The following is a 288,358-nucleotide window of genomic DNA, read 5'->3' on the forward strand; positions in this document are numbered from 1 at the left end:
TTTTGCTGTCATATTTGTAATTTCTAAAAGCTCTTTTTACATTTCCTAATCTCCCTTAAAGATAACACATTTTTCTTTATTTCATAAATAGAATATACTTTCTCATCCCTGAGGGTGGATGATACAGTTTTATTTTTTAAATCCATTTTACCATGACATATGTTGGATTTGAATATGATCTTTTCTGGCGGGATATGAAGTCTTTCTGCTCGGAAAGTACTCCAGTCTTTTTAATCTCCCATTGAAGCTATAAACTTTTCAATAGACACTTCATGCATAGTTGGCAGCTCTGATTTTAAAAAGTGGAATGGATAGCAAAAATAGGAATTTGGAGTAACCGAAGTCCTGGGTAATCCTAAAATAATGCACACAGAGAACATATTTAAGACAATGGGTGTAAATCATATTTCTGAGAAGTGGGAAACACGCCTTTCTTTCACAGATCTACTAGTGAATTATCATCTAAGCTATCTTAATATAAACCATAATGATGTAAATCCAAATCTCTACTAAATAAATGAAGTGTTTCTGTGAAGTTAAACCGATTAATACTGCCTGTTTCTGAAGCAACTTCTTATGAGCCTTTCTTTTAAAAGCACTTCCATTGTGACCATGCGGCTTCAAAACCTGCCTTCTTTCTCACCTCTTCTACTTCTGCAACAGTACTTATCCCTATTTTCTCTTTGCAAATCTTACAAGCAGGACTTTGGTTCAACTTTTATTTAATGAATTAACCTCTGAAATAATCTTCACACTGTTAGTCTTCTCCAATACATCTTGAAACACTTTTGCCAAATTTACTAAATTTAGCTTCATCAAGTGTAATTCTGACCATACACTCTTTTGCAAAAAAAAAAAAAAAAAAAGTCCTTTTGTAGGCTACTCATTGTCTCCACAATTAAATGCGAATTCCTAAACTGGGCATTGAAGGATATCTACATATCCTTTCTGTTTGTCCTCTGCTATTTTCCTCGTATATTCCATACTCTATTAGATACAATAATAATGCTCTTCTCTTGCAAATTCATATGGCTACAGGACTAGGCAGGGAGGGTTTTTAGTGACATAGGTCTATACATTTTGTTTAAACAAGTTTATTGAGGTATAATTGACATATAGTAAACTGTGTATATTCAAAGTGTACAATTTGAAAAGCTTTGACATATATGCATATTTGTGAAACCATCACTACAATCAAGATAATGAACGTATCTATCACTCCCCAAAGTTTTCTTGTATGCAGAAAGGAGGGCCTGGGATTGGCCCACAGAAACAGAAGATACTCGGGGTTTGGATCCCCTCACTGTGTGGCAGGTTTATCAGCCTCTGATTCTGCCTACACAATTTAGGCCATAAGATGGAGCCCTAGCCAGAAAATTTCAAATAGTTGCAGCCAAGTGTTTGGCTCTCTTCTGAAATTGGAAAAAGGATGATTTTTTTTTCTTTCACTTACTGACTTTCCTGCAAGAGTGTGATCTTGTTTTCTACAGCCAAAACAAACAAGCTTGAAGATGATGATATGTATCATACCCAACCACAAAAGCAAGGGGATTATCTGAGGCATAGCAAATGGCTTTGGCATGTTTCCTGGTTTCTGCCTGTGCAACACACCTGATTAACTACAAAAATAGTCCTATAAGCAATGGAATTCTCTTTCTCCTCCTTTCCTCCCTGCTTTTCTTCCCTTCAGTATGAGTTTGGGTGTGGACAAAGTAATTCCAAATGGAAGGTCCAATGATGGGTCTCTATGATGGAAGATTACAGGGGCCTGCAGTTACATGCAAAACCCTGGGGTGTGAGGAACCACCCTGTCTATTGCAGACAAAACACAAATCCTGAAGACAGTGAGCAATAACATATTTTGGCGTGAATATTAGCCACATCCATGTGCAATCAGTGTTAGTCATTCTCAATGACACCCAATTTCCTTCTAAAGACAATACACATAAACATATAACCATATTTCACATTTTCTGTTATTTTGAGACAGAGTTTCTGCTCTTTTGTTTAAGATGAAGTGCAGTAGTGTGGACATAGTTCATTATAGCCTCAAACTCCTGGGCTCAAGCAATCCTCCCATCTCAGCCTCCTGAGTAGCTGGGACTACAGGTGCACACGATCAGGCCCAGGTAATTTTTTTTTTTTTTTTGGTAGAGACAGGGTCTTCCTATGTTGTCCAGGCTGGTCTCAAACTCCTGGCCTCAAATAATCTTCCCTCCTTGACCTCCCAGAGTGCTGGAATTATAGGCATGAGCCACTGGGCCTGGCCCCTATTTCACAATTTTAATAAGAAAGAGAATTATTTCTTGTCCCTGGCAATACAGTGCAATCAAGATTTTTACATTAAATATTTGAGAAAAATTACCCTTTAGGTATTTCTGAAATGTGAATACCTTGAGCAAGGCCGAATGCTATTCCTGAAGGTGTTAGTCGGCCCTTTACTCTCAAACAGGCATTTGAAGTAGTGGTCAAGATCTAATAGTCTCAGACCATTTAAGGGTCACTTGCAGGAGATCTACCAAGGGGATAACATAAAACCACTACTTAAGGGCTTGCAAGAACCACTGGAAACCTTCTATTTGTAAATTCATGAAGTGAATAATATATCATTGCAAATGACCACCATGCTGGTACTTTGAAAGTAAACTTTCTGCTGATGTATAACAAATAAAGTGCACAGTTTTAAAATGTATGGCTGGATGAGTTTCCACAAAGGGCATATACCTACATAGTCACTCCTTGTATCAAGAAGCTGATCATTGGAATCCCATCTTGCCCCCTCCTGATAAGGTAATGACTATTCTGGTCTGTAACACCACGGATTAGTTTCACATGTTTTGGAGATGTATACAAATGGAGACATAGAGTATGTACTTTTTTATATTTGAAGGATTTATCCATATTGTTGTGGGTAAGAGTTGCTTATTTTTGTCATTGCTGAACAGTATTCCATTGTATGAATATTTACAATGTCTTTATTTGTTCTTCTGTTGATAGACATTTGCTTTTTTCAGTATTTGCCTGTTTTTGTTTGTGTTACTCTTTAAATTTTTATATGTGATTTTTGGTGCCTATTAGAATGCATTTTGAGGGTCATTATACTGAAGAATGGAATTACTGGTTCATAGAATTACCTTTTTGGTAAGCACATCTTTACCAAAGGGTAAGAAAAACTTTCCATTGCTTTTCATTCCTTACTACATTTACGTGTTCCATATAATAGAATTTTCCTTTTGCTTGAGAATTTCATTTATTATGATTTTTTTCTTTAGACCTTTCAGTTTTTGTTTGTCTGGAAATATCTTTATTTCACATTCTTTAAAAAAGCTATCTTTGCAGGGTATAGAGTTCTAGACAGTTTTTTTCTTTTGCATTTTAAGGCTATGATTGCGTTTTATTATGGTTTTCATCCTTTCTGCTCAGAAGTGGAATGTCAGTCTTAATGTTGCTCCTTAAATATAAAGTGTCTTTTTAATATGATTTATTAAATATATTTTTCCGCCTTTGGCTTTTAGCTATTTATACTGAAAAACCATTGCCTAGGTATAGTTTATTTTATATTTATCTTGCTTTGGGTTTCTTGCACTTCTTGAATCTATGACTTATGTCTGTCATTAGCTTTGGAAAATTCTCAATTTTCATCACTTAATGAATTACTTGGGATTTTATTTATATAGCTTTGTTTTCTGTGAATAAAAATAGTTTTATTATATTCCAATTTGGAAATCTGGAAATAAAATCCACCTTTTATTTTTCTATCTTGTCAAATTGTCCTGGTTATAATCTCTACTATAACATTGAATAGGAGTAGTGAGAACAAATATCCCTGTTTTAGTTTTTATTTTAGAGGGAAAGCACTCATTCTTTTACTGTTAAGATTATGTTAGCTGTAGGTTTTTGCAGATGCCCTTTATCAGATTGCAGAAGTTTCTTTCTATTCTTAGTTTGTTGAATTTTTTTAAATAAGAAAACTGTGTTGGATTTTGTTTAATTCCTTTTATGTGCCTGATCACATAGTTTTTGTATCTTATTTTATTAATATGGTGAATTATATTAATTTAATTTTGAGTATTAAATCAACTTTGCACTCCTGGAATAAATCTTACTTGATCATGGTGTATAAATCATCTTATAGTTAGCTAGATTCAGTTTGCCAGATTTTTTCCATACATATTCATAAGGGTGAATGATCTGCAGCTTTTTTTTCCTTGTTATATTTTTGTCTTTTTGGCATCAGGGTGATACACTGGTCTCATACAATGAGTTTGAAATTGTTCCTTCCCTTTCTATTTTATGGAAGTGTTTGTGAAAAATTGTTGTTAATTCTTTTTAAAATGTTTGATTGAATTTACCAAGGAAGCTATTTAGGGTCTGAGATTTTCTTCCTGAGAAGTTTTAAAATTAATAATTAAATTTCTCTACTTGTTACAGATCTACTCAGATTTTCTACTTCTTCTGTTAGTTTTGGAAATTTATGTCTTTCTAGGAATTCATCCATTTCATCTATCTAATTTGTCAGCATACAGTTCTTTGTAACATTCCCATATAATTTTTTTTTTTTCCCTGAAGGTCTATAGTAATATCGTCTTTCATTCCTGATTTTTGTAATTTGAATCTTCTCTCTCTTTATCTTCGTTAATCTAGATAAAAATAATTACTCTTTACTTGATTTTAGCCAAAAGGTCAAGAAGTATTGATAGATAATTACTCTTTAAATATTATTTATGCTCAATTTTATCTCTTGTTTCCCTCAAGGACTAAATGACACATACATAGACATATTCACTATAACCTATACATTTCACATTCTATTCTGCATGTTCTACATATGCTTTATGTTTTAGTTTAGAAATTTTTTACTGATCTGTCTTCTAGCTCTCTAATTCTTGCACCAGTGACAGCCATTCTGTAAATTAAACTCATTTACTATATTACTAATCTAGTTATTTTTATGTTTGATAATTTCTATTTTATTTTTTTTCTTATAGTGCAATTTTCTGATTAAAGTTTCAATTTGTCATCCATTTTCTTAAAGATATTAATCACACTTATTTTAAAGTCCACCTATGAGAACTCTAAAATCTGGATCACCTCTCAGTCTGTTTTTAGTCTGTTTATTTCTGGATTTTATTTCTTGGGAGACTTGGCGTATTATTCCATTCTCGCACTGCTATAAAGAAATACTGGAGACTGGGAAATTTATAAAGAAAAGAGGTTTAGGCTCACAATTCTGCAGATACTAGCATCTGCTTGGCTTCTGGGGAGACCTCAGGAACCTTACAAACATGGCAAAAGGCAAAGGGGGAGTGAGCACTTCACATGGCTGGAGCAAGAAAAAGAGACAGAAGAAAGGTTCTACACACTCTTAAACAACCAGTTCATGAGAACTCACTCACTGTTGTGACACAGTAGCAAGTGGGAAAATCTACCCCCATGTTCCAGTCACCTTCCACCAGGCCCCATCTCCAACACACATTCAGCGCCAGCCCATGAAAGCAGCCATTGGGGGCTATACCCTGCAAACCCTCAGAGGTGGAGCTGCCCAAGGCCTTGGGAGCCCACCACCTGCACCAGTGTGCCCTGGATGTGAGACATGATGTCAAAGGAGATGATTTTGGAGCTTTAAGATTTAATGACTGCCCTGCTGAGTGTCAGACCTGAATGGGGCCTGTAGCCACTTTCTCTTGGCCTATTTCTATTTTTTGGAATGGCAGTATATACCCAATGTCTATATCCTCATTGTGTCTTGGAAGTAACTAACTTGTTTTTTATTTTACAGGCTCGTAGGCAGAGTCTCATAGCTCCACCAGGCAGTGTCCCAGTGGGGACTCTGTGTGGGGTCTTCAACCTCCCATTTCCCCCCTGCACTGCCCTAGTAGAGGTTGTCCATGAAGGCTCTGCCCCTGCAGCAGACTTCTCCCTGTCATCCAGGCTTTTCTATACATCCTCTGAAATTTAGGCAGAGGCTCCCAATTCTCAGCTCTTACACTCTTTACATCCACTGGCTTAATATTATGTAGAAACTGCCAAGAGTCATGGCTTCCACTCTCTGATGTGGTGGCCTGAGCTGTATCTGGGGCCCATTTAGCAACTGCAGGAGCTGGAGCAGTTGAGATGCAAAGAGTAGTGTCCCAAGCCTGCACAGGGCAACAGGGCCCTGGACCTACCCCACAAAACCATTCTTCTCCCCTAGGCCTCTGGGCCTGTAATGAGAGACCTACTGTGAATGTCTCTGAAATGCTTTTGAGGTCCCTTCCCTATTGCCTTTGCTATTAGCATTTGCCTTCCTTTTAGTTGTTCAAATTTCTGCAACCTGCTTGAATTGTTCCCCTGCAAATTCTGCAAATGGGCTTTTCTTTTTTACCATATGGACAGGCTGCAAAATTTTTAAACTTTTATACTTTGCTTCCTCTTTAAATAGAAGTTCCAGTTTTAAGTCATTTCTTTGCTCACACATATGAGCATAGGATATTAGAAGCAGCCAGGCTATATCTTGAATGCTTTGCTGCTTAGAAATTTCTTTTTCCAGATACCCTAAATCATCACTCTCAAGTTCAAAGTTCCACAGATTCCTAGAGCAGGGGCACAATGCAGTCAACCTCTTTGCTAGGGCGTAACAGAAATGACCTTTGCTCTAATTCCCAATGAGTTTCTCATTTCCATCTGAGACTTCCTCAGCCTGGACTTTATTGTCCATATTACTATCAGCAGTTCAGGCACAACCATTTGACCAACATTGAGGGAGTCCCAAATTTTTCCTTGCCTTCCTGTCTTCTTCCTGGCCCTTCAAACTCTTCCAACCTCTGCTTGTTACCCTGTTCCAAAGCCACTTCAACAGTTTCAGATATCTTTATTTCAATACCCTACTCCTGGTACCAATTTTATATTAGTGTACTGAGACTGGGTAATTCATTAAGAAAAGAGGTTTAATTGGCTCATGGTCTCACAGGCTATATAGGAAGCATGATGCTGGCATCTGCTTTGCTTCTGGGGAGGCCTCAAGAAACTTACAAACATAACAGAAGGCAAAGGGGGAGTGAGCACTTCACATGGCCAGAGCATGATGAAGAGAGAGGTGAGAGTAAGTGCCACACACTTTTAAACAACCAGATCTTATGAAAACTCATTCACTGTTGTAACACAGTACCAAGGGGAAAGTCTGCCCTCATAATTCAATTATCTTCCACCAGGCCCCACCTCCAACACTGGAGATTACAATTTGACAAGAGTTTTGGACAGGGACACAAGTCCGAACCACATCATTTGGAAATTTCTGACTGCATACCAGCCACTGTAAATATCATAGAAGTTTTGGGTGATATTGCCTTACAACTCATGAGAAGACTTATTCTATCCTCTGACAGGAAGTCAGAGTAAGGACAGACCACCTCAATCCACGAGTGTTCTCTCTTGATATTGGGTCATTAAGTATAATATAACACATTTAGGAAAGAGAACAACTTTATTTTAAAGACAGTAGGTTTTTTTTTAATTTTAAGATAAAATCCAGGATATTACTCTTTGAAGGTTTTACTTCAATATTGGTGGCTGCACAAAAGTCAACATAATGTTTGATTAGAAATCATTGATGGAAAAGGTTACTGTGCTCATTTTAAGCCATGGGGTGCTTAATACTGGAATACGGCAGAGTGTTTTGCTCACAGTCTCTCAGAGAGGTGGTAACTGGCAGGAACTTAGACCCTATTCCCATAGGTGATGAATAATACTTAGTCATTAAATTGAACAGCAGAGCTGATTATTTTGAGGACAGTAGTGTCTAAATTCTAGGATTGTTTTAAGGACTAATTGTGGAGCCAAACAAGCACTGAATACACTATAAAATTTACATTTAATATGTATTTATGTGTATCTGTCAATCATTTATAAAAATGATTTTTTAACATACTCTTCCCTCCTTGCTGTCCTCTCCCCATCACTATACACATCTGTTGTTGCCTGTTTGCATGTTACCCTGGGCATCAGATCTCCCTTTAGCTAGTGTCTCTATACTACTCATTCTAATAACTGATTATTCAACATTTAGCTGGCCTATCTTCTGTAATGCTTATATTTTTTAGGTTACCATACCCTATAAATGCTTATGTAAACCTCTTGCCTCAATGTTACTTGAGAAGAAACTATAGTAAAGTTTATTATCAAGTAAAGTCAAAGTCAATTCAAACAAATTCCAAATCACTGTTGACTTCCCAGAAGATTTGGATAGGTGACATGAGCCTTAAAATTGTGAACTGATTAACCTAAGGCATTAAACATGGAGACAAAGAAATGTCGAATATGAGTTCAAGGTCTCTCATGTTATAAATGTAAAAATTGAAAATTTGAAGACAGAGGGAACTTTATTTTCCATAGCTTATTATTTTAGAATAAAGTAAACCAATTTCCCTCCAATTCTTTTGCAAATAAAATAAAGAGAACCTCATTCAGTTCAATTAAGTACTATCATGTTTTTATTTTTTAATTTATAGGATTAAGATTGTTTATTGGAGCAACTTCAAACAGAAAGGCTCCAAACCTCTCAAATAAGCCAAAATTGTGGCATTCCCCTATCCAATAGAGTTATTTTCAGAGTAAAGTGGTATTAATGTTTTTAGATGGAAACAACCTCAATGGAATATGGAATCCCAAGTTTTCCTTATAAGAAAGCACTTTTTACTGAGCTGTTGAGAACGCTGACATTTGAAATGCACAGGCATGGTTAGTTGGTGATATGTTTAGACTGGATTGATTTAGCGGGAGAGAAATTTTAAAGGTCGTGCATGAGCCAATGAAGTTGAGGAAGTGACTTGGCAAGGTTTAAGCATGCAGCTTTCTGATATCCAGAAAAGCATTTGTTAGTGCTAAGTCCTAATGAAAGGAATCTCTAACAAACTGGCTACAAATGTAGTTGTTTTCCTCCCTTTAAGAAGCTGATGAGGCCTGTCCTTTGGATCATCACAAAACTGAGAGATCTATGCATTTTTAGTAAATAGCCATTGTGTTCCTACTTCTTTCCAGGAAGAAACAGCTTCTCAACTACAATTTCCCCTGCCAAAGAAAGATTTTATTTGTGAGAATCAATTTGAAAATTGAGTAGGAATTGGTATTTTGTACTCGTTAAGAGACTTAATAAGTTAAAAAATAATAGTGTAGTGTGATGCCTCCAGCTTTGTTCTTTTTGCTTAGGATTGTTTTGGCTATTTTTGGCTCTTGTTTAGTTCCTTATCAATTTTAGAACAGTTTCTTCTAGTTCTGTGAAAGATGCCATTGGTAATTTCATAGGAATAGCATAGAATCTGCAAATTGCTTTGGACAGTATGGCCATTTTAACAATACTGATTCTTTCTCTCCATGAGCATGGAATATTTTTCCATTTGTTTGTGTCATCTCTGATTTCTTTCAGCAGTTTTATGGTTTTCATTATAGAGATCTTTCACCTCGCTTGTTAGCTTTATTCCTAGGTATTTTATTCTTTTTGTGGCCATTGTAAATTAGATTGTGTTCTTGCTTTGGCTCTCAGTTTGGTAACAGTTGGTGTATAGAAATACCATTAATTTTTGTACATTGATTTTGTATCCTGAAACTTTGCTGAAGTTGTTTACCAGATCTAGGAGTCTCTCTGGACAGAGACTATGGGGTTTTCTAGATATATAATTATATCATCTGTGAAGGGAGATAGTTTGACTTCTTCTCTTCTCATTTGGATGACTTCTATTTCTTCCTCTTGCCTGATTGCTCTGGCTAGGACTTTCGGTATAGGACAATAAACAGACATTTCTCAGAAGAAGACATACAATACACATGACCAACAAACACGAAAAAAGGCATAAAATCACTAATAATTAGAGAAATGTGAATCAAAACCACAATGAGATACCATCTCACACCAATCAGAATGGCTATTAATAAAAAAGTCAAAAAATAACAGATGCTGGCAATGTTGTGGAGAAAAGGGAATGCTTACACACTGCTGGTGGGATTGTGAATTAGTTCAGCCCCTGTGGAAAGCAGTTTGGAGATTTCTCAAATAACTTAAAACTGGACTACTATTTGACCCAGCAATTCCATTACTGTATATATACCCAAAGGAATTTAAATCATCCTATGAAAATGACAAACACACACACTTGTTGATTGCAGCACTATTCACAGTAGCAGAGACATGGAATTACCCCAGGTGCCTATCAATGGTGGATTGGATAAGGAAAATTCGGTGCATATACATCATGGAATACTAAGCAGTCATAAAGAAGAATGAAATCATGTCCTTTTGCAGCAATGTGGATGCAGCTGGAGGCCATTATCCTAAGCAAGTTAACACAGGAACAGAAAACCAAATACCATGTGTTCTCACTTGTAAGTGGGCGCTAAACATTGAGTACATTTGGTGATTACTTGAATGATGAAATAATATATATACCAAACCTCCATGACACACAATTGACCCATGTAACAAACCTGCACATATGCCACCTGATCCTAAAATAAAATTTGGAAAGAAAAAGTAATAATAGTGCAAACAGCTAACTTATTTTATAGGACCTATTAGCAAACTGAATATGTTTTGTTAGACACTTTGATGAAGAAAAATGGTCTTCTTATTCAATTAAGGTTTATAACTGAAGGGCTGAAAACCTAAGAAGAAACTCCTTTGGTTTATTTTATTGAAAACTCGGAGACCTTGCTTTTGAAAATTAGTCATTCTCATCTTTCCAATGCATAGGTTGGGAATCAGTGTGCTCAACAGGATATATGCCTACTTCAGGGAGATCTGTTCTTCAGTTGCCTCTACAAGGAAGATACTTGGGCCCATCACCCCTTCATCACCAGAGAAAGATTGTTTTCCAGGAGTCAAGGGGTAACTTGGAAAAGTTGGATGGGACCATTTGAGATTTTAAAATAATGGTATTTCCTATATATGTCTTGGGAATTCAGTGTGGACACAAATTATTTCTCTGGGGAAGTAAAAGCACAGGAAGCCAGACATAAAATAACAAAATGCTATTAGTATCCTACCAGGTGCCAAAGCATACTCTAAAGTTGGTCATCAAAATGTTACATTATTAGTATCCAAATCAATGGAACAGAACAGAAAATACAGAAGTACACATTAGTAGTTAGAAGAATTAGTGTATTATCCATAAAGGTGGTCCTACAAATTAGTAGTAGAGAGGATTATTGGGTCATAATTTAACAAAATTGTCCTGTGATGATTGACTGATATTTGGAACATATAAAGTTAAAACATCACCTTATTTTATATGCCAAAGTAAACTACAGATGGGTTAAAGAGTTACATATAAAACCATGTTTTGAAAGAAAAATATGAATAAAATTCATCTAATTTAGACTAAAAATCCTTCTAAGAATAAAAGCCACGAGGAAGTGCCAAATATTTAAACTACATTAACATTCTGGCATACAAAGTTTAACAGTATCACATTTTAGCTATGTAAGAAAGCAAAAAAGCATCAAAATGAAAAGATAAATGTGGTAGAGGGTTAATATTTTTCTCACAAAGAGAGCTGTAAAAATCATTAAGCAAAACAAGGCTCCAATAAAGTAATGCTCAAACAACATAAAAAGAAGAAATATAAATGGACTATAATGGATACTAAAAAAATTAAAATTCATCAGTAAGTGAAAATGCAAATAAAAATGGGATAATATTTCACAGATCATATGGAAAATGATACTAGGATTGCTGGCAAGGATGAGTGTAGGGAGCTTAGTCCCATCCCACATTGATGGTAGGATTATCAATTGTTATTAATGTCTGGAAAATAATACAGCCATGTGTGCTGTCTAATGAGGAGTACTTTATTATTGTAATTATTATAGAAATCAAGTATTTTATTAAAAAATTATTTTTATTTTCCATTCGGGGTACATACGCAGGTTTGTTAAAAGGATATATTGTGTGATACTGGGGTTTGGGCTTCTAATGATCCTGTCACCCAAGAAACAAGCATAATACCTGATAGGTAGTTTTTCAGCCCTTCCCCTTCTTCCTGTCTCCCCTTCTTGGAATCCCCAATGTCTACTGTTCCCATCTTCATGTCCATGTGTACCCATGTTTAGCTCTCACTTATAAGTGAGAACACACGGTATTTGGTTTTCTGTTCCTGTGTTAATGTGCTTAGGATAATGGCCTCCAGCTGCATCCATGTTGCTGCAAAGCACATGATTTCATTCTTTTTTTATAGCTTCGTTGTATTCCATAATGTATATGTACCACATTTTCTTTATCCAATCCACCATTGATGGATCCTGGGTTGATTCCATGTCTCTGCTATTGTGAAGAGTGCTGCAATCAACAAATACATGTGTGTGTCTTTTTAGTAGAATGATTGATTTAAATTCCTTTGGATATATACCCAGTAATGGGATTGTTGGGTCAAATAGTAGTCCAGTTTTAAGTTATTTGAGAAATCTCCAAACTGCTTTCCACGGGGGTTGAACTAATTTGCATTTTCACCAACAGTGTGTAAGTGTTCCCTTTTCTCCACAACCTCACCAACGTCTGTCATTTTTTGACTTTTTATTGATAGTCATTCTGATTGTGTAAGATGGTATCTGATTGTGGGTTTTGACTTGCATCTCTCTGATAATTTGTTATGTTGAGGATTTTTTCATAATGTTTGTTGGACACCTGTATATCTCTTTTGAGAAGTGTCTGGTCATGTTCTTTGGCCACTTTTTAATATGGTTATTTGTTTTTTTCTTGTTTATTTGTTTACTTTTCTTATAGATTTTGGAGCATCACTGTGTTTCCCAAGCTGGAGTGCAGTGGCTATTTACAGGTGCAATTATAGTATACTGCAGCCTCAAACTCCTGGCCTTAGCAATTCTCCTGCCTCAGCCTCCTGAGTAGCTGGGACTAAAGGCATGTACCGCCATGCCTGGCTAGGAATGATTCTTAATAAATTATCACATTTAGAGTTAAATGCTACTGGACAAAGTTTTTTTTTTTTTGCCACATTATTTATAGTGAAAAATAAGATGAAAATGAAAACAAAACTTGCTATGCATTCAACAAAAATAAAATTATCCAATAAAATAAAGAAAATATTATATAATTATCGTAAGTTATGTTTTCAATAAATGCTTAAGAACATGGAAAAACACCTATGGTTTGATATCAAGTGATACAAGGCAGGGTAGAAAGTTTATAATAAATACTCTATTAATTTTGGAAAATTTTAGGCATGTATGTACATATGTAAATATATAGGACAAAACTGGTTGAAAATATATTAAACTGTTAACACTTTCTTGTGGGTGGTAGGATTACATGTTTTAATTTTTGCTTTTTATATGTTATTATTTTTACTATTTGTACATGAAATTTGAGTTGATTTTAATGAGAAAAAATAGTACATTTTTAAATTTAACATTCAGTACTTAGTAAAGAAATCAATATACTTGACATTTTTTAACTTACAATGTATCACGATGAGCTATGTAAAAGTGACTAATGTCTTGATGGATATCTGTGACTCAAACATTTAACACATTCCTTACACGTTTTAGCAAGGGAGGGGCATCCTTGTTCTTCTCCCTGCAGGTCTGTCTCTTCACCATAAGATGTGGCAAGAATAGTGAAGCAATGAACTTCTTCAGGTAAATGGTGCAATGGGAAAAAAAAAAAATTCGGATATTTCCCCATAGAATGTTGTCATCCATTTTACTCTTGGCAAGACACTGATGGTTAGCAAATAGAGAAGTTGTCCCTAAGGTGACAGGCATTTATTTCCTCTGGTATAGGCAACTTTTATCCACTCAAATGGAAAAACTGGCAAAGCAGTGTGATTAGGAATTGAACCCATAAGCGTTCTATTGCTCCCCTTCACCTCTGCTGTACTTTAACCGTCCCCTTTGCTGTCAAGTCTCTTGAATAGCTGGTCTGCATCCATATCCTGGTTTCCTCAGCACTTCCTCCACCTTTCCGCCCCCAGCAGTGTAACTCCTGTCCTTTCCATTTCTCTAGAAGTGTACTCTTCTTTGAGAGACTGCCCAGTACCCAGATCCAAATGACCTTGCCTCAATTTTCTATCTTCTTGACCTCTCTAAAACATATAAAGCTAATCACCAGTCCCTTTTATTTTGAAATAGTCTTTTTCCTTGCCCCTGGACACTGTATCACCCGTGTTAACGGAGGATACTCTTCAAAATTTCATTGGCTCTATGTATTTCTGTCTTCCTAGTCTTGGGGAAGGGGAAGAATAAAATTACATTCTCTTATTTTAATTATTACTGCCTTGAGATTGCTATTAATAGTTTATTCATTTATTCCATTATGATGATGATGATGATAATGATGAAGAAGAATATCAACCTTCAAAGTGCCTTAGATGAATTAACTAATTTCAATTTCCCAATAATGCAATGAGGTAGATACTACTATTTTCCATATTTTTCTAATGAGGAAATTGACACACAGAGTTTAAAAAACTTGCCCAGATCCACGCCTGTAATCCCAGCGCTTTGGGAGGCCGAGGCGGGCGGATCACGAGGTCAGGAGATAGAGACCCTCCTGGCTAACGCCGTGAAACCCCCGTCTCTATAAAAAATACAAAAAAATTAGCCGGGTGCGGTGGCGGGCGCCTGTAGTCCCAGGTACCGGGGAGGCTGAGGCAGGAGAATGACGTGAGCCCGGGAGGCGGAGCTTACAGTGAGCCGAGATCGCGCCACTGCACTCCAGCCTGGGCGACAGAGTGAGACTCTGTCTCAAAAAAAAAAAAAAAAAAAAAAAAAAAAAAAAAAAAAAACAGAAATCATGTTTAAAATGCTGACTGTTTTTCTGAACTTGATTGGGTGCCCCGATGGATTCTAAACTGGGTAGAGACATAACGAGACTTTCATTCTATGAAAATGACCCTGGAGCCAATACCGAGGACGGAGAAAACAAGTTGCAGGCAGGGCAAATGGGTGATCCAGGGAAGAGATGAGAGGGCCACAACTGAGACATGCGCATTTGCAAGGGAGATGAGGGCCAGACACAACCTTAGAGGGTGGAATTCACAGAAGTAGTATTTGATTACATGTGGGGAAAGATTAAAAGGAGGAGTAGAAGCTAAGTATGACTTTTATGCTGCAGACTGGGGTGGAAAATGATCTCAATTCCTAAAATGAGGAATCAAGTAGGGGAAGCAGGTCTGTGGATGAAGATGAGGAATTCAGTTCTTGAAATGCTGAGTTACAGTAGGTGACTGAGTAGCAGATTAAAAAGGAAGCTGCAAATGTAAGTCTTGGAGTAGGATGAGTGGATTTGGGGGTCCTGGATATGTGAAAGAATGGTAAGTAAGACCATTTGGCGGGAATAACAAGAGGAGTCAGGCAATAGATTCCCCAGAAAATATGGATATTTAAGGGACAAAAGTAAGCAGAGAAAGCAGCAAGGGAGTCAGAGAGAACTGCCAGAGAAGTTTTTGTACAGTTTTGTTAAATCTTTCCAAATTCATAAAGGGCTGACCAGTGTCCTGTTTACTTAGAATATAAGTCTAAATTCCAGGAAGCCCTGGTGAGAAAGCAGGTCAGGAAAAGAAGACGCATTGGTGAGGAGTTTGGCCTTCTTGCTTTCTTTTGTTCTCTAAGTGGCAAAGAGTAAGCTGTTCTCAAAGGATAAACAGAAGGATCTACAATGAGGTGTGCAATCATTCTGCTGGGCTGACCATCTGTGCGAGAAGAACCAAAAACATAAAAATAAATAATGGTCTCTCCTGAAATGATATGACAGCTTAGGACAGGAATTTGGCTACTTTTTATTTTTTGATTTAATATTTCCAAAATAGCTTTTCTTTGATCACTTTTCAATTTAGATTTTGCTTTTAGAATCATAGAATCATATGACACAGAAATTCCACCCAATTCTACCCAAGAGAAATGAAAATAAATATACGTCTATACAAAAGTTCAGAAAATGAATGTTCACAGCAATGTTATTCCCAATAGCCAAAACTGGAAACAATCTAGCTGTCTATCAACTAGTGAATAGATAAACAAAATGTGATATAGCCATACAATGTAACACTTCTCAGCAATAAATAAGAACAAACTGTTTGATATATGCTGTACATGACTGACTCTTAAAAAGTTATGTTAGAAGAAAGACTGAAATGAAAGCAATAGTTGCTTGGAATTAGGGGTGGTAGCAGGAATTTACTGCATATGGGCTGAGGGAAGTTTTTGAGATGATGAAAATGCTCTAAAACCATAAATTTACTAAAAAATAATGTATACAGTTACAATGGGCACACTTTATGATACGTAAATTATACCACAATAAAGCTTTATGTACCATAAAAATCATAGATTCATATCTTATGGCTGAAAGAGATCATCTATCCAACTCTTTGTCTCAGGTTCTTCCAGTTTTTTCCCACCTATTTCAAATTATTCCTCTTACTCATTGACAAGCTTCTACACACGATGACCTTTATTTAACCTGGCTAGAAGACAGAATGGATCATAGACCCTTATAGACATGTTGAAACTTTGTAGTTACCTTCCCAAATGACTAAACCTGTATACTTTAGTAACTGAAACCTTTGTAGTTATTTTTCCAAATGACTAAATGGATTTGGCTGAATTCATATCCAATACTAACTACAAGATATTTAAAAATTATCAAAATCAGTTGTTGAAGGTTGGGACAAAACTTGTCAGTTGTGATAAAGTTTATGTTGCCTGTTGATTTTCTGAATTCCTTCCCTTGTGTAAATTACAATATTGTTGGCTGATTGGGAAATTTTAAGAATTCTTGAAGTTTGGATATGTTTCTCTCTGATTTTTCCTTCTAGAAGACTAATTCTCTCTCATTTTTGACATGTAAACTATTTCTGGTGAATCTTACAAATTGTCAGAAGGAAGATCCTTGAAAATCATATGTATTGTTCATTATTCTCATGTATCTATGAGTGTCACAGCTTATTAATGATAAAAATAGGATCAGAGGCTAGTGTAGATTTAAAATTCCTAAGTGGTTTTTATGATATTGTTCAAAGATTTTATTCTAGTTACCTATTACCTCTCTTGAACTCTTCTCTCACAGTCAGACTTGTTTATCTGATTCCAAGTACAAGTGTACATTCGGATGATTTACAGACACCTCTCCCTCAAAGAGTGAAAAATTGAAGTAATTATGTTCTCCCTAAAATTGTGTTCTGTTGAATTCAAGTCATAGCTACACTATGTGTTAGTTTTATGATGTTGTACAGTAATTTAGCCTCTTTAAGCCTTAGTTTAATTTTCTATAAAATAAGGATCATAATAGTATCCATTTCATTGGTTTGTGGTAAATATTGAGATAATTTTAAAAGTATCATAGACTTGATAGTTTATAAATAGCTGAAATTTATTTCCAATAGTTTTGTAGGCAAGAAGTCCAAGATTAGGGTACCATCATGGTCAGGTTCTGGTAAGGACCCTCTTCTGAGTTGCAGACTATTATCTTCTCATTGTCTTCTTACATGGTACCAAGAGAATAAGAGAGCTTGGGGTCTCTTTTATAAGGGTGCTAATTTCATTCATCAGAACCCCACCCACCTAATTACTTCTCTAAGGCCCCATTTTCTAATACCGTTACATTAGGGGTTAGGATCGCAACATAAATTTGGGGAGACACAAAAATATTCATTCCATTGCAGGTATCTTCATCAGAGTATCTCTGAACTGTGATATTAGCTGTTGCTCCTGGCTGTGCACCTTTCATTTCTGATTTTCCTACAAGGTTCTATGAACCAGATTCTTTTAATAAATTCCTTAAAAGTTTTTTTAGTAGGTTTCTTCTATGGTCTGAATGTGTCCCCTCTGAAACTGATGTTGAAATTTGATTTCCAATATGGCCAAATTTGATTTCCAATGTTGGGAGGTGGGGCCTAGTGGGAGGTGTTTGAATCAAAGGAGATTTTCTTTCATGGGAGACTTCATACCATTCTTGTAATAGTGAGTTCTCACTCTTGAGCATCTGGGTTAGTTCTCACAGGAATGAATTAGTTCCCATGAGAGTGGGTTGTTATAAAGTGAGGATGCCCCTGAGTTTTGCCCCCTTGCATGTAGTTGCTTCCCCTTTGACCTTCCACCATGTGATGACGTAGAACACAAGCCCTCACTAGAAGCCAGTGCCATGCCCTTGAACTCTCCAGCCTACAGAATTGTGAGCTAAATAACCCACTTTTCTTGGTACATTACCCAGTCTCAAGTATTGTGTTTAGCAACACAAAATGGACGACAGTTTGTATTGTTTGCAATTAATAGCCCTGACTGATAAAGCTGTAGAAAACTTTTGTCAAATGAAAGCTTACCTAGAATATGGAATGTGTAAAACAAATAAGCATTTTTAAAAATGAGGAAATCCAAGAACAGGCAAGCTGATCAACTTACTTATGGAATTGCAACCAGTAGGAGTGACTTTTATGGTGATTTGGGGGGAAGATTTGATGGTCTGGAGTAACGGAAGCTGCTCAGGTTCATTGGGCCATATCACTTTGACCATGAGTGACTGAGGCAGCTGTTTTCTCATGGAAGTTGAAGAAAGAATAAACTTCTTTCTTATTACTTCTTGAGTTTTCCTAGCGAGGGTCTGGTAGTCTGCTATGTGGACTTTTCACTAGGGTATTCTGTAGGCTTCCCATATGGGACCACCCCTTTGTGAAAAGCACAGGGGGTGGAAGTGGTGAGGTGTGGTTGGGAGCTGATGCTGCACAGTTTGTTTTAGTCAGCCTTCCCAACTAGGTCATACAAATAGAAAACATGCTCTCATGCTCTTAAAGATAGAGAATGGCTTCAGGCTGCAGAATTTAATGAGACAATTTAGGTGCCAGGCCAGTCACAGCTTTTGGAAGGAGAGTATACATGGACTAGGTCTTCTACACTACAGATTGCTTGATAATTACAATGTGTAACTGGTTGCATTCTATACCACAGAGCAAGAAGATCTCTTTTTGCCAAATGTCCAGAAGGGTTCACCCAAAGTCATGACAGGTGTTTTTATTTCACTTGCAGACTTCTTTGAAAAGCTCTTGGCATGAATAAGTATTTGGCATGGAAGTTTAACCTGAAGGGAGTTCCAAGTTGCAGAAAGCCTTTCCTTTGGCTAATAAAATTCCTCTACCTCTTTCATTACCAATATCTTCCCTCTGCTTCCAGGAATATTTTATTTTGAGAGGTCTCACACTGGATCACACCAACATCTGCATACTGAAAGCTTGATTCTATACCTTTGAAGATTTTAGAGGTCGATAACATATATCCTCTTTTGCTACTTCCATATTAAATCTGTGCCTTATCTCAGATTCTGGGGCCTCACTGTCCTTGGTGGGTCCACAGACACATTTCTGTAGAATAGAAACACTGATAAAATTTGCTTATCATATGATCTTTTGTGGGTTAGTTTTTGTGTTTCATATAAATCTCTTCCTTATCTGTTTGGTCACTGTTCCTTTCCTGACCATTTATTTCCTTTGTTTCCAGCTTTTTTTCCCATTTTTTTTTGCCCTCTGCATCATTGCCGTTCTTCAGGGTAGTGGGAAGGAAATGTATTCATGTTGTCCTCTTTTTTGATTATGATTTTCACAGTTCTACTAAATACAAGCACAAATACAAGATAAGATCCTTCATAGAAGTGTTCAATGCCATGGGCAGCACAATTCTGTCATGTCTACTTGCATCTGATGGGAGTTCACTGCTTGGTCATGATGTTTCTCAGGGTAGAGGGGACTTTTTGAGGGGCATCCCCTGTCTCAAGAAAGACTTTAACCTACTTTATCCCACAGAGATTCTTTGCCAATGGGAATTTTATAACCTCTTCTAGTGTCTAATGATGTCTCATGAATTTCTGCCTTCTGTTCAGACATGTATATAAATGGTATAAACTGAAAAGGTGTCAGCTCCTGTTGTCTCTTCATTTCAAAGGATAGTTTGATGCTGAGATAGACTGGGAATTTCAGATTAAGCTCCAGGTCAGATTGCAGAGGTCGGGTTGTTAAGAAATCCTCAGGCTTACTTTGAGCAAATTGTTCTGAACTTTAATATTGTCAAGATGGCCTTAGAACTTGCCAGCTTACAGAGGCTTTTTATGCTGGGTGTGCAAAGACCGGAATTTTCCTTGTCGAACTTGGCCTTAGTGAATATCCCCAAGGCCAGGATAGAATCTGCATAATTTCTGGGGGTGGAAACAATACCTTCCTTTCCGCAAAATCACTTTGGTATTAGATCATCATGAACATACATTTTCTCCCTATAATCAGGGAAAGGAGAGCAACTAACTAAATTAAATGGAGAGCTATTCTCCATTTAATAGTTATTGATAAGCATAATTAATGGAATCAAACTGTGTATATAACTGACATGTAACTCTTACTGTGCATGAGCAGAAAAGCCATTGTATGTAGGGCCAAATCCAGGCAAATTCTGAGATAACAAAATATAAAGTTTTATATTTTAAATCTCTTTATCTGGGACCTCTCCTATCTTCATTAATATTCTCTAATACTAATTCATATACCCCACATGCACCCAACACTCTTATGTGTCCTTCCTACTTTCCCTTTTAAAAACTTTCACTCAAGAAAAGGTAAAAATGCATTCACACTATTCAGCACTACCAGCACTATTCACACCAAGCAGAGCTGAATACGATCAATTATAAAACTCTCTGTGGAATATTAATGAATTTATAGTGTGAGAGATGTAGTTCTGTATGGTGGATTTTACTCCATGGAAACTATACCACAGAGGAAATCGGACCATGATATTTGACCTGAAGTCAACCTAATTATTTTGAATAGTGCTTATGGAATGATAAGACAAAACGTTTGGTGTAGAGGTTGTCCTGGAAAAATTAAGACACAAGATCATTGCACACTGGTGAGATCACCCATCATATCTTCATAAATTCTGTTTTGCTGTAGTAATTTTAGGACTAAATCTGGCCTAACATGACCTTTTCATTTTTTTGTTAGCCATTAGTTAACAGTAGACTAATGTAGACTATTAATATAAACTCGGTCGACCATAAGTTATGTTGATGGGAAAACTAGCACATATTAAAAATTCTTAGAAGTCACTTTCACTTCAGTAGTACACATAATATAGACCTTGTGTAACTGGATTTCAGGATATGATTATTGAATTTATTTGGAAATCATTTCCAACAAATATAAAAACCACCAGTTCTCTATAATTTTTTAATGGGGCTGCCTTCCAACATGGAGGAGTTAGGTTAGTATTCACTTCTAGCCTGGAGCAAATTGCAAGTTTTCTCAAGTATTTATATAAATGACCCTTTACCAGACTATTCTAGAAAAATACATGATAAAATAAGCCTGTTTGAAATGCAGCGTTTTCAAAATTCTAAATTTGAGGCAAGAACCCTTGATCCTAATTTAAATAATTTGTATATATTTTTCATACCTTTTGTTCCTCACTAACATTTAATCCCACTTTAAATTATGGAATAGTTTTTTTTTCTTCTTAGGGAGAAAAATCTATGTTCACATAAGGAATAGATATATAAAAGCTATCATTGAATAAACTACTTTAGTATGTTATCCTGGAAGGTAAGGAATACAAATCTTCCATGCCTTTCACAATCGTTGGCCCAGGGTAGATACTAAGTAATTATCAGTTTAATAAACAGAAGTGAAAAAAAAATGAATGACCAATTTGAATGATAGACTCAAATATTTTCCTCTGAAAAGCATCACACATTTGTGGTTTAAAATGACATCTGCCTAAAAGTCCTCCATGGACTATCTTCTAACATCTTCTAAAACAGTTAAAAAAATAAATATGTAGTGAAAATGAAAACAGTCTAAATGTAATTCTTGTAGACAACCTACTGTACAGTCTTGGAGAAACTCCAAAGACCAATATTACCAATGTCTGGATTGAAACAATACAAGTATTATCCTAGACTAAATGTGTTTTGCCACATCAAATCTTACCTACATGAAATAATGGAAGATATCTACCTCAATTACTAATCTCTGATTTAGACCTGGGGCAAATCAGCTAGAGAACTAGAAAAGTGAGTCTTCTACTCATACTCATGGAGGAGGTCAAAATGCTCCCATTTTTTTCTCTATATTAAAATAAAGTGAGCTCATCAAGATGATATATATACCTAGGAGATGTCAACTCTTCAGAAGACTATCAGAAAACCTGTTGACCAATCAGAACTAAATTTATTAGACCTGATGCCATAAAGCAGAAGCCCACCTTGATCATCTTAGAAGTGTCATAGAAGAGGCACATCACAGGAGGATTTTTATAAAGGTTATCCAGACTTAAGTGGCTTAAGGTTGGTATTTCAAGGTGGAAACATGTTAGAATTGAGCAAAGTTCATAACATAATAGTTTAGGATTGACAATTACAATGGTGTGAGGAACTTGAATGATTCCTAATAAGTAAAATATTTCCTGGGCAAGCTGCTTAGATTTTTTTTTTTATGAACTTGCTTTCAGGAATTTCCTAAAGCAATAAATGAAATTATGTATTTGTTGACACCCTTATCTTCCTTTAATAATGTCCTAGCATAAACAGTTAAGTCATGTTGACACAGGTGTCCTGACTTCCTAGTTAGGACAGCTTCACTATCCAATACCAACCTTTGGATAGTGAAGCTCTGTGGATGCAAGTGTTTTCAACTCTCACCAGTTAGGAAGTAGGGAGAAACTGAGGTGATCATTGCATCCTAGAACATTTAAAGCAGAGGTAAATAGTCTGAAAATAGGAAGAGTCCTGATTTCAGGAAATGCCGTGGATTGTAAATTGTGCACAATCTCTTAGGATTATCAGACACTTAAGAGGTGGAATTTGAAGACAATCTCACCTAAATTTAGCTGAACCACATGAAGACCTGGAAGACACTGGGAATTAAATTAGAAACTGCACATGTTAACCTGCAGTAAGCCTCAAATGGAATTTTGACTGGCATCCAGCCGAAGAATGAGCAGGGCCAATGACCTGCTATTTCCCTAGTCTTTTGGAAATACCACATCTTTATAGGGATCCTCTTATTTGAAGATAAGTACACAGAACAAAACTTACACAGGGCCAATACAAATACAATTGGGAATGGAAGAAAAAAATCATGTGTAGGCTCATGGAAGGGCATGTTGCTCAAAATGATTTATCTTGGAAATCACAGAAAAGTTTATAAGCTATTTGGTGTTCTTGGTAGGGTGCACAATGACCTGACCACCCTGAAAAAGGAGCAGAAAATTATAGGCATTGAAGAACTCAGATAAAATGAAAAAGGCATAAAATAAAGAGATGAGAAGATAAGATACATGGGAGCAAGAAGAAAATAATTAAGTTAACAGTTTAATAGCACATTCTTTTACAGGTTCCTTGTTGAAGAATAAACAGTTTTGAATTGTGTTGCAGGATTTGTGACTTTAGAAGCAATTTTTCTTTTAAACATGCTACAGCAGAGACAAAGAACTGCTGTTCAAATACTGCAACTAACAGTTTTTTGGTAACAGTTTTTGGTACTGGTGGAAACAAGAATACATCTTTGGGGAAGAAAATTAAAAATTCAAAAATTACATTTGTTTGGTTTATGAATTACCACAATCACATTAAAATCATACTTCATAATTCTTAACTTTTGGAAAAGCATTTAGAAGTCTACAGTGCATATGGCTAAAAACAGGCCTTTATATTAAATTAATTTAATAGTAGTATAGTCCTTATTTCTATGCACTGAATCGTGGAAAAACAACAAAAATAATTTCATTATATCAGAAAATAGTTATAAAATAGATCTTAGTTTAGCTCATCAGGTCACAAGTACTGTGTATCCTCTAACCTCTCTGACCAGCAAAGAGAATATATGTAGAACACAGTATTGGAATAAAAAATTAAAAATTTCCTTATAAATAGATGAGTGGGTTCATAATTTTATTTTAATCAAAACTGACTTTCTTTTTGAAAGGAGAATCACATTTGTGGTTACAGATTTTTTTTTCTCTCTCTCAAAATGACAATGCTATATCCTTTAATTTAGATATGTGTAAGACATTCTATAACTAGATTTTAGCAGAGTAATTGAATTGGAAAAAACTAGTTAACATAAAGTTAGATATAAATAACTTCATAAAGCTGGTTACAAAATTTAATAGAAATTTCCTGGATAAGAGTGAAATGAAGCTGCCCTGAAGAACATCCCTACTCCAATTCATAATTAACCGAAAGAAAATAAGAAAGTACAAATCAGCACCCCCACATCTTTCCCCTCCAACAAATAAAAAAGTCCACAGCAGCAATTAAAACCAGAATGGGACAAAACGCAGTGCTTCAAAGAATTATAGCTAAGGAAAGAAACATGACTGTGGAATGGTAAGCCTCTTAAACCCAACCTACTCCTCAGGAGCCCTCGTGACAAATAGAAAAATTCCTGAGAATTTTGTCTTACATTCCACCATCTGGAGAGAAGCGACCTGAATCGTGACCTTATATTTGCCCTAACTGGAGTTAGGGGAAGTCGCCATGTTTGAAATTAATGATTCAGGTACAATGAACAAGGGCTGCCCCTCCCTGAGAGAAGTAAAAACTTCAGAACTAACAATGAATTTGGGGACTGATCCAAAATATGAAAGCATATCTCAGAGAACAATACTTTGCCATGTGGAGTGAAACTTGATGCAAGAACTTCAAAGCCCAGATCCTTTTAACAAAGATTACTCAACATTGTAACTGAAGTCTCTTCCTCCCTCTACTGCCCTGCTCTCAAGCTACTGGGGAAGAGAATGAAACATCCTGTGTGAAGCCAAAGGAAAAATCCTCAGCTAATACTGCCACATTTGGCAACAATGAAAAAAAAAAAAAATCAATGCTTTCATTGTGTTTAAGGTTTATCAGTGCTAATAAAAGATCATCTTCTAGGAACTTAGAATTGTAAGACAATAGAGCACATTGAACAATTTTTGTTATTGCTCAGAAAGCATCACAGACTATGTATATTTCTGAAAATACAAAAACGTAGAAGAAACAAATCATGGTAATGCCATTCTCCATTTAAATGATGATCATAGACCTATTATCAAACACATTAACAACATTATAAAACCAACAAATACGTTAAAAAAAATTTTGTGACACCATGTAATTTTCCAATGAATAAGGCTTAAAAATTTAAGTGTTAACAAGGCCCAGAGTAGTGTTTTGTAAACCAAGGGTCTTATACAATTAAATAATTATTTGATCCTAGTGGCTCAAAATTAGTATTTTTAAAAATTATAAAATAAAATGGAACAGAATAAAAATATCGTTTACCCTTGAACAACTTGTGTGTTAGGGCTGCTGACCTCCCTGAGAAATTGAAAATCCCTGTGTAACTTCTGACTCACCAAAAGCTTACCCACAAATAGCCTACTGTTGACCAGAAGCCTTACTGGTAACACAGAGAGGTGATTAATGTATATTTTGTATGTTATATATATTATACACTGTATTCTTACAATAAGCTAGAGAAGAGAAATGTTATTTAGAAAATCATAAGGAAGAGAATAACACTTGTTGTTCAAGGCTCCACTGAGTATCAGTGCATTTTGTAAACGTAAGTGATTTTTGTAAAACTGTTATTTAATTTTTGTGTGTGTATGTGTTCACAGAGTTGTGAGGTAAAATGCATTTCTTTCTGGGGATTATACAAAAGAATTTTTAAGGCCACCAGCCTACAAACTAAAGATTACATTTCAGATGCATGAAGAACATCTTATATCTTACATTAGAGAAAACAAAACACAAGAGAGAAAATCTTTTACAATAAATGGCAGAGCATACCAAAATCTAATCTTCACTAGTCAGCAAATCAAGTCTGTTTAGGTAATTAGACTAGAAAAATTCAGTTTTTTAAATCATCTTAAAGTGAGGCTCCCTCCAACATTCCTTTTAATTAAAAAAGTATCATTAAGCCCTAGAGACCACTTACATTCTTGTCCTAATTCCCACCTATTCCAAAAGATTACTTTTTTTAAAACTCAAGATTTATGAATTTTACTCTACAATTTTCTTACTAAATACTTGCAATTTCTAATTCTAAATTGATTTTATAGACAATATTAAATGTGAAAAAGCTGTTCATTAAAATTTCACAGATATAGCCATCTCTGTACACAAAAGCAAATTCATAGCTTTAAATCATATATTAAATATAGAATAGGAGAAACAAAAAGCAGATAGGAGACAGGACTAACATGCAGCTCCCACTTTCATGGAAAGAACAGCATCTAAAGACTCACATTGTGAACATTTACTTCAAGAAAAACTGCAGGAACATACCAGGAAAATAGAAAGAATTCACAGATCCTTTGAAAGAAGCAGCTTGCTGCTGTGAACACTGTGAGAGAGCCAAAAACCTGTGAGTTCCCAACGTATGAGAGGGGAAAAAGCCTCCAAACACACATTCCCACTGGAGAACCTGAAAATCCAGGTCACTGGAGAAGGATTTAACCTTACCTATAGCTGGCATGGATTTAGGGGGCTGAACAACATATAAAAGTACAGGAAGCAATGGGAAGGGCCCTGTAGGCACTCCCAGTTCTCAGCTCAAGCTCAGGGAAGCCATTATTGGCCTTATCTCACAGAGGTCCTTGGGGAAGAGAAGGCAGTCAGAGGAATTTGGGAGGGTCCACAGGGTGAAGGAAGCTCCTAAAGTTTGTAATAATTTCAACTGAGCATGAACTTTCCTGGGCAGTATCCAGTATTGGTAGGGAGGAGGGGTGAACAGGAAGTACAGATATGAGTGCAGAAGCCACAGCCAAAGGTGTGGGCAGGGAGGGAGGGGCAAGGTCTGAGAGCCCTGCTTGCTTTCTCAGCAGGGAGGCTTATAGCCTGGGGCAAGGTCTCAGCCCTGCTTGAAAGCTGCCTGGATATAAACTCAGCATGATTAGGGAGGCATGGCAGGAGTGAGACTGGCCTTGCTGGCTGTGTGTGAGCTGGGGGAGGCCTGTCACTGCTGGCTTTCCTTCACTTCCGTATGACACAGTAGAGGCAGCCATAACCCCCATTGGCCTGGGAACCAACCCCAACCCCCTACACTGGTCACAGTTTGTCCCACCCAGGAGAGTCTGCGCTCAGGCCCACCTAATCCTGCCCCTACCTGATGGTTTTTTTCTACCACCTGGTAGCTGAAGACAAAAGGCATAATGTCTTGGGAGGTCTGTGGCCCTGCCCATCACCTGAGAAACTAGAGTACTCATCCTGGCCAATGTAGGACAAGATTATATCCCCCTTCTACTGTGTCTGGAATTGGTGGGTTCTTGGTGTCTCTAACTTCAAGAATGAAGCTGCAGACCCTCGCGGTGAGTGTTACAGTTCTTAAAGATGGTGTGTCTGCAGTTTGTTACTTCTGGTGGTTTTGTGGTCTTGCTGGCTTCAGGAGTGATGCTGCAGACCTTCACAGTGAGTGTTACAGCTCTTAAAGGCAGCATGTCTGGAGTTGTTCATTCCTTCCAGTGGGTTCATGGTCTCACTGACCTCAGGAGTGAAGCTGTAGACCTTCGTGGTGAGTGTTACAGTTCATAAAGGTGGTGCGTCCGGAGTTGTTCATTCCTCCTGGTGGGTTCTTAGTCTCGCTGGCTTCAGGAGTGAAGCTGCATACCTTCACAGTGAGTGTTACAGCTCATAAAGGCAGCGTGGACCCAAAGAGTAAGCAGCAGCAAGATTTATTGTGAGGAGCGAAACAACAAAGCTTCCACAGCAGGGAAGGGGACCTGAACAGGTTGCCACTGCTGTTTCAGGCAGCCTGGTTTTATTCCCTTATCTGACCCCACCCACATCCTGCTGATTAGTCCATTTTACAGAGAGCTGATTGGCCCATTTTACAGAGAGCTGACTGGTCTGTTTTGACAGGGTGCTGATTGGTGCGTTTACAAACCTTGAGATAGACACAGAGTGCTGATTGGTGCATTTACAATCCTCTAGCTAGACATAAACATTTTCCAAGTCCCCACTCAACTCAGGCGCCCAGCTGGTTTCACCTAGTGGATCCTGCACTGGGGGCCACGGGCGGAGCTGCCCACTAGTCCCATGCCTCGTGCCCGTACTCCTCAGCCCTTGGGTGGTTGATGGGATTGGGTGCTGTGGAACAGGGGGCGGTGCCCGTCGGTGAGCCTCGGGCCATGCGGGAGCCCAAGAGGGGGGCCTCAGGCATGGCAGGCTGCAGGTCCCAAGCCCTTGCCAGTGGGGAGGTGGCTGAGGACTGGCGAGATTCGAGCGTGGCATGGGCAGGCTGGCAGTGCTGGGGGGCCCGGTGCACCCTCTGCAGCTGCTGACCCAGGTGCTAAGCCCCTCACTGCCTGGGCTGGCGGGACAGTCCGAGTGCAGGCCCCGCTGAGCCCACGCTCACCTGGAGCTTGCGTTGACCTGTGAGTGCCATGAGCAGCCCTGGTTCCCACCTGTACCTCTCCCTCCACACCTCCCCACAAGCAGAGGGAGCTGCTCTGGCCTCGGCCAGCCCAGAGAGAGGCTCCCACAGTGCAGCGGCAGGCTGAAGGGCTCCTCAAGTGCAGCCAGAGTGGGTGCCGAGGCTGATGAGGTGCCGAGAATGAGCGAGGGCTGCCAGCATACTGTCACGTCTCACTACTACTGCAGCTGCAACTCTCTTGAAAGTGCCACCTCCTGGCTGGAGGCCAACCAATTCAAGCCATTACAGCAACTTAGAACAGAACAACACTGCTCCAATGAAGGAGAAAACAATAGCTAATTCCACTACCTGCAACACCCTGGCTAACCAGAGGTCTTCAGTCTGTCTACATGACAGCTTAGCTGTTAGCAAAACCATCAGAAAAACAGTTTACTAAACAAAAGTATAACCAAAGACTCCCACAGAGTCCACTTCACTCCCCTGCCACCTCAAATGGAGCAGGTGCTGATAACCATGACTGGGAGACCTGAAGATGAATCACATCACAGGACTTTTTGCCAATGTTCCCCAGCACCAGCCTGGAGCTTGGTGTCCCTGCTGGGTGGCTAGACCAAGAAGAACAATAACAATCACTGCAGTCTGCCTCTCAGGAAGCCCTATCCTTAGAGGAAGAGGGAGAGCAACACATCCAGGATCAGTCTGTGAGACAAAAGAATCTGAACAGCAGCCCTTGAGTTTCAGATCTTTCCAGTGATGCAGTCTACTCAAATGAGAACGAAACAGAAAAGTAATTCTGGTAATATGACAAAACAAGGTTCTATACCTACAAGATCACACTAACTCTCCAGCAATGAATCCAAACCAAAAAGAAATCTCCAAATTACCCGAAAAAAGAATTCAGAAGGTTGATTATTAAGCTACTTAAGAAGGCAGCAGAGAAAGGTGATAACCAACTTAAATAATTTAAAAAACACTACAGGATATGGATGAAAAAGTCTCCAGAGAAGTAGATATAAAGAAAAGATGATCACAAGTTCTAGAAAGGAAAGACACACTTAGAGAAATGCAAAATACACTGGAAAGCTTCAATAGAATCGAACAAGTGTAAGAAAGAAAGAGCTTGAGGTTAAATCTTTTGACTTAACCCAATCTGACAAAGAAAAAATATTTAAAAAGTGAACAACACCTCCAAGAAATTTGGGATCATGTTAAATGACCAAACATAAGAATAATTGGTGTTTCTGAGATAAAGGAGAAATCTAAACATTTGGAAAACTTACTTGAGGGAATAATCAAGGAAAACTTCCCCAGCCTTGCTAGAGATCTAGACATCCAAATACACAAAGCTCAAAGAGCACCAGGAAATTCATTATATAAAGATCATCACCTAGGCACATAGCCATCCAATTATCTAAAGTCAAGATGAAAGAAAGAATCTTAAGAGCTGTGAGGTAAAAGCATCAGGTAACCTATGAAGGAAAACTTATCAGATGAACAGTGGATTTCTCAGCAGAAACCCTGCAAGCCAGAAGGGAATGGGGCCATATCTTTAGCCTCCTTAAACAAAATAATTATCAGCTAAAAATTTTGTATATAGCAAAACTAAGCTTCATAATGAAGGAGAGATGGTATTTTTCAGACAAGCAAATGCTGAGAGATTTGCCACCACCAAGCCAGCACTACAAGAAATGCTAAAAGGGGTCCTGAGTCTTGAAATAAAATCTTGAAATACACCTAAATAGAAGCTCCTTAAAGCATAAATCTCACAGGATCTATAAAACAATAACATAATGAAAAAAACCCAAGGTATTCAGGCAACAACTAGTACGATAAATAGAACAGTACCTAACATCTCAATACTTACGTTGAATGTAAATGGCCTAAATGCTCCACTTAAAAGACACAGAATGGCAGAATGGATAAAAATCCATGACCCAAGTATCTGCTGTCTTCAAGAGACTCACCTAACACATAAGGGTTCACATAAACTTAAGGTAAAGGCGTGGAAAAACTATTCCTTGCAAATGGAAAACAAAAGTGAGCCAGAATAGTTATTCTTAGATCAAACAAAACAGACCTTAAAGGAACAGTTGAAAAAGACAAAGAGGGGCATTATATAACAATAAAAGGATTAGTCCAACAGGAAATTATCACAATTCTAAATATACATGTGCCTAACACTGGAGCTCCCAAATTTATAAAACATTATTACTAGATCTAAGAAATGAGATAGACAGCAATGCAATAGTAGTGCGGGATTCAATACTCTACTGATAGCACTAGACAGGCCATCAAGAAAGAAAGTCAACAAAGAAACAATGGACTTAAACTATATTCTAGAAAAAATAGACTTAACAGATATTTATAGAACATTCTACCCAGCAACTGCAGAACATACATTCTTTTCATCAGCATATGGAACATTCTTCAAGATAGACCATATAATAGGTCACAAAACAAGTCTAAATAAATTTAAGAAAATTGAAATTCTATCAAGTACTCTCTCAGACCACAGTGGAATAAAATTGGAAATCAATTCCAAAAAGAACCCTAAAAACTATGCAAATACATGGAAATTAAATAATCTGCTACTGAAAGATCTCTAGGTTAACAATGAAATTAAGATGAAAATTAAACAATTAGTTGAACTGAAAGATAACAGTGACAAAACCTATCAGAACCTCTGGAATACAGCAAAAGTGGTGCTAAGAGGAAAGTTTATAGCATTAAATGCCTGCATTGAAAGTCTGAAAGAGTACAAGTGGACAATCTAAGGTCACATCTCAAGGAACTAGAGAATCAAGAACAAACAAAACCCAAACCCAGCAGAGGAAAAGAAATAAAAAAGATCAGAGCAGGACTAAGTGAAATTGAAATAAGAAAAACAATACAAAAGATAAATGAAACAGAAAGCTGGTTCTTGGAAAAGATAGGAGCAATATTGATAGACCATTAGTGAGATTAATGGAGAAGAGAGAAGACCCAAATAAACTTAACTAGAAATGAAATGGAAAGTATAACAACTGATACCACAGAAATACAAAAGATTATTCAAGGTTACTATGAACAGCTTTACACACACAAACTAGAAAACCTAGAAGAGATGGATAAATTCCTGGAAATATACAACCCTCCTATATTAAACCAGAAAGAAATAGAAACTGAACAGACAGACCAATAACAAGTAGCAAGATTGAAACAGTATTAAAAATATTGCCAACAAAAAAAGTCTAGGATCAGATAGATCCACAGCTAAATTTTATCAGATATTCAAAGAAGAATTGGTACCAGTCCTACTGAAGCTATTCCAAAAGATAGAGGAGGAGGGAATCCTCCCTCAATCATTTTATGAAGCCAATATCACCCTAATAACAAAACCAGGCAGGGACAAAACAAAATACAGAAAACTACAGACCAGTATCCCTGATGAACATAGATGCAAAAATCCTCAACTAGCTAACCAAATGCAACAGCATAGCAAAAAGATAGTCCACTGTGATCAAGTGGGTTTCATATTAAGGATGCAGGTTTGGTTTAACATATGCAAGCTAATATCACAAGTCAATAAATGTGATATACCACATAAAGAAAAGTAAAAACAAAAATAATATGATTATCTCAATAGACACAGAAAAAGTATTTAACAAAATCCAACATCCTTTTATGAATAAAACCCTCAGCAAAATCAGCATAGAAGGGACATATCTTAAAATAGTAAAAGTCAGTTATGACAAACCCAGAGCCAACTTTATACTGAATGGGGAAAAGTTGAAAGCATTTCCCTTGAGAACTGGAACAAGACAAGGATGCCCACTTTTGTCACTTCTATTCAAAATAGTACCAGAAGTCCTCTCCAGAGCAATCAGACAGGAGAAAGAAATAAAGGGCATCCAAATTGATAAAGAAGTCAAACTGTCACTCTTTGCTGATGATATGATCACCTACCTAGAAAACCCTAAAGACTTATCCAAAAAGCTCCAAGAACTGGTAAATGAATTCAGCAAAGTTTCAGGATACACAATCATTGTACACAAATCCATAGTTCTGCTATACACCAACAATCGCCTAGCTGAGAATCAAATTAATAACTCAACCCCTTTTACAATAGATGTAAAAGCAAATAAAATACTTAGGAATATACCTAACCAAGGATGTAAAAGACCTCTACAAGGAAAATTACAAAACATTGCTGAAAGAATTCATAAACAACACACACAAATGAAAACACACACAAATGATGTGTTTTCATGGATAGTATCAGTATTGTGAAAATGACCATACTGCCAAAAGCAGTCTACAAATTCAATGCAATTCCCACCAAAATACCACCATCACTCTTCACAGAACTAGAAAAAACAATCCTAAAATTCATATGGAACCAAAAACGAGTATAGCCAAAGTAAGACTAGGCAAAAAGAACAAATCTGGAGAAATCACATTACCGAACTTCAAACTATACTATAAGGCCGTAGTCACCAAAACAGCATGGTACTGGTATAAAAGTAGGCATATAGTAGGCATATAGAAAAATAGAACATAATAGAAAACCCAGAAATAAAGCCAAATACTTAAAAGCCAACTGATTTTTGACACAGCAAACAAAAACATAAAGTGGGGAAAGGACACCCTATTAAACAAATGGTGCTGGGATAACTGGTTAGCCACATGTGGAAGCATGAAACTGGACCTTCATCTCTCACCCTATACAAAAATCACCTCAAGATAAATCAAAGACTTATCTAAGACCTGAAACCATAAAGATTCTAGAAGATAACACTGGAAAAACCGTTCTAGACATTGGCTTAGGTAAAGAGTTCATGAACTTTTGGGTTCAAGAACCCAAAAGCAAATGCAAAAAAGACAGAGATAAATATATGGGGCCCAATTAAACAAAAAAGCTTCCACACAACAAAAGAAATAATCAGCAGAGTAAACACACAACCCACAGAGTGGGAGAAAATATTCACAAATTATGCATTGGCAAAGGACTGATATCCAGAATTTACAAGGAACTCAAACAAATCAGCAAGAAAAAACCAATCCCATCAAAACGTGGGCTAAGGACATGAATAGACAATTCTCAAAAGAAGATATACAAATGGCCAACAAGCATATGAATAAATGCTCAACATCACTAATTATCAGGGAAATGAAAATCAAAACCATAATGAGATACCACATTACTCCTGCAAGAATGGCCATAATTAAAAAATCAAAAAATAATAGATGTTGACATTGATGTGGTGAAAAGGGAACACTTATACACTGTTGGTGGGAATGCAAACAAGTACAAACACTATATATTTTACCTAACAACTAGAAATGTTACAACAAAACAAACATAAGGAAGAAAAAAAGAGAAAGAACTGATAAATACGAAAGCACACAGAAATGATTTTGAATACAGAATGGATAAATAAAATTGATGTATTTCTTTGGGAAAAATTATAACTATGGCAAGATTTAAGAAGCTAAAAGAGAAACCCCATCCCCTGCAGAATTAAAAACAAATTTGAAAGAAAAATGGTATGTATTACCAGATAAAATAAACTATTGAAAATTACAAAAGAATAATATGTGCAAGCTCTATTTGGAAATACCTGAGACTAGGGATATTTTTTGAAACAAATTAAAATTAATAGCAGAAAATATTAGTTGTTCAATAATACTGGAAGAAATAATAAAAATTAGTTATCTTTCCCAAAGATTGCAGTCAAATGGTCTTAAAGAGTAGTTATTTTAAACTGCTACGTTATAACTATTTCCCTCAGTATATTCAATTTTTGAAAGTATAGAAAAAATGAACACATTTTCATTAGGTTTTATGAAGGTAGCATAATGTTGATACTAAATGATAACACAAAAATTTAAAAATGAAAATAAATATAAAAGAAACTACTTAGCTCATATTTAAGTTTAAATGATAAAATGTTTAGTAAAATATTAGCAAATCAAGTTTCAAGCATATTAGAAAGAAATATTGAGATCAAAAAGGGTTTATTCCAGAAATAGAAGGGATTTTTAAAATGGTAATTCATTAATATGTTAATGTCAAAATTGTATATTTTAATATTTCATATAGTAGTGGTATTAAAGAAGGACACTTTTCTTATTTAAAAACAGCAAAACATTAAAAACTCTTTGTAAAATAGGAATATATCAATATTTTTGAAACTTATAGAGGTTATCTATTTTCAAACAATAGACAAAAGGGTGCCGGAGCCAATGAAACATGCTCCCAATGGCTAAAGCTAGAACAAGTTGAACAGTAAAATTTTAAAAAAGTATTGGATTGTAACTCAAAGTATAAAAAACTATGCACGAGTTCATACAGATATGAATAAATGATTATATCAATTGTTTGATGAGGGAGAAGAGAGAAATTTATTTTGCGACTGGGCATGGTGGCTCACGCCTGTAATCCCAGCACTTTGGGAGGCCGAGGCAGGTGGATCACGAGGCCAGGAGATTGAGACCATTCTGACTAATATGGTAAAACCCCGTCTGTACTGAAAATACAAAAAAAAATTACCCAGGCGTGGTAGCGTGCGTCTGTAGTCCCAGCTACTCAGGAGGCTGAGGCAGGAGAATGGCGTGAACCCAGGAAGTGGAGGTTGCAGTGACCAGAGATTGCGCCACTGCACTCCAGCCTGGGCAACAGAGCAAGACTCCATCTCAAAAAACAAAAAAAAATTGTAGAATTCCAAGTGAGTCATGTAGATATTCTAACCTAAGAACAGAATAAAACTTTCCATCCTTTAAGACTACATATAATGACTTCTTTCTAAAGAGTACGGTATGGAAAGAGGGAAAAATGTGTAATATTACAATGGATAAATCTGACAAACACATTTCATGCAGGTGACTGAGGTAAACATAAACAGTGATAGGTTATGACATTATGTTCCCTGGATATGACATGAAAAGGCATTTTATATTTGTGGTCTTCTTTCTTAAACCCCGTATATCTAGTCTAATCAAGAGAAAAACATCAGAAAAATCCTAATAGAAGTCTGGAGAGTAACGTCCTCAAAACTGTCAAGGTCATCAAAAACAAAGAAAGTCTGAGAAAATGTCACAACCAAGAACCTAAGGAGCCAGGACAACTAAATGTCATGTGGTAACCTAGACGGGACCCCGGATCATGAAAAGTCATCAGGTGAAAACTAAGGACATCTGAATAAACTATGTATGGATTTTAGTTACTAATAAATGTGTCATTTGTTCATTAATTGCAACAAATGTACCCTATTATAGTTATAACTAGTATTATTTTAAATCAATTGTGTTTTTTTGCCATTAAAAGTAAATGGCAATTACTTTTGCACCAACCTATAATATAAAATGTTAATAAGGGGAACCTGTGCAGAACATATGGGAGCTCTTTGGAGTATCTGTTGAATTTTTCTGTAAATCTAAACTGCTCTATAGATTGTTAGTTAAACACATACAAAACGCAATTGCCACATTCAGTCTGAGCAGTGAAAACCTATTCTAGGGGATTTTTTGATTACTATAGTTCTTTTTAGAAGTTCTAACAATCAATAGTACATGAAACAGAAATATGGTTCAAAAATAGGTGAAAAATAATCTTTCTTTACAGGAGATAGTACAGTTTCCTAGAAAATTCAACAGAATAAAAAAAAAAACCTCCTAGACATAAAAAGAAAATTCAGAAAACTGTGTGTGGCTACAATATGCATATACCTTTCATACACCGGTAATAACTAGTTATAAAATAAAATGGAAGATCTCATTTGTAGTCCTCCAAAATAGAAAATACCTAAGAATTAATAGGAAGTTTCTACGTGAAAAAGAAAATCTTGCAAAACTATACTGAAATATGTAAAATATTTGTATAACGGAAACAAGGCTCTTTGTGGCAGAATCTGATAGTTGTTGTCTGATACCCATTTTGAATTCTTCCTTTTAGGGATAGAACCCCATGTTTTTAGTGGGGTACATGTAACCCAGGAAGAGTTCACATTTCCCAGCCCATCTTGCATTTGGGTGCAGTGATCACATAATTAAGTCATGGTCTATTGGATATGAGTGGAAGTGATGTGAACACCTAGGCCACATCCTTAAGAGGAAACTGCTCTCACTTTTTACTCCTACATGCTTGGGTCTGCAACACAGATGTGGTGGATGTGATGAGCTCCTGATTTACTGGACTTTCCTTAAGTGGTAGGTTATTTATCTGAGATGCACTCTCACTCTGTTGCCCAGGTTGGAGTGCAGTGGCACAATCTCGACTCACTGCAACCTCCACCTCCCAGGTTCAAGCGATTCTCCTGCTTCAGCCTCCTGAGTAGCTGGGACTATAGGCGCATGCCACTGTGTCCAGAATTGGTGGGTTGTTGGTCTCACTGACTTCAAGAATGAAGTCGTGGACCCTCCTGGTGTTACAGTTCTTAAAGATGGTATGCTGGAATTTGTTCCTTCTGATGTTCGGATGTGTTCGGAGTTTCTTCCTTCTGATAGGTTCCTGGTCCCGCTGGCTTCAGGAGTGAAGCTGCAGACCTTCACGGTGAGTGTTACAGCTCTTATGGCTGTGTGTCTAGAGTTGTTCATCCCTGGGGGTTTATGGTCTTGCTGGCCTCAGGAGTGAAGCTGCAGACCTTCTCAGTGAGTGTTACAGCTCATAAACGCAGCATGGACCCAAACAGTCAGCACCAACAAGGTTTATTGCAAAGAATGAAAGAACAAACCTTCCACTGTGGAAGGTAACCCAAGTGGGATGCCACTGCTGGCTCCGGCAGCCTGCTTTTATTCCCTTATCTGACCCCACCCACATCCTGACGATTGGTCCATTTTACAGAGAGCTGATTGGTCCATTTTACAGAGAGTTGATGGGTCCGTTTTGACAGAGTGCTGATTGGTGCGTTTACAATCCTTTAACTAGACACAGTGCTAGACAGAAAAGTTCTCCAAGTCCCTACTAGGTTAGCTAGATACAGAGTATTGATTGGTGTATTTACAAACCTTGAGCTAGACACAGGGTACTGATTGGTGTATTTACAATCCCTTAGCTAGACATAAAGGTTCTCCAAGTCCCCACTAGACACAGGAGCCCAGCTGGCTTTGCCTAGTGGATCCTGCGCTAGGGCCTCAGGGGAGCTGCCCGCAGGTCCCGTGCTGAGGCTTCACTCCTCAGTCCCTGGGCGGTCAATGGGACTGGGCGCCACGGAGCAGGAGGTAGCATCAGTTGGGGAGGCTCTGGCCCTGCAGGGAGCCCATGGCAGGGGAGTGAAGGGGGGAGGGACCTGGGGCACCCTCTGCAGCTGCTGGTCCAGGTGCTAAGCCCCTCACTGCCCAGGGCTGGCGGTGCCAGCAGCCAGGCTGCTCTGAGTGCAGGGCCACCAGCCCACACCCACCGGGAACTCGCGCAGGCCCACGAGCACCGAGCACCGTGCGCAGCCCCGGTTCCCGCCCGCACCACTCCCTCCACACCTCCCTGCAAGCAGAGGGAGCTGGCTCTGGCCTTGGCCAGCCCAGAGAGGGGCTCCCACAGTGCTGTGGTGGGCTGAAGGGGTCCTCAAGCTCCTCCAGAGTGGACGCAGAGGCCGAGGAGGTGCTGAGAGCGAGGGCTGCTAGCGTGTTGTCACCTCTCACCACCACATCCAGCTAATTTTTTTTGTATTTTTAGTAGAGACGGGATTTCACCTTATTAGCCAGGATGGTCTTAATCTCCTGACAAGCTCATAAAGCCCGCCTGCCTCGGCCTCCCAAAGTGCTGGGATTACCAGCATGAGTCACCATGCCTGGCCAAAAGCTTATTTTTGTCTTCATTTTTAGCTTTAGTATTTTCTTTCTCCAGAACCAATTGTTCCCGCCCCCCCCAGATGTTTAGAAACTATAAAGTAACCTTGAAAGACTCCGACATAACACCTTGACTAAGCTTGAATCATGCGACTATGTTGCCACCTTCCTCTATTTTTCCTGCCCTTGAGGCCTTTGGCAACATCCTCTGTGATATGAATACCATTTGTAGTTTGCCTACACTTTTAATAAAACCTTTTTGCTAGGATAAGCATTGCTCCTTCCAAGTTGTTGCTTGCCCAAGAAGGCAATGCCCATAAGTGCCACCATATGAGCAAATCTCTTGCAAAACTTGTGTCTTTGGTTTTGTGCACAGGTGCTGATGAAGAGATGTTCGTCCTAAGGAATCAGGTTATTCAGGCTTAGTGGCATATTTTTCCGGTTGAAGCTTGTTTTAGAGATTGTGGTAAAGTTTCTTTTAGCATGTATAGAGAAATAAGTAAATCAAATAGTGAGATATCCTCATTGTAAGAAGAAAGTCAGAGTACCTTACTTATTTTTCTTACTTACTTTCCTCCTGTCTTGAAACAATGCCACTAGAATGGAAAGGTTGTACAAACACAGTTCTTAAGGAAATTGACACATGCTGAACATTGATTGTCCGGGTAGGTGTGGGGGAGGTGGAGCTTAAGCTGGTCTATTTTCTATTGCAATTCCAACTTGCCTAGTTGTCTGTCAATCCATTCTCTCCTCATCTCCTTATCTCCTTTCTCTACTTGCTTAGTGGAGCAGCTTCTGGAGATCTTCTTGTTGAGTGTATGAGCACACACATGCATACTCTCCAGTATCTGAGAAGGGCAGAATCAGCCCAGTTCCACCCATGTGACTGGACAAACAATTCCAGATGATGTTGATAACACCTTTATTTACAAAACAAATGTTCCTAATGTTCTTATGACAAATGGGTTAAACCGATTGTTTAAGATCCCTACATTTGGCTTGCATAGTAGATTTTCCTCTTGTTTGCAAAATGAAAATTGTTATATTATTCTAACTGCAAAATAATACATGTTTTTGTAAAATGTTCAGATATTAGAGAAACATATTAAAGTAAAAGTTACCTACATTTCAGTATCTGGAGATAACCACTCCTACCACCTTGGTGTGTGCTTCCAGGTGGTTTTCCAAGCAAGCTTTCTCAAACTGCTCTCTGTAAAATGCTGGTTCAGATTATTTTTTAAAGTAGAAGACTTTATGAAAAGTTTGAGAAATGCTGGATTAAACAATGTTAAGCATGCTTATTGTAGGCCACAGAATTTTTATTCCTGATTGTGCTATGAGAAACTCTAAAAAAGACTTAATTTGCAGTACTTCCCAAATCTATGAGACTGGACTACTTTTTTTTGAAGAACAAAACAAAACAAAAAATCTGGAAAATGCTATCCTTTGAACATTTACTCGTACATTAAGACATGTCATACAAATGAGATAAAAAACTCAACCTAGTTTTTGTCCTGTTTCCATATAAACTCAGCAATGTATGATGAACATTTGCCCATATCCATAAATAGAGATTTACATCATTCTTAATGGCTGTGTAATATTCTGTTGTATATATGTATTATCCTCTAGTGAACCAAATTCTCTGTTAGTGGACGTTGGACACAAAGGAACATTGAGCAAAGAGGCAAAAAAAAAAAAAAAAAAAAAAAAAAGAGAAACATGCACAGAATTCACAAAAATATTTGCAAAAACTAAAATGAAATCAGTAAACAAACAGGTCAGTATATCTTTAAGAACATGTACAGAGAACACAGAATTCACAGAAAGAGAAATAATAGACCATTATAAATATAACATAATGTTCAGCTTTACATCTATGCCATGCAAATAAGGATATCCAGTTATAATATTTAATTGATTGAAGGAGCAAAAAATAAAGACTACAAAATATGGCATCGTTGAGGATTTGGGAAGGTGTACACATTTACCCTGTTAGTGAAAAATGTAAATTGGTGCCACCTTTCTTAACGGTAGGGTATCTACACCCATTAAAATTTTCAATAAGCATATCCTTGGAAACAGCAGGTCCAGTTTAGATTACTTTTTTGGCTACAAGACTATGATCTCTTTTTTATAAACAATCCCTTATTGAGATCTTGCCCTGGGCTGCACACTGTGCTAGATTCATGGACAGGACAATTTTCTCAAGAAGTCTATGATATGTAGAGTTTGAGCAAATAAGGCTCACACAGAAACCACTGGACTGTCTCCAAAAACTTTTGAATCTCCAGTAATGATAATGCATTTGAATAAAATAATGATTATAACACTGAAATTAATCAAGATTTTTCTAAACAGAATGTAGTTTCAATAGTGATTAGAAGAAAGTTTATATTCCTTTAATTTCCTGGCAGAGCTAGCATTTACTACAACTGGAAATCCTGCTAGTGAGTATAAGCTAATAAACAGCCGGTTTCAAAAATCAGGATTTTTTTATTCTGAGACATGCTTTTCTGTCTTTTTCTTCTTCCAAATAATTACACTTCTAGTTCCGTCATGTTTTCCTACTTCAGTCACTGCGTGGTAGCTTTCTTCATCAGAAAAATAAATTCTGATGCAGAGGAAGAAGTCAGCTGGGTGCATATATTTAATCCGTTCTGTTGGAAGCTCTGTGAGGGAATGGATTGTTTTACCTCCACAGATCCCCAATACCCAGTGCCTGTTGCTAAGCCCATAGGGTGGACTCAATATATTTGTTGACTATAGTTTGAGTGGACCTCACATAAGGTGATATTAATGAACTTAGAGCTTTGAAGATGAGTTCTAGATGGAAAGATTAGCCATGATATCTATTCCACATCCAAGTACTTTTTAAACATAATTGCCTAGAGAGAAATGTAAAATCACTGGATAGAAAGAGTAGAAACTTCACAGCCAACTGCAAATTTAGGTAAATGAAAATTATAAGAAGCAAGTATTTGGAAATTCCCCTTTGTCTAAATCAGACTGAGTCATTAACATAGAATATCAAGAAATAAGTGATTTGATAAATATGAAAATAAAATGGAAGGAGAAGGAAAGGGGATCAGAAAAAGTATGCACTAAGGACATTAAGTACAGATTATACCTTTAGGGATATACTACCTTTAATCCTCCCTATCCCTACAATGCTGCAAGATTATTGTTACTGTGCTTATTTTACAAACGAGGACAGAGTGTGTATAACAGTTTAAATAATTTACTAAAGACCACCTATCCTGCTAGTACCTGGAATACATTGGAAATAAGCTCTGCCATTCCTTCTTATAGAGAAAGACTTGCCAAACACGGTGAAGATAGCAAATCGAAGGAACAGCATAAAAATTATCCATTTGATATACTATAGAAGTGGTTCTCACACTTTAGTGTGTCAGAATCACCAAAGAGCTTGTCAAAACTGGCTTTCTGGGCCCCACCTCCAGAGTTTCTGAATCAGTAGGTCTGGAATGGGATCAGATAATCTGCATTTCCAACCAGTTCCCAGGTGCTGCTGTTGCGGCTGTCAGTCCAGGAAACACATCTTGAGAATCATTGAAATAGAGGAATTTCATTATTATCATCTGTCTTGATTTTAGAAGGGCATTTGCAAAGTCTTTTTATGATATCCATTTGGTCAAGATTTTTTAAACTATTAATTCATAATTAATTCAACAACTGAGTCATTCAGCAAATAGAATAGTGATGGAGACAAAGAATAGAATTACAGTTGAAACCTGTTCCTAATATATAAAAAGTGACTTAATAACTTAATAGATATTTTAAAAGTTTAGATCACAAAGTCAATATATGGTTAAAGAAAAGAGGCTCTAAAATTACTAAGGCTTCTGATTATATTAATACAGGAAGTCTATCTATTTTATTAATTTTTTTTGAGAAATCTGCTCCTGAATTCATTGATCATTTGAATGGTTTTTGTGGCTTGCTCTCCTTCAGGTTAGCTCTCAGTTTGGTTATTTCTTATATTCTTCTAGCTTTGGGATTTGTTTACTCTTGGTTCTCTGGTTCTTTTAGTTGAGATTTTAGGTTGTTGACTTGAGCTCTTTCTAGGTTTTTGATATGGCCATTTAGTGCCATAAATTTCCTTCTTAACATTGTCTTAGTTTTGTCCCAGATATTCTGATTCATTGTATTTTTGTTCTCATTAGTTTCAAAGATCTTGATTTCTGCCTTAATTTCATTATTTACTCAAAAGTCATTCAGGAGTAGGTTATTGAATTTCCTTATAATTATATGGTTTTGAGTGAATTACTTAGTCTTGAGTTCTAATTTGATTTTACTGTGGTCCAAGAGACTTATGATTTCAGTTCTTTTGCATTTGCTGAGGAGTGTTTTACTTATGATTATGTGAGTGATTTTAGAGTAAGTGCCATGTGGTGATGAGAAGAATGTGTATTCTGGTTTTTTTTTTTTTTTTTTTTTTTTTTCTTTGTGTGTGTGTGTGTGTGTGTGTGTGTGTATAGTTCTGTAGGTATCTACAAGGTCCAATTGATCCAGTGCTGAGTTCAGGTCCTTAATATCTTTGTTGATTTTCTGTCTCAATGATCTGTCTAATATTGTCAGGGGAAAGTTAAAAATCTCCTGCTATTATTGTGTGAGGGTTTAAGTCACTTTGAACGTCTCTAAGAACTTACTTTATAAATCTGTGTTCTCCTGTGTTGGGGGCATATATATTTAGGATAGTTAGCTCTTCTTGTTGAATTGAACCCTTTATCATTATGTAATACCCTTCTTTGTCTTTTTTGATCTTTGTTGGTTTAAAGACTGTTTTGTCTGAAAACATAATTGCAATACCTGCTTTTTTTCTGTTTTCTATTTGCTTGGTAAATTTTCCTTCATCCCTTTATTTTGAGTGTCTTTGGAAGTGAGATGCATTTCTTGAATGCAGCATACTAATGGGTCTTGGCTCTTTACCCAGCTTGCCACTCTGTGTCTTATAATTAGGGCATTACATTTAAAGTTAGTATTGTTATACATGGATTTCATCCTGTCATTGTGATGCTAGCTGGTTATTTTGCCAACTTGTTTATGTGGTTGCTTTTTAGTGTCACTGGTCTGTGTACTTGAGTGTATGTTTGTAGTAGCTGGTAGTGATTTTTCCTTTCCATATTTAGTGCTTGCTTCAGGAGCTCTTCTAAGGCAGGTCTGGTGGTAGGCATAATATGACAATTATGGGAAGGAATCCCACTGTTCCCTGGGTTGAAGAGAATATATAGATTAATAAACTTAATTCCAGGTGCCTCTTCAAAAAGTAGAAGAGACTCCAGAGTAGTGAAAGTTCTAGAACTTGTACATGAAATGCCAGGACACAAGGAAGAGTAAGTGGCTCAACTTACTTGGGTTGTGGAGTAGCAGCTCCTATGCTGGTGAGGAATTGTACAAAATAAACTCCATCTGCCTCTGACTTAAGATTTAGTTCAAATTTTAGGGGAAAGACACATAAACAACTATTATACTGCAACATGAAAGGCACCAATTGCTATAATAGGGCTTATTAAAAATCGGCCAGGAGAGAATAGGAAAGAGGGAGTAGATAGGACCATCATGATCCAGCAAGGTTCACAGGAATGCTGCATCCAAGGTGAGTCCTGAGAAAATAGTAGAATTTCAAAATGTGGAATTTAAATTTATTCAATTCAACCAACACTTGTGGGACATTTATTGCATGTGGGACTAGGCACCAGATACAAAGATAAATACAATATTGTTTCTGCCCTCCAGAGTGCTGACCATGGCAGATGTTGTGCTAGTTGCTGGGTATAGGGTGGTGGGAAGAAAACAGAAGTGGGTTCTAAGTCTCATGAAGTATATATGACAGAAATTTGTATAATGGGATAGAAATTTTGAAAGAAGGTGGAAAGGAACTCTATGGAAAGAGCATGAAAAGAAACACCAATATGGCTGTCAAATGCAAGAGGTACTCTCCTTGGCTGAACAGTTCATTTGTGGGAGTGAAGATGTGAATAAATACAGTGAGAGATAGTTTGGGTGAGTATTAGTGTAGATAAATGAAGGGGACATGCCTGGTGAAGTTTAGACCTAATTAATTGGGTAACAGGATTTATGTAAAAGATGTGGGAAAATGGGGTTGATATCATCCAGTCTGTTTGGGAGGATAACTGGTGACCACATAAAGGATAGATTTGAGAAGCAAGAGGTTAGATGTGGGGAAATTAGGTGAGAGGTCACTGCTCAGGACCTTGTGAAAGGCGAGAGCTTTTGCTCATTATGTTAGAAAGTTCAAAGATGATATTAAAGAAAAAATGTACATGGTATATGCTTAAAAATATTAAAAATAGCCATTTCCTTTCTTCTCTCTTTCCTTCATATCTATTTGCCTCTCCTCTTCTCTTACATTTTCTTACTGTTTGGAAAGATGTTTCTAGGACCTATAAAATATTTTTGTGTTAAAATTACTAGAGGAATTTTTCCTGTGTTTGAGAGATTCTAAGGGGGCAGTTTGCTAAATTGTATCACTTATTTATCAGTTGGTAAAAACCAAATCCCTATTTTCGTAGCATTCATTATGATTTGGAGCATAGGTATGAGTGCATGCATTGCATATTTTATTGTGTCTTCCTTTTTGGCATGGTGCATGGTAAAACGATTTTGTTATTAAGCTCCACTTTTAATGTAATATTATTCCAGTTCTATGCTGAAGGTACTGTGCTGCCAGAGCAGGGAATTTTCTGTACTACTTACCAGTCATTGGCTTATCTTATAGCAATGTCCTTTCCTTTGGAGCAGGAGAACCCAAGGAAACAAATAAAGCATAGGTTAAATAGTCATCAAGTCAATAGCATTTTGGATTTCAAACAAGACAATAGAGCACCACTAACAAATCAATGTAAAATGCTAGTGAGGCTAAGAAGTTTAACATCAAGGGAAAATAATAAAATTAAAACTTCAACAGTCTGCTCTCCACACTAAACTGTTCTCAAGTTTATTTGGTAATTCTCTTATTCTGACTATATTGCATCAGTACAAACAGCGAGAGGAAAATCTATCTAACTTATGATAACTTATGAACTATGGCTTAGAACTATCTATCTAACTTATGAACCTATGGCTCTCATTAAACTCTGTGACATAGTTTATTTGCAATGAGGGTACTTAATGTGGTCTTTGAGTTATTGTTTCAAAGATTTCCATTTATCAGAAGGGTATTTTCAATGGCTGTGGATTCAGGCAACATTTATTTGTATATTAGATTGATTAGATTACTTCCACCAATTTTAAAATAATTATGTCAGAGAATAGAATTTTTTGTTTGATGTGATAAAGTTAATTATATTGACTTGAATAACAAAACTAAATATGATTGAGGAAAGGGAATGAGATAATATTTCTGTTAGCCTGTTAGGATAGGAGCAAGTGATAATTGTTGAGAGTCCACAGGTTTGGCATTAGCCAACTGAAAAATAAGAATACATGTCACTGTAAGGAAGAAATATTGGTGATAATGTGCTCGTGCCTATTTCTGTAACTCTAGCTCTTTATACCAGTGGCACAGATGCTGCTTCTGAGTGTAGAAAGATACAAAATTTGCAACTTCAAACAAGTAAGCAAGAAATGGAACTCATCTAAATGATCTCAACTAAGACCTATCTAGGAATCTGTACTCCACGAACATGTAACATATCCAGTTTCAGTTACCTTTGGAAGTTCTTCCTTCCCAAGGCCATACCAGAAAGCAGAAGGCATAAAGGGCCATGAGAGAGGCTTTCATCTCAGGCGTTGAGTGGTTGCTGACACCTCATTAATGAAGCCGGCCTGGGCTGTTGTTTATGGTGCTGCTGCTCCTGCGCCAATGTGAAGGTGGGAATCTTGGCCTAGGCTGAGAGTTCTGGTGTTTAGGGCTCATTTTATTTGCACTCTGATATATTTTCCTGGCATTCCAGCACTTTATGGGGACTGGTTCCCCAGTATTCTTGGGATCCTGTAGACTCTATCTTTTTCATAGCCTCTGAGAATCTCTGCTTTTCTTACTCGCAAGATTATTTTTGTTCTCCCACTCTCCTCTTGGGATCCAGAGGACAATCTTTAATTAGCACAGACTCAGACCCTTGTGAAAGATTACAAGGGGATTTTTATCCAAGCTGAAGGAGATGTTAAAAAGGTCTTGCTTTTGGTTTGGAATATGGGAAAAAATCTATAAGGCAAACAACTATAAAATAGCATGTTGGTATATTACAACATTTCTCTCTCTCGCTTCCTCTCTCTTTTCAACACAGTTTGGCTCTGTCACCAGGCTGGAGTGCAGTGGTGTGGTGTGATCTTAACTCACTGCAACCTCTGCGTACATGTTCAAGCATTTGGGCTCCATGCCCCTCAGTCTCCAAGCTAGACTGGGATTAGCATGGTTGCACGCCACCACATCCAGCTAATTTTTGTTTTATTAGTAGAGATGGGGTTCCACCATGTTGGCCAGGCTGGTCTCAATTAGTCCTGCATCTTGCCACCTCTATCCACCTCTCCCTCATCCCCCTACCTCTCTCAACATGTGACTGGGATTACCCTGGTGTTAGCCATGGCACCCAGTCTAAAGCACCATTTCTATGTGAACAGCATACCAAAATTTTATTCCGGACTAAAATCCCAAACAAAAGACAAAGAAAATCTGTAAAATTCTTGCAGCAATTTTATCATGTTTTGTTTATTGGCTATATTTTAAATAAATAAATGAAATACTACATCAAATGGAAAGCATCCACATTGAATTCTAAACAAATAAAATGGAATAAGCAAAATTGAGTCAGGGAGCAAGAAGTATTTATTTGAAGCCCTGTGATATGCCTGATACTGTTTTAAGTGCCCAGGAATGCATGAAAAACATATAAAAATAATCCCTGCCAATAAAGAGTGTTAAATCTAGATTGAAAAATTATGTGTAGAAAATAGCTCAAGAACAATGTAGGAAATGACAAATTTCTTTTAGTAGGTACAAACTTAAGTACAATATGATCAGACTATAAATTTATTGTAGGTTCAGTTAGGAAAGTGAAGTTGCAGTAGGACCAAGAAACATAAAATCGAAGAATCAGTTTCCTACTTTCAAGACACATTTGAAGTCTTGCTCATTGTTGGAAGAAGATACACGGATTCTAAATATGTTTAATATGTTTTACTAAACTTATTTAGGTACCATTGGTCATGTTGGGAGGGAGTAACTCCCAACTTAGGCCAAATGCTCAGTGGGGAAACATCCTACCTTGGCAGGAGAACAAGACGAAAGGTGAAACAATAAGGCATTTTCCAGGTTCAACCAAGTTCCATGTAAACTGAAGAAGCTAGGGTGAGAGCAAGACAGAATTGTAAAAAGATCAAATGAAAAAGAATTTGTGCACTGACTTGCCTCTGTGACTCATTTGAGAGTGAAATTGTTATCACATAAGCCATTTCCTGAAGTTTTAAAAAACATCAGGCCCATCTTTGAACTCTGGTTTATCTACCTCCAAAGTCTGTGTTCCGGCATCCTTCATCTTCCAACAAAGAGCCCCGGGAGGTGTTGTTGGGAGAAATATATCATGAAATTGCTTGAGGCACTTCTAGGAGACAGAAGACATTGTGGAACTAGCAGTAGAGCAGAGAGATTCAAACTCCAGTGAATCAAAAATGGTCTAGGAGACAACTGGGGCTGGTGGTGACTGTGGAAAGTATACTCATGTCTCAGAGGACCCCTGGCTAATCAGCCTCTGCCAACTGTTGTCATAAGGAGATGTGGGTATACTTAGTCCTCCAGTGTTTCAAGAGGAACCAGACATCTAATTGTTCATGTAAAATATCTCTCATATTTTAAATGCTGGTATTTATTCATTTGTTTTTAAAAATAAAAATATTCTATAGGTCAAATAAAACATATTTCTGGCTGGTAATTGGTCTATGATTCAGGAGCTGGCAAACCTGAGATGGTGTGCCATGCTAAGCAAGGCTCATAATTTGAAGGTTTCTTGTTTCAGCTCTTCTTTTACTTGAGAAAGCCTTTAGGGAGACAAGGGTTATCTTCCTTTGTGCTTTTGACTTTCAGGAGAATGGAGCTATTCTGGAGAGAGAATGGCAATGGATTAAAGGCTCCGAACCTGCCTAGGTCTCAATCAAAGAAACCCGAAACAGCCATTGGACCCCATTGCTAATCCCTGTGCAGTCTATAGTTACACCTGGAGTGTCGACTTTTATAGGTAGAGGTAAGCTTTATATACCTTCATTGTAACTAGGCCAGGTTGAGACAGAAAGTGAATACCCAAGAAACACCCTAATGCTCACAAAACCATTTAATGTAGATCTAGGCATATGAAATGGATAATATTTGATTGTTTTTGACCTTAAAAGAGTCAATTTCATATTATTGTTACTGGCTCAAAGCCATTTCCTTTCTCAGATACTAGCCCATATAAGCAGATTTGTGAAGTCATCAGAGTTTGTTTTTGAAGAAATTTAGCGTGATGGTTAAAAGTATGGGGCTATGGAGCCAGGTTACCTGGGTTTGAATACTGGCTCTCCTACCTTCTAGCTGGTTTGCCTCAGATTCCTTATCTGTACAATAGAGCTAAAAGTAGAAACTACCCTATTATAATATGTTTGAGAAGGCCAGAGGCATTATTTCATGTAAGACTTAGAGGTACAAGCATCACAAGGTATGCTCTTGGCAAACGAAAGTTATTATTTTCATTTTCTCTTTCTTCACTTGCCTGATTTGGTTGATTAGGAGTCCTTTCCTGTTATGCCTTACCCAGTCTAATTTTTCCATTCAAAATGACCTCATTTATATCCTTATCCAAATTTCTTACCCATCAATCCTAACCTTGGTTGACACAAGAAACACAATTGGATAAATATGACTGATGTTAGCTTACTAGGTAACTTTTCCCAGTAGCATTTTCATTTTAAACACTGGAAGAAGCTTGAATCTATATTTTTAATAACTACCTCAGGTAAATTATTATTTCCAGTCAAGTTTGGGAACACTGTTTTAAACCAAATAATGCAATTTCTGATGATGGCACACCATCCTCTATGATTGACACATTTTCTTCTCCTTTCTTTGGGGGAGTTTGCATATGCACTTCTAATGCTCCCTAAATAACAAACATGGGCAACTTTCTTCTCCACCTACACAGATAATCTGAGATCTTAATTTTAAAATTAACTGCGAAGTGCACCATTTCCTCTCCCCACCCAAATTAGTTATTCTGCCTTAAAGTCTTCAAGGAAAAGATCTTGCTTGTATTGTTGCTCATACAAATACTTTTCAGATTAGTGCCATTCAAAGTGAGGAGGAACAGGAGCATTTGCACCATCTGAAAACATGATAGACATGCAGGATTTCAGGCCACATCTCAGATCTAATTGACTCAGAATCTGCCTTTTAACATGCACACTAACGTTTGAGAAGCACAGGTTTAAACTGTAAGACCTTGCTGATACACATTTAATTTATTCAATATAGTTTAGTTGGCAGTGAACTTTATAAAACCTCTTCTGTGTTCTTGATATTATTATTATTATTAGAAACAGAGTTTTGTTCTTGTTGCCCAGGCTGGAGTGCAGTGGCATGATCTCGGCTTACCACAACCTCTGCCTCCCGGGTTCAAGTGATTCTCCTGCCTCAGCCTCCTAAGTAGCTGAGATTACAGACATGCACTACCATGCCTGGCAAATTTTTCTTTTTTCTTTTTTTTTTGTATTTTTAGTAGAGGCGAGGTTTCTCTGTGTTGGTCAGTCTGGTCTTGAACTCCCGACCTCAGATGATCTGTCTGCCTTGGTCTCCCAAAGTGCTGGGATTATGGGCATGAGCCACCACACCCAGCCTCTTAATATTATTTTTAAGGTAATATAGTGTTTTATATTTTGACAATATTTTAGATGAAAGCAAAAGCATTATGTTGCATATTTCTATCTGTAGAGAGCCTTTTCTGTATGTTAAATCTTCCTACACATAGGTAACACTTTAAGCAGTGCATTTTAGCCAGACAGTAACCATGTAGCTAACCAACCACCATGAACATTGGCTCAGTGAAAGGGCTGAGCATGCCTTCCATACATGGCAACTTACAGAAAAAACACATGAATGCGATGTGGATTTTCTATTTACTTGACATACTGGTGCTTTCTTTGCAGACTACGTCTCAGCCACCTCTCTTTAGCATTTTGATAAAAAGTTACACAGAATATCTAAAACGAATTTAGATCAATGACATTTGCTTACTAGACAGTAGTACTCATTTCTCCATGTTTAGTAGGGAGAGCAATTCACATTTAAAAAATTATGCTGACTTAGATACATGTAATAAAAATTAACATTTTCTTTTTATCTCCTTAATCTTCACCTCTCACTTTCCACCTTCCAGCCCCCGATCCTCTCATGTAGCATATGCCCCGTTACAGTACTTGCTTATTTAATATTTGTTGAGTTATAAAAGAATTGAGTTTCACTCATGACTGTGCTGCTGGTCCTGTGTCAGTCTTTTCAGTTATGTCTAAGTACACATATAATGCTGGTGGTCCACATCATCTTTATGCAAGAGTCATCCAGCTCTCTGTGGACACTCATTAGACACTTATTGAGAATGAGGTTTTTTTTTTGCAGAGCATGTCTCTTTGAGAAGAAACATGAGCATGGCAACATGCTCGTATGGATTTTTAGTCTATTTTGAGGATCATCCACCTCTAAGTGACTCGGATTAAAAATATGTTATTTCATGAAATAAAAAGAAGCTGTTGACTCAGTGTTTAGAGAGTGTATGTATTCTACCAGAAAGGTAATCAGCTTCTCTGAGTCATCCATACTCTCGAATGGAACATATGCCAGGAAAGGGGGATGTCCAGATCAGTTTTATTTACAGAGGATCACAGGGTTTAAATAAAGGCAATCACAAATCATTGGTATTCCTGTCTTTACTTTCTACAACCATAACCTCTCTACCCATATTTATAAGTCAAATCTATATGGAGAATTAGCTTATTTAAAATAGAATTTTAACAAATACAAACAACAACCCAGAAGTGGAATTGTTTTTATTAGTCTTGAAATTGACTTGGGGATGTCTTTGCCATCAGATTATTGTTAGTATGACACCATTAGAAGGTTCAAAATATGGTGCAGCACAAAGCAAAGCATGTAGTCAACTCAAATTGTGATGGTGCAGAGCATGACACTAAGTATGTAAATATCAGTATTGTTTTACTTTATAATAGCCATAAAATTTTTCATAGCTTTTTTACTGCCACATGTGGGTTTGGATTAAAAAAAATTCTCTTGTATTTTAAATTCAAGCAGGTTCCAAATCACAAACATCTGGAGAAGAGTTTTCTTGAAAGATTATTAATTTCACGGTACTTTATTTTCAGAATATTTTACATTTAAAAACAAAATCAACTATATATTTCAACACAAAGAAAGCAGAATGAAGTTCATTATGTGGTGAAATGCCAAGACCAGATGTTTTTAAAATGATCTTGGACACTCAGTTTCTAAGAGCATAGAAAAGTATTAGCAAAACCATGTTTAAACTGAAAACTCTGATAAACAAAATTGTTTTTATATTTTTCAGTTAGAAAATGTAATACATGCACCATTGAACCATTGTGAATTATAAACTTAAACTTTTTTTTTGAAAGGAAGGAATGCTATCCATGACGATGCAAAGCTGCGAACCCCTCATGATCTATTGTTAGATCTATTGCCTCTTCTAAAGGAAGTCTACAGCTGTGCTGTTCAATATGGTATCCACTGTATATAAGGGGCAATGGCCACATAAAGTTTGGCTACTAAGACTAAAGAAATCCATTTTGAAATTTTATTTAATGTTAATTAAATTAAAAATTTAATAGCCACATGTGAACATGTGACTAGTGGCTATAATATTGGTAAGTGCAATCTTACACAATAAAAAAGAAAGAACTCTAGTTCCTAGGAAATCATTTTTGGCTTTTTAGTGCCTGAAATTTTGGGAATAGATTGCTATATCCCAGTTGGGCTCTTAGATTTTTCCAGACTAAACAGATTAATGTAGATGAAAGTTTAAGCACAGTCTGTGACAGTGAAGTGGTATGTATGCTCACTCAATTACTTTACTACCACAGTTGTTAATGTTTCTACACAGGCATCTTTCCTTCCAAATTCCCTGGCTTTCTAAGAAGTTCACACACAATTCTGCATGTGGGAGAGCAGCTTTGGTGTGAGTTTCTCATTGCTCTTGGCTCCACTTCACATTTGACTTCTTTCAGGTAATGACTCCCCTGAGTTATCTATTTGAGTAGGGAGGGAAGGCCAGGATTGCAACCATATCCCATATCTTTCATTCAGTCTCTAGAGATTAAAGGGCTATGTAAATAGGATTTCCATTCATGCTGAAAATGACTAGGAGATAAAGCCACAGGCACACATCACAAAGAAATAAAGCGGAATAAAGGCAGACAAGTAATAGAAGCCTAAAGAGTCAACCAAACTATTGAATAAAATATATTCACTAATCCTGGAGAAAATACATGTTTAATACTCTAAGTTAGAAGACATGAAGGTAAAAAATTTGACCAAGGAATGTATGAATCAATCAGATTTTACTGGCGCAGGGAATGTTTTGAAGAGTAATTTCAATATCTTATGTAATAATGAAATGCACTCAGAGAGAATAAATGAGTTGACTCAGATCACATGTGTATGGAAAGAGCTCTGGTCTATACTGTGAGTCAAAAATGACTAGGCTAGTGGTTTTAATTGATAAAACATTTCATATTTCTTTAATATTCTGCAGAGAATGCCACTTACTGTTGTTTCTGAAGTGACCTGAAGGACAGTGGAGAGCCAACCTAATGCAGGAATGTCTCTTGTCTCTTTTCCCAGCGCTCTCTCCAGAAGGGAAAATCCCCAAACAAGTCTTCAAATATGAGCTTTTCAGCTATCCATAATAACCTATAATTTCAAGCTTTTTAAGGTCATTCTGGGAGAGAGGTTTAAGATGAGAGAATTCTTTTTCCTTTTGAAAAAAGAAACCTCTGGTTTTCCAAACATCTCATAAACCTCTGGAATTCTTTGGAGTGAGCCAGAAGTGGAAAAAGTAACTGAAACTGCTTGGGAAAAATTAGTAGTAGCTGCTGAAAAGAGCATTTATCAGTAATCCAGACATTGAGGACGTTTAGACTTTGTTGAACAGGCAGTTTGTGGCAAGAAATGACTGGATTAGGGGCATTGCTGGTCAGGCAAGCTGGGCTAGAAGTGGCTGGGTTGTATTGGTTTCCTAGGGCTGCTGTAACCAAGTACTACACACGAGGTGGCTTAAAACAGTGTAAATTTATTCTCTCACAGTTCTGGAGGCCAAACCAAGTTGTCCTCAGGGCCATGCTTTCTCTGAAGGCTATAGAGGAGAATCTGTTCCATGTCTTTCTCTTAGCTTCTGGTATTGCTGGCAATCCTTGGTGTTCCCTGGCTTGTAAATGTGTACATCAATCTTGACCTCTGTTACATGACGTTCTGTCCTGCAGTGGTATCCTCTCCTCTTCAGCATGTGTCAGTCTTATGCAAATGTACTTACCCACACGGTGACATCTAGTGGGTCTGAACATAGGTAGTTGAATCCTCTTGAATGCTGGAATCTCTTGATGGTTTGACTATCTCTTTATTTGAGGATCATAAGCCTATGTGTTTCCAAGGAATTTTGCTGACACTGTGGAGCTATCAGCATGAAATGAGGCTGATATTAGTAGCTCTGTGAACGTAATAGATGGAAACTATATTTGACCTGTTTTTTTTTTTTTCTTGGAAAGCCAATAAAATTTCACACAAGCCAGGATGGAACATGAGACACAAGTCATTTCCTCCACCATTAATATCTTTAAGCCATAAGAGAGGCAAAGTCTCATCTGAAAGAGACTTCACATACTTGTGTATAAAGTTTTCTTCATTAAATGTGACTCTTAAATGGAAAAACAAAGGTATGTTTTACTCAGAGTCCTCTTCAACTTTTCTTTCGTCACCCTCTTCCTCCCCCGCCGACAGCTTTGTTTTCATTCCTTAAGAGCTATTTGTCTTATCCACAGTGGATGGATCATGTTTTCAAGAGCTTCTGCATATGTAGTCACAATCCTAAGGGAAAGTTTATTGAGATGTTCAAGTATGGTTTGGTTTAAATGTTTATAATTATATATATTTATGTGTGTGTGTGTATATATATATATATATATATATATATATATATATATATATAGAGAGAGAGAGAGAGAGAGAGAGAGAGAGAGAGCTGATATGAATGAAGAACCACAGGTCAAATTTTAAACATTAGGTGAATAACATTAAACAAGTAGAAATGTTTGTTTCTTGTGAATGTAGTCATTGGTTCAAATGTGAATGTTAATGTATTATCAGATTACTGTGTAATGCTTTCAAGGGGGCCAGGAAATAAAGTAACTGCTTGTTCTAAGATAAATGGTCTCACAAAAGACATGCTACGCTTTGTATTTTCTTTCTGAGAACCTAGCAAAACAAAAATAGTCTTAGCCAACCATTTTTAATTTTTGCAACTATGTAAATTTCAGCATGAGAGCTTTCTCAGAACTTGAATCATAAAATATCATTATTAAAAAAGAAAATAGCCAGACCATTTTCTTGCCTTTTCTTCCTCAGTTTCCCAAGGTGAACTATTGTTGGGCTTACATTCAGGCCTAAACGTAGTCTGGGTCCTAAGTCAAGAGTTTCCTTGCACAGCAGCTCATCTTTTTGCAGGGCATTGAGTTACACTGTGTTGGGTACAACCTTGGTGAGCCAAAGCCTCCCTTGGTTGTTGGCCCAGTCAGACATTCATGTAGCTTCCTCGTGTCATATGCTAGTTTTTCTATAAAACAGATGGTAGTCTGCCTTCTTGACTGAAGCCCTGGTGCCTTGGTTAATTCTTACAATCCTCTTTCCAGGGAGTTTGATCCTGTTCTCTGAACTCCCACGTTCTGGCTGAGTGCACCCACCTTCCAGGGTCATGGTGCTACTCACTTTCCTGTTGCTGCTGGCCAATGCAAGCAACTGACTCTGTGCACCAATAGCTACTTCTGATTTCTTGTTACTTGTTCTTGTTTTTGTGTTTTTGTGAACCATACTTAAACTTTTTTTTTTTTTTTCTTTCTAGACAGGATCTTTCTCTGTTGCCCAGGCTGGAGTGCAGTGGTGTGATTATAGCTCACTGTAGTCTCGATTTCCCAGGCTCAAGTGGTCCTTCTACCTCAGCCTTCTGAGTAGTTGGGACTATAGGCATGTGCCACCATGCCCTGCTATTTTTTTAAATTATTTTTTTATTTTTAGTACAGACAGGGTCTCACTATGTTGCCCAGGCTGGTCTTGAATTCCTGCGCTCAAGCGATCCTCTCACCTAGGCATCCTAATGTGCTGGGATTATGGGCATGAGCCACTGCATCCAGCCTTTAACATATTTTGACACTACCATGAACTGACTGGGTTCCCTTCCCCACTTCATAGGTGTTTCTCCAGTTTCATTAAGTCAGTTCCTCAGATTTCAGATGCCACCCTCCTGCTCTCCAGAGTTTCCATAGGTGGGGCTCTCTCTGGCTGTGCTCATGATGGGGAGAGGCCTGTGTTCTGCTCTCCTAGACTTTGTATAAGGAAACAAGGATGGCAATCTGATTGGAAGGGAAGGTCTGTGAGATTTGCTGGGAAGCTGCATTAAGAACAGACACACCATTTTCTTTAGATTAAACATGTATTAGAGTTGACTGTGGGAGAGGTTGGGTAGTGGAGTTTAAGCACTCTGCGGTACGCGTTAGTGCTACTGCAGAGCCTAAACATATCTTTCTCATTTTCTAGGAAACTTTCTTTTTTTTTGTCTCAAGAACTTGATACATACTAGAAAAAAATAACTAAATTATTACATTAAAAAAAACCCAATATAATCGTATTAACAGCTGACCAAAGGGCCTACATATCTTGATCCAAAGAAATGACTAATTACAGCCACCTTAGGCATATAGTATGCCAAGAATGGGGGCAGTAGTCTTGGTAATTTGTAATTCTTGGTTCAAGATGTGATCTTCCTAAACTTTACGTATGAGGCAACCCAAACAATGAGAAGAGAGTGCTTACTTATGTGTCACTTTTCCCCCTAAAGTCACAGCGTGATCCTTTGGCATCTGGAACAAGTAAACTTCCTCATAATAATGAAAATTTGCTTTGGGTTTCAATTTCTCCATTTAAAAAAGCTCCTCATCATTTAAGTATTTTAATAAAATGCCTATTCAAGCCATTTATTCTTCTTACTCCTTTCTTGACTGCTTTTCTATTTGATCCTTGCTTATTTATTTTATGTCAGTCTCTTTTTTCGGTGACTCTACAATAACTCACACTTCGGTGTTGCTACCTCAGGTTGCTTGCTGAGAAAATAGAGTTTAAGACAGAGGTTCCTCCAATGCTGTGTCCTTAAAAAAGGGCTTGAAGATAGGAGCCTAAATCAGTCAACCATTTGAGGTAAGGACAAGTAAAACACATAGCCCAGAACCAGGAGACAGGTTGTTTATTTATTTTTTAAAATCCCTAATCCAAAATTAAGATAGGCAAAATTTTCAGCAGAAGTGAGAACATCAAGAAAATACTAGGAGCCATTACTGAACTAGAATTCTCAAAGTTTTATTTTGTTTTGTTTTGTTTTTAGAGCCGTCATTGACTATGGCCAAGACCCTTAGGCTGAGGCACTTTTCTCAGTGAATGTGAGGCCATAGAAAATTTAAAACTGATTTGGGAGCCAAACTTGGAGAAAATAGGAACAAAGATGGCAGATAATAAATTTTGTAAGTTATCACATGATGTTGCCTTGAATACTTTTACCTTGATCTTGAGTTGATAGGTCAAAGGACTCCAGATTTGCTTTTACTTTACTTCAAAGTGGACAGCACATTTTCCTAGACTATATCCTTAAAGCAAAAATCAAATCTTCACCCTAGAAAACAGAAATCTATTTTTCATGTAATGGAAATTATGTCTGAGAAAGTCTTTACTGCTCAGTTTTCCAGTTTTTAAGTTAAAAAATGGTCTATTTGCTTCCTATGACAAGTACACATTATAAAAAACAAAACCTTCTTCGATTTCATGCTGTATCAATATACTAAATGTCTAGAAGAAAATAGATCAGGACTGATCCTTGAGTCTGGTGCCAGGTTGAAGTTAGTGTGGTATTTGATGGACGGGTAGTATGCATGAAAATTAGCTTTGCTGTTGCAAGCGTTGTTTATTGTCACAGAATAGTTTGCTCTGCACTGACTGCTACAAAATTGTAGTTTGGTAAACAACAACAGCAAAACACAGAGGTTGTGATAAGGGATCAGTAGGAGTGTGTACATATGTGTGCGTGGATGATCAAGTGCATGTGTCCGTGCTTATGCATAAACCCTGGAATTAAACGTTTCCCTTTTTTCATGCCATACATTTCAGTTTCTCCTTGCAATTAATTTGTTGTATTTGGAGTAGCAAATGGACAAGGAAGCATCGCCAAATTTGGAGCTGGTTGCATCCATTTCTTGTAGGGTAAGAAGGACAAGGAGGACAATATTTTATTGTTTTTCCTTCATAATTAGGACAAAATAGAATATGATGACCTCTGCAGATCTGTCTAGCTTTATGACTTTATGATGTTAAATGTTAATGTCAAATGATAGGCAAAACTGAACCTTCATGAGTAAAAGACGTATTATACCTTTGTACAGAGAGCTAAAATATAAGACAGCACGAAGGTAGGAATTGTGTGAAACACTTACCCTTGTGTATAAAATGGCTGCTGAGTGTGTAGATATAACTCACAGCTAGTGATGGCCAAGGATATTGAATTATTATTCAGCATGGTCCCATAGCCTTCCAGTAGCTGGGTCCCTACCCCTTGAACTAAATACCATGCACTGCAGTGATTTAAACTGCATTTTCATTAAAATATCTATGATTGTAGAAGGAAAGATTTTGCATTGTTAAATGGATTTAAAGAATCAATGAAGAGAAAAAGGTAATTGGGCATGAGAAAAGTTAAGGAAAATGTGATTTTCCTCTGAGATGACATAAAAATGTCCAATTGTCTGTTCTGTATGATTGAGCGCTATGAATCTACTATGGACAAACTTCACAAGATGCTGAGTGTGATTTGCTTAGAAGAGCATGGGATTTGAAATTCAAGGATGCTTCAACTTGGGTTCCTCTGGAAACAGAATCTGAGATAGAGATGAGTGTCTAGGAAGCTTATTAGGAGCTTCCTTGAGAGTAACACCCATCGAAGGGAAGAGAAGCAAGTAGTGAGGAGGAAGAAAGTGAACTCTGAGGCAGCTTCAGTGGAGGCTACAGCTGACATCAAGTGGGAATTGAAGGCTTCCTAGCTTGCAGAACAAATAAAAGAAAAAAATATAAGTTAGTTAGTTCTTTACGCCAAATCATACCTCTTCCAAGGTAACCCACATGCAAGGACTAATATGGGATTATAAAGGATTGGTCCTCTCCCCTATCTTAAGACAGTTCAGAGAAAACTGAACTCTCCTTGGAGTTTCCTGCAACATCTCACACTATTACTACTATCACCATGAAAGATGGTGAAAGTGTCATTGAATGAAAAGCTTCTACTTATCTTGGACTCTATAAAGTGTAAGAACTGAGTGATTTGATTTATATGGCAAATTTGTTCTCATAGTTCCTTCTCTTTTGTCCGAACTCTCCCTTTACTGGCACCACTTCCCTCACTCTTTCTACTAGTTCACCCATTGCATGTATTTTGCTAATGAGTTGTCTGTATTACTTTTCAGAATACATAATTTGTACAGAAATATTTTTTTGATTAACTATGATGCATATAATAGCTTTAGGAAAAATTACTGAAATGATAATTGTGATAGTCTTTACTTAAGCGAAATCTGCCTATGATACTATAAATATATACTACATACTTTTGTTAACAGGCGTAGAATTTATGCTGCTATTTGTGTATGCAGGGTAATAATTTCCTAAGCAATCTGTTTTATAATTACAACATGTTTCTTGAATCTCTTTTAAGATTGACAGGACACAATTCTCACCTACTTGACTTTTTTGGGGAGTTCTAAGTTAGGAATGATAATATTGCCAGTATTAACAGAGTCAGAATAACACACATGATGTCTTTAACATTTGGAGTTTGAAGATTTTAGAATTTCTTTTTGTGTGTACACATCACAAATATAGTTGAGCATATAACCATCTCTAGATGTATATATTTATAAATGTTACATGTTCATATTTGGAAAAAAAGTAAAAGCCTAAGGATAAAGTGTACGTTTTAGGTCAAGGGAGCAAAATACTTCATGTTATGACGTTGCATTTCGATTATGGTTTTCTCAAATGGAAAGAAATATCCAAGAATGAATCAAATCTAGGCTTACTTGACTACTCAAGCTTAGTTCTTTATTGGAGTTCTGAAATCCAAGAGAATAATCTCTAATTTGGCAATATTCAACTGACTATTGATTCAGGCTATAGAATTGGCTTGTTTCCTCTTTTTCTTCATCTGGCATCACTCATTTTATCTCATTGTCTTCTGTCTTCCTATAAATTCTGATTCTTTTATGGCTAACCTAAGTCCTAGGGTTACATTTTAAGTAATGAAGACAAAAAATGTACTTTTCTTAAAGGATTAAAGTTCTCCAACTCTTTCTCTTTGTAATTCTATCTAAAATGTGTGACAATTATGGAAAGAACTGATTACATAAGTGTATTCTCCAGCAGTAAATGTGGACCCAACTTCTACATATGGACACAGCTCCAGGGGGCAACAAACAGCCCTGCGAGTGAACTTAGCACAACATCCAGTAGCACAGCATTGTTACTTAGAAACTACTGAGAAAACTGAGGAAATGCAGTTATTCCGACAAGTGCCCTGACATAGCCCTGACAACTTCCATAATCTTTAATGAAGACCCTTGACTTTTCTACTTGTGGGAAGGGAATTATAAATTTATATCTCAGCTTAATTTCTTTAGGGGGGTTGTGATTTTGGTAAGGGTTTAGCTAAAAGTGCCCCCTCCCCAACCTAGAATTCTTCTTATGCACAAGAAAAACTGGGCTTATCCAAGTCTTAGTGACACTTAGAAGAATTCAGTAGACTAATGACTGAAAATGCACGTTGTCAGAATAAGAAAACAAAATAGGGACTTCATCAACCAAACCAATATTTGAAGCTTTGCTGGAAGTCAGATGGACAAAAACCAAGAGTAACCAATGAGTCATAGCTCAAAACTTTAGTGAAGAATCCTGTCATACAGGGCACGCAACATTATAAAATCTGTTGAAATGCTTCAGAGATTGGGACCTGTGCCGATTCTGCCAGGCAGGGTTCTCAGCACAGGCTGCTTTCCATCTTACTGAAATCAGTCCACTTTTAGCTCCAAGCTCCAATGGGGGACATGCATTGCATCAGACTTGGGCTTTTGATCCAACAGTGCCCAGTTGCAGCTTGGACAGCGTTGTTTGAGGTGATGTGGCATAAAGTGCTGTCTAATTCGGGGAAGTAATTAATTAAGGTCAGAATGTAAGGAAAGAACATTGATAATGAGATGAGGGCTGAGTAGACATGCATTAGTGGGTCTCTGGCGTCTCATATTTCTAATTTGACCACAAGTATCCTCAGCTAAAGTGAACTGAGGAAGCCTCTGCTTGCTACAGGCAGCTTGACATTAACACTTGACCCTAAGTGTCAGCCACTCTCTCTTGTGGCTTGGTGCTGACAGTCAAGAAATCTAATCACTGCTGGTTTCATCATCTTTGGTAGGAAAAGCCACATTATCTGCCTTATATAAAAGGATGAACCAACCAAAGCCAATAGGTAGTATAGAATGACTTCAGAAAAAAAAAAAAAAAATGAGGTTGTGGAGTTGTGAAAACCTTAGGGGTAAAAGTTGTCTCTCCAAATGCTTCTCCCTAGTTTTGGTAGACATTAACCTCCATTCAAATGGAAACACCTTCATTTAAGCAAATGCCAACTGGTTAATGTAAAAATGTATCAGTAAAATTCCTTTCAAACCATCCTTTGGATTTTAGGCATATTATTACTTCTAAGTCTTGAAAAATTACATGAACAAGCTTATTTTAAGGTTGAACAGAGGACTGACAGTAGAAAATCTTGAGACATCAAACAAGGGAGCTTCTGAAATTTGTGAAGTACATTCATTTTAAGAATATGAGGGTGTGCCTGCATGCATTTTTGGCAGCTGTGGTTGGGTGGCTAGGTGAAAGTGTTCAGACGAATTATGAATGGGAAAGAGTTGATTATTCAGTGCAGAGCACAGGGTGTTCAATTTGGCACACAGGGAATAAGATGATGTGGTGTAATGCCATCTGTGTCCATGTGCTCTTGTGGACCTAGTGTATTAGCAAACTGGAAAAGTTATCTCCTCTGTTGATGTAAGCATGCCACTGATATTCCTCATTGCTAGATACATTCCAACCATTTATATTTCAAGCTTCTTGGAAAACAAAATCTCAGACTGCCTGGAAGGTTTTGCTACTTCATGACATTGCTGCCAGTATTTCATTAGAAACATATTTAGTTAAGTACGTTCAGAAGAATTTTATATACAAAAAGAACCCCAAATTAAATTTTAATATTTTGTTATATTTTGACAAATAGCAGTTAACTTGAAATATAAAATTCTTTATATTTTATATTTAATATAGAGTAGCATTATTTGTTGACTCAGTATTTACCTATCTAACAAATCCAAAATATTTGTGTTTCAAAAAAAAAAAACAAAGGATGAACTGAATGTTTCTTTTATATTGTGCCACATAGACCCAATTTAAAGGCTCAAGAGAAAAACTCCCCAGGAGGGTGTGAAATCTGATTCCTCATATGCCCTCACAGGTCCAATCAAGCACTAATGGAGGAGATTTGGCTTCAGTGAGATCATTATATATACATGCATTGCTTAACAATATCAATAATTTGTATTCCTAAGTTATTTTTGTGGCTGTTTGTTAGTTTCTGGGAACCTTGACATTAAGTGTTACAGAATCAAAAATGGGGAAAGGTTTATTTAGAATCGATCAATTGGTGGAAAGAAATCCATTAAACCACTTGGCTGATAATAGTGAACAGTTTCATTAATAGGTTGATGAGGGTATGTGAATGAGTAGATCCTGAATGTGACTCCACTAATGTGGCAACATTAACATCCTGAATGCAGCTCTTCATGAAATAAAGAAAAAGTTAAATTCAAATGTGTTTAAAATACATTTAACTATAAGCACATTCAAGGCTTCCTAATTCTGACAAATTGCAGGGAGGATTAGTATAGCACTAAGCTACTTTTCTAGGTTGGCCCAGTAAGGAAAAGAGTCAGAAAATTGTTGAAGGTCTTCAGGGGCAGCCGATGGTATCTATTAAAACTTAATTGAGTTCAGCATCTTCAACTTATATAGAGTATTATAAGTTCTTCTATAAAACAGCATGTGATTTATGAAAATTAAATATGCTACGTGCAATTTTATTAACAAGATAAACTTGTCCAGAAGCCCTTCTTTCCTGGACCGTATGAATGTAAAGATTGCTTTGTGCCATTAAAAACAATTTGGTAGTTCAAAGTTGTGGAGTCTAAATTAATATTGAAAACTATAGAGAACCAAAATATCACAGGACAAAGTTTAGATTCATTTTAGTAATTTTAGATACTTTTACAGAAAACTCATGTCACTAGCACGTGCATAAACAGGCACTATGATTTGGAGAAAACTATAATTAATCTATGTTTTGGGATTCTTTTTCAAAATTTGATCTAGTTGTGTTTTTCTTCTGAAATCTATCATGCCATGTTTTATTGTGTGGAAAGCTAAGCATAAATAGTAGGGGCTGCATTTTTCTCCTGTGGTGGTTTGTGGTAATTTGAAACAGGCAAGGCTCTTCCACGTTCTGCATCTGTACCGGTGCTCTGTACCAGGACCTTACATTGATCACAGAGCATGGCTGTCCTTTGTCTTTGAATCTCTACCCTCCTTCTACCTGGTGGTCCTTGGATTTCCTTTCAGCACTTCCCTTCCTACTTCTCTTCCTCCACATTGTTTTCTCCTTCCATTCTTCCCCCTCCCTGTCTCCTATTGCTTCTCATTTTCTTTCTTTCCTTTCTATCCTTTTCTTCAAGACCTTTAAAAAATTCTCTTTCTTCAATAAAATACTCTTTCTTCAATACCTTTAAAAAATTTTATGAAAATACTAATTTGAATTGTTGAAAATTAGAAAAGTACAATGAATAAATGTCATCTTGCCACCAACCACAGAACACCATGTGGAAACTCCAATGCGTGTCTTTCCAAATTTTTCATATGTATAAAAATACACTTTATAAACCTATAGTTTTTTATATATACACATATAGTTTTTATGTATAACTATATTTTACATGTTATGTGTTTATATACATGTAAATATATGAATATATGTGTGTATTTGTGTGATTGGTTGTAGTATAACCTGCTTTTTCCAGTTAGCCATCTTTTAGTCTACTGTTTCAGTACATTTTCATCTAATATGATACCAAACCTTATTTAAATTTCTTCAGTTGATTCCGGAATGACTTTTGCTGCTGGTTTATCTAAACAGTATCCAATTCCCAGCCACAGTCTGCATCTGGTGGGTATATCCCTTTGAGTCTATTTTCATTATTTTTCTTATCCATCAGGATATGCCTAGATATATACCATTTACATCAAAACATATTGGATCTTACTGTCCTCTTTCAGTGTGCAGATTCAGATCTTTCCTCAGCCCAGACATATTATATTTTCATGTGTCTATTTCATTGCTTTCTTCCCAAATACCCAATATTTGCTGAGGAAAGATTTAGATCTTTTGTCAGCCCAGACATATTATATTTTCATGTGTCTATTTCATTGCTTTCTTGCCAAATACCCAATATTTGCTTGTCAGGTTTTCCATAACTTTTCATCGTTAACCACATGCCTTCTACTACTTCCTGTGTTTTAAGCTATAATTTAATTCCTGTGCTTTAAGATTTATTAACATTAGGTTACTGATTTTGGTCATTCACTGGTTAAACTTGTTCTTGTTTATTATCAACTGATTTGTTTTCATTGGAAAATAATGATTGTACTCTCCAGAGGATATTTTGTTTTGTTTTGTATTATGTTTGGATCTCCTTCAGCATTCATTATTAATTTTTTTCAGATGATCATCTGTCTGATATAGCAGTGCATGTATCCACATTGTTTGCCTGGTCCTTTTATTATAGGTTGTGGGCTGTAGTAAAGATGTCAACTCTCCTTAGGTTATAGGAAGAAGCTTCTCTATTCTCTGTCATCCCACAGTCCCTCAGCCAAGTGAAGGTAAAGAAGACTTTTCATTTTCAGTTGGAAACTAAAGAACAGATCATTGAGAGAAAATACCCACAGCCCAAGAATCCTTTACACAACCAGAATTTATTCACATGTCAGGAAAAATGTGAAGTTGCGGATAGGCAAGCACTAACTGAATGCCACCCAAGTTCCCCATATGAGGAAAATGCATGAGAAAAGACTCTAACTAAACAACAAACTACCCCAGGCAGACACCTCAACCTGGACCAAGATAAAAGAAACAATCATGGTGGGGCAAGGCAGTGTGGCCCAGGAATTATGTAAACAGGCTCTGAGCAGCACACCTGGATTCAGTTTCTGATTATGTCACTCACTGGCTGTGTGAAATTAGGCAAGTATTTAACATCTCTTTGTTTGACTTCTTCGTCTGTAAAAGAATAAGAAAAATGGTGGAGCTTATCCCATAGTATGGTCGCAAATATTTAATATTTCTATTAATCTTCATCTACAAGGTCAGGCTCCAGAAAACAAACAAACAAACAAAAACCAAACCAAAACAAACAAAAAAACCCAGATAGTTCACTCAAATTAGAGCAATTTCAGAATAGTTTGAAAAAGATATTATTTATTGAAACAAGGGCATAGGGTAAGAAAACCAAAAAGAGTAACACAGTATGCCAGCTAGTAGCAGTGGAGTTGTTGCCATGCTTGTTGTTGAAAGAACAAGGAGAGGAAGCCCTAACCAGAATTTGGAAAGAGGAAGTGGTACAGAGGATATCCTCAGTGACTTTCTGTGGAGAGTTACAGCCAGCCTGAAATGACCCACTGAGGAGAGAGGCAGGGGTGTGTGTGTGCGTGTGTGTGTGTATGTGTGTCTGTGTGTATAAAATGTCCTTCAGTCTCACTCTATTCCTTATCTCCTGGTATTCTCTATCTGTGAGCCCAACTGGAAGCCAGAGGGCCCTGCAGTTCACTTAAATGGTCCATACTGGTCAGCCTCCTGGGTCACACTGGAGGGGCAAGCTGAGCTATCCAGAACATCAACAAATTAAGAGTGAGTTCTCAATCTAAATAAATACCTCTAACATATTTCATGCTGGGAAATTACAGGTTTTCACCTAAAAATATGAGATCTATTTTGTTATAGATAATCGACAAACTACTGGTTTAAATCATATTCACAGGCTTTCTTTGCAGGAAAAAGGAAAAAGTCAAAAATAATTGAGTTATATTATTAAGTCGAGCAAGTTGCTAAAGTACATTTGCAATGTGTTCTTATAAGGAGTGTAATTTACTTGCCTAAAGTTTTGAGACAACATGGAGAAGATTTCAATTAAAGAATCTCAAGAGCGTACTTAAACATTTTAAAGAATCTTAATAACCCATGTTGGATCGATATTTGATCCTCTGTGACACATATGCTACAGAGGGCAACTGAAGTTGGAGTTTTATTTTGATGAAAGAAAAATTATCCCCATCTGGTGAAGGAAAGACAGCAACTTGTACAGTGACTTCTATTTCACTAGTCAATTAGTCCCTAGCATTGGCTTTGGCTACCATTTACAGTCACATTGATGTGGCATTAAAGACATCAAGTGTGAAACAGCAATCAGTGGTCTAACCAATATTGATCAACACTGTGGCTTGACATTTAGGCTTCCACAGATATTTCAGAATGGCTTCTTCACCCTTGTTAAAGAAATCCAGCACTTCTTGACCACTGCAAGGTAGTGGGTGTCTGGGCAGAACAGAACAAAAGGAAATGAAGAAATAAGACATGGGTTTATTTTCCTTGCTCTTATTTACGTGTGCATTCCGTCCTCCTTTTTGATACCATCATACCAAACTGGATGAGTAATTAACTCTCAAAAATCTGTGGCTTCTCTTATTCACTGATTGGGGTTCTACAGTACTACTGAAACCTCTCAATGTCAATAATAACATGAAACACCAGGATATGCCAGGGTCTATCCCTTTCCTTTGATTTCCTGGCTTCTCCTCTTTTTATAACTCTTGAAACTCTTCAAGACTTATGCCAGCAACTTTGATAGTAAATTTACCTATGATGTCAAGTAACAGGATCATAAAAATTAAGAGGTGAGAAAAATCTTAGGGATCATCTAGTCCAAACTCTAATTTTAAAGATGAGAAAAATGAGGTCAACAGACTACTTAGCTGTGCAGAGGGCATAGTCATTAGTGGCCAGGACTAGGAACTTATATCTCTTTGTATCTAATTAATTGCTTTTTCTATTATTTCTTATTAACTGTTAAATAAAAAGTACAATTTAGAGAAAAATTTTATACCTACCTGAAAAATATATCTAAGAAAGCATTTAAAGAAAAATAAAAAGAGATAAGTAGAGCAGAATTGTGCTGCTAACGATTATATAGATTCTTACCCTAATGCCTAAAGTAAATTATAATTACATGTTAGAAAAAGTGATATCAAGTTTTATTGTAACTTCAAATTAGGGTACTTATTTGATCACATGATCTTCTAGTGTTTGAAATATGGTAGACAATACATTGCATTTCTTTATTTTTTTAGGAGTATTGAAAGTAAAGAGAAACTCTTACGGCACATTTTTTGGAAGGAGAGAATAGTTAAAAATTGTTTGTAATAAAAGAATAGTTAGACTTATAGAACCTTATAATTTGAAGGGCATGTACTGATTTCTAGTCTACCTTTCTACCTAAAAATAGGAATTCCTTTTGTAGTATCCCTGAGAAGCAGACCATGGTATCTGCTTACATTTTTCTAGTAATAAGAAACACGTGATTTGTGCAGAAATAGTTTTTGCCAAGATGACATACAATTCTTCCATATGGAGCCTAACTCAGTCCCTGCAACACTATACCTTTAACTCGGTAGTATTAATTCTTATTTACTCCAAAGTAAATAAAACAATTTCTGTAATGTTTTTAGTAGCCATTGCACATACATTTAAAGATTGCTATTCTATTTATCCTAAGTGTTCTATTGCACCAGCCCAGCATTTCGAGTTTTTTTAGTTGTTCCATGTAAAACATGGCTTTGAATTTCCAGCTCTTTTAGTGATTCCTCTGAATATAGTAATTTGTCAATGTACTCCTAGAAATGGATTCTTACATAACTATTGTGGATTCACAGTTCTTTCTTATATATTCCAGGTATTGTTTACCACCTGAAGTGGTTGGTACATTATGTTCTTGGATTGGGGCATAAAGCTTTCAGTACAGTTCTGGTTCATGTTCACTAGGGAGGCAGGGATTGATAAAATATCCGAGATCTTTTCAACATGAGCCTTGTTTAAATCTCCCTGATCCTATCCTGGTGAAATTCAGTTGATAAAACTTAAATATAGAACTCTACATGTTTTCTTGCTAAATTTTTTCATGAGTTGTTTACAGTATTCTAACATTGTGAATGACATGAGCAAGTGACAAAACTTGGGTGTGGGGACATTCTGGCTTTTAAGGGAACACACCGATGGGGATAAAGAAATATTGGCCAGGCATGGTGGCTCACACCTGTAATCCCAGCACTTTGGGAAGCCTAGGCAGGTGGATCACCTGAGGTCAGGAGTTCGAAACTGGCCTGACTCATATGGCGAAACCCTGTCTCAACTAAAAATACAAAAATTAGCCAGACATGGTGGCAGGTACCTGTAATCCCAACTACTTGCGAGGCTGAGGCAGGAGAATCGCTTGACCCCGGGAGGCAGAGGTTGCAGTGAGCCAAGATTGCCCACACTGCACTCCAGCCTGGGCAACAAGAGCGAAACTCCATCTAAAAAAAAAAAAAAAAAAAAAAGAAATATCGAAAGAGGAATGAGGCAGAGGGGGAAAAGTAAAAAGCTTCCTAAAGGCAAACTTGAATAATCTGTAATTTTGTCTGGGGCTGGCTAAATATAGAGCTTAACAAAAAGACATATTGATATTTTATTATATAGAATTCATCTTTTATGCCAAAAATGTCATGGGGGTGAATTAGGGGTACATTAGTCAAAGATTCTCTATTATTTTGGTGTAAAGTTTTTTAGAGCAGGACTTTTCAACCCAGTGCTATTGACGTTCGGGACCAAATAATTGTTGTGAGAGGCTATCCTTTGAATTGTATGATGTTTAACAGCATCCCTGGCCGCTACCTGCAAGATGCCAGTAGCACTCTTAGTCTAGCTGTGACAACCAAATACATCTCTGGCACTCTCAAATGTCCCCCTGGGGAACAAAACTGCCCCTGATTGAGAACAGCTGGTCTAACTCAGTGAATAATTAATAAATGACATAAATCATGGTAAAACACATAATGTTAAATTAGTTGTTAAATAGCCAACAGCAAACGGTAATTTTAGTGAGCATGTCCATTAATAATATATTTCCATGCTCATTTTTGTGCAAGGTCCTTGTAAGGAATTATTTAATTAATTTTTTTTTTTTTTTGAGACAGTCTCGTTCTGTCACTCCCAGGCTGGAGTGCAGTGGCGCGATCTTGGCTCACTGCAACCTCCACCTCCTGGGTTCAAGCAATTCTCCTGCCTCAGCCTCCCGAGTAGCTGGGATTACAGACGCCCAACACCACATCTGGCTAATTTTTTGTGTTTTTAGTAGAAACGGGGTTTCACAGTGTTGGTCAGGCTGGTCTTGAATTCCTGAGTTTAGGTACTCAGCCCGCATCAGCCTCCCAAAGTGCTGGGTTTACAGGCATGAGCCACCATGCCCGGCCTAATTATTTTTTTTCCCAGTGCCTCCATGCTATTTATTTGCAAAATATGTAAAATATTAATTCATTAAGTTAATACTTTTTGAATTTCTACAATGCTCTTGGTGTAATTCTACACACTGGGGTTACAGCAATAAATAAGAAAGTGGAGAACCCCTGCTTTCATAAAGCATGAGTGTCTGTGTATGTGTGTGTGTGTGTGTGTGTGCGCGCGCACACTCATGAGTGGTGTGCTGGAAGTGTGATAAAGAAACAATAAAATTAAAAAAAAATCACAGTGCTACAAAGTGATTGAAGTACCATGAAGAAAACGAAAGCAGAATAAGACAGGACAAAGAGGGTATGTATCCTTTCATTAATTGGTGGAGAAGACAACTTGTTTGAGGAGAGGACATTTGAGCAGAAGATGGGATTGTATGAAAAAAAATGAACCATGAAAGTTCTTAGAAAAGAATATTTTAGCTAGAGGAAATAACATTCTTATGGGATGAATTGTGTTCCTCCAAATTCATACATTTAAATCCTAATCCTGGTACCTGAGAATGTGATTGTACTTGGAGATAGGGCCTTTGGAGATAGGCTAATTAAGGTAAAATGAGGCTGTATGACTGATCCCTCAATTGAGTATAATTAATGTCCTTGTGAGAGGAGAAAGTGTGGACACAGATAATATGTGAGCATAGAACAAAGACCATGTGAGGACCCAGAGAGAAGGTGGCCGTCTGCAAGCTGGAGAGAGAGAATAAATCAGACCTGCTGACTGATACCCTCACCTTGGACTTCCAGCCTCTAGAATTGTGAATAAACATATTTCTGTTGTTTAAGTCATCTAGTCTGTGGTTTTTGGTATGCAAAACCTAGCAAATGAAACAAGCATGTCAACTAGAGGGCTTTGATGTGTTTGATGAACAGCAGGCAGGCCAGAATGAAAGAATGAAAGGAGGAGAGAGTAGTAGAAGGTATGACTGGAAAAAAAAAAAAAAAAAGACAGGGATCAGACCATGTGGTGATAAGGGGGTTAGACTTTGTTCTGAGTATAATGTGGGCAGGTTTTTGAGCAGGTAACTGACACGAGTGACTTACATTTAAAGAATAGCAATTTACTGCAGCATGAACCATTGACTTTAAAGAGCTAAGAACAGAAGCTGTCGATGGATTAATAGGCACGTGTAGCAGCCCACATGAGAGGAGAATGTGGCTTGGACAAGGTTGCTGTCGGAGTAGGTGAGAAATTGTTTGATTCAGGATATGTTCTGAGGGCAGAGCCAACAGATTTTGCTGATAGACCTGAAGTACTGTGTAAAGGAAAAAGAAAGCAAATACAAATCTTAGGTTTTGCACCTAAGCGAAAGAGCTAATGATGGTTTTATTTTCTGAGAGGGAGAAACTTGAAGGAAGAAGCCTCAAATGTATGCTTATTGCAGGATCTGGCCGGCAGCCCTCAATGCAGCGGGGCTCTCTCTTTGTTCCCAGGTGGATCGGCAGGTCGAGAAATAATAGACACACACAACATAGTGAAAGCTGGGTCCAGGGGGGTCACTGCCTTCTGGTCCCGCGGTGCCAACAATGCACTGGATAGGCCAGCTTTGTTATATTATGTGCATAATGAAATATTTTTCCTTAATTAAAAACGATAAATGGAGTAGCTGTGGTGAAAATGCAAAAAATATAGGAGTATATCGAATAAAAAATTTTCTGTTTGTAATCTCACTCCTGAGAGTTGAACAAGGCACTATTAACAGTTAACACTGCATCTTTCTAGACCTTTTGTTCTAGGTATCTTTAATCTCTCTCTCTCTTTTACACACACGCACTTCTTAGAAAACTGATTTATATTATCATGAAAAAAGTGCCAGAATTCTAAAAATATTATTGAAATCAATGGAACATGTATTTATCTCCTTAAAAAAATTTAAGTGAGCTTGCTAGAATTGTATGTAGAAGGTCAGCTAGTGGGTGGTAAAACCACCACTTTGAGGAAAAATGAGTGACATTCTCAAATGGCAATCACTGCTGTTATTCTGGGCTCCAGATTCTCGATCTTTGTTGTCAACTGGATTTAGTTTTTATTAAGGTGAACTTTGTTCAATTGATTTAAATGTTATTTGCCTATAATTTTACAAGTGTATCATTTTTGGGGTCTGGTGAAAAGTTATATACATATATTAGCCACTGGAGTAATTTTTTGTTTGATAATTAATGTTATTTTAAGGGCTATATCTTTTTCATGCAGTGATTTTTTTTTCTAAAATTTTTACGTGATTAAATCAAATGTGAACACGGAGATTTAAGAAACCAAATTTACTTGCTGAATTCACCAAGTCTCTAGATGGGAAAAACAGAAATGAACAGATTCCATATAAAACATGCAGAGGAAAGGGCAAAATAAATTCAAAATCTTCATCTAAAATAATTTAACAGACCAAAGTTTTTAACCCATAAAGCACTGTAAAATAAGATAAAGTGAAAGTTATGTGTGTGGCTAATAAGTTAGTATATCACATAGAAATAAACATTGTAATATGTTGTATATGATTCTTGAAGAAAGATTCTCAATCATAAACCAACAAATTATCCACAGTCCACACTATCCTGTTCTTTCTGGTCCTTCTTTCCCTCAAGCCCCATACAACAAGAAATATATTCTAGAGCAAAGGAGCGATACAGTGCTCTGAAAAAGAGTGAGTAAATTCAGAGGACCACATGTGGCTCTGGAAAAAGGAAACATGGCTCACAGGCTGTATGGGGTCTTTGGAGAGAGAAACAGTGTATCTATGCTAGTCACTGTGACTAGCCTTTGACACTGACATCTCATTTAATCCTTACAATCTGATGAGTATTGTTATTCCATTTTGTAGACAAGCAAGCAGACCCGGAGACATTAAGTGACTTGCCCAAGTTCTTCCATTTAGTAAGCTTCAGGAGCAGAGAGGTATACAGACTTGTCGGACCTCAAAGATTAGGTTCTCTCCCACGTGACACAGTGCCCTCTGCTCTGCATCTGAGTACTGAACAGGTGTTTACCAAAGTAATAATCAATGAGGGATGTCATACATTTGTCACTTACTATTATTTCCTTTATATTAGAAATATTTTACAATTATATTTTCTATTTTCAAACTAAATATAAAACTCATTGTGTCTCAATCAACTTTACATCTTGAGCCTTTAGCATTGCATGTCACATAGAGTGAATGTGAAACAGACATTACTGATGGGATGGTGAAAGTCAATCTTTTGGCATCCCAAAAAGAAAGCGTGTGTTTATGACAGAAGCCTATTTTTTATTTAAAACTATCTTATACATACATTATACCATCTTAATATACACGAGGAAAATAAAATTGAGAAATATGAAAAATTTTATTTAGAAATGTAAATACAGAATCTATAGCTTCCAAGACCTACAGACAAAATACATAATCAGTTATGATTTCTTTCCTGTTGGATTAATCTTTTTTAGTGTTGAACACACATAGGACTTTTGTTATTTCAAATTATTTATTAATATTAATATAACTCAGGACTGGTGCAGTGGCTTATACCTGTAATCCCAGAACTTCAGGAGGTCTAGACGGGTGTATCACTTGAGGTCAGGAGTTCGAGACCAGCCTAGCCAACCTGGTGAAACCCTGTCTCTACTAAAATATTAAAATTAGCCAGATGTGGTGGCGGGCACCTATAATGCCAGCTACTCTGGAGGCTGAGGCACAAGAATTGCTTGAACCCAGGAGGCAGAAGTTGCAGTGAGGCGAGATCGTGCTACTTCACTCCAGCCTGGGTGATACAATGAGACTCAGTGTCAAAAATAATAATAATATTAATATAACTAATTACTCTTCTCTGAGCTGCTAATGTGTTGTAAATGTTTACCAAATGGGATAGGTTATTATTGTGCATGTATTTCCCCATCTAAATGTTAATATTGACATTTAACTCAGGTTTTGAACGTTCCTTATTTCTTTACATTTAACTAATAGAGCTCATTTAGAGATATCCAAATTTATAGTTTTGTGGTGTTATATTAAGCAATAGAATATTATTTATACTACATATTACATATTACTCCTGAATCATGAGCTTTTATGATACATGTAAATAATTCATATGCCCACTACATTTCTCATAAATAATTTCATCCTAGCTACAGGAAGGTTTCTTCTACAAACAGGCTAGATACCAAATAGGAGTGAAAATTGCTCCTTGAACTTTAAAACTGGAAAAGGTGGGAATAACATTTTTAAGAAATTTAGCTAGGGGCGGAGCCAGATGGCCGAATAGGAACAGCTCCAGTCTCCAACTCCCAGCGCGAGCGACACAGAAGACCAGTGATTTCTGCATTTTCAACTGAGGTACTGGGTTCATCTCACTGGGGAGTGCCCGACGATCGGTGCTGGTCAGCTGCTGCAGCCCGAGCAGCGAGAGCTGAAGCAGGGCGAGGCATCGCCTCTCCTGGGAAGCACAAGGGGGAAGGGAATCCCTTTTCCTAGCCAGGGGAACTGAGACACACAACACGTGGAAAATCGGGTAACTCCCACCCCAATACTGCGCTTTAAGCAAACAGGCACACCAGGAGATCATATCCCATACCTGGCTGGGAGGGTCCCACGCCCACGGAGCCTCCCTCATTGCTTCAACACAGCAATCTGTAGTCTACAGAACGTGGCCAGCTGGGAGGCCCACGCCATTGCTGAGGCTTAGCGTGGGCTAAGCCAGCTGCTGCAGGCTCGCTGGGTGGCTCACAGCTCTTTCTGTAGACTCCACTGCTGAGGACAGGGGCACAGCTACACCACCGCCTGCAGCAACAGCAGCAGCAGCAGAGAGCTCTGCAGGCGCCAAACGACTCATCTGACGGCAGAGAGCGGTGGATCTCCCTTTACGGAGGTTGAGATCTGAAGGAAGACTGCCTGCTCAAATTGGGTCCCTGACCCCTGAGTAGCCCTAACTGGGAGACACATCCCCACTAGGGAGCAGTCCTGACACCCCACACCTCCCCACAGGGTGGAGTACACCCTGAGGAGGAAGCTTCAAAGCAGGAGACCAGACAGGTACTCGCTGTTCAGAAATATTCTATCTTCTGCAGCCTCTGCTGCTGATACCCAGAGGGTCTGCAGTGGACCTCAAGCAATCTCCAACAGACCTACAGCTGAGGGTCACATTGTTAGGAAAACTATCAGGAGGACACTACACCTCAAAAACCCCATCAGTACATCACCATCATCAAAGACCAGAGGCAGATAAAAGCCACAAAGATGGGGGAAAAAAGCAGGGCAGAAAAGCTGGAGATTAAGTGCAAAACATCCCCTGGTAAAGGAGGCGTAACTCATAAGCCAACATGAGATCAAAGAGAAGCTGGGGCGGGAGAATGACTTTTGGCAGATGAGAAGGCTTCAGTCCATCAAATTTCTCAGAGCTAATTACGCATTACCCAGGCATAAAGAAACTGAAATCATGAAAAAAGTGGAAAAGAATTGTGGCTAGAGTAATTAATGCAGAGAAGGTCTAAACGAAATGAAAAGAGAGATGAAAACCATGACACGAGAAATACGTGACAAATGCACAAGGCACTTCAGTAACTGTCGATCAACTGGAAGAGAATTGCTTATCAGCGATTGAGGATCGAAATGAATGAAATAGGCGAGAAAGAGAAACCAAAAAGAAAAAGAAAGAAAAAGAAATGAACAAAGCCTGCAAGAGTATGGGATTATGTAAAAGACCAAATCTACGTCTGATTGAAGGGTGCCTGAAAGTGAGGGGAGAAAATGGAACCAGGAAAACATAACAGGATATCATCCAGGAGAACTTCCACAACCTAGTAGGGCGGGCCAACATTCAAATCAGGAAATACAGAGAGCATACAAAGATGCTCCTGGAAGAGCATCAAGACACATAATTGCCAGACGTTCACCAGAGGTTAAAATGAAGGAAAAATCTTAAGGGCAGCCAGAGAAAGGTCAGGTTACCCACAAAGGGGAAGCCCATCAGACTCACAGCAGATCTCGGCAGAAATTTCTCAAGCCAGAGAGAGAGTGGGGCGCGTATTCAACATTCTTAAAAGAAAGAATTTTCAACCAAGACTTTATATCAAATAAAACTAAGTTTCATAAGTGAAGGAGAAATAAAAATCCTTTACAGATAAGCAAATGCTTAGAGACATTTTCCCTGGACTGCCACAAGAGACCCTGAAGGGAAGCACTCAACATGGAAAGAACAACGGTACCAGCCATGGCAAAAACATGCCATCTTAAAGACCATCGAGGCTAGGAAGAAGCTGCATCAACTGAGCAAAATAACCAGTTAATATCATAATGGCAGGATCAAGTTCACGTGCTGTCATCCAGCCTGGTAAATGGACTAAATGCTCAATGAAAAGAACTGAACTGGCAAGCGCTGGATAAAGTCAAGACCATCAGTCTGCTGTATTCAGGAGACCCATAGAGACATACAGAGCTCAAAAATAAAAGGATGGAGGAGGAGGATTTACCAGTAAATGGAGAACAAAAAAAAAAAGCAGGGGTTGCAATCCTAGTCTCTGATAAAACAGGCTTTGGCTTATAGCTCAAAGATCAAAAGAGATTAAAGAAGGCCATTACATGGCCAGGTAGGGATCAATTCCAACAGGAGAAGAGCTAACTCTCCTAAAACATATAGCCACCAATAGACTTAGATTCATAAAACAAGTCCTTGAGAGACTTACAAAGAGACTTAGACCCCATACACAATAAAATGGGGAGACTTCAACACTCCACTGTCAGCATTAGACAGAATCCATGGCAAGAGACAGAAAGGATTAACAAGGGATATCCAGAGATTGAACTCATCTCTGCAGCAGAAGCAGACCCTAGCATGGAACATCTATAGAGCTCTCCACCCCAAATCCAACAGAACCTCGTTCTTCTCAGCACCACATGGAACTTACTCCAAAATTGACCACATAATTGGAGTAAATCACTCCTCAACAAATGTGCAAGGAGCAGAGTATAGCAAACTGTCTCTCCTGGGCCTGTACAGTGCAATCTAAGCCTGGAACTCAGGACTAAGAGCTCAATCAAAACCGCTCAAACTAGAGCTGAACAACCTGCTCTGGTGACTACTGGGTCTATAACAGAGAATGAAGGCAGAAATAAAGATGTTCTTTGAAACCAATGAACAAAGGAGCCACAACATACCAGGATCTCAGGACACATTTAAAAGCAAATGTGCATAGCACTAAGTGCCCACAAGGAGAAAGCAGGAAGATCTAAGAATTGACACTCTAACATCATGATTAAAAGAACTAGAGAAGCAAAAGAGCAAACACGACAAAACTGAAGGCAAAGAGATAACTAAGATCAGAGCAGAACTGAAGGAGATAGAGACATAAAAACCTCAAAAAATCAATGAATCCAGAAGTTGGTTTTGAAAGATCAACAAAAGATTGACAGACCACTAGCAAGACAATAAAGAAAAAGAGAGAAAAAGAATCCGTCGTAGCAATTAAAAATGATAAAGGGACATAAAATTACACAGAAATGGCCCATCAGAGAATACTGTAAACACCTGCATAAATAAAGTGGAAATCTAGAAAATGGAGCTGTTCCATGGACACCCACTCTTCGGGAGACTAAACCAGGAGAGAAGTTGGGGATCCTGAATAGACCAACCATTGACAGAAATTGAGGCAATAATTAATAGCCTACCAATAAAAAAAGTCGGGGACCAAGATGGATTCACAGCTAGATTCTACCAACAGAGGTACAAAGGAGGAGTTGCGGTACCGTCCTTCATTATTCCAATCAATGAAAAGAGTCCTCCCTAGCACTCATTTTGTATAAATTACTTATCATCCCTGATACCCAAAGCCTGGCAGAGACACAACAAAAAAAGAGGATTTTTAGACCAATATCCTGATGAACATGGTACGAAATCCTAATAAAATACTGGCAAACCCGGATTCAACAACACATCAAAAAGCTTATCCACCATGATCAAGTGGGCTCATCACACGATTTTGCAGGCTGGTTCAACATTAGCAAATCAATAAGAAGCATAATCTAGCGGCAGAACCAAAGACAAGAACCACATGATTATCTCAACATAGATGAAAAGGCTTTGATAAAATTCAACAGCCTTTCATGCTAAAACACTCAATAAATTCGGTATTGATGGAACGTACCTCAAAATAATAAGAGCTACATGAGCAACCCCGTAATATCATACTGAATGGGCAGGAGCACAGAACCATGAAAACTGGCACAAGACAGGGGATGCCCTCTCTCACCACTCCTATTATTCAACATAGTGTTGGAAGTTCTGGCAGCTAGGGCAATTGGGCAAAGAAATCAGGGGTATTCCAGTTAGGGAAAAGAAGAAGTCAAGTACATCCCTGTTTGCAGATGACATGATTTTGCCTCTTTAGAAAACCCCATTGTCTCAGCCAAAATCTTAGCAAGCTGATAAGCAACTTCAGCAAAGAATCTCAGGATACAAGATGTGTACAAAAATCGCAAGCATTCTTATACACCAATAACAGACAAACACAGAGCCAAATCATGAATGAACTTCCGGTACAATTGCTTCAAAGAGAATAAATACCTAAGAGATCCAACTTACAAAGGGATGTAAAAGGACCTCTTCAAGGAGAACTACAAACCACTGCTCAGTAAAAGAGAGACTGTGAACAAATGGAAGAACATACCGTGCTCATGGATAGGAAATTATCAATATCATTGAAATGGCCTTACTGCCAGGCATTTATAGATTCAATGCCATCCCCATCAAGCTACCAATGAGTTTCTTCACAGAATTGGAACTTCTTTAAAAGTTCATATGGAACCAAAGAGCCCCGCATCTCCAAGACAATCCTAAGTCAAAAGATGCAGCTGGAGGCATCCGCATTTCTGACTTCAAACTCTACCTAGAGCTACAGTAACCAAAACAGCATGGTACTGGTACCAAAACAGAGATATAGACAAATGGGTGGAACTGTGAGTCTCAGAAATAAATACCACACATACCACAGTATGATCTTTGACAAACCTGAGAGAAAAATGCAGAAGCTGAGAGAAAAGGTTCCCTATTTAATAAATGTGATTACTGGGAAAATTAGAAACATGTAAGTAGAAAGCAAAACTGGTTCTCTCTTTCACTCCTTATAGAAAATTAATTCCAGATGGATTAGAGACTTAAATGTTAAGACCCTAATACCATAAAATCTAGAGGGAAAACCTAGAGTAGTACCATTTCAGGACATAGGCATGGGCAAGACTTCATGTCTAAAACACCAAAAACAACGGCGCTTGGCTAAAATTGACAAATGGGATAATTAAAGCTAAAGAGCTTCTGCACAGCAAAGAAACTACCATCAGAGTGAACAGGCTACCTGGTGGAAAACAATTTTTGCAATCTACTCATCTGACAAAGGCTAATATCAGAACCTACAAAGAACTCAAACAAATTTACAAGAAAAAACCTTTATCAAAAAAGAGGTAGGGCAAAGGATATGAACGACCAAAAGAGACATTAATACGTAACAGACATATGAAAAATGCTCATCACATCACTGGCCATCAGAGGAAATGCAAATCAAAGAACCACAATGGAATGCCATCTCACCCAGTTAGAATAATGATCATTAAAGTCAGGAAACAACAGGTTGCTGGAGGGATGTGGAGAGGCAGGTGCACACACTGTTGGTGGGATTGTAAGCTAGTTCAACCATTATGGAAAGCAGTGGCGATTCCTCAGGATCTAGGAAAACTAGATGCATATGACCCAGCCATCCCATTACTGGGGATATACCCAAAGTTATAAATTATGCTATAAAGACACATACTGCACGTATGTTTGCTAGCACTATTCTAATAAAAACTTGGAATCAACACAAATGTCCATCAGTGACAGATTGGATTAAACATGTGTGCTTTGCACACCATGGAATACTATGCAGCCATAAAAAAAGGTTGGGGTTCAGACCTTTGTAGGGACATGGTCTTGGCCTGAAACATCATTCTTAAGCAAGCCTATCACAAGAACAGAAACCAACCACCACATGGTACCTCCACTCCTTAAGGTGGGAACTGAACAATGAATCACTTGGACAGGAGGAACATCCACCACACAGGGGCCCTATCATGGGGGAGGGAGGGAGGAGGATTTGCATTGGGAACATACCTGGCAATAAATGACAGAGTTGATGCGATTTTTAGCAAGAGACCAACATAAGCACAAGTATACATATGTAACAAACCATGGTATGCACATGTACCCTACAACAACTTAAAAGTATAATAATAATAAATAAATTAAAAAAAAAAAAAAGTTGTAGACAAAGAAAATTTCTGCAACAACTATGAAACAGCAGAGAGAGACAAAGGAGTGAGTGTCCACTAGAGTCTTCTCTCCTCCCATGCTCTGATCTCTCTTGTCGATGACTCCCATTGTTAAACATAGCGGGAACCAATATGCAGAAAGTCTGGGATACCGCTCCACAAGGAAAAATCTGTCAGGGCACATGGTAGAGTAAAGGCGGGGAATGGATAGGAACAGTAGCCAATATGATGCTGAGGGTGATTTGTAACACATAAATAATATAAATACAAGACTTAATAAGAGAAAAACTCAGCAGATGGATGAGTCACTTTGGGGTCTCAATAACTATATGTGATCTTGTTGTTTTTACAGTCTAAATTATTTCTCATTAAGAGCTGCAATAATGAATACTGATTAGCCATCCAGATGTGATAGGCAAGTAGATATTTTAATATGGATTTATAGAATTCTCTCTTGTGTCCCTTCGCTGATCATACACCCTTTCACTTTGTTCTTGAAACATTCTTTCTCATAAAATTTTTCTGGCAAATATGTCTTTGCTCTTTACTTTTACTACCATATATGTACCCCACCTGACTATTTTGAACTTCACTTGTAATAAAAATAGTTTTTAAATTTGTAAAAAAAAAAGAAATGTGGCACATATACACCATGGACTATGCAAAACATAAAAAGGATGAGTTTGTGTCCTTTGTAGGGACATGGATGCAGCTGGAAACCATCATTCTTAGCAAACTATCACCAAGAACAGAAATCAAACACGCGTGTTCTCACTCATAGGTGCAGAGACTGAACAATGAATCACTTGGGCTCAGGAAGGGGAACATCACACACCGGGGCCTATCATGGGAGGGAGGGATTACATTGGGGTTATACCTGATGTAAATAAACGAGTTGATGGGTGCAACACACCAACATGGCACAAGTATACATATCATATGCTCAAACCTACCCGTTATGCTTTTATAACGCCTAACAAAATTATAATAATAAATAGGTTAAAATTAAAAAAAAAGAAGTGCTAATAAATTCTTGTCTTTATTTTTCCAAGATCCAATTTCTTTATGAAGAACTACAGTTGGCTGAAGCAGATCACAAGTTTCTCTCATTGTAAAGAAAGGATAGCACTTTGCAATTAAGACTGAGACAAGTATCTTTTCTCCAGAAGAAGCAGGGCAAGGTGTGGACAAAGTTCTACTAAGAGGGAAAGAGGAAGTAGGAAGCCACCTGCATTTTCCATGGGATTGTGGGAAGAGGAAGACGGAGGTCAAATATATGACAGGACTTCTTACTTTGGACCCAAACATCAGGGAACAAGTTGTATTCTTTACCTTAAAGTCTAAAGCTGAGGAATATTAGATCACTCTCTCTTTTGGAAACCTAGAAAGACACTGCCTTAGCTTATGGTCTCAAAATAACATAGTGGGATTAGAGTAATGACGTCCATTAGTTTAGCAGTAGCCAAAGAAGATGTCTGGATAAATAAGCTTGACTGGGAATTCTCAAGACTGACCTCGGACTCTGATGTCATAGAAATTCTGACATGCTCTGAGGGAGAGGGCGAATATAGTTAAAAATTTGACTGGTTAACTTGGCAGAGACTTATTCTAATTAAGACAAACTGATGTTTCACAAGGACTGGAGAAAAGGAAACTTGTTGAGGCAGAGACTGAAGAGAAGTTATAGACAGACCTCATAGGAGACCCACAGTGCAAGTATAAGCTAATGTAGGGCTGGCTCAGCAAGATATGCAAACAAGAGAACACCAGTTGCCTGGAGACCAACAGGGTGCCAATGATGAGGCTGTCAAGGGACAGCACTATGAAGAACAGAGATCCCAAATGACACAGGGCAAGACAAGGACATTTATGTTGTTCCTCCCCCACAATGAAGCCTTATAAACCTTCTATTTTTCTTCACTTGTATCTTTAACCGAGATCCACCTTGAAGGTGAGCATGGAGATGGGAGAAAATTTGAATGACTGAACATTTACTCAAAGGAGACAGAGTAAGGGAACAGGGTCTCTTATACTTGAAAAAGGTGAGACACCACTGATCTGCAAGGCTAAGATCTCTCTTTCACCTTGGCATGAAGACATGAAGATGAGTAGATAATTTTTTTTCTGCCCATTTGTAAACCAATGCATACTATAATTCTTGTTGACAGTTTTTTAGGCATCTTTTAAAAAATCAATTATTTTCCTAGATTGAGACACCAGTGAGGTTCGTAGCCTCTTTCCTCTAATGTGGTGGAGAGCTCCTTAGCAGCAGTAGTTTTGGCATGTACTATCTGGCCGCACACTTTTTTTCAGAAGACTTTAAAGGGTCTTTAACTCAGTGAATTATTCCTGGGTAGTAATAGATCATGAACAGTAGCACTTTCATCTAGCTTCACTTTTAAGTTTTCCCTTCAGGCTTTAAGAACCATTATTGCTGATCCTCTAAATATGCACTAAAATGTCAATTTGGCCAATTTCCTCAACTTTGGTTGATTGGTTGATTCATTAACTTATTCAACAAATAAGTACGGAGTACTATGTGCCAGGTATGGTAAACCGAGCTGAAAACTTACCCATTGTCTCTGTCCTTATGGAACTCATATTTTGATTATTTGGATTATTGTCACCACAAAGCCATACTACAGCTCTTGCTTACGTAGTTTGTCCTTTATTCTCTACAATTGTTCCTATTGTTAAACAACTCATCCTTTATGTATGTGCAACATTTGCCTTTTTTATCTCCACTATCAGTTTTACCTTTTTCTGCTTTTATTTCCCTTGTATTTTTATGCCTTTTAATATCACTTTAAACATTCTCACTATGTCTACACTTACAGTGTCTTAAAAAGTTTCTAATGTTTGAAAAACAGTTAACCCATACCTATAGAAAGCACATCAATGAATGAGGTGCACAATAACCAAATGTGTAGCAATCTGCTACAGTTACTAACATCATCTATTGGTGATCAGCTTTCGCTCTGAGACATAGTTTGTTCATATCTATGGAAATTCCTGAGTTAAAGTTTGTAAAATAAAATAGAACATGTGTTTAATTATTCAGTTGAAGTAAAAAGAAATGATCAAGCAGTAACCAAAGAGACAAAAATTAATAATTAAAAATTTCCGCCTTTAGAAACGTATTGCCTGGATGCGGAGTCCATTATCTAAAAATAACTTTTAAAATATGTTATGTATAAGGTTTTAGGTGTATAATAAATGAAGGTGTGTTTAATTATCTACCAAGAAGAGGTTACATTTGATGTGGGCCTTGAATACCGGGTAAGAGCTGGCTGAGCAGATGGGAAAGAATGATGTAGGCACAGGAAACAGCACATGCCAAGGCAGAGAGGTGGGAAGGTTGCCATGAGGCACAACATGGGAAAGAGAGAGGGAGCTGGAAAATAAATCAGGATCTGAAGGTGCGGGGTTTTGTGTGTCATGCTAAGGAGCTGTAGTTAATTCTATAACAATGAGAGCCCCTAGATGCTTTAAAGTTGACCTGTTCACGTTTAGGTTTTGAAGCTGTCTGGCAAGTGGACAAAGGAATATTTGTGCTGAGAGAAGGGAGAGGAAGTAGTGCTATCACTGAAATATATTCCTTATTTTATTTTATTTTATTTTTTTGAGATCATTGTTTGTAACAGGATTATATTACAGTTTGGATTTAAAATATCAATATGAATATCCTACAGAGTGAAAATATGTCTACTGAGTTACATACAAGGTATCTATGCAATTATTGACTTGATCGCTTTCTAATAGTGCGTTTTATTGCTGAAAACAACCCAATTCTCAGAAACATGAGTTTTATCTGATCAATAGCACAAGTTTACAACTTGTAATTTCCAATACTTCCAGCTTATTTGGTGTAGACATAGTTATTTCAAGTTTTTTAAGTTCTTATTGTAGAAAGTGTATTTGGTTCATTCATATTTGTAATCCTGATATGCTTTACACGTTAGTTATTTTATAAGGTAACATTGCTGAAGAGAGTAATTGGATTGCGCTTCAAATGAAAATAAATCTAAAATTATTTTTCCTTACAAAAAATCTAAAAAAAAAATTATTAACAAATTTGTAAACTCTAAAAATGTGCAAAAACCTATGCTAAGGTCAATATAAGGCCTTTTTTTCATCTTGGCTCTATTTCTAAGAAAATAAAATTTAGAGTTGCCATAAAATCCTATTGTAAATTCAATTTAAAAATTCAGCACTGAGTATAAACTGTCTAACACTATGACTGCAGATTTTGGGGGAGCATCTTGTCGTAATATACATAGTGCTCTTATGAAATTAAAAGATATATAGAGATCTCCATTTGGAATTGATTGTCAAAATTTATAATTATTTAAACACACATTTAGAATAACTGAACTATAATTCTTTGTGAAAACGGTGACATTGAACAAAACAAGGCAATGCATATTTTTTCCCTGTACCTACCAATAATTAGATGCTAAAATATGCTTGAGCTGGAACCAATCTAGTTTACAATGGAATTGCGGTGTTTGTAAAGATGTCCTTTAAATGTTGGCTCATTTTTTTTTAAAGTTTGTTGGAAATCTTTAATCAAAATATTTAATAAATGTAGTGCTAAAATAAGGTTTCAAAGCTTTTTAACAAATTGCAATTATCAAGAACAGTGCTTGCAACAGGAAAACAATGATGTTTATGTCCCTAAAGAAAAGAAGAAAATGATCCAATTAAATGACATGAGCTCTGATGGATTTAAGATTTAATTTGTAAATTCTATAATGGTATTTTAGAATATCCTGACTTGTGGGAAAAAACTTTTAATAAAACTCCTATTTTAATTGAACAGTTTAAAAATTCTGTTTTGGAATTGAGATGAAATTGAGAGGGCCTACAATTTTGCAGTGTCAAAATTTGGAAAAGTATTCAAAGGATCATAGAGACAACTTATTTTAATAAGTTTTGTGCAGAATGAAGTTCGCTGGAGATCTCTGAATGAAATTACTTGTGCTGTAAAATTAATCTATTTCAACATAAAAAATAAAAATAGAAATGAGAATAACCTTCATTTAGCAGGCATTTTTCTGAGTACGTCAAACCTTTGGAAAATATGTTTCTCAGTAAAGTATATTTTCTATAGAAAGTTAAATTAAAAGTTATAATTTCAAATTTACTTGTCATAAAATACAATTTTGCAAAATATTGCAAGATATTTTGTAAAAATCTTAAAAAAATGAAAAAATTTCTCAAAAATATTATTTTAGGATAGAAATATGTATCAAGAATAGTTACTCAATGTATGCTATTTTTAATATTCAACCAATCAATATATTTTTAATTTGTTTACATGTTTGTTTTTTAAAATTACAATTTATTTATATTAATTTTATTAAAAATAATTTTTGAATAAAATGATTTTACAGATTTACCAGTTTAATAAAACCAGTTGTCAGTTAATAAATAAATGTTTCATAAAGTATATATCTTAACTATTTTAGTAATTTTGCTCATACTCAGATGTATTCTGGCTAACAATAAATTATACAGTCACTATATTTAACAGCTGTGTGACCTTGAGAAAATCAACACCTCCATTAAACTTTAGTTTTCTCATCTAGGAAATAGAGATGATATTATTTATCTCAAAGTTAATTATGAGGTATAAAGTAAATAATGTATATAAAGTGCTGATCACAGTCCTTGCATATAATTATCATTTGATAATTAGCAATACTATTAATATAATGGTTCTTTTAAAAGAAGCTAGTGTTTTTTTTTCTTCCCCGCAAGATGGTAGAGACTTTTAGCGTGCCTCACTCACTTGGAAATAGCAAGATAGTGTATAAAGATAAACTCTGTGAGCTTTAATTCAAGAAGGAAAGTGGGAATCCACTGGAATCATGAAGGACATCCCAGATCCCGGGGAGGAGAACAAAAGCAAACAGCCCCTCTGACAGCATCTGGCTGATAAAAGTGAGTGAAGTCCCAGTACATGAGAGAGGCAGAGAGTCTCCCTCTGTGACTCACCTTTCCCCTAGGGATCTGAGCAGCCCAGGCTGAGGGACAGCACTTTATTTCTCCCAAGTCTTGGAGCTAACTTGGGGAGAGGCTTGGAGATGCTGTGAGAGAAAGATACTGGGAAAAGCTGCAGACATTTTCCCAGACCCAGGACTGAGAACAGGATGCTGTTTTTAATCTAGGTGCTTACAAAGTCAGGCATCCTTTGGAGACCTGGCAGCATGGCCATGCAGGCATTTAGTCTGCCTAAATGGAGAAGTTCCAGTCTATAGTGATTGTCTATCATAACTTGGATGGTAATAAAATAAAGTAAAAAAATTAAAAAAGAAAAATAATAGATACTACAATCAGACAATTGACAAGTATGTAAGGAAAAGTTTCCACTTGTATAACATCATGCTAGCTATTACGACAAATGCAGGGATAAAACAGACTCTTATAGCCTGCTAGAGGAGATACCATTTACATTCATGAAAAATGACTGTGTTTAACCTATTGTAGTTGTAATTACATATCTCTGTGGTTACAGCAGTAGAAAAGGAGTTCGAGATAGGAGTGAATACTGTGACCTGGGGTTATCATTTCATCTTTACAATATGCTTAGCACTATGTAAGAAATTGGAAATACAAGAAGACAGAGTTCTTATTCTCAAGAAACTCAGAATCTCCTGAACCAAGGTAAGCTTCAGGTATCAGGTGAGATACACCATTCTGGGCAGTAGAATAGAACTTCACATAGAGGAATAAGCATTGTAGGTGGAGTGAGCTTTGTTTATGAGGGCAGTTGGCTTGGCTGGAGTGGAGGGAGCATTGGAGAGTGATGGGAGGTAAGCCTGAGTAAGCAAAGTAAGAAACTCCATAATAAAAACACTCCGGATTGCTTTCTGAGCATGGCATTTGGGTGTAGTCTGGCATAAAAGTGTATTTCTGAAGACCTGCTAGGTTGCTAAGTTTTGTGTTAGTAGCTTTATAATTCTTCAATTCCTCCTGTATTACATGGAGAACAAATAATATGGGTTTCACTCTTGTTAACACTAGTTTCTGTATCAAGCAGTTCTCAATCATGTGGAAGGATGGCATTAGCAGCCACACTATGGTGTGGAGTTATTATGTGGGTAAATTTTTTTCACACATTTGACACAAAAAAACATTCTGCACAATAGGATATTAGACCTCATTTCTTTGTTTTATGGAAGGAAACCATAGTCCATAACAGTTGCCTAAGATCCCACTCAATGTGTGGAGGGCCAGGACCCAAACTACATTCTCCTGATGCCTGGCAGGGGCTTTTTCCACTATATCAGCATCTCCACGATGGGATCCCAGGAATACTCATTCCAGAGGTGTTAATTGAGGCTCACAGAACAAAAGTTTCTAGGGAGAAAAATAACCTTGGAAGTATTGCATGTTAAACCCTTCTCTCGAAGATCCAGAGTTCACAGTAGTACATTAAAGACTTACAAGAGTTCCAACAGTAAAGAAGAAAGTTATTTAACAATGTTAAATAGTTAAAATGACTTATTCGTAGAAAAGACTTTTCTTTGTATACTTTTCTAATGGGAAATTATTTTCCCTTAAGTTTGAAATGACTTCACTGTCTTCATCCTCATTTCTCAAATTTAGGGTAGCCCAATAGACTTTGCTGCAGGTAGCTGAGATGAGGAGGGCCAGTATTCCTACTGAAAAGACAGCAGAAGGATTTCACAGCAGGGCTTCATCCTCAGAGATTACTGAAGGAGTAACTGGAACCCTGTTTTATTGAGTGTCACCAGACTGATGAGGCTTGTACTGGGCTGAAATATGAGCTAAGTGTATCTTATTTCTCACTTATTGAAAGCAGTGTGGCCAGCAGTTGAGAGCTTGATCTATGTGTCAACTAGCCTTGTTCTTGCCTTGTAGTAACTCTGCGATGTTGAGGAAGTTATTTCAGCTTTTCGAGCCTCCCTTTTCTCATGTAGGATGGGGCTAATGATTCCTAAGTCTTAGAATTTTTGTTAAGGCTGAGATGCTGTAATATGGACCATCTAAAGTGTTACATATAATGTATGATATATAGTTTTTGTAAGGTTCCTAGCAGAATTCTTGGCACACAGTTTGTGCTTGTGTTCAGCTCTATGGGGATTATGTGATAGCTCCTGCTTACAGAGTTGAGTGAACGTGACTCAACTCTATTATATTAGAAATAATAGCTGCTGTTTAGTGAAATGTCCTGTATGCCAACCACTCTACTAATGCTTTTTATGAGTTTCCTCATTTAATCTTATCAATGATCATGTTCATTCTTTTAATATTTTCATTTTATGGAGCAGAGAATTGAGGCACAGAAGGGTTGCATAACTTTCCGGAGGTTACACTATTAATACATTGGTAGAGCCAGGATTCAAATCCAGGAAAATGTTTTGTTTTTCTGCCTCTTTAATCAAGATAAACTATAGATTCATTTTAAAATTTCTATTTTTGTGTTAGACATATAAGCATAATATAATACAATAGATATTCAGAAATTATTTTGAAATATGTAAAACAATATTAAAATTAGTATAAATTTAAAAAATCTATTATACAATCATCCAAATGTAGTTTTCACATGATATTTTTCCTTTTAGCCTTTGTGCAAAATAATATTTTCCATATTTATAACCAATATTGTGTTATCAGTAATAATATATCATAACAGTTTTAATTTTCATTTTAGTTTTCATAGTTATTTTTAATCACTAATATTTCCTCAAGATGACATAACATAATTTGCCTGATCATTCTTCCATTGCCAGACATTTTGATGTTTTCCAACCTTCTAATTGTTCTGCATACATGATTTAGGGTCACTTTTCATAAAAATTCATAAAACCCTAAAAACAAACAAATAAACCTGAATCATCTATATACATCGTTGATTTTAAACTTAGTATTTCTTTAACAAACCAAATTCTGGGATTTTAGTTACAGAATATCACTATCCTTTGGAAAAGCAACTTAGTATATTCTAGGATTTTCAAAGCCTGGCCAGGGTTGCACAGATGCAATTCTTTGGAAGAGGAACTGGTACAGCCTGCTCACACAAGCATCCCCTTGGACTTTTATCATCACACATATTTTACACTCAGAAATGGAAGAGGGAGTGAACAAACAATGCCAAATTCCTACAGAAGAGAAACCCATTTCATATTATCAATCACCTCTTGGAATAAGTAACATTGTGTCAATCACGCTGCTAAAATGAACTTCCATTGCTGATTCTGTTTTCTGTTATTTTTCTCTTCTCTTTTTCCTGTAAGCTATACTCAGAGTGTTGCTGTTAATAAAAGAATATTCTTCTTCTGTTTCTCTACAAAGATACCTAGTATACCTCTGTAATTTATGGATCCAGAAAACATTATTTTTCCTAATTGAATCCACCAGCACTAAAATTACATTTTTCATTCTCCGTATTGCCTTCATTATTACAAGTTTTAAGAGAATATGAGATATTCATACACATTCTATTCATCAGACTTTTTTTCTGAAGTTATGGAATACATTTAGAAATGACTTGGTTCATTTTGTCATCTAACTTTTAGCTACTGAATAGTGCCATGTTATCTATTTTGGATCATACTTATATTAGAAATAAACATCTATTGAGATTTCAAAATTTCTTATTTTTTTCCAGAGTAAGGCATACATTAAATTTGGTGTTACAATTTATCCCAACAGTACAGAGCCTGCTTAGGAAACAGTTCATTTTTTCAGAGTATAATGAAAGGTTAAGCTTTGTGTATCTTTCTTGGAGGGCCAAGTACAGCTTGCCTACATCTGCAATCTTAGGGGAAATGATCACTGCATAAACTTCATATTTTTAATGGAAAAGAACAAGCAATAGCTCTCCAAAGACTCTTTTAAGAAAGGCAAAATTATGGAACTTGAATATTTTCTGAAATGTTTGGCTTCATGATATATTTACATTAGGAACTCACTGTTTTCCTTGAGCCCTCAAACTTTTATTTTAAGACTTGTATCATTCTAAAGCTATAAGTTAACTGCTGAAGGATGGAATTTTACAGGATGTACTGTGGACAGGGTGCAGGCAGAGGAAAGCATATGTTCTCACACTTTAAGTTGCTAGGGGAAAAAGGTATTTTAGCCCAAATTGGCATCAGATGGCAGGAAAGTCTTGGTTGGTTAAAAAAAAAAAAAAGTCTGCTCTGTTGAACCACAATGAATGAGCTCCTCAGAATCATGTACGTTTAAAAAATGATTCATATTTTTAAGCAAACTTGGAGAAAATTTGGGAAGGAAGGGATCTTGAGATCGTAGGTCGAAGTTAGATTTCCGTCGGCATTTTCTTCTTCCATTGTGGTGCCAGTGTTGCAATATCCATTCTAGCTGAGGAAAATACAACTAGCGCTCATTCTCAAAATCTCCAACCACCAGACATTTCCACTCAAACATCCTGCCACCATCTGAAACTCATTTAATGTTGGACTGATCTTTTCACTTCTCCCCGAACCTATTCCTTTGCTTTCCTTCCTTATATTAATATAATCATTTTCTCATCCCTTAGACATGAAGACTTGAAATTAATTTTAACTTTCTCTCCCTCACATTCAATGAGTCACCAAGTTCTTTATTCCATCTTTCCTATGTATCTGTCCCCTCCTGCCCATCTCTACAGCCTCTTCTTATACCATACCTTGGAAGCAGCACACACCTGATCCAGAACAGATTTTTGGACTCTGGACTCAAATTAGATACCCTGGACTCAAATCCTAAAACTGTTATTTACTAGCTTGGGAAAATAAAATAGGGTTGTTAGGGCCATCTTATAAAATTGTGATAACTAAAAAATAATGTATATAAAGCATAATACTTGACACAAACCAAGCTCTATAAATGAAAATTGATATCTGTCTTGCTGCTCTTCTTTTTTCCAAGCTCAACACTGGCAATTCAGTCTAACTAAACCATTTTCAGCATTCTATCCTTAGCCTCTGGACTTGCCAGTACTCACTGCACCCCAAAGACTGGTTTTAAGCTATGTGGTTATCATCTCTTCCTCTACATACTTGAATGCTTTACTCCTTCTAACCAGATTTTTTGTTTTAACAATCCCCAGAAACTGGTTTGCATTTTCCCACCTTTCATTGCTGTCCTGCTTTGGCTGATACTACCTATTCACTAGGAGTATCTTCTCTCTGTAAATCCTTTCTACATATCCAAATCTTGTAAACTCTTTAGGATAATGTCAAACCTATCATTACTGAAAAGTCATGCCTAATTGTGGCAGATGAGAGTAATTTTGTCATCTTCTGAACTTTTGTAGTTCTTAGTGTCAGTGACTAACTTTTTGGGCATAACCTTATGCCTTATGATATGGCTTTAGTATTATTCTGAACTTTTCTTGTTGTGTGTTACTGTTACTTAACCTTCCACGTATTTATTTCTTAGCTCTTCAGTTGTTTTCTCAGTTCCCTGAAGGCAGAGAACATGTGTTTTCTTCCGTAGTCTCTGTCATAATATCTAGGACTTAGTAAATCTTACTAAATCATAAGTGATTGAAGAGGATACAATTACTCTTGCCTGACATTCAGATATCTTGCATTAATATATGGGGCAAACTTTTGTAGAGAAATAAAGTTGTGGAGCACTTGCTTTGTGCTAAGTACTAAAGTCGGTAATGGGGATAGAGAGATTGATAACATGGTTCCTCAAGGAGCTCACTCTGGGAGAAATGGACATGTAAATACATTCATGCAAGAGGGGGTATGTTTCAAGTAGTACTAGACATACTTGCGGCACAAGGGAGGTTGTGTTCCATTCTGCATAAGGAGGCAGAGATGGTGACACAGAGAAGCAGAGGAGAAAGCTGAGAGCTGGTTCTTATAGAATGAGAAGTACTTTGCTCAAGAAATGGATGTGTGTGTTAGTATGTGGGTGGGAAAAAGAAGGAGTATCCTTTGAGGTACATGGCAATTCATAGAAAGAGATCATCTGTAGGAAATATAACAATCCTTTCAGAAGAATATGGAAATAGAGACTTCCGGTTCCAAAATGGTGTCATAGAAGCAAGTTGGCTCACTCCCACCACAGAAAACCAAAACTAAATATATAGCACCAAGATTTATGAACAGTAATATCCCAGAACTCATATATAAGGAGACAGTTCCCAAGGCACAGAGAAGTGAAAAAACTCCAAGCAGGTGGTAAGAGAATAGGACTTCCATTCTGTGATGCTCCTCCTCCAAATCTGATTGGCTCCAAAAATGCAGAAAATTTCTTCCCAACTCATGGTCTCTACACTAGAAAAAGTGAGGTCATGGTGAACAACCATTTTTCCTAACATCCTGCGTTCCCTGGCAGGCAGCCTATTCCTATCTCAACCCACAGGAACCATCAAGAAAGCCTGAAGGAAGAGATATTCCTTTAGGCAGAGACAAATGAAGGCGGGACAACAATCCCCAGCCCAGAAAACTCTGCTCTGTAACTCAGCACTGGTCAGGAAGTTTGTTCCCACGTATGTCTTGGGCAAGAGCCCCTAACCAGCTTTCCCACACTGCCAAAATAACTCTTTTAGTATCTCCCTCATCTGAGATGGGCAATGCTCTTATCATTTACTAGAGCTGAGGGAAACCTGGACTTAAGGTGCCATCTAGTGCTGAAGAAAGACAGCAACTTACCAGAAAAAATGATATTTGATAGGTAAATTACAAAAAAACTCTAAGCATATTCAGTAATAACCAATATGAGCCAGACATAGAAGACTGGCATAAATAATTCTTTAATGCAAAGACATAGAAATACATCCACAAGAAACAACAGCAAACAGGGAACTATGACTCCTCAAATGGACAAAAAGAAATGACTCACCCTAATAAGATAGTGATATGTGAGTTCTCTGATCAGGAATTGAAAATGACACTTTTAAGGAAACTCAGTGATCTCCAAGATACCACAGAAAGAAATCAAGTCAGAAACTTAGAGAAATTTAATAAAGAGATTAAAATAATTTAGAAAAACAAATCTTGGAACTTAGAAATACATTTACTGAGCTGAAAAGTTTATTATAGGATTTCTACAACAAAAATGATCAAGCAGAATAATTAGTGAGCTTGAAGACAGGCTATTCTAAAATACAGAGGAATAAAATAATGAAGATTATATATGAGATACAGAAAATTACTTAAAAGGATCAAATTTAAGAAATGTTGATGTTCAAAAAGGAGTTTCAGCAACAGCAAAACTTTTTCATATAAATAATAACAGAAAACATTCCAAAATTGAGAAAGATCTAAATATCCGGGTACAGATAGAAGGGCAGAGAACACCAAAGAGATTTGACTCAAATAAGACTACCTTAAGGCATATAATAATCAAACTGTCAAAGGTCAAGTCAAAGAAAGGATCCTAAAAGCAGAAAGAAAAAGGAAGCAAATACCACATAAATAAAGGAGCTCCAATTCATCTGGTAACAGATGTCTCAAAAAAACAAAACAAAACAATACAAAACAAAACAAAAACAAAAACCCAACTATACAGGTCAGGAGGGCATGGAACAGCATTTTCAGTGCTGAAAGTAAGAAACTGCCATCCAAGAATACTGTGTCCAGCAAGACTATTCTTCAAATGTGAAAGAGAGATAAAGTTCTTCCCAGACAAACAAAAACAGAATTCACTACCACCAGATTCATCTGACAAGAAATGCTAAAGAGAATTATGCAATCCAAAGGGGAGAAAAGCATTAAATGTGCAAAACAAGCAAACATTTAAAGGTATAAAACCCAATGATAAAATTAAATACAGGGACAAGCCCAGAATAATCTAATACTGTAATTGTGGTATGCAGTTAACTCATAACTTTAATATGAAGCCCAAAAGACAAATCTATCAAAAACAATAACAGCTACAGCAACCTGTTAAGAGATAGGCAATATAAAAATATATAAATTGAGACAACAAAAAGTTAGAATATGGGGAGGATGGAGTTAAAGTACAGAGTTTTTTTTTGTTTTGTTTTGTTTTTTACTTTTTGTTTCTTGTCTTTTCTTTGTGATCTAAGATAAGTTATCACTTCTTTAAAATAACTTGTTATATTGATAAGATGTTCTTTGTAAGCCCCATGGTAACCACAATGCAAAATCCTATAATGGATCCACTAAAAATAACAAGCAAGCAACACATCAAGCCACAAGAGCAGAGAACCACAAAAGAAAATAGAAACAAAGGAATATAAAAATACAGGAGTTGCAAAACAACCAGAAAGAAGCAACAAAATGGCAGTAGTAAGTCCTTAATATTGGTAATAACACTGAATGTGAATGGACTCAATTCTCCAATTAAAAGGCGTAGGAGAATAAAGACAGAATGAATAAAGAAATATGACCCAACAATATGATACCTACAAGAAACCCATTTCTCCTATAGAAACACAAATAGCCTTAAAGTGAAGGGATGAAAAATGATATTACATGCAACTGGAAACCAAACAAGAGCAGGAGTAATTATACTGGGATAAAATAGACTGTAACTCAAAAAGTACAAAAAGAGAAAAGGTTACTATATAATGATAAAGGGGTCAATTCAGGAAGTGGATGTAACGATTACAAAATATCTATGCACCCACCACTAGAGCTCCCAAGTATTTAAAGCAAACATGAATAGATGTAAAGGGAGAGATAGATGGCAATACAATAATATCAGGGACCTCATCACCTCACTCTCAATAATGGACAGATAATCTAGACAGAAAATTGATGAAGAAACTTTGGAGTTAAACTACACAATAGAGCAAACAGGCCTAACTTATATTTGCCGAACTTTTCACCCAACACATTCTTTTCATCAGCACATGAAACATTCTCTAGAATAGACTATATCTTAGTCCACTAAAGAAGTCCCAATAAATTCAAAAACAGACAAATAATATCAAATACCTTCTTTGACCACACTGGAATAAAACTAAAAATGAATAACAAGAGGAACCTCAGAAACTACATAAAAACATGGAAATTAAACACATGTTCCTGAATAATCAAATGAGTCAATGAAGAAAGTAAGGAGAAAATTTAAAAATTTATTGAAACAAATGAAAATTGAATTATAACATACCTAAATATATAGGATATAGCAAAAGCAGTACTGAGGTAAGTTTATAGCAATAAGTAACTACATTAAAACAGTAGAAAGGCTTCATATAAAAACTCAAGCATACGTCTCAAAGAAGTAGAAAAGCAAGAACAAACCAAACATAAAATTAGTAGAAGGAAAAGTATAATAAAAATGAAACATTAATTTAAAAATTGAGACTAGAAAACAATATAAGACTAACAGAAGCAAAAATTGATTTTTGAAAAGCTAAACAAAAGTGACACAAAATTTTAGCTAGATTAAGAAAAAAAGAGAGAAGGTCCAAATAAATAAAATCAGAAATGAAAAGGGAAACATAGCAACTGAGACCACAGAAATAAACAGAATCATTAGAGACTATGATGAGCAACTCTATGCCAACAAATTAGAAACCCTAGAAGAAATGGATAAATTCCCGGATCCATACAACCTACCAAGATTGAACCATGAAGAAAAGGAAAATCTCAACAAATTAATGCATAATAAGATTGAAGCTGTAATAAAGTCTTACATCAAAGGAAAGTCCAGAAACTGATGGCCTCACTGCTGAATTTTACCAAAAATTTAAAGAACTAATACCAATTCTACTCAAACTTCAAAAAAAATTGAAGTGGAGGGAATACTTCCAAACTCATTCTATGAGGTCAGGATTGCCTTGGTACCAAAACCAGACAAATACGCAACTAAAAGAGAAAACTACAGGCCAATATCCCTGATGAACACAGATGCAAAAATCCTCAACAAAATACTGGCAAACCAAATTCAACAGCACATTTAAAAGATAATTTACCATGATTACATGGGATTCATCTCAGGGATACAAGGATATTGCAACATAAACAAATAAAAAAAACCCATAAAACATTACATTAACAGCAGCAAGAACAAAAAACATATGATCAGTTCAATAGGTGCAGATATGAAAAAGCATTTAATAAAATTTACCTTCCCTTTATGATGAAAACCCTCATAAGCTAGGCATAGAAAGAATATACCTCAAAATAATAAAGACCATATATGACCAACCAACAGCAAAGATTGTATCTAATGGGGAAAAATTGAAAGTCTTTCCTTTAAGATCTGAAACAACAAGGATGCTTACTTTCATCACTGTTATTCAGTGTAATACTGGAAGCTCTGGCCAGAGCAATTAGACAAGAGAAAGAAAGAGTATCCAAATTGGAAAGAAAGAAGTCAAAGTAGGCTTGTTCACAGACAACATGATCTTATACTAAGAAAACCTAAACTATTCATCAAAAAGCTGTTAGAACTAATAAGCAAATTCAGTAAAGTTACCAGATACAAAATTGACCAAAATATCAGTAGTATTTATATATGTCAATAGTGAAGAATCTGAAAAGGAAATCAAGAAATCTATCTCACTTATAGTAGCTGCAAAGGATATAAAACAGCTAAGAATCAACCAAAAAAAGTGAAAGATTTATACGAGAAAATGTATAACCACTCATGAAAGAAATTGAGTAGGACACAAGAAAGGAAAATATATTTTATGCTCATGGATTGAAAAAACTAATATTATTGAAATAAGAATACTACCCAAGGCTATTTACAGAATCAGTACAATCTCTATCAAAATACTAATGACATTCTTCACAGAATTGGCATCGTATTGGCATAACAACAGACACATAGACCAGTTGAATAGAAGCGAGAACCCATATATAAATCCACATACCTACAGTGAACTCATTTTTGACAAAGGCACTAAGAACATAAAATGGGAAAGGATTGTTTCTTCAATAAATAGTGCTGGGAAAAGGTAAATAACCATATGCAGAAGAATGAAACTAGACTCCTATCTCACCATAAGTAAAAAACAAGTCACAACAGATTAAAGACTTAAATCTTAGACCTGAAACTATGAAACTACTAGAGGAAAACATTGAGGTAATGCTACAGGACATTGGTTTGAGCAAAGATTTTTTTTGTGTGTAAAACCTCAAAGGTTCTGACAACAAAACTGACAATAGATAAAAACTGAAAATAGATAATTAGGATTACATCAAGTTAGAAAGCTTCTGCATAGCAAAGGAAACTGTCAGCAAAGTGAAAAGATAATTTCCAGAATTGGAGAAAATATTTACAAACTATCCAGATGACAAGGAATTTATAAATAGAATCTATAAGGACCTCAAACAACTCAAAAGCAAAAACAAGAAAACCAAACCATCACATCACAAAAAACAAACCAATTAAAAGCAGGGCAAAAGACCTGAATAGACATTTCTCAAAAGAAGACATAAAAATGGCTAACAGGTATATGAAAAGTGCTCAACATCACTAATCGTTAGAAAAATACAAATCAAATCTGCAGTGAGATATCATTTGCAGTTAAATGGCTTTTATCAAATAGGGAATAATGGATGCAGGTAAGGATGTGCAGAAAAGGGAACCCATGTCCACTGTTGGTGGGAAGGTAAATTAGTTCAGCCACTATTAAAAACAGTGTAGTGGTTTCTCAAAAAACTAAAAGAAGATATACCATATGGCCTAGCATTTTCACTGCTGAGTATATATCCAAAAGAAAGGAATCAATATATTGAAGAGATATCTGCACTCCAATGTTTATTGCAGCACTATCACAGTAGCCAAGATAAGGAATCAACCTAAATTTCTATAAATGGATAAATAAAGAATATATACATTCTATATATAAATTTCTATAAATGGATAAATAATACACACACACACACACACACAATGAAATATATTTAGCCATAAGAAAGAATGAAATTCTGTCATTCACAGCAACATGGATGGAATTGGAGGTATTATGTTAAGTGAAACAAGCCAATAACAGAAAGACAAATACCACATTTTCACACGTACATAGGAGTTGAAAAAATGGATCTCATGAAGATAAAGAGTAGATTGCTTATTACCAGAGCCTGGGAAGGGTAAAGTGGAGGTGAGTGGGGGTGGGGGTGGGGGACAAAGATAGGCCGATTAATTGGTAGAAATGTATAGTTAGAAGAAATAATTAGTGTTTGATAGATCAGTAGGATGACTATAGTTTACAAAACTCTATTGTACATTTCAAAACATAGAGGGGAATACTTTGAATGTGTCTAGCGTACAGAAAAGACAGATATTTAAGATGATGGCTATCTTAATTATCCTGATTTGATCTTTACATATTATATTAATGTATTATATCATCATATGTACATCTATTATGCATCAATAACAATTTTTGAAAAAAGAACATGGAAAAATAAAGATGACTTTTAAATAATGAATAATCTGAAATTTAATTTCCAAAAACTTGTTCACACCAATCCTCTGTTTTCCTCCCACTCTCCTCCTTCCTTCCTTCCTTCCTTCCTTCCTTCCTTCCTTCCTTCCTTCCTTCCTTCCTTCCTTCCTTCCTTCCTTTTTTATTCCTTTTTTTCCCATTTAGGCTAGACATCTAGAGCAATCTTAAACCTGCCAGGATGTATTGACCTCTTGCTGTGTGCCAAGCTCTGTGCTAATCTCCATCATATATGATCTCATTTAACCCTCATACAATCCTAGGATGCTAACATTATTTCTGATGAAGAACTTGAGGCTTAGTGAGGAAAATAACTTGCTTAAGGTCAGGTAGCTGACAAGTCATATAGCCGAGGCTCTAAACCCTGCCCTTAGTCACAAAAACAAAACTGCTTCACTCTCCCTATTCTACTCCATAATATTCAGCACATCATAAGTCCTGCCATTTTTAACTCCTAAATATTTTTCATTGTTTTCATCCCTATTACCACAGCCCCAATTCTTGCCTAGACAATTATCACTTCCTCCTGATGGGTCTGACTGCATGTAGCCTTTCTCTAATTACGCCTGTCTTAGATGGTGGTCAAAGTGATATGCTTGAAAGGCTGCAAGTCTTCTTGTTGACTATCAGACACTTTAGTCAGGTGATGCTGACTGATAGTTTGGAACAGACATTGAGAATCACTGCCCTGTAGTGTTTTGTCTGAGTTTCAGAAGAGGAAATGAAAGGTAAAAATATGGCAGATAGAAGACTGAAGAGAGCAGAGAGTAACCCCTGGAAATCCAGATGAATTATTTGGTCTTTACTTGAATGTTTGGCATCACAGATAATAGAACTTGAGAATGAACAAGCTCATTGCTAGGTAAACTCAAAGAAAACTGATTCACAGATAATTTCGTGTATGCATTAAAAGAAAGTCTGAGCAGTGAAAATTTGCATCATCCTTGAAAATCAATGTGGAGGTATATGTGCTAATTTTCACCCTGGTATTTAATTTTCTGAAGCTATTTTTTTTGTGTCTAGTTTTCCAGATATACATTTTATTAACATAGTTCAATAATGAAGTATTGACATAATTAAATAATACAGATTGATTTGAGTCTTCTCTTAATATAAAAGTGGGAGAACATGATGAGGAAGTCACATTTTATATCTTTCCACATTCTTTTATTTATATTTAGATTGAAGTTGGGAAAAGCAATCACTGTCAGAAAGCAAACCCTCTTGTGCCTGGTGCTCAGCTGGAAGATTGTTCTGGACTCTGGGTGGGTATCGTATGTGTATGTACAGGGCTGTATACTCGCACTCAGAGATCGGGACTCTTAAGCAACTCTAATTAGGAAGTTAAATAAATACAGAAATCTTTAAGAATTATCTCAACCCTATTCTCGTCTCAATCTATGTATCTATCTCTGGATCAGGCCATTGTGTGATATGAAAATCTTTCCTATGTTAGGAAGCAGAATGAGGTTATGATGTATTATTTTTATTGTGTTAAGTTTTCTTTCAGTGTAAAATTCAAGAGATTAAAGCCAAAATAGAATTATATAAACTACACTGTGTATTCAGTTGTGTGCCTCTGTATGAACAATTATATAAACTTGTTCAAATTGTTCCTAGACTGTTTTTTATATTCATTTAAATTGCAATGTGAACTCTTAATCTCATTTTTGATAGATGATTATCATAAATTGTCTACAAGTGGATTCCTTTTCTATGATTTTATTTTTTTATAACCCTGAATCTGACCATGCTTTTTAAATTATGTGTTTGTCATGCTTGGCGGTCCCTTCCATGTTTGGCCATTCCTAAGCTTCTGTAATTCTTTAGAGGGCTCCAAAAGGTCATTGTGTGCCCTGACCTCCTGCTAGGAGAGCTGCTTTTTTCTCTCTCCAGATGTTTTGCAGTTTAAACTTTTATTCTTGTACTCTGTATACAAGTCATATATGAAAAGTGTCAAATATCATTGTCCAGCAGTGAAATTAGGACTCTTCCAAATTGGAGGGGAATGTTAACAGAGTGCAACTGTGTCCTGCCAGTGTTTCTCCTGGCAAGCTGGCTCTGAGAACGCTGTTTTCCCTTTAGCCATCTGTGCTTCCATAAACAATCTGCAGTGGTTTCTTCTTCTAATTCAAATTCTAGCAGCTGGTTTTCCTCCTTAATTCCTTTTGATGCTGTGACACCAGTAGCAGCACACCCAAGAATCTTTGTGCTTCTTTCTACTTTTAGGGATTATATCACCAAAAATGTTAAATAAGCAGTTCACCATGAGTTTCCCACATGGGGATTCTGCAATGCATGTGCTAAAGTAGGCCAACTGAGTCCTGCGTGACAAAATGGAATAGAGCGTTTTATGCCCCCTGCCCAACTTTAAATGTCCATGCTTCTTTTTCTCTATTTAAAAACAGGTAAATCTTCCTATCTAGTTAACATTTTTATTGTTGTTGTTGAAAAATCTACCTCATTACTCTATCCCCACTATCCACCAATGCTACCTATTTCTAGTATCATGCACTTCAGCTTTTTGGATTCAGTTCAAAAAGTTTTTTTTTTTTTTAAATAAATAAATATCTTAGTTTGTTAGGTATTTGTAGATGTAACCCTGCCTAGTTAAAGTCTTTAGATATGTAATTAGTGTTACTATATATGTAATATATAATGTTCATAGAACAGAACACACACTCTTTATTCCTGTCTAAATTCATCTAATGCACAAATATTTTGCTGTTCAATGGAATTAGCAGTCATTAAAATTGGAATTTTTCAGAATACAGTATATTGCCTTTTTATAATTTAAAAAAGTTAAAAAATCTTACAGTAGTTATAATTTTAGTAATATTTCCTTGCAAAAGAGTCATGTTGCAAAGTCTATAAAATATTTTTTCCTTAAAGGAAAGACAAATGTCAGAAAATAAGATGTTATATAAACAAAAAGTAAATTTCAAAATATTTTTCAGAGGGGTTTGTGAGTAATTGAATTGGCAACCTGATAGTTGAAAGCAGAAGACCAAGAGAGAACACAATGACTTTTCCAAAAAAAAGAGAAAGAAAACACCCAAAACCAAAAAACTAAACTAAAAAATGTTAGTGGCTTAAATGACAGAAAAAGCCCATAGAGATAAAGATAAATTAAACCATCCAAACATTAAATACTTTTTCATTGTGATACAAAAGATTTGGATTTAGTGAAACATTCAAGTGATTGATCAATATTCCTCTTTTCACTGAGAAGTTTTGTTGATTTGTAGGATAAGGACATTAAAAATGAACTTGGCTATTGGTCTTAATAAGATACTGTTAGTTTCATGTAGTTTCATATCACTAGACTCATTTCTAGAAAATATTTCTTTCTCATAAGAAATATTTTCTTGAATTCAATCAGAATAATGAGCTTTTCCTTGAGTAAACATTCTTAAATTCCTATGAAATATCAATTAATGAATCCTGATAAATAATGCTGAGCATCCAATATTACATGAAGACTCAGGAATTGATTTCCATTAGCTAAAAGTTCCACAGGGTCAGTGGTTATCTTCTTCATTGTGGTCTCAGTGTCTATATGGTAGGCACTCAATTAATGACTGGAAAAAAAGTGAATGAGTGTTAAATTAAGGTTTGAAATTCGTTACTCTTAAGTGGCATTGGAGGAGATGCAAAGGCTAAAAATCAGAAATTCTGGTTTTGCGACTTGGCCATTTGCGTAGCCTTGAGAAAGGCACTTGATAGCTGCTGGTTTCCACACCCCTAAAATGAAGGGGTTGAAATAGACGGTTTCTAAATTCCCTTGCGGCATTATTCCAGTGTGATCTCTAGGAGGAGCAGCATCATCTCATTTATGCAATAAATATTTATTGAGCACTTTGCTAACACCATGCTGAAGTAAATAACACAGAAGTTAGGACATAATGGGAAAAATAACTTGAGTAAATGGATAAACTTTGATAAATACTGTGAAGGGAATGCACTAGGCTTTTTCAGGGAATGTAACATGAAGGGAATCTGGTCTAGATTAGGAGTCTGTTGGGATCTCTCTGGGCATGTGATATTTCTGTAATTCAAAGTATGAGTTAGGCAGAGGATAACAGGTATGAAAAGTATTATTAGAAGATAGTAAATAAAGTGAAAACCCAGAGGAACCAAAATAAAACATTATGTGGTAGGAGCATACTGGATGATGTTAGAAAGCAGCAGATGAGGAAGAAGAGAAGCAAATTAGGAGGCCCATGCCATGGTCCAGAGGAGCGGCAAAGTAGGTAGGGACTAAGGTGAGGCAGTGAACTGGGGAAAAGTGGATGAAACTGAAATTTATCTTGTGCCCACAGCCAACAGTACTTGGATAGGCTTTTTATGAAGCATGAGTGATCAGGCAGCATCAAGTGATTCCTAAAATTCCTGCTTGCTTGACCCACTGAGTAATGGAAGTCTCATTAGTTAAGGTGAAGAATTCAAGTGGGCAGGAGATTTGTGCATATAAAGTTTGACTTGTGGACATTAAGTGGAGATATCAAGCAGGCAACTGGATGTACTGAGCTCAGGGGTGAGGCTAGGAGTCATCAGAATATATAGATGGCATTTAAATTATAAAATTTGGAGCAATAAGTGCAAATATTTTAAACCTAAAGCAACTCTAATACTTTTTATTTCAAGAGGTATTTAATGTTATCTGATCCATTAGAATGTCTTTTTCAGTTGAGGTGATATATGAAGTAGTCATTAATAGCCAAAAGTTTTAGTGGCAAGACTGTGCAGAGATTTTTGTCTTTTTAAATCCACATTTTCCAAATATTACAGAAATATTTTTGTATCAAAGAGTAGTCTTTGATTAGAGATATATTTATGTAATATATACATTTAAATGTGAATTTGCTCCATGAAACGCAGATGGGAGAAATGTCACATTTTAATATTTTGTGTTACTCCAACTTCACAGGCTTTTATCCTCCATACTCTACTGGTGGGAAATTCAACCTTAGTTTTGCTTTTCTGAAAAAGTTCTATTCTTTCAATGGCCTTGACAGAATTCCAGAAATTTACCTGGTCAGAAAACTTGACCAAGGACCCTCTGAGCTCTTCACTTTCCTATAGTAGACTGCTCAAGCCATCTATGGCTTCATCAGGCACTGAGAAGCTATCTTTGCCTTAAAGAAAGCTGCATAGGATTTAATTTTGAAAAACAGTTTGGGCTGATCTTCCAATCAGAATTCATAATATGTTGCTCACTTCTTCAACAGCCTAGGAATAAAAAACTTGGCTAAGAAAATCTCTCTCTTGTTTTATAACACCCTTTGCATTTCTACATGGGTTTCTTGGATAGAGGGATCCAGGCTGTGAGCACTACAGGCCCTTCCTGTACTCCGGAGAGGCTGGTGCTGTCAGATCACAGACAAGCCCTCTTCTACCAAGTGTCCATCACCAGGGAGAATTTCAAGATTTTCTTCTTTCCTAACAGGATGAGAGACTATTTTCTTGTGGGACCAGGCAATTTATCTCCCATGCTGTGTCCTCATATGACAAAAAGAACTCTGTTCTCTTCAGCCCCTTATAAGGGCACTAATCTCATTCATGAAATTTCTTCCCTCATGACACAAGCATTCTATCTATAGCAGGTACCCTAGCCAGAGCCCTCCAGATCAATCTATTGTTATAGTCTATATATTCAGACATCTTTTCAACCAGCCTCCTGGTGTTTATCCAAAAGGCTGACATACCCTGCTCTCTGGTGTTCAACCACATCCAGGAGCCTGTTTGATTACTTGAGACATTCATTCAAAGTCACTAAAGTAGTAATGGCTTTGATAGCATGAAGATCACCAAGATTTGGTCCTAAGACAGCCCATTGACTGCCCCCCATTGCTAAAGTATTTGGTAATACTTCCCAGCCACAGTTCATATGTCTCTTAGGCTGGGAGTATCATTCTTGGAAAATGAATTCAATTATTGATAATTTGCTTTTTTCATCAAAAGGAGTACAGCATTCCTGTGTGTTCCTTTTATTTAGCGAGAGATTTTCTTCTGAGAAATTCAGGGTCTGAGATAAGAACATCAAAAATCAATTTCCATGCTCCTCCATTTTTGGTATTTTTCTAGTAATGAGAGAGAAATATATCTCTTGGGCAACAAAACTGCACTCATCTTTTTTTTTCCTTTCTCAAATTTTTGAATATTGTTCTATATTTTCTTAGGAGATTCAAATCATTCTGTACATGCTTTCAAACCTAGTTCTGTTACATCTGTTTTCTCACATTCATCTTTTTCAGCATCCACATTCATCTTTGCACAACAGTTTTCCAACAGGGTCACAGCTGTGACTGGTTTCTCCGACAGTCTAAACTCAGTGGGAAGTGAATATGAAACCATTCTATTTTTCTCCAGTCACTTACTGCAACCATACTCAGATGAATCTCTTTTTCTTATAACTTAACAACGTCTTGGACAGATTAACATCTTAGACATCTTGGACAGATATGGGTCACTTTAGATTATTTAAAGTGAGTCCATTTTAAGACTGTAATTTCCTGTCTGATTGAAACATTAGCCCCTCCTTTTTCCCCAGTAGATCTGAAATGGGGAGTGATCATGATCTCCTCTTTTTTTCTTCTTTTACTTGTGTGGAGTGAGGCTGGGACTGGAATCCCTCAGGATAACTCTTCTCTCTTTTCTCTCTTCTTATGCTATATAGCGCTTCCTGTGAATGGAACAGGGAGCAGAAGATGGAGAATATATCACCATTGTCACTGACTACTACTGTCAATCATCACTCTTTCTTTGACTAACACTGACTTGCTGTTAGCTTTGCTGTGCTGGCTCTGAGTAGAGGCAGGTGTGTATTTTCAGAGGGCCCTATGGGGGCCTCCTATTCCACAGTTTTTGGCATGAGAGATCTGGTTGCAGCTTCAGCTCTTCCAACTGTTTACAGAATTATCTAGTGTTGCCTCAGTCAGCAGCCAGCCTTCCTGGGTGGCAAGTCTGCTCATGTCTTAAGACTGTGTGTTGTTCTAGTTATTTGTGATTTGCTTCAGGATATACGCCTGGTAGTTGTTGTCACTTTATGTCCAGTATTTGGCCCTAGCAGTCAATTCTGGGCTTCTGAAAGAAACTCCACTCAAAAATAACATTGCTTTAGTCACGATAGGATAGGTTGTGTTGCAGTTGCAATTACAACATCTCAGTGACTTAACACAGTGTTTATTTCTTGCTTGTTTTATAAGTCCAACACGGATTAGTTGGACAGCTCTGCTCATTATAGTCAGTCAAGAACCCAAAACAATGGAGGATCCATTTTGTCATATACCTGCATAATTACAGAAAGAGGAAAAGAGAACATGAGGAATGTCACTTTCCTAAAGCTTCTACCTGGAAGTGACATAAGTCACTCTTTATTGGTCAATGTGTGCAATATTTCTAAGCCTACCCTCAAAAAGAGTGAAGTGTAACACTTTCATGTGTTAGGAAGGAGAATGGGAACACTTGTGAATAGCCCTAATGACTGCCAAAGGCTGACCTTTCTGGTCCCCAAATATTTGGTTCCCCCTTACCCAAAAGTTCCATCCAGTGACTGCATTCATTGTCGAGTCCAGGATCTCTGAATGGTGCTCCACAATCTTTTTATCACATCTGGGCATGGCTCCTCTTAGTCTGCAGACCTGTAAGTGCAATTGAAAATTGTCTATCTCTTATACACCCATTATACAATGGTGGGAGAGGGATAGGATAACAACAACAACATCCTCATTAAGTAAGGGGAAAGAGTATGAGACACAAAGCACTGCATAGCAATTCTGAAATCCAGTCAGGCCTACACTGACAGTGAAAAATGTTATTTAATGAGACCCCAATTCTGCCATTTGGGAGGGCTTCCCGTTCACTACTCCCCGTGGTTCCTGGCTCTGCTGCTTAGAATATTCTTCCTTTTCCGTTACCCTTTGATGTAATCTAAAGTAGACACTGGAAAAGTTGTCTGCCATTGAGTGCTGAGCAGTTTTATCAGTCTGCTTCCTAACTGTGGAAGGTTGGAGACTTAAAATTATTTTAAGACGCTGACCTTTTTCAGTTTAGGTATGTGGTTCCTTTGGTAGTGTAACTGTATTAACACATAGCATCATATGCATTAGATTACATTCAATGTTGTATGCCAACAACCACATATAGTTTGGTTTTAGACATACTAATTAGATTTATTGTATTTCCCCTCTGTCTCCACCCTCTGTTAATTAGGAACCTACCAGGTTGGTTTTTTTTTTTTTTTCCTTTCTTCTAAACCATTTTTTCAATGGAAAGGAATAAGTAAGCATTAGGCCTTTAGTTGCACTTGCTCATCTTGCCTTCTTAATCTAGCTAGAGCTTGTAAGAATGGGTTTGAAAGCTATACTCTTTATTTTATCCTCATTGAGTTATAATTGGCCTTGTCATTTTAAGACGTTCTCAAGCTTTTCTTGACAAGTTGAAAAAGGAAAAATAGTAGCCTCTTGCAGCTTTGTATGTATATGTGTATTTTTGCTATTCAATTTTTATTTCTATAAAAGAAAGTGGCTGAAGTTAACCAATTCTTTTCTGAACTCATCTCTTCTTCATAATACCTTATCAAATGAAGCCAACAGCAATCAGCACAGCTCACAAAGCTAACATTATTTTCTGATCTCTTTTATGAAAGCTGCAGGCCTTTTAGATACTTCGTCTTCCTTCCAAGCCACTATAGGAAGCAGTTTTACCAAAAGGACTATTGATTATAATCCTTCTAGCTTCCTTGCTACTTACCACTTGATTGCTAAGCAATTCTGTGTATTAATAGCTTTATATTATGCATTATGACTACATCTCACATTGGGTTCCGATTTCTATACCAATCAGAATGTGTTCATTATTCTGTATATTGCAGGTAGAGCTTACAAGAATATGTTGTACTAACAAACATCTCTAAAATTTAAGTGGTTTAATCCAACAAAATTTATTACAATTCAAATGGATTAACTCAAAAAATTATTTCTTGTTATGGTTACATGTCTAACACAGGACAAAAGAAGAGCTTTGTTCACATAGTTGTTCAGAGATTCAGGTTGATGGAGGCTTCAGTTGATGGATGTTCCATGTAACTAACTTTCATTGGCTATAGCTACTCACTTGGCCATGCGTAACTTCAAATTGATTAGGGAAGACTAATACTACCAGATGCCTGGAAAGAAGACTGGAATGTTTGTGAACGATCCTAATTAGCTGTAGCTTGTAACATTTTAATTTGCCCATGTGTTGTGCAGATGTGAGATATACAAGGATTTTTTAGCAATTCTGATATTTCTTTAAACCTGCTTCTTCCATAGTATTCCCATTCTACTTAATAACAATTCCATTTGTTAAATTATTTGATCAAAAATTGTGTATCTTTCACAATTATCTTTTTATTGCACCCAGCATTCACTAGAATACCAATCCTATTGGTTTTACCTTCAAAATATATCCATAATTTTATTGCCACTTCTTACTACCTTCATCCCTACCAAGATCTAAGCTACTATTATTGTTAATCTTCTAGCTGGTTGCCCAATTTCTGCAATTTAATCCTGTGTAATTATTCTTAACATGCTTATCATATTAATGCTTTCAATGCATAAAACATATAACTTGTTTGCTCAAAACTCTCCAAAAATATCACATTTTACTGCATGACCCAGCACCTTCTAAATTCTTCTGTCCCTCTCAAGTCTTTCCTTTTTACATTCCTTTCCTCAGTGTACTCCAGCTGCATTATTTTCCTTACAACCCCTTAAACATACAATCACTTCCTGCTCATTTTCTTCTTCAAGAGATCCAGTAACTTACTCTCTCACCTCTTTCAGGTGTTTGCTCCTTTGTCAATGAAATCTTTGCCAACCAACACATTAAAATGTCCACACCTCCAACACCCTCTCCCCGCTTTCTGCATTCGTAGCAATTATCACCATCTAATGTATTTTTACTTATTTATTTTATCATCTCTATCCACTAGAATGTTAAACCCAGCAGAGCAAGAGGGCTTGTTTCTTTTACCTTTTCTCTTTCCCTTCCTCCTCCTTATTCTTCTTAATTACTATTATTTTTTTTTTCAAAAAATATTTTTATATTGCTGTATCTCTAGTACCTTAAACAGAAAAACAGTGCCTGGAACATAGTAAGTATTCAGAAAAGTTTGTCAAACACATGAGTAGAATATTGGAGCATAAAACATGAAACCTAACTGAATAACCACACTGCAATTGTTGTAAACGGTAAAACTGACTTTTCATATTGGTGAAGAAAAGAAGGATTTGCCATAATGAGTAGTTATGTAGAAAAATATAAATTAGGATTTCCTCAAAAGTTGCTGCTCACTCCAAAACAGATTGCAAATATATACAAGATTTAAATTTTTGAAAAATTATAAAATACTAAAATAAATTACTGGAATATGGGAAAGTATTTATGAGCATGGTGTAATAGCTGGAAACTATAAAATAAAGGATTGATAAATCCAGTTTATCAATTAGAATATATGCAATTCAATTGCATATCACTATAAACAAATTGTGTATGGCAAATGTACCATAAAAAATCAAAACAAATAAATAGGAGAACAAAAATCTTTCAGACTTATAAGACAGACAAATAGTTAACTTTCTTGCTATATGATATAATCACTTCTTCCAATTCAAGACAAAAGGAAAAAGAAAAACCCAAACAATGAAATGCATAAGGAATATGACCAGAGAGGAAAAGAAATAGAAATGGCTCTTAAACATATTTTAAAAATCACAATCTCACTGCTAATACTGCAAAAAAGCAAATTAGAACTGCAATGAGATACAATTTTTAAAAACATATTATTGGTAGAAATAACTTGTTTTTAAACATCTGGTGTTTGACAAATAGGATAAAATTATACTTCTAGGAGAAATGATAAACACCAGATTAAAAATAAAATCTATCATAAGCCATAAATGCAAATAAAATTCCATCACAAATTTGTTAAGCACTTTCTGTTAACACTTCATTTTCCCAGGGAATACCGATATTCTTTAAAAAGTTCTGAGATTCTCCGCATAAGGAGAAGAAATGATGATGCCCATTCCTTTACTCTGATTGGATTGGGTGCTGAGTCAATGAAGAGTTTTCTTTGGATTCTTGATACATTATGGAAAGATCGTTGAGAAGATTTTGTTTCGTTTCTTACCAGGAAACATATTTACTGAGAGAAAAACCTTGTTTAGCTTGTACTTAACAGACAGAGGGATTATCAGGATCATACCATTATGCAAACCATAGATATAAGAGTAATAGAGCTGCCTATTCAATTTTGGGGACCCATCAAAGGTGGTGGATTCTCCATAGGCAGCATGGCTGTTATGCCTTATTCTCGTTCCTAACACCTCTATACCAGTGCCTTTTTGCTGGCAGAATTCTTGACATTGATTTATCTTATTGTCTGTGGCAGCTGAGCTCTAGAGCTTTTGCTCAAATGAAAAGGCAACAAATTAATGCAATATTTCTTCTTGGATGTCTGGAGGAAGAAAGAAGGACCTTTAGAACAACTGGACAGGATGCTTAGCTGTTTGACACAATGCTTTTGAATTCTTTCACATTCTCCCCCAATCCCTCTTCTTTCCTGCCTGCTTCTAACTCATCTAGGTCTTCCCACAGAGGTCTCCCGCACCCTCCCAGTCTGGCCATGTTTTCCCCAGGCACTAGAATTGGAAGTACTTTCTGTTAGGCAGGACTGGATTTTCAGTAAGGCCAGTAGGAGGATATGTAGAAAGAACAGGCTGTGGGGGCAGTGAAGCTGTTTCTAAAATCTTGCCTTGAGGCTCAGAACATAAACCTAAACTACTAGTAGGAAGCCATAAATCCTTGATTTCAGTGAAAGGATTGTAATATACTTTTTACAGCTCACAAGGAGGTTAACAGAAAAACATTTATCTTGTCTAACCTTGTAAAATTGTTCCAGAAACAGACTAGAAGGGGACAAAAATGATGGGAAAGCACTAACTACGAAGTCACTGTTCTTACAGGCAGTCCTCTGCAGGAGGGAGCTATGCATCCACACAAAAATGCTTTCATGGTCTGGCTCCATTTCTTTGGCTTGGATGGGAGGCCAGATTCAAGGGTTTCCTTCAGGGAGATCTGCTTGAGATTTCATTTACCCTGGGCCCCACTTCACTACAGTTATATTTTTCTGTCTCTGATAATGATGATCCGTAAACAGTCATGGCCTCTCTGTGGCAACCCAGATGTGAGTTATACACTATGATGCAGAGAGAATTAAAAAAAATAAATTGGCCCAGTATTTTCTTTGCGACATTTAGAATTCCTTTGAGAGGAATTTTCCAACTTAAAGGTCTTTTTTTCCTCTCATAAGTATTTTATAAATCTTGCAGAATGATTAATCATTCTAAATAAAACATTAACTACTCAATGTCTAAATAAGGTATTTGAAAGGCAAAAAGGTCTTTGTCTCTTCTTGAAATAAAACATTTCTAACAATTTTTAGATGAAAGGATACTAATGTTCTTAGGTTGAAATGTGTCAAAAAATTTGAGACAATAGGGATGAAACCTATTTACCTGGTGACCTGGCTGTATTACTGCTCTGCATTTATGTTTTGTTAAATGATTTGTAGCATATTGAGCCTGGGAGGCCTTAGCAGTGTTCCAATGCATTCCATTATATTTTCACTGCTAACATAATTACAGACATCTACAGAATATCAAGTATGTATAAAAATGAATCATTCTATTTCTGCTGGCTTAACAAGCTTCTCGAAAGAAAGAGAGAGAAAAAAGGAGTGTGTCTATTAATAAGGCTCCTCTCCTTCCTCCTTTCAGTTTCCCAGTATAGGGTATTTCTTTAGCTACTATGACATTACCTTCTTTATTTTTTTCTCATTTCCAGGTTTAGTGAATAATAAACTTCCAAACTTCCTTCCTTCACAACAACTGACCATGACTAACTCTTTGTGAAAGAACTCTGAACACTATAAGGTACTGTAGTAATGTTAAGTAAACTTTGCCATAGGAAGAAAAAGGAAAAGGAATAGAAATAAAATGGTAGAAATAAAAAGGAGAAAAAAGGCATAAATAGAGAAAAGTTTAATTATGTAGTGATAATTATGGGAGAGACAAAATATAAGGTAAGTTTTATTCAGAGATAAGAAAATTATGGTTCCAGTGATCCCTGATTCAAATATTAACATAATTTTGATGAGTGGGCAAAAATATGAGATGACTAGAAAATGGAAGAGATACCTGGTCCTTTTAATTATCATTTTCTTTATATGACTTGGGAAACCAATAATTTGGGTAACTTAACCAAGTAGTTCTCAACTGAGTTGTTTTACCTTCCCCAGGGGGGATATTTGTCAATGTCTGGAGACATTTCTTGTTGTCACAAATAGGGGGAGGTGTGTTACTTGTGTCTAATGAGTAAAGGCCAGGGATGTTGAGGAATATCCTCTAGCACACAGGACAGCCCCATGTCCTCACAAGAAGAATTATTTGGCCCCAAAGGTAAAAAATGCTGACGTTGAGAAATCTTCGCTTAATCCAATTCATTTTTAAAACCAAAATGATGGGTTTTAAAACCCCAAATAAGCAAACACACGTAAAAACTGAGCTTCATATAATCTTCAGTCATTCCTTCTTTTTGGTCTGTTCTGTGATCTAGTACTATTGAACTATCCAGAGCCCCACTACATGGGACTTTATGATCCTGTACTTTAGTACTTTTTTCCTTTTTCCTTTCCACATTTAAGGATCTTCAAGACTTTTCTTATGTATTACCTCTCCTGTGAGAGATTTTCTGTGACATTGCCTCTACAAGACTTTGTCTCCTAGGAAAGGTGAACTATATTCTAAACAACCAGTGTCTATGCCTTTACTATGTACTAACTGTATTAGTCTATTTTCATGCTACTGATAAAGACATACCCAAGACTGGGAAAAAAAAAAAGAGGTTTAATTGGACTTACTCTTCCACATGGCTGAGGAGGCCTCAGAATCATGGTGGGAGGCAAAAGGCACTTCTTACATGGCAGGGGCAAGAGAAAATGAGGAAGAAGCAAAAGCGGAAACCCATCAGATCTCATGAGACTTACTCACTATCACAAGACTAACAGGAGAAAGACTGGCCCCATGATTCAATTACCTCCCCCTGTGTCCCTCCCACAACATGTGGAAATACTGGGAGATACAATTCAAGTTGAGATTTAGGTGGGAACACAGCCAAACCATATCACTCACATTCTATTATTTGTTCACATGCAACCACCTTCCCCAGACTACGAGCCCTTGAGGGCTCTTTCCTGGATATCTCTCAGGTTTCTCAAACTCAACCTCAACAAAACCAAATTTATTTCTCTTTCTAACTCATTTCTTTTTGCAAATGCCCTGTATTAAGATAAATATACAACATGAGGATCATTGTACACCTTTTTTTGTTTCTCAAATGACTAAACTCTAAATCGCTTTCAAATTCCTCCTTCTCATTTCCGTAACCGCTGCTTTACTTCAGAAATCTAGCTCATCATTCTGTTGCTTCCAGAATTTTTTTAAATGTAAACCTCTCCTGTCCCCTGGTTAAATTGTTCAAGGGTTCAATGGCTCTTCATTATTGGTAAATAAAATCCATACTCTGTAGACTGATAGTACAGAATCCTTCATAATATTACTCCATGATATTATCTCCCCAGCCTTATCTCATCTCACACCTACATATGTGCTCCCAGCACACCAGTTTGTGGTTTCTTAAATTACTATGCTTTGTCCAGTGCTTTTACCTGTTTTGTTTCCCTTGCCTAAAATCACCTTATGTCCCAATCCCTTTTGTCATTCACCCACTGTCATCCACCATGCACATCTCTCCCTAAAGTATCACTTTTATCTTCAGGATGGATTGGTGTCCTTTTTCTGGGTTCCCAGCTCTTTCTGCCTGTATTTCTAGCACAGCTCATTTTTCCTAGTATTGCCAGTGTCTGTCATCCCTATTAGATTGTGACTTATTTAAGGAAGGAGAAGGTATGACATCCCTATCTTCCTATTGCCTATCACAGTACTTGTTACAGAAGAGTCAATAAACATAAAGCCTTTCGTGTGGAAGGTAATCAGTAAATACATATTCAGTTAAGCTGAATCTCAGAGGAAGAGTCCATTGGAAATACATCTGGAGGTGTCGTGGTTGCAACATCTTCAGGTGTCTTTCATGTATGAATATCACTTAGTGGAACAAAAACTCAAATTGTCTCTCCAAAGTATGAAGCTCCAGTCTCTTGGTTTGTCTGCCATGTTGACTTCTGCTAATCTTCATTCCTATGCTATCTTTTAGACCTTATTTAATAATTCAAACTCACAAAGATACCGTTTAATTACTTTGTTGAGTGGAATTTAGTTTGGCTTTTAGAAAAGTACCCTAACTCTTTCCAGCCACAGGTTATAATTTAGTCAGAGTATTGTGGTAGCAGTGGTTGGAGAATGAATGTGGAGGTGATGGTGGTCTATGACGATATTGCAGGAAGCACATAAATGGCAGGAGCAACGTCCAAGTACACAATGTGAGAGAAAGGATAACTGGGTGTTAGGTGAGGTCCAACAATGAGATAATCCAAGTAGCATTTCCAGCTTTCAGCTACTACAGGAATTTTGAAGATTTAAAAATAGATATAATATGTTCCTTGTTGCATTCCCAGACATGGAAGGGCTCTTCTGTCACATTCTCAGACTCTGTGGGTCCTACAAGACATATAAAATAGAGAATGGGTGTTTAAGTCTGGACAAAACGGAGGCACAAATTAACGTTCCACATTCCAAAAGGAAAAAGAAAAACCTCGAAACAAAATCACATCACTCTATATCCTTGCAGACATAGCTGAGGTTAATGTTAAAAGTGTTAAATCAGCTCTGTTTTTTTTTCTCTTTCTGAGAAGTAAAGTATTGGGGGAAAGGAGGAAATAAAGTTTAGGCGGGTGAATACATGACTTATAGTTTATATTTTATAGAAAAATGTAGTTCTGGAAAAAATGTTGAAAATTGTATTATTACAAATTTTGAATGCAGGTACATTTTATCAAAATGAAAGTCAAGTAGTTCACCACCCAAAAAGCATTCATCATGCTTTTTGTTGATGCTAAATGTTGTTATGTAGTTATTTAGTTGTTATTTAGTTGTAATTTAGTTTGTTATTCAGATTTTACTGATGTGTAGGTCAGTTCTGAATTACGCAAATCTTTATGGACTCATGTATGACAAGAAAGTACATAAAAATCTTTTATGTATTATTTTATTATAGTTTAAACTTTTAACAGTGAATATTTTATTCAGCTGTTTATTTCTTAACGTAACAGCTAAATTAAACATAGTGAATTGTATTACCTGAGAAATCACCTATTTATCAGGAAAACTACGCATATTACTGATATTTGATCAAAAAGAGGTTAAGAAATATTTTGCTGAGGAAAAACTGTAAAAAGAATTTTTCTTAGTTTGTGAAAATGAGTGGAAGTCAAGGACAGAGCCTCTTCTATCATTCATAGTGGAAGGATTAGTTTGGTTTTTTAAACATGGGTTTATGGGGAAAATTGAAGGGATGAAAATTTCCACACCACTGATTAAAAACTTGCTTGGGCAAATCCACTTGCCACCCTGTGTTTTAGATGTCCCATGTAAAAAATGAGGTGAGATTAAGTATGCAAAATTTCTCTAAGCTTTAAAATGTAATGATTCTTTTAGCTTCTTAATTGCCTTAAAAAAGTTGATTGAAAAATATATAACACTATAAAATGGGTATTGTAGCACAAGTCTTTGGAAAAATGAACATTATTGAAAATCAAAGGTCAGGTAATATTTAATTTGTTCTTATCTTGCTTTTGTAGTCAAATATTTTTTAAATGAAAGAATAACAGTTCTATATGTTGAACTGTTTAAAGAGGTAGCAAAATACACATTTTGGTCAGATGCTGAAAGTTTGGGTGTTAAAGTCAATGTCTAGTTAAAGATGAGGTTAAACAGCATCATAGAAAGAGTGCCATAGAGAAAAATCTGAAATGTTATCAAAAAATTTAATTGTTATTAAATTTTTCATGTTAAAATGTTAAACATTTTAAAGAGGCAATTTATGCAGGAGCAATGATCTCTGAGCACTGTCAACAACAAATTTCTCTTGAGATTCCTCTAAACCATATTTATGTTGAATTAATGTTAGTGGAAGAGCCTTACTTTTCTCTAGCACCACCATTGTTTTTTCTTCATATTCTTTTTAATTTCTAGATAGTAGAAACTTTTCATTGTCATTGCCAATGTGATTTTGGATTCCCACCCTAAAATCCTGGCTATCTTGAGATGTTAAATCTTGAAATGTTAAATTAATATTCTGCTTTTAGTTCATCTTGACATGTAAACATTGCAAACTGGTACTACACTCCTTGAAACATTTATGACCTAAAAATAAAAAGATATAGGTACATGAGAAAACACCAAGACATTAATCTTTCCTAAACATTGTAACTTTTGTTATATAATCACTTATTTATGAAACCAAAACCCAAAAAACTCGTAAAATGTTTTGTCTTCATATACATGTGTCCAATTCATTTGGTTGCAAAACGTTATCTGAACTGACACCCATCTCTTTTTAATGTTTATTTACTTAGAATGACTACCATACTGGGAAAGTATTAATGTGTTTGATTACAATTACTTCCCAGATCTACTGGGGAGTTTACATAACACATATTACATATACCATGTAACCTATCTAATAACTGAATAATTCTGAATTCTACAATACATCCTACCCCAAAGATTTCAGATTTTCCAGTTGTTAGGAATATGCTGTGGAAAATTGTGTTTTCCAAAGATGTCCTCAACAAAATTTCCCATTCCACACTTTGTTTTAGAACCTTGCCACTCTTCCATCCAGAGGTGGTGTCTAATTCCTTTCCCCTGAATTTTGGCATATTTAGCAACATTTTTTATAACCAATGGAATGTGGCATTGGTGATGCTATGTGATTTCTGAGACTAGATTTGAAAATGCCACAAAATTCCCTTGTTCTTACAGGATACTCACTCTTGGAAGCCCTAAAAATGTATTAAAAGGTTCACTCTGGGATCCCGGTTCCACAGTCTTAGTTGCGTTTTCAGCCAATAAACTGTACTAATGTGTCAGCCACATGAGCAAGACATCTTAAAAGTGAACTCTCCACTTTCTAGTTGAATGACTAGGTGACACTATGCTTAGTCCTGCTCAAATTTCAGACCATGAAATTTGAAAGCATTCATAAGCAAATAAATATTTTTTGCTGTTTTAAGCCACTTGGGGTAGTTAGCTATGTAGCAATAACACTAGAACCCTAACCTGCCTTACAAGCAATTCAGTTGTCCTGGGAAGACCATGCAATAAAGAAGCCCAAACTATCCCACGTGGAGATCTCATGGAGAAGCTCTGGGACAATGTTTAGAAAAAAGATACCTGGCCAGTCACCTGGTCCAGCTCCAGCCAACATTTGACTGCAGCCACATGAGACGCCTGGGTTAGAACTTCCTATTCAATATCTTCTTGAGTTCCTGATCAACAGAAACTGTGATTGGAAATACAACAATTGTTTTGAGCTACTAAGTCTTGAAGTTATTTGTTACATAGTGATAGATAACTGGAACATCTGCACATAATTTTTAGAAAACAAAAAGGAAAACTATGAACTTTAAGAAACAGAAGAGGCAGCAGTTTCAAAACCATTTGTACAGAAGACCAAGCTAACTCTGATAGTCCCTGTAGTCATGGGTTCTGGGGCTCTCACTCTTTTTTTTTTTTTATTATACTTTAAGTTCTGGGGTACATGTGCATAACGTGCAGGTTTGTTACATATGTATACTTGTGCCATGTTGGTAGACCTAATACCATAAAAACCCTAGAAGAAAACTTAGGTAATACCATTCAGGACATAGGCATGGGCAAGGACTTCATGTCTAAAACACCAAAAGCAACCGCAACAGAAGCCAAAATTGACAAATGGGATCTAATTAAACTAAAGAGCTTCTGCACAGCAAAAGAAACTACCATCAGAGTGAACAGGCAACTTACAGAATGGGAGAAAATTTTTGCAATCTACTCATCAGACAAAGGGCTAATATCCAGAACCTATAAAGAACTCAAACAAATTTACAAGAAAAAAACAAACAACCCCATCAAAAAGTGGGCAAAGGATATGAACAGACATTTCTCAAAAGGGGCTCTCACTCTTATCTCTCTCAAAGAGGATAGACCTTCACAGAGTATGTACCAGTATGCACATATGCATGGGACCACAAAGAGGAGGGTGATTAATTCTACTCTGTAGCATTTGTGAGCACTTTGCAGGACAAATCATATTTAAACTGGATCTTGATGGGTAGTTATGAGTTTTCTGCAGGTTCCAAAGTGTGTGTTGACATGTGCTGTGGCTACGTGGCCAGAGAGAATAGGAAAAAGAGAAACAATTGTGAGAATAGTTACTTAGAGTTCCAGTGGCTTATTGTTGGTTTCTGTGCTTCCTGATGCCCCATTAAACTTTCCTTAAAAAATTTCCTTCAGAAAGATATTTAAAATAATTGAACTTTTTTTTTAAAACTAGCCATCAAAAGTCTTGACTAAGACAATTCATCTTTTTAGCGGTTTCTGTATTCTAGATATAATGATATTCATATTGCATATAAACCTGTTTAATTTTTACAACTGCTTTTTGAAATGAATATCATTATTCACATTTTGAAAATAGGCAAGTGGAGACTTAATAACCTGTTATAAAGTGAGTATCCTGGATTTCAAATTTGGACTTTTGCTCTTCAGTGTATAATGACTCTAATATATGATCTTACTACCTTTATAGCTCACCTCGTGTGTGTGTGTACGTGTGTGCGTGTCTGTGTGTGTGTGTGTATGTATTAGGTGAGCCATAAAGATGATATACACACACATTTGTATATCAGGTGAGCTACATATATATGTCTGTGTATATATTATATAAATGTGTGTATACACACACTTACATATTTGTGGTGTCCATACTTTTTTGTGTGGACATATTTTATCCCCTAAATTTAGAGTAAGGCAGAATTTGTATTTATTTTTCTTTTCTTTTAGAGCTGGCATTGTGTTTTGTCTAGGGTAGATGCTCTGAATGTTTAATTGACTCAATTTATAAAAATAATTTAAAAAGCTATTGGAAGATAAAAGTTTTAGATGATGTTAAGACTTGGATGAAAATGAGAAATGGACATGTTTCTTCTGTTTCTTTCCTTGGGAGGGAGGAAAGAAGTCTGTGACCTCTGGGTGTGTTGAACTTTCAGGGTATCTATAGTAGGCTGGAGATCTGGAAGGCCCTGCTGGAAGAGCTACTTATCTTTGTTTTTTAGCTGTTCTCTAAGATAAAATAGACGTTTGAAAACAATTCTTGAATTCTTTGTAGATGACTGAATTTAATATTATTGCCTTTAAAAAGCTCTTGCCTTTGTACAGCAAGATTCTCCTTAAATACTAAAAAAGCTCTTGTTTCTACATTGTTATTATTTACACTCTTCTCTTGCCTCAGATACGCCTATTTCTTTCTTGTCATTGTGATAAATAGTGACAATAACAAATCTAATAATTAGTTGACTAACGTCTTTTGGAATACGGATAAATTAGATATATGCATATAGATTCTATGATATAATTTCAATTCATTCAATTTTTCTTAAATCTTTATCTCCATAAGATCCCTCAGGTTAGCCTAATATATTGAATAGCTTTTCAAGTTGAATCACAGGATGATAGAATTTGGTACTTGGAAAAAGAAAAAGTTTGAAAAGTGAGATCTAGGCTTTACAAAAAAACAAATAAAGACAAAAACCTCTCCAGGTGCCCCGCAAAGCCAAGCCAGGATTGAAAACCAGCATTCAATTCCTTTATTTTACCAATGAAATAATTAGGTTATAGGGAGCGTTGGTAGAATGACACATTTTATACCAAGTTCTCACGTGCTACTGTTCCTCTTCATTGTTGAACTTTATCCTCTTTCATTGCAAGACGACTTTATCCACATGGTAGCAAATGCGTTTGCCAATGATTTACATATTTGACACCTCATTATTCTGAAGGCCCTGAGAAGAGAATGACCTCAAGCTTTCCTTAGGACTGAAATAAGATATCCTAGAAAGGGATTCAACATGAACTGGGCACAAACCCTAAATCAAGTTGGACCGGGGGACAGGGTTACACTGTATTGAAAGAAGCACTCCCATATAAATCAGGTTGATAGTGGAAGAGGCAGTTTTTAGAAAAGGAATACTTAGCAAACCATCTCAGTTACCTACTAAAAGAACTTAATAAGTTACTTAATTTTAAAAATACATTACAGATATTTTAAATTTTATTGAAAAATCTTTACATGAAGTATGATATAGTGCTTTCTTGGGAAATATTTAGTTTCTTCAGAGTAGAATCTTCCAATCCCTTGGGCAGTAGGGTAGCCTGAGAACCCCTCAGCTCAACAGACAGACTTTTACTTACTCTCCTTGCATTTAGGCCTTCATTTCATTTCTGTATTTGGGTCAGCAGCTTAAAACATCCTAGTTCAGTTTTGTCTAGTCTAATTTCACCTCCCTTTATATGGCAAAGGAGTAGGAGAGTCTTTTTTTTTTTCATTGTACTTTAAGTTCTAGGGTACATGTGCACAACGTGCAGGTTTGTTACATATGTATACATGTGCCATTTTGGTGTGCTGCACCCATTAACTCGTCATTTACATTAGGTATATCTCCTAATGCTATCCCTCACCCCTCCCCCCTCCCCACAATAGGACCTGGGTGTGATGATCCCCTTCCTGTGTCTAAGTGGTCTCATTGTTCAATTCCCACCTATGAGTGAGAATATGCAGTGTTTGGTTTTCTGTTCTTGTAATAGTTTGCTGAGAATGATGGTTTCCAGCAGTATCCATGTCCCTACAAAGGACAAAAATTCATCTGGCTGCATAGTATTCCATGGTGTATATGTGCCACATTTTCTTAATCCAGTCTGTCACTGATGGACATTTGGGTTGATTCCAAGTCTTTGCTATTGTGATTAGTGCCTCAATAAACATATGGGTGCATGTGTCGTTATAGAAGCATGACTTATAATCCTTTGGGTATATCCCCAGTAATGGGATGGCTGAGTCATATGGTATTTCTAGTTCTAGATACTTGAGGAAACGCCACACTGTTTTCCACAATGGTTGAACTAGTTTACAATCCCACCAACAGTGTAAAAGTGTTCCTATTTCTCCACATCATCTCCAGCACCTGTTGTTTCCTGATTTTTTAAATGATTTTCATTCTAACTGGTGTGAGATGGTACCTCATTGTGGTTTTGATTTGTATTTCTCTGATGGTGAGTGATGATGAGCATTTTTCATGTGTCTGTTGGCTGTATGAATGTTATCTTTTGAGAAGTGTCTGTTCATATCCTTGGCCCACTTTTTGATGGGGTTGTTTGTTTTTTCTTGTAAATTTGATTGAGTTCTTTATAGGTTCTGGATATTAGCCCTTTTTCAGATGAGTAGATTGCAAAAATTTTCTCCCATTCTGTAAGTTGCCTGTTCACTCTGATGGTAGTTTCTTTTGCTGTGCAGAAGCTCTTTAGGTTATTTAGATCCCATTTGTCAATTTTGGCTTTTGTTGCTGTTGTTTTTGGTGTTTTAGACATGAAGTCCTTGCCCATGCCTATGTCCTGAATGGTATTACCTATGTTTTCTTCTAGGGTTTTTATAGTTTTAGGTCTAACATTTAAGTCTCTAATCCATCTTGAATTAATTTTCGTGTAAGATGAAAGAAAAGGATCCAGTGTCAGCTTTGTACTTATGGTTAGCCAATTTTCCCAGCACCATTTATTAAATAGGGAATCCTTTCCCCATTTCTTGTTTTTCATCAGGTTTGTCAAAGATCAGATGGCTATAGATGTGTGGTATTATTTCTGAGGGCTCTGTTCTGTTCCATTGGTGTATATCTCTGTTTTGGTATCAGTACCATGCTGTTTTGGTTACTGTAGCCTTGTAGTATAGTTTGAAGTCAGATAGCGTGATGCCTCCAGCTTTGTTCTTTTGGCTTAGAATTGTCTTGGCAATGCAGGGTCTTTTTTGGTTTCATATGAACTTTAAAGCAGTTTTTTCCAATTCTGTGAAGAAAGTCATTGGTAACTTAATGGGGATGGCATTGAATCTATAAATTACCTTGGGCAGTATGACCATTTTCACGATATTGAGTCTTCCTATCCATGAACATGGTATGTTCTTCCATTTGTTTGTGTCCTCTTTTATTTCACTGAGCAGTGGTTTGTAGTTCTCCTTGAAGAGGTCCTTCATATCCCTTGTAAGTTGGTTTCCTAGGTATTTTATTCTCTTTGAAGCAATTCTGAATGGGAGTTCACTCATGATTTGGCTCTCCGTTTGTCTGTTACTGGTGTATAAGAATGCTTGTGATTTTTGCACATTGATTTTGTGTCCTGAGACTTTGCTGAAGTTGCTTATCAGCTTAAGGAGATTTTTGGCTGAGATGATGGGGTTTTCTAAATATACAATCATGTCATCTGCAAACAGGGACAATTTGACTTCTTCTTTTCCTAACTGAATACCCTTGATTTCTTTCTCTTGCCTGATTGCCTTAGCCAGAACTTTCAACAATATGTTGAATAGGAGTGGTGAGAGAGGGCATCCCTGTCTTGTGCCAGTTTTCAAAGGGAATGCTTCCAGTTTTTGCCCCTTCAGTATGCTATTGGCTGTGGGTTTGTCATAAATAGCTCTTATTATTTTGAGATACGTTCCATCAATACCGAATTTATTGAGCGTTTTTAGCATGAAGGGCTGTTGAGTTTTGTCAAAAGCCTTTTCTGCATCTATTGAGGTAATCATGTGGTTTTTGTCTTTGGCTCTGTTTATAGGCTGGATTACATTTATTGATTTACATATGTTGAACTAGCCTTGCATCCCAGGGATGAAGCCCACTTGATCATGGTGGATAAGCTTTTTTGTGTGCTGCTGGATTCAATTTGCCAGTATTTTATTGAGGATATGTGCATCGATGTTCATCAGGGATATTGGTCTAAAATCCTCTTTGTTTGTTGTACCTGTGTCAGGTTTTGGTATCAGGATGATGTTGGTCTCATAAAATGAGTTAGGGAGGATTCTCTCTTTTTCTATTGATTGGAATAGTTTCAGAAGGAATGGTACCAGCTCCTCCTTGTACGTGTGGTAGAATTCGGCTGTGAATCCGTCTGGTCCTGGACTTTTTTGGTTGGTAGGCTATTAATTATTGCCTCATTTTCAGAGCCTGCTATTGTTCTATTCAGGGATTCAACTTCTTCCTGGTTTAGTCTTGGGAGAGTGTAAGTGTCCAGGAAATTATCCATTTCTTCTAGATTTTCTAGTTTATTTGCATAGAGGTGTTTATAGTATTCTCTGATGGTAGTTTGTATTTCTGTGGGGTCGGTGGTGATATCCCCTTTATCATTTTTTATTGTATCTATTTGTTTCTTCTCTCTTTTCTTCTTTATTAGTCTTGCTAGTGGTCTATCAATTTTGTTGATCTTTTCAAAAAACCAGCTTCTGGATTCATTGATTTTTTGGAGGGCTTTTTGTGTCTCTATCCCCTTCAGTTCTGCTCTGATCTTAGTTACTTCTTGCCTTCTGCTAGCTTTTGACTGTTTGCCCTTGCTTCTGTAGTTCTTTTAATTGTGATGTTAGAGTGTCAGTTTTAGATCTTTCCTGCTTTCTCTTGTGGGCATTTAGTGCTATAAATTTCCCTCCACACACTGCTTTAAATGTGTCCCAGAGATTCTGGTATGTTGTATCTTTGTTCTCATTGGTTTCAAAGAACATCTTTATATCTGCCTTCATTTCGTTATATACCCAGTAGTCATTCAGGAGCAGGTTGTTTAGTTTCCATGTAGTTGAGCAGTTTTGATTGCGTTTCTTATTCCTGAGTTCTAGTTTGATTGCACTGTGTTCTGAGAGACAGTTTGTTATAATTTCTGTTCTTGTACATTTGCTGAGGAGTGCTTTACTTCCAATTATGTGGTCAATTTTGGAATAAGTGTGATGTGGTGCTGAGAAGAATGTATATTCTGTTGATTTGGGGTGGAGAGTTCTGTAGATGTCTATTAGGTCCACTTGGTGCACAGTTAAGTTCAATTCCTGGATATCCTTGTTAACTTTCTGTCTCGTTGATCTGTCTAATGTTGACAGTGGGGTGTTAAAGTCTCCCATTATTATTGTATGGCAATCTAAGTCTCTTTGTAAGTCTCTAAGGACTTGCTTTATGAATCTGGGTGCTGCTGTATTGGGTGCATATATATTTAGGATAGTTAACTCTTCCTGATGAATTGATCCCTTTACCATTATGTAATGGCCTTCTTTGTCTCTTTTGATCTTTGATGGTTTAAAGTCTGTTTTATCAGAGACTAGGATTGCAACACCTGCTTTTTTTGTTTTCCATTTGCTTGGTAGATCTTCCTCCATCCCTTTATTTTGAGCCTATGTGTGTCTCTGCATTTGAGATGGGTCTCCTGAATACAGCAGACTGATGGGTCTTGACTCTTTATCCTACTTGCCTGTCTGTGTCTTTTAAATGGACCATTTAGTCCACTTACATTTAAGGTTAATATTGTTATGTGTGAACTTGATCCTGTCATTATGATATTAGCTGGTTATTTTGCTCGCTAGTTGATGCAGTTTCTTCCTAGCATCAATGAACTTTACATTTTGGCATGTTTTTGCAATGGCTTGTACCTGTTGTTCCTTTCCATGTTTAGTGCTTTCTTCAGGATCTCTTGTAGGGCAGGCCTGGTGGTGACAAAATCTCTAAGCATTTTCTTCTCTGTAAAGGGTTTATTTCTCCTTCACTTATGAAACTTAGTTTGGCTGGATATGAAATCTGGGTTGAAAATTCTTTTCTTTAAGAATGTTGAATATTGGCCCCCACTCTCTTCTGGCTTGTAGAGTTCCTGCCAAGAGATCTACTGTTAGTCTGATGGGCTCCCCTTTGTGGGTAACCCGACCTTTCTCTCTGGCTGCCCTTAAGATTTTTTCCTTCATTTCAACTTTGGTGAATCTGACAATTATGTGTCTCGGAGTTGGTCTTCTCGAGGAGTATCTTTGTGGCATTCTCTGTATTTCCTGAATTTGAATGTTGGCCTGCCTTACTAGGTTGGGGAAGTTCTCCTGAATGATATCCTGAAGAGTGTTTTCCAACTTGGTTCCATTTTCCCCATCACTTTCAGGCACACCAATCAGATGTATATTTGGTCTTTTCACATAATCCCATATTTCTTGGGATTTTATTCTATCACTGTAATAAATCTTTGCCATTAGTAAAATTATCTGCTGAGTCCTGTAATTCCTTCTAGTGAATCACTGAAAGTGTGAGTGGTCATTGGACACTCAAAAAGGTAAGGGCACACCTTAACTCTCGGGTTTATGGTATTCCCAGTTTCTGAATCTCTCTTCAATATCACCTCCCATCAGCTTTCTATCTTTCAGAATGCAATCTGTCACTGCTGCTGCAACAGTGTTGACTAATACAATTTTTCACTACTGTAAGGCCATTTTAGGGCAGATTCGTGTCAGAAAAGATATAAAGAAATGTGGCTAGGCTATTATATATAAGTGGAAGTCCACTAATATCTTTAAGAAGTTTCCTGTTCTATTTATCCCAGTCACTTTTTGAAGAACACCAGTTCTTTATATTTTGGATCCCTAATATCAGTCCTAATGTCTTTTCCTTATCATTTTATCACTTCGTTCATTTCCTCATTTTGTATAAATTTTTCTGAAGTTACTTTTCCATACTGCTATTAGAGTATTCTGTATACTGATGATTTGATGTTATAAATTTTCAATTGGTATTATTTTTCTCCATAATTTTTGTTTGGTTGTGCTTATTTAATTTTTAAAATAAAACAGCATCCTTGTGATAATGTTAACTCATTTTTTAGCATGCTTCATTAAGTCTTCAACATTTCTTGATTGTACAGACACATTGGTTTAAGTTTTTAAATGATACATATATAGAGTAATTTCTAAAAATTCACATATTTCTGATATCCACTGTTCCTTTTCTTTTTATCATTTTTATAGCTATAACATTTTTATCATAATTCCAGGTTACACTATTTTTCTATCTATTTGTCTCGTAGTGGATGGTTATTACTGCACCTGCTATTTGCTCCAGAATAATGTGGTTGCAATTTATTTGACTTCATTATTTGTTTACTTGTGCATTGTATAAATATTCCCTTTCAAGCTTGAGGGTTAAATGTTAATAGTTTATATTTTCTTCAGCAGTCTACACTTTTAATATCACACCATGGGCAGATAAAATCTGAGTTCTTGTTTTGCTCTGTTTTACTTCCATTTGCCCAATTTTTCTATAAATTTGTTGAGACTCTCGTGATACAAATTGTTACACTTCAATTTTGCTTGGTTCACCTTGCTTCTGCATAAGCCAGCACTTTGGTGAGAATTCAGTTTAGAAAAAAGCTCAAGTTTTGTTTCATAGATCAACACATGTTTTGTTCTCCACTGCCCTTCCAAAGTTATCTTTGGTCTGAAACTGCAGAGCTGGCTTTGAGAATATTCTTTTCCACTTCTCAAACAACCCATCCTCACCTTCACATCTAACATCTGTCAGTTAAGAAGTAAAGTTAGTGGAGAAGTAATAGTAACAGATAATGCTAATAGGTAGGTACCCGGTGTCTCTTCCAGATTCATCTCCACAGATGACCTGTGGATATGGGGCAATGTATAGAAATTTCCTGTCTTTCCCTCTCTGCTCTCCAGTGCTTGTGCCCACATGCTGGGGAATGTTAGTGGAACACTTCCAAGGTCGTCCTTCATTTTGGACTAAATTATATCTTTCTTAAATTATTTGATGCATCTTATGTGAATTGTGAGATGTTCCGCCATTTGAGAATAGATACATTTCCTTCTGTATTATTTCTTATTTTATTTCAGCTAATTCTGAAAGTGTTTTCAATGTACACCCAAAATACTATCTTCTCCAGAAGGCTTTAAAATAGCAAACTGCTCAGATTGATATTATATGAAATTACTAGCCTTAATGGAAACTTTTGGGTAGATTTAACTAAAAATAAAATGATCCAAAAGATGGGGCTTCTCTGCCATCACACACATTGACTCACCTACATCACATACAGTGACTTAGAAAAGGTATCCTCTCTACATTGATAAATTGGAAAAAAGATTCTGCTTCTGGCTTCACAGAGTGCAAGTGAAACAGCAGCACTTGGTAGGTGAAGCAAGAAGTATTTTGATCATCACTCAAACTTCTTGGCTGGCTATAAATTGCATGATCATAGCAAGAAGTCCTACATAAAAGCACATAGATGTCTAATAAAATCAGCAGTGTTTACTTTCTTTCTTTTTTTTTTTCTTTCTTTTCTTTTCTTTTTTTTTTTTTTTTTTTTGAGATGAGTCTCACTCTGTCACCCTGGTTGGAGTGCAGTGGTGCAATCTTGGCTCACTGCAACCTCTGCCTCCTGGGTTCAGGCAATTCTCCTGCCTCAGCCTCCCAAGTAGCTGGGACTACAGGTGCACACCACCATGCCCTGCTACTTTGTTGTATTTTTAGTAGAGACAGTGTTTCACTGTGTTAGCCAGGATGATCTCCATCTCCTGACTGCGTGATCTACCCACCTTGGCCTCCCAAAGTGCTAGGATTACAGGCATGAGCCACAACACCCATCCTAGCAGTGTTTACTTTCTATGCAAAAGAAATCAATTTTTTTTTTCCTTTGGTCATACTAGTTTTATAGTTTTAGTTATCTGTGTATTTAACTATATTTCATTGTTGTCATCATGCCTTTTAAATAATCTACAGATAAGATGGGAAAAATGCATTTCAGTGACTATCTTACTTCACGTTCAGTTTACAAAAAGCTGTAAGCAATGGTAGAACTTGCTGATTTTAGGACCTATGATGGTATTTTGTATAATTTCATACAGATGATAAGTTTAAAACTTTATAAATTTAGGCTATTAGACAAATGAAAACTGCAAATTACTTAAAATATTACTAATGTAATAGCATTCTGCTACCTGAAAAATTTAAAAATTTAACAAATTTTAAAAAGTGAATCCCATGAACATAGAGAGCAGATTGATAAAATAGAACAATAAAGATGGTAAATCATAGACATATATTGTATCTCAATAAAAACAAAAATAAATCTGTGCTATCAAGAATTTTTATTGGCTGGGCGCAGTGGCTCATGCCTGTAATCCCAGCACTTTGGGAGGCCAAGGTGGGTGGATCATGAGGTCAGGAGATTGAGACCATCCTGACAACATAGGATGGTCTACTAAAAATACAAAAAATTAGCCAGGTGTAGTGGCACGCACCTGTAGTCCCAGCTACTCAGGAGGCTGAGGCAGGAGAATAGCTTGAACCTGGGAGGCGGAGGTTGCAGTGAGCCGAGATCATGCCACTGCACTCCAGCCTGAGCAACAGAACGAGACTCTGTCTCAAAAACAAACAACAAAACATATAATTTTTATTAGGTAAATTAACTACAGCATATTTTCTGTACATTCTCACGCTCTGAGTTTGGTTTTCTGGAACCTATTCACTATCCACTTATTGTTTTTAGCAGCTTCTAATGCAAACACTACATAGAGTAATTGCTAAATTTCTTTGGCAGCAGAACTGACATTCAAGTGGATAAAATAAGATTAAAGTACTCAAAATACAAAAACAAAAACTAAGTCTGTCATGTAGAGTTTTCTGTTAGCACCAGGAATTGCAGATGGTCTTGTCACCAAATGGATCTGCCATATATGTTATGGGATTATGAAGTTGAATTTTTAAAGCTCTGACAGCATTCTCTGGTTGTTACCACTCACAATATTTTTAAATTGTTTACTTCATTTTCTAAACACATTAGTTCTGGGTTTCTGCTGTCATAAAAGAAGATAAATGAGAGGCAATTGTAGCAACTGTACATATAGGGAGGATGAAATTTTGCAAATTATTTCAAAAACTTTAGTTGAGGCTGGGCACAATGACTCATGCCTGTAATCCCAGTATTTTGGGAGGCTGAAGTTGGTGGATCACTTGAGGTCAGGAGTTTGAGATCAACCTTGGGCAACATGGTGAAATCCCATCTCTATTAAAAAATACAAAAAAATTAGCCAGCTGTGGTGGTGCAGGTCTATAATCCCAGCTACTCCAGAGGCTGAGGCAGGAGAATGGCTTGAACCCAGAGGCAGAGTCTGCATTGAGTCGATATCGTGCCACTGCACTCCAGTCAGGGCCATAAAGTGAGATTTAATTTCAAAAAAAAAACAAACAAAAAACAACAAAAAAACCTTAGTTGACAAGTAATATTGAATTATCATCCAATTGTTTCTTTTGACAACACCTTTAATACTGAGTCCCACCGACACTGAAATATATTTTAAAAACAAACACAGATAATTTTATTCCTTTGGTTACAAGTTTAAAGCTACTCAGTTTGGCCAGGTACAGTGGCTCACGCCTGTAAACCCAGCACTTTGGGAGGCCGAAGCAGGCGGATCATGAGGTCAGGAGATCGAGACCATCCTGGCTAACATGGTGAAACCCCATCTCTACTAAAAACACAAAAAATTAGCCAGGCGTGGTGGCATGTACCTGTAGTCCCAGCTACTTGGGAGGCTAAGGCAGGAAAATCATTTGAACCTGAGAGACGGAGGTTGCAGTGAGCCGAGATCGTGCCACTGCACTCCAGCCTGGGTGACAGAGCTAGACTCCATCCCCCCGCTCAAAAAAAAGATACTCATTTCATGAAAAGTTTTACATATTAAGTGGAATGGATTATATTTGGAACATTATTTATATTAGATATATGGAAATATGATATATACATATGAATAGAATAAAATAATTGCATGTGTGGATTAAGGTATGTTATTGCCATTCAGCAATCCATCAAGCTTCTCCAATGTTGGTTAAGTCAACACTGTGGGGAACATGATATATTGACTTAAACAACTTCAAGTATTTAGTTCCTACATATTGGTTACTCTTTCCTTTTTTATTTTGGCATAGATCTATTGGGTCTACAAAGATCTGAAGTTTCATCAACACATTTAGTATACAAACTATTATTATAATGTCTTTTTTTCATGAATGGTATGTGAAAATATGTAACCCTATAACTTGAGGTGTGAGAAGTTTCACACCCTAATTTAGATTTTCAGATTTTCTATTGAGACTTAGAGTATGACTTCATCTATTTTTAGAAAAGAACATAGTGGAATTCACATATAATTTATTAAAATATTTTGACCAAAACCAGGTAACCTATCCCTGCATAAACTCATCTGCCTCATTTCCAGGCATCATAGCTCCATCTGGACTAAGAAATCAGAAGCTGTCCCAAGGAGGGTGAACAGATGATCAGTGAGAATGAGACAGGCAATTGGCTAACACTACATCATAATGAAAGATGGGGCATAAACATCTCATCACAAAAGAAAAATGCTATTGAATTATCAAACACAAGCAAATAGGCCCAGTAGATAGAATAGTATAAATATCAATTAGTGGGGGGAGTTATTGGGTTATAAGGTTTTCTTTTAACATGAAGAAACTTGATAGGTAAGCAAGGACTCTGGATTAATATCCTTTGTGAAAAAGAATTCTTATAGGAAAGACAGAAAACTGCAATTGGTCTAAATTCTGAGTTAAAGTTTATACTCTGATTGATTCAGCTTATATAATAAAAATTAAAATAAAATACCCCAGATATGAAATATTTTCCTGAACAGAAGTGGGAAGATAAGAACTTGGTTATTACCCAATTGATAATTTAATGTGTCTAAAAGTTATACATCAATCAATGAAAGATTTATCTACTCATTTAATAACAAAAAAACCTTGATGTGAATGTATAATTATCTGATTTGGGGGATTCTGAGAGTCAGATAAATTAAAGAATTTGTTTAAATGTTACTCAACTTATAAATGCACATGAATAGAATGTTGTTCAATCTCAAATGTTCATCAAATTTTGGTGATACTACAGATAAAAGCAAACAAAATTAATTTACAAAATATACAAAAGAAGTATTATTTAAAATTTCTGTCTCTGAACTTGATTTTAGACTTGATATAAAATTCTCTTATAGTCCTACTCACAGCAGATTAACACAAGTGTCTGACAGTAGGGAAGCATAACCTCAGCTTTAAAGTTACTGAGAATACTTTTAGCAGACTCAATTTTAATTAAGCCCTTAGTAAGTCACATGTTGCTAAGACAACAGGTAGTTCTTAACTATGCCTATTAAGGAGGCTATTAAAATTCCCATAGTATTTCGGGTGACATTTGCTTAAATCATCCGGTACTCGTCATTCAGCCACGTGATGGAGTTGGAATAACAGGTATTTATAAACTTTAAGAACCAATCAATCTATGGACAGATAGAATTTTCTTAATTATCCTTAGTTATCAAGAGTAATTTTGTCATCATAGATGTGGGCATGGGTTAATAGACAATATAAAGAACAAAAATAAATATATTTTTCATGTATATTAAATTTCAAGTTGTTAACTCACTTCTCCCATGCATTTCCAAACAGTTTTAGAGAGAAATTTGCGAAACAGTACAACCCACCCCCCACACACGTTTTTTTTTTAAAAAATACAATACATTTAAGAGGAGAAAAACAAATACGCCCAATGTAAAACTCAACATAATTGTTCTGAAAACATACATTCTGATAACAGATCACCAATGCAAAAAAGATGATGTTTTAAATTAATGTAATTTTCATTTTCAGAGAAGAGAAAACAAACTGGCTGTTGAGAAAGACAATTCTTTTCCTAATGACCAAACTTAGCAAAAAATAGGCAGCAGTAGTTTCTTAGTAAATCTAGAATCAAAATTCAAAGGCCTGCTTCCAATATTACCTTGAGAAACTGAGGATTAAAATAAAAATATAAGTCTGTGACCAACACCCTGCAAGGAGTTAATATAACAAGATCCCAGGTATCGATTCGGTGGAGTGGACTTTGAGGTAGACCTTCAATGACTCACTTGATTAAAGAGCATACTTTTTAAAAATTTTTTTCTTTTGTACAATGGAGTCTTGCTCTGTCACCCAGGCTGCAGTGCAGTGGTGCGATCTTGGCTCACTGTAACCTCTGCCTCCTGGGTTCAAATGATTCTCCTGCCTCAGCCTCCCAAGTAACTAAGATTACAGGCGTGCGTGCACCACCACGCTCGGCTAACTTTTGTGTTTTTAGTAGAGATGGCATTTCACCATGTTGGCCAGGCTGGTGTCAAACTCCTGACATCAAGAAATCTGCCTGCCTCGAACTCCCAAAGTGCTGGGATGAGATTCAAAAGTTTACTTATAATTTTAAAAGGAATGTGCACAAAGCATATATTTTAAATCATCTTCTATTCTGTAACTATCTCACATCACTTAAAAGCAACAGTGCATTAACTTTGAGAAATTAGAGGAGTAGGTGATATGATTATTTGGTGTTAGTGAAAACCTAAAAGACTGCCAGTGTTCTCCCCTGGATGAAAAGACCCTCCGCTTCCATAATGAGCTGGAAAGACGATCTCTAGTACCTGCCTCTTAAGCATGTATGTTTCAATATTTGCAGTCATGACTGTTGAGATTTATGATTGTTACGGGTTGAATTGTGTCCTCTTTCCTATGCTGAAGTCATAACTCCCAGTATCTCAATAGTCTTTACCAAGTTAAAAATCAGGTGATGAGAGTGGACTCAATTCAATATGACTAGCATCCTTATAAAAAGGAGGAATTTGGAGCTAGACTCACATATAGGGTGAAGACCACATGAGCATGAAGATGGCTACGCATAATCCAAGGAGAGTGTCTTGGAACAGAGCCCTTGGAAAAAATCTGACCCTTCTAATACCTTAACCTCAGATCACTAACCTCAGAACTATGAGACAATAAATTTGTTAATTAAGCCACAAAGGTTATGGTATTTTGTTATCATAGCCCTAGGAAACTAATACCATGGTGATGACATAACTTCTAGATTTAGAAATTTTGAACATGCATCAGAATAAATCCACAAATTAAAATAAGTGGAAGGAAAAATGTAGCTGCCTTTCTTTCTATTAGTCTTCATGTTTAGTTGCCATTTTCCACTGAATATAACTGTGTAGTGTCAACCAATACGTACCTCTAAGCTGTCAATCAGTCACAAATTGTTGCAGAGCACTTATGAGTTTTTAGAATACATATAAATTCTTTCATTTGCCATTTAAGTGAAAACTGAGTGATTTTACCAAATGACGTTTTTAGATTTAAGTGCTTTGATGATACAGCTATTAACTCTAATAGTAACTAAAGCAAACATGTGTAAGCCAGCATATTATCTTAAACTGTCTAGATTTTTCCCCTCTAACTTCTCTACATTTTATGGTATGTCATCTACTGGGAGACCTGTTTTCTTAGGCAGTAGTAATTCTACTTACAAGGTAGCAGAAGGAAATTCTTTTAATAAAGAAAAATTGTTGGACTAGTGAGATGACGGGTTGTCACGAGAACTTATTGGCCACTAAAGTACCAGCTGGCACACTGTGCCCTATGCCTGCCACACACCTGTACATCCTTCAGATCCCTCAGTCACCCTCTGGACTCCTGCTGTCTACTAATGAGTGATTCCATATGAGGCACTTAAATGGTGCGACTTAAATGACACTGAAATGATTCTGTATTTTACACTTAAATGACACGACTCTTTTCGGAACCTTTTTCATAATTTCAAAAGGAGCTTTTTATAATGTTTCTAGACTAAATTCTGCTTACGAATACCTTGAAATTTAATGACAAATCTGGTCCCTTTCATGTGGCAAAACTTCCACCATTAAAATAAAGTGCAGAGAATAGTACAATAGCAAATCTTATTTTAATTAGTATGGCAATTTCACAAATTGGAATGTAAAGTTGTGTAATGGTGCAGACTTTAAAAGAAATAAACAGCCATGTAAATAGTTGAGATAATCCCACAAAGTTTGTTAGTAAATATTTTCTCTGAAAAATGTGGAAGACACATGTAAATAAAGTTTTAAAAATTCCTGAAGAAAACAGGAGAAGCTATTTACATAATTTCCAGTAATAGAACAAATTCCTGAGGAAAGTATGCTTACTGTTAACATATTTTATTAAACTGTTTTGCATTCAGAGACACAATTTTATAATCTGTGGGGAGTGACTGTTAAGATTACATATTCTCCAGGTGCAAATGATTTTCTGACCTATTTTTAGTGTGTTTTAAAAATATAGATTGCAACCGATAGGGATGCCTTTTCTTTGAAGAACATTTGTTAAATACAGTGTGATTTTTAGATTTACAGAGCTGGCTCTTCTGCCTTGCAATGATATATCTTGCTTATAAAGTCATGCTTTTATTTTCAAGTGAAACTGAAAGAAAACTAAATCTTTGTGTCTTTGTCTAACTTCAGCTTTTGACTTTCCCAGACTTTCCCCCGAGCATTAAATATAATTGCTAAGGTACATACACATGTGTAATCACAGGATAGTTAGTTAAATGGTTATTGTCCACTATGGACTGAATCGTTTTTCCACAAGTTCATATGTTAAAGCTCTCATCCCTAACACGTCTATATTTAGAGAAAAGGCCTTTGAGGAGGTAATTAAGGTTAAGTAAGGTCATAAAGGTGTTGTCCTAATTAAATAGGACTGCTGTCCTTAAAAGAAGAGCAGGAGACACTAGAGATAGCTCTTTTCTCTGTGCATGCACATGGGAAAGGCCACATGAGGACACAGCAAGAAGGGGACTCAGCAAGCAAGGCAGGAAGGCATACAAAGAAACCAGCTCTGCTGGCATCTTGATCTTGGACTTCAAGCCTCCAGGGCTGTGAGAGAATACATTCATTTCTGTTGTTTAAGCCACCCAGTCTGTTTTTTATTTCCTGGCAGCCTGAGCAGAGTAATACATTGTCGAAGCTACTCCAGTGTCCATGGCATACTGGCTTTTGTTCCTTGGCTTGTCTTATTATGGTTGCAAAATGGTCATTCAAGCTCAGACATCACCTTTCTCACTGCCTCCTACAGAGGCAGAATGTGGAGTGTCTCCTTATATCTTTCTTTTTCTCAGGAAGGAAACATTTTCCCAGAAGCCCCAGGTATACCTCCTCTCAAGTTCTATTGGCCAAAATTGAGTCATATGCCCATGACCATAATGCAGAGGAATCTGGGAAAGTTAGTTATTGGCATTTCCAGCCTTAAAGTGTGAGGTGAGCTCTGCTAGCCAGTAAGACGGTTTAGGGAATGATTGTTAGATAGACAACCAATATTGTCTGTATGTATATGTGTATAAATACTTTTGTAAATGAAAATATGCTATACAATAATACTTGCTTTCCAACAAACTATGTATTATAAATATTTTTCCTGCCATCAAATACAAACTGCATATTTTAAATACATATATAGATATACATGCCTGTTTCTCCCCCCATCACCCCCAAGAATGGCATACAGCTAGTAAGAATGGAATCAGAACTCATGCTTTTAAAACCAATATAATGCTATTCTTTAAGTAATCTTCCTCTTTTGGATAGTTAGGTTGTTTCCAAGCATTTGCTATTATAATATATGCTTCAAGGAGTATCCTTATAATATCTTCTATAAATACGTCTAATTACTTTTTTGAGTTAAATTCCTAAAAATTAAATTGCTAGATTGACAGGTATACATATAACAAGGATTTAATATGTACTTTCATATTACCTTCTAGAAATGTGATATGTATTTACACTTCTACTAGCAGTTTTTGAAAAACATCTCTTTTTCTATATTCTCCTTAAAACTATGCATGATTACTAATTTACTCATTTTATTCTTTAACATTTCATTAGATAATTATCACATGACCTTATTTAAAAAATTCTTAAGTTTCTCCTTAATGATATCAATAGATATATATATATTAGCCATTTGTATTTTTCTTTTGTATATTATATGTTTATTTGCTTAATTCATTTTTTTATTCAGATATTTTTGTCTTTCTTGTTTATTTGTAGGACAGACTTTATGTATGAAGTTGTGTCAATGAAAGTTCTCTTTCTCTTAGCAAGTGTGGAACATACTCTGGGTGGGTGGTTGAGGCTGGTACAGGTTACTGCTCCCCTCCCATCTGTAATATATTAACCTAATTTATTTAACTGATTTTCCCTACTAGACGATAAATCTCTCAAGAGCAACCTTTATGTTTTTCAAGTATCTGGTATTCATCAAGTACTTAATGCATTTTGAAGAAGTAAGAAATAATTTACTTGCTTTCAAAAATTAGTACAATGTCATGTTTTACTTAAATGACATTATAGACAAAACAATATTGTGTTGAGCAGCTCTGAAATTATCCATTTGATAATGGAAACCAGTTATAAATTTTCAATAAACACCCATTTGGTTATTTAAAAATCTCTTCAATATGTGAGGATTGTCCCAAAGCATATATTTAAATAATGTTTTATGTTGTTATGTTTCAAAATCTGCTAATAATAAGAGGTGCTACAATTCCTGACAAGTGTGTCAGGAAGAATCCTGTACACACGGTTTGAAGAGCTATGAGGACACTGATGTTCAGCATTTCCAGACCACAGGTATTCCGTCAACACTTAAAACAGATTTGCCAATGGGAATTTCCCAATTTGTTTTTTCGGAGCATATGTGCTCAGTAACATTTGGTTTTGTTTACCAGTTTGTCCTTTTAAATAGATCACTGTGCTAGCTACTGTGAAGAATTATAAAGAAAATCAGACTTCCAGACTTCATATTGAAGATACACTATCACTGAATCTGCTATATTGACTCTAAGGATGTTGTGTCTTGCAAGAAGCCATCAGAGCACAGGTCTCATCATCTCTCCCACACTTCATCTAAAACCCCTCTTATGTTGTGTTTTGTCTAAAACACCATCTATGGAAGCACCTCTGATTCAGAGATCTCTCTGCTTCTCTTGTAAACTCCCATGGAGGATATAGTGTTCGATGTCTCTGGCTCTTCTCGGAAAGTGGTGGTGGGGGGGTATCCAGAGACCTGCACTGGTGACTGTCATCAGTAGCACAGGCATCATCCTGTGGGGTGTGTGTATGTGTGTGTGTGTGTGTGTGTGTTGGGGGCAGGGAAGGGAGCTTCCTGCTCCTGTTCTCCTACTACATGTAATCCTGGCACCACATCTTGGTACTGTAAACACATCTCCAAAAGGCAGTTATCACACATTAAAATTTACTGTCACAACTGATTTGTTAAAATGTAACTTTAACTTTCCCAAGAGTGTCAACTTCTGCTCACTGGAAAACACTCAATATCACTACTTCTAAGTAACATTGATTCAAAACAGTTGCTTTCAGGAAATTATGTAGTTTAGTATCCAAAAACAAACAAACAAACAAACACCCCTACCAAGTGGTTTCCCCTATCTAGGGGCTTACAAGGGGAAGTATATGTGACTCCATTGTGTAGGGACCTCAATTACCTCTCTCGGCAATCAAAACCCTCCCCCTTAGTTTCTACTAGTGATGTCAGTCCTTTCAGTCTTGATGATGCTTCTCATCTTTTCCTTGGAATATCCAGATCCCCGCTAAAGGGTTGGAGGATTTAGCAAACAAAAATGTCGGATGCTCTTGGAATTACAAAATGGAGTGTGTTCAGTGCTGTTACTCCAGTGGTCTTCGGGGAGGCAGACAGCTTTCCTCCTCACTCCCCAACATAGAGAGATGAGGCCCATGGGCGACATGGTGTTAGAAACTCCTGGTTTGCTGACTACGAAGCACTTCATGTGGGAAGTACATTGAAAGAATACCAGAAGTGACCCACCCACTCATCCAGAAACTAGTAGCTCCCTGTGCACCTGGGCTTCACAGTCCATCAAGTACTGTGGTAGCCACCATGGAAGTTCAAAAAAAATGGCCAAAAGATTGCTGAGAAGGAAGTGACAGATAGGAATTGGAATCAAGAAGATGAAGCAGAAGAGCTGGGAACATTCTCAGTGGCCAATGAGGAAATTTTGAAGAATAGAGTAAAAAAAAAAAAAAAAAAAAAAAAAAAAAAAAGGCAAAACATAGAAATGTTGGATTTCAATCAGATAGGGGATTGGGCTTTCAAAGATTTCAAAGGACTGGTTGTATATTCTGAAAGGAGAAGCATTTTCTGAATTTGGGAATGGTAGTGGAGTTAGCCTTTACAAGGACTGCCAAATGGAAACAACAAGAACTAGTGCCATTTTCTTCACCAGTCCAAATGCAGCCGGGAAACTAAGGCAACGTTTCATTCTATTCTTGTAATTGAGGAAAAAATTTTCAGATCTACAGTCTAATAGCGACAGTCAGTAGCCTCACACTTCTGTGTTTACCATGAGTAAATCATGCCGTAGTAATCCCTGTACCACACAGGCAGTTAGCTGCTCTAAACTGTTCATGACTGGATAGTTAAACACTTGAATGCAAGCCCACTCTGTGATCTGAAACCTATTTTTAAGAACTCTAATAAATATTTAGCAAATATTGAACAGCAACATGGGAACAATGACCTTAGTAATTCTAAAAATGAAGCTAATAAAATATTAGCTGAAACATAGTCTCCTTACCTATTTATTTCAACAAAATTATAGCAAGAATCAACATTTTGGTTGTATCTCAGCAGCAGAACTGAGAACATCTGTGAGGAAGATGGAGGCTGAGTCTGAAAAAACAATGAACCCATCAGTAGGAGCACCAAGTGCCTTGACAAGAAAATTGATTGCTGTGTTTTAGTTAGGCTTGTTTATCTCTGGACTCTTGATTGGATTTTCATTTTCCCCTGGACACTCCAGTTTATTTGGCAAAAATATTACCCAGAGTAATCCAGGCTTTTGTTGTTGTTGTTGTTGTAGTTGGTTTTAACCATTTTCCAATAAAACATTGCAGAGTCAAGGAAAAGATGGCAGTAATGAATGTAAAGATGGAGACAAAGGGAGAGATTCAGGAGCCAACTAGAGTAATAGTTACTGAAGTAAAAGCAGAACTTTTTATTCCAAAAAGTGTAATGCTTTTTTTTTTTTTTTTTACAAGAAAGATAAGTTTAAAGAGAAGGATGTAGGTACCCTTCTCTTAAAATCTGTAGCAAATCAGAAGCACAGTTGTTACTGGGGGCAAACACCAATTTAGGCAATGTACTGCTGAATATTCTGATTCTACCTAATATGTTGTGTAATTGAATAGAAAGAACAATGAACTTATTTTCTGTGTTTTAAATCTACCAATTTATGAGAAAGATGTCATGACCTCAGCTAAGATATTAATTTGGTTAAATCTAAGTGATCATGTAGATGAGTGGGACAAAACTTCCTAAGGAAAAAGGATGCCTGAAAACAATCAACTGAGCAATCATGGCCAAGTTGCTATTTCCTCGCTACCCCCTTAAACTTAGTCAGCTTTTCTTCTCTTCTACTTTAACATTTTGAGAGTTTACAGCTGTCTTAAAAACTTGTGAGGAAAATTACCATGACCAAGGAAAATTTAAAATGTAATTGACAAGAAAAATATACAGGATACCCAGTTAAATTTGAATTTCAAATAAATAAGAAATAATTAAATATTTGAAACATATTTATGCTAAAAATTGTCCATTCTTTATCTGAAATTCAAATTTAACTGTGTCCTATATTTTGTCTGGCAATTCTATCTGCTATCTTCTATATCACATCACCAAATCACATGCATATTCTCTTGCTTTTGTTAGAAAGGGAAAGAGAAAAGAAAAAAAAAGAGAAGGAAAGAAAAAAGATAGATGAATAGAATAAAGGAATTTAAACTCTAAATTAAATCATAATCTTGAAAGTAACTGTTTTCTGTCTTTTTAAATATGATTATTTTAGATTCAAGGGAGTGCCTGTGTAGGTTTGTTGTATCAGTACATTGCATAATGCTGGAGTTTGGGCTCCTACTGTACCCACCACCCTAATACTGAACATAGTACCCAATGTGTAGCTTTTCAATACTTGATCACCCCTTGTTTTGGGGTCCCCAGTGTCTATTGTTTCCATCTGTATGTCTGTGTGTATGCATTAGCTCCCACTTATGAGTGAGAACATGCGATATTTCTGTTTCTGCATTAATTCACTCAGGATAATGGCCTCCAGCAGTATACATGTTGCTGTAAAGGACACAATTTTATTCTTTTTTATGGATGAGTAGTACTTCATGGTGTATATGTAGCACATTTTCTTTCTCTAATCCACTGTTGATGGGCACTTAGGTTGATTCTGTGAGAAAGTAACTATTTCAATCAGTGTTATCTAGAATATAACCTGATTAGTCTCAAACTTTAAAAGTCTGTGGGTGGGCATAAGACCTAGAAAACACCTCACCAAAAAACCTACATAGATGTCAAATAAGCATGCAACAAGATGCTACACATCATATGTCATTAGGGAAATGCACATTTAAACAACAAAATGCTACTATACACCTATTAGGATGCCCCAAATCCAGAAAACTGACACCACCAGATACTGGTGAGCATGTGGAACAACAGGAACTCTCATTTATTGCTGGTGAGAATTCAAAATGGCACAGACACTGTGGAAGACAGTTTGGCAGCTTCACACAAAACTAAAGATATTCTTAACATAGGATCCAGAAATCATACTCCTTGGTATTTACCTAAAATGAGTTGAAAATACACCTTCACAAAAACCTGCACATGGATGTTTATAGCAGCTTTATTAATAATTGCTCAAACTTGGAATTAACCAAAATGCTCTTCCATAGGCAAATGGATAAATAAACTCCAGTACATCCAGACAATGGGAAATTATCCAGTGCTAAAAAGAAATATGCTATCAAGACATTTTAAAAGTGTGGTACACTTTAAAACTTAAATGCATATTGCTAAGTGAAAGAAGCCAATTGTAAAAGGTTACACACTGTGTAATTCCAACTATATGACATTCTAGAAAAGGCAAAACTATGGAGTCAGTAAAATGGTCAGTGGTTGCCAGGGGTTAGACGGGGGATAAAATGGTGAATAGAGAGAGTGTAGATATTTTGGCAGTAAAACTATCATGTATGATACTATAATGGTGGATACATGTAGTCACACATTTGTTAAAATACATAGAATATATAATGCAACCATAATGTAAATTATAGACTTTGAGTACTTTCTGTTCAATTTTCCTGTCAACCTAAATTGCTCTAATAAATAAAGACTATTTAAAATGAGGGAAAACCTGTGAGAATATATTAGGTCACATTAGCATTTAATACTCAAAATTTTCTGTACCTCAGTGTTGCTTCAAATTCTTTCCAGGTATATCTGTAAGTCCCCAAGATTGTCTCACAGGTGCTCAGGAAATGTGTATTTACATTATTTGACGAAGGCTGCTTATGTGAGGTCCACCATGTCAACAACTCGAGAAACATCCCCACTGCCATCAGGACTGCTGCTGGAGCTTATGGATAGAATGCTGCTTTTCAGGGGAGGGTGTTCTGGGGTCCATCTTTTTTTCTGTCCAGCAAAGTAGAACATGGTGGTATTCCGTGGTGACTACCTTGAGTGGTCAGGTGGTGAGCTGATCACCCATACCTAAGTAAGGGGGAACTGACCCTCTGTAACTCTGTGTTGCACTTTGCTATATAGAGGCACAAAGCTGCACAGTTCTATGTTTGAGCCCCAGTATCTCAGATGAAAAAATTCTTTCTTTTATGCCTTTTTCTCCTTGGAGCTTCCTAAAGAGATGAGACTGTTGTGGGTATGGGAAGGCTTAAGAGCCATCTCCTTTATTTTCTTCTTTCCTTCACTCATTGGAATTGGAAAGTAAACTAACTGAAATAAAAAATCAAATTTATTGGAGGTGTACAACAACACTATTGGGCAGACAGCTTAAAGGAGATTGGGGAACAGAGTTATATTTAAATGAAATTTTTATATTTCTATGAACTTAAATTGGTATTGACCTGAACTAGATTGTCATAAATTAAGGTGATAATGACAACCCCCAATGCAACTACTAAGAAAATGACTTAATAATATATAATAAAAATGAGCAAATTAAACCTATAAGTGAAAAAATAGCTATTTAATGAAAAAGAAGGCAGTAATACAGGAAAGAGGGAACTAAATGACATAAGACACATAGAAAACAAATAGCAAAATGACAGACAAGTCTTTCCTTATCAGTTAATGAATGAAATTTATTAAATTCTTTGATGCAAAGGTAGAGATTGACAGACTTGGAAAAAAATACACATGATCCAATTATATGCTTTATGTAAGAGCCAACATTTTAGATCCAAAGACCAAATAGGCTGAAAAAAAAAGGAATCTATATGCCATGAAATTGGTAAGCAAAAGAGAATTGACTTGGCTATCTTAATATCAGACAAAGTAGTAATACAAAAATGGTTACTAGAAACAAACAAAAGAAAAAAAAAAAAAACACTGTGTAATGATAAAAGGCCATTCCACCAAGAAGATATAACAATTATAAACCTACATGCACCTCACATTAGGGCCCCAAAATACATGACAAAAAGCTGAAATAATTGAGATAAACACATCAATAATAATAGTTGATTACTATTATGCCCCATTAAAAATAAATAGAACAACTACACATTATCAACAAGAGAATAAAATACTTGAACAATGCATAAACCAACCAGACCTAATAGATATCTAGAAACCACTTCACTGAAGAGCAGCAATCTGTACATTCTTACGTGCATATGGAACATTCTGCAGTACAGATAATATGCAAAGCCTGAAAAGAAGCCTCAAAAAAACTTAAAATGATTAAAATCTTAGTGTATTTTCTACAACTGTAATGAACTGAAATTAAAAATCAATAACAGAAGAATATTTTAGAAACTCACAGATATATGGAAATTAAACAATGCATTCCTATGTAACCATTGTGTCAAAAAATCCAAATGGGAATTAGAAAATAAGAAGATAAATGAAAATAAAAAATCAACACACCAAAATTTAGGGGATTTAGGACAAACAGTGCTCAAAGGGGAAATTTATATCTTTAAATGCCTGCAAGAAAACAAAGCACATCTTAAATCTATTACCTGTTCTTTCTTTTTAAGAAAGTGGAAAAAGACAAACTGAAAGCAAGAAGAAAGAAAGAATAAAGATTAGAGTGGAAGTAAATGAAATAAAAAAGGTAAGAAAGGGAGAAAATTGGTGAAAATAAAAGTTGGTTGTGGCAAAGGACAACCACTTTGGCAAATCATTAGTTAAACTGACCAATAGAAAAAGAGAAAATTGTATTTGAATTCAATTTATTAAAATTAGGAATGAATGAGGGGAGATTACTACTGATCTTAACAGAAATCAAAGATTATGTGAGAACACAACGAACAATTGTATGCCAACAAGTCAGATGACTTACATAAAATGAACAAATTTCTAGAAAGACATAACTATCAAAAGGAAAAAAAAAATATCGGATTATATTAGATTTACCCCATGTAAAGATATTGTTTTAGTAATCACAAAACTTAGCACAGAGAAAATACCAGGACCTGAGGCCTTCACTGATGAATTCCAACAAATATTTAAAGAATTAACACCAAACTCTTCCAAAAAATAGAAGAGAAGGAAACATTTCCTGACTAATTTTTTTGAAGCCAAACTTACCCAGATAGCAAAATCAGACCATGATATAATAAAAAAGAATAATATAGGCCAATACTCCTTATGAATACAAACCCTAAATTCTCAAGAAAATACTGGGATACCACAACCAGCATCATATAGAAAGGATCAAATACCATGCCTAAGTGAGATTTATTACAGGAATACAAGTTTAATTTGACATATAAAAATCAATCAACGTAATACACCATATTTTTAGAATAAAGTTTTTTTAAAAAACACATAATCATCTCCGTAAATGCAGAAAAAAATCTGACAAAATCTAACATCACTTTATGACAAAAACACTCAGCAAATGATGACTAGAAAGGAACCTTCTAAACATGATAAATTACATCTTTGCAAAACCCACAGCAAATATTACACATAAAAGTGAAACACTGAAGGATTCTTCCTAAAATCAGGAACAAGACAAGCATATTAACAATTTTCACCACTATTCAAATTTTACTACAGGATATAGTCAAGACAATTAAGTAGGAAAAATAAAGGTGTCCAGATTGGAAAGGAAGAAGGAACCCTATATTTGAAGGCGTAATACTATATATAAAATTTTATAATTTTATATATAGAAAACCCTTAATAATTCATTCAAAAAACTATTACTTGCTAATAGATAAGTATAGCAAGGTTGAAGTGTACAAGATTAACATAAAAAATTATTTGTATTTTTACATACTAACAATGAATAATCCTAAAATGAAATTGAGAAAATTTTATTTATAATAACATTAAAATATTTAACAATAAATTAAAAAAAAAAAAGTACAGGGCATGCACGCCAAACATGAAATGTTGAGAGAAATAAAAGAAAATCTAAATAAATGGAAAAACATCTCTCATTTATGAATTGAAAGGCTTAATATTATTAAGATGGTAATACTCTCCAAATTTATCTACACATGCATGAAAATTCCTGTGAAGAGAACAACTGCTGTTTGTTTTTACAGAAATGACAAACTGATCCAAAAATTTATATAAATAGTAAAAAAAAAAAGTTAAAAAGAAGAACTAAGTGGGAAAACCCACTTATTGATTCAAAACATACTACAAAGCTACAAAAACCAAGATTCTGTGGTGCTCAAAGATATGCATATAGATTAACAAAGTAGAAGAACCGATAATCCAGATATCCACCATATACTTATATTCAATTAGTTTTGGACAATCTTCTGTACTTCTTCCAAGTACAGAAGATCTTTTCCGCAGATAGTGCTAAGACAGCCTGATATGCACATGCAAAATAAAAAGTGTGCACGTATATTTTGTATCATATGCCATAATGAGCCCAAATATGAACCAAAGACCTAACTAAGACCTGAAACTATAAAAACCATAGGAGAAATCACAGATGTAAATTTTCATGATCTTGCATTAGGCAATGATTTAGCTATGGACACTGAAAGCAAAAGCAACCAGTGAAAAAGTAGATAAATGGTACTTAACCAATTTTTTAAAAATGTGCTTCAAAAGATACTAGCAAAGAAAGTGAAAAAAACCTGCAGAGTGGGAGAAAATATATGTAAATCATATATTGGATAAGGGTCTAGTATCCATAATATGTAAAGAACTCTTACAACTAAAGAATGAAAATCGAAATAACCAAATTTAAAACATGGGCTAATGATGTGAATATATATTTCTCTAAAGAAGATGTACAAATAACTGATTAGCCCCTAAAAAGCTAATCAACATAATCAGCCATTAGGTAACTTCAAATGGAAACCACATGAGATACTACTCAGTTGGATCCTCACACCTACTGAGATTGTTCTAATAAAAATTGTGGACAATAACAAGTGCTTTCAAGGATGTGAAAAATTTAGAACCCTAACACATTGTTAATGGAAATGTAAAGGGTGCAAAAGCTGTGAAAAAGTGTTCCAGTTCCTCAAAAAGTTAATATAGATTTACAATATTGTCCAGTAATTTTACCTTTAAGTATATATGCAGGAGAAATAACACATCTTCACATACAAACTTGTATAGGAATGTTAGTAGCAGTATTTATCATAATGGTAAAAAAGTAGAAACAATCCATATGTCCATCAATATATAACAGAATATTATTCCACTGTAAGATGAAGTTCTGATGTATGTTACAACATGGAATGAAACTGGGAAACATGCCTGTGAAAGAAGCCTAACAAAACAGGCTTGTGAAAGAAGCCTGAAAAAATACCATATAACATAATTCATATTATATGATTCCATTCAGATTAAATATCTAGAAGAGAAAATACCAGAGGCAGACAGTAGAATATTGATTGCCAGGAAATGAGGGGTGGGAGAGAAATAAAAGTGACTGCTAACAGCCCTAGGTTTCTTTTTAGAGTGATGTAAATAGTTTTGAATTAGATAGTGGTGATGGTTGTATAACCTTGTGAATATATTAAAACTACTGAGTTATACATCTTAAATGGTGAGTTTCATGGCATGTGAATTAAATCTCAAATTAAAAAATTAAAGATTGAAGGAGGACTTTAGTTACCAACAAATACCCTTATTACATTAATTCGGGCAAGTAAATGCATAGGAGTTCAAAGGGCTTACATACAATTTTATACTCAGTTTGAAATCGTATATGTTTATAAATTTATTTTAACAGAGGGTTCAAGACATATTACATTTCTTTCTCTCTCCCTCCTTTCTCTTTAGAAACATAAGAAAGCTCTGTGTGAATTATGCTGCATGTAACATTCTTGGAAAAGCTTTTGGGTCCTCATTCCATGTTGGCTATCACTGCCAAGATAATGTTTCACAAGTGTGTAGGTGGATGGCCAGGGAGCGTTCATTCTGATCTTGGTCAGAGCATATCTTCCTACAGCTTCTCAGGCACAGTTCTTAATTTTAAGTGCCTTGAGTACCCCTTGGTTTTCCCCAACAGAAGTTCCATCATCTCCTGTGATATATCTGCAACATAAATCCCCTGAAATGTGATTTCACTAATTTCTTGGGATAAAGAAAAAAATATATCCACAGCAGAGAGAACAAAACACTTACAAATTATCTTACCTTATAAGTGGAGAAAAAATGCCTGAATGACTTATACCAAAATGTGTTGAGTGCTTATCTTTGGATAACGGGAATGATGATTTTAAATTTCTTCCACATGCTTCTTGCAGAAAAAAAAAAAAAAAAAAAAAAAAAAAAAAAGTTTAGTAATTTTTAAAATCCTGATTACAAAATTCAGTTTAACTAGTAGACTAATGATTAATTACAGCCATACATTGCTAATATGTATCAAGTAATTTGGAAAGTAATAGGGAAATGTGATCTACATTTCAAATATATTTGTGTGATTATCACATATAAAGCACTTAGTATAATGTCAGGCATTTAATAAGGTTCAATAATATGACATGGCCAGAAATAACACTAAAAACATTTATTACTTTCAAATGGAAATTTGTAAAGGAGAATAGCTTCTAATTTCTATAGATTCTATTTTTGACTCATAGCTATTTTTGACTCACCCTTTTGAGTCATGGCTGGCGCTTGAGTGGCTGGGATGCAGGGAGCCATGTCCTGAGTCTGGGCAGGACAGCAGGGCCCTGGGCCTGGCACACAAAAGCATTCTGTCTTCCTTGGCCTCAGGGCCTGTGATGGGAGGGGCTGTGTCTTAGATCTCTGAAATGCCTTCAAGGCCTTTTTCTCCCTGTCTTAGATTTTAGTACTTGCATTTTTAAATGTTAAAATTTCTCTAGTAAGTGGTTGCTCAGCAGCCACTTGAATTCTTCTTCTGAAAATGGGCTTTTCTTTTCTACCATGACCAACCTGCAAATTTTCTCAACTTCTATGCTCTGCTTCCCTTTTAAATATAACTTCCAGCTTTAAGTAATTTCTTTGCTCCTGCATATGAGCATAGGTTGTTAGAAGCAGTCAGGTCGAATCTACAACACTTTGCTGCTTAGAAATTTCTTCAGCTAGATACCCTAACTCATCACTCTCAAGTTCTAAGTTCCACTGATTTATGGGGCAGAAGCACAATGCAGCTGAGTTCTCTGCTAAGGTACAACAAAGGCGACCTTTGCTTCAGTTCCCAATAAATTTATCATTTCCATGTGAGAGCTCCTCAGCCTGGATTTTATCATCCATATCACCATCAGCATTTTCATCACCAACTATTTAATCAGTCTCTAAAACGTTTCAAACTTTCCCTCATCTTCCTGTCTTCTTCTGAGTTCTCCAACCTCTTCCAACCTCTGCCTGTTACCCAATTCCTAAAGTGTTTCAACATTTTCAGATTTCTGCATTTTCTTTATAACAACGGCCCGCTCCTTGGTAACAATTTTCTGTATTGGGCCATTCTTGCATTGCTATAAAGAAATACTTGAGACTGGGTAATAAAGAAAAGAGATTTAATTGGCTCATGGTTCTGCTGACTGTACAGGGAGCATGATGCTGGTATCTGCTCACCTTCTGAGGCCTCAGAAAACTTACAATTATGGTGGAAGGTGAATGGGGATTAGGCATGTCACATGGTGAAAGCAAGAGCAAGAGAGTAAGGGGGGAGGTGCTACACAATTTTCAACAACCAGATCTCACAAGCACTCACTCACTGCCACAGCAGTACCAAGGAGGGTGATGCTAAGCCATTCATGAAAAATCCTCGCCTATGATTCAATTACCTCCCACCAGTCCCCACCTCTAACAACTGGGAATTACATTTCAATATAATTCAGATTGAGTGGGGACATATATCAAGACTATACATGCAGCATATCACTGTATAATATTAGCACTTCCATGATAGGTATCTTCATGTGATTATCACATATGAAGCACTCAGTAAAATGCCAGGCATTTAATAAACATAAAATAAAAGGGAAATTTGGGAGTGATCATGTAGACAAGTTTAGTATAACCATTTGGTGTAGGTAACCCCCATAGACAAAGTTTATTGATAGAAATAAGGTTGGCCTTTCCACACACACACACACACACACACACACGTACACACACATACACACACATATACACACACACACATATATGCATACTAAAGCATTTAGAAATTCAGAAGCAAGGGCTGTATAAGTTGATTTTTAAAAACACTTCTAACACTAAGGCTCTCAATTTAAATAATTTGGGGAAGTAAGTGGTTCTTGGGACATAAGTGGTTCTTGAAGAAGAGAGCTGCTTTTGTAACCTCAAATCAGAATTGAGACTTTTACATTCTAATAATTAAATTAGGTCTAATGATTCTAATTATCAAAATAAACTTGTTATAGAGAAATAGAGACCAGTGCAGACTTGGAACGAAGTATTAGCAGTGGTGTAAGTGGTCATGGATGTGCCTGTTGTCAGTGGTTAGTGTTTTGATCAAGTCCATATTTCTAAAAATATATAATTTTACTCAAGTTAATGCCAGTTGGGTTGAGTCTTTAGAGTATGGATTTATTTTCTATTCTGACAGTATGATGCCATTTGGTTGAGATGCACGTACTGCTGCTTACTCCTGGAATTGCTAGACTGTGGCAACGTTTGTCAAGTTTTCCATCTATGCATGTGTAGCTCTGGGTCAAATCTGTTTTTCCTTAACGTTCTATTTCCTTAGAAAGACAGTTTTGGCCTCCATAAATCTCCCATACAATATTTTTGTGAAACATAGAATTTAAAATAATTATCTATCCAACTCTACAATACACCTGGGGTTTATTTCCTTTGTTAATTTTTTTTCGTTATTCACATTGCAAGAGAAACTTGTTTATGTTCTATTAAATAATCACAGAATAATTTTAATAGATTGATAAATGATGCCTGAAATTGATATCAATTTTCAAGGATATTAAAATTAATGCAAATTTTCATTTTTAAAAGGTAAGATTTATTTTGAAGCTTTATATTAAAAATAGCAATATCATCTTTTCATACTCAAGGCTTAATGAAAACAATAGGAAATAAGGAGGAATAAGTTGTTAATTTTTAGTTAATGCAAAAGGCTATTTCACTTTGAAAATTGATGTGAGTGCCATAGAAACTTAATGCATCAGGCATTCCAGAATGTTCTCTTACTTTGTTAGGAATAAAATGGATTGTTATTTTCTTCAACAGATATGTAGACTTTCCCAGGGACATTTTCATTACATATCAGGGACGTGATGAGAAGCTAAATTTTGACTGGAACAAAATAACAGCAATCATTATAGTGGTCATGGATATGCCTGACATGTGTGGTTAAGTATTCTGATTAAGTACATACTCTGAAACTTTATTGTTTTACTCAATATGATATTTTATGTAAAAGCCCAGACATTCTCAATGTGCAAATTTTTCTCTTCCTCTATAATAAGCTAAAAGTTTTATTTCATACCTACATATTCAAAACCTTTGTAACCAATATTCCACTCTCAGTTTATCTTTATTTTAATATCAATGTCATAGTAACCCTCCTATGTGATACTACTCCATTCCATAAAAATTATGAATGACTCTCTATCGTTTTAAGGAAAAACATACTATCCTTATCTTGAAGTTCGAATCTCTTCACAATCTAGCTCAATGTATCTTTCCAGCTTAAGCTCCTACAATTTGCTTTTTTGGACCCTTACTTTGTCCCAAACTTGTCTATGTGATCACTCCCAAATTTTCTTTTTCTTTCTTTTCTTTTCTTTTTTTTGAGACAATGTTGCTCTTGTTGCCCAGGCTGGAGTGCAGTGGCATGATCTCGGCTCACTGAAACCTCCGCCTCCCGGGTTCAAGTGATTCTCCTGCCTCAGCCTACTGAGTAGCTGGGATTACAGGCACCCGCCACCACACTTGGCTAATTTTTGTATTTTTAGTAGAGACGAGGTTTCTACTAAATGTTGGCCAGGCTAGCCTTGAATTCCTAGCCTCAGGTTATCCACCTGCTTCAGCTTCCCAAAGTGCTGGGATTGTGAGCGTGGGCCACCATGCCTGGCTCCAAATTTCTTTATGGTTTCTTTTGTTAAAGTTCGCAAGTTTCTTGGACCCCCTATATCAGAATTGCAGTGAGTGAATGTGTTTGTGTGATATAATTTTTTGTTAAAAATTCAGGTTCTCAGTCACACTTCAGACCAATTGAATCAAATATCATGATGCAGGCCCCCCCAAATATTTTGATAAGCATCTGCATGATTCTTACTCATGCTAAGCATTTGTCTTCACCTTTTCAGCCACCTGTAATATTATTGTTTAGTGTGTCCACTTTATGTAACTTTCAGACTTCTGTTTAAATCTCAGTTCCTTCAAAAAATTCTTTCTGTTTCCCCAAGATATTTAAAAAATTTTATTTACTTTCATGTTGCTTATTGTTAAGATTCCTCACATAAAACTTATATGCTCTGGTCCTCTGACATCACTGGACAATCCCTTAAAGCAGATAATTTTAATATTTTTTCTTGACCCATATGTAAGATATTTTACACCAGGGTTTAATGTGTGTGCATGTGCGTGCACACACATGTGCATGCACACATACACACACACCCTTAAACTGAAAAAAAAAATCAAAAAACAATATTAATTCTTATTTCATTAAATACATTTTGGTTATTCCTATTCTGTTCTGTTTTATTCTATTTCATTAACAGATGCTTGTAGAGACCTATTTCAAAATATTATGGCTCACTCATGGGTCACTCTAAATGGTTTGAAAAACATAGACTTAAAGGGCCAGTTTGAGGCCAGCAAAGCATGTTGTAATATTTTCCTAAGTGTTTAATTCCTGGAGAAAGCATTAGTTTTGGTAATAGAAAACAGATTATTTTAAAATGATAAGATTGTGGTTTGGCTGAAATTGAATATTCAAATGCAGTATGTTTAACTAATTACATGATAATTTTGCTTTGAGCTGGTTTTTGCCAGAAATACTTGCCTGGGCAAATAATTTAAAAGGCTTGAAGAAATTGCTTCGTCAAAAGATTATATGATCATATTCTAAATACAAAAGAGTGGATGAATTTTTCTGTAGACTGGGATACAACGTCTGTCTCTTAGAGTTAGTTTGCCCCTTACATTTTTATAAAACAGTCTCTTGTACCTAATTAAATCAGAGAAGTCTCTTTTATTAAAGTCTTGGAGCATATCTACTAAGGATGTTGAGGTCCCTCAAGGACTATAACAGATAGACATTGTAATTTTCCATCTAAGAACCTAGCACAGTGCTCTTTTCATACTAAATGCTCAATAAATCTGCTTGTCAGGTACTATGCTTATTACCTGGGTGGCAAAATAATCTACACCAAACCCCCATGACATGTAGTTTGTAACAAACCTCAAATGTACACATAAACCTAAAGTAAAAGATAAAAAAGAAACCCAGAAATAGATTTCTGCATATTAGTAAAATAACCTTTAAGATCAGTTTTAAATTTTATTTTTCTTGTCTACAACAAAAAATGCATATATGATTACGACTGATGATGTATATCATTTCATGATCTGGCAATGACAAAAAGTAGCCTACATCAATATTCCTGGATTTTACTTTCATTCATGGTCATTCATTTATTTGAATATAAATGCAATATCTTATTACATTTCTATTTAAATAAAGATGCTAATGGGAGTTTTAGAAATATAGGCACAGGAAAAATGTGAAGTTACTTTCTATATGATCATGATTGTATATCAATGAGATTTTAACACTAAACAATAAAAATTTTATTATAATAAAAAAAACTATAGTTCAACACCCTCGAGTCTTCATTAGCTGACTTGATAAAGCTATAATTTAAAACTTCATTAATTTCATCTTAAGCCCTTGAAATCCATATTAGATTTTTAAAAATTTTATGTTAAAATAATCTTAGATAGATAGAAAAGTTGTTGAAGTAATAGGGTTCTCACATATTCTTTACTTAGTTTTCCATAATGTCAACCTTTTATGTAACCATGGTCCTTTGTCCATACTAAGAATTAACATTGGTACATTGCTATTAATAACTCATAAGTTTTATTTTTATTTTTTATTTTTTTACTAATGTCCAGAACTGAATCCAAGATATCATGTTTCATTGGGTAGTAGTGTTGCCTCCTTAGTTCCCTCCAGTTTGTCAGGATTGCTTTGTTTTTCATGACTTTGATACCTTGAAGAATACTAGCTACGTACTTTGTAGAATGTCTTCATTTTGGCTTTGGCTAATGTTTCTGTCATGATTAGACTGGGTTCATGGGTTTTGAAAGAATATCACAGAAAAAAAGTACTTTTTTCATCACACATATATCGAGAGTAGTACACAATATCAACACTGTATTGATAACGCTAACCTTGATAACTTGGTTAAGGTACTGTTTACTAAGTTTCTCCACTGCAAAGTTACTATTTTTCCCTTTCTATATTCTTTGACAGTGAGTCACTAAAACTGTTTTACACTCAAGGGGATGGGTATTAAGCTAACTGCCTGAAGAAAGTAGTATATATACATGTAGTATTAGGAGTTCTCTTGTAAGAAAAATGCATTCCTTCTCTTCCAGCATTTATTTATTAAAATAATTTATTCATATTAGCATGGACTCATGTATATTTATTTTATATTTTTGGTTGTAATATAAAACTTTCCTTTTTTAAAAATTTAATTGATTTAAAATATTTTTTTTCGTAAGTTTAAAGAGTTGCAAAGGATGTAATTTTCAGAATATTGCAAATATTGTAATTTTTAAATAAAAGTTTTCCATATCTAAAGGAATCCAAACATACATATATAAGCTCTTTCTTTTTTTTTTTAAATTATACTTTAAGTTCTAAGGTACATGTGCATAACGTGCAGGTTTGTTAAATATATATACTTGTGCCATGTTGCTGTGCTGCACCCATCAACTGGACAGCACCCATCAACTCATCATTTACATCAAGTATAACTCCCAATGCCATCCCTTCCCCCTCCCCTCTCCCCATAATAGGCCCCGGTGTGTGATGTTCCCCTTTCAGAGTCCAAATTGATCAATTCCCACCTATGAGTGAGAACATGTGGTGTTTGGTTTTCTGTTCTTGCGATAGTTTGCTGAGAATGATGGTTTCCAGCTGCATTCATGTCCCTACAAAGGACACAAACTCATCCTTTTTTATGGCTGCATAGTATTCCATGGTGTATATGTGCCACATTTTCTTAATCCAGTCTGTCACTGATGGACATTTGGGTTCATTCCAAGTCTTTGTTATTGTGAATAGTGCCTCAATAAACTTACGTGTGCATGTGTCTTTATAGCAGCATGACTTATAATCCTTTGGGTATATACCCAGTAATGGGATGGCGGGGTCATATGGTATTTCTAGTTCTAGATCCTTGAGGAATCGCCATACTGTTTTCCACAATGGTTGAACCAGTTTACAATCTCACCAACAGTGTAAAAGTGTTCCTATTTCTCCACATCCTCTCCAGCACCTGTTGTTGCCTGACTTTTTAATGATTGCCATTCTAACTGGTATGATATGGTATCTCATTGTGGTTTTGACTGGCATTTCTCTGATGGCCAGTGATGACAAGGATTTTTTCGTGTATCTGTTGGCTGTATGCATGTCTTCTTTTGAGAAATGTCTGTTCATATCCTTTGCCTACTTTTTGATGGGGTTGTTTGTTTTTTTTCTCGTAAATTTGTTTGAGTCCTTTGTAGGTTCTGGATATTAGCCCTTTGTCAGATGAGTAGATTGCAAAAATGTTCTCCCATTCTGTAGGTTGCCTGTTCACTCTGATGGTAGTTTCTTTTTCTGTGCAGAAGCTCTTTAGTTTAATGAGATCCCATTTGTCAATTGTGGCTTTTGTTGCCGTTGTTTCTGGTGTTTTAGACATGAAGTCCTTGCCCATGCCTATGTCCTGAATGGTATTACCTAGGTTTTCTTCTAGGGTTTTTATGGTATTAGGTCTAACATTTAACTTTCTAATCCATCTTGAGTTAATTTTCGTATAAGGAGTAAGGAAAGGATCCAGTGTCAGCTTTCTACTTATGGCTAGCCAATTTTCTCAGCATCATTTATTAAATAGGGAATCCTTTCCCCATTTCTTGTTTTTGTTAGGTTTGTCAAAGTTCTGTTCTAAGAACAGAACCCTCAGAACAGGGCTCTGTCCTCAGAAAAAAAAATACATTTATTTTGTATTTTTGGTTGTAAGATAAAACTTTTCTTTCTCAAGTCATTTCAGCTTTTACTGCTCAAAGTTCATTCAGATTGGCTCGTGTGTCAATTTGACATGACCCACAATTTATTTATTTATTTATTTATTTATTTATTTATATTTATTTATTTGAGTATTTCCTTACTTTCTGGCACTACAAGATGCTTCAGGCTCATCTTGTATTTTGACTATTCCAGGCTTAGAATCACCTATATATTCATGTAACCATTATATACAATAATAATATAAACAACTTAAATTCAAAATGATAGAGAACGATAAAGCAGCAGAAATTAGTAAATACAAAAGAAAAAGTTAATGAATTAGAAAGCAGAAAAATTATAGAACTTATAAATAAATCTAAAAGCCAGTTCTTTGAAAAATATCCATTTTGTTGGTTGAAATTCCTTGTTGAAAGAGAATTCTTTTTGAAAAACTACCAACAGAATAAACCACTGACTAATCTAGCAATATAAAGAGAAGAAAGCACAAACAGATGAAATTAGAAATGACAAGAGGAAAATAACCATCAGAAAATAATTTTCAAAAGGAAAATTTTTAAATGATGAGACTAATTTGCACAATCTTTGCAAATAAATTTGAAGGCTCAGATGAAATGGCTAATTTTTTAGAAAAATACAACTTAACAAAATTGATATCATCAGAAACAGAAAATCTAAACAGACCCATTATTATATAAAAAATGGAGAAAGTCTCCCACCCAGTAAACACAAAATACACCACGTCTAGATGGTTTCATAGGGGAATTCTACTAATCCATTAATGATCAGATGTTTCCAATACTATTTAGTGATTACAAATCATAGTAAAAAATCCAAATTATGTCAAAAAACACCTGAAGTAGATGATATACATTATGCACATTATTTTGCAACTTATGTTAGTGGTTTAACAGTATTTATTGGCCATCCCATGGGTTAAGGTATATGAACCCTAAATTATAATTTTAATGACTAGTTTCGTACTTAGTAGACAGACATAATAATTTATTCAGTCATTCCTGTATTGATGGTCATTCCAGTTGTTTTCAGTTTATTTCTCTTGCAAACAGATACAGAGTTACAGGTAAATGTGTAGAATAAGTTTCAGTGTTATATAGCACTGTAGGATGAATTATTTTTAAAAAGTTAGAAGGGATGATTTTGAATGTTTAAAACACAAATAATAAATGTTCAAGGTAATGTATATGCTAGTTATTCTAATTTGATTATTAAAGTTATCAAAATATCACTCTGTGTTTACAACTATTATGTGTCTATTAAAAGTAAAAAGGAAAAAATCCTGTGCACATATTCCTGGGGGTCAGAGCTTTTGTTTTGGTAAAACTAAGAGGCCAGTCAAGGTGATGAGAAACAAATTATTTAAGGAAATAAATATAACACAAGCTGAGTTCAAGAACATGTGTAGTTAGTTCCTAGAAAATCATTATTATTATTAATTAATAATAATTATTCATTAATACTGATAAAATACATAGTCTATTATCTGTATTAGGTATTTCTTCTAATGCTATCCCTCCCATAGCCCCCCACCCCCTGACAGTCCCCAGAGTGTGATGTTCCCCTCCCTGCATCCATGTGTTTTCATTGTTCAAGTCCCACTTATGAGTGAGAACATGCGATGTTTGGTTTTCTGTTCTTGTGTTAGTTTGCTAAGAATGATGGTTTCCAACTTCATCCATGTCCCTGCAAAGGACATGAACTCATCCTTTTTTATGGCTGCATAGTATTCCATGGTGTATATATGTCACATTTCCTTAATCCAGTCTGTCATTGATGGGCATTTGGGTTGGCTCCAAGTCTTTTTTATTGTGAACAGTTCTGCAATAAACATATGTGTGACCTGCACATTCTGCACATGTACCCCAGAACTTAAAGTATAAGAAAAATAAAAATACATGGTTAATATAGGTAAGTGAATATTATCAACATTTGTCTAAATTTTTAAAATCAGAATTTCAAGTAAGTTCAACAATGCAATCAGTGTGTTTCCTCAATGCCGTGTGATATGGTTTGGCTGTGTCCCCACCTAAATCTCATCTTGAAATGTAGCTCTCATAATTCCCACAAGTCATGGGAGGGACATGGTGGAAGGTAATTTAATTATGGAGGTGGGTCTTTCTCGTGCGCTGTTCTCGTGATGGTGAATAGGTCTCACAAGATCTGATGGTTTTATAAAGTGGAGTCCCCCTGCACACACTCTCTTGCCTGCTGCCATGTAAGATGTAGCTTTGCTCCTCCTTGCCTTCTACCATGATCGTGAGGCCTCCCCAGCCATGTGGAACTGTGGGCCCATTAAACCTCTTTTTCTTTATAAATTACCCAGTCTTAGTTATGTCTTTATCTGGAGCATGAGAATGGGCTAATCCACCATGTCTTTCAAAAAGGTATTTCTTTTACAGAGAAACATTAATAATCACATTTCTGAAGAACACCAGCCGTGCACATCTTTTGCTTAAATTATTTCAGTCAATTAAATTTAAACCAAGAAAAGAAACACTTCAAGATATATTTAAAATGGGAGTGATTTAGAGATAGTATAAGACTCTTAGTTAATAATCATTTTGCTACCTGAGTAATATTCCAAAATGCCCCTTTTCCATTATTATTTGGACTAAGTGTTTAAACCATTGCAGTTTCATGGTACTAAGTTGCTTTATTTTGGTATATTCATATTAATAATAAAAAAGCTACCTGTTACATAAATGAAAAATACTGTGAATCTGACAAATTAAATATCCTGTTTTACTTAGTAATCCATAACACTGAATGCAATTTATTTATTTTTTCTTTATTATTATTATGTTTTGAGACAGAGTCTTGCTGTGTTGCCTAAGCTGGAGTGCAGTAGTGTGATCTCAGCTCACTGCAACCTCCATTTCCCAGGTTCAGGTGATTCTCCTGCCTCAGCCTCCAGAGTAGTTGGAATTACAGGCACGCCCTACCACACCCAGCTAATTTTTGTATTTTTAGTAGAGAAGGTGTTTCACCATGTTGGCCAGGCTGGTCTAGAATTCCTGACCTCAAGTGATCTGCCCACCTCAGCCTCCCAAAGTGCTGGGATTACAGGCATGAGCCACCACATCCAGCCACTCAATGTAATTATATCTATGTGTATATATGTATATTATGTATTTAAGTGTACATGTGTTTACTACAATTCATACATGCAGAGGAAAATGTACGTTATTTGATCTAGAGCTAATTTCTGCTTCATCAGTTCTCACATATTTTTTAGCTGAAAAAAGTATAAACTTATTGTACATTCTGGCTTTAGACTTGGTCTGAACTGATATTTTCAGTAGTCACTTTGGTAATATTCTGTCTCTTAATATCATCTTCCTTCCTCTGCCTCTTTTCTTAAGATAATTTTGGAATATAAGTGAACAGGGGGTGAGGGCTTGCATGCCTTAGTGGTACGACTGGGAAAAGTAGTGGTCTCTTATCTTTGGTCTCTTATCTCTTATCTTCAGCCCTGAATGCCGGCTGCCTGGGGTCCACTGGTTTCTGGGGTGATAACATTTGCCACTAGCAGATGGTTCCTAGGCCTTCCAGAGTCTATAGCTGGTGAAACTGAGGTCTCTTATTTCTGAGAAACAGTAGGGCACCTGCCCTTCACCGATTCATATTCCTCTCACTTCCTCCTGGATCTGCCACATACTCCATATTGTCTGTCAGTCTTGTAAGCAATTTCAGACCCTTTGGGACCTTGGCAGCCCTGTTGACTCTCCTGTTAGGCTCCAAACTACCCAGGAAGTGAGAAAGGCTCAGGAAAGCCAATCAGATTCTTTCTCTGTCTCACCATGCTTCTACACTCTCCTAATTAGGCTGGGTTGAGATGTATTGGCACCTGGTTCTCTGCGTAGTAATTTCCTGATACCCAGATTGGGCAGTTGAACATTAGCTCCTGTTCTCTCCGTGCCTATCCTCTGCTTCGGTTTATCTAACACACATCCAGAAATAGAAAATAAGAATGCATACTGTATCACTTCTTCCATTTATTTCCTCTTGTTTGTCAATATCGTGGACCAACCAGATTATAAATGTCAAGAACACTGGAAGGCAAAGGGAAGAATACAAACAATATTTTTATTGTAACTTGTGGCATATATATGAATATAAAGTGGTATTTCCTCCTAAATCTTTTTAACTTCCTTCCAACCAGAAAAATAAGTCTAGTATAAAACCAGTTCAGCAATTAAAAATAATATAAATTACTACACTGAGGAAGTATTAATTCTGATTTTTTTTTCATGTGCTCTTACATACTTCTGAGATTTGGTAAAAATAAAAGATGATTTCCACATTTTTCTTTAGTTACTGAAGCTAAACAACTCATTTTTATAAGACATGTTTATTATAATGTTCAATGGAAACTTCATTGTTTATATTAATTATATTCAGTATAAAGACAAAGCTAACCAACCTTGAATTCACATGATGTCAAACATTTGGATGAAAAATTCACATAATCAGCTAAATGTTTCTAAAGATGTAATCGTTGACACTGTGTAGAAAGATTCAGACGACTAGCTGAATTCTGTAATATTTATTTAAATATTTTTATATAATATGCACTCAAGCTTTTACTCAGCACCTTGGAACTTAAAAGTATGTAGTTTCATGGAAGAATATTTTTAAAATATTGGAGTACAAATCAAAATCTTCTATTTTATGACTTGGACTCTCAAATCAACAAGTTCATTCACATCTTGTAGCATTTAAACACCAAGAGTTTTGCTAAACCAAGCATGTAAGATGCATGACAGAAATAAGAAGTGCCAACAAAATTTTCAATAATTTGAGTTCTGTCATTAAATTCCATAAAACCCTAGCATATAATGCTTATTTTGTTTTCTGATTAGTTTGGTAGTGTCAAGTCATGGCATTAGGAAATCTACGAATAAAACAAAGGAAACTCTCATTAACTATTCATAATGTAATGATAAAAGTGTCTGAAAAAATGATTATTTACTTAGTGAACTTTATATATTCTTTTTTTAAACTTAGCTCTTTAAAATTGTATTATGTATGTTTGTGCAATTAAAAACACAGTAGAAATGTTAGGAGGTAAACTTGTTTTTATTTATTGTATTTACAAAATTTAATGTGCATAGTGTACATGAAAAACACAGGGGCAAATATATTGAGAGAAAAAATAAAGACATGCAGAATGCAGCCAAAATTATAGAAATGCTATAATAACTATAAACTTGTAAAATAATTATTGTAACCACCTTGAGGGCACATTGGTAAATTCCAAAAGTATTTTAAGATAAAAAAAATTAGGTATGGATTTCACAGCACATGGCGTTTTTAAAAAACTGTATAGCTGTGACTAGAAGGAAAACTTAACTATAAGAGACTTTTTTTTAAATAAAGGAAGAGTTATGCTAAAATGTAGTAAAATTTATAAAATAAAAGATTTTTAGTAATACTTTAATTATGTAGTCAATAAGCTAGCATAGGTCTTAAGATTTGTTATGCCTCCCACCTCTTCTCCCTATCTATGCTCATTCATTGACCTTATGTTGAAAGAAAGAAAAAAAAACACTGTTGAAAGAAAGAAGTTGGATTATTGGATCATTGGTAATCGATGACAGTCTTTCTTTTTTGTAAAACTAGGGTTATTTATATTTCTTAAGCCTCCTTTCCCACCCCAAAATGAAGAATTGGACTACATTATCTCCAAGATTTCTTGCAGGTTCAAATCTTTTTTGTTTGTTTTTGAGACGGAGTCTTGCTCTGTCGCCCAGGCTGGAGTGCCGTGGCACTATCTCGGCTCACTGCAAGCTCCGCCTCCCGGGTATACGCCATTCTCCTGCCTCAGCCTCTCGAGTAGCTGGGACTACAGGCGCCCGCCACCAGGCCCGGCTAATTTTTTTTTTTTTTTTTTTTTTTTTTTTAATGGAGATGGAGTTTCACCGTGTTAGCCAGGATGGTATCGATTTCCTGACCTCGTGATCCTCCCACCTCGGCCTCCCAAAGTGCTGGGATTACAGGCGTGAGCCACTGCGCCCAGCCCTGGCAGGTTCAAATCTTATGACTGTATTTGATAGTCTGTGAGCAAAAACAAAAACAAAAATTCCAAAATTTGAATGTGCAAATGATAGAAAAAGGAAGTGATGGGTAGGAAAGTATAAAAAGATCGCGCACTTCCCTTCTTGTAATTCACGCCCAGGTCACTAAGGGGTGTATAATACAGACAACCGCATTTCCAGATGTGAGGAAGGAAACTGTGCCAGGAAACATTAAGAAAGGATTTTTCTGCTTTTAAAGTAGTCAGAACATAGGTTAAGGATCAGAGAAGCCTAATAAGCCATGAGGCTTCGAAGTGAGCCTCTCAGCATCCTGTTGTGATCCTGAGGGAAAAAAAAATATTTTTACTGACTTCTTCCAATGTCTCCTCTATGTAAGTAGAAACATGTAATATCAGAAATGGTATGCCTACGGCTACTCACACTAAACTCAGAAATAAATAAATCTACTACAAGGCTTCCAGTTTTATCCCAGAGATGTATACAGCTGGAAAGCATCGTTCCCATCCCACAATAAAATATAAGCTCAAGCAAAAGAAAAAGTAACAATTTTTCTTACACTCATCAGAAAACTAAAGTTGCAAGGCAGACAGCTTACCTGAAATCTGTAGAGAGACAGGAACCTGCAGGGAGTAACAGGACCTATGCATTTGCTTATTTGAATTGATGCCAGCAAATGCCATACAAATCAGTAGGAAGATTAAAATAATAATTTGTAATGAAGTAATAAAGGCTGAGTTTAGGTGAGTGTGGAAAGCTAGAGTGGCTATATTAATTTCAGATAAAGTAGACTTCAGAATAAGTAATATTATTACGAACAAACAGGACACATTATAAATTCTCCAAGAAGACATGGAAATCCTAAATGTATGTATGCACCTAAAAACAGAGCTTCAAAATGAGGTGAAAATTGATAGATTTAAAAGAAGAAATAGACAAGTTCATTATTATAGTTGGAGACTTTATTATTCCTCTCTTGGTAATTGATAGAATAAATAGGTGGAAAATCATTAAGGGCGTAGGAGATCTGAACTATAAGTATGTAACTATGATCAACCATATAGAGTATCAGTCAATATACTTAATACAGTTACTTAATGCTATAAAATCTCCTCTGATAATTTTTATCAATGTCCAATATATTCTAATACATCAGATTTTCTCTTTTTCCTTTTTTTTTTCCAGAAAATCTATAATTTTGGTCCATGTATCTCCTCTCAGACTGAAGATTTTTACTTGCAAGCTTTTTAAATTAATAGGAATGATACTTTTTGCTTTCTAATGCTGTTTTTATAATTTATGTTCTTAAAGTCTGTCGAGGTTAACTTGTGGTCTAAAATATACTCCCTTTTTTGGCAAATGTTCCATGTATACCTACAAAGAGGATATATTCTGTACTATCAAGGTTTAGATTTACTTTACTGATTATGTCACATACGTCTTATTAATGTTTTATTGACTTCATCACAGTTGGATCAGCAAGGTGTATTAAAATATTCTACTATTATTGTGTTTCTGTCTATCTTGGAAACTCATGTAGTTTCTGCCCTATGAAAGCTGTTTCTTTCTCATTGGAGGAATAAATACATATCAATAACCATATATTTTATAAAATTTAGCAATAGAAAGTATCCATTTTTGCCTTTTAAAATATTCTGATTGCTATGCCTTCAGATATTAAAAATTTCCAAATTTACTTTCTTTGTATTTCTACGCTTGTATATTTGTCCTATTATTTTATCATTATGATTTTTTTTTGTTGCAGGTGTGTCTTTAGTATATACTATAGCATTTATTTTTGCTCTGTTGACCCATTTGAACATTTTTTCATTTAATATATGTTTTGCACATTTTAATTTATTGTTAAGATTAACATGTTTGCCTTCAGTTCTGCAATATTGTATTTCATTATATATGGATATATTATCTATGTATTAACAAAAGTATGGATGTAGATGTAGTCTACTATGTAATTTGATTTATTTGTTTTCCATTTTTTATTATATTATATTTAGAAATGTTTGTTTTCTCATTCTAATGGTTACCTGCATATTAATTCATTTATACAATACTTTTAATGCCCATCCACTTTTTGGAGGCTACCAATTTATTCACTACTCTTAGAAGAAAAATTAACTTGTACTGTCTTCCAGTCCCTAATCTTCTTCATCCTCAGCAATCTAAATTTAAACAATAAACTTGGTATTAGTGAGCTTGTTCTACTTTTCATATACACCTCCAATTCATGAATGATTGTTGTAGTTACACTATTTCTATTTTGTAAGAGAATGTAACTATCATATACTATATTATCTTTTAAGAAATGCTTATTTACTTTTATTTCAACAGGTAAATATAAATTTTATGCTCATAACTAGTCTTCATGCCAGTGAATCTCTGGTCATTTTAATATCTTGAAGCTTATTTTCTAGCAGATTATTTATGAAGTTCTCATGGCAACAATATTTCATATTCCTTGTGATTTATTTATAAAAGAAAGTCAATTTGACTAAATAAATATTTGTGAATAACAAAGTTTTTTTTTCCTTGAAATATTACATATGTTGCTCCATTGTATTTTGGCATAAAACACTAACCTGAAAAGGTCTTAAATCAATCTGTATTTTTTCTATTGTAAGTGACGTGGTTTTTGTGTCTGGACTCTTGAGATATTTTTTCTTCAGGTTTCAATTCAATATTTTTACTAGAATATATTGTAATTTTGTCCATTCTGGGTTGATTTCCCCCAAGTATGTGATATAGTTCTTTGTTTTCATTTTTTTTTGCTTTTGTTATTTTTAATTGACAATAATATTTGTACATATTTATGAAAGATTGTGATATTTTGATACATGTATTCAATGTATAATGATCAAATCAGGGTAATTAACATACCTATTGCCTGAAACATTTATCATTTCTTTGTGTTGGTAACATTAAAAATCTGCTCTTCTAGCTGTTTGAAAATAGAGGGTAAGTTGTTAATTATAGTCACCCTATAGTGCTGTAAAACACTATAATGTATTCCTCCTATCTAGCTGTAATTTTGTATCTGTTAACCAACCTCTCAGAATCATCCTCCCATCTTCTCAGCCTCTGTTAACCACAATGCTACTCTCTACTTCTATGTCATCAACTTTTTTCACTTGCACATATGAGTGAAGCATTAGGAATTTCTCTTACTGTGCTAGGCTTATATCGCTTAACATAACGTCCTACAAGCTCATCCATGTTGCCTCAAATGATAGGATGTCATTCTTTTTTTGTGGCTGAATAATATTCTATTGTTTGTGTATACTACATTTTCTTTTTCTAGTCATCCACTGATGGACATTTCAGTTGATTCCATATCTTTGCTATTGTGAATAGTGCTGCAATAAACACAGGACTCTTTTGTCATGCTCATTTACTTTCCTTTGGATAAATGTCAAAGAGTGGGATTAGTGGGTCATATGATAGTTTTTTAAGAAAAACTTCCATGTTGTTTTGCATAATAACTGTTCTAATTTACATTCCCACTACCAGTGTAGAAGAGTTCCTCCTCATCCTCTCTAGCATTTGTCATTTTTGTCTTTTTGATAATATCCTTTCACTGGGGTGAACTGATACTTCTTGTGGTTTCAATTTGCATTTCCCTGACGATTAGTGATACTAAGTATATTTTTCATATACCTGTTGGCCATATTTATGTTTTTTTTTTTTTTAATGAGAGATGTCTTTTTAGCTCATTCCTCATTGCTTAATTGGAATTTTGTTTGTTTTTGGCTTTTTTCTTGCATATTCTGGGTATTAATCTCTTGTCAGATGAATAGTTTCCAAATATTTCTTCCATTTTGCAGGTTATCGATTCATTCGTCGATTTTTTCCCTTGCTTTGGAGATGTTTTTAGTTTAATAATATCTCACTTGTTTATATTCTCTTTTGTTGCCTGTGCTTTTGAGTTCTTATTAATAAAATCTTTGCTCAGACCAATGTCCTGAAGCATTTCCCCTATGTTGTTTTCTAGTAGTTTTATACTTTAAAGTTTTACAACTAAGTCTTTAATCCATTTTGTGTTTATTTTTGTATATGGTGAGAGATAAGAGTCTAGTTTCATCCTTCTGCATATGGAAATCTAGTTTTTCCAACACCATTTATTGCAGATTGCAGAGACTGTTCTTTCCTCAATTAATATTCTTGGTACCTTTGGTGAAACTCAGTTGACTGTAAATACATGGATTTATTTTCAGGTTCTCTATTCTCTTATTAAATAGGATTTTCAGTCTCTTTTTTACAATTTTTGATTTCTATCTGTCTTATGTGACATAAGTATTTCTACTCCTGCTCAAATTTGGCTTGTTTGTATGGACTGCCTTTTTCGAACTCTTCATTTTCAGTCTATCAGTGTCTCTTGAGGTGAAGTGAGTTTCTTATGGGTGTTCTATGTTTGAATTTTTTAAAAAAATTATTCATTCAGCCAGTCTATATATTTTGATTGGGATATTTAATCTTCTTACATTTAAGATTGTTATTGGTAAGTGAGGACTTACTCTTTTTTTATTATTATACTTTAAGTTCTAGGGTACATATGCACAACGTGCAGGTTCGTTATACATGTATACACGTGCCATGTTGGTGTGCTGCACCCATTAGCTCGTCATTTACATTAGGTGTATCTCCTAATGCTATCCCTCCCCTCTTCCCCCATCCCACGACAGGCCCTGGTGTGTGATGTTCCTCTTTCTGTGTCCAAGTATTCTCATTATTCAATTCCCACCTATGAGTGAGAACATGTGGTGTTTGGTTTTTTGCCCTTGCCGATAGTTTGCTGAGAATGATGGTTTCCAGTTTCATCCATGTTTCTGCAAAGGACATGAACTCATCCTTTTTTATGGCTGCATAGTATTCCATGGTGTCTATGTGCCACATTTTCTTAATCCAGTCTATCATTGATGGACATTTGGGTTGGTTCCAAGTCTTTGCTATTGTGAATATGCTGCAATAAACATACGTGTACATGTGTCTCTATAGCAGCATGATTCATAAACCTTTGAGTATATACCTAGTAATGGGATGGCTGGGTCATATGGTATTTCTAGTTCTAGATCCTTGAGGAATCACCACACTGTCTTCCACAGTGGTTGAACTAGTTTACAGTGCCACCAACAGTGTAAAAGTGTTCCTATTTCTCCACATCCTCTCCAGCATCTGTTGTTTCCTGACTTTTTAACAATCGCCATTCTAACTGGTGTGAGATGGTATCTCATTGTGGTTTTGATTTGCATTTCACTCATGGCCAGTGATGATGAGCAGTTTTTTCATGTGTCTGTTGGCGGCATAAATGTCTTCTTTTGAGAAGTGTCTGTTCATATCCTTTGTCCACTTTTTGATGGGGTTGTTTGTTTTTTTCTTGTAAATTTGTTTGAGTTCTTTGTAGATTCTGGATATTAGCCCTTTGTCAGATGAGTAGATTGCAAAAATTTTCTCCCATTCTGTAGGTTGCCTGTTCACTCTGATGGTAGTTTCTTTTGCTGTGCAGAAGCTCTTTAGTTTAATTAGATCACATTGTCTATTTTGGCTTTTGTTGCCATTGCTTTTGGTGTTTTAGACATGAAGTCCTTGCCCATGCCTGTGTCCTGAATGGTATTGCCTAGATTTTCTTCTAGGGTTCTTATGGTTTTAGGTCTAACATTTAAGTCTTTAATCCATCTTGAATTAATTTTTGTATAAGGTGAAAGGAAAGGATCCAGTTTCAGCTTTGTATATATGGCTAGCCAGTTTTCCCAGCACCATTTATTAAATAGGGAATCTTTTCCCCATTTCTTGTTTTTGTCAGGTTGTCAAAGATCAAATGGTTGTAGATGTGTGGTATTATTCCTGAGGGCTCTGTTCTGTTCCATTGGTCTATATCTCTGTTTTGGTACCAGTACCATGCTGTTTTGGTTACTGTAACCTTGTAGTATAGCTTGAAGTCAGGTAGCATGAATGCCTCCAGCTTTGTTTTTTTGGCTTAGGATTGTCTTGGCAATGTGGAACCTTTTTTGTTTCCATATGGACTTTAAAATAGTTTTTTCCAGTTCTGTGAAGAAGGTCATTGGTAGCTTGATGGAGATGGCATTGAATCTATAAATTACCTTGGGCAGCATGGCCATTTTCACAATATTGATTCTTTCTATCCATAAGCATGGAATGTTCTTCCATTTGTTTGTGTCCTCTTTTATTTCATTGAGCAGTGGTTTGTAGTTCTCCTTGAAGAGGTCCTTCACGTCCCTGTAAGTTGGATTCCTAGGTATATTATTCTCTTTGAAGCAATTGTGAATGGGAATTCATTCATGATTTGGCTCTCTGTTTGTCTGTTACTGGTGTATAAGAATGCTTGTGATTTTTACACATTGATTTTGTATCCTGAGACTTTGCTAAAGTTTCTTGTCAGCTTAAGGAGATTTTGGGCTGAGACATTGGGATTTTCTAAATATACAATCATGTCACCTGCAACGGGGACAATTTGATTTCCTGTTTTCCTAACTGAGTACCCGTTATTTCTTTCTCCTGCCCGATTTCCCTGACCAGAACTTCCAACACTATGTTGAATAGTAGTGGTGAGAGAGGACATCATTCATTTTTTGAAGGGTTTTTTGTGTCTCTATGTCCTTCAGTTCTGCTCTGATTTTAGTTATTTCTTGTCTTCTGCTGGCTTTTGAATGTGTTTGCTGTTGCTTCTCTAGTTCTTTTAATTGTGATGTTAGGGTGTCAACTTTAGATCTTTCCTGCTTTTTCTTGTGGGAATTTAGTACTATAAATTTCCCTCTACACGCTGCTTTAAATGCGTCCCAGAGATTCTGGAATGTTGTATCTTTGTTCTCATTGGTTTCAAAGAACATCTTTATTTCTGCCTTCATTTCATTATGTACCCAATGGTCCATTCAGGAGCAGGTTGCTTAGTTTCCCTGTAGTTGAGTGGTTTTGAGTGAGTTTCTTAATCCTGAGTTCTAGTTTGATTGCACTGTGGTCTGAGAGACAGTTTGTTACAATTTCTGTTCTTGTACATTTGCTGAGGAGTGCTTTACTTCCAACTATGTGGTCAATTTTGGAATAAGTGTGATGTGGTGCTGAGAAGAATGTATATTCTGTCTATTTGGGGTGGAGAGTTCTGTAGATGTCTATTAGGTATGCTTGGTGCAGAGCTGAGTTCATTTCCTGGTTATCATTTTTAACTTTCTGTCAATGTTGACAGTGGGTTGTTAACGTCTCCCATTATTATTGCATGGGAGTCTAAGTCCCTTTGTAAGTCTCTAAGGACTTGCTTTATGAATCTGGGTGCTCCTGTATTGGGTGCATACATATTTAGGATAGTTAACTCTTCTTGTTGAATTGATCCCTTTACCATTATGTAATGGCCTACTTTGTCTCTTTAGATCTTTGGTGGTTTAAAGTCTGTTTTATCAGAGATTGGGATTGCAACACATGCCTTTTTTTTGTTTTCCATTTGCTTGGTAGATCTTCCTCCATCCCTTTATTTTGAGCCTATGTGTGCCTCTGCATGTGAGATGGGTCTCTTGAATATGGCAAACTGATGGGTCTTGACTCTTTATCCTACTTGCCAGTCTGTGTCTTTTAATTGGAGCATTTAGCCCATTTACATTTAATGTTAATATTGTTATTTGTGAATTTGATCCTTTTATTATGATGTTAGCTGGTTATTTTGGTCATTAGTTGATGCAGTTTCTTCCTAGCATCAACGGTCTTTACAATTTGGCATGTTTTTGCAGTGACTGGTACCGATTTTTCCTTTCCATGTTTAGTGCTTCCTTCAGGAGCTCTTGTAGGGCAGGGCTAGTGGTGACAAAATCTCTCAGCATTTGCTTGTCTGTAAAGAATTTTATTTCTCCTTCACTTATGAAGCTTAGTTTGGCTGGATATGAAATTCTGGGTTGAAAGTTCTTTTCTTTAAGAATGTTGACTATTGGCCCCCACTCTCTTCTGGCTTGTAGAGTTTCTGCCAAGAGATCTGCTGTTAGTCTGATGGGCTTCCCTTTGTGGTTAACCCAATCTTTCTGGCTGCCCTTATCATTTTTTCCTTCATTTCAACTTTGGTGAATCTGACAATTATGTGTCTTGGTGTTGCTCTTCTCGAGGAGTATCTTTGTGGCATTCTCTGTATTTCCTGAATTTGAGTTGGCCTGCTTTGCTAGGTTGGGGAAGTTCTCCTGGATAAGATCCTGCAAAGTGTTTTCCAACTTGGTTCCATTCTCCCTGTCACTTTCAGGTACACCAGACGCAGATTTGGTCTTTTCTCATAGTCCCGTATTTCTTTGAAGCTTTGTTCATTTCTTTTTCTCTTTTTTCTCTAAACTTGTCTTCTCACTTCATTTCATTCATTTGATCTTCATTCACTGATACGCTTTCTTCCATTTGATCAAATCGTCTACTGAAACTTGTGCATTCATCACATAGTTCTCGTGCCATGGTTTTCAGCTCCATCAGGTCATTTAAGGAATTCTCTACACTGGTTATTTTAGTTACATGTTCGTCTAATCTTTTTCAAGGGTTTTAGCTTCTTTGCGATGGGTTTACTGCCTCCTTTAGCTCAGAGAATTTTGATCATCTGAAGCCTTCTTATCTCAACTCGTCAGAAGTGGACAGAGATGTTCACCTTTGTTCCTTTGCTGGTGAGGGGCTGTGTTCTTTTGGAGGGGGAGAGGCACTCTGATTTTTAGAATTTTCAGCTTTTCTGCTCTGTTTTTTCCTCATCTTTGTGGTTTTGTCTGCCTTTGATCTTTAATGATGATGATGTACAAATGAGATTTTGGTATGCATGTCCTTTCTGTTTGTTAGTTTTCCTTTACACAGTCAGAACCCTCAGCTGCATGTCCATTGGAGTTTCCTGGAGGTCCACTACAGACCTTGTTTGCCTGGGTATCAGCAGCAAAGGCTGGAGAACAGTGAATATTGCTGAATAGCAAATGTTGCTGTCTGATCATTCCTCTGGAAGCTTCATCTCAGAGGGGTACCCGGCCATGTGAGGTGTCAGTCTGCCCCTACTGGGGGTGCCTCCCAGTTAGGCTACTCGGGGGTCAAGGACCCACTTGAGGAGGCAGTCTGTCCATTCTCAGATCTCAAACTCCATGCTGGGGTAATTACTACTCTCTTCAAAGCTGTCAGACAGGGACGTTTAAGTCTGCAGATGTTTCTGCTGCCTTTTGTTTGGCGATGCCCCGTCCCTGGAGGTGGAATCTACAGAGGCAGGCAGGCTTCCTTGAGCTGTGGTGGGGTCCACCCAGTTCAAGCTTCATGGCCGCTTTCTTTACCTACTCAAGCCTCAGCAATGGTGGGCACCCCTGCCCCAACCTCGCTGCTGTGTTGCAGTTAGATCTCAGACTTCTGTGCTAACAATGAATGAGACTCCATTGGTGTGGGACCCTCTGAGCCAGGTGCAGGATATAATCTCCTGGTGTGCCATTTGCTAAGACCGTTGGAAAAGCACAGTATTTTTTTCCAGGTGCTGTCTGTCACAGCTTCCATTGGCTAGGAAAGTGAATTTCCTGATCCCTTGTGCTTCCTGGGTGAGATGATGCCTTGCCCTGCATCGGCTCATGCTTGGTGGGCTGCACTCACTGTTCTGCATCCACTATCTGATAAGCCCCAGTGAGGCGAACCCGGTACCTCAGTAGGAAATGCAGAAATCACCCATCTTCTGTGTGGCTTATGCTGGGAGTTGTAGACTGGAGTTCTTCCTATTCGGGCATCTAGGAACCCAGTTCGAGGACTTACTCTTATGTTTTTAATTGTCTTTTGGTTATTTTGTATATCTTTTGTTCTTTTATTTCTGTTTTTCATGGAGGTTTGGTGGTTTTCTGTGGTGATAAGTTTTTATTCCTTTTCCTTTCTCCTCTGTATCTGTTCTAGCAGTGAGTTTTATACTTTTGTGTGTTTTCATGAAGATGGTTATGACCTTTTGCTTCCAGATGTAAGACTTCCTTGAATATTTCTTGTAATGCTAACTAGTTGTGTTGATTTTTTTAGTTTTTCTTCTCTGGGAAAGACTACTTCTCCTTTGTCTCTGAAGTATAACTTTGCTAGGCATAGTATTCTTGGTTAGCACTTTTTTTTCCCTCAGCACTTTGGATGGATAATCCCAATATCTTATGGCCTATGAGGTTTCACCTGAGAAACTTGCTGTTGGTCTGATGGAGATTCTCTTATATGTGACTTGTTGCTTTTGCCTGCTGTTTTTAGAATTCTCTTTCTATCTTTGTGTTTTGACAATTTGTCTATAATGCTCCTTGGAGGATACATTTTGAATTTAATGTATTTGGGACTCTGAGCTTCCTGGATCTGGATGTTCATACCTCTCCCCAGACTTGGAAGGTTTTCAGCTATTATTTTAGTCAATAGATTTTTGGTGCTTTTTTTATTCTCTTCTCCTAGTCTCTTCTGGTAATCCCATAATGCAAAAATTTGTGCACTTAATATTGTCCCATAAGTCCTGTGGGCTTTCTTTACTCTTTTTCATTCTTATTTATTTTTCTCTGATTTTACAATTTCAAATGACTTATATTCAAATTCAGAGGCTTTTTTTCTTCTGCTTGATCAAACCTGCTGTTGAAGCTATTAAATTCTTTATTTCATTGATTGAATGCTTTAGCTATGGGTTCTTTTGTACAATATCCATCTATTTATTAAATTTCTCATGCCCTTCATGAATTGTTTTTCTGTTTTTGTTGAAATGCTTGTCTGTATTCTCTTGCATCTCCCTGAGTTTCCTTAAGATTATTATTTTTCATTCATTTTATGAAAATTCATCTGGTGACTTTGGTTCCAAGTAGGTACGGTGATATAACACCCATGAGACTTCCTCTGCTGCTGTCAACATCGGTGAATAGTGTGGATGCCTCAGTGACCTAGGCTATGGGAGTTTGTAAAAGCAGTGGTGGTGCCATTATCAGTTGTTAAGTTTCTTGGTGTTGAGGGCTTTTGAGGTCCTCCATTGTTCTCATTTTCTCCACAATGAGGAACTGAGCCAAAGAAATCTCTCTTCCTGTTGGTTTTGATATGATCTACAATCAACTGCAGCCTCCAGTCCCTTTGGATAGCAAGAGTGCCCTTTACTGTACTGTTTTCCCAAGTATCAGAGTACCATTTCAGCTCATGCACAGGAGGATGTTGATGCTCTGGGAGGCCAGAACACCTCTTCCTTGGGATGTCAGGTGTTGTTTTAGCTACAGCACAGGAAGATAGCTTTAGCTACAGCACAGGAAGAGTGCAGCAGGAACTGGGAGGAGTATATTGCATGGCTTTACCAAATACCTCTTCCCTAAAAGGCTGTATGTAGCTTTACTTTGAGTCCCATTGATAGGGACAGGAGGTAAGGGAATTCTGAGCAGAAGAGGTGGGTCCCTAGCAGGGACCACAGCCTCAAGCCTGGAACCACAGCCCAAAGTGGTTCCCTGTTTTCTTGCTCAAATATTGCCTTTTCCAAAACCACCCATGGCCAAACCCTACCCCACCCCTGCCAATCCTGTGCCCATAAAATCCCCAGGCTCCACCAGTAAAGAGAGAAGAGGAGAAGCAGCTGGACAATGGAGACTTTAGATGGATGTTGGAGAGAAGCAGCTTGACTTCAGAAGGATGGCTTGTTGGCATGGCTTCAGACAGGAGTCTGGTCGGGTATGGCTAGACTCTGGGGGAAGATTATTTTCCTGCTTCATCCCCTTTTCAGCTCCCCTTCATTGAGCCGACAGTCACTTTCATCAGCAATAAAATCCCCCACACTTACTATCTCCAATTTGTTTGTGTGACCTCATTCCTCCTGGATACTAGACAAGAACTCAGGTGCAGGTGCAAAAGGTCACATTAGCCCTCCACTGAGCTCTGAACACTTAAGCCATCTGTGGATGGCAAAGCTAAAAGGTCACCGACTATAATACTCCTTCTAGGGCTTTAGGAGTCAGGAGCACCCTGCTAGATGCTGCTGTGGAGTCAATGCAGTTTGTTCCTGCCAGCACCCAAAAGTGCTCACCCCCAGCTCCTGCACTTACTCACCAGCATGTTCCCTCCTGTGAAGGGTTAAGCACAGTGGGTTCAAGTGATTGAAGCTCACCTATGCTGGTGCCTATGCACTCCAGTTCCCACCCATGAAGGAGTCAGGGAAAACCATGGAGCCAGGTAAAGATACAACTGGGAGGGGTTTTTGGAGCAGTTCTGCCAAAGCACCATTTCTGCAGGAGGCAGTGTTCAGCTTCAGCTCTGGCTCCTATACGCATGGCACAGCAGCAACTGGAAGTGGTAGATGCAGCAACTCCACCAAAGGACTATTTCCCTAGGAAGGAGTGCACAGCTTTAGCTCTATCCAAGGGTGCAGGGCACAGGTGTGACTCGGAGAGACAGATAAAGTGGCTTTGTTAAGGTATTGTTTTCTTAAAAGGCCATCGGAAGCTTCACCTCAGATCCCTAGGGGCAAGGTGCAGCAGCCATTGGGATGGATACATGTGGCAGCTCTGCCAAGGCATCATTTCCTTAGAAGGCAGTATCTGGCTTTTAACTCCAGCTTGAGTGGGCTGTGGTGCAGCTGTGACTAAGCTGAGTAGGCGAAGTGGCTCCGTTGCCACTTAGACCCACAAGGAAGAATGTAACAGCTGCTCACAGCTCTGTTGTGCCACTCTAGTGCCACTTGCACTAGAAGCAAGACACACTCTTGCAGCAGTTTCAGTTCCAAGATGATATAGTGCAGTAGCCATGTGGGCTGCAGGGGCAGGATACAGTGTTAATTCTTTCTCTAGGGAGAGCATAGAGGTGTGGACTCCAGGCACCTCTCTCAGCTGGATTTAGTACCTGTGAGGCTGCAGGGTGAAGATTGTAGGTGTTCAAGGGGTTGGGGACTGCTGAGATCTTCTGATTGACCATTTCCCCTCCAGCAGAAGTTTCTCCTGCTTCCTGGCTGATTCTGGCTCAGGGATAGGGTGATGGAGGCTAGGTGTTTCCTTCTGTTCTCTATCAGAACTATCCTGAGCTTCTGTGATCACCAGTTTCTGTTAATTCTTTGATGTGCTCTGGTGCTCTCCTTTACTTATTTCTCTCAACATGTATTTGTTTCTTGGTTGTTTTGGTTGTCTCTATTTGGGGGGTGGCAAGGATGAGTGCTAAAGGTCTCTAGTTGGCCATCTTGCTGACGTCCGACTCACATGATCTTCTAATATATAGTTTCAAGCCTTTTTGAAATTTTAGAAATAATTTTCTTTGGTTGTAATGTTTAGTATTTATTCTGTCCTATTGCTTTGGATTTCGTCTTCGGTGACTTTTGTTATGCATATATTGAGTCTTTTTGCAAGTTGTCTATCTAGCACTTTCTCTCAAATTCTTTTAATCACTTTCATTATTTATTTTTCAATCATGTTATTTCCATATCTCTTTCTCTTTGTCACTTTGTTATTTTTATTTGCTTTAGTGTTATTTTCAATTTGTTCTTCAATTGTGAAGTAATTTTTGAATTCTTTTATTATCTTCCTCTGCAGATCTTTGTCTCCTTTATTCTCATTTATGAGTTTTTCTAATTCTGGTTTATGCCAATCCTATTTTCTTTATTGCTCTGATATGTCCTCAATTTCTTTTAACTTGTTTTGACATTTTCTTTAATTTTTATTTCTCTTTTTTTAACTTTTATTTTAAGTTCAAGGTACATGTACAGGTGTTTATGTAGGTAAACTTGTGTCATGGGGGTTTGTTGTACAGGTTATTTCATTACCAAGGTATTGAGAATAGTACTCACTAGTTATTTTTCCTGATTCTCTCCCTCTTTCCACCCTTCACCTTCTGATATGCCCCAGTATGTGTGGTTCCCCGCTGTGTCCATGTGTTCTCATTTAGTTCCCACTTATAAGTGAGAATATGTAGTATTGGTTTTCACTTCCTGCGTTAGTTTGCTAAGGATAATGGCCTCCAGTTCCATCTATGTTCCTGCAGACAACACGATGTTGTTCTTTTTATGGCTGCATGGTATTTCATGGTGTATATGTACCACATTGTTTTATCCAGTCTATTATCAATGGAAACTTAGGTCGGTTCCACGTCTTTGCTATTGTGAATAGTGCTGCAATGAACATATGCATGCATGCGTCTTTGTAATAGAAAGATTTATATTACTTTGGGTATATACTCAGTAACGGGATTGCTGGATTGAATGGTATTTCTATTTTTAGGTCTTTGAGGAATTGCCACACTGTCTTCCACAATGGTTGAACTAATTTACACTTGCACCAACAATGTATAAACATTTCTTTTTCTCCACAACCTTGCCAGCATCTTTTGTTTTTTCACCTTTTAATAATAGCCATTCTGACTGTTGTGTGATATCACATTGTGGTTTTGATTTGCATTTCACTAATAATCAGTGATGTTGGGCTTGTTTTAATATTATTGTTGGCTACATGTATGTCTTCTTTTGAAAAGTTTCTGTACATGTCCTTTTCCTTCTTTTTAATGGAGTTGTTTGTTTTTTTTCTTGTAAATTTGTTTAAGTTTCTTATAGATGCTGGATATTAGACCTTTGTCGGATGCATAGTTTGCAACAATTTTCTCCCATTCTGTAGGTTGTCTGTTTAATCTGTTGATAGTTTCCTTTGCTGTGTAGAAGCTCTAGTTTAATTAGATCCCATTTGCCAATTCTGGCTTTTGTTGCAATTGCTTTTGGCATCTTTATCATGAAATCTTTGTCCATTCCTACTTCCTGAATGGTGTTGCCTTTTTGCTATTTGCTTTCCATATGTCTCAATGTGTTTTGGTTCTTCTCTTTCTCCATTACTGCTGTATTTTGTCTTCAATATATATTTGTTATTGTACCATTTTAATTCTCTTGTTTTTTGTACTATATATATTTTTAGTTATTTTCTTAGTGGTTGTCTTAAGGATTACAATTAATATCTTAATTTATGCAAATGCAGTTTGGTTTAATATTAACTGATTTCAATAGTATACAAAACTGCTCTTAGATAGCTCAGTCCCCCACATCCTTTATGCTGTTATTGTCACAAATTGCATCTTTATACATTGTGTGCCTGCTAACTTAGATCTAGAATTATTTCATTATGCTGTTTTTAAAAAATAATATAGAAAAATAATGAATTGCAAACAAAAATACATGTATACTGTCTTCTATATTTATCCATTAGTTATTTAGATGTCCTTAAATAACTTGAACCAAAAAGTCTCTCAGTCTTTGAAATGGGGCTCTGTATGCATTTTGAGTACACTTCAACACTCAGCCAGGCAGCTGACAACTCAACCTTATCCTTCACTTCCTGATTGCATAGAGCCTCAATGTCAGTCTGAAGTCAGAGCTTAGAGCATTCTCAGGTATTTCCTAAAAATGCACGTAGCACTGGTCATGAGCATATCCCTACACTCATGTGGCCTAGACTAGATTTTCAGGAATACATCAAAGCATTTCAGATCTCTCCTATGGCCATCTCATTCCTCTGCTTTTCTTTTTAAAACAGTTTGGTTAGTCTAAGATTTCCCCCAGTGCCTGTCCACAAAGGTAACCACAAAGTAAATAGTTGCCTATAATTGATTTTGATAACACCACTACAGGGAAAGGCTTTTGAGCAGGAAGGGAGAAAGGGAAGGATTTTCATACTGGCTGAACTCTGAGTCAGGTCAAATGCAGATAGCCTTGCAAGTAAGATGTTCTAGTGAATGACCAGATAAGTTAAATAATGACAATTCTTTGGGAATTTGAGGTTATTTGAGATTTTGAAAGAGCTCTGGTCTCCTTCAGGTGACTTACAGGCTCCTGTTTCTTACAGAGTATGGGTTGTTGTTTTACAAGGCTACTATGAAGCTGAAGAATAAGGATGGGACTTGGGCAGGTTAAAATGACACAAAGCTTGCTGTTCTTACTGAGATAGAGCTTATTCTTTCCTTCTTTCCTCCCTCCATCCCTCCTTCCTTCTTTCCCCCCTCCTTTCTTATTTCTTTCCCTCCTTCCCTCTTTTCCTTCCTTCCTTCCTTCCTTCCTTTGTTCGTTCGTTCGTTCCTTCCTTCCTCCCTCCCTCCCTTTCCCTCTCTGTCTTCCTTCTCTCTCTCTCCCTCTTTCCTTCTTTCCTCCCTCCCTTCTTCCTTCTTCCCCCTTTCTTCTTTCTTTTCCTTCCTTCCTGTCTTCCTTCCTTCCTTCCTTCCTCCCTCCCTCCTTAGTTCCTTCCCCCCTTTCTTCTCCTTTCTTTCCTTCCTTCCTTCCTTCCTTCCTTCCTTCCTTCCTTCCTTCCTTCCTTCCTTCCTTCCTTCCTTCCTTCCTTCCTTCCTTCTCTGTCTTCCTTCTGTCTCTCTCTCTTTCCTTTCTAAAAACCCCCTGGGTTGCTGCAAACTTTTGGTTAATTTCCAGAGTTCTGAAGTAGTCAATTTTGGCCACTTTTTGCCAGTTTTCTCACTGCTTTTATGGAGGAGAGAATTTTCAGAAGTCCTTATCCAGACATTGTACTGACATCCAGAGCCACTGGACTTTAAGCCATGGGGTATACTTGTCTAATGAGCTTATTGGCAGTGATATGGATGGACCAAAACCAGAGAGATTTTCCTGTAATGATTACTCTGCTTTAGATTCCAGGACCTTCCTACATATATGGAATAGATTTGGAAAAGATATCCAACAAAGATGATTGAGACTAAATTTAGTATTGAGTTAGATACTCTGGGGGCCTTAAAGTGAGATTTAACTGAGTCAAAGAAATTAAACTTACTTGGCATTTCCTACACATTGGACTTTGAAGTGGCAAATTAATATCTGTTACGGTAGCCTCTAGCTGCTCTTCTTCCTTCCTTTTCCTTTTCCTTTTTCTCTTCTCTTCTCTTTTCTCTTTTCTTTTCTTTTCTTTCACCTTGAGTCTCTTTGTCTTCAAATCTGTTTCACAAACTCACGATTGGTGAGGCTTCTAAACACCTCACTGTCATCCAAAGGCTCCTTTGTGATTTCCCAATTAATTACAGCAATTAAAAAAAATAACAGAGAGCTTCTGGGGCACCAAGAGCTCCCTACGCGTGCGCGCACACACACACACACACCCCATACAAATAGGGCTTTTGTTTTACATACTAAGTTTCAACATATGATGGTTGATTGCTAAGAAAAAATGTTTATAACTGATAACTTGATGGTATTTTTTCTTAAACACAAATGAACTGGTGAACTTGATAAAGACAGATCCCCTGCCTTCACCGTCAGAGATACTTATATATAGTAGGTTTATATGGTGAGTATAATACAGGTGGTCTTCAGACAACCATTTGGAAAAAGCAAAATACGATGTACAAGAGTATGAAAAAGGCAGCATTCAAAATGTCTCATCAATTGGTCAACCCTAGTTTTGCAAACTTGAAAGAGGCTGTTTTCCCAAGATTGTCTGTTGTATGTATTTTGCCCATGCTGTGCCTTGGCCGAATTATTTACTGCCATCTGACATGCATTATTTGTCTTTTATGCTTGACTTCATTCTACCCTTCCTTAAAGTTTAGCTGAAATTTCACCTTCTCCATTTTATTGACTCTACCTAATTTAACCTACGATGATCAGAAGGACAAATTGGGCTAAATACTACTGTTTCTCCAAGTAACAGCAATGATTGCTCAGTTTAAAATTTTCTGATTTCATCACCTTAGGGTTTAAATATGACTTGCTTTTCTCTCCCTGATTAGCTGGAAACTTTTGCTGGGCCTGTCAGCCAAACCTGGCCTGAGACCACAGGGCAGGGAGACAATCTTGATCCAAAGATGTGTCTAGAAACAATATGGGAGTGAAAAGCCAGGTGAATAGCTCCTCTCACATGGTAATCTGACAAGATAGAGAGGCAAAACCCAGATGGAAGCCACTGAATAGAAATAAAGAGCCACAGATGAGAGCAAGTTCTGAGTAAGGGCAAGGATCCAGTGCCAGTATTTTTACTGTGAGCTTCATTTTTGCACAGAATGGGCTTGGGTGGAGACATCATTGGAGGCACTGACAGAGAGATGGAATCATAAATTATAAATTACATTTTTCTTGCTCTTAAAAAGGATAAAAAACCACAATAAACTAAACCTAAACTCCCTCATCAATAAACTAAACCTAAACCTAAATGGTCACAACTGGCTTAACTCACTCCTAGAGAGACTATCTTTGACCTTGGGTTTGGTTTTTTACTATCTTCATTCAGTCTCAATATTAAGAGTTCCTCCAGGTACTAGAGGGTGGAGGGAAAAATATGAAATAATCTTATGCTATGTTGATGGTAACAGAGGCAAAATAAATGTTTATTGCTTCCATTTTAAATTTGAAATACTGATAATTATAGAGGACTACCATTGTACTATATTAAAATAGCATTAAAATATATTTAATAATTTTGTAATTAATATACATAATATTTTTATATAAGAGAAAAAGCTGATTTTTTTTTCTCCCACAAAACTACTTTCAGTGTCATTTAAAATTATTTAGGCTGCTGTGGTGGTTCATGCCTATAATCCTAGCACTTTGGGAGGCTGAGGTGGGTGGATCACTTGAGGCTAGGAGTTCGAGACCAGCCTGGCCAACATGGCAAAACCCTATCTCTACTAAAAATACAAAAATTAGCCAAATGTGGTGACACATACTGCTATAGTCCCAGCTACTCGTGAGGCTGAGGCATGAGAATCTCTTGAGAGTTGGAGGCACAGGTTTCAGTGAGCCGAGATCATAACACTGCACTTCAGGCTGGGTAACAGAGCGAGACCTCTTGTCTCAAAAAAACACTCTGACTTGTTACCAAAAATGTTAATATAATTTTTTCTTAAATCACTCTATGCCATTTGATAATGCTTTCATACAATTTTCATGGTCAGTATACATACATACATATACATATATATGTATGACGTGTGTGTGTGTTTATACATTCACATATATATATATGTTTATTTATCTGCAAGTATAAGCATAGTAAGACAGAATAGAAATGTTACTGTGTATGTCCCTTTTCTCTTGTACTCTTCATTTCAACTTTTGCTTTTAATCTTATTCTTTCTTAATCTCTAATGCTCCTTGATTGATAGAGTGTAATATTTCCTTACTGTCATTGACATATTAAATAATTGTAGAAATGATACATATAATATACAATGGTACTCTCTTTTCTAGGGGAGGATGACCCCCACTGAATGCCTGAAACCATGAACAGTGCTGAATCCTACGTGTATTATGTTTTATTCCATTAATAAATACCTAAAATAAAGTTTAATGTATAAATTAGGCACAGTAAATCATAAAACGCTAATAAAATAATAACTAATAATAAAATAGGAAAATGTGAACAATATACTGTGCTAAACGTGATGTGAATGTGGTGTCTCTCTCTCTCTCAAAATATCTTCTTGTGCTGCACACACCCTTCTTCTTGTGATGATGTGAGATGATACAATGCCTACATGATGAAGTGAGGTAAATGGCAGCATTGTGATGCAGCATCAGGCTACTATTGACCTTCTGTAGTCCTGAATTTGTGTAACTATCCTTCATCCTTTACTTGCAGTAAATGGCTTGGTGTCACTCAGTGTAGTGAATTCTTTGCTAAAGTCTTCATTCAGCTTAGCCTCAATGCTTTCTGATGCAATACGTTCCCATTAATCAGAACACATTTTCTGTTCATGTCTTCCACCCACAAATTCAATGCCTTTTCCATCTTAACTAATCACTTATCACACCCTGTGCCTATAACTTGCAGTTTGAGGTACAACAACAAAACTAGCACAACTTTCTTTTTTTTTTTTCATAATTTTGTGGATAGAAGATTGGTTATTACCATAGATCTTTGCAATCTCAGCATATATTTTTTTCTTTCTTTACTGAGAAATTTCATCTTTTCACTTAAAGGAAATACTTTCTAGTTTCTCTTTGGCATATCTGAATTGTCAGTATCACTACTCTTGTGTTTTCAGTCCATGAGTAAGTTTCTTGAACACAAGCACTGTGATACCTCAACTGTTGATCTGGTAACCATGATGGCTACTAAGTCACTTAACAGGTGGGACACGTCTATAGCACAGATGTGCTTAACAAAAGGCTGATTCACGTCCTGAGTGGGATGCACAAAATCTCATCATGCTACTCAGAACAGCAGTCAATTAAAGCTTATGAATATTTATTTCTATAATTTTCTGTTTAATATTTTCAGAGTATGGTTGACTGCAGTAACTGAAACTGTGAAAAGCAAAATTGCAGATAAAATGGAGTACTGTATAGTTAAATCCTTGAATAAACAAGAGACATTTATAGAAAGTGAATAATTTGTATAGCAAATTAAAGGGCATTAAATATAAATAACTATAGGTAGAAAAATCTTATCTTTATGGTTAGATATGTTTTATAAATTTTTTGAAACCTAGTATTTATATAAACACATGCACAAAACACCTCAAGGTGATTGGTTACTCCTTAGACTTTCAGACAATATGTTGAGTTTGAGGCTGAGAGAGAGGTTGTTTGATTTTTTCATTTTTCATTCATTTATTTATTTGTCGAGCACATACTACATGCCAAATAAGCAACATAGGCAGTCTCTATTCTCATGGAGCTGCTATTCCAATGAGGGAAGGCAGAAAGAAAGTAGGTAGACAGTTATTAAAAATGATGAGATTTCAAATAGCTTTCAGAGTTATCACAAAAATAAAGGTGAGGAGTGGAATATGAGGAGAGAATGACTGGAGGAGGCAGTGCTTTAAACGTAATGATAGGAAAGGTATCCTTGAGGAGGTCTATCTAATCCAAAGCCTAAAATATGAAAAGCAGTTAGGCTGGTGAAAATATGAGAGAAACTGCTCTAAGCAGAGTGCGAACACCCGGAGGCAGGAACACCCAGCGTAAACACCCAGAGGTGGAGTCAAGATTGGAAATGTGTGGGAGAGGAAGAAATCTAGGCATATGAGGTCTAATGAAACAAGAAGCAAGAAAGAGATGATGTAGAAGTAGTCAGGAGCTGGATGGTATAGAGTCCTGTGGACTATGGTAAGGGATTTGGCTTTATTCTAAAATTTATGAGAAACAAAAAGATTTCAGACATGAGAGTAAAATAATCTGATGATGAACAACATGGGCTACAAAGCAGGCAGGGGACCATCTGTTTTGGCTTTAATAGGTGTATCAGATCAGTCATCCTAATTCTGTTCCTCTTTATCTTGTTTTAACTGCATCCAGAGCTAAGCAGGGGACTGTGAAGGGGCTAACCTCTTTTGAAGAACATAGTGGTTTAAAGGAATCTTTTGGAGAGTACTGAAGACCATAAAATATTTGAATATTGGTAGATTGCCCGTGAAAAAACAATTGCCAGAGGGATTTTAAAATGCATATCAGGAACAAAATGTTCCCTTATTCATGGAACGCAGAATAGAAACAGTGTAATTTCTCTCTGTTTCTCTCCCTCATTATAACTTCCTACATTTCTCTTTTTTAGCTGGTATATTGTTTAATCCATAGTGTTTGATATCATTGTAAAAAAGACATTTAATAGCACAGATTTTTTTCTCAAGTATTTTATAATAAAGGCCAATACAAAAGAGAGAGACCTAATATGAGCTGTATTTCCTTCTACTTCAGTTTTCTTCTCTTTCAATAGATAATATATTCTCTTCTTTGCTAGAGCTCATAAGGGGGCATAATTGATAGGTCAATCAATTATATTTTATTCTGAAGGAATACAATTTCAATTAAAATATTATTTATTACAATCATGTTACTATTTCATATTGCATATTATTCCATATTGCATAGTATTCTTTTTTTATCATTATACTTTAAGTTATGGGGTACATGTGCAGAACATGTAGGTTTGTTACATAGGTATACACATGCCATGATGGATGCTGCATCCCTCAACCTGTCATCTACATTAGGTATTTCTCCTAATGCTATCCCTCCCCAGTCCTCCCGCCCTCCGACAGGCCTCAGTGTGTGATGTTCCCCTCCCTGTGTCCATGTGTTCTCATTGTTCAACTCCCACTTATGAGTGAGAACATGAGGTGTTTGGTTTTCTGTTCTTGTGTTACTTTGCTGAGAATGATGGTTTCCAGTTTTATCCATGTCCCTGCAAAGGACATGAACTAATCCTTTTTTATTGCTGCATAGTATTTAATGGTGTATGTGAGAACTACAAACTACTGCTCAAGGAAAAAGAAGAGGACACAAACAAATGGAAAAACATTCCATACTAATGGGTAGAAAGAATCAATATTGTGAAATGGCCATAGTGCCCAAAGTATAGATTCAATGCTATCCCTATCAAACTACCAATGACTTTCTTCACAAAATTGGAAAAAACAACTTTAAATTTCTCATAGAACCAAAAGAGCCCGCATAGCCAAGACAATCCTAAGCAAAAAGAACAAAGCTGGAGGCATCACGCTACCTGACTTCAGACTATACTGCAAGGCTACAGTAACCAAAACAGCATGGTACTGGTACCAAAGTAGATATACGGACCAATGGAAAGATCAGAGGCCTCAGAAATAACATCACACATCTACGACCATCTGATATTTGACAAACCTGATAAAAACAAGCAATGGGGAAAGGATTCCCTATTTAATAAATGGTGCTGGGAAAACTAGTTAGCCATATGCAGAAAGCTGAAAGTGGATCTCTTCCTTACACCTTATACCAAAATTAGCTCAAGATGGGTTAAAGACTTAAATGTAAGACCTATAACCATAAAAACCCTAGAGGAAAACTTAGGCAATACCATTCAGGACATAGGCATGGGGAAATACTTTATGACTAAAATACCAAAAGCAATGGCAATAAAAGTCAAAATAGACAATTGGATCTAATTAAACTAAAGAGCTTCTGCACAGCAAAAGAAACTATCATCAGAGTGAACAGGCAACCTACAGAATGGGAGAAAATTTTTGCAATCTATCTGTCTCACAAAGGGCTAATATTCAGAATCTACAAAGAACTTAAACAAATTTACAAGAAAAAAACAACCCCACCAGAAACTGGGCAAAGGATATGAATAAACATTTTTAAATTTTATTTTATTTCTTGAAACAGGGCCTCTCTCTGTTGCTGTAGTTGGAGCATAGTAGCATGATCATAGTTCACTGCAGCCTCAAATTCCTGGGTTCGAGAGATCCTCACACTTCAGCCTCCTGAGTAGCTGGGACTACAGGCATGCATCACCACATCTGGATAATTTATTTATTATTATTTTTGGTAGAGGTAGTGTCTTGCTATGTTACCAGGGCTGGTTTGAACTCCTGGATTCCAGCAATCCTCTCAACTAAGCCTCCCAAACTGCTAGGATTACTCTGGGTGTGAGCCACCATGCCCAGCCAATAAATACTTTTTTATATTTCCAAATGATTAGGTAATATTTTAAAAATATTGTCAAACCAGTTAGAAAGAATAAAAATACTTATAAAATTATTTAGGTAAAAAGCATTTGGTTTTTTAAAAGATGTATTTGGGCCCTGTGTGGTGGCTCGTGCCTGTAATGCCAGCATTTTGGGACGCCGAGGTGAGTGGATCACCTGAGGTCAGGAGTTGGAGACCAGCCTGGTCAACATGGTGGAACCCCGTCTCTACTAAAAAATACAAAAATTAGCTGGGTGTGGTGGTGCGCACCTGTAATCCCAGCTACTCTAGAAGTTGAGGCAGGAGAATTGCTTGAACCTGGGAGACAGGGGTTGCAGTCAGCCAAGATGGCATCACTGCTATCCAGCCTGGGTGACAGAGCAAGACTCCTCAAAAAAAAAAAAAAAAAAAAAGAGAGAGAGAGAGAGAGAGATTTCATCTGATTGTCTACAAAATCCAAACCACCAATATCTCCAACTATCTCCTAATTATTTTCAAAAAAAAAAAAAAGTTCTTTTTTTTAATTGGCCCAGTAAGGGATTCTATCATAACTGTTCAAAGAGCAGAGGTGTTTCTGGAAGTAGGCTTGGAGTTGATGAGTAGACTGGTTCATACACTTTTGCAGCAGCTGCTCTCTGCCCTCATCATTTCCTTGTGTGCCAAGACCCCCAAGAAGTCCCAGGGTGGACAACAAACAGCTCTGGGTGGCCTGGAGCTGACCAAGGACCTTTGTGTATCCTGTAGGCCTTCTGAGACCACCTTAAGATTTTTTTGGATTTATTATTTTATGAAAAAGATATATATGATAAATATCCAAGAAATATTTTTCTCTATATATATACAGATAGATATTAGATATAATGTATAGCAAATAACACATCACATAAAATATAATATATATTTTAAGGAAAACAGAATCACAAGATACATTCTCTTTCAATTTAAAAAAAAAACTGATTTAAAAACAAAATTAACCAAAGGAAAGCTAGTAAGGGAATTGTTAAACTTCAAATAATTTTTCTTTTCAACAAAAGGTAATTAATCTTAGAGGATTCTTTTAAAACTAATAAAAACTCTTGTGAAAAACTTAAAGGTTGATGACTATTTTAAAGCTATATGTTTCAGCAAGACAAAATTGGTTGATTAACCTATTTTAAAGATGTGGAAGTACCTCATTTAAGCTTCCTCGTTTTCCCTAATAATCAGAATACACTCTGAGTTTGATATATTTTAAATTTTACAATTCTAAGACATGTAGCATTTATAGTCTCTGTGAGCTACCATTCCCACAATTTTTTTTGTACTAATCTAAAATATACCACGAGTCCATTTTACTATGGCTTCTCCATTTTAGAGTTCCTCGTTGGATTTATCTTTTGTTTGATTCCCTTTCACTGTCATTTTTATTTATTTGTTTGCTTGCTTGCTTTCATGTTCCAAAGAAGTACTACTCATAACTGCTGCTTTTCCTGAGTTCTTGAATGCACTGAATATTTTTCAGATATCTTCATATTTGAAGAAAATAGTTGAATTTAATGGTTGATTCACATTTGCTTCCATGCATCAATTTACCCAACATTATTAATTGACTTTTTATTATGTGCCAGGGACTGAGGATCCAGGGTAAACAGCACAGACAACACTGTTGCCCTTGTAAAATGTACCATCCAATTATGGTTAGAAACACAGATAAATGCATGGATTTTACATAGTGATGTGTGTTGCAAAGAAGAAAAATAGGGTAATGGATAGGGTGGCTGTGAGTCATTTTAAGTGAGAAGGCTAGATAATGCCTTCTTGGAGATGACTTTTGAGCTGAGTTAGTAATGACTATAAAAGAAAGTCAGCTAAGTGGAACTGGTTAAAAAAGCATTCCAAGCAAAAGAAACAGCAGAAAAACAAGTGCACAGGCCCTATAATAGAAAGGCAAAAAAGTTTTTTGAAGATTTGGAGAGGCAGAGATAACATAGTTTTTGCTGAAAAGTAGTAAATGAAAGTGGGAGTGGGTGTTGTATTAGTCTTTTCTCATACTGCCGTAAAGATGCTACCTGAGACTGGGTAATTTATAAAGAAAACAGGTTTAATTGACTCACAGTTCTGCATGATTGGGGAGGACTCAGGAAACTTGGAATCATGTTGTAAGGTGAAGGGAAAGCAAGGCAAGGCATGTATTCACAAGGCAGCAGGAGAAAGCAAGCAACTGCAGATGAAACTACCACTTTTTAAATCATCAGATCTCATAAGACTTCACCCACTATCATGAGAACAGCATGGAGGAAACCACCCCCATGATCCAATCACCTCTCACAAGGTCTCTCCCTTGACACATGGGGATTACAATTCGAGATGAGATTTGGGTAGGGACACAGCCAAACCATATTATTCTGCCTGATCCCTCCCATATCTCATGTACTTTTCACATTTCAAAGCAAATCATGCCTTCCCAACAGTCTTCCAAGTTCTTAACTCATTCCAGCATTAACCCAAAAGTGCAAGTCCAAAGTCTCATCTGAGACTAGGCAAGTCCTTCTGCCTGTGAACCTGTAAAAGCAAAAGCAAGTTAGTCATTTCCAAGATATAATAGGGGTATGGAAATAGGGTAAATGTTCCAATTCCAAATGGGAGAAATTGGCCAAAACAAAGGGACCACAGGCCATGTGCAAGTCTGAAATCCAGCTGGGCAGTCATTAAATATTAAAGCTCCAAAATTTCCTTTAACTCCATGTCTCACATCCAGGGCATGCTGATACAAGGAGTGGGCTCCCAAGGCCCTAGGCAGCTCCATCCCTGTGGCTCTGCAGGGTTCAGCCCCCTGGCTGCTTTCATGGGTTGTTGTTGAGTGCCTGCAACTTTTTGAGGTGCCTGGTGGAAGATGTTGGTGTATCTATTTTTCTGGGATCTGGAAGACAGTGGCCCTAGTAGGCAGTGCCCCAGTGGCAACTCTGTGTGGGGGCTCCAATCCCATATTTCCATATTTCCCTCTCACACTGCCCTAGCAGAGGTTCTCCATGAGGGCTATGACTCTGCAGCAGACTTCTGTCTGGACATCAGGGTATTTTCCTCTTTTTTTTTTTTTGGCTGAGTCTAGCTCTGTTGCCCAGGCTGGAATGCAGTGATGTGATCTTGGCCCACTGCAACCTTCACCTCCCAGGTTCAAGTGATTCTCCTGGCTCAGCCTTCTGATTAGCTGGGATTATAGGTGTCCACCACCACACTGGACTAAATTTTGTATTTTTACTAGAGACAGGGTTTCTCCATGTTGGCTAGGCTGATCTTGAACTCCTGACCTCAGGAGTTCGATCAGGAGTTTGAACACCCACCTCGACCTCCCAAAGTGCTGGGATTACAGGCATGACTCATCACACCCAGCTCATCCAGGTATTTTCATACAGCTTCTGAAATCTTGAGGGGTGGGTTCCAAAACCTAAATTATTAATTTCTATGCACCTGCCAGCCCAACACCACATGGAAGTCACCAAGGCCTGGGGTTTGCACCCTTTGAAGTAACAGCCTCCAGTACATTGGCCTCTTTTAACCATGGCTGGAGCTGCAGTGGCTGGGACCAGGGCACCGGGTCCCGAGGCTGCACAGAGCAGTTGGGCCCTCGACCTGACTCACAAAATTATTTTTCCCTTCTTGGCCTCTAGGCTTGTGATGGGAGAGGCTACTGGGAAGGTCTCTGACTTGCCCTGGAAATCCCATGATCTTGGCTATTAGCATTCAGCTCCTTGTTACTTATGCAAATTTCTGTAGCAAGCTTGAATTCTTCCCCAGAAAATGAGTTTTTGTTTTTTTTTTTTTCCTACTGCATGGTCAGGCTGCAAGTTTCCCAAACCTTTATGCTCTGTTTCCCTTTTATACACAAGTTCCAATTTCAAGCCATCTCTTTGTGAACAAATACAACCGAATGCTTTCAGAATAAGCCAGGTCACCTCTAGAATGTTTTTCTGCTTAGAAATTTCTTCTGCCAGATACCCTAAATCTTCTCTCTCAAGATCAAAGTTCCACAGATCTCTGGAGCAGGGGCAAAATGCCACCAGTCTCTTTGCTAAAGCATAGCATGAGTAACCTTTGCTCCAGTTCTCAACAAGTTCCTCATCTCCATCTGAGACCACCTAAGCCTAGACTTTATCATCCATATCACTATTATCATTTTGGTCAAAACCATTCAACAAGTCCTTTGGATGTTCCAAACTTTTGCACATTTTCCTGTCTTTTTCTGAGCCATCCACAGTGTTCCAACCTTTGCCTGCTACCTAGTTCCAAAGTCATTGCCACATTTTCAGTTTATCTTTATAGCAGTTCCCCACTGCCTACCAATTCTGTGTGTTAGTCCATTCTCACATGCTATAAATATACTACCCTAGACTGGGTAATTTCTACATAGAAGAGGTTTAATTGACTCACAATTTGGCATGGCTGGGAAGGCCTCAGGAAACTTACAATCATGGTGGAAGGTGAGAGAGAAGCAAGGCATGTCTTACATGGCAGCAGGAGAGAGGCAGAGAGTTAGGAAGTGCCACACTTTTAAAACCATCAGATTTTGTGAGAACTCATTATCATGAAAACAGCACGGAAGAAACCTCCTCCATGATCCAATCACCTGCCAGCAGGTCCCTCCATCAGCACATGGGGATTACAGTTTGCAATAAGATTTGGGTGGGGACAAAGAGACAAACCATATTAGGACTGTAGACCATGTAAGGCCTGATAGGCCATTGGAAAAGATTTGGGATTTTTGTAATTGCAATGGGAATTCCACCTTCTACTCTAGGCACTCTCCTTTTTGCCCCCAATTTCTCATCTGATATTATTTTATCTGTCCCTTTCAGACTTCTCTCATCACCACTCTAAGACCTCATTGACAAGCATACAAATAGCAATACGTTTGCCTCATGTAGGAGTCATTTCTCTGCCCTTAACTTTCCTGAGGTTATAGTAGCATTTTATCACTGACCACTTCCTCTTTTTTTCCATTGGCGTGTATGACACAACCTTTTATGGTTTTCTCCCACCTCAGACTTCTTCTCAGTCTCTTTTTTATGTATCTACTCCATGTTTATGAATAATTGTACACAGTCCTATGACTACGATATCATCTGTGTAACAGCATCTCCCAAATATCATTGTCCTAGTCCTTCCCAGAACTCCAGTTTCATATATGAACTGCCCACTTGACCTCTCCACTTAGATCCTTAATATACATCTGAAACATAACATGGCCAAAATCAAACTCTTCTTTGACCATCTTAAACTAGTGCTCTGACAGACTACACCATCTCAGTCACGGGCACCCCTTTCCACTCAGCATTATTCTTGATTATTCTCCTTCCCTTTTACCCTAATACAATTAATTCATTAGCAAGTACTGTCACTTTATGTCTAAAATACACCTTTGGTCAGAACAATTTGCTCCATCTCTAAGATAAGCAGCCTCACCCTAGCTGCCATTATTGCTTTCTTATGCTAATTCAATAAGGTTCTAGACAATCTGATTGGTTCTAATCTTACCCCTACAAATTCACTGTTTTCTGAATAACCAGTGATTATTTTAGAATGTGAATTAGGACATGTCACTCCATGACTTAAGTTTTTCTAGTGCCTTCACATCACACTTATAAAAAATGTTTCTAAAATGCTTATCTTAGATTCCAATTGCTACCTGCCCTTTTATGCTTACCTTGGCTCACTCTCCTCATTATTTAATGATTTGTAGGTTAAGTGTAAGTCTTCAAAATTGTCAAATATATTGAGTTCATTTCCTCACACTTTTCCAAAATTTTAGTCAATATGTGTTAGAAATCCATCAAAGGGTTAGTTTCCACCACAACTGTTTTTTTTTTAAAGTGAAAAATCTGGACAATAAACACCCTATGTCCTTAATTGCACCAATTATTAACATGCCAAATTTACATGTGCTCTCTTTCTTATATCCCTTAACACCTCAACATATGTATATAAATAAGGGCATTCTCCAATCACAATACTAGTATCCTATACAAAAATTAAAAGTAATTCAATATTATCTGATATCCAGTCCATATCCACATGTCTCCAGTTGTCTCAAAAATGTCATTAAAGCTCTCTCAACTAGGATAAAAATAAAAATGTTTGATTAAGTATTTTAAACAAATATATATTAGAAAGAACTTTAACAGGAAAACAATCTTATATGCAGATATTAGCCATTTCTGATGTTCTTTTATTTGTGAAGATCTTGGTTTTCCTCTGGTATTACTTGCCTTCATCCTGAAGATGTCCTTTGGTTTTTCTTATAGAGTAGGTCTGTTGGTGATTAATCCTCTTAATTTTCCTTTATCTTAACTTTCTTTATTTTGCTTTTATTTATAAAGGATATTATCACTGGATATGAAATTTTATTTTCTTTCAACAACTTATTGAGATGTTGTTCTATTGTTTTATAGTCTATGTGGTTTCTGATGAGAAATCTGAGAAATACGAATTGTTGTTCCCTTGTGTGTTACGTGTTGCTTTTCTGTAGCTACTTTCAGGACTTTTTCTTCAGTTTTGAATTTCAGTAGTTTGATTATGGTGTTTCTAGACATTAAAAATAATTAATTTTATTTAAAGTTTGCTAATCTTCTTAGTCTGTAAATGTATGTCTTTCATAGGATTTGGGAATTTGTTGCCTATTATTTAAAATATTTGTCTTCTTCAATCTCTTCTTGACTTCTGACATTCTAACTACATGCATGTTAGACTTTTTAATATTATCCCACAGGTCTCTTAGGCTCTATTCATTTAAACACTTTTCTTTTCTCTTTTCTTCTGGGTAATTTCTATTTAATCTGCAAGTTCCTGAGTTCATTGCTACCTTATCTGCACTCTGTTATTCAGATTATCTAATTCATTTCATTCATTCAGATATTAATTTTTTAACTCTAAAATTTCCTTTTGTTGTTTTACATATTTGGTATTTCTCTACTAAGATTTCCTGTTTTCCTTTATTTCTAGTGTGTTTATTTTTTTTTAATTTCATGGAATGTAGTTACCATAATACATTTTATTAAAAAAATTTTAATTTCCATAGGTTTTTGGAAAACAGGTGGTATTTGGTTACATGAGTAAGTTCTTTAGTGGTGATTTGTGAGATTTTGGTGCACCCATCTCTCAAGTAGTATACACTGAACCCAATTTGTAGTCTTTTATCTCTTACCCCCTACTCACCCTTCCCCCTGAGTCCCCAATATCCATTGTATCAGCTTTATGCCTTTGTTTCCTCATAGCTTAGCTTCTACTTATGAGTGATAACGTACAATGTGTGGTTTTCCGTTCCTGAGTTACTTGACTTAGAATAATTGTCTCCAATCCCGTCCAGGTTTCTGTGAATGCCATTAATTCATTCCTCTTTATGGCTGAGTAGTATTCCATCATATATATACCACAGTTTATCCACTCATTGACTGATGGGCATTTGGGTTGTTTCCATATTTTTGCAATTGCAAATTGTGCTGCTATAAACATGTGTGAACAAGTATCCCTTTTGTATAATGACTTCTTTTCCTCTGGTTAGATATCCAATAGTGGAATTGCTGGATCAAATGGTAGTTCTGCTTTTAGTTCTTTAAGGAAGTTCCACACTGTTTTCCATAGTTTTTGCAGTGGTTTACATTCCCACCAGCCACACAGAAGTGTTCCCTTTTATCTGCATCCGTGTCAACATCTATTATTTTCCAATTTTTAGTTCATGGCCATTCTTAGAGGAGTTAGGTGGTATCGCATTGTGGTTTTGATTTGCATTTTCCTGATCCTTAGTGATGTTGAGTGTTTTTTCGTATGTTTTTTGGCCATTTGTGTACTGCTTTTGAAAATGTCTATTCATGTCCTTAGTCTACTTTTTGATGGAATTATTTGTTTGTTTTCTCTTGCTAATTTTTTTGAGTTTGTTGTAGACTCTGGATATTAGTCCTTTTTCAGATATATAAATCCTGAAGATTTTCTCCCACTCTATGGGTTGTCTGTTTACTCTGTGGACTGTTCCTTTTGCCATGCAAAAGCTCTTTAGTTAATTAAGTTCTAGCTATTTATCTTTGTTTTTATTGCATTTGCTTTTGGGTTCTTGGTTGTGAAATTCTGGCTTAAGCCAATGTCTTGAAGGTTTTTTTTTTTTTTCCCAGATGTTATCTTCTATAATTTTTATAGTTTTAGGTCTCTGAACTCATATTTAAGTCCTTGAGTTGATTTTTGTATAAGGTGAGAGACGAAGATCCAGTTTCATTCTCCTGCATGTGCCTTGCCAATTATCCCAGAACCATTTGTTGAATAGGGTGTCTTTCCCCACTTTAGGTTTTTGCTTTCTTTGTCAAAGATCAGTTGGCTGTAAGTATTTGGGTTTATTTCTGGGTTCTCTATTGTGTTCCATTGGTCTATGTGCCTATTTTTATACTAGCTGGAGGTTTCCTCTGGTAGTTCTCCCCAAGGACCCCTATGAGACAAGGCAGAAATGGCTCACCAGGGAACCCAGAGAGCCCATAGGGATTTTCCCACTGTTTCCTCTGCACCTGTATTTCTCTTGGCTCTGTAAATTGACTCAGATCCAGGTAAGGTCAGAATCTTCTCCCATGATCTAGTCCTTCAGTTTCCTCAGTTGGTATGTGTGTTCAGGGGCAGACGATCCCCCTTTCCCACTTCCACAGCTTGGACACTCACAGTATTTGGAATTTCTCCTGGGTCCTGCAGGGCAATCTGCATCTTTCAGAGGGTCTGTGGGTTCTCTCAGCTTTCCTGGTTTATTCCTGAACTAGTTCTGGGGCACAAGTTCATGACGTGAGTCTCCAGACATTGCTCTGTCCATCCACATGGGAGCTGCAATCTAGTCCTGCCTGCCATTCAGCATGATCCCTCCGTCGTCAGTTAGTATAACACCTTTAAAGACTTTGTCTAATTACCCCAATAAATTTGTTACCCTGATGTCATTCTCTTGAGAATGTTTCACATTTTCCTGATTCCTTGTATGTCAAGTAACTTGGACAATATCTGGCCAATATGACAGTGAATGTCATACTGTAGATTATGGGCTTTGCTACAATCTTTTAGAGTGTATCTGTGTTCTTGTTTTAACAAAGAATCAATACAGTTAGGATCCAGTTGCAATTGCTATTTCACCTTCTATACGTGGTGATTCGAATTCTAATTCCCTGTGTTTTGCTTTGCATTTAAAGGGGTCAGTCTTATGCATGCATACTTCAGGGGTTAGACCGAAGTGTTTATATTCAAAATTAAAGAAAATACAGGGAAAGAGCTCTTCCTCTGACAAGACTTTTTCCCTCATATATTATTTCCTTCCTAATAATTACTCTGACCAGTAATATGGCAGGGGTTTTCCACTGTAGTTTTAGGCTCCTATCTACACTGTTCCACCACAGGAAAAAAATAAATAAATAAAGGCAGGAAACTCACCCCGTGCTGGTTACTTCTTCAAACTGAGTCCCCTTCACAATCTACCTACTTTTGTTTACCTTTCACATTTATCTAGTAGCTTTTTTTTTTCTTTCTTTCTTTTGTCCAGAGTTCATAGTTATAATCAGTGGGAGGTATGTTCTGCCATAAAAGAACCAAATCTTCTAATCCAGCTACATTTCCATCAAAGCTCAGAATTTTCTATCAAAATTTTCTGAATTTTAGAGTTCATGCAGAGACACCAGGTGCTTCACTCTTATCCATCTTCTTCTATTTATAGATTTTTATTCAATGTTTTATCATTAATAGCAATTATTATTATTTTTGATGCTCAAATTTCCCCAAATTTGGCTAGTAAGAGCCTCTTCAGATGTCCCAGTCTTTTTTATACTTTTTTAGTGCCAAGACTTCAATTAGCCAGTTTTTTTTTGTTTGTTTTCATTTTTTCAAAAGAGTCTTGCTCCCTTTTGGTGGAAAATGCTTTCTGGTTTTATGCTTGCATTTCCCAATCAAAATGCAGTTCCTAATCAAGCCTAGCTAATGAAGTTCTTTAAAATTTTGATAATTAAATAATTCAATGAATATAAAATCAGATAAATCTAGAAGATTAAGCATTATCCAAGACAACTGACCTATATTCATTTAAAAAATGTAATGTCTTCAGGAGAAGAGGGAGAGAAGGATAGTTTATTTTCTACAGATTGAAAGGGATAAGAAATATAACTACCAAATATAATCTGTGGATCTCTATTGAATCCTGAAATAAAAATTTGAATAGCAATGGCAGAAGAGTATTTAACACTATTCCCAAAATTGATAGGCATTTGTTCTTGTCATTAAACATAATTCATAAAATTCATTCTTCATGACATATACTTCAAGGATATGATCATTCTTAAAATTTAATAGGATTTGTTTTTCTCTCATTATCAAAGGTATTGGTAAATTTTCTGGAGCTAATATTAATTAAAATAAAAATTTCTTGCTGAATTTCAAAATAGATTTTCCTGAGACATAACTCTATGCTGTCCTAACAGTCTTAATCTTTTTTTTAGAATTTAAATAATAAAGTGTAATAAAAAAAAATACTACCAGTGAACTGCTTATAACTACTTTTTCAAAGTTAATTTTTTCCTTTGAATTTATGAACTTTGACACAGTTTATTACTGTAATTCATGACATCCTTGCAATTTTAGTTTTTTTCCCAGGTACTCAAAACTGACTGTAATTAAGCTTTTTTACCCTCTTTATTTGAGGTAACCATTAAACAAATATGTAAAGATAATAATGTTTTGTAAGTAATGAAAATGGACATTTTCTAATTTGTGCAAAGTTAAAGACAAATTTAATTATTCTTTTCCCTGCATCTAATGAATTTACAATAAAACCTGTATCACTTAACTAAAAAAGTAGTGCTCTGAAAAAGGTACTATGTTCTATGTTTTTAACCATTTCTTTTCTAGTAATTCAATAAGAATTTGACTATATTGAAAATATCAGATTCAACCCAACATTTCAGTATAGTTTGAGAGTAACTGGCCAGTTAAGCCAAACAACTCATGTATTTTTTCAAACTCAATTTTTTTCTCCCTTATCAATAGACTTTTGTGTATGAATTAAGAGATTTAGTCAAGTGTTTTGTCATTGAACTTACATAATCCTTTTACTCACCAAATTACCAAATAAGAGGCAAATATTGTATATTATTGACATAATTTTATTTTTAAATGCAGCTCAAAGACTATAGAATTATTTGAAGTTAAACAATTCTTAGAATTAGAGGATGTATATTAATAAATATTATTTTACTTCTTTAAGTTTTCAGTTATTTCTTACAGGTTCCATTCAAAATATTTTGATGGGTTTTGTACTGCTAACTTGGTTTAATTCATTTTTTTCAAGGTAAAAAGAGAAACGGCTAGAGGGTCTTTAAATTATTCCTTCACTCCATTAACATACCTATGTTTTAATTTGATTTACAAATACATTAATAATTTGAATTTATAATTTTGAAAGAGTTTGTGTCTATATTTTTTATTTCACAGGAAATTAGTAAAGATCATAAATGTTAGAATAAGACAAACCTCAGCTGATCTCCCAATTCTGTCTAAACTTGAATTTCTTGCAAACATATATCTGATAAAAGGTTAACATTCAAAATTTATAAATAACTTATACAATTCAGCAGTAGAAAAACAAATAACCCTATTTGAAAATGGGTAAAGGCAGGAGATGGAGCTTGCAGTGAGCTGAGATCGTGCCACTGCACTGCAGCCTGGGAGACAGAGTGAGACTCCGTCTCAAAAAAAAAAAAAAAAAAAAAAAGAAAGTGGGTAAAGGATCTGAATAGACATTTCTCTAAAAAAGACATAAAAGTGGCCAAGAGGTATATGAAAAGAGGCTTAATATCACTAATCATTGAGGAAATGCAAATTAAAATCACTATATCACCTCACAATTGTTAGGATGATTATCATGAAAAGCCAAAAGAAGGTAAATGTTGGTGAGGGTATAGAGAAAAGGGAACCCTTGCACATTGTTGGTGGGAGTTTAGATTGGTGCAGCCAGTATGAAAATAGTATGGAGATTTATAACAAAATTAAAGATAAAACTACCATATGACCCAACAATCCTTCTTCTGAGTGTATACCCAAAGGAAATGAAATTGCCACCTCATAAAGGTATCTGCACTTCCAAGTTCATTGCAGCATTATTCACAGTAGCCAAGATATGGACACAATCTAATTGTGAACAAATGGATGAAGAAACTGTGGTGTACATATACACAATTTCTTTATCAGTTTCTACATATATAGGAAAAAATTATTCAGCTTTATAAAAGTAGGAGATTCTGCCATTTGTCACAGCATGTGTGAAACTAGAAGTATGTTAAATGAAATCAGTCAAACAGAAATAAAAATATTGCATGATCTCATTTACATGTAGATTTTTTTAAAAATAAAATATACAGATATAGAGAATAAAAGAGTGGTAACCAGGGGTAGAAAGTGGGTGTGGTTAGGGAATAAAGGAGATATGTATGTCAAAGGATACAGACAAGTAGATATGTAGTATGAACTAGTTTAGAGATCCAATGTACAGCATGTGATCTGTAGCTTATAAAATTATACTGTATTTGGGATTCCTGCTAAATGAGTAGATTAGCTACTCTTGCTATGAAAACAAAAAAAATAAGTAACTATGTGAGATGATGAATATGTTAATCCAGTTTACTATAGTAACCATTTTACTAGATGTATCTCATAACATCATGGTAAATGCCTTAAATATACACAATTAATTTTATTCTTTTAAAATACTGGATTTTATAAATTTTTAAAGTCAATAAATATTGTTGGTTATAGACAATTTATTAGGTAGAATGTATCAGATGCCCAAAATACAGTGGAAGGATAAATAGACTTGGTTCCTACCTTAATAAAGTTTAAATTTAGTGATTTAACCTCTCTAACCCTCAGTTTTTTCAGTTACAAATAGTTTAATTTATTTTTAATTTGGGGGGTACATAGTAGCTGCATATATTTATGGGTTACATGAAATATTTTGATACAGGCATACAATGCATAATAATCACATCAAGGTAAATGTGGCATCCATCACCTCAAGCATTTATCCTTTGTGTTACAAGCAATCTAATTATACTTATTTATTTTTAAATTTACAATAAAATTATTTTTAACAGTAGTCACCTTGTTGTCCTATCAAATACTGAGTCTTATTTATTCTTCCTATTTTTTGTACCCATGAACCATCTCCCTTTCCCCTCCAACGCTCCACTACCCTTGCCAGCTTCTGGTAGCCATCTTTCTACTCTATTTCCATGAGTTCAATTATTTTAATTTTTATATCCCGCAAATACATGAGAACAGGCAATGTTTGTCTTTCTGTGCCTGATTTATGTCACTTGACATAATGACCTCCAGTTCCATCCACGTTGTTGCAAATGGTATGATCTCATTCTATCACAAATGTGTGGTAATTGTGAATGGCAATTGTGAGTTGCATTCCTGATTTGGCTCATGGTTCGGCTGTTGTCAATGTATAGGAATGCTAGTAATTTTGGTATGTTGATTTTGTATCCTGAAACTTTACTGAAGTTGTTTAAAAGCTGAAGGAGCTTTTGGGCCAAAACTATGGGGTTTTCTACATATAGAATCAGGTCATCTGCAAACAGGAATAGTTTGACTTCCTCCCTTCCTATTTGGATGCTTTTATTTCTTTCCCTTGCCTGATTGCCCTGGTGAGGTCTTCCAATACTATATTGAATAGGAGTGATGAGAGAGGCCATCCTTGTCTTGTGTTGATTTTCAAGGGGAATGCTTTCAGCCTTTGTTCATTCAGTATGATGTTGGTTGTGGGTTTGTCATAGATGGCTCTCATTATTTTGAGGTATGTTAAGAGTTTTTAACATGAGCAGATGTACAATTTACAATGTTATTGAAAGCCTTTTCTCTATCGAAATAATCATGTGATTTCTGTCTTTAGTTCTGTTTATATGATGAATCACACTTTTTTGGTTTGCATTTGTTGAAACAACCATGCACCCCAGGTGTAAAGTCTACTTGATTGTTGTGGATTAGCTTATTGATATGCTGCTGAATTTTGTTTTCTAGTATTTTGTTGAGGATTTTTGCATCCGTGTTCATCAAGGATATTGGCCTGAAGTTGTAGTGTTTTTTCGTTGTGTCTCTGCCAGGTTTTTGTATCAGGATGATGCTGGTCTCATAGAATGAATTAGAGAGAATTCCCTCCTCAATCATGGGGAATAGTTTCAGTAGAAATGGTACCACTTCTTCTTTGTATGTGTGGCAGAATTTGGCTGTGAATCTGTTTGGTCCTGGGCTTTTATTGGTTGGTAGGCGATTTATTACTGATTCAATTTTGGAGATTGTTATTGATGTATTCAGGAGTCAGTTTCTTCCTGGTTTAGTCTTAGAAAGGTATACGTGTCCAGGAATTCATCCATTTCTTCTAGTTTTTCTAGCCTGTGTGCATAGAGATGTTCATAGTAGCCTCTGATGGTTATTTGTATCTGTGGGGTTATTGGTAACATCCACTTTTCATTTCTAATTGTGTTTTTTTTTTTGGATCTTCTCCCTTTTCTTCTTTGTCTAGATAATGGTTTATCTTATTAATTTAAAAAATGTCCTGGATATCTTTGTTAACCTTCTGTCTCAGTGCTCTCTCTAATATTGACAGTGGGGTGTTAAAGTCTCCCATTATTATTGTGTGTGAGTCTAAGTCTCTTTGTAGATCTCTAAGGACTTGCTTTATGAATCTGGGTGCTCCTGTATTGGATGCATATATACTTATGATAGTTAGCTGTTCTTGTTGAATTGATCCCTTTACCATTATGTAGTGGCCTTCTTTGTCTCTTTTGATCTTTGTTGGTTTAAATTCTGTTTTATCAGAGACTAAGACTGCAACCCTTGCTTTTTTATTTTTAATTTTTTTGCTTTCTATTTGCTTGGTAGATCTTCCTCCATTCCTTTATTTTGAGCCTATGTGCATCTTTGCACATGAGATAGGTCTCCTGAATACAGCACACCAATGAGTCTTGACTCTTTATCCAATATGCCAGTCTGCATATTTTAATTGGGGCATTTCGCCCATTTAAACTTAAGGTTATTATTTTTATGTTTGAACTTGATCCTGTCGTTATGATGTTAGCTTGTTATTTTGACCATTAATTGATACAGTTTCTTCATAGTGTTGATGGTTTTTACAATTTGGCATGTATTTGCAGTGGTTGGTACCAGCTGTTCTTTCCATGTTTATTTAGTTCTTTATTCAGGAGCTCTTATAAGGCAGGCCTGGTGGAGACAAAATCTCTCATCATTTGCTTATTTGTAAAGGACTTTATTTCTCCTTCACTTATGAAGCTTAGCTTGGCTGGATATGAGATTCTGGATCGAAAACTTTCTTTAAGAATGTTGAAAATTGGCCCCCACTCTCTTCTGTAGGGTTTCTGCCAAAAGATCTGTTAGTCTGATGGGCATGGACTTCCCTTTGTGGGTAACCTGACCTTTCTCTCTGGCTGCCGTTAACATTTTTTCCTTCATTTCAACCTTGGTGAATCTGACAATGATGTGTCTTGGGGTTGCTCTTCTCGAGGAGTATCTTTGTGGTGTTCTCTGTATATCCTGAATATGAATGTTGGCCTGCCTTGCTAGGTTAGGGAAGTTCTCCTGGATAATATCCTGAAGAGTGTTTTCTAACTTGGTTCCCTTCTCCCCATCACTTTCTAGTACACCAATCAAATATATATTTGGTCTTTTCACATACTCCCATATTTCTTGGAGGCTTTGTTTGTTTCTTTTTACTCTTTTTTCTCTAATCTTGTCTTCTTGCTGTATTTCATTAATTTGATCATCAATCACTGATATCCTTTCTTCCACTTGATCGAATCAGCTATTGAAGCTTGTGCATGCTTCACGAAGTTCTCTTGCTGTGTTCTCCAGCTCTATCAGGTCATTTACGGTCTTTTCTACACCGTTCATTCTGGTTAGTCATTCATCTAATTGTTTTTCAAGGTTTTCAGCTTCCTTGCGATGGGTTAGAACATGTTCATTTAGCTTGGAGAAGTTTGTTATTACCGATCTTCTGAAGCCTACTTCTGTCAACTCGTCAAACTCATTCTCCATCCAGTTTTGTTCCCTTGCTGGTGAGGAGCTGCAACTCTTTGAGGAAAAGGTGATCTGGTTTTTGGAATTTTCAGATTTTCTGCTCTGGTTTCTCCCCATCTTTGTGGTTTTATCTACCTTTGGTCTTAACTGTTGTTGACCTACTGGTGGGGTTTTGGTGTGGATGTCCTTTTTGTTGATGTTGATGCTATTCATTTCTGTTTGTTAGTTTTCCTTCTAACAGTCAGGACCCTGAGCTGCAGGTCTGTTGGAGTTTGCTGGAGGTGCACTCCCGACCCTGTTTGCCTGGGTACCACCGGCAGAGGCTGCAGAACAGCAAATATTGCTGCCTGATCCTTTCTCTGGAAGCTTCATCCCAGAGGAGCACCTGCCTGTTTGAGGTGTCTGTTGGCCCCTACTGGGAGGTGTCTCCCAGTCAGGCTACAGAGGGGTCAGGGACCCACTTAAGGAGGCAGTCTGTATGTTCTTGGAGCTTGAACACTATGCTGAGAGAACCACTGCTCTCTTCATAGCTGTCAGACAAGGATGTTTAAGTCTACAGAAGCTGTGCCTTTTGTTCTACTATGTCCTGCCCTCACTCCTACCCATAGCTTTACTCCAGTGTGGAATAAATTTTCTAGACAAGGTGGTTTAGAAACATTGGCTCATTTTTTAATACAATAGTTTGTTAGGTTACCTAATTTTTGGCTTTTTATGACTCCCCAGGAAGATCTGACTATTCTCTTCATCATACCTCCAGATATTCTGTTTCTTCTATCTAAAATATTTCATTGCTCTTTCTTGTTTTCATCTTTTTTCTCCTATTAAAGGGTACATCTTTTAGAACCAAGAGCTATGGTGTGTTTGTCTTTGTGTTCTCAGTGCCAAACATAGTAGATTCTCCCCAGGAAACAGATGAATGAATGAATAAATATGTAAATTCATAAATGAATGAAGCATGAAGCAGCTGGCTTGAAACTCCTTTTGGAATGTCACCTAATCATCAGTTAGAGCTGCCTACCTGCCAGAAATTACTCAGAACTATGGTTTTGGCTCCCTTTACTGCTTTCCTTTTCTCATAGACTAAGATAATTTTAAATAGCCAGATATGAAGATTATCAGCAATCTGAGGGGACAATGGATTTTTTTTATATTTGAATTTTTGTAATGATTAGAAATTTCAGCTACGAGCTACCATATCATGTAAATGTAACTAACCTGATTTGTAGACTAGAAAATAATACAATAGGATCCTGTTTCTTCTGGCTATATGACTACAATTATAGTAGGGAAATAAAGTAGAAGGAGGTTTCACAAGCCAAGAATGATGTATTTTTAACAAAATAATTTTGGAACCTGCTAGAGATTTTGGAACAAATTAAAATAAGAGCTTGCTTCTGGATTGCTATTAGCCACATCACCTTCTCTAGATCATTTGAAGTGGGCTTCATCCCTGGGATGTAAGGCTGGTTCAACATATGCTAATCAATGAACATAATCCAGCATACAAGCAGAACCAAAGAAAAAACCACATGATTATCTCAATAGATGCAGAAAAGACCTTTGACAATATTCAACAGCCCTTCATGCTAAAAACTCTCAATAAATTTGGTATTGATGGAACGTATCTCAAAATAATAAGAGTTATTTATGACAAACCCACAGCCAATATCATACTGAATGGGCAAAAACTGGAAGCATTCCCTTTGAAAACTGGCACAAGACAGGGATACCCTCTCTCACCACTCCTATTCAACATAGTGATGGAAGTTCTGGCTAGGGCAATCAGGCAAGAGAAAGAAATAAAGGGTATTCAGTCAGGAAAAGAAGAAGTCAAGTGGTCCCTGTTTGCAGATGACATGATTGTATATTTAGCAAACCCCATTTTCTCAGCCCAAAATCTCCTTAAGCTGATAAACAACTTCAGCAAAGTCTAAGGATACAAAATCAATGTGCAAAAATCACAAGCATTCTTATACACCAGTAACAGACAAACAGAGAGCCAATCATGAATGAACTTCCATTCACAATAGTTTCAAAGAAAATAAAATACCTAAGAATCCAACTTACAAGGGATGTAAAGGACCTCTTTAAGGAGAACTACAAACCACTGCTCAGTGAAATAAAAGAGGACACAAACAAATGGAAGAACATACCATGCTCATGGATAGGAAGAATCAATATCGTGAAAATGGCCATACTGCCCAAGATAGTTTATAGATTCAATGCCATCCCCATTAAGTTACCAATGACTTTCTTCACAGAATTGGAAAAAACTGCTTTAAAGTTCATATGGAACCAAAAAAGAGCCCACATTGCCAAGACAATCCTAAGCCAAAGGAACGAAGCTGGAGACATCACCCTATCTGACTTCAAACTATACTACAAGGCTACAGTAACCAAAACAGCATGGTACTGGTACCAAAACAGAGATATAGACCAATGGAACAGAACAGAGCCCTCAGAAATAATACCACACATCTACAGCCATCTGATCTTTGACAAACCTGACAAAAACAAAAAATGGGGAAAGGATTCTCTATTTAATAAATAGTGCTGGAAAAACTGGCTAACCATAAGTAGAAAGCTGAAACTGGATCTTTTCCTTACTCCTTATATGAAAATTAATTCAAGATGGATTAGAGACTTAAATGTTAGACCTAATACCATAAAAATCCTAGAAGAAAACCTAGGTAATACCATTCAGCAAATAGGCATGGGCAAGGACTTCATGTCTAAAACACCAAAAGCAACGGCAACAAAAGCCAAAATTGACAAATGGGATCTAATTAAACTAAAGAGCTTCTGCACAGCAAAAGAAACTACCATCAGAGTGAACAGGCAACCTACAGAATGGGAGAAAATTTTTGCAATCTACTCATCTGACAAAGGGCTAATATTCAAAACCTATAAAGAACTCAATCAAATTTACAAGAAAATAACAAACAGCCCCAACAAAAAGTGGGCAAAGGATATGAACAGACACTTCTCAGAAGAAGATATTTATGCAGCCAACAAACACATGAAAAAATGCTCATCATCACTGGCCATCAGAGAAATGCAAATCAAAACCACAATGAGATAACATCTCATACCAGTTAGAATGGCAATCATTAAAAAATCAGGAAACAACAGGTGCTGGAGAGGATGTGGAGAAATAGGAACACTTTTACACTGTTGGTGGGACTGTAAACTAGTTCAACCATTGTGGAAAACAGTGTGTTGATTCCTCAAGGATCTAGAACTAGAAATACCATTTGACCCAGCCATCCCACTACTGGGGATATACCCAAAGGATTATAAGTCATGCTGCTATAAAGACACATGCACATATATGTTTATTGCAGCACTATTCACAATAGCAAAGACTTGGAATCAACCTAAATGTCCATCAGTGACAGACTGGATTAAGAAAATGTGCCACATATACACCATGGAATACCATGCAGCCATAAAAAAAAAAAAAATGAGTTTTTGTCCTTTGTAGGGACATGGATGCAGCTGGAAACCATCATTCTCAGCAAACTATTGGCAAGGGCAAAAGACCAAACACCACATGTTCTCACTCATAGGTGGGAACTGAACAATGACATCACTTGGACACAGGAAGGGGATCATCACACACTGGGTCCTATTGTGGAGAAGGGAGGGGAGGGATAGCATTAGGAGACATACCTAATGTAAATGATGAGTTAATGGGTGCAGCACACCAACGTGGCACATGTATACATATGTAACAAACCTGCATGTTGTGCTCATGTACCCTAGAACTTAAAGTATAATAAAAAAAAAATAAAGAAAATTTCCAGTGAAAAGTCGTTGAGACTCAGAGTTTGTGTAGTGCGCTCTTTCTCTCCAGAGCTGTTGTTTCTTCAGAAATAAAGGAGAAATTTGATCTTGACTGCATTCCTGGAGGCCATGCCTAAACTAATTTATTCCCAGTGGAGCTGCACAAGGAAGAGTTGGTGAGTCTGCTAGCCAGACCTATCACTGCAATACTTTCTTCAGAATGTTTTGCCATCTGGAAAATGCATGATTCAGCTGGAATGGCACAAGTACATCATTTGTAGGAAATAGAAGAACAATAATATTAATTGAACAAACTTCAAAATAAATACAGAATATTTGTACAGGAATGCTAACCAGTTGGTGAAATGTGAATAGGTCTAAATGGCTTTCATCTTGAATGGTCTGGACACTCTGTTTCAGTCTGTTTTATTTTTGTAGTAGAAATGCTAATTTTTCAATGTGGTGAGTATAAAGAAAAAGAACGAAAATGTAGTATGTAAAACATATAAAAAATAAGGGAACCCTAAAATATGGGAATTCTGGACTGGAAGATAGGTTTTTATTCCATGAAGAATTTTGCCCACAAAAATTATGCCACAAGCAACTGAGAAACAGTGATAATAAGCTCCTAATTTTAGTGTTAGCACTGACAATGAAATGTTTAACTTGTGTGGTATCAGAATAGTAAACTTTAGTGACATGATTAATATTCTGAAAAATTGGTTGCTATCAGAAGATATGAAACGAAAATTTTTATTAGGTCACACCTCAGACCGTTACCTTTCTTGCTCATTTTGTATACATCTATTTTTTTAGATGCACCTCCATGAATACAGCTATCAGGTGTTCATTCCCAAATACATAAACACACACTTCATCAAGTACAAGGATACATTTCCCGAGTAGTATTCATCATCTTCATCATCATCATAATCACCATCATCATTGATACAATGATAAGACTATTTACTAAGCACTACCAAAATTTAATAGATTGAAAGATGCACAGTTTTTCATATTTTAACATTTCTGATGTCAAAATGTGTCTTTCAATGAATGTTGTTTTACAGTTATTATCAGCCAGGAGGTGGACATGACATAGTTGTTTAACTGACATTTATGGAAAGATCAAGAAAGGGCCAACATGAAAATATATACAAAAAGTGCCATCACCTTGAACTATTATCCTGGAGACAATGATGAAGTCTTTTAAGAAAAGCTGTGTGACCAATGATCATGATGAAATTGAGAAGAATTATTTTGTGGAAAACTACCAAAATCAATGAATTTTATTCTAGAAGTGTTCAGAATGTTCTAAGTACTTGAATCAACTAATTTTATTTGTATTTTCTTTTTATTTATGTAGAGTGATGTAGGATAAAAAAATATATACTATATAGGTCTAAAAGTTTAAAACACACACTCTAGCTTTGGTTATTATGAGATCCATGGTAGATTCTCATAGTTTACAGTAGAGAAAAATAAAAACCAGAGCAGTTTCACTCTCAGACATGTAGCATAGAATCACATAAAGAAAACAGACACTCAGTTCTCAGCCAGACTAAGAATGCATTAAGATGGGAATACAAAGACAATTTAATTCAATAACTTCTACCTTCTACATTAGGTAGGAGGAAAGCCTTCTAATAAGAATGGGAGGTAAGAAAGAAGAGTAGTTGGAAATTTAAGAAGAAATAAAAATTCCAAAAAAGGGAAGATGTTGTGGAGACACAAATATAAAATAACAAGTAGCAGTAAAGGCCTATAGTGAAACAGAGATGAGAAATCCTGTTTCTGGGACATCTGGGAATCCTTTTATGAAGGACTTTGGCCTCCCTAACCATTTTCCAGCAGGATTTCTCATGACCACTGATATGGTTTGGCTGTGTCCCTGCCCAAATCTCATACTGATTTATAGTTCCCATAATCCCCACATGCATGAGAGGGAGCTGTTGGGCGGTAATTGAATCATGGGGCAGTTACCCCCATGCTGTTCTCATGATAGTGAGTGAGTTATCACGAAATCTGATGGTTTTATAAAGGGCTTTTCCCTCTTTTGCTCAGCACTTCCCCTTCCTGCTGCCATGTAAAGAAGGATGTGCTTCCCTTCTGCCAAGACTGTAAGTTTCCTGAGGCCTCACCAGCCCTGCAGAACTGTGAATCAATTAAACCTTTTTCCTTTATAAATTACCCAATCTCAAGCAGGTCTTTATGGCAGCATAAGAATGGACTAATACAACCATCTAGAGAGCTACTGAAAAGGCAGATCTCTTGACTTCCTTTATGGAGACTCAGATCTGGTACACCTGCATTGGGGACCAGGCATCTCTGTTTTGAACAAATACTGCAGGTGGTGCTGATGCTAAACTTTTACGAACACTGGTTATACAATTAATTAACCATTATTTGATGATTCAGTACACAAATAACTCTTTGCAACCAGGTTTATGTTATTAGAAACAAACTAACTAGATTTCCCAGGTGTGGAAAGCTTTCACAACATACCCTAACTTAAATAAACTTAAAATTACCCATGTAAATATTTACTAAAGATTTTTAATATAAATGATAGTGATATACAAATTTGAGTAATAATTCAAGAAACTAAGTGCACAATTAGGCTGTTAACTGCTGTTTATCTGCTTAATGTGAAATACCCATTAGCTTCCCTCCACCCTTTACTCTAACTCCCATAAAACCCTCCAACCAAGCCACCAACCTATACCCACCATACTTACCACTCTGTCCTCAAACTCCTGTTTGAGCATTTGCTCCTGATTCTTGAAACTTCATTCTGAGAAGCTGAATAAAATTCCCTCCTTAGAAAACACTCTGTTCATGGTTAAATAACTAATAAATAGTTGAGCCAGAATCTGAATCCAGGCCTATCAAAAGCCTGAGTGAATTGAAGCAGTTCAACTGCTTCTTATTCTGTCACAGTTATAAATCCATACACTTTGTCTATGGTAGGCAGAAAGCTTAATTTTGGCTTGTCTCCAGAATTCTATTGAAGAGATATCAATGGACTCTGTAAAAATTCTGGACATAAAGAAGTTTAGCGAAAGGCATTGTCAGCCTTCAGCATCACTTTGATTATTTTCTCAATTCCTTGGTCTTTAACGACTTTATCTAAGGACATCACTGCCAGTGGCTTCCACCACCAAGGCCTAAAGGCAAAGAGAGCCAAAGTGTCTTATATAGCTAGAGGTAATAAAAAGTGCAAGTTTGTCTGAGTGTTTCAGTTACCTAATGCTGTAAAATAAATTACTCAAAAACTTTGTGATTTACATGAAAATCAGTTTATTATTTCTCAGTGTCTGTGAGTCAAGAAATTAGACTGAGTTTAACTATGTGGTTTTGGATTGAAGTTCATCAAATTATTGCAGTCAGATGAGAAGGTGAGTGGAGCTGGAATAGTGCATGGTATCAGCTGGAAGCTCACCAACCATCTCTCTCTCTTATCATAGGGTCTCTTGCATACGCTAATTTGGGATTCTTCACAACATGGCAGGTTCAGGGCTGTTTGACTGCTTACATAGTAGCTGGCTTTCCTGTAAGTGAGTGTCCCAAGAGAGCCAGGTAGAAGACATATCATATTTTATTATCTGACCTCACAGAGCATCACTCCTACCATTTCTATTGATTGATGGGAAGAGTGTCAAAATCTTTATGAACATGATTTTTAAACACCACATCCAGCCACTGCCAAAATATCTTCTGGTTATGAGCTATTCTGAGTGTCCATAGCAGGAAAGGGAAAGGACAAAAAATACGCTGCATGTGGTGCACAAGGTGGCTTATATGTACACAGTGTCTATAATGACATATCTCAGGGATTATATGGATATAAATATTTAAATCTAGAAAGTCATATAGAGTTGTTACTTCCAAAGTGTTTGAGGGTCTCTTAGGGTAAGCATACATGTATTATGACTCATACTACAAGACATGCATAAGTGTCCTGCTTGAGTGATGAAACCACTCTATATTTCTATTTATTTAAATGGCTGGAAAATGCTCAAAGATAAAAGACACAGTGCCTTTAAAAAACTGAAAGCAGATCCTTGGTAGATGTTAAATTTTTAAGTGGCAAAATAAATAAATCCACTTGATGATTAGGCATTGCTTATGAAGGAGGGTGGGGTTGAGTGAGTGAGTTGAATTCATTGCCAGAAATATCATTTCCTTGTTAGAAGTAAAATTTCACAGATTTTTAAAATACAGATTTCATCCAGCTTATGCACAGCATCTGAGGAGACAAATTCTTGTCTTTCAGATTAAACTAAGCCTTATGTAGTTGATTACTGAGGTAGATTCTACAGATCTAAGAAAAGTTATGGAAGAAATGGAAGTATCAAGAAAACGCCTAAGGTCTTTCTATAACTGGTTTTGAGTATTAAAGGGTGGAGCCATCTCCCACAAATAATTTTATCCCTAAATGACTCAGATGAACTGCTGCAAGGTCAAGAGAACAAGGTCCCAAGCTAGGGCTCAGTATATGTGGGGTTTCCTCTACCCCCCCATGGTTCCCTGGATTGCTCGTAAGCTTACTGTCATCCTGCATCTTTTTCCTTAAATATTCTTTATTACTAATTACCCAAGCAGCAGCCATGACTTGACCTTATGATCACTTCCCACCCAATTTCCAGCCAACTAGGCTCAATTTCTTACTTCTTCCCAGTTAGAAAATAAGTATATCTTACAATCTGGGATGTTATTTTCTATGTCTCCATTTAGAAAGAAAAATGTGGATTTGAGTCCTCTCATAACTGCCCTTCATACAGAATAAGTGTCTTCATGATTATCAGTACTTGAGATGATTTTTATTGCAGTGAGTTTAGTAAAGAAAATTGGTACCATGAATTTGGCTTGGGATATATGCCATAGCCTGGCAAGATTTCAGCATTTAGAATGACATTCTACTGTCTTTTTTCCCTTACTCTTCTGCCTTGTCAATAACACTTAGATCCTTGAGAAAGCTTTCTCATTAAATTTGTAGTGCTAAAACTCTGTCACAATTTGTCTCAGTTCCTTCTTTTGTCTTAATGCAGGTTTAAAATTTTCTCAACGTTTTGCGTTGCATCTATTTGAGTCTTCTGTTCATCTTTTCATCTGTTCTGGTACTGAGATATTTCATGCTCAGTGTTAAATATGCTCCTCAGAATTTTCTACCGGGAAACAAGAATTTACAATTTAGTGAATTTCTGTTTCTTCCTGACTCTACTTAGGGTTGCCTTAATACCAATTCAGATTAAGTGATATGTCTCTTGTCCCTGAAAAATTTATCCTCTGTGAAGGTGCCACAAAACCTTGAATTTCATCTCTAGATAGTCATTCTCAAACTTACTTCTTGCTTACTTCTTTATAAGCATTACTTGGGAAACTTGTTGAACATGGAGTCCCTGCCTCACCCAAATCTCGTTAATGAGAAGCTATAGACAGGGAATGATTCTTTGTATGTAATACATACTTCTCTCTATATATCACAAGTACTAAGATAAGTACTAATAATTTTTAAATATACATAACAGAAGTCCACAGAGCATTTTATTCCAAGGTTTGCATAAGCTTGAGTTGTAAGTAGAATTGTAGCTATCATTTCTACTTTTACTTAGATCTTCAATGGTAGTGAACTTCCTTAATAAGGTATAAAGTTTACAACCAAGCAGTGATTGCATAGGTAACAAGAATTGTGATCACTGACATTGTTGATAATAGAATTTGTGTGTGCGTGTGGTCTAAAATTTTCTCCCTATCTCACACCATTCTTCTGCCTCAGCCTCCTGAGTACCTGGGACTATACAGGCGCCTATCTTCTTAAACTCACTGGGTCCTCTGGTAGATGTGTTTGTTGAGGCATGGTGAAACTTAGGTTATTTTGTTTGTCAAGAGACTTTTAAAATTTGATTTAAAGATAGAAAAGAAAATTCACAACATAAAACGAAAAATAAATAATACTCAAAGACATTTTCATCAGGAAAAGGGAGAAAATTAGACAGAAATTATCCACTTCAAGAAACAGCTCTCAGTTTTAATCCACATTTATATTTGACTATCTTATTAAGGACAGAATAAATGAAGGCCTTTTGCCTTAAATGTTGACTTAAAACCATGCCATAGAATTTAAATACTGTCCTCATTAACCCAATAGGAAAGCCAACATCTTTTGGCTTGGACTATCCTTGTGTTTGGCAGAGACATTGGAGACACCCCGGATTGACTCCGTGTGGCACATGAGCATGACTGGGTAATTTATTTCCAGATGGAAACATATGGTAATAAACTATAATTCTAAGAGGAAGCAATAATAAAGAAAATTTTTTCCAGAATTGGGGAAGGTCATGGTGTCTGAATTAAAATGAAGTCATCAGAAAACAAGTTTACATAGCAAAAATAAAATTAAAGCCATCTTAGTAGTTATCCGCTATAAACATTTCACTTTCCACTTTTAATTATTAAAGACAAAGGAGTCAGTTTTTGTAAAACTGAGTAGTAATGACAAGGTATTGTGAAAAATTTTACTGTTTTTTTTTTTTTTTTTCCAGTAGAAAAAAATTCAGTGCTTTGAATGTCAGACTATTGGAAAGTATAGACAAACATTTTCCTTTAAATCAGTAAAAACCTAGATTGCTTCAAGAATACATAAATATTAACTGCCAAAGTGTACATTATAAATATATTTTTAAAAAGCACTAGGGGAAAGTTAAAGTAAGTTGTCACATGAGGAAGGGACAATAACATATTCTCCTAATTGAAACCAATACACATTTGGTTCTATACTATAATTATTTGTGTAAATATCTTATTCTTAAACTTGAAGAGGATCAGTTGGATAGGTTGAACATTGCACTGTTGCCTAGATTGCCTCTTCCAGCATCAACATAGTTCATTCTCAAAAAATGGTTAAAATGAATTTAAATCTATATATCCAAAGTTGTTTGAAGAAATAATAAATGAGGCAATATTATCCTAGGTTAATTTCTCCTACATGCATAGGAGAAAGGTATTCTGATATATTCTCGTATTATTTGGGAAGATTGAGGTTATGAAAGTATGACTCAGTTAACAATAATATAAAAAACACAGGGTGGGGGGCGGAGCAAGATGGCCGAATAGGAACAGCTCCAGTCTCCAACTCCCAGCCCCTTGGCGACACAGAAGACCGGTGATTTCTGCATTTTCCAGCTGAGGTGCTGGGTTCATCTCACTGGGAGTGCGGACAATGCGGTGCTGGTCGGCTGCTGTAGCCGAACAGCGAGCTGAAGCAGAGGCGAGCATGCGCCCTCACCCTGGGAAGCGCCAAGGGAAGGGAATCCTTTTCCTAGCCAGGGGCAGGACACACACAACCTGGAAAATCGGGTAACACCCCAATACTGCGCTTTAAGCAAACAGGCACACCAGGAATCATATCACACCTGGCGGTCCACACCACGGAGCCTCCCTCATTGCTAACACAGCAGTCTGTGATCTACCGGCAAGGCAGCAGCGGGCTGCGGGAGAGGCGCCGCCGTACTGAGGCTTAAGTAGGTAAACAAGCTGCTGGGAGGCTGGAACTGGGTTGAGTTCACAGGAGCTCAAGGAAATCTGCCTGTCTCTGTAGACTCCACCTCTGGGTCAGGGGGCACAGTAAGCAATAACAAACATCGAGAAACCTCTGCAGACACAGTGACTCTGTCTGACAGCTTGAAAGAGCAGTGGATCTCCCAACACGAGAGGTTGAGATCTGAAGGGACAGACTCCTGTTCAGAAGTGGGTCCCTGACCCCTGGAAGAGTAGCCTAACAGGGAGACATCCCCACTAGGGGCAGTCCTGACACCCCATACCTCACAGGGTGGAGTACACCCCTGAGAGGAAGCTTCAAAGCAAGAATCGAACAGACACACTGCAGCTGTTCAGAAATATTCTATCTTCTGCAGCCTCTGCTGCTGATGCAGGCAAACAGGGTCTGGAGTGGACCTCAAGCAATCTCCAACAGACCTACAGCTGAGGATCCCTATTTCTGTTAGAAGGAAAACTATCAAACAGGAAAGGACACCTTCCGCAAGAAACCCATCGGTACATACCATCATCAGACCAGAGGCAGATAAAACCACAAGATGGGGGAAACGGGGCAGAAAAGCTGGAAATTCAAAAATAAAGGCGCTATCTCGGCAAAGGAGGCGCCAGCTCATAATAACAACGGACTGGGCCGGAGAATGACTTTGACGAGATGAGAGAAAGAAGGCTTCAGTCCATCAAATTTCTCAGAGCTAAAAGAAAGAGGAGGAATGCATTGCCAAGCATGAAACTAAAATCTTGAAAAGTGGAAAGAATTGATGGCTAGAGTAATTATCTGAAAGGTCCTAAGCGAAATGAAAGATGAAAACCATGACCGAAATGCATTGACAAATGCACAAACTTCAGTAACCACATTCGATCAACTGGAAGAAGAGAAAGAGTATCAGCGATTGAGGATAAATGAATGAAATGAAGTGTGAAGAGAAACCAAAAAGAAAAAGAAAGAAAAGGGAAATGAACAAAGCCTGCAAAGTATGGGATTATGTAAAAGACCAAATCTGCGTCTGATTGGGGTGCCTGAAAATTGAGGGGAAAATGGAACCAACGGGAAAACTCTTCGGGATATCATCCAGGAGAACTTCCCCAACCTAGTAGGGCAGGCCAACATTAAATCCAGGAAATAAAGAATGCCACAAAGATACTCCTCGAGAAGAAACAACTCCAAAGACATAATTGCCGGGTCACCAAAGTTGAAATGAGAGGAGGAAAAATTTTAAGGGGCAGCCAGAAAGGTCGGGTTACACAGAGGGAAGCCCATCAGTCTCACAGCAGATCTCTGGGCAGAAACTCTACAAAAACCAGAAAGTGAGGGCCAATATTCAACATTATTCTTAATGAAAAGAATTTTCAACAGAATTTCATATCAATAAACTAAGTTTCATAAGTGAAGGAGAAATAAAATCCTTTACAGACAAGCAAATGCTTAGAATTTTTGTCACCACTAGGCCTGCATTACAAAGAGACCTGAAGGGAAGCACTAAACATGGAAAGAACAGCCCGGTACCAGCCATTGCAAAAACATGCCAAAATGTAAAGACCATCCCGAGGCTAGGGAAGAAACTGCATCAACTAGCGAGCAAAATAGCCAGTTAATATCATAATGGCAGGATCAAGTTCACACATAACAATCTTAACCTTAAATATAAATGGACTCATCTCCAATTAAAAGACACAGACTGTGGCAAACTGGATAAAGAGTCAAGACCCATCAGTCTGCTGTATTCAGGAGGCATCTCTGCATAGAGAGACATACATAGGCTGCAAAAATAAAGGGGGTGGAGGAAGATTGCAAGCAAATAGAGAACAAAAAGCGAGATTTGCAATACTAGTCTCTGATAAAACAGACTTTTAAACCATCAAAGATCAAAAGAGACAAGAAGGCGGCCCCATAATGGTAGGGATCCGAATTCAACAGGAAGAGTACTATCCTAAATATATATGCACCCAATACAGGAGCACCCAGATTCATAAAGCAAGTCCTTGAGGGCTTTTGAGGGCTTAGACTCTCATACAATAATAATAAGGAGACTTCAACACTCCCACTGTCAACATTAGACAGATCAGCGAGACAGAAAGTGAACAAGGATATCCAGGAATTGAACTCATCTCTGCAGCAAGCAGACCTAGTATCTATATAGAACTCTCCACCCCAAATCAGCTTAAGAATACATTCTTCTCAGCACCACATCATACTTACTCCAAAATTGACCCGCGTGGTGGAGTAAAAGCACTCCTCGACAAATGTACAAGAACAGAAATTATAACAAACTGTCTCTCAGACCACAGTGCAATCAGAAACTAAGAACTCAGGACTAAGAAACTCCAATCAAAACCGCTCAACTACATGGAAACTGAACAACCTTCCCTGAATGACTACTGGGTACATAGCAGAAATGAAGGCAGAAATAAAGATGTTCTTTAAATTAATGAGAACAAAGATACAACATACCAGAATCTCTGGGACACATTTAAAAGCAATTAATGTAGAGAGGAGAATTTATAGCACTAAATGCCCACAAGAGAAAGCAGGAAAAGATCTAAAATAGACACTCTAACTGTCATAATTAAAAAGAACTAAGAGGAGCAAGAGCAAAACACATTCGAAAGCTAGCAGAAGACAAAATAACTAAGATCGAAGGAGGCAGGCAGAAGGAAGATAGAGACACAAAAACCACTCCAAAAATCCAATGAATCCAGGAGTTGGTTTTGAAAGAAAAAGATCAACACAAAATTGACAGACCACTAGCAAGACTAATAGAAAAGAGAAAAGAGAAGAAATCCAAATCGACACAATAAAAAATGATAAAGGGGATATCACCACCGACCCACAGAAATACAAACTACCATCAGAGAATACTATAAACACCTCTAATGCAAATAAACTGGAAAGGAAATCTAGAAGAAATGGATGAGAATTTCCTGGACACTTACATAAGACTAAACCGGGAAGAAGTTGAATCCTGAATAGACCAATAGCAGGCTCTGAAATTGAAGCAATAAGTAATAACCTACCAACCAAAAAGTCAGGACCAGATGGATTCACAGCTGAATTCTACCAGAGGTACAAGGAGGAGTTGGTACCATTCCTTCTGAAACTATTCCAATCAATAAAAAGAATCCTCCTAACTCATTTTATGAAGGCCAACATCATCCTGATACCAAAGCCTGGCAGAGACACAACAAAAAAAAGAGAATTTTAGACCAATATCCTGATGAACATCGATGCAAGAAATCCTCAATAAAATACTGGCAAACCCAGTTCAGCAACACATCAAAGGCTTATCCACCATGATCAAGTGGGCTTCATCCCTGGGATGCAAGGCTGGTTCAACATTGCAAATCAATAAACATAATCCAGCATATAAACAGAACCAAAGACAAAGAACCGCGTGATTATGTCAATAGATCTGAAAAGGAAACGACAAAATTCAGCAGCCTTTCATGCTAAAAGCGGCTCAATAAATTGGAATTTATTGATGGAGCATTACCTCAAAATAATAGGAAAGCTATTTATGACAAACCCACAGCCAATATCATACTGGAAGGGGCAAAAACTGGAAAAATTCCCTTTGAAAACTGGCACAAGACAGGGATGTCCTCTCTCTCACCACTCCTATTCCAACATAGTGTTGGAAGTTCTGGCTAGGGCAATCAGGCAAGAAGAAATCAAGGGGTATTCAGTTAGGAAAAGAAAAGTCAAATTGTCCCTGCTTGCAGATGACATGATTGTATATTTAGAAAACCCCATTGTCTCAGCCCAAAATCTCCTTAGCTGATAAGCAACTAATAATTCTCAGGATACAAGAATTAATGTGCAAAAATCACAAAGCATTGTTATACACCAGTAACAGACAAACAGAGAGCCAAATCAAAATGAACTTCCATTCTGAATTGCTTCAAAGAGAATAAAATACCTAGGAATCCAACTTACAAGGGATGTAAGGACCTCTTCAAGGAGGGAACTACAAACCACTGCTCAGTAGAAATAAAGAGACACAAACAAATGGAAGAACATGCCTTACTCATGGATAGGAAGAATCCAATATCGTGAAAATGGCCATACTGCCCAAGGTAATTTATAGATTCAATGCCATCCCCATCAAGCTACCAATGAGTTCTTCCTGGGGTGGGGAAAAACTGCTTTAAAGTTCATATGGAACCAAAAAGAGCCAGCATCTCCAAGACAATCTAAGTCAAAAGGAGAACAAAGCTGGAGGCATCATGCTACCTGACTTCAAACTGATACTACAAGGCTACAGTAACCAAACAGCATGGTACTGGTACCAAAACAGAGATATAGACCAATGGAACAGAACAGAGTCCTCCAGAAATAATACCACACATCTACAGCCATCTGATCTTTTGACAAACCTGAGAGAAACAAGAAATGGGAAAAGGATTCCCTATTTAATAAATAGTGCTGCAGGAAAATTGGTAGCCATAAGTAGAAAGCTGAAACTGGATCCCTTTCCTTACTCCTTATATGAAAATTAATTCAAGATGGATTAGAGACTTAAATGTTAGACCTAATACCATAAAACCAGAGGAAAACCTAGGCAGTACCATTCAGGACATAGGCATGGGCAAAGGCTTCGTAATCTAAAACACCATACTTGGCAACAAAAAGCTAAAATTGACAAATGCGATCTAATTAAACTAAGAGCTTCTGCACAGCAAAAGAAACTACCATCAGAGTGAACAGGCAACCTACAGAATGGGAGAAAATTTTGCAATCTACTCATCGACAAAGGGCTAATATCCAGAACCTACAAAGAACTCAAACAAATTTACAAGAGAAAAAACAAACAACCCATCAAAAATTGGGCAAAGGATATGAACAGGGCCATTTCTCAAAAGACATTCGCCTGGCCAACAGACACATGAAAAATGCTCATCATCACTGGCCATCAGAGAAATACCGTCAAGCACAATGAGATACCATCTCACACCAGTTAGAATGGCGATCATTAAAAGTCAGAAACAACAAGCTGGAAAGGATGTGGAGAAGCGGAACACTTTTACACTGTTGGTGGGATGTAATAGTTCAACCATTATGGAAAACAGTATGGCGATTCTCAAGGATCTAGAACTAGATGTACCTATGACCCAGCCATCCCATTACTGGGTATACCCAAAAGGATTATAAGTGTATGCTGCTATAAAGACACATACTGCGTATGTTTGGTACAGCACTATTCTAATAGCAAGATTTGAATATTTAAATGTCCATCAGTGACAGATTGGATCAAGAAAATGTGGCACATATACACCATGGAATACTATGCAGCCATAAAAAAGGATGGTTTGTAGTCCTTTGTGTAGGGACATGGATGCAGCTAAAACCATCATTCTTAGCAAACTATCACAAGAACAGAAAACCAAACACCGCATGTTCTCACTCATAGGTGGGAACTGAACAATGAATCACTTGGACTCAGGAAGGGAGACATCACACGGGGGGCCTATCGTAGGAGGGAGGGGGGAGGGAGGGTGTGGGAGTTATACCTGATGTAAATAGCGAGTTGGTAGGTGCAGCACACCTTTATGGCACAAGTATACATATACTTAACAAACCATGCGTTATGCACATGTACCCTACAACTTAAGTATAATAATAATAAATAAATTAAAAAAAAGCAGGGTGAAGATAAGAAAATAATTCTGACTATTATCAAGCCTGGCACAATATCATGTGGTATATGGACTGACATATACTATGTGATGTGAAGCATCAGAAGAGAGTGTATCCACTCAGAAATATTGGTATTGTCAAGTAGAAATAGAGAGTCAGTATATTTCAAATCTTATGCATGCTACATGCAGCTGAAATTATGTCTGCTTTAACCCTCAGTGGGATAAAAGTCACAGATCCTTTCTCCCTTGTATGACTGATTCATTTTGACAAAGTACCCACACAGCCTCCATTGTTCCCATACTTTTCAAAGAGATTTGCACCAACTGCTTCCTGAAGTTGTACCGCTTGCATTCCTGAAACCCTCAGATTGGTCCTTGATGTCGCTTCTATTGTTATATTGAAGAGCCAAGTCAAGGCAGCTTGTAGAGGTACCACTGTCCTAACAAGTCACACCAAATTTGCTTCCATAACTCTACTGTCATATGTGGTTTCAAATGAGGTCCTTGCTCTCACCATTTTCAACACCTCTGAGCAATCTGCTCTTCCTTCTCCATAGCCGCTGTAACTGCTATAATCCAAAATAGAATTGGAACTTCACCACTGCTAATAGTTCTTCAGCTCTTTGAGGGCTCTTAATCTTCACCCTGGGCTAAAGATTTGGTTGATCATTAAGTAGCCACCTGAAGATGCTGTCTTTGTGGACACTTAGAGGGATGTCTGCTTCAGACAAAAAGGGTTTGCTCTGGTAAACATCCTGACTTGGGAGTTAATTAGGATAGACAGGCCATTTAGTTAATAATATTTTTTGATCCTAAGCCTTAGGACCCAGTTCCCACTTTGGGAAACAGTGGCCAGACTTCCTATAAGTCTGACTGAGCAAACGTTCACAATATACTGATATCAATAAGCTTTTTATTTGTTAATTTCAGAGATATTTTAATAAATAAAAAAATGTAACTAGATTTTTCAATGGCTTTGCCTAACTCCAATCATCTGTCGTATCTCCCTGCTACTGTTTCTGAGTATTGATACAATGGAATTGGGGATAAATTTGTCTTCAGGTTTCTCAATAAAGAGTGGAAAGCTTGAGTTTATCACTTTTCAATTAATAGTTTGGGATCATGTTTACTATCCTAGCTAGAGACGGGCACATGCACCCCAAGAATACATTTTATATAAGGGCCCCAGTTCTTTCACTTCATTTGGTCTGTGTGTCTGTATTAGTCTGTTCTCACACTGTTTTATAAAAAAGTACCTGAGACTGGGTAATTTATAAAGAAAAGAGGTTTAATTGACTCATGGTTCTGCAGGCTGTACAGGAAGCTTAGTGGCTTCTGCTCCTGGGGAGACCTCAGGAAACTTCGAATCATTGCAGAAGACTAAGGGAAACCAGGTACATTTTACATGGCTGGAGCAGGAGGAAGAGAGGGAGAGCGAGAAAGTGCCACACACTTTCAAATGACCAGATCTCATAAGAACTCTATAACTATGCAGTACCAAGGGGAGAGTGCTGAACCATTCATGAAAACTCTGCTCCCATGATCCAATTACTTCCCAACAGGACCAACACTGGGGATTACAATTTGACATGAGATTTGACGGAGATATAGATCCAAACCATATCAGTGTCTATATTCTAACTCTCCTCAGGATGATATATTTCTACATCTCTGTACAGAAATCATGGTGGAACAATTGCATTTATTATAAACTGTGCAAATTTAATTAAACACAAAGTCTCATCCTCCCAAATTCCCATATTCAATTAGAAATATTTTTCTTGTCCAAAAAAAAAAAAAAAAAACCAAGAAAGCATTGGATAAACAAATCCATAAAATATTTTATACTCTATCCTGTAAGTAGGGTGTCCATCACTGTGCCATCATTTACTCCTTGTAAGCACCTTAATTATTACTCCCCTGGCAGCTTTTTTTAAATTGATTTGATTTACTAAACTGTCTGCTAGAAACCTTGACTCTTCCTGAGCTATGGCATTTTTCTCCTATTTGACATTGACTTCATGACTTTTTAATTTCCTTCCTTCCTTCCTTCCTTCCTTCCTTCCTTCCTTCCTTCCTTCCTTCCTTCCTTCCTTCCCTTCCTTCCTTCCTTCCCTCCCTCCTTCCTTCCTTCCTCCCTCTCTCTCTCCTTCCTTCCTTCCTTCCTTCCTTCCTTCCTTCCTTCCTTCCTTCCTTCCTTCCTTCCTTCCTTCTTCCCTCCCTCCCTCCTCTCTCTCCTTCCTTCTTTCCTCTCTCTCTCCTTCCTTCCTTCCTTCCTTCCTTCCTTCCTTCCTTCCTTCCTTCCTTCCTTCCTTCCTTCCTTCCTTCCTTCCTTCTCTCTCTCTCTCTCTCTCTCTCTCTCTCTCTCTCTCTCTTTCTTTCTTTCTTTCTTTCTTTCTTTCTTTCTTTCTTTCTTTCTTTCTTTCTTTCTTTCTTTCTTTCTTTCTTTCTTTCTTTCTTTTCTTTCTTTCTTTCTTCAGTGAAAGAGCCACTTCTAGTTGCAACCCAAGGGGAATGTCACTGGTGTCATCAGTTGTAGAATTTTTCTTTGTAGTGACTTTCTCTGTTATAGCATCATTGTCTACCTAGGGAAACATCCATGGCCAAGAATATGTGTTTCATATTTTATGCGTTTTACATGAGTATCCTGCAGGATGATAAAGAAACACACTAACTGACATATTTAAGTTCATTTAAATAATTGACCACTTTTTGTTGATTATCTGGGTGGTTCATAATCTGTGTAAGAAACTCAAATTCAATAAGAATTTCATATCACTGTACACCCAGACTTTTAAAATATTAAGTAAACTTGTCTTTTCTTACACTGGATTTAAGAAATTTTGGAAAAGCAAGGAGAAAAAAATCCTGAAATAAACAGCTGTATTTTGCCAAGGAGACTTCAAATTGGAATTCTCAACTAAGCACAGGCATGTGGTATTAAATCTCCACTGGCATGAGCTAGTGAATTTTGCAGAAAAGAGTACATGTGAAAATCAGCAAACTCAAGCTTTAGGGTAGTTCACCAAGGGAATTGAATGACAGTACATCTTGAATCTACTGGTTTTTGGCATGTTTAGTGTTTGTCTTAGGACAAGTTTAAATATTGACTTCTGTTTGTCAGAATGAATGTAATCATAACAATTATGAAAAAATTCTTTCCTATCATAAAGATTCTGAGTGTAGCTGAATTAAAAAGTTAATAGGAATGTTTAAGAGAAAAGACTCATGGATTTTCCTTTGTTAACTCAGTTTTCCTCTTTATGACTCAATGGAATAAAACAGAACATTCTGACATTCTTTTAAATTAAAGGAAGAAAAAATTTCCAGGGAATCCCATTCCATTTAAACTCTTCTGACTCTGAACAGAAGTGTCATTGCTATTCAATGTGACAAATTATAGTTTAAATTATTCTGCCTAAAACAAAACGAATATATAAATAAATAGGTTTTCAGCCAACATCTTGATGATTTTAGCAATATATCCACAATGAGGATGATCTCTTTTGTTCTATGACTTAGCACTGTCCTTATTAGACAACACAAGCTTCAGTATAACCTTGTTAGGTATTGGTATGCTGCAGACAAGCAAAAAAAAAAAAAAAAACAAGGCAAAATAATCTTATTTTGCAGATATTCTTTTCCAAATATTAATTTTAATATAAATAAAATCCAGACAATATTTTTGTGTGGTTAATCAAATATACACTATCATTAGAGGATTTTTGACATTTTAATGATCTTTGGGTCATATTGCTATTTCACATCCTGCCAAGGGTTTCTTCCAGTTTAATTATATAACAGTAGACAAAATGTTCCAGTAGTATATGAACTGGCATCCAGCTACAAACACGAAACACATGTGTTTGCAATTTAAGTCAGAGAGGGCACTTTGGTTAAGACTCAGGAGGGGTCTGTGTTGCAGCTGGAAAGGTGACTCCACTGGAGTTGGGTCCACTGGACTGTGAGGCGGGGTGAGAGGCTGGGCATCAAATACACGTCACTCCTCATAGTGTTCCATCGCGTGGTAGTCACTCAGCCTCTCTATTTTTTGGTTTGCTCACCTACAAAATGGGGAAATATTTGTCAGCTAAATATATTTAGGGGTCTCCAAAACTTTACAAAAAACTCAAAAATCAAATGACTGTAACTAGCCCAACATGAGAAATATAATTGCCTGTCCATTTATCTTAAAATTCAAACTAACTCCTGGGGAATTCTAAATATGAATTGCTGAAAACTAGTTCAAAAGATGGTATTTATTATATTTTTGAGTGTAAAATCTGTGATGTTAAGGGCTCTGCTTCTGCTGCTTCTGCTTATTGGCATTTACAATCTTGATATTGGAAGTATAGTCATATATATTCAGCACTTACACTATCATAAATGCACTCATTAAGTCAGTGCAAAATGAAAAACTCACACTGAACATGCTAATAATAAAAACATTTATATAGCACTCAATTATGTACTAATTGTCATTACATTAATGATTTGTTTTATTTTTGCACTAACGCCTTTACAATAGGAAGGCCAAATGTTGTATTACACTCCCCTTACTGGTGAGGGAAGTGAGGCTTAGAGAAGTTGTCACCTGTCTAAGGCAAACAGCTAATATGTGAGAGAGACAAAATTTGAGCATATCTTTCTTTGTGGTTATAATATCAAGTTAGCGCAGGTTAAAGGCTGTAGAAAAGTTACATTAAACATAAAGCAATTATGTTGCAGGAAATCAGACATTAAATTTTTATTAAGACCGTTTGACCCTTATATTTTTCACATTTTAATTGTTGTGTATATTTTGCTCATATTATTGATAAAAATGAGAAAGATTTGAAATGGTGGATTAAATTCTACAAAGCAAATACGTCACTGAATTTATAGCATACTTGAATTTACCCAGAGAATTTTTCCAGAAACCCTCACTGTCTTGGGTGAAGATTAGCCCTGTCATCACGGGTGGTACAAATTCTGAGAAGTTCTGTAGCAGAATAAATGGTTTTATTTCCAGGTTTTCCTATCAGTGATAGTAGCATTGGGGGAAGCAAGTAATTTCTTCACAGATGGGGTCGAACAAATAATAGCGTGTGACAAAGTGAAGAAACAGTAAGGCTACGAAGTAATCAAAGAAAGAAAAATTATTGGCACCTCACTTTTATCTTTGGCATACACAGGAGCACACGTTTAGAAACGAAGGAAATATTGCCTATGTTGTCATATACCTTAACGGGTTCAGGAATCCTGTGGCAAGAAAGTATATTCTAACTGATATATTCTTTGCTACAGGTAAGTTTTTCGCACAAACTTAAGTGCGTTATCAAAACAGAACTTTAGGTTTTTTGGTCAAATTGTTATGGGATCCTTGGGGGTGTTGCTTTTCTAGCCAGAAACCTCTGTGGCTGGTGGCGCCTTTTCCTGAGTTTTGCTCGGGCCTGCTGGGCCCACTTGGCCTACCAGGCTGCACTGGGCTTGCACTGCCGGCCTGGATTCCACGTCTCTGAAGAGACTGGAGCAGAGCGGCAAGAGGTGTGTGAGTGAGCAAAACTGTAGTCTGGCCACGGCACACAGGCACGCTGGCTGCTGCAGCGGGGTGGGCAGCTCCACATGCCAACACAGGTGCCAGTTCCCTGTGAGGCTGCAGCTGGCCCAGTCGCCCTGCAAGCAGCTTTCATGGCTGCCACCAGGGAATGTGGTGGTGTCTGAGAGCTTGGAGACTCCAGGAACTGCAGGGCCCCAAATGAGGAGTCACAGCCCTGGCTTGGGGAGCTCCCAGGTCTGGGCCCCCTGAAGGGCCCCAGCTCTTATCTCCTCCTCTCTTATCTCCCTCTTGTCACCTGAAAGGTAGCAAACAAGGGGCGTGTTTCAGCTCTGTTTGTATTATAGCTTTTTTAGCCCCACCATTCGGTGGGTCCTGAGTTCTTGTCCTGCACACAGGAAGAATGACATATGCAGACAAGTGGAGGGTGAGTAAGATGAAGAGGAGCTTTATTGAGCCATCGAACAGCTCGGAGGAAACCAGCAGAGGGTAGCTCCTCTCTGTAGCCTGTGTGTCCTAATGAGTGTTCAGCTCTCAGCAGAGAGAACAGATCGTCTCTGCAGGCAGGTTGTCCCAATTACAAAGGCAAGACTCCAATGATCTGTTCATCAAGGAAGAAAAAATTATGGGTGAACCATGAAAAATGTGGTGATGAACTAATTTGTAATTTTTATCATTTGGTATCAATTTGTAATTTTTATCATTTAATGCCATTCTCAAAAGAAAACAAGAGAAAGATTGTGAGCGAGAAAATAGTAATAAGATTCAGCTGCAACCATGATTGCACTGAAAAGTACGCAAAAAGCAACAGGATCTTCCAATGGAACACATGCCAGGGCACAGCTTCTTTTGTTCTCATTACTTTGACAATAAATTTTAATATTTTCCAGAAATTTGGATCGATATGATAAGCAACTATGTTTATAGTAATTTGATTACATCTGTTAAATTAAAAACAGCTAAGAAGTTCATGTATTGTTTGCTATTTGGAGATTAATGAGCAACTAAAGAGACTGGCATCTGTAGAAATTCCAAACAACTTTGGTCCCATTTAGTTCTTATAATAGTTGAAATGAGGGCAAGATTACATATTCTATGAGATCATCTTGCCTGAACTATCTTACTCAATTATTCTCTTCCTGATATTGAGTTAGTTCTATTGCATCATTAAAAATTTTTATGATGCTACATTAGTTATGTACTTTATCCACATCTTGAAATTTATTTGGTGTTTTGTGGACTATGTAATTTGAGTTCCTGCAATTCTGCATGCATCATCAGTATTCATAGCTGTAAAGCATGCATCTCTTTCTAAGTGGCTTTTCAATAAAATTAATAAGAAAGTACAATGCCACTGGAAACGTGTTGACTCTAGTTCATCTTGTTAACTGGAAGTAAAAATATTACATGCAACCTCTAGCAATCCTGTTTTATACAATATTATCATACTAGTCTAACTCACAAAATTATAACCATTTTGTTGGTGGACCAAATCTTGCCAACCAAGATCCAGGTTAATGGGTTCAGACATATTAAAATAAAGATAGCATGTAGTACAAATACTTCTATTAATTGCTAGTTGACCAGGCACACATTCTCTTAGAAAACCAGCAAGGCTAATCTCTTGATTAAATTTATTTGATGAAACACAAAGAGTAAAACTTTAGTTATCTGAAAACCATTTGGAGACTAGTTTAATACAATACCATTAAAATGTTTATAGGCCTTACAATCTGCTAGACATAGTGCTAGTACTGGAGAAAATAAGATGGATCTCTCCCTGAAGGAGATCATAGTTATATCAACAAATGATGCCAGAACATTGTGGTAAATTCAATAATGAATACGGGGTACAGTGATGGAAGGCATAGGAGTAGAATGAGTACATTCTGGGGAACAACTGCATGAGGTTGCAGAGAGGTGGGGGACTGAACAATGAGAAAAGACATGTGAGAAACAAAAAGGTAAGGGAAATAAAGACAAGAAGAAATATTCCAGTCAGAGGGAAGAGAGGCTCACGAAGCACTGAGAAAAAGTGTTATAATAAGATATTTGAAGAATTGCAAATATGTCATGTTTACAAGGAAGAGAAGTTTGAAACTATACTGAACAAGAATCAAAGTCACATATGTAGGGAGGAATGACTTACACAGCATGTAAGAACCTTGGAGATTTGCATGTATACCAGTGGTATCAAAACACACAATGAGTAAAATAAAATAAATTTTAAAAGAGCATTCGTTTGACATATGTGTGTTTACTTATTTATATAATTGTATGTAAACTTCATTAGAGTAGTAATTTTTAAAAACAAAAACCTATTGTATTTAATGATATCTTTCTATTGTCAATAACAGTACCTGGACATGGGAGTCTTAATAAGTCACTATTGAGTGAATGATATACCTTATTAAACCCAAATAAAAACAAATTCCAAGGGGATGTTCTAAAGGTGAAAAAAATGTAGTTTTAAGGGTTCTTCTAATTGGGATGGGTTTATATTGTTATTAGCTGATATGCAAAGTTCAATATATACTTTGAGGTTCATCCCTCATGAAAGCAGATATAAATTAATATTTCTGGTAGTCTTCTTAATAATGTTGAACATTTTTGCCTAGCGTCTTATCAAATCTTACTAGATCATCCTTTTCTTTACCTTGAGATGGCACTGGGTGTTAAGGGAAGAAGATGTTTCAGTTCTACAAGTTTTAACTTGCTCTTTGTGCTTATATTCTTTTTTTTGTGCCAAGGCTCTTTATTCTTTTTTTATTTTTAATGATACTTTAAGTTCCAGGGTACATGTGCACAACAAGCAGGTTTGTTACATATGTGTACATGAGCCATACTGGTGTGCTACACCCTTTAACTTGTCATTTACATTAGGTACATCTCCTAATGCTATTCTTCCCCACTCCCCCCACCCCAGGACAGGCCACAGTGTGTGATGTTCCCCACCCTGTGTCCAAATGTTCTCATTGTTCAATTCCCACCTATGAGTGAGAACATGCAGTGTTTGGTTTTTTGTCCTCGTGATAGTTTGCTAAGAATGATGGTTTCCAGCTGCATCCATGTCCCTACAAAGGACATGAAGTCATCCCTTTTTATGGTTGCATAGTATTCCATGGTGTATATGTGCCACATTTTCTTAATCTAGTCTATCATTGATGGACGTTTGGGTTAGTTCCAAGTCTTTGCTATTGTGAATAGTGCTGCAATAAACATACGTGTGCATGTGTCTTTATAGCAGCTTGATTTATAATCCTTTGGGTATATACCCAGTAATGGGATGGCTGAGTAAAATGGTATTTCTAGCTCTAGATCTTTGAGGAATCGCCACACTGTCTTCCACAATGGTTGAACTAGTTTACAGTCCCACCAACAGTGTAAAAGTATTCCTATTTATCCACATCCTCTCCAGCACCTGTTGTTTCTTGACTTTTTAATGATCACTATTCTAACTGGTGTGAGATGGTATCTCATTGTGGTTTTGATTGGCATTTCTCTGATGGCCAGTGATGATGAGCATTTTTTCATGTGTCTGTTGGCTGCATAAATGTCTTCTTTTGTGAAGTGTCTGTTCATATCCTTTGCCCACTTTTTGATGGGGTTGTTTGATTTTTTCTTGTAAATTTGTTTGAGTTCTTTGTAGATTCTGGATATTAGCCCTTTGTCAGATGAGTAGATTGCAAAAATGTTCTCCCATTCTGTAGGTTGCCTGTTCACTCTGATGGTAGTTTCTTTTGCTGTGCAAAAGCTCTTTCGTTTAATTAGATCCCTTTGTCAATTTTGGCTTTCCTTGCCATTGCTTTTGGTGTTTTAGACATAAAGTTCTTGCCCATGCCTATGCACTGAATGGTATTGCCTAGGTTTTCTTCTAGGGTTTTTATGGTATTAGGTCTAACATTTAAGTCTCTAATCCATCTTGATATAATTTTTGTATAAAGTGTAAGGAAGGGATCCAGTTTCAGCTTTCTACTTATGGCTAGCCAGTTTACCCAGTACCATTTATTAAATAGGGAATCCTTTCCTTTCCCCATTTCTTGTTGTTGTCAGGTTTATCAAAGATCAGATGGCTGTAGATGTGTGGTATTATTTCTGAAGGCTCTGTTCTGTTCCATTGGTCTATATCTCTGTTTTGGTACCAGTACCTTGCTGTTTTGGTTACTTTAGCCTTGTAGTATAGTTTGAAGTCAGGTAGCATGATGCCTCCAGCTTTGTTCTTTTGGCTTAGGATTGTCTTGGCAATGCGGGGTCTTTTTTGGTTCCATATGAACTTTAAGTAGTTTTTTCCAATTAAGTGAAGAAAGTCATTGGTAGCTTAATGGGGATGGCATTGAATCTATAAATTACCTTGGCAATATGGCCATTTTCACAACATTGATTCTTCCTATCCATGAGCATGGAATATTCTTCCATTTGTTTGTGTCCTCTTTTATTTCATTAAACGGTGGTTTGTAGTTCTCCTTGAAGAGGTCCTTCACATCCCTTGTAAGTTGGATTCCTAGGTATTTTATTCTCTTTGAAGCAATTGTGAATGGGAGTTCACTCATGATTTGCTCTCTGTTTGTCTGTTGCTGGTTTATAAGAATGCTTGTGATATTTGCACACTGATTTTGTATCCTGAGACTTTGCTGAAGTTGCTTATCAGCTTAAGGAGATTCTGGGCTCAGACGATAGGGTTTTCTAAATATACAATCATGTCATCTGCAAACAGGGACCACTTGACTTCCTCTTTTCCTAATTGAATACCCTTTATTTCTTTCTCCTGCCTGATTGCCCTGTCCAGAACTTCCAATACTATGTTGAATAGGAGTGGTGAGAGAGGGCATCCCTGTCTTGTGCCAGTTTTCAAGGGAATTTTTCCAGTTTTTGCCCATTCAGTATAATATTGGCTGTGGGTTTGTCATAAATAGCTCTTATTATTTTGAGGTACATCCCATGAATACCTAATTTATTGAATGTTTTTAGCATGAAGGGCTGCTGAGTTTTCTCAAATGCTTTTTCTGCATCTATTGACATAATTATGTGTTTTTTGTCTTTGGTTCTATTTATATGCTAGATTACGTTTATTGATTTGCGAATGTTGAACCAGCCTTGCATCCCAGGGATGAAGCCCACTTGATCATGGTGGATAAACTTTTTGATGTGCTGCTGGATTGGATTTGCCAGTATTTTACTGAGGATTTTTGCATCGATGTTCATCAGGGATATTGGTCTAAAATTCTCTTTTTTTGTTGTGTCTCTGCCAGGCTTTGGTATCAGGATGATGTTGGCCTCATAAAATGAGTTAGGGAGGATTTCCTATTTTTCTATCGATTGGAATAGTTTCAGAAGGAATGGTACTACCTCCTCCTTGTATCTGTGGTATAATTTGGCTGTACCATCTGGTCCTGTACTGTTTTTTGTTGGTAGGCTGTTAATTATTGCCTCAATTTCAGAACCTGTTATTTGTCTATTCAGGGATTCACTTCTTCCTGGTTTAGTCTTGGGAGGGTGTATGTGTCCAGAAATTTACCCATTTCTTCTAGATTTTCTAGTTTATTTGCATAGAGGTGTTTATAGTATTCTCTGATGGTAGTTTGTATTTCTGTGGAATCAGTGGTGATATCCCCTTTATCATTTTTTAGTGTGTCTATTTGATTCTTCCCTCTTTTCTTCTTTATTAGTCTTGCTAACCATCTATCACTTTTGTTGATCTTTTCAAAAACAGTAGCTCCTGGATTCTTTCCTAACATCAATGGTCTTTACAATTTGGCATGTTTTTGCAGTGGCTGGTACTGGTTATTTCTTTCCATGTTTAGTGCTTCCTTCAGGAACTCTTGTAGGGCAGGCCTGGTGTTGACAAAGTCTCTCAGCATTTGCTTCTCTGTAAAGGATTTTATTTCTCCTTCATTTATGAAGCTTAGTTTGGCTGGATATGAAAATCTGGGTTGAAAATTCTTTTCTTTACAAATGTTGAATATTGGTTCCCACTCTCTTCTGGCTTGTAGAGTTTCTGCCGAGAGATCTGCTATTAGTCTGATGGGCTTCCCTTCGTGGGTAACTCGACCTTTCTCTCTGGCTACCCTTAACATATTTTCCTTCATTTCAACTTTGGTGAATCTGACAAGTATGTGTCTTGGGGTTGCTCTCCTTGAGGAGTGTCTTTGTGGCATTCTCTGTATTTCCTGAATTTGAATGTTGGTCTTCCTTGCTAGGTTGGGAAGTTCTGGATAAGATCCTGCAGAGTGTTTTCCAACTTGGTTCCATTCTCCCCGTCACTTTTAGGTACACCAATCAGATGTAGATTTGGTGTTTTCACATAGTTTCATATTTCTTGGAGACTTTGTTTGTTTCTTTTTACTCTTTTTTCTCTAAGCTTCTCTTCTCACTTCATTTCATTCATTTGATCTTCAATCACTGATACCCTTTCTTCCAGTTGATCAAATCAGCTACTGAAGCTTGTGGATTTGTCATGTAGGTCTCGTGCCACAGTTTTCAGCTACATCAGGTCATTTAAGGACATCTCTACACTGGTTATTCTATTTAGCCATTCATCTAATCTTTTTTCAAGGTTTTTAGCTTCTTTGCAATGGGTTTAATCTTCCTCTAGCTTGGAGAAGTTTGATTTTCTGAAGCCTTTTTCTCTCAACTTGTCAAAGTCATTCTCTGTTCAGCTTTGTTCCATTGCTGGTGAGGAGCTGCATTCCTTTGGAGGGGGAGAGGTGCTCTGATTTTTAGAATTTTCAGATTTTCTGCTCTGTTTTTTCCCCATCTTTGTGGTTTTATCTACCTTTGTTCTTTAATGATGGTGACGTACAGATGTGGTTTTGGTGTGGATGTCCTTTCTGTTTGTTAGTTTTCCTTCTAACAGTCAGGACCCTCAGCTGCAGGTATGTTGGAGTTTGCCAGAGGGCCACTCCAGATCCTGTTTGCCTGGGTATCAGTGGCAGAGTCTGCTGAACAGCAAATGTTGCTGCCTGATCATTCCTTTGGAAGCTTCGTCTCAGAGGGTTACCCGGTCGTGTGAGGTATCAGTCTGCCCCTACTCGAGGGTGCCTCCCAGTTAGGCTACTTGGGTTCAGGAACCCACTTGAGGAGGCAGTCTGTCCATTCTCAGATCTCAAACTCCATGCTGGGAGAACCACTACTCTCTTCAGAGCTGTCAGACAGGGACATTTGAGTCTGTAGAGGTTTCTGCTGCCTTTTGTTTGGCTATGCCCTGTCCCCAAAGGTGGAGTCCACAGAGGCAGGCAGGCCTCCTTGAGCTTCGGTGGGCTCCACCCAGTTGGAACTTCCTGGCAGCATTGTTTACCTACTCAAGTCTCAGCAGTGGTGGGCACCCCTCTTCCAACCTCACTGCCACCTTGCAGTTCCATTCACAGACTGCTATGCTACCAATGAGCGAATCTCCTTGGGCGTGGGACCCTCTGAGTCAGGCGCAGGATATAATCTCCTGGTGTGACGTTTGCTGAGACCGTTGAAAAAGCGCAGTATTAGGGTGGAAGTGACCCAATTTTCCAGTTACCATCTGTCACAGCTTCCCTTGGCTAGGAAAGGGAATTCCCTGACCCCTTGTGCTTCCCGGGTGAGGCGATGCCTCGCCCTCCTTCGGCTCATGCATGGTGGGCTGCACCCACTCTCCCACACCCACTATCTGATAAGCCCCAGTGAGATGAACCCAGTACCTCAGTTGGAAATGCAGAAATCACCAGTCTTCGGAGTCACTCACACTGGGAGCTGTAGACTGGAGCTGTTCCTATTTGGCCATCTTGGAATCGCACCCGCTGCTTATATTCTTAGTATTATCTTCAGTCAGTGATGTTTTTGGATGAATATTTTTAACCACTCATTCATTTTCTGAAATTTTGTCTAGTAAAGAATAAGTGATATAATTAATGATATGGTTTGGCTCTGTGTCCTCACTCAAATCTCATGTCAAGTTGTAATCCCTATAATCCCCGTGTGTTGAGGCAGACACCTGGTGGGAGGTGATTGGATCAGGGGGACAGTTTCCCCCAGGCTGTTCTTGTGATAGTGAGTGAGTTCTCATGGGATCAGATGGTTTTATAAGGGCCTCTTCCTACTTAACTCTTTCCTCTTCCCTGTTTCCATATGAATAAGGTCCTTGCTTTCCCTTTGCCTTTTGCCATGGTTGTAAGTTTTCAGAGGCCTCCTTAGCCACGTGGAACTGTGAGTCAGTTAAACCTCTTCCTTTTATAAATTATCTTTATAGCAGTGTGAAAATGAACTAATATAATTAATAAATGCACTTGCTGATACATAGAGTGGGAGTGTCACCATCAAACTTTTCACTGAGGCACCTCATCTCTTACCTCTGAATTCTTCTTATTTCCTGTGTGACCACATATCAGTGGAGTTGAGGCAAAGTACCGGGGCCTAACTATATATTTCGCATCAATACAGCTCAATGCATTTCTTTTTAAAGATAAAAAGTGTGGTGCCATAAATGTAAATGTTTTAACATTTGTTTCTTATACTGTAAAGGATTGTCTTTTCCCTCTGAAGAGTATGCATCACCAGTTGGAGACCATGATTATGAAAACTGAAAATGATGGAAAAGTATTGAAAACAGAGCGACATGTTTAGACTTCAATTAAAAGAATTGCTCTGTAACTAAGTTTCTTAGACAGCTTTAAGTATTTATTTTAATTTTGTCATTTTGGCTGAATAGAAGACTTTCTAATATGTAGTTTAGATTTCTTTAATTTATTAATTACCATTATAACAGTACTTATATTCTTGTTTTTAACACTATTATAATGTGCAGCAATACAGAAAGCTGTTTAGATTCTATTACAGTTTTAAAAAAACATGTGTTGGCTGGGCACTGTGGCTCATGCCTGTAATCCCAGCACTTTGGGAGGCCAAGGTGGGTGGATCACTTGAGGTTGGGAGTTTGAGACCAGCCTGATCAACATGAAGAAACCCCATCTATACTAAAAAGATAAAATTTACTGGACAAGGTGACACATGTAATCCTAGCTACTTGGAAAACTGAGGCAGGAGAATAGCTTGAACCTGGGAGGCGGAGGTTGCAGTGAGCCAAGATAGTGCCATTGCACTCCAGCCTGGGCAACAAGAGCGAAACTCCATCTCAAAACAAACAAACAAACAGACAAACAAACACTATATTGTGGCCCCATATTGTTATTCTTTTAAAATCCCTGTTGTTGATTTTCAGAAAGCTTTAGCCTCTTCTCCTATATCTAGCTATTGTTATTATTATTATCCTTTCCTTCTTGACTCGTCCAATTTAATATATATTTAGAGAACATGAAACCAAGATTACAGGGCTTAGAAAAATTATATCTAAAATAAGGCAAGATGTTTCTGAGTTCGGGCCTGAGGGATATTCCTCTATGTAAATTGAGTATGTAGTTGATTATGTGGACTCAATAATTCTGGTCTTTTGGGAAGCTTTTTTGGCTCAATTTTTGAGTGTAGGATAAATTCCAGATAAATATAAATATTACTAGACCTCTGAGTTCTGGACAAAGAAAGCAATGCCTCTGTGTTTTACACATAGTGTTGATGGTTGCTCTTTATAAAGACTGGTTAACATTTCTTTTCATTTGTTAGGACATTTGAACTTCTAAATTTGCTGAATGGTTGAGTAGATATAAACAGGAAAACCTTGATCTTGACACGCAAATTGACTACTGAAAGCAGGATGAAGAAAGAGGAAGAAAAGAGAGAGTAAGGAGGGTAAATGCATACAAAATCTAGAACTTACTGTGAGCAGGAGCCCTTTCAAACTGCAAGTGAACCCTGCATAAAGTCACAGTGTAGAGGTATAAGAAGAGGTACCTCTGCAGATGGTCAGAGGGAGGCCATGGCCACTTGGGTGTGACACAATAATGACACTTTGGCAGTGCACACTGCCGGGCAAACAATACTCAGTGGGTGTCTAAGAGGAATATAGGCTGAGCTGACTTCCAAATAAATCAACTTATGATAAACAAAACTGTCTCCTTCATACATTATTGGGTGCCCAATGAATCAAGATTGTATTTATTCCGCTGACTATCGGGTGATTCACCCATTTTTATAAAAATTTTCATAAATACAGAAAAGCTCTAAAGGCAATATAAGAACACATACACATCTTCTCAAAATTATCCTATTTACCTCAGGCTTGTTTAAAGGAATAAAGTGTTAAAGATGCAGTTTAATTTCTTTTTAAATCCCTTCCCAGCCTCAGAATTGAGAGAGTGTGCCTTCTACTACTAAGGGCAATTTTGGAGTTTGAGAAATTAGCAGGAAAAAATAAATATGTGATTTTATTTTCATCTCATATTCTGGGTTATGCTGTACATAAAGTAAAAGGAAGTATTACACATTCTTTTTCTATAGATTTGTTTTTCTTTTTCATCATGTAATAGTGCATCAAATGTCTCATCAGATATTCATTAGGTCTACTTGATGGATAGCAGTACATTTGTTTTGGCACATACATTGTGGGTAAGGAGTTTCTAAAGTCGTGTTTAATGAAGTTACATAGTTTTAATACCTGACGAGGGAGTGCCCCGACTGAGCAACCACAAGGGAAATAAAATGATTAAAACATCCTAGCTGCTGTTCTTTTTCACTTAGGAAACACAGAATACCAGATGCAGATATTTTGGGTGCAGAGTTTGCCTGTAGACAAATTATTTGTCTTTCCCATATGATATTTTATTCTGGATCATAAGATAGGAAAGATTGTCACAGGTTGCATTCCCAGGAAGCAGACACAGATTTGGGGTTTGCATGCAAGGGTTTTATTGTGTAATGCCTTGGGAACACTCCTGATGAGAGTGAGGGAGGCAGGCTTTTGCAGAGGAAAAAGTTGAACTGTGATGCAAATACAACACAGGACTTAGCTGATCCCATGGAGCTCTTGAAAGCAGGGTGGCCCTTCTCACCTTTCCCCATTTGAGGCAAGAGTAAAAATGCTTGCTTCTGTGGAGGGAGTGATAGCCTTCAGTGAGGCAGTTCCTCATGGTCTAAGGTAATTTCACGAGAGGGCCTTAAGTGCACACCGTCAGCAGGAAACACTACCAGCATCTGGAGAAATGAGTGCCACAGTCCTGAAGGGGGAATCCACAGGGCTCGCCATAGCACTCAGCCTGTACATGCAGTGTATTTAAAATAGCATAAAGCAGACACAAGGGCATGTATATTGTTAATAGTCAAATCACATGTTGTTAATAGTCAAATAATCATTCAATTTCATCAGGGCAGCTATCCAAATTAATGTAATTTGATTTTTCTGCCAATATGTATTTTATTCTTAGTAGTAAAATTATAAAAGTATGTGAATGTTTTTTCATATCTTTAAACAATTAAACCATTGAAATATCTATTTAAGAACTATTTCATGAAGATGATCTCAAGCAATCAGACAGTAAGGGGATGTGCAAAAGTAAGAAAAACCATGTTCATTCTAAAGAAACAGTAATATAATTTGACAGATTAAATACACAGATGAGAACAATCATGTAACAACACATAAGAAAGTGCACAACAATGTCATGGAATGAAAATTCTAGCACAATATAGATTGCGGAAGCTGCCAGAGTATGTTGGTGTCTGTGCTGGTGAAGAAATATCATTAATAAAAGGAACACTTGAAATTTTTCCTTTTACTTTTCTCCAAAGGTACTGCTTTTAGTAGGTTAAAGGTAATTACTGTCTCATTATTCTTTTTGTAAATACCTAGGTTATCAAAAGTTATCAAAGGAAAAATGGAACAGATACATGTTAGTTTCCAAAACTGTTTAGTCCAGTAATTAATTTAAATGATGTTGCAATTGTATGACTTTGGTTACAATCTGGATTAAGTAATTTCCCCGAGTAGTTCTTTGTATACCTATAACGGAAAAGACAGAGAACATAAGTATTATTCTTGTGTTCATAAGAGCAGAGTCGTAGTCCTGATCTACTAGAAGTCAGCATTCTGGTGAAAATGCATTTACCATGTTGTTAACCATATCTCTGCGATACACAGCTACTGTCCTCTATATGATAGCCTATGATGTTAACTATTCCTTAAGTTTAGAAGGAAAACAACTACATTTAGAAGTATTAATCCTGTAGTTCCATAGGATTCTGGAAGAAATCTGACTACTGAGGCTGATTGATTGATTGGAATGATATGATGTTTGAGTGAAATGTCTGAATATAAAAATTATATAGTATAATCAGGGCCCAGGCTAGACTAGGTTTTGTTCTGAAAGCTTCCTTGAAAGTTGAAAGTTTGGAGTTCATGGGAAAATTTACCCAGTAAGCATCATTTTCCTTAAAATAAAGTTACAAATGAGAGGCAGTCCTAGGCTAGTTCTCAGATGTTTAACAAAACTCGATTTTCTTAGATCTAACTTTGGGTCAAGGTTTCACTAAGTATGGATCCCTTGGTGAGTTGTGAGCTCCAGAGGTGACATGGAAATCTGGTGGCAGAAGAGGCCCCAGGGAGAGGAGAAAGAAGGAAGCGAAGCTTCCAACAACCTGTATCTCATCATGGAGAGAAAAAGTGAGCTGAGCAGTAAAGGAAGAATGTCTGTTGAATACATTAATGCCATTTCAATCTACAAGTTGTTTCCATGTTAGGGATTGTTTTAGATGATATTTTAGGATAATACTTTAAATAAATAACATTCAGTTTGATAGTTTTAATTCAAATTCATTTTGATATTTGACTCAAATTTATTTCACTTTGATAATTTTTCACTTGCTTGTGGTAGTTTTAAAATATGTCTTTACTTTATGGTCTTAATTTTTACTTTCTTTTGGATTGTATTTATTGCCTAAATAACATTATAGTAACAATACAATAAATCAAATAGAAGAAAAATTTACTCACCATCTCCTCAAGTTGACATATCAGCTGCTTTCATTTTTCTGTTTTTTTTGTGTAGTGTTTCCATACATAAACATTATAACCAAAACAGAGACACTTTTGTGCTGTGCTCTTTTTCACTTGACAGTGTATCATGTTTTATGATTCGTCATCCTTTACCCTCTACCACTCCTAAAAAGGAGAAACCTTTGCTTTCCAGATTCCATGTTGGGTGCCCAGGCTTGTAAACCTCTGCCCTGGGCAATGACTTTTTATGCATCTTCCTTTCATGATGGGGCTGTATGTTCCATCTATGAGAACATGCATCTCTGTGGATGTCTTCTCCAATTAGAAGGGAATGACTTTCCATTCTCCTCTTAAAAGTGCAAAGAAACTGCACCTTCTCAGACACCACTTTGGGGATGCTTATTATTTTCAGTGTCATTTGAATTTAAAGGTAATTTCAAGTTTTATAGTTGAAACACTTCTCAACTGGTTCCCTTTGTGTGATGCCTGGCATGTAGCAGGCATGCAATAAATGTTTATTAATGAAGAATATTTTCATACAGGATTGCAATCAATTACATTAGCAGAAGAAAATTTCTCATAATACGTCTCCAAAAGAAAATTTGTGTGCCTACAAGAATAATTATTAAAAATAAACAAACAAAACTTCCTAAAACAAAAGTCATAATGCATTGAAACATACAGTTTGAAGAATAATGCTAGCCATTGTCCTATTTGCTTATAAACTCTTTTAAGCTTCACAACAACAACAACGTGTGATACTTCTATTTATACTCCTGTCTTGTAGATGAATATGATGCAAAGAAATTAAGCTTGCCCAATTAATAAGCAAGTGTTGGAGCTAAGATTTGAACACTGCCCTTTTGAGTTCCAAGTCTGTGTTCTTATATCTTTGTAGCACCTACAGGATGCTTGTAGGTTGTAGACAGCATAAAGATCAGAATGCTGTAGAAAGAGGTTTCTAGGTGTCCCTTTAAGTATGATGAGTTGGTGCTTTGGAGTGGGAATGTCAGAAGCTGTGATTTCCTGTGGGGATGTTCCTGATTCCATCTTAGTGTCTTAGAGCAGTTAACCTCTAGATTTTCTGAACTGTCTATAGGTGTAGATATGAACTTTTTAGGACCTTCAGTCATTTAAAAGTGCTCATACCTGGTACAGGTTACTTAACTGCTTAGGAAACTATAGAGAAGATGATACTTCTATATTATACTTGCATATGAAGTGTTTGGGGTTGGCAGGGGAATGCTATGGGTTCTGCCATGGAAATTTCTAAAAATTACAAGTTTGAAATTTAATATAATCAAGCAAAAGGAAATAAAATGAAGTGAAAAAAATTACATCTTTTAACAAGAAAAAGGATTGAATGTAATACTTGATTATATGTAGAGATGTGTTTTGTGAAATTATCTCACAATTAAAAAACTTATAAATGCTAGAAGGAATATCTAATGTTTTATAAAATTCTATAAACATATATTTTACTTTTATTTATTTTGAATAAATTGTAATATTAATCTCTGCATATCAATAAATACAACCTTAAGATAAAAATAAGTATGTTGTAGAATTCCAATTAAAAAATATACAATATTTTTAAATATTGTATGAAATATTAATATTAAATATTAGTGTTTATTAAATAATAAATATTATTAAATATTAATAATAAACATTAATCAATAAAACTTATTATTAAATATTATTAATTAATATTAAATATTAATTAATAAAACTTATTAAATATTAATATTTAATAAGCTATGAGTACTTATAATTTAACCTTTATTAGAACTAGTAGTAATTTTTTTAAAAAAGCCTTATTTAGACCAAGTATCCACTAAGTAATGGTTGCCTTCTTCAATTCCCTGGGAAATTTTAAAGGACATAGCTAAACATTCTTAAAAATACTTCTGAGAAATACAACTCCACTTCATAGATATAGTAAGTCTGTCAAAAACATTAAATGTCTGAGCACAATAGCAACATTCTATTTTGGTGTCAGGAATTAATTTTAGGAAATATGAGCTTGTATTCACAATGTGATGCTATAATTGTAGGTTATAGAAATATGCTGGGAAGATAACACCATAAATGTCTCTTCCATAAATTACATAAAGTGAGGCAATTTGAAATGAAACTGTATGGTTTTTTTAATGATTAAATTAGTGTACTTTATGTTATTCAAAATACTCAGTTTTCAGAATGAGGCAAGGATGTTACAAACTAGTAACTTAGAATTAGGATGCGGATCCATGTTTGTATAATATATAGCTCATGAACTGTGCTTCTGACCTGCCAATATTTCTCAAGATTTTTCCTAGAAGGGCAGCATAAATTTGAAACACAAATCAACAAAATTAAAACTACAAATGCACTAAAAACTATAATTTTGAGTTTTGAAAAAATTATCCATCTGCTTAAGTGATGAGGTCGTGACTAGCAACTAAACTGAAGACAAAAGATACACTGATTAAAAATGTATCATCTATAATGCTTTTGCATATCTGTTGGAGAGTCTCAACTTTTGTATTTGAATAGCCTTCCTTAGTTGTTAGTGCTTCTTAATATTTATGCCAAAATGAAAATATGTTTGAGGCATATATAATAAATCTACCAGAATTCACTTTTCTCACTTATATCTGGAACGATATTAGCCCAGTTAATTTTATCACTAGCTTATTTGTGTGAATTGCATTTAATAAAACAAAGAGTTACTATTGACAGTATTAAAGAAAAACATTCGGTGGGTGTTGGCCATAGCCAGGTATTCACTTTGGGCTTTACACTCTTTATCTCATGTAATCTTCAAACAACCCTGTGAGATGGAAATATTATTATCTCTATTCTATAGATAGAATTTCTATAAAATTATAGACAATTTTGTTTTCAAATATACTAATGTTTCTTCCTTGCTATGTCTAAGGTATAAAGAATCCATCCTTAGTATAGAACTAACATAATAATCTAACTTGATACAATTGAAGAAATCTATCTTTGTAGACTTTCAGATAGTCTTTCAGCTGCATATTACTACCATCCTTAAATAAAGGATTTGTTTTGTACCACAACTTTGGAAAATATACTTTTGGGTTACTCAAAAATTTACTAACTTCATTGTCAGGGTTAAGGTTAGATGCTTACTGAAAGAAATTTATCAAGATCTGCCATTGACACTACAGTTGTCCCTCAGTATATACAGGAGGTTGGTTCTAGGACGCCTCATATACTACAATCTGCACATACTCAAGGCCAGTTGTCAGCCCTGAGGAAACTGAGTATACCAAAAATTGGTCCTTCCAATATGCCTGCTTTGCATCCTAAGAACATTGTATTTTCAATCCACATATGGTTAACAAAAATCTGCCTATAAGTTGACCCTTGCAGTTCAAATCCATGTTGCTTGAGGGTAAACTATATTTGTAAATAATTAGTGAGTAGGAATTAACCATGAGGCAAGGTTTTTTTATTGCAATGTAAAAAATGTTCAGCACACTTTTCTAAAATAGCTTAATATTATAGCTGTACAGCTAAAGGTGAACTGCTAAGCACAGATATCACTGTAGTGAATTGAACTGAATAATGATTAGAAGAACAAATATTAGAGTGAATAAACTCAGCAGAAAGGCCATGCTCTTTCATTTTTGTGTGTGTAACTACCTAGGTTTGGACAAGCTGAGTCATATGGCAGGTATATGTTTACTTTTTGAAAAACCCGCAAACTGTTTTCCAAAGGAATTGTTCCATTGTACATTAAGACCAACAATTTATGAGTGTTCCAGTTCCTTTACATCCTTGCTAGCAGTGGGAGCGTTAGTCATTCTAATCAGTATGTACTGGTACCTAATTATGATTTGAATTTGCATTGCCTCATAACTAATGACGTTGAGCTACTTTTTCTGAGTTTATTTGCTATCTCTACATTTTCTTTGGTGAAATATTTCTTAAAATCTTTTTCCCATTGTTTTCATTGGGATATCTGTTTTCTTATTTTTGAGTTTTGAGAGTTATTTATATATTCAGGATGTAATTTATATATTCAAGATGCCAAGTTTTCTGAGGGACACATGATTTGTAAATATTTTCTCCCAGTGTATAGCTTGTCTTTTCATTCTCTTAAGAGGATATCTTAAAGGCTTGGACATAAATATTCATATAAGCATTATTTGTAACAGCCAAAATATGGAAACAACCTGAATATACATCCACAGGTGAGAAGATAAACAAATGGTGGTATCTAATCCATGGAGAACTATACAGCAATATAAAGCAAAGAATTGTTGACACATAACATGTCAGCTGAAGAATAATGAGGTTCATAAATTTAGAGAATTCTGTGTTTTATAAAGGGTTGCTACTGGGGAAGTGCAGCCTCTGATAGAAACCAGAAGCAGAAGTTCGTAGAGAAGAGTGACATAGAAATTTATGCTGAATGAGTCAACTAAGTATACGTATTTAACAGTTTATATGAGAAGTTGTAAATATTCACAAAGGGGGCTTGCATACATGCATAGTAAGCAAACTTGCATGTTAATGTATGTCCCATGTTTACTTTCAATGCATGAAAATTAGGCTGTATGCATCAAGAGGTGAAATGCAGGAAGCAAAGGCATCTTGTATGCAGCCTCTGTAAACTGGCCAAAAGCAGTCTATTATTGGTGGTCCTTTATCAGAAAGAAATACGGGTCAGTTGTGTAGATCAGCAGCAAAGCACATCTTTCAAAAGGACTGGTTTCTGTTTAACTCATAGCCTAATGGCGATTACTGAAGGAGGAGATTTAAGGAGGTTGTTCAACCTCCTATCTTCTCATGGCCCAAATTCAGTTTTTAAGTTTCTCTGGGGTGCCCTAGCCAAGACAGGGTTTGTTCAGTGGGTTGGGGGACTTAGGATTTTATTTTTATTTCTCAAACAACATGGGTTGCTCTCAAAATAATTATGCTGAGGCCAGACTAAAAAGAGTACACACTTTATAATTACATTTATATAAAATTCTAGAAAATGCAAACTAATTTATAGTGACAAAACACGATAAGTAACTGCATGGAAATAGGAGGGTGGGAAGTGGGAAGGATGACATAAAGGCATGAGGAAATTTTTGGAGGTGATGAGTACATTCATCATACTGCTTTCAGTGATGATTTCATGGGTTTATTCATGTGTTCAAACTTGAATTGTATACTTTAAATATGTACAGTTTGTTGTATGTCAATTGTACCTCAAAAAAGCAGTTTTTAAAACCAGCAGAAATGTTGCATTATACTCCTTTTACTTGTACTGTTAATTGAATTACCAAAAAAAAAAAAAAAAGGAAAAAAATTATAGAGTACATAGTACTCTAAAGTTATACTGCATTTCATTCCTATTGTTGTAACACCATTTGGCTCCTTCTAAGGTAAAACATTAACATTGCAAAGCAATAAAATTCTTGCCCTTCTCTTTTAAAGTTTAAGATGAAGAAATTTCATTCTGAAAGTTCTATTTAGAAAATAATGCATCATAAAATTCTCAGTATTTATATTGACTGTGAGAAGAACATATTAAAAAACTGTTTTTCATGGAAAACATAATAAATTCTGTCCTTGGCAAGGTATGTAATTAAAAACTTAAAAAAATACCACCAGCGGGCATTAATTTCATATGTCAGGTCATGCAATAGGAAATAATTGATTTTTTTTAAGTTGGATGATTGAAATGAAAGGATATTTATAAAGGACAGCATGAAGTAAAGCAGGTCAACAGAATCATTTGGGGAAGGGTTATAAATTTCACTGAGCATTGTTGGCATATTTTCTGGTTTTCTCGTTTTATGGCCCTTGAAATATACAGCACAATTCTTAATACTGAGTTAAACAAGACTGAATTCCAGCAGAAGGCCGGAGGCAGGTTCCATGGGATCTGCTGGGAGTAGCAACAGTTTACAGCTCACCACCCACAGGCAGCAGCTGGCTCAGGACTGTTCTCCCCATCTCCACTCCCCACTGCTGCCCTCCCTTATGTGCCACAGAGGAAGAAAAGGGTTTACTATTCTGCTCCATTAGCCCTTGTTTCTTATATTTTTTCCCCCTAGATAATAGATTATCTTTTCATTTTATTCATATTCCTTAGCCATGTCCTATTAGTGAAAATAAATACTTTCATCCTGAATTAGCATTTAGTCTACCTTAATTCTCCCTGTTTGTTCCCTCCATTTATACATTTCCTTAATTTACTGTTTCAAATCTGCTTAGAGTATTGGACATCCTATTAAAGTTGTTGCAACTACAGAGGACAGAGAGAAAGAAATTTCAGAGGACTGCTTCCTTCATTTAAAAGTTGTGAATATTATTTACTTCTTGCTTTAATTACTTTGCAACATACCTCCTTGACTTTATAGATAATTGTAGATATTTAATGTATTAATGATAATAATAATTTCAATAACTTTTAATAACAGTGGAACTCTTCAAATGAGAATTTTGAAGAATTTTTGCATGTCATGTAATGAAAGTGTAAATGTAAATTACTTCTTAATAATTAAGAAATGCTTACAACATGATTAAAGAGAACATTTTCATTTGGGATAAGAGCGAAAAAATACAAACAGCTTTTTGCTTTCATAAATGTCTTACTGAGAATGGTTTTAGATTTATAGGAAATTTTTTTTTTGAGATGGAGTTTCGCTATTGTTGCCCAGTCTGGAGTGTGGTGGTGTGATCTTGACTCACTGTAACCTCCTTCTCCCAGGTTCAAGTGATTCTCCTGCCTCGGCTTCCTGGGTAGTGTCATTACAGGTGCCTGCCATCACGCCCAGCTAATTTTTTTTTTGTAATTATACTTTAAGTTCTAGGGTACATGTGCATAACGTGCAGGTTTGTTACATATGTATACTTGTGCCATGTTGCTGTGCTGCACCCATCAACTCATCATTTACATCAGGTATAACTCCCAATGCAATCCCTCCCCCCTCCCCACTCCCCGTGATAGGCCCAGATGTGTGATGTTCCCCTTCCCGAGTCCAGGTGATCTCATTGTTCAGTTCCCACCTATGAGTGAGAACATGTGGTATTTGGTTTTCTGTTCTTGCGATAGTTTGCTGAGAATGATGGTTTCCAGCTGCATCCATGTCCCTACAAAGGACACAAACTCATCCTTTTTTTATGGCTGCATAGTATTCCATGGTGTCAATGTGCCACATTTTCTTAATCCAGTTTGTCACTGATGGACATTTGGGTTGATTCCAAGTCTTTGCTATTGTGAATACTGCTGCAATAAACATACGTGTGTATGTGTCTTTATAGCAGCATGATTTATAATCCTTTGGGTATATACCCAGTAATGGGATGGCTGGGTCATATGGTACTTCTAGTTCTAGATCCTTGAGGAATCGCCATACTGTTTTCCATAATGGTTGAACCAGTTTACAATCCCACCAACAGTGTAAAAGTGTTCCTATTTCTTCACATCCTCTCCAGCACCTGTTGTTTCCTGACTTTTTAATGATTGCCATTCTAACTGGTGTGAGATGGTATCTCATTGTGGTTTTGATTGGCATTTCTCTGATGGCCAGTGATGATGAACATTTTTTCATGTCTCTGTTGGCTGTATGAATGTCCTCTTTTGAGAAATGTCTGTTCATACCTTTGCCCACTTTTTGATGGGGTTGTTTTTTTCTTGTAAATTTGTTTGAGTTTTTGTAGGTTCTGGATATTAGCCCTTTGTCTGATGAGAAGATTCCAAAAATTTCTTCCCATTCTGTAGGTTGCCTGTTCACTCTGAGGGTAGTTTCTTTTGCTGTGTAGAAGCTCTTTAGTTTAATTAGATCCCATTTGTCAATTTTGGCTTTTGTTGCCTTTGCTTTTGGTGTTTAGACATGAAGTCCTTGCCCATGCCTATGTCCTGAATGGTATTACCTACGTTTTCTTCTAGGGTTTTTGTGGTATTAGATCTAACATTTAAGTCTCTAATCCATCTTGAATTAATTTTTGTATAAGGAGTAAGGAAAGGATCCAGTTTCAGCTTTCTACTTATGGCTAGCCAATTTTCCCAGCACCATTTGTTAAATAGGGAATCATTTCCCCAGTTCTTGTTTTTCTGAGGTTTGTCAAAGATCAGATGGCTGTAGATGTGTGGTATTATTTCTGAGGACTCTGTTCTGTTCCATTGGTCTATATCTCTGTTTTGGTGCCAGTACCATGCTGTTTTGGTTACTGTAGCCTTGTAGTATTGTCTGAAGTCAGGTAGCGTGATGCCTCCAGCTTTGTTCTTTTGACTTAGGATTGTCTTGGAGATGCGGGCTCTTTTTTGGTTCCATATGAACTTTAAAGCAGTTTTTTCCAATTCTGTGAAGAAAGTCATTGGTAGCTTGATGGGGATGGCATTGACCTATAAATTACCTTTAAGCAGTATGGCCATTTTCATGATATTGATTCTTCCTATCCATGAGCATGGCAAGGCCCTTCCATTTACTTGTGTCCTCGGATTTCACTGAGCAGTGGCTTGTAGTTCTCTGAAGAGGTCTCACATCCCTCGTAATTCTGGATTCCTAGTATTTTTTTTCTCTTGGCTAAATGCACAAGTCTACTCATGATTTGCCTCTGCTGGTCTTTACTGGTGTATAAGAATGCTTGTGATTTTGCATTAACGTTGGAACCTGAGACTACAAAGCTGTTTATCAGCCAAGGAGATTTTGGGCTGAGACAATGGGGTTTTCTAAATAAACAATCATGTCATCTGCAAGACAGGGATGGTCAGATTGCCCACCTGACTTGACACCAACATCTGAATGACACACAGATGCTCAACACCACAATAGCTAATTTTGTTTTTAATGATGGATGATGACATGACATGGGATGGAATGATGACAGGTGATAATTAGTTTATTGATTTTGCATCACGTTCACTGTGATACTGGTCAGGTACCTCTTTTGCTGTGCTTCTGCTGTATTTCTTGGTACCAGGGATGATGCTGCCTCTACAAAATGAGTTAGGAGACTCCCCTCTTTCTAATAGGAGTGGAAGAAGCTCTGCAGCTGAAATGGTGCCAACCTCCTGTACCTCTGGCAGAATTCAGCCGTGAATCCATCTGGTCCCGACCTTTTGGTTGGCATACACCATTGCCTCACCCCTTGGCTCGCTACTGGTCTGGTCTGTGATTCAGCTTCTGGCTTCAGCCCTTGGGGAGGTGTCCAGGAACATCCACTTTTCTAGATTTTCTATTTATTTGCATAGATATGTTTATAGTATTCTCTGATGGTAGTTTATATTTCTGTGGGGTCGGTGGTGATATCCCTTTATCATTTTATTGCATCTTACTTGATTCTTTCTTGTTTTCTTCTTTTATTAGTCTTGTTAGTGGTTCAATTTGTTGATCTTTTTTCAAAACTCAATTTGATTCATTGATTTTTTGAGGATTTTTGTGTCTCTATCTCCTTCCTCAGTTCTGCTCCTGATCTTAGTTATTTCTTGGCTCTGCTTGCTTTCTTGAATGTGTTTGCTCTTTTTGCTTCTCTCTAGTTCTTTAATTGTGATGTTAGGAGTGTCTATTTTAGATCTTTTCTAAGCTTTCTCTTGTGGGCATTTAGTGCTAAATTTCTCCACACACTGCTTTAAATAAATCCCAGAGGATTCTAGTATATTGTATCTTTGAAATTTTATTATTCTTTTAAAGATCCATCTTATTTCTTCTGCCTCATTTCATAAAAATCTAGTAGTCTCTTCTCAGGAGCAGGTTATCTTAGTTTCCATGTAGTTGAGCAGTTTTGATTGAGTTTCTAGTCCTGAGTTCTAGTTTGATTGCACTGTGGTCTGAGAGACAGTTTGTTATAATTTCTGTTCTTGTACATTTGCTGAGGAGTGCTTTACTTCCACCACGTGGTCAATTTTGGAGTAAGTAAGGTATGATGCGGTGCTGAGAAGAATGCATATTCTGCTGATTTGGGGTGAGAGTTCTATAGATGTTCATAGGTCTGCTTGCTGCAGAGAGCTGAGTTCAATTCCTGACATCCTTGTTAACTTCTGTCTCGTTGATCTGTCTAATTTTGACAATGTTGATGTCTCCCATTATTTTGTATGGGAGTCTAAGTCTCTTTGTAAGTCTCTAAGGACTTGCTTTATGAATCTGGGTGCTCCTGCACAGTGCATATATTTAGGATAGCTAGCCTTTCCTGTTGAATTGATCCCTACTCATTATGTAATGGCCTTCTTTGTCTCTTTTGATTTTGATGGTTTAAAATTGTTTTATCAGAGACTAGGATTGCAATCCGCTCTTTTTTGTTCTCTCCATTTGTTATAGATCTTCCTCCATCCCTTTTATTTGAGCTTCCATGTGTGTCTCTGCATGTGAGATGGGTTCTAAATACAGCAGACTGATGAGTCTTGACTCTTTATCCAGTTTGCCAGTCTGTGTCTTTTAATTGGAGCATTTAGTCCATTTATATTTAAGGTTAAAATTGTTATGTGAACTTGATCCATTATGATATTAACTGGTTATTTTGCTCGTTAGTTGATGCAGTTTCTTCCTAGCCTCGATGGTCTCTTTACATTTTGGCATGTTTTTGCAATGGCTGGTACCGCTGTCTTTCTTTCCATATTTAGTGCTTCCCTTCAGGGTCTCTTGTAAGGCATGCCTGGTGGTGACAAATCTCTAAGCATTTGCTTGTCTGTAAAGGATTTTATTTTCTCCTTCACTTATGAAACTTAGTTTGGCTGATATGAAATTCTGGGTTGAAAATTTCTTTTCTTTTTTAAGAATGTTGAATATTGGCCCCACTCTCTTCTGGTAGAGTTTCTGCCGAGATCTGCTGTGAGTCTGATGGGCTTCCCCTTTAGGTAACCCGACCTTTCTCTGGCTGCCCTAAGATTTTTTCCTTCATTTCAACTTCGTGAATCTTGGCACTCATGTGTCTTGAGCGCCTCTCGAGGAGTATCTTGTGGCGTTCTCTTTATTTCTGATTTATCGTTGGCCTGCCCTACTAGGGTTGGGTTCCTCCTGATGTATATCCTGAAGAGTGTTTTCCAACTTGGTTCCATTTTCCCTCACGTTCAGGCACCCCAATCAGATGTAGATTTGGTTCCTTTTTACATAACCCATACTTTTGCAGGTTTTGTTCATTTCTTTCTTCTTTGGTTTCTCTCTCGCCTATTTCATTCATTTCGATCCTCAAATCACTGATATTCTTCTTCCAGTTGATCGAGCCGTTACTGGCTTGTGATTTGTCACGCATTTTCGTGGTCATGTTTTCATCTCTGCCCGTTTTATTTATATTTCTGTATTTAATTATTCTGGTTATCAATTCTTCCACTCTTTTTTCAAGTTTTCAGCTTTGGCGCCAAGCATAATTCCTCCTTTAGCTCTGAGAAGTTTGATGGACTGAAGCTCTCTCTTCTGTCATCTCGTCAAAGTCATTCTGTCCAGCTTTGATCCGTTGCTGGTGATGAGCTGTGTCTCTTTGCAGGGGCCATGCGCTCTTGTTTTTGAATTTCCAGCTTTTTCTGCCCTGCTTTTCCCCATCTTGTGGTTTTGTATCTGCCTCTCTGGTCTTTGATGACAGGACGTACTGATGGGGTTTTTTGTGTGAGTGTCCTTCCTTGTTAGTTTTCCTAACAGTCAGGACCCCTCAGCTGTAGGTCTGTTGAGATTGCTTGAGGTCCACTCCAGACCCTGTTTGCCTGGGTGCCAGCAGCAGAGGCTGCAGAAGATAGCATACTGCTGAACAGCTTAATTGAGTAAAAATTTGTCTGATTCTTTGCTTTGGAAGCTTCCTCTCAGGGGTGTACCTAACGTGTGAGGTGTGGGGTAAATGGTCTGCCCCACGGAGGATGTCTCAGTTAGGCTGCTCAGGGGTCGGGGACCCACCCGAGCAGGCAGTCTGTCGAGTTCTCAGATCTCAACCTCCTGCTGGGGAGATCCACTGCTCTCTTCAGCTGTCAGACAGAGTCGCTGCATCTGCAGAGGTTTCTGCTTTTGTTGTTGTTGCTGTTGTTGTTAAGGGTTTAGCTGTGCCTCTGACCCCAGAGGTGGAGTCTACAGAGACTGGCAGGCCTTGAACTGCTGTGAGCTCCACCCAGTTCGGGATCTTCCTAGGCTTTGCTTACGCATTTCCTAAGCCTCAGCAATGGCGGGTTTCCCTCCCCCAGCCTCAAGCTGCCTTTATGTTAGATCACAGACTGCTGCAGTTAGCAATGAGGAAGGCTCCGTGGGCGTGGGACCCTCCCAGCCAGGTGTGGGATATAATCTCCTGGTGTGCCTGTCAGTTTAAAAGCGCAGGCATTGGGGTGGAGTTAACGATTTTCCAGGTGTTGTGTTTCTCAGTTCCCCACAGGGAAAAAGGATCTCTTCCCCTTGTGCTTCCCAGGTGAGGGGAGTTCTTTTGCTCCGAGCCCAGCTCGCTGGTCGGGCTGCAACAGCTGACCAGGCACCGGGATTGTCTGGCACTTCCAGTGAGATGAACCCGGTACCTCAGTTGATAATGCAGAAATCACCGGTCTTCTGTGTGGCTCGCGCTGGGAGCTGGAGACTGGAGCTGTTCCTATTCCTCTCTTTTTTTTAAGGCCAGCTAATTTTTTTTATATTTAGTAGAGATGGGGTTTCGCCATGTTGCTCAGGCTGGTCTCGACCTCCTGACCTCAAGTGATCTGCCTGCTTTGGCCTCCCAAAGTGCTGGGATTACGGGCATGAGCCAATGCGCCTGGCCATATTTATAGGAGATTTTTGAGGATACTACAGTCACCACATACTCTGTACCTAGTTTCCCCTATTGTTAACATCTATAGATGTTATGATACTTTGTCACAACTAATGAACCAATATTGATCCATTATTGTTAACTAAATTTTATATCTATTTGAATTTTGTTAGTTTTTACTTAATATTCTTATTCCGTTCCAGGATCCCATCCAGAATACCACATTACATTGAGTCATCTTGTCTTCCTAGGCTCCTCTTGGCCATGACAGTTTCTCAGGCTTTCTTTGTATTTGATTACCTAGAAAACACTGAAGAATACTCAGAAGTATTTTGTAGTGCCCCTCAGTTTGGTGATGTTTTACTCATAGATTAGTTAGACTGGGATATAGGATTTGAGGAGGACAGTCACAGAGGTCAAGTATCATTTTCATCGCATAATATCAAAGGTGCATGCTATCAACATGATTTATCCCTGATCATGTAAACATAGATCACCTCATTGAGTAGTATTTGTCAAATTTCTCCATTATAATGTCCTCCACCTTCCACTTCCCCCTCCTGAATGTGTATACTGTGCTCTTTGAAAGGAAGACACTAAGTGTAGCCCCACTCAAGGGAAGAGTGAGTTAAACTATGACTTTTTGATGGGGAAGATATACACAAATTATTTGGAGCTCTTCTGTACACATTTCTCTTCTCTGTCATTTATGTATGTCTGTATATATTTAATTATTTAAGCATTCATTTATATCAGTATGAACTCATAAATATTTACCTTGTGCTTTAGGATATAAATACTACTTCATTTATTTTGTTGCTCATATTGCTTCAGCTTTGGCCATTGGGAGTTCTTCAAGTTGGCACCTTTGTTGCTACCCCATCATTTTGTGTTTTGAGCACTTCCTTCCTCTCTGACACTACAATATGCTCCAGGCTTATCTTGTATTTTTCCTGTATCAATCCTAGAAGTCACTTCTTTAAGGAGATCTGTTTCTTTTTATTGGAGAACGTTATTAGAAACTATAATCTGAATACCAGGTATGCTCTTGCTACTTGGCATTTTATTAGTTCTGAGAACTCTTAGTTGACAAAACTAGGAAATATGTATATGTGTAATAACCCTTGGATGTACACACATCTATAATTATTCATCCGTTAGCGTTTTGCATGTTTTAAAAACTAAAAAACACTACCATATTCCTTGTAACATTATACAACTTCCTGGTCTCAAAGTATTTTAAAGATGCTAAAATTTATCCATTTTAAAGATCTATCCATTTTGTCCATTACTTTATCTTATTAATAATCTACAATTTATGTACTTATTCCTTTTTGATGATAATCTAAGTTTTTAAAAATTTGTTATTACAAATGATATTATTTACAATTTAGGCCATAAAAGTATTTTCATTTATTTTTGAATATGTGTCTTGTAAAGTTTCTCCAGAGAATACCAAAAAGTGAACTTGCTGGATCATAGGCTATTTATATATTGATTGTATTATATATTGCTAAGTCGCTACCCAAAATGATTGTTCTAATTTATATTCCCAACACAAATGTAAGGAAATTTTTGTTCCTACATATTCTCACCAGAAATTTATACTGTCTAATTTATTGATTTGTATGAATCTTATATTTTCAAAATAGTAGCTCACTATGGCTTTAATTGGCTTTTTCTTGGTACTCATGAGGTTGCATATCTTTTTTTAGGTTTATCAACCCCTGGGTTTGTCTCATCTTTGTCCATGGTAGCTTTTGTTGTTCAGAAGTTTATCTTACTGTGATTTAGTGTAAAATTAAATGAACTTTTCCTTTATGCTTTGTAATTTTTGTGTGTGTATAGGTTTATTTTCATAATTCTTCTCTACCCCCAAGTTACAAGGGTATTTATATTTTTAAATAATGTTTATTCGACTTTTGGTTTCACGGTTATATTTTTTTTTTTTTTTTTTTTTGAGACTGAGTCTGGCTCTGTCCCACAGGCTGGAGTGCGGTGGCCGGATCTCAGCTCACTGCAAGCTCCGCCTCCCGGGTTCACGCCATTCTCCTGCCTCAGCCTCCCGAGTAGCTGGGACCACAGGCGCCCGCCACTTCGCCCGGCTAGTTTTTTTTTTTTTTTTGTATTTTTTAGTAGAGACGGGGTTTCACCTTGTTAGCCAGGATGGTCTCGATCTCCTGACCTCGTGCGGTGGCTCACGGTTATATTTTTAATCAGTCTCAGGATTTATTTTTTGCAAACTGTGAGGTAAGTTTCTAATTTTATTATTTTCCTCATGGCTGGTCAATTCTCCCACAAAGTTTATGGGATTCTCTATCCTTGATGTATTAATTGAGTAACACATCTGTCACAAATCAAAATCATTTTTATACATGATTTATTTCTGTGCTTTCTGTTCAGATTTGTATTTTTTTGTTATCTTTGGTTTATGCATTTTATTTATAAAGTTATAAAATCTGGAGTAATTTCCATTTAACAATATAGTAACTTAGATTATTACAATTTGAATAGAGATTGTTTTAAATGTAGCTATCTCATTTAAGTGTATCAAAATAGAAATAAATTTTCATGATAAGAGTTTAATTATATTCATATTTAAAGTTGCATCTGACTAGTATTTTAGAGATCTTACTAGGGATACACAAAAGAATAAAGAAAACTTAGTCTTGAAGACAGTAGAATTGAACTTATGATAGGATATAGGTAAAATTTCCAATCTTTCACCTCCTAATTATCTTACTTGTACTGGGGTTGATGCAAGTTTTAGACTCACAAACTCACGTTTCCCAGTAATGCGAGCCCATTCCGCTTGTCCCTTCTATAATATATGGTCATGAAAATTTAATGAAGCATTGAACAACTCTTACTCATTGAATGAAAACCTGCCTAAAAAGTTTTTTGAGAGGCAGCCCAGGCAGTCCTTCTCCAAACAAGTTTATTTATTAGAATATGGAATTAACAACTGTAAAGCAAATATGGGGAGGAAAAAATAAACAAAGTCAAAGAATAGACAGAAGAAGGAGGATCATGAAGAAAAATGTATTGGAACTAATTAAGAAGAGAAAGGTCAGAATGATCCAGGTGCTGTTTTTTCATTTTTTGTAATGAAAATTTTTAAAAGTTAAAATTTAGGATAAATTTGACTATTACATATCAGTAATGAAAGAGGATGAACTGTGAGATAAAAATAATTACATATCAAAATTGTAACCACATAAAATATAGCAATTAAAATTTCTGGAAAGAAGTGAAGGTTAAGAATTCTTATGATTGAAATATATTGCAACACAAATAGTTCTAGTTATGCTGTATTGAGAAATTCAACAAACAGGTGAACATGTAAAATCCAACATGAGAATTGTTTTAGTGAAGGATTTGTAAAAATATGTTACATAATAATGAAGACATCATTATTCCATATTGATATTATTCTCCATTCATTATTTTACTTCATAACTTTTTTTAAAATCTGAAAGTGAAATGAGGGAACCTGAAGAACCTGTACTTGTAGCTTTGAATGAATTAACAGGGACCAGGTTTAACCCCGTTGTCATAAACGACTGAAAGATTCCCACCCCCCGCCAACCAAAAAAATAGCACCACTCTTCATCATTGAACTATAGACATCAGGACCATGATCACTGAGAAAAGGAAACCTAATAAGGTGAGGGGAGTGCCACAATTCCCTCAGTTTACTGACTAGAGGCAGTTCCCAAGCTGTAGTGAGCTGAGAAGAAACTCAAACAGAACCCCAAAGTCTCACTGAATTGTAGAGACAGAGATTGGGAATTTGGGAATCCAAGACAGCCACAATCTGTGGGACAGAGAGGAGGGAGTTGCATAGAATAAGAACTTCAGAGATCTGTGGGCAGGGATGTGGTATGGTGGGGAGGCTCATCACTGGCTGAGTACTTACCTATGGCATGTACTAGAGGAAATTACCCAGGTGTGGGAAAACAAAAGAAAAATAAAACAAAATAAAAATACTGTAAAGCAGTAATCCAAGCAGATAAGAAAATAGTTTGTATTCCTACAAATGACAGTGGAAAAATCTCATGATACCTGTGGCATTGGGTTGAATCCTCACAAGAATGTTGTGTTGGTAATGGAGTTAAGTTAGCCTTAACCTAAAAATCCACCCTAACGGAGCTCTGGATGCACTCTAACTGAGCTTAAAAGAAAGTCACAAAAGGCCAAACAAACTCTAATACTCTTTAACAGAATACAACAAAATCCAGCAATGAACAAAGTGAAATTATATAATACACATTGCCAACCATTTGATCATATTTTCCTGCTTCTATGAATGCAGGGAAATTCAAAGAATGTAAGAATTCAAAAAAGCAGGAAAATGTAACCCATAATCAGGAAAAACAAAACCAATATAAAAAGATTAGGAAATGGAAGGTTTTTATTTTTTAAAAAATAAATTGATTGACTTTTCTCTTTGCCTCAAATATTATAAAGTCTTTCTCCTCTTGTTGGTGGAATTCTCACACATTGCTAGTGAGAATGAAAAATGCCACATCTACCTTGGAAAATATTTTGGAGTTTCTTTATAAAGTTATGTGGATGCTTACTGTGAGATTCAACATTCTTACTTTTAGGTACCCAAGAGAAATTAAAACATACATTCTCACATGTTTGTATATAAATGTTCATAATATTCAAAACCTTGATAGTATCCAGACATCCATCAACATTTCAATGAGTACAATGAGTAAACAGATTGTGGTGTATCTATTCTACTCACTAACAAAAGGAACAAACTGGTGATAAATACAACATGAATGAATCTCAAAATCATTGCTAAGTGAAAGAAGAGAAATACAAATATTTAGAAGATATGACTAGAAAAATCAAAATCTTGGTGATGAAAAGCAAATCAGGGGTTGCCAGAGGCTGGAGCTGGGGAAAGAAGATTGACTATAAGTGGCATGATGAAATATGTAAATATGAATGCATATATTTTTCAAAACTCATTGAATTGTACACTTAAAATTGGTGAATTTTGTTGTTATGTAAACTTTACCTCAATGAACTGAGTAAAAATAAGTGGAATTGATTTTGGGGTAGAGCAAGTTTCTGAGACCTAAGACAGCTTGACTAATTTTTAAGTTTACTAGTCTTAAAAGAGAAACAGTTTAGTAGTAAAAATCAATAGGAAATAATTGCCTGTGGTAAAGTAAAGCTTCTTGAATTAATGTCAAACAAAGAAAACTATGTCCACATTCAAAGAAAGCCTTGTAATAGTCCAAAGTAAACTGAGAAGCACTAAAATAGTCAGAAATAAACACTACATCAGAGTATTAGGAAAGCTAAGATTTTTGCAAGATTTAAGGTATTTTTAAAAATCAAATATATGGCCTTGAGTTCATTGCTGAAATGGTTAAGGTTTTTTCCCTCTTTTGATTTATACAGTACCAGACACTTGTAATGAAAATAAAATTTAAAGATCAAGAATTGCATAAAATCGGTGACACGACTCATAGCTCTTCTCAGAGTTGGCATACTCCTTGTGGAAAAAGACAGTCATCATTCTCATTTTGAAACACTCTGGTGGGCAGCTCCTCCTCATTTTGGACAACCAAAGTATTTGTTCATAAGGGTTTTCTTAAGAATTGTTTATTGCTTTTTCACGGTAACTGATGCAGTTAGGAAAATATGTTACTTTCAACATCATCATTCTTTATGCTGATTGCATGCTTGTTAATATGAAAAATTTAGCAGCAATTTCATCCACAATTAAATGGCTGGTCCTTCACTCGAGATATGTTCATTCATTTGTTCTTTTTTCTTCAATTAATTTACTCAAGATCGATTGTACATCTCATTTAATGATGCTGCAGGAGAGCCACTATCATTCAAACTTTTTACAAAGCCTTAAAGGTAAAAGTATAGTGAGACTGAATAAATTAGCCAGGCGTGGTGGTGGGCACCTGTAGTCCCAGTTACTTGGGAGGCTGAGGCAGAAGAATGGCATGAACCCAGGAGGCGGAGCTTGCAGTGAGCCCAGATGGCGCCGCTGCACTCCAGCCTGGGTGACAGGGAAAGACTCCATCTCAAAAAAAAAAAAAAAAAAAAAAAAAAAAAAAATATATATATATATATCTATAATGAGAGAGAGAGACTGTCAAAGTCCAGTCATTCTGTATGGTTTTGTGGAATCTGAGTAGATTTCGTGTAGTAATCTGACCAAAGCACAGAAATCATGTGTCTTTTTAACCCAAGACTCTGCGAGAGGAAAGTTTCCTAGTTTATCTTTCATTGTTCCCAGTGTATTAATCCTGAGAAGCCAAAACTTTCAAATCTATGAAATTAATTTTAAAATCCTAGAGAAAATTTGGGCCTTTTAAAATAAAAACTTTACAAGATCTTGTTTGTGAAGGATTCTTTTTATTTATCATTGAAGGCTAGAATTATTTAAATCAAATATGCTTGATTTTTCTTTATTGGAAGGCTCCCAAAGGTCATGAAAGTTCTGTTAAATCAAGTCCTGAAATTTTCTTGGGCTTCTAGACTTTTGAAGCTGGACGCAGTTATGTTTATTAAATCCGTCTTTGCATTTTTGGCAATCAGTTTCTCACACCTTGACTTTAGAAATCTGGGAATCATTGACATGTCCAGGCTTCGAAATATCTGAGGCTAATTTTTCATAGACCAACATGCCTAATTATTGATAATACTTTTGGAAATGCTTCCATTACTGATCCTCCAGGGATTCACACATGGCAAATGCATTTAAAACACCATCTATCATCTAGACCCCTACTTTCAAGCCCTCAGGAAAATGTTTTTGTAAACAATTGGCCCTTGAATATATCCTTTGAGCCAAGAAGTTTGTGTTTCATCAGACCAAAAGAAGCAGCACATTCCAGAGAGGAGGATTCTCTGAGGACAAAACAGTGTGTCAAGATCTGCCACATTCTGTCATTTCTGAGCTTGCTGCAAGTGATGTCATAAATTTAAGGTCAAGAAGAACCATTACATGCCACCTCCAAAGACCCACTTTTTACAGTTTCTAGCATGTGTTGTGAAAGGTTTCTTCTAATTTCTAAAATTGAAACAATTACTATGATCTACAAAATTTGAAGAACAACTATAAATTAATAATTTACTGCTATAACCAACAAAGGATAAACTAACTTCATCTGACACATGCTGAAGTCTACGTAAATATGACTGCAAGTCATGGCAAGTATTCGTAAGTGGTAACTAACAATGATAGTGACATTTACACAGCCAATCTGAGCATTTATAAGGGTCACTTGGAAACGTAAGGGTAGGCGTGGCTAAAAAGGAAACTGCTCAGAATTTCTACTTAAGACACTGTAACAAGAAACACCTGAAGTGCATGTTAAAAACACGATTCGTAATCATTACCAGTAAAGATGCCAGATAAAATACAGGATATCAGCACATTTGAATTCCATATAAACAATAAATAATTGTAGTTCTGTATATTTTATTTCAGATAAATAATATTTCCATATTTTATTGCTGAACGGGGCAATATGCAGGGAATGAACCTTCATGTTTAATTAGAATCTCAGGTGATTCTTATTATCAAGAGAGTTAGAAAAACAGGGCTAGAGGCAAATGCTGCCATTTTCTTTCTCCGGCAAAGAACTTCTAGTTCTTAGTTAGACTTGGTAGGACTTATTCTCTTTTCTTGAGGAATTAAGACTGGCAAGGTAGCCTGAGTCCGTCTCCAGGCAGGAAGGGAGAAGCAGAAGGACAGAACCTTTGGTCCAGCTACAGTTGGGAGCAGGTAGTGCCGGATTACCTGTCAGGTAAACTCCTTTACTTTTTCCCTTTTCTACAGTGGTTCTACAGGAAGAAATACCTAGATTATGTAATATTATCTGTGTGTGTGTGTGTGTGTGTGAAGTGGTATAATATAGAAGTTCTGTTTAGAATAATTTATGTTAGAATTGATGGCTAGAGATGTATATAAAAGAAGATTGGCCAAGAATTGATAATTATTGAAGTCACATGTTATATATTTGGGTGTCTGATATTATTCTATGTTGGTGTATTTTTGAAATACCCTGTAACAAAAAAATTGAAGAATTTCAAAAAAGATCTTTGTTAACTGCATCTTGTGTGATTAGAGTTTAATGCAAGACAACTGCAGCAAAACCAAATCATTTAAGATAATTAAATTATTTCACTAGCATATTTCCATTGCAGTCATTCTTTATAGTTCTTTGTCTAATATGTCGTGCTTAGAACCTTACAATGACATCCCTACAAGCCTTTATTTGTTAATGTCAGCTTTGTAGTAAAAACGTGGCATTTTAGCTTTTTATTCTGTCTAGCAATAAGAGTTAGAATCTGAAAACCTGGTTTCAAATTCACTTTCTGGCTGTGTGAATCTAGAAAGGCATTTATAGTATAGTAGATTCTTTGACTCTGAACTTTAAAATCTTGGCCCTATCACTTTGAAATGGTATGACACTGGTGAGCTACCTAGCCTGTCTAAGCCTTGCTGTCACTCTGTAATTGAAGGTTGTCTTAGTCCATTTGGGCTGATATAACAAAGGCACTATAGACTGGATGGCTTTTAAACAACAGCACTTGTATTTCTCACAATTCTGACAGCTGGGAAATCTAAGATCAAGGGCTGGCAGATTTGGTGGCTGGTGGGGGCCCACTTCCTGGTTCATAGACAACTGTCTTTTTCACTGAGTCCTTACATGGCAGAAGGGTAAGAGAGCTCTCTTGGGTCCATTTCGTAAGGGCACTAGTCCTATTCATAAAAACTTTGCCTTCATGACCTAAGTACCTTCCAAAGGCCCCACCTCCAAATACCATCACACTGGGGATTAACTTTCAACATATACATTTTGGGGAGACACAAACATTCAATCTGTAGCAGAGGTGATGGTTGGCTTGAGAAATAAATCAAGTAGCATATAATAGATGGTCAGGAGAATGTCTGTGACCTTGTAGGCATTCAGTGAATGGGGGGTTTTATTAGTTTCCCGGAGCTGTTGTAACGAATTACCACAAGCGGAGTGGCTTAAAATAACAGAAATGTATTCTCTCACAGTTGAGGCTAGAAGTTTGAAGCTGTCAGTAAGGCCAGGCTTCTGCTGAAGGCTCTAGGGAAGACTACTTCCTCGCCTTTTAGTTACTGGCAATTCTTGGCATTCCTCAGCTGTAACTTCATTACTCCAATCTCTGTCTACAACTTCATGTGACTGTTTTCCTTTTGTGTGCATCTGAGTGTCTCTGAATCTTTTTTTCCTTAGGAAGATAAAAATCACTGGATTTAAGGGCCTGACATAATTCAGTATAACCTCATCTAATCTTGATTATACCTTTAAAGACCTTATTTTCAAATGAGGCCACCTTCACAGAACCACGGGTTTAAGACTTCAATACATCTTTTGGGGGGATGCAATTTAACCCATAACAGTGGTCTCATTATGACTTAAGTAACTCAATCTTGTTTCCTCTTCCCAAAAATAAAGCAGCTAATATCTGTTTCACAATGGTTATGAGACTTAAATGAGATATTTCACGTGAAAAACCTGACACAACCAACACACAAACTCAATCTGAATTATCCCTTTTCTGTTTAATCACATCCAGCCATTCAGTTTTTAAATTTTTACATGTTATTTTTAAACACAAGAGCCAGCTCTCTCACAGCTTAAAGTGCTATAGAGTTTTGCCCACTGTAGAAGTTCAAGTATAGGTGTAGCAGCTGGGTAAACACAGTTTCTGTCATCTATATTCACAGAGTGGACTTGTCTGATTTGATGACTAATGGGCCAGCCAACTACATATGTAACTCTGCACCAAACCCGTTTCCTTTAGCTCACAGGGTCTGTTTGTGCTTTGCTTTAGGGAAGGAGTGGGAGAAAAGGGAATCAGGGGAAACAGTCTAGCTATTGTCTGCCTGAGTGACCTACATAAATGGCTTCATTGGAAAGATGTGCATAGTTTTTCCCACACACAGAAAGGAAACTAGTGCCTCTTCTGGGCTAGATCAAGAGATGTTTTTCTCCCAAATTTGGAGAGGAGGACAGGAATGCTAATCACTGTTGTGAACCAAAACCTCCAAGTCCTAAAGAACGTTGAGTCTTGCCCCTGGGGAGGAAATGACAACAGAAAAATTAAATTTGAGGGGATCCTAAAGCAAGAATACCTTGGCCTATGCTTCCAGGTATAGCCCAGGATCCCGTCAGCCTTGCAAAGAAGCCCTGCACTCTAAATGATGCACAGCTGTAAGACAGCAAGGATTGAGTAGGCAGTCAGGCCTAAAGGAAGACTCACAGGATGCCAGGGAAGTGTGGAAGAAGGTAGCTAGAGACTGCAAAAGGCTTTGGAGTTCAAGTAGGGAAGGAGAGTTCTGTTATTGTAATTTGGACAACAGGCACCATAGTAAACCCAGGGACCTTAGCATTAATAGCACATAATGAAAATGACCAAATATAAAGTGTTCGGTGGAGGCTAGTTTTAAGAGGTGGCCAAGGACCAGATTCCCTTTGCCACCAGTGACATGAACCACTGCACACTTCCGGAACCTCAGCAGTGAGAAGGAAGAAGTTCTAAATTAACATTCTGTCTCCTCAACTAACTGAGTTTAAATCCTGAACTTAGGAAATTTAAAATCAGGATAGAGCAAAGTAATCTCTGCCAAATTTAGGCAGTGACTAGGTAATATTTTCTAATATCAGTACAAAGAGGAGCCCACAATGGCAATTGCATTTGATTGTGGAAAGATGAAGAAAGCCATATTCTTGCACATTGAGTTTTGTTTGATCAGACACACAAATAAACATGATTCCCTCCATCCATCTGGGGACATTTGATTTCATTTTCTGTTGCTCTCTGTACTTCTGGTTTCTTTTGTGTAAAGAATTTGTTTACTCTGCTATTTGTGCACATAGGTCAAACCTGGCTACATCAAAATGGTGTTCTTGGTCCATAGATCAACTTCATCTGAATGTGACAGCAGAGACTAGTATTTTAAATTCCAAACATTAGAATCACCAGAACAATATGATTGTCCCACTGGAAATGTATCCACAGCTGATGAAATCATTGATTGTTTGGGTGTTGGAATTGAGATCATGTTATACAAACTTGGTTTTATACCCATAAAAGAGATAAAGGAAGAAAAGAGAAGAGAGGAGAGTGGAGGAAGCTACGGTGATCTTTCTGGGCACACAGGAAAACTGTTTTTGAGGCTCTTTGGCTCACTTCTGGTCAATAGGATGTGGGTAGAAGTGATGTACACCCTTTTTAGGGCTTACCATAAACCTTTTTCACAATTGTCCATGCTCTCCCTTCTCTTTCTGTGGCAAATTTAGGGACCACAAGTTTAAGATAAGTGTCTCAACATGGAAGGAACCGTGGTGGTTCTCCTCCAAGTGGGTCCTTGAGTTACCACTTGGAGGAAGACCACCAAAGAGAGCAGTTCTACCTATATATATTGTGATGTGAATGAGAAATAAACCACTGTGTTGCTAAATCAATAAGACATGGGGGTTTGTTTGTTACTAGAGTGTAGCTCAGCCTATGTTGATAAATATTATATGCTGCCTTATACAAGACTCCGAAATTAATTTATTGAAGTGGATTTTCTTATCTGGATATGATCATATGAAAGTGATTGATAAATAACTCTAAATGAATTCTCCTGTCCATTGAAGTCAATTTGAATTGAAAGCTTCAAATATCAGTAACAAGTAAAATTAAAACAATGAATACATTTTTCAGTACAAAGCAAACATGGAATGAAAACATACCAAACAAAATATTGCTTCATGAAAAGCTTTTTAAAAAAGAATATTTTATTTAAAATAAAGAAGAAAATAAAAACTCAATAGTAAAATAGAAATACATATGTCTTTTAATCAGTTGGAAAAGATGTTCAAATTCACTCATAAAAAAGATGAAAAATTCATAGAGATATGACTTCTCACTATAAGTAAAAATTAAAACTACAAAGTTTTACAACATACTTCGCTAAAGAAGTTATGGTAAAACCGCACTCTTACATTGTTAGTGAAATTGCAAATGACACAAACACTGTATTGGGACATTTCAAAATATCTAAATAGATTGCATATCCATTTACCTCTTGACTTACAAATGGTATTTCTAGAAATTTATCTCAAAGATACATCACCAAAAATAGGTATTTTGTTTGCATAAAGCTGTTCAAAGAACTATTCGTAATATCAAAAACTGGAAGAAACCTAGTTGTCTATCTACAGGGGACTAGTAGAATAAATGTTAATATCCCCATCCAAAGGAGAAAAAATTCCAGGCAAAAGGAAAGGTTGTACAGTTTGATATTGTTTAGCTAAAAAAAAATATATATATATATATAAAAAAATAAAAATATATATATATAAATTATATATATATATCTCTGTTAGTATTAAAAATAAAAATTGAGCCTGTAATCCCAGCCCTTTGGGAGGCTGAGGTGGGCAGATCATGAGGTCAGGAGATCAAGACCATCCTGGCTAACCCGATGAAACCCCATCTCTACTAAAAATACAAAAAAAAAAAAAGAAAGAAAAAATTAGCCACGTGTGGCGGTGGCGCCTGTAGTCCCACCTACTCGGGAGGCTGAGGCAGGAGAACGGTGTGAACCCGGGAGGCGGAGCTTGCAGTGAGCCGAGATCTTCTCGCCACTGCACTGCAGCCTGGGTGACAGAGACTCCATCTTAAAAAAAAAAAAAAAAAAAAAGTAAACTGAAAAGCTAACTTTCTCAAAATATAGCTTTGCTTAATTTGGGGACCATGGAAATATTTTACATAATCATAAAATTAAATAAATAAAAGGATAATCCTTAAGAATAAAAATTTAAAAATGAACCTAAACATGTATTGTCAGTGATATAATCACATGAGAAGATAAAATTCCAAGTGATTTCAAAATAGGGTAATTTGAATATATACTTTTTGTGGGATATATCATAATAATAAAATAACTTTAAAAAATTAAATTCATCTAATCATGGACTCTAGATCTCATTTCTCGCTAAAATCAACAGGGCTTCTGGAAAAAATGACTAAGTTCTCTGGTTTTAAATTCATTTTTCTATGCTTAGAAAAATGGGGTTAAAATAGTTCCTGTCTTATAGGGTACTCCTCAGGAATAAATGAATTATCATATATTATGCTTGGAGAAATAGTGTCTGGTTATATGGCAGGTATTTAATTAATGTATGGCATTTCTTTTATTCTCTTTTACTCTCCATAAAGTATCATTCGCCAGGAATATATAGACTACTTTGAATTATGTATATATTTGACTCTTCAGCCAGAGCTTTGGTGGAGAACTCCACACTTTAAAGATAGCAAAACCAGCTTTTTGAGCAGGCTCACATAGAGATTAGCATTGGTTACTTACTTCCTGATTTACCTTGTTTGAAATGATAATCAAAATAACCAAGCAAAGTGTTTTTTTTTTTTTTTTTTTTAATTAAGAAATAAGGAAACTGAGACTTAGAAAAATGTTGAAGCCCTGTCCTTGTTTCAGGGTTAGTAAGTGGCACAGCCACCAGTCAAGTCAAGCCTGTCTGACATTGAGTTCTTTCCGCCAAATCACTGCTTTCCTAAGGAAGGCCTCCTATGTCTTGTCGACTGATGCCCGAAGTCCTGCTATTAGATGTATTCCTATGACTTACCTCTTTTCCTCTGTTAAAATGCAGATGTCCTTGTAATAACTAGTTATTGCTATCTTGGAGACAGAGAAAAATATATTTATATTTGGATATATTAAACTTTAATTTTGCACCATAATTGGGGTTCTCTGGATCATTCTTAGAATCATAAGCCAGCTTCCCCCCCGCCTGCCCCCACAATAAGTCCTTTAGCTTGTTGCAGAACTTGAATGGGAAAAAAAAAACAAAAACAAAAACAAAACATTTTTATAATGCCTGGTTGCAGAAATAGTACAGAACTGCTCTAGTGAAAATTATACCTTGGTCAACAGCTTGAAGAAAGGGTCCTCCAGAAAATAAAAATCCACCAGGTTATGTTCTTTAATTTCATAGCACCTTATTTTTGTATTTTTGTCTTATCTTTCTGAAATCCAATTTTAGATCTGAGATTGTATAAGACACCTATTTCAGACTCACGTGTTTTCAAATGAGATAGTTAAGAATTTGGGGCTCATGTTTTGGTTGTAAAATTAATTTCAGAATAACTAGTAAAAAAAAATTGGCAAGGTAACAGCATTTTAAGACACAGCCAAATTTTACCATTTTCTGTTCTCAATTTTGAACTCAGGAAAATTAGATGTGATAAGTTGATTCATGTTTTTAAAATTATGTAAACATACTTTTCCCATGCAAAAATCATACATCTGGTAGAATGTAAAATAGATGAAGTCGAGGGTGCAAAAATGAACTAAATGCAAGAAAAAAGTAAACGCCATGAAGACATTACCACATGGCACATATTCTAGGAATTGTTTTTGTATGTTTGGAAATGGCTCCTGTATGAATAACTGATTATTCTAAAAACATTTGGAATAGTGGAAAAAATGTTGTTTGTATGAGTTATCCATATTTGCAAAAAATTTTAAGATAAATTAACAGGGTTGTTTATAAAAACAGATCAGTTAAATTTAAAACATCCTGAAAGCTCTGGTATAAAATTACAGTCACACTTTTTTCCACTGTTAGTATTTTACAGGCATTCTAATTCACATCATTCTAATTTCTTGAGAGAAAAATAAATAAATGAATACATAAAATATAGTGGATATAGATATACATACATATCTATGTGTATATGCAAATTTCATTTAATTTTCCTGTTATGCTTTTATTTTCAAAGTCTCATTGTTGATAAGTAGTATATATTCACATATACAAAAATCTTAAAAGGATTAGGTTAAGAACAACTTTCTTTAGGAGACAGAAATGGATAAACTTTTAAAATAATAAGTTATTTTGTGATTGATTTCATTGAAAGCACTAGCTGATTAATAGAAACAAAGGGGAAGAAGAAGGAAAATATAAAATTAAAATCCCTTTATTTCACTTTAGAAAAGTTTCCCACACCATCACCACCACGCTTCCACCACCCCACCCACACACAAAAGAATTCTTGATAATATGTTAAAAAATGCATTTTAAGTGAAACTCTTTGAAACAGACAAAACCATGTCTGTATCCTTCACAGTCTTATGTCCTGAAGACTCCAGAACTTTAACATTTGCTTCTAGATCATTTTTATAATCTCTGAGTTAATTTTCAATATGAGAATTTAGAAAGTGATTAATTTTCCTTACAAGTTAAATTTATTCTCTGCAGAAATCAGTTGGGAAAAAATATTTATTTTAGTAGGATCATATATTTAGAGTCCTTCCTTTAACCATATCTTCAATAATTAGCTGACATATAACACAGAAATAGAACACACAGTTTTCATTTTATGATTTTCACTATGGATAAAAATACCCATCCCTGAGAAAGTAAGATTTGGAATTACAGTTTTATTGAGGTTAGAATACAACTGGACGAATGGCATAAACCTTTGAGGATCTGAAATTCCTATTGTAGGTGAACTGTTTCTTAAGTCACAGGGTTCACCCAGATAAGCTGTGGCATTGTCTGTGTTTAAAATTCATGGTCTATCATTACACTCCTAGTGTTCTTGGAACGTCCATCGTAATTTGTAGGAATTTAGTGACGCTCATCATCTTTCGGGGTCCAAGAGCTGCCCATATGAATTCTTAGCCAGCCTGTTCCTTTATAGGAACATGGTCTAAAGAAAATCTTGTCTACATTTTATAGTACATTCATTTCTATCTTGTAGCCATGAACTCAATTTTTGCAATATAATAATTAATTTTTATGTACTTTCTCCAGTAACTTCTTAATTTTCTTCTCCCATACAATAAATAATTTCACTATTGTCTCAACCAGTTTAGATATCACAAGACATTATTACACAGGATAAAACTTGGCTACAATGTATATATTTCTGCTAAACTGAAGACCATGTGACAGTTTGGGCTGGGCCCAAGTGACCTTTTAAACAATGGCAGGGACGGGCCATTTCAGTGATACAAGAATAGTATCCAAAGCTGAGTGGGAGAGAGGTACACCTGAGGCTCACTCGAAGTCTATTAGGGAATCTCATAAACTGTGAGAGCAGAGCCTTTCTCCTCTGTTATGATCAGCTCCTGCCTGTGGTCTTCCAAGAGATTTTCTAAATCTATTTTGTCACATGCTTCCCTCTCCTATCACATTTTGCCCTGTACCTTACCCTCTAGACTAATAAAAGTAACTCACCATTATTCACTTTTCCAAGCTTTTGACTCTGTTTCACCATTGTATGTGCTCCAAAATCTTACATCTACTTCCTCAACTTACACCTTCCTCCTTTCTATCTACCACCTCTCTTTCACACTATAAGGTATCTTAGATCAGGTTGCTGATAAGCTGACTTTGAGATGGGAATTTGAATGCAGAAGGTTTACTGGAGATTTCTCCCTGGAACAAGTATAAAGGAAATAAAGAAGTCAGATTGGGAAGAAGGAGAAGTGGGACTTTGATGCATTTCCAAGAGAGGTTCCAACAAACCTCACAAGGTACTCTGGAGTTGGCATAGTCTTCAGTGTTGTCTTCTTTAAGGCAAAAGGCTGAGTTTTTGTATTCTACCCATCCCTTGCATCATTCAGCCATTGGATGGTGTAGGTAGGAAAAAGGAAAGTCAAAATTCATAACCTGGGGCAAACAGCTTTTTTCTGCCTTGGCCAGTTCTCAGGAGGGACTCACCTTCAGGTTATTGTATTCTTCAGACATAATCACTAAGGCCAGCCCATACATGAGTATAAAGTTTCATCTCCTGGAAGGGTTAGCAACTGCTTATTTGGAATTCTTCTGTAAGAAAGATGTAAATGTCTCATTTTCAGCGAAGAATCACAAAGCATACACAGAAAAAGGAAGGAAGAGTAAGCCCTTACTAAACATTGTTGATAGGTTCTTTTAAACTGCAATTTTAAATAAAACATGATATAACAGAAACCATTTTTCTCGTAAATGTTATTATAAAATGATGTTGCAGGCTGGAGTGCAATGGCACAATCTAGGCTCACTACAACCTCCGCCTCCCGGGTTCAAGCGATTCTCCTACCTCAGCCTCCTGAGTAGCTGGGACTACAGTCGTGCACCACCACGCCCAACTAATTTTTGTATTGTTAACAGAGACGAGGTTTCACCATGTTGGCTTGGATGGTATCTATCTCTTGACCTCATGATCTACCCGTCTTGGCCTCCCAAAGTGCTTGGATTACAGGCATGAGCCACTGTGCCTGGCCCCATTATTTCTCTTAAACTCTTATTTTTTAAGAACCTATCAGTGATGTTAAGCGAGGACTTACTGTATAACTCATTTAAAGAAAAAAAATGAATAAACAGAAACTGGATATGTTTTAAATGTTTTGTGATAAGCATTTTTTAAAATAAAAATCCTCAGAAGATTCTGGGAAGACTTGATAAAAGATCAGAGAAAAACTTTAAAACAACTCTCTTAAAAGTGCTCTAAGAACTAGAGAAAGATGTGGAGAAAGTAAAAAAAAAAAAAAAAAAAAAAAAAAAAATCCAAAAAAATAGAAATATCAGTGAAGAGCTAGAAAACCCCAAAAGAAATAAAAAAACATTTTGGAGCTGAAAAATTCAATAACTGAAATAAAATCACTAGAGGAGTTTAAAGGTATATTTGAACAGGCAGAAGAAAGAATGAGTGAACCTGAAAATAAGACAATGGAAATTATTAAGTCTGAGGACAGAAGGAAAACAGATTAAAGAAAAGTAAATAGAGCCTAAGGAGCCAGTGGAACACTGCCTAGAAGGTCAACATATACATTGTAAGACTCTCAGAAGTAGAAGAGAAGGGGAGAGAGAAAAGGGATGTACACACAGAGAGGGAAAAAAGAGCATTATTTTATGAAATAAAGGCTGAAAACACTCTACATTTGATAAAAGACGTGGATATAAAAATTCAAGAAGCTCAAACTCCAAGTAAAATGAACTCAAAGAGACCCAAACTGAGAAATATTATAATCAAACTTTTAAAACACAATGAAAGAATCTTGAAAGCAACAAGAAGGAAGTGACTAATTACATACAAATATCCTTAATAAAATTACCTGCATATTTCTCAACAGAAACTCTGGGGGCCACAAGGCTATGGTCTGTGTATTAGTTCATTCTCATACTGCTATAAAGAAATGCCTGAGACTGGGTAATTTATAAAGAAAATAGGTATAATTGGCTCACAGTTCCACAAGCTGTACAGGAAGCATGGTAACCTCTGCATGGATTGTGGGAAAGCCTCGGGAAATTTTCAATCATGGCAGAAGGCTAAGGGAAAGCAAAGCATCTCACATGGCTAGCACAGGAGGGTGGTGCCATATACTTTTAAACAACCAGATCTTGTGAGAACTGTATCATGAGAACAGCAATAGGGGAATGGTGCAAAACCATTAGAAACCTGCCCCCATGATTCAATCACCTCCCACCAGGCCCCAGCCCTAACACTGGGAATTATAATTGAACATGAGATTTGGGTGAGGACAAAAATCCAAATCATATCAGTCTGATATAGTCAAAGTATTCTCTGCCAAACCATGAATCCTACATCTGGCAAAGCTTTCCTTCAAAAGTCTGGAAGAAATAAAGACAGTCCCAGATAAACAAAAGCTGAGGCAGTTTGTTACCACTTTCCCTGAAACAAATGTTCAAGGAAGTTATTCAAGGTGAAATAAAAGGATGACTGGACCATAACTCAAAACTGTATTAAAAAAATCTTAATAAAAGTAAATACATGGGTAATCATAAAAACTAGTATTAATATAACAATGATTTGTAACTCTTTTGTAATTTCTAAGTAATTTAAGAAATTAATAGATTAAAATTATTTATCTAAAAGTTAGTATTATTGTAATTTTGGTTCCTAATTTCAAATTTTGTTTTCCACATAGTTTAAAAGATAATGCATTTAAAAGAATTATTAACTTATGTTTTGGGAAACACAAATATAAAGATGTAATATTTTTTACATTAACAACCAAAATGAGGAGGGGACAAAGCTGTAAAGGAGCAGTTTTGTATGCTATTGAAGTTAAACTGATACAGATTTAAATTAGGGTAGTATAACTTTAGGATGTTAAGTGTAATCCAATGGTAACCACAAAGTAAATACCTATAGAAGACACCCAAAAGAAAGTGAGATTAAAATGTAAACACATAACTGCAAAAAAAAATCAACTAGCCAGGCATAGTGGCTGACACCTGTAGTTCCAGCGCTTTGGGAGGCTAAAGTAGGAGGTTTGCTTGAGCTCAGGAGTTCGAGACCAGCCTGGGTAACAGAGTGAGACCCCATGCCTACAAAAAGTTAAACAATTACCTGGGCATGGTTGAACATACCTGTGATTCCAGCTACTCTGGAGGCTAAGGTGGGAGGATTGCTTGAGCTCAGGAGGTTTAGGCTGCAGGGACCTGTGATCATACCACTGCCTGAATGACAGAGCAAGACCTTGTCTCCAAAAAAAGAAAATAATCAACAAAAGACAAAAGAAGACAATAATGCAGGAAATGAGGGACTAAAAAGACAAATAGCATACAGAAGGCAAAAAGCAAGTGATAGTAGTGCTTCCTTATTGGTAATTACTTTAAATGTAAATAAACTCTTGAATCAAAAAACAGAATAGCAAAATGGATTAAAATAAAACACATGATCCAACTATATGCTGTCTACAGAAGTCTCACTTTAGATCCCAAAACAAATAAATTGAAAGAATGAAAAAGTTACTCCATGGAAATAGTAAACAAAAGAGAGCAGGGATGGGTATACTAATATCAGACATAGTAGACTTTAAATCAGAAAAGTTTACAGAAGATGAAGAAGAACAGCATACATTGATAAATATTTCAACAGAGCATAAAGGTAAAGTATAAAGATTCACACATGTAATAAACAGACCACCAAAATTTAGAAAGCAAAAACTGACAGAATTAAAGAACAAAATATACAGTTCTACAATAGTATTTGAAGACTTCAAGAAAGCATTCTCAATAATGGATAGAATAGTCAGACAGAAGATAAGTAATAAGAAGTAGAAGAAAACACAATGGACCAATCAGATTTAATAGACATATACAAAACACTGTACCCCAAACAACAGCATCTTCATTCTTCTTAAGAGTACATGGGAAATTTTCCAGGATAGACCATGTGTTGAGTCACAAATTGAGTATCAATAAATTTAAAAAGGTAGACCTCATACAAAGTATGTTCACTGACCATAATGGGATGAAGTTAGTAATCAATAAGATAAATAAAACTGGAAAATTTATAAAATTGTGGAAATTAAATAATACACTCTTAAACAACAAATGAGTCAAAGTAGAAATCACAAAGAAAATTAGAATATACTTAGTGATAAATAAAAATGAAAATACAATATACCAAAATTATGGAATGCAACAAAAGCAGTCGTGAAGTGGAAATTTATAGCTATAAATTCTTACAAACAAGAAAGATCTCTAATCAGCAACCTAACTTTTAAAGAACTAGAAAAGGAATTAACTAAATGCAAAGCTAGCAAATGAAAGAAAATAATAAAAATTACAGCAGAGATCAATGAAATAGAGACTAGATAAACAATAGAGAAAATGAATGAAACCAAAAGTTGATTCTTTGAAAAGGTCAATTTAATTGATAAACCTTTAGCTAGATAGACTAAGAAAAAGATACAGAATGCTTAAATTACTGATATCAGAAGTGAAAGTGGGGGCATTACTACTGATTCTACAGAAATAAAAAGGATTATAATAGAGTGCTGTGAACAAGTGTATACCGAAAAAATTGGATAACCTAGATGAAATTAGCAAATTCATAGAAACACAAAACCTACCAAGACTAAGTAGCAAATAAATAGAAAATCTGATTAGACATTTAATTAGTAAGGGAATTAAATCAATAATGAAAAAAATCTCCTGACATGGAAATGCCCTGGACCTGATTACTTCACTGGTAAATTCTACCATTTTAAAAAAGAACTAACATGAATCTTTCTCAAACTTTTCCAGAAATTGAAGAGTAGCCAACATTTTCTAACCCATTCTATAAGGCCAGTATTGCCCTAATACCAAAGCCAGACAGAGACACTGCCAGAAAGACAAACTACAGAACAACATCCCTTTTAAATATTGATGCAAATTCCTCAACAAAATGTTAACAATTTTAACAGCGTATTTAAAAAATATACACCATGACCAAGTAGGGTTTATTACTAGAATGAAAGGATTCCTTAACATATGAAATTGAGTTAAGGTAATATACCACATGAACAAAATTTAAAACCCCCATGATAATTGAAACTGATGCACCGTATGACAAAATTCAACACCCTTTCATGATAAAAACACTCAGAGAAATGAGACTAGAAGGAAACAACTACAACGTAATAAGAGCCATATATGAAAAACCCACAGTGAATATCATACTCAATGGTGAAAGACTAACAGCTTTTCTTCTCAGATTAGGAACAAGGCAAGGATATTCACTTTTGTAACTTCGATTCAACATAGTACTAGAAGTATTAACCAGATGAATTAGTCAAGAAAAGGAAGTAAAAGTTATCCAAACTGGAAAGAAGTAGAATTATATGTTTAGAGATGATATAATTTTATACATAAAAACTCAAAGATTCCACAATTTTTGGAACAAATGAATTCAGTAGAATATCAGGATGCAAAATCAACACAAAAATTAGTTGCATTTCTATATACTAGTGCTGAATAATGTGACAAAGAAATTAGGAAAATTTCCATTTATAATAACATCAAGAATAACAGGAATTATTAATAACTAAGTGACATGAAAGAATTGTACCAAGAAAATTGTAAAACATTGCTGAAATTAATTAAAGAGAACATAAATAAATGGAAACACATTGCATATTTATGGATTTGAGGACTTAATATTGTTAAGATATCAATACTACCCAAACTGATCTGTAAATTCAATGCCATCCTAATAAAAATCCCAATGGTGTTTTGTTGTAGAAATAGAAAAGCTCATCTTAAAATTTATATGGAATCCCAAGGGACCTCAAATAGGCAAAATATTCTTCAAAAAGAATAACAAAGTTGGAAGATTCACACTTTCTGATTTCAAAACTTTCTACAAAGCTACTGTAATCCAAACAGTATGGTACTGGCATAATGACAGATGTGTAGACCAGTGGAATATAATAACAAGCCAAGAAATAAATCCTGGCATATACAGTGAAATGATTTTTGACAAGGATGCCAAGACTATTCAAATGGGAAAAGTCAGTCTTTTCAATAAATAGTATGAAAAAACTGGATATCCATATGCAGAAAAATGAAACTGTACCCTTATCAAATACCATATACAAAAATTAACTGAAAATAAAACAAGTGCCTAAATTTAAGACCTAAAACAATAAAAATTATAGAAGAAAACCTAGGATAAAATCTTTACCACTTTAGATTTGACAATAATTTCTTAGATATGACATCAAAGGTACAGGCAGCAAAAGAAAAATTGACAAATCAGACTTCATGAAAAATAAAAATGTTTGCACATCAACAGAGTAAAAAGAATAGAAAAGAGGATTTGCATACCACCTATCTAAGAGGTTAATATACAGAATATACAGAAAATTCCTAAAACTAAAGTTAATCCAATTCAAACATGGACAAAATTCTTAAATAAGCATTTCTCCAGTGATGATGTATTAATGGCCAATAAGCACATGAAAAGATGCTCAGTATCATGAATTATTAGGGAAATGCAAATCAAATCTACAATGAAATGCCACTTCATACCCATTAGAATGGCTGCCAGCAACAATCCAGAAAATAACAGGTGTTAGTGAGGATGTGGAAAAACTGGAACCCTCGTGCATTGTTGGTGGAAAATACAAAATGGTCCAACTGCTATGGAAACCAGTATGGTGGTTTCTCAAAAAATTAAAGATATATATAATTCACATTTCATGCAGCAATTCCACTTCTGGTTATATACTCGAAAGAATTAAAAGTGGGATCTCCAAGAAATATTTGCATGTCCATGTTTGTATGTTTGTAGCAGCATTATTCCCAATACTAAAATGTGGAAACAACCCAAGTATTCCTAGATGGATCAATAGATAAACAAAATGTGGTACATTCATACAATTGAATATTAGTATCAAAAAGGAAAATAATTCTGATATATGCTGCAACACGGATGAACCTTGAGAACATACTGCTAAGTGAAATAAACCAGTCACAAAAAGGCAAATACTGTTTGAATCCACTTATACCATGTACTTAGAGTAGTTAAAATCACAGAGAAGAAAGAATGGTAGTTGTCAGGGGAGAAGGAGCGGGAATGAGGAGTTATTGTTTAAAGGGTATAGAGTTTCTATTTTGCAAGATGAGTCATGGAGATGGTGTTTTCACAACATTATAGTTAACACTACAGAAGTGTACACTTAAATATAAATAAGATGGTAAACTTTATGTTCTATGTATTTTACCACAATAAAACATTTAAAAAATCTTTAGCACTAATGTCAAAATTCATTGTACAATATTTAACTTTTTGAAGTGAAAATAAGCCATTGATGTTCAGGATGTGGGGATACCTCATATAATGCAAGAATAAAAATGCATTCAATTCTGAGACTGGACATGAATTGTTAAGCAGGCAGCTCTTCTTGTTTATCTCTGGGACTGTACAGGATGTAATTCTCTTTTCTCTGCATTTTGCCACACTCTTTCTTGGAGCCTAGCTTTCTCTGTTTGGGGAGGACACATGTGATCAATAAGGAAGAAGGTCAAAAACAAGAAAAGTTGCCAGAAAACTTGCATATGCATTTTAATTTTACATACTCATTTAAAGTTTAGTGTTAATAATGTAGGTAAACTTAAAATAAATGGAAGAGGGAAAATTTCATTAATGATAATATAAATGTATGTTCAATTTGACAGGAATATTTTAAATTTCTTTTAAGTCTTTCATAAGCTTTTTATTGAAGAAATAATATGCCAGAATTCAGTGTATTACTGACTATTGTTTTCAAAAATACTATATATCTATGCTTATGTCTATGCCTATGTTTTTGTCTACCTATAAGCGAATCTGTGTGACTCTATTAGTATTTCCCTAAAGAAAAAATCCCTGTACCTAGCTAAAGAGGAATTTTGCTTTACCATCGTTTGGATACAAATAGAAGATAAAAATAAAGAATTTTTTTTTCTAGAAAAACTTTGTGTAGTAGTGAACACAGTACCATATCTGTGAGTCCCGTGATTCTGAATGCATAGAAACCATAATTAATATCTTAGGAAACTCAGTAAGCACTTGAGATAGATGAAGAAAATAGTTCCTGATTATTTTTCAGGAAACTGGAAAATAACTTACATCTATTTGTCCCAGTGAAAAGGAAGCTAAAAGCAAAAGTTTGGAAACCTCTGAGACAAAAGAACTAACTAACATAACTATTAGAGCCATTTAGGGTCCCCCCCCTCCCCCCCTGCTCAGAGGAAGAGTTACAGTTAAAGGAATGGAGAATGTTACAGTAGAAATTATCCACACATAAACATATAGGAAGATTGCTGGGAGAACAAGGGGTGGGTAAAAGAGAAGAGACAGCAGGCACCAGCATTTTCTGAACATTATTTATAATGTAAATTGGCTTCACTGGGGAAATGACAATTTTGTAAAGATTAATAAGCGATACCTTTCTGTGAGATTTAATATCTGCAGAAAAAATAAAGATTAAGAGTATAATGATATAAATACGTAATTGTTCCTTAAGTTTTATGATTTTGTTAATGAAGAGTTGAGGGTTTTATGCATTTTACAGACAGTATTTTATAATAAATCATCCAATTAGTAGCATCTTTTTTATTGTTTCACTTCCACCTGGACACAATAGCATTTTTGGCCTTGCACTCACATTCCTTCGCTCCCACATTTCTGGAATGAATGAGCCACATCAGTTCAAGCCCCACTGATTGTAAATCTTTCACCTTCAAAAATAAAATAGGGTATAACTCTCAGTTCCTCATCATAAATCCAAAACTTCATTATTTCTGGCAGTCACAAATATTAGTTTTGATTGCAGTGCCAAAAGCAATAGTTTCCAGTAATATGGATGAACCCGGTTAAATTTTGCTGTTTCTCTTATTTTAATTTTTCTAAATGTCTCAAAAAAAAAAAAACTGGAAAGGATTAAATAGCTATATATTAATGAGTCTTTCATATTTACATCATTCAATTTGTAACAATAGATGATAGAATAGATAATAAATAATAGATATCTGTCCTACAGAAATACATTATAAATATAAACAAATTATACTATATTTTATTTTTTTGGTTTGGGTATAATTAATTTATTGTTACAATTATTTGCTTGTAATTTGATAGAATGTGGATCAAAATTTTTCAAAACTTCTGGTGTTTTCTAGTGATGTAAACATTAGGAGACTAGGTTGGTGAACAAAAGATATTTTTATTTTGCAAAATGCTTAGTCACTGAACTTGGTTTCTAATTCCATTTGTCATAATTTGAACCTTGATAATATAATACGTTAATTAGTCTGATTTGATCATTCCACAATGTGAGCTATACTATATTTTAAAGAGAGTCTAAGTAAAGTTAAATTTTATGAATATAATTTCTAACCTTTTGGAGTTTGTGTATTTTGAGAGAAAGAACATACAAGTTTTAAATATAACAGATATGAAATAAGCATATTGAGAACTTATACTAATCAATTTTTTAGATTTCTTTAAATTTCAAGTTATTTCATATTTGCTGTCAGCCAGCAATCTCTTCTAACTTAAATATTTTATTTATTTTTTACATTTAATTTAATTTTATTTTAATTCTGGGATACACAAGCAGGACATGCAGGTTTGCTACACAGGTAAACCTGTGCGATGGTGGTTTGCTGCACCTATCAACCCATCACCTAGGTATTAGGCCCCACATGGATTAGCTGTTTATCCTGATGCTGTCCCCCGCCTACTCCCCGACAGGCCCCAGTGTGTGGTGTTCCCCTCCCTGTGTCCATGTGTTCTTGTTGTTCAGCTCCCACTTATGACTTAGAACATGCATGGTTTGGTTTTTCTGTTCCTGTATTAGTTTGCTGAGGATAATGGCTTCCAACTCCACCCATGTCCCTGCAAAGGACATCATCTTGTTCCTTTTTATGGCTGCGTAGTATTCCATAGTGTATATGTACCACATTTTCTTTATCTAGCCTATATCTGATGGGCATTTGGTTGATTCCCTATCTTTACTATTGTGAATAGTGCTGCAATAAACATATGTGTGCATGTATCTTTATAGTAGAATGATTTATATTTCTTTGGGTATATACCCAGTAATGGGATTACTGGGTCAGAGAGTATTTCTGTTTCTAGATCCTTGAGGAATCACTCCGCAATGGATGAATTAATTTACATGCCCACCAACAATGTAAAAGTGTTCCTATTTCTCCCTAGCCTCACCAGCATCTGTTGTTTCTTGACTTTTAATAATCACCATTCTGACTAGTGTGAGATGGTATCTCATTGTGGTTTTTATTTGCATGTCTCTAATGATCAGTGTTGTTGACCTTTCTTCATATGTTTGTTGGCTGCATAAATGTCTTCTTTTGAGAAGTGTCTGTTCGCATCCTTTGCCCATTTTTGTATGGGATTATTGGTTTTTTTCTTGTAAATTTGTTTAAGTTCCTTGTAAATTCTGGATATTAAACCTTTGTCAGATGGATAGATTGCAAAAATTTTCTCCCATTCCGTAAGTTATCTGTTCACTCTGATTATAGTTTCTTTTGCTGTACAGAAGCTCTTTAATTAGGTCCCATTTGTCAATTTTTGCTTTTGTTGCAATTTCTTTAGATATTTTATCATGAAATATTTCCCCCTGCCTATGTTCTGAATGGTATTGCCTAAATTTTTTTCTGGGATTTTTATAGTTTTGGGTTTTACATTTGTAACTTAAATATTTTAATAGCTAGAAATGTCAGTATTAATTCAATATAGTTAAAGTAACTCAATAAACATTTAATAAATATTCTCTAGCTAATCCAATGAGGGTTTTATATTCAGAAAAAAGATTTCAAGTGATGTGGAAGATTTGCATCTTCCACTAACACTGTCTCTTCAATTAGAAGTTTAATTTTTCTGATTAAAGAATTGATCATTGTCATCTGGCAAATTGTTTAATGTTAATAAAAGTTTTTCTAAGATTTATATTGTTTCAGTCAAGAGCTGACCAAAAGCAAGGGGGTAGAAATCTGAATAAATTCATAAAAAATGAGGCGAGACTATGGTATCCATCATCACATGGATGTGGGAGGTTAGTTTGGCTGACAAAACTTATCAAACTGCTTATCCTTCCTTCCTCAGTCCTACAGGTATGTCCTTCTAAAATCTGAGCTAGTGTACGATGCTTTCAATAATTAAAAAAAAAAGTCAGACTTTGGTCAGGGGAATAAAAGTAACTGGTGCAATTTACTACAATTTTAAAGTAAGAATAAGACCTCTGACTGCAATTTGTTACAAGCATAATTTGATTATATTAACATATCTTATATATTTTAGGAGTTATGGGGTTGATTAATTCTAAATTGAAGCTTTGTGCTGAATTTAAAAGTCAAAAAGGTATTTGGGTCAGGTGTATTTGTTTTCAATAATTATCCTATTTAACATAAATTTTCTCTAATGCTTACTTCTCATCACTTATTCTACTCCATGACAGGAAGGCCTACTGATATAAACCAAACCAAATAATGTAATTGTAATTGTATTATTATTTTATCTAAATTAATTGTTTGGAACTTGTTATAGAGACATCTAGTTGCCGTCCACATTATACTTTCTCCCCCTCCTTAGTAACAGAATACTGACTTTTAGCAGGTCACACTACTTCCCTGGCTGAAAAAATACAGTATTTCTTGAAAGTAGGTATGCCCTATAACTAGATTCTGGACAATGAGAACGAAAAGTAACTATTAGAAGACAAAATCTCACTGCAATTATAATGATAATAGCTGATACACAAAGTTTAATAATGGAGTTGGAAGATGACAATGGAACAAGTTTCCTAGAAAGAAAAAAGAAAGATGAGAAGAGAGAAAACAGGGTTAAAAATATGGACTTAGCAGATCAGTCTAAGAGGCTCAAAATACATATAAGAGGAACTTCAGTTAGGAGATAAAATGGTGAAGAAGAAATTATTAAGAAATAATACAAGTCCCATTGCTTCACTTAGCCTAAAAAACAAACAAACAAACAAACAAAGGTATTTCCCCAAAAGAAAGAACATGAGTCTCAAGTTTAAAAGACCGACTGCATGAATGAAAGAAGACACACAGAAAGCATATTAGCATTATTAGCACGGTATTCATTCTCCTCTTTCTTTCCTTCCTTTCCTTTCTTTCCTCCCCTCCCCTCCCTTTCCCTCCCCTCCTGACAGAGTCTCACTCTGTCGCCCAGGCTGGAGTGCACTGGCATGAGCTCGGCTCGTTGCAACCTCCACCTCCTGGGTTCAAGTGATTCTCCTGCCTCAGCCTCCTGAGTAGCTGGCATCACAGGCCTGGGCCAACATGCCTAACTAATTTTTGTATTTTTAGTATAGATGGGGTTTCGTCATGTTGGTCAGGCTGGTCTTGAGTTCTTGGCCTCAAGGGATCTGCCTGCCTCGGCCTCCCAATGTGGTGGGATTATAGGTGTGAACCATCACGCGGGGTTTAGTACAATATTTCTAATTATCAAGGACAAAGACAAAATCACAAAAGTCTCCAGAGAGGAAAAAGCCTCCTCATACAGGAATAGCAACACTAGGTTAGACCAGCCCTTCTCCAATGTTAGTGTGCTTACGGCCTATGGCTCTGGTTAAAAATGCAGATTCCAGTAGGTCTGAGGTGGAACAAGAGATCTTTTTTGACAAGATTAGAGATGATGTTGGTGCTGGCGGTTCACTGACTCCATGTCGAGTTACAAATTACTGGCAGATACAAGTAATGCCTTCAAATGTTAAGAGAAAATACCTTGAAATCTAGAATTCTGTATCTGGTAAATTGATTGTCAAATAAAATAGTAGAATGAAGCCATTTTCAAGTATGAGAACCTCAAATGCTATCTCCTATATCCAAAGCTAGCAAAATGAAAGGAGAATCAAGAAGGGGAAGACATGGAATCTGGGAAAAAGGAATCTAGTAGCGTAAAGTGGTGACTTTGGTCACACATATAGTGAGCAATCTGATGAGAAAATGAAACAAAGTGTAAGAGAGTAATAGAGCAATGAATAATTCCAGGAAAATTAATATAAGTTGTACAAGAGATGATTTATAATCATGGTATAACACTTGGCTCAGGAGTGATCTATTTTATTTTATATTACGAAGAAATATGCTGACAAAAATTAAAATAAGCAAAAATCGTATGTGTAAGTACATATCTATATTTTACATATTTATATGTATATATTGCATATCTTTTAATATATAATTTCTGTTATATTCTGTAATCAGAAACAACTACAGATGAAAAACCTATAAGAATTAAAAGTTTTTTGTTACTAGAAAGCAAGAGGATAGAAAGTGAGATCATTTAGGAGTGAGAGACTGCTTAAATTGTTTGCAAAATTTTTAGTATTATTTAATTTTTATACAATAAGCAAATATTACATTGACAAAATGAGAATAAAATACAAAAATAAAACAGTGTGTATAGACCTAATTTTTAATGCAATCACATTTTAAATGCTACCGTGAAGCCAAAAAACTCTACATTTGATATTAGTGTAGTGACATTTAAGTGGTTCATTTTCTCTGATAAACATCTGACCTGGAATATACAAAATTATGTTAATTAATTTACAGTAAGACGATCTTGCTAATAGTAGCAACTTTAAATCTTAGTCTGTAAAACTCATTTTATATATATTGGCATTTTACAGTTGATGCTAGAACTGAAGGAATGATTTTAGTTTACTATTTAAAAAGTTACTAAATTTTATTTTTGCTATGTGAAAGGATCTAGAACAAAAAACTAAAACATACGGGAAGCTTATCAGTTTGTTGTTACAGGCATAGAAAGTACCAATTTTAATTATCACAAATAGAGAAAGGTAATTTTTGATAGAACTTTGTTCCCGATTTTGAAAAATCCTGTTTTAAATGCTATTTAATGATTTTATAATTCATGAAATGCATTTTCTTTATTCTGTAATAATAAGACTTTCTCATAGTATAATAAATTTTTAAATAAAAGTGTGCTATTTACAGATTATAAAACTTTTTATTACATAATAAGACATTAATAATATTAATATTATATTGTTATCTGACTTCCCCATTACCTGACATCTGCCATTGGAGACAGACAGACTGTAGTTAATAATAATGTAATGTACCTTTCAAATGTTTTAGAAGCCATGTAAAATATTACCTTAATAATAATGTAATGTACCTTTCAAAAAGAGAGGATTTCTCGCCACAAATAAATAATAAATATTTGAAATGATGGATATGCTAATTAACCTGATTTGATCATTCCACTGTATATGTATCAAAACATTATGTTAAGCCATACATATATGCACAATTAAAAATAAAACCAAATTTTTAAAAATTTCCAGATTTTAGGAAGATAATTATTGGCAGATATCATATTTGACCTAATACTTCTACTAATTTATGGAGCAGAATTTCATAATTAACCTTATTCTTATTTATATCTAAATTGTATAAATATTTATTTTGCATGGGGCAAATTGAGACTATTTAGAGCCTCAAGTTAGTTCCTATTAATTTTTCTGCTAATTGAATTTAGATAATTTCAAATATTGTCAGCATATTGGTTAGGAAAATTTTTCTGTTTTTAGAACTATCTGGATTTTTGAATTGTGGATAAGGAACTGTGGACTTGAGTGTTAAGAAATGAAAATAAAATACTTGTCATCAGAAAGTTGCAGAAAATAATTCTTAAAGGGCTTTGCTTTTCATGATCCGTACAATTTGTCTACTTGCCCAGATACTATCTTTGCTTTAAAATCTAGTCTTTGAACCAAAATATCCTTGTCAAGATTATTTCTGAGAAAGTTATTAATGTAGTGCATGTATATGCTCTATTTTTAAAAGGGGTGTGCCAACACTCCCGTAGTATGTGTGAAGCAGAAAGGGGAGTGAATAAGACTTTTTACTTAAGATACTTCTGATATATTTTCCTGCTTTTTAAAACTTAAATAACTGCTACAAAGATTCATATGGATTTAAATTTCTGAGATAACGTAGAAACATTTGTTTAAGTATTGATGGAATATATATATATATGTGTGTGTGTGTGTGTGTGTGTGTCTTACTGACCTTCAATAAAGAAAAGATCAAAAGGTTCTTGTTATAATAATAGTGAAAACAATAGCCTGCATTTAAAGTGCAATTACTCTGATACAAAGAGTTTAAGAGAAATGTTGTATATTTTATCTCATTAGTTCTTATAAATGTATAAGATAGGTATAGTTCTTGTTTAATAGATTACAGATTAAGGGATATTAGTTTATCCAAACCTTCACAGCTAACAGTATTAACCAGAGTTTGGAATCAAAATCTCTTTATTGAATATGATATACTCAGAATCAAAATACAATGAGAATTGAGTTATTTTAAATGTTTGTCTATATAAATAAACAAAATTATACAGTTTTCAATTCAACAGCCAAACTGAATGTATCATATTGCAGTGAACACTAAAAATAGTGGACCACAGTTTGGTTGGAAACATCACAGCAGCCTTTCTATTTATTTTTCACTGTAGACAGTGATTGTCACATAGCAAAAACTCAGAACTATAGGTTAAAGATTGGGCTGTAAAAAATGTATAGGATACAGTCCTTGCCCTCAAGTAAAGCCCTTGCCACACCACAAAAATTTTATTGTCAGTTGGAATCATATTAGGAGGGAGACTAGATTTCAGGTTTTTATTGGAGACGTGTACATTGAGGCTGATGGGCAGACTTGGTTTCAACAACTGTACTATGTAAATAGCCTTTTCTCTTAAAAATTGCTGCCTGACACAACTATATTTTTTACATTTCAATTAGGAAGTAATGGTAAAATAGTGTTTTCATATTTATAAAGCAGGATTCAAAACCCATCAGAACACTATACAAGAAAATTATAAAACATTTTTAAAAAGAAATTATTCAAAATGAAATTATAATACAAAATTTTAAAGCATTATTTTATTGGTGAGTGAGCAGAGAAGTATTTTCTCAGTCTTCTTCACTTCTTTGTATTTTATTTTCTGTAAGGATAATGTAAGAATGCTAGAATTAAAAAAACCCTATAACAAACTGTGTTTAAAAGATGACAATAATGAAAATAATAGAATAGAGACTCAGAAGTTAAAATCTTACTTAAATCAAGGTTTTTAGGAAGTAAAAGTGTATGATCAAAACATTGATGTTCCTAAAACATTTCACTTATGTAAAAATATTTATTTCAGAAATCAAAAAGTAGGAGTCATACATATAATGAAATTCTTAACTATAAGGTGGTGAAGGCTCAAACATTAAAATAGTACAAATGGAAAAATTATGTTGAATTCAAATTTCAGCATGATTAAATATTTTATTAAAACATACACTTTAAAAAAATCTCTCGTATTTTATTACATGATTTTGCTTGAAAAGTAACATTCTTTAATAGCATCAGCGTTTCTTTATTCTTCAGACATATGAGTTAGAGTAGCACGAAATGACATTGGAAAAATCAAATATCTTCAGAGGTTTGAATATTCACTATTCTGATTTTCCTATGTTGTTCATAGGAAAAAGTATGATCTCAATGTCATCTCCATTATATATTTTCCAATTTATATCCCAATAAAAAAAGAACAAACTATAGTTTTTATTGCTTTGTTTTAATCACAGCTTTTGAACTATAGTGCTTAGCTTCACTGTGAATGTCACAGGTCAGGAAATCTACAGAGTATCATTTGTTAGAGAAACAGAATGTTTAAACACAACACGTAATATATTCAAGACTATTAGACATGACAATAATTACCAAATAGTTTTAAATCAGCACATCTTCTTCATGTAAAAAGTCCATTTCTCCATCCTAGATGCTGTAGTGGTGCTAACACAAATGATTTATACTCAAGACATGTTTGATAAAAGTTAACTAACTTATTGAAATGAGTGGTTAAATTTCTGTATGGCAGATGAATTTATTTTAACTAGAGGAACAAAACAAAGGGCTTTGATCTCCTTTTCTGAGTGACTAACTTAAGGTTTGGGGAAACAAACAGTGACAGTTAACATATATTCAGTGTTCACTAAGAGCCATGCACAAACCCAGGAAATTTATGTTACTTCATTTAATTATCACAGTTTCTATAAATGTTTTAAGATGAGGAAACAGTGGCTCAGAGAAATTAACCTCCCCAGAGTTACATAGCTATTAAAGAATGAAGAGTGATTCAGTATGTTTGAATACTGCATCGTGGGGAAGGGAGTGACTTTGGCTTCTAGAGAAGTTTCAATTCTATTACAGGGGTCATAGGTGGGCATATCCACTCAGAGTCAGGTCATCTCTCTCCCATCAGGAGTTGAGGGTGAATTGTACACTGGGACTGAGACATTTAGCATGGGGTAAGGGAGTTGCTACAGAAATCCATTTCTCCTTACCTCACAACACTGACGGCCTGGTCACTGCTATCTATTTTGAGCCCACTAGGCCAAGACTCATTCTGCCCCCGTTTTGAAATTGTCAGGCTTCCTGATAAGTCCTAGCTCTCAGAGGCCCCACTCTGTCCATGTTCTATTCTGTGTCTTTCTCTCTCCTCTCTCCAACTCCTGAAACTCTCTGTGTTCTCTGGATTTCTCAGTTCATCTTGAGCAAGAATCTGCTATTTTCTTATCCTCTTTTCTGAACTTACCCTTCACCTTCTTGCCATTGTGGAAACCTGGCTCTCTCTAGAATACCCTGCAACTCCTACAGCTCTATAATTAGTGGGCCATTTTTGTTTGTTTGTTTTGTTTTGTTTTTCCCTTATAGCGCTTATACTACCATGCCTAAATATTGGCTGGGTATCTTTTTTGTCTATTCAAGATCATTCCCTGGGCCGGGCGCGGTGGCTCACGCCTGTAATCCCAGCACTTGGGGAGGCTGAGGCAGGCGGATCATGAGGTCAGGAGATCGAGACCATCCTGGCTAGCACAGTGAAACCCCCACCTTTACTAAAAATACAAAAAATTAGCCAGGAGTGGTGGTACGCGCCTGTAGTCTCAGCTACTCAGGAGACTGAGGCAGGAGAATCCCTTGAACCTAATAGGCAGAGGTAGCAGTGAGCCGAGATCGTGTCACTGCACTCCAGCCTGGGCGACAGAGTGAGACTCCTTCTCAAAAAAAAAAAAAAAATTATTCCCTAAGTTTCACATGATTAGTTTAATACCTTGTCACTGCCATTTCAGCCTCAGCTAATTGCCTCTCATTTCCTGATGGTTTTAGTTCGGATACTATTCTTGTCTTTATTATATAAATAGATGATTTTTTCCAGCACTTTTCCTTCCTATTTTCCCAGACTCCACACTTTCTCAGCTCTTTCCTTCATGACAATTACCTAGACTTTGTCATTATCAATGACTGCAACACTTGCTATGCATACCAATCCCTGACCAATACCTTTGCTCTTTTAAGCTCACTCCTTCCAGAACCCCCATGCCAACAATTCAGCATCTCTCCTGGAATGTCCAATACATTGATGCTCCCAACATTCGCTGTCCCACCCCTTGACATCCTTTTACCTTTATTACTTAGATTAAAATTTAAGTTCAGTCCTTACACAGCTTCTGCCTTAGCTGTAGTCTGGAACCAACTTTTTCTGCTTTCTTACATCTACTGAGTATTAAATGAATTCATAAAACTAGGAAATCCTCACTGTAAGTATAAGGTGTGTACTACATGAATATTTAAGTACTACATTGGGTATGAAGGGGTATACAAAGAAGTAAGTATTGGTTAAGATTTGAAGGTAAAGCTTGAGTACTCCAAAGCTACTATCATTAACTTTCCTTCACTTTTATAGTTTTTAACTAAGGGAAGATGATGCACAAATAATGAAAGTTGCTCATGAAACACAACAATTTGATCAATATCTGGGAAAGTGTTTTATATGACAAAGCAAAGCTGTAGAAAAGATTGGATATTTCAGTGTGGCTTCAGTATCATGCCAAACTTGGGCTTTCTATTGAATATTTTGAATCTGAATATTGGAACCCACATGCTCACACATGCCTATGGGAAGAGAGAGTGATATGACTGTGAATATGGGGTAGATCTCAAGTCTACCCAACCAGTCACACATTCTTAGAGCTGGGTCATACAGAGAAAGGGATAGACTTCTCACAGCAAAAAGAAGTTCTGTCCAGGTGAAAAATGAAGAAGAGATCCTGATGCATTGATAGTGGAAGAAGAAGTGGGAAAGTTTGTTACCTGTAAGGTATAGTTAACTGATACGTCACTGAATGTGGTTTAACTAATGTTTCACATTCTTAGCAACTGGAGTAGCAACTCCTCTTCTAGAAAGACACAGGAAAAGTAGGAAAATTCTTGACAGGGGAAGAGTTTGATTGGGAAGGATCAGAAGTACTCATTTGTTTATTCAGTACATTAATTTAATAATATGTATGCTGCATGGTACAGAAGATGCAGTGATGAATCAATAAGGTCCCTATCCTTGAGGAAAACTCATTTTAGAAAGAACTGAAAGGCTTAGGTGCCAAAATACTTTATCTTGAGAGTTGTAGGTCATGATTTATTAGGCATCTATCATCTCTTTATTATGTAAAAATTATCATTGGAAAAAATAAAACAGATCTCAGAGGTATAGAGCTTCAATTGCTTAAGAGCAGTTAGAGTTAGATCTTATAATAAATATAATTTTAAACAATTGGCAATGAATATAAAAAATAGCTTTTTAAAACAACTGACATAACCATAGAAATCAGTTTCTATATGTCTACATGGTAACAGCACAATAAGTACTTCAAACACTTTCTGGAGAGAAAGTTGGGTGTGTTTGTGTGTGCATCTGCATGATCTTGCAGACATGTGTATGTACGTGACTATTCATATTTTAATCTACTTTCTACCTGATGTTCTGGGCTCTTAGCACTCTATGACCCCATGTTTTGGAATCTATTAGAAATTACTTGTTTTCTGAGAAAACTTTCCTTTGAAGACAGAATGTTGAATCAATGAGAATCAAATATACAATCAAATAGAAACTTTTGGTTCAGATCGGTTATGTTTTATCTGACTTTTAATTGGTAATTTACTGGGGTAAAAATTACCTTGAAGTGATAGAAGTTTAGTAAATGTGATTTGGCTAAGTAGGGTTTCCTTTTTGTGTCTGGTAAGGTCTTTTATTTTCAAAATACTTGAAATTTAGGAAAAATAATAAAATACATATACCTTATTTCATGCAGCATCATAATACTTTCCACAGAGAAGTTAAAACACTAAACAGAAGATAAGATCCATGGAGAGAAATACTTTTCTTCATTTTTTGTCATTATCTTGAGAGCCTTATCAAATGGAAAAACCCACAATCACTTTTTGTTCCCACCTTCTCCCTTACCACCTTATTTAACATCTTTCTTTGTTTTTCTTCATAATCTTTGCTTCATTCTTTCTTTTTTCCTCTTCTCTATTGGCATTTTTCAGACTTGCCTGAAATGATGACCCTCCCAGCTCTACTTCTTACCAGGGTGTAGCCTGGGTTGACTTCCTATTCTTTTTTCAGCTTTGACTTCTTCCTCCACAAAATGAGGATGGCAATTAGTAAAAAAAGAGTTAAAGTAGGAGTTGTTCCAGGGTGCACATGCATAGGAGTGCTTAGTGCAGCCCTGGAACATAGTTAAAGTTTAAATAAGCAGTATAGTAAGTAATAAGGGTATAAATACTACTAATAAATGTATAAAAATAATAGAACGATAAATTATGAGTCACAAAGCTTTGAACTGGACATATTTGAAACAAGATAACATGAGAAAACATGGTCTAGGCTTAATATAAATCGTAAAACATGTATTCAAAACATTAAAAATAGATCACAGTTGTTCCTCTTAATTATTTTTCCTTCTATATTTTGCCCTAGTATCCAGCAAATAATAAATCACATTTGCCACTAAAATCTATAGAAGGAAAAATGTTTTCAAGATTTGTGCTGAATGAAAGATTACTATGTAGAAAGTAAGAAGAGTCACAGCTGCACTTTCCATTTCACTAAAATACTGCTGCACCAATCAACAGAAATACAATGTAAGAGCCTTTTGAAGAAAGTCTTGTTAAAAGCCTTCTTCCTTTTAGTGACCCAACTCCATGGCAGTCTTTGCTGAAAAAAGGGTTTGGCTTTGTAGTGAGCACTGGTGCCTGCTGCAATGTCTGAAAATGGATGAAGAACAAAGTGGTGAAATTTTCATTGAAATTGAAGTTTATATTTTTAGAACTCAGTTCTATAATGGAATAGAATAAACAAACTCCAGTTCCCAGTGTCTTAAAAAAGTGGATAAAGTGCTGCTGCTGCTCATTAGATATGGAGACTTTAGATTAATTGATAATTCTTATAAAATTATAAGAATATAAATAATTCTTATAAAAATTAAACCATTGTTTAACATTTTGTTGAAAAATATATTATTTAGTGTAAATTTATTGATATTATTTGCTTTCCTAGGTGAACTTTCTAAACTTATTTTCTACATTTTAATTCCCTAATTCTCAAATTTATCAATGGCTAAAAATGGATTGAGATCCTTGAGAATATGAAGATTTCTGAACCCCATTTCTAGAGAGACTTCAATTCGTGGTTCTGGAGCAGCAATGTACAGTTGACAGGCCTATGACCCATGGGCAAAATCCAGCCAATGGCCTACCTTTGTAAGGCCTGCCTAAGTAGTTTTTACATTTTTAATCAGAAAGAAAAAAGAAAGAAAGAAAGAAATTAAAAAGACACAAAGCCAAACTATTTATTATCTGGCCTTTACAGAAAAAGTTTTCAGACCTCTGCCGTACATGATCCTGATTCATTCCCTCTACAAATATTTGATGATAGCTTATTTCATCTTGGATGTACTCCTTGGCCTGGTAATAGGGAACACAGAGACCAAGAGATGAAAAGTGTCTCGTCTCTTGGGGGTTACATCCCAGAAGTGAGACAGTATTCAACGTGTGATTATCATTTGTGAGCTCAGAAATACATCAACAAGGTAACTTCAAACAGTAATGGGTTATGAAGAAAATGTAACAAGAAAATGTTTTCCCCAAAATATTTGAACTAAGACCTTAATTTTCGACTTGGACACGGTGTGATTTGAGGAGAACCTGGTAGGCAGAGAGAAGAGCCAGATGAGAGTCAGGAATGAGCTTACAGTGTTCAGAGAGGTCAGTGTGGCTAGAGAGTAGCTAGCAAGTAAAGGGAAAGCTTGAGCAGCTGTATCAGAGAGCAAATCTCGCAAACCTGGGCAGGTCATCAGGAGGAGTTTTATATTTTATTCTAAGTGCACTGGTACTCATAGCCTGTAAACTCCATTTCAGACACATGCCTTAGAAATGAACTAACCGTATGTCACTACTCTAAGTTATAGTAATTCAAATTAAATAATTAAGTTAAAAAAAGAGAGACATATCTAAATACCACTAGCAATGTTTATATTGCGGATCAAATTTGATTCTTTCTTTTTGTGTTCATGCGTAATCTTAAGGGATATAGAATTCAGTATTAATTCTAGACTAATGTATTAAAATATATATTTAATTCAAGCAGTATTTAAAGAAGTTGAAAGCTTAAAATATTGTGAAATTTATTCAAAAAGTATATGTGCACAACTCTGTGTTCATTAAAGATAATATTTTATTTAAAGCTATAATGTAATTTTATTAAGTAACAATCTTTTGTCCCTTATACTAGGAAGGTTATAACACATATATGACATACAAAGGAACTTTAAAAAGAGCCATAAGTGTCGGTTTTAGGTTAACATTCTCTATGGCAACTATGATATATTATGATGACTTAACCATAAATGCAAGTGTGAGAATCCAATGAATAATTCCTGCTGTCTGACCCTAACTTCATACATTAATTCCATTAGACATCAGTTTAAGCTTTCAATGGAAAATCCATTTAAAAAGAAACTGAATGGCACTGAACACAAATAGTAACAAGGACTCTAGGAGACCATATGGTAAACCACAGAATTTATTATTTTAAAAAGTTAATTTTGTTTTACCAAGAAAGAATATAAATAATGCATAATGTATAACTTATACTCCCAACACATTTCAAATAGAAACATTTCAAATCAATTTTATTTTATTTTTTATAAATCACATCATATCCATCTGGCATTGAACTTAATTTGTTTGAAGGAACAAACTGTGGGACTAAGGATATGGTAGTACAAGTTGAGAAAATAGTGATTTCTCAAACCAGCAGTTTCTCAGTTGTCTAGCAAATCATTAATTATCCTCATGGTCTGTCACCGTGTTTGTCTCCCAGAGAAAATTATAAGCTTATGGTGGTCACATTCACCTGTTAGGACCTCATATTTGTAAGTGATACATACATGTTTGCTGAAATAATAGATTAATTTTCTCTGGGTATAAAATGTCAAAGAAAATGTAAATAATGCTAAACTATACACGAAGGAAAGACATATAATCAATACATGTGATCAATAGTACAGAGCTGATATTAGTGCCTTTACACAACACATTTCTCTGGGTGCCAGAAAAAAATCTGAAATGTATTTTCTCAGGAATGGGAGTGACTTTTACTGGGTGGCTCTGTATGCTGATGAATATAGTCCTATGCAAATGAAACAGGATTAACCTGAAATGACACCTTCAGACCTGGGGCTATTTGGTCTAATGCTGTCACTGACTTCTCTTATTTGTTCTCTTCTCTCGTTCCTTTAGAAATAAATTTTTAGAAAGATGATGTTATTACTTTATAAAAATGATGCATGCTTATTACAAGAACTTTAGTCAGTACGGAAAAGAAAAAAAAAAAAACTAATACCGCCTAGAAAGACATTAATACTAGAGGGACATAATTCAAGGCATCTATGCCTATATACATACATATAAACTGAAAGATAAATGCGTCTGTAAAAATAATATTATACTGTACATACTATTTTAAATATATAAATTATTACATTTAAGTTTAATAGGAGGGAATGGAAGTAATAGTTGAACTTCAAATAAATGTTTCTGCATAAGAGATATTAATCTCTAAAAGCCCATTCAAGTTTTTTAAAATTATAAAGATTTAAAAAGTTAGAGACATATTTTTTAAATAAACAGTTTACTTTTGAATAGCAACATTGGCTCCCAGTTTCAATATGAGGAAATTAGTGCATTTCCACTTGACACTGTGTGTTCTAAACCTAAATTTTGTTATTTAGAAATTTTTTAGTTGATAAAAACATAATAACACTTACATTCTGTTATGTATTAATGATTTCCATTGTATTTAGTCTTCTTGTGGCTTTTCCACTTCTGATCTCAGTTTAAATAATCTTCTGATTGACTGAATCTCACCATCTTTTGTTGAAGAGAACTTCAACATTCCCTGAGTCCTTGTAGACTTGAGAACATTTGCCAATTGCCTTAATAATATGTTAATATGGTCAAATACAGAATTTGGTCACACTTTTTTTCTCTCTTGGCATTTCATACACATTGCTTCATGGTCTTATGATATTGAGTGAACATGGCTTTCACCATGACTTTCCCATTCATGACTTTGTTGGCTTGATTTCTTTGTTTGGTGCTTTTCTTTTTCTCAACTAGAGCTCAAGAGTGCTTTAGTCCCTGAATTCTTTAAAATTTGAAAGTGTCTACTTGCCTTTATCCTGAATGCCAGCATGACAATAGCATGCATTATTGTGGGGTCTTTCCACACCCTTAGCTCCACTGTGAAGCAAATCACTCATATCTACCTCTTCAAACCTCAACAGTATGAGCTGGGAAATGTATTACAGTGGGTAGAAACAAGTCTCAGACCAAGTGTTGAAAAGTGTCCCTCACAATGTTTTCTCCAGCCTCTAGGCAGCCCCAGGGATGAATATCTGGCCTGTATCTGGTTGTTTGTTCAGGTAGATGTCCTCTCATCTCTCTAAGATGTTAACTGAAGGCTTAAATCGAAGTG

At 36.3% G+C, this 288,358-nt stretch overlaps 2 long non-coding RNA genes across 3 annotated transcripts; one reads left to right on the forward strand and one right to left on the reverse strand.

Moving 5' to 3' along the window:
* Positions 1 to 80,514: 80,514 nt before the first annotated feature.
* On the forward strand, positions 80,515 to 181,381 carry LOC103883795. 2 transcript variants are annotated; one of them, XR_001901905.3, is made up of 5 exons: positions 80,515 to 81,438; positions 86,008 to 86,156; positions 99,036 to 99,119; positions 110,749 to 110,837; positions 178,809 to 181,381. It is a non-coding gene; the product is annotated as an uncharacterized LOC103883795 (long non-coding RNA). The 2 variants fall into 2 exon arrangements; XR_001901903.3 differs by lacking the exon at positions 80,515 to 81,438 and adding an exon at positions 85,139 to 85,433.
* A 38,380-nt stretch (positions 181,382 to 219,761) lies between these two features.
* On the reverse strand, positions 219,762 to 234,131 carry LOC108585490. The gene is made up of 3 exons (XR_001901908.3): positions 231,332 to 234,131; positions 229,263 to 229,446; positions 219,762 to 220,123 (listed from the first exon to the last, which is right to left on the reverse strand). It is a non-coding gene; the product is annotated as an uncharacterized LOC108585490 (long non-coding RNA).
* Between the last annotated feature and the right edge of the window lie 54,227 nt (positions 234,132 to 288,358).

Source organism: Papio anubis, chromosome 6 (genome assembly GCF_008728515.1).
Source record: "Papio anubis isolate 15944 chromosome 6, Panubis1.0, whole genome shotgun sequence".
Lineage (NCBI taxonomy): Eukaryota > Metazoa > Chordata > Mammalia > Primates > Cercopithecidae > Papio > Papio anubis.